The sequence below is a fragment of the Nycticebus coucang genome, chromosome 4 (genome assembly GCF_027406575.1).
Source record: "Nycticebus coucang isolate mNycCou1 chromosome 4, mNycCou1.pri, whole genome shotgun sequence".
Taxonomy (NCBI): Eukaryota; Metazoa; Chordata; class Mammalia; order Primates; family Lorisidae; genus Nycticebus; species Nycticebus coucang.
The window spans coordinates 132,724,517-132,971,682 of NC_069783.1; the positions used below are offsets into that span (position 1 = coordinate 132,724,517).

Consider the following 247,166-nt stretch of genomic DNA (forward strand, 5'->3'; position numbering starts at 1 on the left):
GGCTCGGTGCCTATAGCTTAGTGGCTAGGGAGCCAGCTACACCAAGGGTGGCGGGGGGTTCGAACCCAGCCTGGGCCTGTCAAACAAAAATGGCAACTACAACCAAAAAAATAGGCAAGAGAATTGCTTGAGCCCAAGAGTTTGAGGTTGTTGTGAGCTATACCACTCTACAGTGGGTGACATAGTGGCACTCTGTCTCAAAAAAAAAAAAAGCCAGGCATTGTAGCGGGTGCCTGTAGTTCCAACTACTCAGGAGGCTGAGGCAAGAGGATCGATCACTTGAGACCAAGAGTTTGAGGTTGCTGTGAGCTATGACACCATTGCACTCTACTGAGGATGACAAAGTGAGTCTCCAAAAAAAAAAAACCTCCTTTGGTTATGGGTGGCTAGAAGGAAAAACATCCAAGTTCTCTGTGGTAGTGCAATGTGTGCAAACTATTGCCTTATGCTCAGGCAGCCAAGACCATGTACCAGGGAGCCAAACTGTTTTTCTTTTGGAGGGAGACCCCTGCCCCATGTGCCCCTCTGGGTGCCCAAGTGCAGGAAAAGGCAGAGGCAAGATCCCCTCTAGCCCTTGGTCAGTAGGAACACGCTGGATTTCTGGGAAGCTCGGGAGGTCTCAGCACTTCTGAACAGCTGGGAGGCTAGTGCTGGTGGGGGCTGACTGAGACACTGAAACACCAAGCTGCTGCCACCACTGGCTGATGCAAGTTTTATTGACACAATGTACAAACAGGCCATGGAAACAAGGGTTTTGATGCTGGGACCAGTAACGTAAAATGGAATACAAAAATAAAAAGGCACTAATCTGTTAAGAAAAGACACTCAATGTATTCTAAGAATATAAGTCATTTAATACTGTTAATTTTATAGCACAAAATAAAACAAGCTATGATCCCCAAAAATAATTTTAAAAGCTTACACAGAAAATATTATTGCCTGAAGTTTATGATCTTTAAGTTACAGGTCAAAAAAGTTTTACGTTGTTGTTGTAAAACACACAGTGAAGACCGTCTAAGAAGCAAGGCCACTGTTCCTCCTGTAGGGACAATGATCCTGTCTCAGAGAACTGTCCTTCTACTCCGTTAGGATATACAACCATCTCAGTGTCCATACTGACAGCAGTTGCCAGGGATATAGTTCTCTGGTCCCAGAGGGTGGAGCTGAGGCAGAGCTCAGTGGTGTCCACAGAAATCATTAGTCTTAGGTGCTGTGTTAAAACAATCAAGAATTCATTCATTTTAAGAGGTTAATGACCACAATATTAAAGGATTAAATTATAAACACCTGACACAAAACCGCATCATCCCTTTTCAAAATAAAATGTTCATATTCCTCTGAGCAAACATTACAAGAGCAGTGGCCGTGCATCTCAGGCCCGCCTTGTCTGTAAACAGCTGTGAAGGAAAGCCAGTACAGTACCAAGCAATCATGAGCTCCATGGAGGGCACAGCTGTCCTTTCCTCCTTTCAGTTTTCCAACCATGAGCACAGAAAGTATTTAGTGTGGGTGACCAAAGTTGTCAAATGGCAGCTGGTCAACAAATCCTCCTCTTTGTCAACCACGGCATCAGGTGGCTCCACACAGCACAGACATGACAAGGACTCAAGTACTGGAGGTCCTTCCCAGGATAAATAAATTTTTAATGAAATGGTCAATGCCCCCCAGAATGTAATTGGTTTCCTTTCCAGGTGAAAAACCATACTAAGTTAATTTAACATCCAAATATTTTCTTAAACAACATAGTAGAGCAGAACGAGTAATGAACAATTACCAAAGAAAACCCACCCTCTGGGTCAGATGTGTGTTGACCTATGAAGCACAAATGTCTTAGACCAGTGGGGAACCCAGCCATGAAGCTCCAGCAGGAGTGCATTTTCATAAACTTAGTGTGAAAAAGGGGATTTCCCTGCCTGATTAAAAAACTGGTAAGGTTTTAAGTCAAAAAGTGATTACTTTTGGCACACATGTTGGGAGTTCAGAACCCAAGGCTCACCTTATTTGAGCTCTGAATCTCCTGGGCTGAAATCATAAACTGATTCATTATAAAACCAAACCCTAGGTTCATAGGTGTTTTGATTCTGAAGTGCTCCATATAATATGGGTCTTGCTATTGGTCGGTAGACATGGCTAAAGCATGACATGCTTTCCAAAATGGCAACATACTTCTTTATGCTCTGAGCCAACTGCTATAATCAAAAAGTGTCAAGCCCTTCAGCTAAATCTGGTTGTAAAAGTCTGCAAGAATTTATGCCTTTGAATGAGGTACACATTCCACCTTCTGCTGGACACTCCACTTGGGTGCCAACAAGGGTAGGCTAAACCAGGTCAACTGGTTGAATGGCAAGGGCTATCTCAAGGGAGACTTTGAGACTCTGTCACACCCCAGTACCCCCAGCACTTGTGGATACTAAGGTGGGCCTGAACTTAGTGCATGCCTACCACACGGACCCAACCAGAAGGCGGCTACAATTTTCACTGGTTAGGAAAAAGAGCTGATCTCCGAGCATTTTTGAGGAAAATCACAGAAAGGCAGTCATGTGTTATTTTTCCCAACAGACCATTAGTTTTGTCACAGGAACACTCTCAAGATTCTTTAATATGGCAGTTATCTGTCTGATGGAATACTGACTAAAGGGAAATTGAAAAAGAAATGGAAAAATGGTTGTGTTCCTGGTTTTGCCATCAATATATATTGCTCTAAACCTCAAAACCTAAGAACCTCCAGAGATAGGGCCATAGTCAGAGCAGATTATTAGTAAATGACCTCCTTAGAAAATTGCTACATTTCTAGGTCTGCAGTATTCAGTACGAGCTGAAGCTTGTCTTTACCAGGGTCCAGAAGGGAGAGCAGACTGAACTGCAGAAGGGGTCCAGAATTATTTTCTTTTTTTTGAGACGGAGTTTCATTTTGTCACCCTCAGTAGAGTGCTGTAACATCATAGCTCACAGCAACCTCAAACTCTTGGGCTCAAGTGATTCTCTTGTCTCAGCCTCCCAAGTAGCTAGGACTAAAGGCACCCGCCACAATGCCTGGTTATTTTTAGAGACAGGGTTTTGCTCTGGCTCAGGCTGATCTCAAACCTGTGAGCTTAGGCGATCTGACTGCCTTGGCCTCCCAAGTGCTGGGATTATAGGCGTGAGCCACTGCACCCAGCAAGGGTCCAGAATTCTAATCTGCTACGTGCAGATGACAGATCAGTCACACATTTGTACCAGATGGCTTGTTTTAGCTAACAGGGAAATGTTTTAACATCAGCAAACTGATAAAAAGTTAATAGTAAATTGGTTAATGGCTCTCCCTAGTCCCTAAAACACTAGACATCAAATATATTAACCAATTTCCAGGGCTTGCACTTCCTTTGCTTGGGAGCATCACAGACGCTTAGATAGTGGAACCAGTTTTAGCAGCACCATTTTTCTCTGGCAAACTGGTGAAGCTGGGCCAGGGCAGAGAGGACTGGGCTTCGGTGAATGACATTTAATGATTGATTAATGAATGCAAGGATCCTAGAACAACCACACCTTAAAAAAAAAAAAATTAACACCTAACCTTAAAAGGGTGAATTCATTGAAAAGCTGGACAAGTAACCAGCCCAGTGCTCCCCCGACCCTGCCCACTGTTCTTAGCACTGACAAAACAAGGTGAGCAAAGATTTCCCCAAAGTACCCTCTTCCCATGCTTTTGGGGCTAAAGTAATCCAAGAGGCTGTGCACATAGCTCGGCACTCCATAATTGCTTATTGTTTGCTGTCTGGTGAAACAAGGTACTATTGGCAACCAAGACAATAAAGGCCTCTGCTTCAGGGTTGTTCTTTTCATATTTCTTTAGTTATGGCAGCTTCAGTTTAGAAGCTCAGAGGCACGTGTCATTCCTTGGACTATCACAAAAATCCAACCTGCTACTTAAAAACCTGTTCAGAACACACAAGTCTACTTAAATCTTCCAAAATCAAACCGAAACAAAAGAAAACAAAGGTCAGATTTGAGGGGTTCAGGACAAAATTTTGCCTTCCTTAAGGTTCATTTCCTCTTGTCCAAAGAAAAGAAAGATGGTAGCTGAGCCACTGCTTTATGGAACAGCAACACACAGTATCTCCCCATGATCTCAAGCTTTCTCTGACCAACATGACAGAATCAGTCCCAGCTGCAAACCAGGCAGTGATGAGAAGGAAGACCCTTTCCTCATCTTCTCTCCACTTGTGTGCTTCCACCAGTACTTCCAGTTTATGATCCAAAAGAACTCTAAAATCGGCTACTCTTTGACAATACAACTATGATACAAATGCCAGGAGGCAGCCGCTGTGTGCATTCCAAATGTGTATGAGAGACCGCCAGTCTGCAGAAAGCTGGAGGTCGGCAATGCAGTGTGACCCGCCTATGAGAGAGAATGCGTTCCCACTTCAAAGGAGACTATGACAGGCAGAACGATGAAGCAGCAGAAACAGGACAACAGCAATCACTCGTTTTCATCTGGGTTTTGAGGGTCAATGATTTTGACGTGTGTAAAGGGGAAAAGCCCTTTGCGCCCATTCACTTCGCCTTCCCACTGGCCATTTATATTCATCCTTGTGACTTTCACAATGTCACCAACCTGTAGGGAAGAAGAAAGAAGACAAAGTTAGTATTTCTCTCAGGCAAGAAAAAGAGAGGTTCTATTAAACCACAAACATATAACCAAAGGAACCTATAATTTTTTTTTTTGAGACAGAGCCTCAAGCTGTCACCCTGGGTAGAGTACCGTGGCATCACAGCTCACAGCAACCTCCAACTCCTGGGCTTGAGCAATTCTCCTGCCTCCACCTCCCAAGTAGCTGGGACTACAGGCACCTGCCACAATGCTCGGCTATTTTTTGGTTGCAGCTGTCATTGTTGTTTTGTGGGCCCAGGCTGGATTCGAACCCGCCAGCTCAGGTCTATGAGGCTGGCGCCTTAGCCGCTTGAGCCACAGGTGCCGAGCATATAATATTTTTGAAAGAACTAATCTCCTTTTTAAAAATAACTCAGTACTTAAATAAAAATCAGGCAGTGCCCAATACACAAGGTGTGAGCCATTGCTGGGGGCATATCCCAGCTGGCAAGAAGTTAAGAGAAGCACTGTGCACAAAGCGGCCTTCCCCATCCCTTGAGATGAACATGTGGCTCTCTGAGAACACTTAAGGTCATACAAAATAGCGTATTAAAAATCTGTTTCCACCCAAATTCACACGGGATGGAATTGCTGTCACTAATGCCTCACCCACCATGTCACCTCTCCTGAGAAGCAATGTTATCTGTCTGAGTTGTCCATTCCCTGCGGGGCAGTCCTTGGGGGAAAAAACACTAGCTCTGAGCATTTTCAAACCACAGGTAGTGGCTTGGCACCCGAAGCTTAGTGGTTAGGGCAGCAGCCACGTACACCCAGACTGGCACATTCGAACCCAGGCCAGGTCAGCTAAACAACAATGACAACTACAACCAAAAAAATAGCCAGGTGTTGTAGCGCCTGTAGTCCCAGAGCTGAGGCAAGAGAATAGCTTAAGCCCAAGAATTTGAGGTTGCTGTGAGCTGTGATGCCACAGCACTCTACCCCAAGGGTGACAAAGTGAGACTCTGTCTCAAACAAACAAATGAACAAAACAAAAAACCCGAAGCCCCCAAACAACAAGATGTTTGTTTGGTTTGACACCTGCGAACATGTTTTGTTTCTGAGCACGCCTGCAATCGATGCCTCTGACACATTAACCTGGTAAACTTTTTTATGCAGACCTGCCTCGGAATAAAGCTTCTTTTGCCATGTGTCTGATAGAAGACTATCCCAAAAATAGTACGGTAAGGGCTAAAAAACATCTATCACCATTTGCAATAAAATAAAGGCAGAAATAAACTGGACACTGGGGGTAAGACCACATCTGTCATTCACAATGTTATTTCCTCTTTTATGTTTTTTTTTGAAGTTTTTGGCTGGGGCTGAGTTTGAACCTGCTACCTCCAACATATGGGGCTGGCGCCTTACTCCTTTGAGCTACAGGTGCCGCCCACACAATGTTATTTCCAAGTTCTCCTGTTCATTGTAACAGTTACCCCCTCAACTTATAAAATACACTATGGTTATAAAGCTTTGTATCCGTCATATATTGGGGTTCCATACAATCTTTCATTTTGTAAAGAGGGGTCTTCTGCTAAAACTATTGGACTAGCAAGTTGACTGCTTGTCTGAAGTCACTAAGGGTGCCAGCAGTGCCAGGCCCCTTTAGCACACCCCTTTTCCCATCCACATCAGGGCTGTGCCGTGTGCGGAGGGCCTTCCAGTTGCCACTGCTGCTGCTCTGACAAAGGTCTCCAGTAGAACCACACTTGCCCCTTCTGGTTACTAGGTGGGTCAGTACACCCTGCAGACTGGACTAGATAGCGCACGTTTTGTCTAAAGTTTGTAATCTTAGTCTACCTTAAGTGATGCTTGATAAACATGGAAAAATAAAATCTGACCCTCCTGAAACTCTTGCTCCAGGCAGCCCTTTCCCCTAGTTTCTTGGGTAAGCTCATCCCTCCAGCCTGGGAGCTGTGAATGTGCTCTCACCTCCTGCTAACCACTCCCACTTCTGGCTCCCCAGTCTCACTACCTGGAGGGTGGCCCAGCTGTCACCATCTGTGTCGCTGTGCCCTGATCACCCACATCTCCTACGGCCAGACTCCCCCGCCCCAACACTCTAGCTATTGCTTCCACTCTTTCACCAACGGCCTCCTGATGGCCGAATTCCAGTTTTCTACTCCTGCATCTGTGGCACTTGAGCTTAGCCACCCATCTCCTTTCCCGTGGTGGTCTATAAAATAATCCTGCCAGATGGGTACTTCACATTTATTACCAAGGAGGCTCCGTTCACTGCTTCCCAACAGGCACTTCCTTACCCCTGACCACACACTACCTCCATAAAGCACTCTCTGAAGGAGGGAATCCATACTCTGTGGGGTATGGCGCTCTTATAAACTACTTTCTGGAGAAGTCTGCAGAATTGGGAAAAGTGAACAGAGAAACACTATGGTGATATCCCTAAGATGGTGGAGGAGATGGCGGAGCAAAGAAGCAAGGCTCTGGAGGACAGAAGTGGCAGGCATGAGTGAGGTCAGCCTAAGAAGACTGACCTTTGAAACATCAACAGGACCAAGCCAATGCTCTGGTTTTTAACCCCTGCCCCCAATTCCTCTCTGCCCAGGAGTAACATTCAAACTCCGACCTTCAAGGTTCTGCCTGATCAGCTCCTGCTTCTTCCCATCTCTGACCTAATTTCATGCCACTCTGCCCCTCCCTGCTCCACTCATGCTGGCTTTCTTTCCATTTCTCAAATTTGCCAAGCTCTCTCCTAGATACGGACCATATGACAAACGTGAGGACAGGATATACAGGAAATTCCATTGCCCTTTTAACATTCTAGCCTTTTGTCCAAAATTGCCAACCTGGACCTGTGCTCTTCCTTCAGAGGTGAAGAAATGTAAGCAACCTTGATCAAAGTCAAACAAGTCCCAAGGACTACCCAAGCCTCATCAAAGCTCACATGCAGACAGTGACAGCTGAAGGGTTCTCCCTAAGAGAGAAGGACAGAATGGCTGTCGCTATCATAGACAGGGTGCTTACTCTGCTCAGAGCACTGTAGAACCTATTCTACACTGTGTACTGGGACACATAAAGACACAACTTGAATATCACATCTACTTAAATCTAAGATCTAAGATCTAGAGCTACAACAGACTGTAAGCTTAGTCTGCTAAAAGCAGGTCTATAGTCAGGCACAGTGGTGTGCACCTGTAGTTCCAGCTACTCTGGAGGCTGAGGTGGGAGGATTGCTTGAGCACCTGAGTTTGAGGCCAGCCTGGGAAACACAGTGAGACCTTTCTCAAATATAAACTAAAATAAAACAGGCATAAGGCAGCACAGTGCAGCAGTCCACAGCACGAACTTCGGAGCATGACAGGACTAAATAAATGTCCTGGTTCTGCCACTTTCAGTGGCTACATGACCATGGCAAACAGCTCAAGTTTTCCAAGTCTCTGTTTCCTTCCAGCTTTGGAAGGTTCTTGCAATAATTAAAATGAAGTACTACATGGGAATCATTAACTAGATCACCCAACTAAGTAAATGATACCAATTATGAGCGGAGATTCCTTAGCAGAATACAGCCTGCACCCCCAACCCCCACAGCTGGCCTCTACTGGCCACACCTTGAGGAAGCACCAAGGGAAGAGTTGGAATCAGCACATGCAAGCACACCACACAATTGGGTTCGTTTTCAACCTTGTCAGTAACAAAGGTCCTTTCAAAACCCTTGAAAGAGGCATGGAGGAATAGGAGACATGAAGAATGGCTTATTAGAATGAGAGAGAAGAGGAGAGGCAGCCCTTAAAAGTGCAGAGGGCTAATACATTCCTATGACAGATACTATGCAGCTGAAGAGTACAATAGGAAGATGGAGGTGAGCTGGGCACTGAAAACTGCCAACAACACCGACACTTCATGCCTTTGATTCTGGCAGTCTTTTTAGCACCCTTTCTACATGATCCTACCTAATCAACCCAGTAAGACTTACTAGACATCTACTGCACAGAAACTGGGCAGGGAGGGCCAGGCGTGGTGGCTCATCTCTACAATCCTAACATTTGGGATCCACCCAAGGACAATGGATTGCTTGAGCTCAGGAGTTCAAGACCAGCCTGAGCAACAGTGCAACCCCATCTCTACTAAAAAAAAAAATAAATTAAAATAAAAAAAAAAAAAACTACGTGGGTGTTGTGGTGGGCTCCTGTAGTCCCAGCTATGAGAGAGGCTAAGGCAAGAGGATAGCTTGAGCCCAAAAGGTTGAGGTTTCTGTGAGCTATGATGCCATAGCACTCTACCCAGGCCAACAGAGTGAGACTCTTGCCTCAAAAAAATTAAAAAATATACAATATTCATTCCTCATGCTACGTTGTCCATGAAAAATGCAAAAACAATTTTAAAAACCAGCTGGGTATGGCTCGGCACCTGTGGCTAAAGCAGCTAAGGTGCCGGCCACATACACCTGAGCTGGCGGTTTCGAATCCAGCCCAGGCCCTCCAAACAACAATGAGGCCTGCAACCAAAAAACAGCTGGGAGTTGTGGAGGGCGCCTGTAGCCCCAGCTACTTGGGAGGCGGAGGCAAGAGAATCACTTGAGCCTAGGAGTTGGAAGTTGCTGTGAGCTGTGATGCCATAGAACTCTACCCAAGGTGAAAGCTTAAGGCTCTGTCTCAAAAAAAAAAAAAAAACAAAACCAAAAAAAAACAGCTGGATGGAAGGATCTAACTGAGCCCATGAGTTCAAGGTTACAGCAAACTATGATTGTGCCACTGCACCCGAGCCTGGGCAATAGAATGAGACCCTGTCTCTAAAAAATAAATAAAAATCTAAAAACTAGGGCAGCGCCTATGACTCAGTGGGTAGGGCACCGGCACCATATACTGAGGGTGGTGGGTTCAAATCCAGGCCCGGCCAGTTAAAAACAGCAGCGGTAACTGCAACAAAAATAGCCGGGTGTTGTGGCGGGTGCCTGTAGTCCCAGCGACTTGGGAGGTTGAGGGAAGAGAATTGCTTAAGCCCAAGAGTTGGAGGTTGCTGTGAGCTTTGATGCCACTGTCCTCTACTGAGGGTTTTTTTTTTCTCATAAAAAAAACCCAAAAAACTAAAAACTATATATTCTTATTGTATTTCTTTTTTTTTTTGACAGAGTCTCAACTGTCACCCTGGGTATAGTGCCATGGCGTCATAGCTCACAGCAACCTCAAACTAGGGCTCAAGTGCTCCTCTTGCCTCAGTTTTTCTATTTTTAGTAAAGATGGGGTCTCGCTTTTGCTCAGGCTGATCTTGAATTCGTGAGCTCAAGCAATCCAACCGCCTTGGCCTCTTAGAGTGCTAGGATTACAGGCGTGAGCCACCTTGCCCAGCCTAAAAACTTTTTTTTGGTAGAGACAGAGTTTCACCTTATTGCCCTTGGTAGAGTGTCATGGCGTTACACAGCTCACAGCAATCTCCAACTCCTGGGCTTAGGCGAGTCTCTTGCCTCAGCCTCCCAAGTAGCTGGGAATACAGGCGCCCGCCACAGCACCCAGCTATTTTTTTGTTGCAGTTTGGCTGGGACCGGGTTTGAACCTGCTACCCTTGGTATATGGGGCTGGCGCCCTACCCACTGAGCCACAGGTGCCGCCCCCTAAAAACTATTTTTGAAAAGCGCAAAAGGCTTGGACTCCAAAGATTCACAACAGCTAATATGTACATAAAAAGATACTGAACACCAGCCATTAGAAACCACACATATGAAATAACACATCACACCTATAAGAATGGTTATAATCATAAAAATGAAAATAACAAATGCTGTCAAGGATAAGGAGGAATTTGGCGGGGCGGGGAGAGGTGGGGGAACCTTTATATACTGCCGACTAGAATATAATACAGTACAGCTGCTATGAAAAACAGTTTTGTGGTTCTTTGAAATGCTAAACATAGAATTACCACATGACCCAGCAATTCCACTCCTAGATATATACCCAAAAGAACTGAAAGCAAGGACTTGAACAAATATCCGTGTGTCAGGTGTTCACAACAGCCACCAAAAGGTGACAACAACCTAAGTATCCATCAACACTGATGGATAAATAAGATTTGATATATACATACAAAGGAATATTATTCACTCCTAGAATGAATAAAGTACTAGTACATGGCACAACATGGATGAACTCTAAAGACACTGTGCTTAGTAAAATAATTCAGACCCAAAGGACAAATGTTGTGTGATTCCACTTATGTGAGGTACCTTGATACAGGCCAATTCGTAGAGACAGAAAGCAGATCATAGGTTAACCAGGGGCTTGGTAGAGCAATGGGAAGTTAATGCTTAATGGCTACAGAGCTTCTGTTTGAGGTGGTAAGTTTTAGAAATAGACAGTGGTTGATGGCTGTATGTCAGTGCAATTAATGCTACTGGATTGTATACTTAAAAATAGCCAAAATGGCAAATTCTATCAATATATATAATAAATATGTTCACCACTAATTTTTTTTTTCTTGAGACAGCCCCACTTTGTCATTCATGGTAGAGTGCCATGGCGTCACACCTCACTTGCTTGAACACTCTTGGGTTCAAGGAATTCTCTTGCCTCAGCTGGGAGTACAGGTGCCCGCCACAACACCCAGCTACACAGGGTCTTGCTGTGGCTCAGGCTGGTCTCAAACCTGTGAGCTCAGGCGATCCACCAGCCTGGGATTACAGAAGCAAGCCATCGTGCCTCACCAGGAATAAACTTATTCTCTCGGTGAAGTCCCTGGCTGATAGTTCTTACTCAACAACTATTACAAAATACAAAATAGAACCAAGGTCAGGTAAGCATAATGACCAAGCCAGACAGGCTTTGCTTCAGCCACACTAGGGCCCCAATTTCATGGCATTCCCACTCATTTACACATTAAGAATGAAGAACAATGTGGTCCAGGTCAAAAAATGGCGGCGGCTGCGTTCGGGCTTTCTCGGCTGTTGGGTCGGTCCCGCCCACAGCTGGGGCGGCACATGTCGAGTGGCACCCACGGCCAGGAGGGCTCAGCTCACATCTGGAGGGCCCTCACCTTCTTCGTCACCCTTCCCGGGGTGGGAGTGAGCATGCTGAATGTCTTCTTGAAATCCCGCCACGGAGAACACGAGAGACCCGAGTTCATCACTTACTCCCATCTTCATATCAGGACCAAGCCCTTTCCCTGGGGAGATGGTAACCATACTCTATTCCACAACCCTCATGTGTATCTGCTTCCAACTGGTTATGAAGATGAATAAAGAGAACCTACACCACTACCCAGGCATTGGGGACCACAGCATCAGTTTGGACCATTACTCTGCACATGGACCAGAGAAAGTGTACGGGACCTTAAGCTCGCCTTTTATCATATGATTACCAGTCTTCCATCCCTTTACCTGTGGCAGGAGATGGCTTAAATAAATAAACTAAGATTGGTCATGAGCTGAAAAAAAAAAATAAAAAAATAAAATAAAATAAAGAATGAAGAACAAAAATCTTTTAAAAAGTCCTGGTGAGGCTTGGCGGCTGCAGCAGTGCTTAGGGTGCTGGCCACATACATGGAGGTTGGTGGGTTAGAACCCAGTCTGGGCCTGGTCAACAACAGTGACAACTGCAACAAAAAATAGCCGGACCTCGTGGTGGGCGCCTGTAGTCGCAGCTACTCGGGAGGCTGAGGCAAGAGAATAGCTTAAGCACAAGAGTTTGAGGTTGCTGTGAGCTGTGACAGCACTGGCACTCTACCAAGAGCGACATAGTAAAACTCTGTCTATAAATAGATAAATAAATAAATAAAAAGGCCTGGTGACTCATGTCTGTAAGCCCAGGACTCTGGAAGGTCAAGGTGGGTTGATCGCCTGATCTCACAGGTTTGAAACCAGCCTGAGTCAGAGCAAGACCCTATTACAACATATGAAGAACCAAGGTCAGGTTCTCTAAAAATGTCCAGGTGTTCGAGGCTGGCGAGCTCAAACCCAGCCTGGGCCAAATAAACAAGAACTGCAACAAAAAACACCAGGCGTTGTGGCAGGTGCCTGTAGACCCAGGTACTTGGGAGGCTGAGGCAAGGAAATTGCTTAAGCCCAAGAGTTTGAGGTTGCTGTGAGTTGTGACGCCATGGCACTCTACCAAGGGCGACATAATAAGAGTCTGTCTCAAAAACGAAAAAAAAAATGTCCAGGTGTTATGGCGGGTGCCTGTAGTCCCATCTATTTGGGAGGCTGAGGCAAGAGAATCACTTGAGGCCAAGAATTTGAGGTTGCTGTGAACTGTGATGCCATGGCACTCTACCGAGGGCGACTTAGTAATTCTCTTATCTCCAAAAAAAGTTTGAGGTTGTTGTGAGCTATGATGCCTGGGCATTCTACCAGGGGGTGACAAAGTAAATAAATAAATAAAATTAATCTTCTGATTCACAATCCAGAGAAAAAATGTCATGCTAGAAGGCAAAATGTGTTATTAAAAATTCAAGGTGGTACCTGTGGCTCAGTGAGTAGGGTGCTGGCCCCATATACCGAGGGTGGAGAGTTTGAACCCGGCCCCCACCAAACTGCAACAAAAAAATAGCTGGGTGTTGTGGTGGGTGCCTGTAGTCCAAGCTACTCAAGAGGCTGAGACAAGAGAATCGCCTAAGCCCAAGAGCTGGAAGTTGCTGTGAGCTGTGATGCCACAGCACTCTACCGAGGGCAACAAAGTGAGACTCTGTCTCTTAAAAAAAAAAAAAAAGGTTGAGAACTTTCTAAAATTCTAAAGGGCTTTCTAAATTTTCCAACTTTTTTTTTTTTTTTTTTTTGTAGAGACAGAGTCTCACTGTACCCTCGGTAGAGTGCCGTGGCGTCACACGGCTCACAGCAACCTCTAACTCTTGGGCTTACGCGATTCTCTTGCCTCAGCCTCCCGAGCAGCTGGGACTACAGGCGCCCGCCACAACGCCCGGCTATTTTTTTGTTGCAGTTTGGCCGGGGCTGTGTTTGAACCCGCCACCCACGGCATATGGGGCCAGCGCCCTACTCACTGAGCCACAGGCGCCGCCCTAATTTTCCAACTTTTGATATGGTATTGTGATCAAGGAAAAAAGCACTTCTGGTTGTGAAAAAAAAACCTGATTCTGTGGAGGGCAAGTGATACAATGTCCAAGACCCAGAAGGGTGAAGGAGGACCATGGTCAGACCTGATAAAGGAGATGGAAATGATTGCTCAGGCCCTGGACACCTATCCACGCCAGTGTGGGTAAAACACACCTGAGATTCTTTTTTCTTTTTGAGACACAGTCTCACTGTGTCACTGTCAGTAGTGTGCTATGGAGTCACAGCTCACAGCAACGCTCAGACTCTTGGGCTTAAGCAATTCTCTTGTCTCAGCCTCCCAAGTAGCTGGGACTAAAGGCACCCGCTACAATGCCTGGCTATTTTTTGTTGTTGTTGTTGCCATTGTTGTTTAGCCGGCCCGGGCTCTGGATTTGAACCTACCAGCCTCGGTGTTATGTGGCTGGCCCTGTAACCACTGTGCCAACACACCTGAGGGTTTTTTTTTTTTTTTTGAGACAGAGCCTCAAGCTGTCACCCTGGGTAGAATGCCATAGCATCACAGCTCACAGCAACCTTCAGCTCCTGGGCTCAGGCGCTTCTCTTGCCTCCACCTCCCAAGTAGCTGGGACTACAGGTGCCCGCCACAATGCCCAGCTATTTTTTGGTTGCAGCCATCACTGTTTGGCAGGTCTGGCCTGGATTTGAACCCGCCAGCTCAGGTGCATGTGGCTGGCGCCTTAGCTGCTTGAGCCACAGGCGCCGAGCCACTAATATGAATTTAATTCTGACCAATAAAGCAAAACCAACTGGTGAAGTAGAAATCTGAGAATTCTAGGCCAGTGAAGAAAGGCTGCAACATGGGCTTTGGAAAGGCCAATTCAGAAGAGCAAAACCAGACCGGATGTAATCGAATGACTGGGGGGGTTTCAAAATGAGGAAAAGACAACCCAAGGCATTCCAGTAACACAATCAGAGATGATACCAAAAGGAACAAATAGCAAGTTTGTTGAGGGCACTGATAAGCTCAAAGAACTCTGAACACCATAAAAAAATAAAAACAAAATAAAAAAACAAACCTTCAAAAGAACTTGCACCAAAGACAAAAGGATGAAAGGAGGATATTCTCATGCTGATAAGCACAGATACGTAATTTTTTTACTGAGACAGAGTTCCACTTCCTCACCCTGGGTACAGTGCCTTGGCACCATAGCTCACAGCAACCTCTAACTCTTGGGCTCAAGTGATCGATTCTCTTTCCTCAGCCTCTTGAGTAGCTGGGACCACAGGCATGTGCCACAATGCCTAGAGAGCTTTTCTATTTTTAATACAGACAGCGTCTCACTCTTGTTCAGGCTGGTCTTTGAACTCCTGAGCTCAAGCAATCTATCTGCCTCCCAGAGTGCTGGGATTACAGCCACCACACCCAGTCAATAGATACATGATAGATCACCAAACCTACTAGTAAATAGGAGTAAGAGTACAAAGACAGGTCTCTTGCCATAGAGAAATTACATCACAAGATACTGGAAGACTTTGGAAGGGGAAAGTCTCTTGAGTTTTGTCAAAACAGGGAAGATGGTACATTCTATAAAATGTAAAACAGTGACTTTAAATCAAACCTAGATAAAATTCTAGATGTGAATAGTGGTTTATGAGGATTTAGAATGAGAAGTAGAAAATCTGGAAGCAGCCTGGGCGTACCAAGAACAAGTTATGCCAGACTAACCTCGCTATCTTTCAACAGATGTGAGACATGGATCAGGAGAGGCTGGATAGGATTTTAGTACAAAGATCCAGATGGTGCTTTCGTGAAACCTGCAGTTAATGTGAAACTGAGCAGGACAATTAATATATTAGATGATATAACTGGGATTTCAAAAGATTCGGAGAAGTGTCCAGATGGTATGACAAGACCAAACAAAAACATACTCAAGAGGTACAAGTGCAGGGCTAAGCACCTCGGTGCAAACACTGGCATAGGCTAACATGAGAAGGGGACCAGTTAGTTGTGGTCTGCTTCTCCCAGTGGAGAGCCAGAACTACTACTAGAGCCATACAATCACCCAGAAGTTCCACAAAGAAGTTCTTTGTTGTTCCCTACCGTATCCCAAGTTCCTAGCCTGTCATGTAATAAACACTCAATAAACCTTTGCTGAAGGAGTGCCTTTTTGGAGGTATCCAAAATGAGATGGGAGGGGCAATGGATTTGAACACGGTAGAAAGCTAAAAGCCTTAGGAAAAGGGTTAGACTAAATAACCTAACATATAGTTACAACCTGTCTTTTGCTTGATTTGTATCAATTCCATTCCAAATCTCTAAGTTTTCCTTACAGCCTGAGACATTATTATTCTTTCTCCACAGATCTGTTCCACTGACTTTGATTTCCACAGACCCTTAGTTCATATCACTGATTGTTTTCTTAATCCACATCTTAGGGGAATGTGCAACTAAAGTTCCTTTCAGACAACTGTATACAAATTTTCATAAAGCAAATACTCATGGGTATGTAAACCCAGGGTTAAGCACAATTCTAAAGATACCAAGAAATCTCTTCCCTTTCTAGCCTAGTTAGGAAAGCATACTGGAACAAAAGTGAATGAGAATATTATTACAGGGAAATCAAGCACTCACTCTTAAAGTCAATATGCCACGATAGGGATATTGAAAAAAAAATTCAATAGAAAGGTAAGTTGCCTACAAACTTCAGAACTTCCATCAGTTGAGGGAAACTGCTGTTTCATACCAATGTAAGAAGACTGTTAATTTCCTCAACTTAGCCCTTTGTGATATACATTAATCTCTTCAACTTCCCTGGCTTTGTCTTTTGCCACTTCTGCCCAACATGCTCAGTGTGTCTGTCTATGGCTATTAGATGATGTCAGTCATCTCCTGGAAGCTCTTCCTCAATCAATACTCACCCACTCTCTCATCTCCTATCACCATTCTCACTCTCCAACTAACACTACTGGCTTCTGTCTCTGTTCTTTCATTAGGTGGTAAGCTCCTTGGTGGAGGACCCTACAAAAGCACTCCATCAGCTGGCTACATGAATGAATGATTAATGAACAAACATTAACTCTTAAGATCCATCTTGCCTTTTAGGTTATAATCAGAGAACTTAAGTCACTGGCCCAAGATCAACACCAGTAAAAGCTAGGACTTGAATGCAGGTCTGTGCTGTTTCCTTAAATATCCTGCTTCTCAGGTGTCAGAGAATCCAACTTTGTCTATGGGTATTTTGTAACAGCACTTTCACTCCAATCATCCTTCTGGTCAGTGATCTTTTGGAAAGGGCTATACTATCTCCCTCAACCTGAGAACATTCTTGTAAGTTGTGACCTGCTTCCCAAGAGCCCTTCCAGCTCCACTACACCCAGGGCACCAGAGAGCTCTGCTGTTTTGAAGGACAGCAGAGCTGTCCTTCAATTTGGGGACACCAACCCAGACTCAACTTAAATAGATACCAAGTATTCCCATTCAAATCAATTACCAGGATCAGCTCACTTCTTGCAAAATGAGCAAGAGAGAAAAACAGCTAATGTGGACTGGTTTTAAAGTATGTCTTTACTTGCAGTAATATTTTGAATATTTTTTCAAAAATCAAGTTTTATGCCCGGCACGGTGGCTCACGCCTGTAATCCCAGCACTCTGAGAGGCTGAGGCAGACAGATCACATGAACTTATAAATTTGAGACCAGCCTGAGCTAGAGCGAGACCTCATTTCTAAAAATAGCCAGGGTGGTGGCAGCACTTGTAGTCCCAGCTACTAAGGAGGCTGAGACAAAAGAATTGCGCAAGTCCAGAGTCTGAGGTTGCTGTGAGATATGATGCCACACCACTCTACCAGGGATGACAAAGTGAGACTCTGCCTCAAAAACAAAAACAAACAAACAAACAAAATACATATAATGAAAAAACCTTGTAAATAATTCAAGGAATAAGGTTCACCTAACCTTTCGTTGTTCTCAGTAATACTATCAAGGGGAATAATAAAGCTTCAATTATTGGTACATTTTGTCCTACTTGTCTGTTTCTCATTTTAACACCTTTCTTGGTAACCTAATTGTGTAAGTCCCAAGAGCTGTTTTTAGCAAGATCAGACACACAACACTATCCTAATACCTTCAGAAGATAACATAACCATAAAAATATTTACTTACAGTAAACAGTCTCATTAGGAGAGCTGCATATGGGCAGCACCCATGGCTCAGTGAGTAGGGTGCCAGCCCCATATATCAAGGGTGTTGAGTTTGAGCCCGGCCCCCACCAAACTGCAACAAAAAAATAGCCGGGCATTGTGGCGGGCACCTGTAGTCCCAGTTACTTAGGAGGCTGAGCCTAAGCCCAAGTGCTGGAGGTTGCTGTGAGCTGTGACACCATAGTACTCTACTGAGGGCGACAAAATGAGACTCTGTCTCTTAAAAAAAAAAGGAGAGCTGCATAATATCCAAGCACGTGTCAACAATCAGTTGCCTGCACTCTGGGAGGCTGAGGTGGGTGAATTGCTTGAGCTCACGAGTCTGAACTAAGCAAAAGCGAGACCCCCCCATCTCTACTAAAAAATAGAAAAATTGAGGTAAGAGGATCGCTTGAGCCAGATTTAGAGGTTGCTGTGAGGTATGATGGTATGATGCCAGGGTACTCTACCCAGGGCAACATCTGTCTCAAAAAAAAAAAAAAAAAAATCATTCACAAGAAGCCCAGCCATTCTCTGAACCCTACTCTTGTGTTGAGATGATACATGTGAAAATGTCTCAAAGGGAGAAATCTTAATACCAGCAGGTATTAAGAGCCCAGAGTAGGTCGGGCACAGTGGCTCACCCCTGTAATCCCAGCACTCTGGGAGGCCGAGGCAGGTGGATTGCCTGAGCTTACAGGTTCAAGACCAGCCTGAGCCAGAGTGAGAACCTGTCTCTAAAAATAGCCAAGCATTGTGGCGGGCGCCTATAGCCCCAACTATTTGGGGGGCTGAGGCAAGAGAATTGCTTGAGCCCAAGAGTTTGAGGTTGCTGTGAGCTGTGTCAGCACGACACTCTACCCAGGGTGACAAAGTGAGACTCTGTCTCCAAAAAAAAAAAAAAAAAAAAAAGAAAAAAAAGGCCAGAGTACTCCATGTTATTCTAAGGTCCTGAGGTGTGGACCAGGCCAGCAACGTGCAATAGTGCAGGGCAGGTGTATGTGGGGGCGGCAAGAAAGCTGGAAGGCCTGCTCAGCCAGGACTCTTTTATCTGTGGATGCAGCTCACCCTGGTTTCTTTCCTCTTTTTCTGCTGAGAAGCATAAAAGCACTGGTGTCCTCCCTAGTCTCTGATCTCTGCCACAAAACCTTCCTTACAGCCAGCATGAGAGGGAGATAAAATCATGGTTTCTGAAAAAAACCTTCAAATGTAGTTCACTCAGACACTACTACTCCTAGTCCAAAGAAAACTAAGGATAATCAATGGAAAAATATACATAAAACAAGTTATAGCTAACTTTTATCTATGTGGGCAGGCTGTTCTGTGGATTAAATTTTTTTGTTAGCCAGGGCTGGGTTTGAACCCGCCACCTCTGGCATATGGGGTCGGCGTCTTACTCCTTTGAGCCACAGGCACCGCCGTGTGGATTAAATTTTGCTTTTGTATTTGAGACAGAGTCCCACTATGTTGCCATGGGTAGAGTGCTGTGGCGTCACAGCTCACAGTAACCTCAAAGTCTTGGGCTTAAGCAATTCTCTTGCCTCAGCCTGCCAAGTAGCTGGGACTATACAGGCACCCGCCACAACGCCTGGCTATTTGTTCATTGTAGTTGCCATTGTTGTTTGGCAGGTCCCGGGCTAGGTTCGAACCCACCAGCCGTGGTGTATGTGGCTGGCGTCTAGCTGCTGAGCTATAGGCGCCGAGCCTAAGTTTTGCTTTTTGGAAGCAGTGGGCTCCTTTACTTCATCCTTCTGTGATGCACTTGGGCTGTCTTTCAATCCTCCCTATTTTGACCTTGGGGTGAATACACAGAGAACAGGGTTTCTCTGACACATATGTAATTTGGTAATACTAAGGAAAAGCACCCACCTGTAGTCATATTATAATGATACTTATGCAGCAGTCTGTGGTTTACAAAGCATGTTCACAAGCATTTTTTTTTTTTTTGTGGAAACAGAGTCTTGCTTTGTCACCTTGGTAGAGTGCCCATCATAGATCACTGCAACCTCAAACTTGTGGGCTCAAGTGATCCTCCTGCCTCAGCCTTCCCAGTAGCTGGGACTATAGGCATGTGCCACTATGCTCAGCTAGTTTTTCTTACTTCTTTTTTCATAGAGATGGAGTTTCACTATGTTGCCAAGGCTAGTCTTGAACTCCGGCCTTAAACAATTCCCCTCCCTTGGCCTTCCAAAGTGCTAGGATTACAGGTGTGAGCCACTATGCCTACATATATTTTATACCTCTGTAAAAAATTAACATACACACACACACACAAAAGGAAAGAAAATATACATGAAGTTCTTCTAAAAATAGTAAATGTATTTTTCCAGATCCACCTGTCCTTTCTCTACTCAGGACTACCATAGAGGGTTTGTACTCATCCGTGTTCATTCACTCTGGACTTATCGTCTCATTAAACATTCACCTTCTGTGTCTATAACACACAATCGCACCACTCACTCCCTGAATAGGTTCACTAGCAACGATCTCTAGGACATTTTTTGTATTTTAGCAAGCTACAATAACATTTTTTTTCCTTTTTTTTTGAGATAAGGTCTTGCTCTGTTACCCTAGCTAGAGTGCAGTGGTGTCATCATAGCTCACTGGAACCTCAAACTCTTGGGCTCAAGCCATCTTTTTGCCTCAGCTTCCCAAGTAGTTGGGACTACAGGTAAATGCTACCACGCCCAGCTAATTTTTCTTTCTTTTTTATTTTGTAGAGATGCTCTTACTCAGGGTGGTCTCCACCTCCTGGCCTCAAGTGATCCTTCTACTTTGGCCTCCCAAAGTGCTAGGATCACAGGCATGAGCCACCATCCTTGTCCATAGAAGGTGGCTAATGTTTAGTTAGAAAAAAACGAGGCTCGGCGCCTGTAGCTCAAGTGGCTAAGGTGCCAGCCACATACACCAGAACTGGTGAGTTTTAATCTAGCCCAGGCCTGCCAAACAACGACAACTACAACCATGAAATAGCTGGGCATTGTCGCGGGTACCTGTGGTCCCAGCTATATGGGAGGCTGAGGCAAGAGAATGGCTTAAGCCCAGAAATTGGAGGTTGCTGTGAGCTGTGATGCCACAGCACTCTACCCAGGGCAAGAGCTTGAAGCTGTCTCCAAAAAATAAAAAAGAAGAAGAAAATTACTTGGCCATTAAAATGCCCAAGTTCTATTTCATGCTATTATAATTTACAAAATCTATAATAAGCAAGGGTTGGTATATTCCTTAACTATCATCTTTTCTCATTAGAAAGAAAATGAACTACTATGAGACTAAATCTATAAGGCCTTGGGAAAAGAAAAATGAGCAACCAGGCTGAGAACTTAGGAGAAACAAAAGACAAAAGAATCACGTGAAACACTAACAGTGCATATGCCAAAGTTACCTAGCTCTCTGATTCCCATAAATATAATCTTAATGAGAAGAAACTAAAACTAAAATGAAAACAAAATGTCAAAGAACTTCCAAAGCCAGTCTTAACAGATTTTACCTCTAATGCCAAGGCGGTCTTGTCATAAGCACAGGGTACTCTTTTCTGGATTGCTTTCGCAAAGACAGGTCCATTCTGTGTGGATGGCAAAGGGTTGATCGATGCCCCAGGAGTACTGGAAACTGCAGGTAGAGGAGTTGTGGTCTGAGGTTGAGCGTATGCGTGAGCAGGTTCCGGGATCCCGTAACTGTTGGAATTCCTATTTCCATGCTTTCCATGTGGTGAGGATCTCACAAGCTTTTCAACGTAAGGGACAGGAATCATCCCAACCCGGCCATCCTTGTTCCGGGCACTCCACCACTGTTCTTCAGGCTTCTCTATTATCACGAGGATCTCACCCTTTTTAAAGGGCAAGTCTTCGGCATCGTTCCCAAGAAAATCATAGAGAGTCCGTACATATTCCAGATTTTCTTCTGGTGTAGGAAGGTTAGGTGCAGACACAGACCCCATTGGTGGGCTTGGATACCTTAATAGAGAAAGAAAATTAAGAGAAAAATCTTACTCTATGCCAGTGTCTACCAAACTTAACAAACCACTCTCCTCTAATAAATTTTCTTTTCTATAGTCTCAGTAATTAAGATGGTTTTGTAGTTTCTGTAGACTGTAGTGCAACAAAAGTTAGGATCTTGAATATGCCTTTCCACATGACATGTCAAGTACGTATACACATACAAACAGGTCTCTCTTTTACAGAGACCTCGTGTACACGGAGATACCTGCTCTGAATTTTTTTTATTTTTATATTTATTTATTTATTTATTTATTTATTTATTTTTTGTAGAGACAGAGTCTCACTTTATGGCCCTCGGTAGAGTGAGTAGCTGCTGTCTTTTGACCCTTGTCACAACCATCACATACTCTTCCTCTCTGTCCTAATAATCTATGGCTTGCATCCTGCACACTTCCCTGAACAACACAGAGAAGATGACAAAGGCCTCTGTCTCTGGTCTCTCAAAATATAAAAGCCAGAAGGAACTTATATGCTTGTCAAATTAAGAAAATCAATCCCACATTTCACCACACAGGACAGGAATTGACATCTAACCATCAAAATGAATGACTGTCAAAGTTTCACTGCAAAACTCACAGGCAAGAGCTCTCATCTAAGCATCAGTCCACTGGCACCAGATTGCCTTTGCTGTGCCTATAGATTCAGTAAGTATGTGATTAGTGCCTTATAGAATGCACTCCAAGAATCAGCTATAAAAGCAGTCCCTGCTCTCCAGCTACACCTCATCTGCAAAGGAAGTAAAGAAGTCTCTCTTTACTTAAGAAATATTCCAGAAAGTTGAAAATATACCAAGCTTTGGAAAAAAACATTTTATGGCTGTGCGCGTTGGCTCACGCCTGCAATCCTAGGACTCTGGGAGGCCAAAGTTGGTAGGTTGCTCGAGCTCATGAGTTGAAGACCAGCCTGAGCAAAAGCGAGGCACCATCTCTACTACAAATAGAAAAACTGAGGGAAGAGGATCGCTTGAGCCCCAGTTGGAGGTTGCTGTGAGCTATGATGCTACAGCACTCTACCCAGGGCGACACCTTGAGACTCTGTCTCAAAAAACAAACAAAAAAAATTTTTTATAACTATTTTAGCAATAGTTTTTTCTGCCCCCTCAGTTTTTTTTTTTGTAGAGACAGAGTTTCACTTTATTGCCCTCGGCAGAGGGTCGTGGCATCACACAGCTCACAGCAACCTCCAACTCCTGGGCTTAGGCGATTCTCCTGCCTCAGCCTCCCGAGTAGCTGGGACTACAGGCGCCCACCACAACGCCCGGCTGCCCCCTAAGTTTTTTTTGAGACAGTCTCACTCTGTCGCCCTTGATAGAGTGCCGTGGTATCACAGGTCACAGCAACCTTAAAACTCTTTGGCTCAAGTGATTCTCTTATCTCAGCCTCCCAAGTAGCTGGGACTACAGGTACCCACCACAATACCCGGTTTTTTTTTTGTTTGTTTGTTTTTTTACAGAGACGAGGTCTCACTCCTGCTCAGGCTGGTTTTGAGCTCACAGAGCTCATGTAATCCATCTGTCTCGGCCTCCTACAGGCATAAGCAACCTAGCCCGGGCCCCCTAAATTTTCTGAAGCACAGAATCTACACTAGAGTAACAAATCCTGGGATTTACCCCAAAACTATGTACCTTTTTAGGAGGTAGCTTCCCTTGCAGGACTACCACCAGAGCCTAATTCTCAAACAGCCCTGAGAAAGTATGCTAGATAGGGTATGCCTGTCCAACTGCTGATGTACAGTTTCAATTTGCTTTGTCTTCAATTAGTTTACGGTCATTTTCTTCTTCCTCCTCCCCAAATAATGATCTAAGAAGTATTTCATGTTACAAGGTGAAATAAAACACAAAACTTTCTTTTACATAAACATTTTCACCATAATTTGAAGCCATTCAGTTAAAAAAAGGAAAACAAGTCCGGGCATGGTGACTCACCCCTGTAATCCTAGCACTCTGGGGGGGCCGAGGCGAGTGGACTGCCTAAGCTCTTGAGTTTGAGACCAGCCCGAGCCACAGAGAGATATCATCTCTTAACAACAACAACAACAACAACAAATAACTGGGCATTGTGGCGGGTGCCTGTAGTCCTAGCTACTTGGGAGGCTGAGGCAAGAGAATCACTTAAGCCCAAGAGTTGGAGGTTGCTGCGAGCTGTGATGCCATAGCACTCTATGGAGGGTAACATAATGAGACTCTGACTCCAAAAAAAAAAAAAAAAGGATACAGGAGTAGTAAGAGCAACAATAGTAATTAATAATGAGTAATACTTATTGTTCACAATCTTTAAAGACATTAAATTACGTTAATCCTACAGCAATACTGTGAGGTAGATGCTATTATTATGTTGTTTAAAGCTCCTACTTACAACCTCTAAGCTAATCAGCCTATATCTTTCTAGTGTATAAGAATTAACGTCATAATGTGTGTGAAACATTCATCATTCGTGACAGCACGGAGCATGCCACCAGTACACATGAAGGAACAGATACACACCCCTTCAAGTATATCCCTGTTCTTTATTTTATCTATTTTTCTTTTCTTTTTTTTTTTTTTTGAGACAGTCTCACTTTGTCACCCTGGGTAGAGTGCCATGGCAACCTCAACCTCCTGGGGTCAAGTAATCCTCCTACCTCAGCTTCCTTAGTAGCTGGGACGGCAGCTGCCCACTGTTACTCTCAGCTAGTTTTTCTGTTTTTAGTAGAGACACAGTCTCGCTCTTGCTCAGGCTGGTCTGGAACTCCTGAGCTCAAGCAATCTACCAACCATGGCCTCCCAAAGTGCTGGGATTACAGGTGTGAGCCACTATACCCAGCCTTGCATCCCTGTTCTTATTTCAAAAGCCACAGAGATTCTGTGAAAGGTCTGGTGAGTACCATATAAATTTCAGTTTATTAAAAGCACAATTGGTTTCACCTCAGACCCTATTCAAGGGTATTTTATTTTTTGTATAATTAAAAGTTAAAAACAGTTAGTTTGGGAATATATTTCTCAGGCTCTCTTGGGGCCATATACTCCAGGCTACCTTTCTTAAAAAAACAAAAACAAAAAATGAACAAACCAACAAAAAAACCAAACCAGTCACAGTAAATTTTTTTTTTTTTTTTTTTGAAGACAGAGTCTCACTCTCTTACCCAGGCTAGAGTGCTGTGGTGTCAGCCCTGTTTACAGCAACCTCAAAATACTGGGCTCAAGCAATCTTCCTGCCTCAGCCTCCCCTGTAGCCAGGACTACAGGTGTGTGCCAGCATACCTGGCTAATATTTTTAATTTTTTGTAGAGTAGGGCTCTTGCTATGTTGCCCAGGCTGGTCTTGAACCCCTGAGCTCAAGAGATCCTTCCGCCTCAGCCTCCTAGAGTGCTAGATTTACAGGCATGAGCTACCTCACACAGCCAAAAGCAGTCAGTTTTACAACACAGATCATGAGGACACCACTAGCACAGATTTAGTGGGGATCAACACTGATGAAATCCATTTACTCAGAAATCCACTGGCCTTCCTCTGTACTCTAAGAATCTGGTGGACAAAAAAGTGAATAAAACTAAGTTTCCCCCTCTCAAAAGATCAATAATTTAGTAGAAAAAGGCAAATTAAGAGCACGAAGTGTAATTATGTGTGTCATGACAGAAGTTGATGGAGTCAAAGAATACTCAAAGGAGTGAGTTTTACTCAGGGTCAGGAGAATAAGGCAAGATGATGCATAAAAAGCCAAGACTAGCCCCCCCCTTGAAGTTGAAAGATTTTGTTGAGGGTAGGTTTACATATTTGGTTCTACACCAGAAAGTGACTAGATCCCCAAGGTTCAAATGCTCCCTCTCTCTTTAGCCTCCCCATAGCCCTGAGTGTTGGTTCTCAGAGGAGCTCTGTTGGCCAAGGTCTTGAGTACATCAGCAAATTTCTATAAAAGAGCAGGTGGTATATATTTTAGGCTGTGCAGGCAAGTTTTTTTTTTTAAAGAACAATCCTTTACAAATACAATGTAACCAACCATCCATAGTTCCAATACATCATACTATGAGTCTGGCCAGGGGTATGAAAACTATGGCCTATGGGGCATTTGGCCCATTGCATGGTTCTGTACATACCTATATAAAGTTTTATTAGAACACAGCTGAAGCCTGGCATGGTAGCTCATACCTGTAACCCCAGCACTTAAGAAGGCTAAAGTGGGAGGACTGTTTGAAGCCAGAAGTCTGAGACCAGCCTAAGACATAATGAGACCCCCATCTCTACAAAAAATCTGAACACTTGCAAGGAGTGGTGGTTCACACATGTAGTCCTACCTACTCAAGAAGCTGAGGCAGGAGGATCACTTGAGCACAGGAGGCTGCAGTGCACTATAGGAAGGCCAATGCACTCCAACGTGGGTGACGCAGTGAGATCCTGAAAACACTCCACAGAACACAGCTGATCCCATTCATTTATGTACTATGGCTGTGTTTTTGCTACAAAAGCATAACTGAATAGAGACCCTATGGCCCATAAAGTTTAAAATGTTTACTATCTGTTTCTTTATTGAAAAGTTTGGTGACCCTGTCAACTTCTCTGCTTCTCTGGTGAGGGGGATATGTGTAAATTTGAGAAAGATGGAAGACGTTTATACTTTCTCCACAACTATACTACTGCTATAGTGCCCTTTCATTTCCTGATTTAGTACTTGAATAGATAATCCCTAAACCTGACACCAAATCAATCTCACCATACATTCTTGCCATAAATTCCAAGCCCTCTACCTCATATTCTCAAACTCCTTTGTTAGCTACAGATTGGTTTCAATGAACAGATGAAGACAAGATGCTGCCAGATCAGATATCCTGCTGTCTTTTAGACCCCACTGCTAAAGAAATAGGAAACCTGTTAATTGAAAAAATTAATTGCTTCTCAATTATTTCTGTCTGTTCCTCCAGCAAGACTAAAAATAGCACCCTCCTCCAACTTCCCTTTAAAGTTTATCCAAATAAGACAGACCAAGGAAGAAAAAAAAACAAGTCCACATATAAAGGGTTTTCCAAGCCCCTTCAAACACCCAAGACTTATGCCTCCCATTCTGTTTGTGCCTACTGTCTACAGTACGTTTGGAGAAGCAAGGCCTTGAATGACCAACGTGGTAACTTTTTTTTTTAAATCTAATGATACGAACCCCTTTTCTGTTTTAGTTAAAACCACATATAAAACATCTGTAAAATGTGGGCGGCGCCTGTGGCTCAGTGAGTAGGGCGCCGGCCCCATATGCCGAGGGTGGCGGGTTCAAACCCGGCCCTGGCCAAACTGCAACAACAACAAAAAAAAATAGCCAGGCGTTGTGGCGGGCGCCTGTAGTCCCAGCTGCTCGGGAGACTGAGGCAAGAGAATCGTGTAAGCCCAAGAGTTAGAGGTGGCTGTGAGCCGTGTGACGCCACGGCACTCTACCCGAGGGCGGTACAGTGAGACTCTGTCTCTACAAAAAACAAACAAACAAAAAAAATCTGTAAAATGTAAGTGTTAATATCTTCAAAATTTAAAATCTCATTTGGGTGGCGCCTGTCCCATATACTGAGGGTAGCGGATTCCTACCCAGCCCCAGCCAAACTACAATAAAAAAATAGCCAGTGGGGCAGCACCTGTGGCTCAAAGGAGTAGGGTGTCAGCCCCATATGCCGGAGGTGGTGGGTTCAAACCTAGCCCCAGCCAAAAACTACACACACACACACACACACAAATAATAATAATAGCCAGGAATTGTGGCTGGTACCTATGGTCCCAGCTACTTGGGAGGCTGAGGCAAGAGAATCACCTAACCCCAAGAGCTGGAGGTTGCTGTGAGCTGTGACACCATGGCACTCCACCAACGGTGACAAAGTGAGACTCTCTCTAAAAAAAAAAAAAAAACTCCTTATTCATGCTGAAGAACCAATTCAATCAACTTTTGGAGAGAGTTCCAAAGGAACTGGTAATGTTCTATTTTTTTTTTTTTTTTTTGAGACAGAGTCTCATTATGTTGCCCTGGGTAGAGTGCTGTGGTATCAGCTCACAGCAACCTCAAACTCTTGGGCTTAAGCGATTCTCTTGGTGGTGCCTGTGGCTATAGGTGTGGGGCGCTGGCCCCATATGCTGGAGGTGGTGGGTTCAAACCCAGCCCTGGCCAAAAACTGCAAAAAAAAGAAAGAAAGAAAGAAAAAAAAGCGATTCTCTTGCCTCAGCCTCCCAAGTAGCTGGGACTACAGGCGCCTGCCACAAGGCCTGGCTATTTTTTGGTTGTAGTTGTCTTTTTTTTTTTTTTGGTTGCAGTTTGGCAGGAGCTGGGTTTGAACCTGTCACCTTCAGTATATGGGGCCAGCGTCCTGCTCACTGAGCCACAGGTGCCGCCCGTAGTTGTCATTTTTGTTTAGCAGGCCTGGGCCGGACTCGAACCTGCCAGCCTCGGTGTATGTGACTGGCACCCTACTCAGTGAGCTATGGGCACCGAGCCCTATTTTCTTTTTTTAAAGAGCTACATGGATATTTAAGTTTTTTTATTTCATGTGCATATGTATACCTATATACACATACACTCACTTGTATGTATGAAATACTTCACAGTAAAAAGTAAAAACAAAAGCACTGGCAGATGGCGGTGCCCGTAGCTCAGTGGGTAGAGCGCCGGCCACCTACACCAAGGCTGAGAGTTCGAACCCAGCCTGGGCCAGCTAAAACAACAATGACAACTGCAACAACAACAAAACACTGACAGAAGAATCAATTCCAAGAATACTGGCTAAGTCCCACCTCTCTAGGGAAACTGCTTTAGGTAACCATTCTTTGCCACTCAGTGGCATATAATACCAAGATCCCCTCTCTTCTATTCCCAGACATTCAGGACATCACTAATGGCTCTCTTATGCCTTTCCACTTCCTTCCACAACTCATACCTATTCTGCCTGCTCATTCTGAGTTATTCTGTTTAAGCTGAGACTCCCATTTATACTCCTGTAACATTCTGAAAGAGCTGGGCATGGTGGCTCATGCCTATAATCCTAGCACTCTAGGAGGCTGATGTGATGTGGGTAGACTGCTTGAGCTCACAAGTTGGAGACCAGCCTGAGCAAAAACAAGACCCTGTCTCGACTGAAATAGAAAAATTGAGTCAAGAGTATTGCCTGAGCCAAGAAGTGGAGGTTGATGTGAGCTATGATGCCACAGCACTCTACTGAAGGCAACAGCTTGAGACTGTTCCAAAAGCAAAACCAAACAAACAAACAAACAAAAAAGTCTGAGTGGTATGGCTTATGCCTGTAATCCTAGCACTCTTGAAGGCCAAGGCAGATGGATCTCTTCAACTCAGGAGTTTTAGACCAGCCTGAGCAACACTGAGACCCTACCTCTACTAAATATGGCAGGTACTGTAGTCCCAGCTACTCAGGAGGCTGAGGTAAGAGGATCACATTAGCCCAAGAATTTAAGGTTGCTATGAACTATGATGCCATGGTACTTTACCAAGAACAGAGACTGTCTCAGTAAATAAATATCCTATGGCATTCTAATTTTTCAACAGCCTGAGCTCAAAGACAAAAACCATGGTTTACTCCCATTATATTATATATCTAGAGGCCAGTATTGGACTTTGGGATATAGTAGGCTTCATTATACTGACATATTTCCCATTCCTATTCCTATCCTATTTTGCTTGTGAAAGCACAAAAGCCCAGGCACCTGTCATAGGCTTCGTGCATGTAGCTCAGAGGCTAGGGCGCCAGCCACATACAGTGGAGCTCATAGGTTCGAACCCAACCCGGACCTGCCAAACAATGACAACTACAACCAAGAAATAGCTGGGAGCTATGGTGGGCGCTAAGAGAATCACTTAAGGCCAAGAGTCTGAGGTTGCTGTGAGCTATGACACCACACCACTCTACTGAGGGCGACATAGTGAGGCTGTGTCTCAAACAACAGAAAAAATCTAGCCCTTGGGCAGCGCCTGTGGCTCAAGGAGTAGGGCGCTGGTCCCACATGCCAGAGGTGGCGGGTTCAAACCCAGCCCTGGCCAAAAACCACAAAAAAAAAAAAAAGAAAGAAAAAATCTAGCCCTGTCATACAAACCAGGAGAGCCCCTGCTTGTTATTTGGTGTGCCTCTAAAGCCTCTTCACCTCACCACTCTTTGTGGGCTCATACAAGGAGATCCGCTACACACCAGGTAGTCCCACCTTACTTGATATAATCTTAGCTCAAGATAATCTGCACTGGCGACACCGGCTGCTCAGTCAGCAGGGCGCCAGCCACATACACCAAAGGTGGTAGGTTTGAACCCGGCCCCAGCCTGCCAAACAACAATGACAACTGCAACCAAAAAACAGCCAGGCTTTGTGGCAGGCATCAGTAGTCCTGGCTACTTGGGAGGCTGAGGCAAGAGAGAATCACTTAAGCCAAAGAGTTTGAGGTTGCTGTGAGCTGTGATGCCACAGCACTCTGCCCAGGGCCACAGCTTGAGATTGTCTCTTTTTTTTTTTTTTTGTAGAGACAGAGTCTCACTTTACTGTCCTTGTTTACTGTCCTTGGTAGAGTACCATGGCGTCACACGGCTCACAGCAACTTCCAGCTCTTGGGCCTACGTGATTCTCTTGCCTCAGCCTCCCGAGCAGCTGGGACTACAGGCGCCCGCCACAACGCCCGGCTATTTTTTTGTTGCAGTTTGGCCGGGGCCGGGTTTGAACCTGCCACCCTCGGTATATGGGGCCGGTGCCCTACTCACTGAGCCACAGGCGCCGCCCGAGATTCTGTCTCTTAAAAAATAAAAAAGATAATCTAGGGCGGCACCTGTGGCTCAGTGAGCAGGGCGCCGGCCCCATATACCGAGGGTGGCGGGTTCAAACCCGGCCCCGGCCAAACTGCAACCAAAAAATAGCCGGGCGTTGTGGCGGGCGCCTGTAGTCCCAGCTGCTCGGGAGGCTGAGGCAGGAGAATCACCTAAGCCCAGGAGTTGGAGGTTGCTGTGAGCTGTGTGACGCCATGGCACTCTACCGAGGGCAATAAAGTGAAACTCTGCCTCTAAAAAAAAAAAAAAAAAAGATAATCTAAAACTCTCACTCATAAACAGGATCCCCATTTTATTTATCAGAAAGAATTAAAATGTTTTAGCCCTAAAGAGCCTTAGAAATAATCTAGTCCAAGTGTTCAGTCCAAAGGGAAATTTTTAGATTAAAATCCCATGCTAATTAAAACTACTGGTAATCCTTCTCCCCTACTCCCAATTATGAAAGTCCAGAATTGAATTCTTAGATATTTAGGACAGGGAATGTGGGGAGAAGGTGCAACCATGCTTCCTGAGATATCCCGTCTCTGCAGGGCTTGTCTTCTGCTTCACAGGTGTGAGGCTCCTCGGCTGAGCTTTCAGGTTAGATTTATCATCCTTTCCCAGATCTCCCACAGCATAGCCTGAAAAAAATAAGTAACGAGGGCCAGACACTGCTGGCTCTAGCCTGTAATTCCAGCACTCTGGGAAGCCAAGGTGGGTGGACTGCTTGAGTCAGGAGTTCCAAACCAGTACTCTACCCATGGGGACAAAGTGAAACTATCTCAAAAAACAATCTCAGGCTTGGAGCCTATAGTTCAAGCGGCTAAGGCGCCAGCCCCATACACCAGAGCTGGGGGGTTCAAATCCAACCCGGGCCTGCCAAACAACAATGACAACTACAACCAAAAAATAGCTGGGTGTTATGGCAGGAGCCTGTAATCCCAGCTACTTGGGAGGCTGAAGGAAGAGAATCTCTTAAGCCAGGTGTTGGAGGTTGGTGTGAGCTGTGGTGCCACAGGCACTCTACCCAGGGCGACAGCTTGAAGCTCTGTCTCAAACAAACAAACCCAACAATCTCAGTAACCAGTTAACTCCTTAGGAGCATGATGGGGACTGCCAGATTTGAAGTTCCATATTACCAGGTACATGTGATGCACAAAGTCTACTGAGTAAAAACAATTTTCTCAAAGGGTCAACTTCCCTCAGTTTTTTTTTTTTTTTTTGGCCGGGCCTGGGCTTGAACCCGCCACCTCCGGCATATGGGACCGGCGCCCTACACGTTGAGCCACAGGCGCCGCCCTTCCCTCAGTTTTTAATGGTAATTTTTTTTTTTTTATTTCGCATGATTTAGTTTTTTTATTTGCCTATATTTATTTACATAAGCTAGAAACAGAAAATTTTACAAGCAAAGCAAACAATACAAAATACACTTTCAAAGTTTCCAAATCATGGGAATGTATTTAATATTTAAACAATCCAAGCCTTCTGAAACAATCTGTTGTTAAACTGATAATAGCCCCTATTGAATAAAAAATACTAGACTGAGCTTACCCCCATATTAACTCTAACAAACAGAAGCTTAAAAACATTTATACTAAAATCAGGGCAGCGCCTGTGGCTCAGTGAATAGGGTGCCAGCCCCATATACCGAGGGTGGCGGGTTCAAACCCAGCCCCGGCTGCACTGCAACCAAAAAATAGCCAGGCACTGTGGCAGGTGCCTGTAGTCCCAGCTGCTCGGGAGGCTGAGGCAAGAGAATCGCCTAAGCCCAACAGCTAGAGATTGCTGTGAGTCCTGTGACGTCATGGCATTCTACCAAGGGCGGTAAAGTGAGACTCTGTCTCTACAAAAAAAAAAAAAACATTTATACTAAAATCAATTGGAGGTAAAAACCACCAACAGGATTTCTGTGTATGAAATGATTTGCAATATAAAAGTATCACACCCATGTGCAGAAAGAATCCTTTGCATCATTCAAAATTAAAACTACCCAACAAAATGCTATGTGTGAGTTGTATTTAAAATCAACCACAGGAATATCACAGGCACACAAAAAGCAGTAAGATAAACCCTCAGGACACAAAGTCACAAATACGCCAATCATCCTCATTTTTCCCTTCCCTTTCTACTCTCCACCCACCAGCAACATCAATTTCATCTCCAAAATAGGCATCTCCAAGTCACAACTTCAGTGTTACTGTCACTTACCATGATTTTGCACCTGGATTAGCAACAGCCCCAGGTTATTTCCCTGCCAAGGAGCTCACAGCATTTTAAGTAAGATCCAATTATTTACTACGACTGTAGTCTCCCAAATTCTTTTTTTTTTTTTTTTTGTAGAGACAGAGTCTCACTTTATGGCCCTCCGTAGAGTGCCATGGCATCACACAGCTCACAGCAACCTCCAACTCCTGGGCCTAAGCGATTCTCTTGCCTCAGCCTCCCAAGTAGCTGGGACTACAGGCGCCCGCCACAACGCCCAGCTATTTTTTGGTTGCAATTCAGCCGGGGCCGGGTTTGAACCCGCCACCCTCGGTATATGGGGCCGGCGCCTTACCGACTGAGCCACAGGCGCCACCCAGTCTCCCAAATTCTTATCACCTCCTTTCTCTTTTAGGAATAGCACTTCCCCAAACGGTCTTTCTCATCTCTGCACACCTGCACAAGCTTTTCCCTAAGCCTGAAGGCTCTTCCCTGAATCTCAACTCAAACCTCTAGGCTGGTTTTTTCCCTACCCTAGGTCTTACCTTCTCTGACCGTATACTATCTCAGGTAGTTCCTTCTGTTACATTCTCTCAGGCTAAGTTTATTTCCTTCACAACATTTATTAATCTTACAAGTGTTTGTGTTTTGTTTTGGAGGTTTTTTTGAGACATGGTCTTACTTTGTCACCTACGCTGGAGTACAGTGGCACCATCACAGCTCACTGCAGCTTCAAACTCCAGGTCCTCAAGCGATCCTACTGCCTCAGCCTCCTAAGTGGCTGGGACTACTATCGCACACCACCACACCTGGCTAATTTCTCTATTTTTTGTAGAGATGAAGGGGAGGTCCTCACTAATGTTGCCTGGGCTACTATTAAGTGTTGTCTTCTCCACTAAATCATAAGTTGCATCACGGAGAAAGGAGAAAGTACATCTGTCACCCATCTTTCCCAGCACTGACACTGAGTTGTAATTCTCTTATATAAATGAAAATATAAAATTAAGGGCGGCGCCTGTGGCTCAGTGAGTAGGGCGCCGGCCCCATATGCCGAGGGTGGCGGGTTCAAACCCAGCCCCGGCCAAACTGCAACCAAAAAATAGCCGGGCGTTGTGGCGGGCGCCTGTAGTCCCAGCTGCTTGGGAGGCTAAGGCAAGAGAATCGCGTAAGCCCAAGAGTTTGAGGTTGCTGTGAGCCGTGTGACGCCACGGCACTCTACCGGAGGGCGGTACAATGAGACTCTGTCTCTACAAAAAAAAAAAAAAAAAGAAAATATAAAATTAAAAATCATAAAGCATTCCAACAAAAATGATCATACTAAAATAATACAAGCACCAATTCTTAAATCCAGAGCGAAACACTATAGATATGAACTTTGGCTATGCAAAAGAAAAAAATTATAAATAAACTCAGCTAAAAGGCATGAAAATCTGGCTTTAAAAGCTCAGTTTTAGGCTCAGTGCCTGTGGCTCAAGCGGCTAAGGCGCCAGTCACATACACCTGTGCTGGCAGGTTTGAATCCAGCCCGGTCCCGCCTAACAACAAGGACGGCTACAACCAAAAAATAGCTGGGTGTTGTGGCGGGCACCTGTAATCCCAGCTACTTGGGAGGCGGAGGCAAGAGAATCACTTGAGCCCAGGAGTTAAAGGTTGCTGTGAGCTGTGATGCCATAGCACTCTACCCAGGGTGACAGCTTGAAGCTCTGTCTCAAAAAAAACCCCTCGGTTTTAGCTAGGCACAGCAGCAGCTCACACCTGTAATTCTAGCACTCTGGGAGGCCAAGGCCAGAGGATCCCTAGAGCTCAGGAGTTTGAGATCAGCTTGAGCAAGATTAAGACCCTATCTCTACTAAAACTAGAAAAATTAGCAGGGCATTATGGCAGGCACCTATAGTCCCAGCTACTCTTGAGGCTGAGGCAGGAGGATCACTTGAACCCAGTAGTTTGAGGTTGCTGTGAGGTAAGCTGATGCCACAGCACTCTAGCCTGGGCAACAGAGGCTGGGTCTCCAAAAAAAAACAAAGCCAACAAAAACTCAGTTTTGTAATTTATCCTCTTTGGGACATGAAGAAGCATTACACTGTGTTTTCCATTTGGCTCTAGTAGCCATTAGCTTTCTATAAAAGACTAGTAACATATAAACTTAATGCCTGAAAGTCAGGTTTGGGAGTGGCAATTCAAAGATTCAGTGTAGCAAAGTAAACCGAGTCAGGATCTAATTTGACCAGCACTGTGATCTCTTTCAAAGATACCAAGAAAAACAAAAAACAAAATTACAGCAACATGCTGGGTACAGAGGGCACAGAGAAGAAACATAGGGATGCATGGGGGAGGGTCAGTGAAAAGCCCTATTGTTTGTGAGGAGACTAGAACAACAGGTAGGTTTGGGCGGTGCCTGTGGATCAGTGGGTAGGGTGCTGGCCTCATATACCGAGGGTGGCGGGTTTGAACCTGGCCCCTGCCAAACTGCAACAAAACATAGCCAGGCGTTGTGGTGGGTGCCTGTGGTCCCAGCTACTTGGGAGGCTGAGGCAAGAGAATCGCCTGAGCCCAAGAGTTGGAGGTTGCTGCGAGCTGTAATGCCACAGCACTCTACCGAGGGTGACATAGTGAGACTCTGTTTCAAAAAAAAAAAAAAAGAACAACAGGTAGGCTTTCAACAGATAGATAGTAGGGAGCAGTTAGGCGGTCAATTACAAAGGAGTGAATAGATAACGCTGGGTACCAGGGAATGAGTACTTTGTCTAGCTGAAGGGCAAAGACAGAAAATTACATTTGGTATCTGAAGAGACATATATGGAAAATTTAGAATTCATTTTGTGCCTAATGAGAAGCAGCACACCCCCTTTTCCTCCTTCTAAAAGGGGATCAAGCCATTAACCCACTTTTTGAAACAGCTGTATTAGTGCCTGTCACGTTGATGTAAACACTTGCCTTGCACACGGCATGACTTAATAACTGCCTGATATTAATTATGTAATTTACTTACACCAATTAGAGAAGTAATTTATTTAAACATATTAAAAATCTCATTACACTGGGTTCAACTCCTACTGGAATTACATTGTGCTCTAAGTTGATTGTAACTTCCAGCATCTGCTATGAACTACAGGTTTCACCAATCCGATCCTTGGGTCTCCTGGTCTTTGTTACACTCTTGATTTATAACCACTTTTCCCCCATTTTTACAATCCTTTTAGTTCAGCAGTTAATCTTAGTCATTATACTGTCACGGCTTTATTTCTTTTCTATCTCTATCCCATAGAAGCAATCTTATGCATCTAGTTGGTAACCTTAGCTAATTATAACAGCTTTTAATATTTGAAATGCAGAGTAAATACTGTCAGTAATCTGTAAGTCAGAAACATCTCACCCCCAAAAAATCTACATCAACACCTAGACCTTTTAGAATAGATGTTTAAGAAATAAACTAATTAGTAAAATATCTTTTTTTTTTTTGTTGTTGCAGTTTTTGACTGGGGCTGGGTTTGAACCCGCCACCTCTGGCATATGGGGCTGGCGCCCTACTCCTTTGAATCATATGCACCACTCCCAGTAAAATATTCTTTTACTTTAAAAAAATTATAGGTAATTCAAAAACAAACAAATTAAAAAGTTATAGGTGGGCGGCGCCTGTGGCTCAGTAAGCAGGGCGCCGGCCCCATATACCGAGGGTGGTGGGTTCAAACCCAGCCCCGGCCAACCTGCAACAAAAAAATAGCCAGGCGTTGTGGCGGGCGCCTGTAGTCCCAGCTACTTGGGAGGCTGAGGCAGGAGAATCGCCTAGGCCCAGGTGTTGGAGGCTGCTGTGAGCTGTGTGACGCCATAGCACTCTACCGAGGGCCATAAAGTGAAACTGTCTCTACCAAAAAAAAAAAAAAAAAATTACAGGTAACTTTTCAACTCATATTGAGCATGATTTAAAGAAACCTGATGAAATACTAAGGCAAATCAAAGCAAATAAATAAAATAATGCATTTACTTGAAAGAGAGAAGGCTTGATAACCAATGTCACTCTGGGTTTTTAACTTCAAAACAGATACTAAAAAAAAGATACGAAATCATTAGGGTTATTTCAAAATGCACATCTGAAACTGAACTAGGATTGAATTAAGGTAACTGCCATTCAAAATTCTCCTTTAATAACATTCCAGCCTTAATCTTCCTTGGAAATTAATGAAATTGATCTGTGGCCTATTAATGGTCCACCTTGTGGGAGAAAATATAAAAAAGTCCTTGCCCAACCCAATGCACCTTCTCTTTTCTTTGTAATTAATGTATATTAAAGAGGTGGGGTCTGGCCTGCTTCAAACTTGGCACCAAAATATCAATATTCTGATATTTCAGTTAAAGTTTTTTGCTTCTAAACGCTAAAGCGTTTTCATTTGGCATCTGTTCCAAAGGTTGCAACCCTGGAGTTCTTAACCTGGAGTTCCAAGAACTTGAATGGTGGGGAAACGTGTTCACTTAACTCTGGCGCGGGGATAGGGGGGAAGGGTTCCTCGCTATCTTCAGATTCTCCAAAAAAGGTTTTTTAAACACCACCACAGCGCGTTAGTATTATAGCTAAATAGATAAAACAACGAATGGCAAGAAGTATGCGTTTTAACCATACAATCACCATTAAACATATTTAAAACGCATCCGCTCATTCTATGACCCAGATTCCGATACTAGCCTTCTGTTAGGAATGCCTTCTGGAAAAGAACTTGGTTCAGTATGGGGGGGAAATGAGCCCATCCCAACCCCCACAGATTCTTTGATCCCATTCTTGCCGTCCTAGGGGTGGCTGCACGCCCGACAAGGGCGGGCACTCGCGTACCTGGGCGCAGGCTCGATGAGGGTGGTAGTGTCCAGGTAGTGGATCTTGTAAAACTCCAGCAGGGCCGGCAAATGGTCGAACTCTTGATCCCCGATCTTAAAACGCCGGTTGGGCAGGGAGTTGATGATGTAGTGAGAGACCCGTGAGTTCTCGGACACAGACAGCACGTAGTCCCCGGGGCAGGTGGACGAGTCGCGGACCAGGAACATGCCGTGGCGCTGGCCCTGGAGCCGGGTCTGCGCCTCCTGGCGAGACACAGGCCCCATGTACCAGGCGGAGCGGTCTGAGGAATCGAACCTTGCAGAAGACATGGTGGCGGGCCGGGGGCTGTGTGGCGCGTCGGGGCGGCGGCCGCTGTCGCCTGCTCGGGAAGTCTTGGCCCGCGGACGGCTTGGAGGCCGAGCAAGGGCCTCTCTGCACACCTCGAGGCGCGCTCAGAGGGCTGGACCAGCACCTTCCTCTCGGCTCCGGGCCCGCAGCATCCTTCGCCGCCGCCCGCCTGCTCCGGGGCCGCCTCACGGAGAGAGCCGGGCTGGGGATGCGGGGCAGAGACCAGGGATCCGGGTGGGCGAAGTGGAGGCGCAGCGGAGGCCGCCTAGGGATTCTTGGGCTGCCCAGCGTACCGCGGGTGCCTCCAGTGACTCCTGACCTGGAACGCGGAGGCTCCGCAGCCCCACGGGTCTTCACTGGCCCCCGCAGTCACATCAAGTACCGAACTCCGAAGAGCGTCGCGCCTCCGGGGCGGTTTTGCCCAGCCGGTTCCCAATAGCCACAGAAACAAAATGGCGGACGCGGGAGAAGCGGCCGGCCACCACCCCCTCTGCTCAGCGCGCTCTCTCTACGCATGCGCAGGGACCCGGCTCGCGGCGGCCGCCGGGGCCCTCCCACTGAGACATCACACGGTTCCGCCAATCAGGAGCCGGCCCAGACCGTCGGGGCGTGAGCTCTCCGCGCCCGCTCCCGCGTTTCGGGAGAAAACTGGGGAGGCGGCGACGGGCACTCCCTTCCTGGGCTGCGGTGCGCCGCCGGGGGCGCTGCCGCTGCCGGGTCTCCCAGCGCTGGCAGGAAAACAGCTGGAGCCTAGAGGGAGCGGTGTTTCGAAAACCTGCTTCTGGGAACAAAGCGTAACGTGTAGGCCGAATCGCGGGCTAGGGGGGCGTGGCACTAGCGTGACCTAGCTGACTGAAGGGCCCGCCGGAGACTCAAGGGCAGACAGGCCCCAAGAGCCGAAGTGGTTCAGGAAGCGGATGACCCCAGGGGCTAAGGTGACCACCAGATAGGTGACTGACTGGATGACGCAGGCCCGAGGTGTAGGCTAAGCGACCCCGGGTGGCAAAGTGACACGACAAATGCGTGTGTGTGTGTCCGCGCGCGCGCGCGTGCGCTTGAAGGTTAAATTGACAAGATTAAGTGGTCAAGAAATTTACAGACTAGGGTAATTTGGCCTCTGAGGTTATGAATTGCAGCGAGTAAAATGCAAATGCCTCTCGGGCGTGCGTGCCCGGAAAGCTGCTTCTGCTCCAGATGCTGCCGCTTTTCTCCTTTCCCCTTACCCACGTACCTCCAGCTGTGCCCTAATTCCCTCCCCTAGAGTGTGAATCTCCCCACCCAAAATTAAAATGTAAATTATAAGAGAGCAGGGATCTTGTCTGTCTTGTTCATCTTTGTCTTGTCTGCCTTGCACAATGTCTGGCTCTGAGTTGATGCTCAAATATTTGTTGGATGAACTACTACTGAAAAAAATTACCAGGCTGCTGGAGCCTGATTACCGGTAGTAACACCCCTGGAACTGGACAGACAACATGTCCAAAGGAGAAAAGCAGGCGGATGAAACAAGACACACATAGATCCCTCTGCGAAGGGAATTTCTTTTCTTTTATTTGTTTTTTTTTTGAGACAGAGTCTCACTATGTCGCCCTGAGTAGAGTGCGGTGGTGTCACAGCTCACAGCAACCTCAAACTCTTGGGCTTAGCGATTCTCTTCCCTCAGCCTCCCAGGCATCCACCACAAGGCTCGGCTATTTTTTTGTTACAGTTGTCCTTGTTTGGCAGGCCCAGGCTGGGTTTGAAACTGCCAGCCCTGGTGTATGTGACCTGTGCCCTAGCCGCTGAGCTACAATCACCCAGCTGGGAAATTCATTTTAGTCACTTGCCAGCCCTAGGTTAAACATATCCTAGATTGCAGGATATACTTGCGAGTGATGTCTACCTTAGGGTTAGCCAAAAGGGAAATATTAAGGTGCAGTGCCTTTTGTGACTCAGCACAAACAGGTTTTCATCTTCCCCAAATTCTGTGTTGTTTTAGTCTCAGTTGCAACTTGAAAGCACAGAATTTGAATCTGACTTCTTGGGTTTGAATCTTGGCTTGTTCAGTGGGCTGCTGAGTGGCCTTGGGCCAGTTACTTAGTCATTCTCTGCCTCATCTATAAAATAGGGCTAATAACATTTACCTCCTAGGTTAAAGTAAATGTATTAAACAAGCTAATACATATAAAGTGTTTAGAGTAATAGCTGGCACATACTGTGCTAGTTTTCCATGATCATTATTCATTCTTTTTTTTTTTTTTTTGGCCGGGGCTGGGTTCGAACCCGCCACCTCCAGCATGTGGGACCGGCGCCCTACTCCTTGAGCCACAGGCACCGCCTGATCATTATTCATTCTTTCCCTTGGCCTCTATCTCCATAGCAGATATCTCTGTGGTTTGGTGAGGGTGGAAACAAAAATCACTTGATTTGACAGGGCTTGGTGGCTCACGCCTGTAATCCTAGCACTCTGGGAGGCCAAGACAGGAGAATTGCTCAACCTCACCAGTTCAAGACCAGCCTGAGCCACTCGGTGGCCGTTGTTCAGTGGTTAGGGCGCAGGCCACATACACCAGGGCTGGTGGATTCAAACACAGCCAGGGCCTGCCAAACAACAATGACAACTACAACAAAAAATAGCCAGGCGTTGTGGCGGGCACCTATAGTCCCAGCTACTTGGGAAGCTGAGGCAAGAGAATCGCTTAAGCCCAAGAGTTTGAGATTGCTGTGAACTGTGACGCCATGGCACTCTACCCAGGATGACATAGTGAAAGTCTGTCTCAAAAAAGAACAAAATATATTGATATACTTACCGTGCTTCGAACTTATTTTGGAAATAATTTAATGATCTTTAAAAATTTTTGTGGCACACTGGTTGAAAATTACTGGGTTAGATATAGGTGAAATAAGAATGGCTGTGTGTTGTTAATAAATGTTGACATGAGTATGTAGATGGGGTTAATTATATTATCCTGCTTTAGTATGTTTCGATTATTTTTTTTTTTTGTGCAGTTTTTGGCTGGGGCTGGGTTTGAACCTGCCAATTCCAGCATATGGGGCCAGCGCCCTACTCCTTTGAGCCACAGGCGCTGCCCTGTTTCAAATTTTTTTTTTGAGACAGTCTCACTTTGTCACCCTTGGTAGAGTGCTGTGGTGTCATAGCTCACAGCAACCTCAAACTCCTGGACTTAAGCAATTCTCTGGCCTCAGCCTCACAAGTAATTGGGACTACAGGTGCCCGCCACAACGCCTGGCTATTTTTCGAGACGAGGTCTACAACAGGCTCAGCTGGTCTCGAACCTGTGAGCTCAGGCAATCCACCTGCCTCGGCCTCCCAAATGCTAGGATTACAGGTATGGGCCACTGTACCTAGCCCTGGAATTTTTTATGATAATTTTATTTTTTTTGGAGACAGAGTCTCACTATGTCACCCTGGGTAGAATGTCATGGTGTCATAGCTCACAGCAACTTCAAACTCTTGAGCTTAACCAATTCTCTTGCCTCAGCCTCCCAAGTAGCTGGGACTACAGGAGCCTGCTACAAAGCTTGGCTATTTTTTGTTGTAGTTGTCATTGTTGTTTAGCAGCCCTGGGTCAGGTTAGAACCCGCCAACCCTCATGTATGTGGCCTGCGCCCTAACCACTGAGTTATGGGTGCCGAGCCATGATAAAAAAGTTTTAAGAGCCGGGCGGCACCTGTGGCTCAGTCGGTAAGGCGCCGGCCCCATATACTGAGGGTGGCGGGTTCAAACCCGGCCCTGGCCGAACTGCAACAAAAAAATAGCCGGGTGTTGTGGCGGGTGCCTGTAGTCCCAGCTACTTGGGAGGCTGAGGCAAGAGAATCGCTTAAGCCCAGGAGTTGGAGGTTGCTGTGAGCCGTATGATGCCATGGCACTCTACCGAGGGCCATAAAGTGAAACTCTGTCTCTACAAAAATAAATAAATAAATAAATAAAATTTTAAGAGCCTTGGTATGGTGGCTAATTCCTATAATTCCAGCACTTTGGGAGGCCAAAGAAGTAGGATCACTTAAGGCTGGACCGACATTCCAGACCTGCCTGTGCAACATAGCCAGATTTTATATCTATAAAAATAAATAAGGCTGGGAAAGGTGGCTCACGCCTGTAATCCTAGCACTCTGGAAGGCTGAGGCAGGTGGATTGCTTGAGCTCAGGAGTTCAAGACCAGCCTGAACAAGAGTGAGACCCTGTCTCTCAAAATAGCTGGGCATTGTAGCAGGTGCCTGTGGTCCCCACTACTTTGGAGGCTAAGGCAAGCAAATCATTTGAGCCAAGATTTTGAATTTGAGTTGAGGTTGCTGTGAGCTATGACATCATGCCACTCTCCCTTGGGTGACAAAGTGAGACTTTGTCTCAAAAAAAAAAAAAAAAAGAAGAAGAAGAAATACTTTCCTGGCTTGGCACCTGTGCTCAGTGGTTAGGGCGCTGGCCACATACCCTGGGGCTGGTGGGTTCGAATCTGGCCTGCTAAACAACAATGACAACTACAACAAAAAAATAGCTGAACTTTATCGCGGGTGCTATAGTCCCAGCTACTTGGGAGGCTGAGGCAAGAGAATTGCTTAAGCCCAAGAGTTTGAGGTTGCTGTGAGCTGTGATGCCACAGCACTCTACCCAGGGTGACATAGTGAGACTCTGTCTCAAAAAAAAAAAAAAAACTTTATTCTTCTTTAGCACAGTTGATATGAGCTTAGAAAAACTTTCCAGAAGATAGTTCTGAAGTGCTTAGACAACAAAATGGAAATGAGTAGGAAAAATAGCAAGAAAGCATAAAAAAGGCTGTAGATTTGCAATTCTACCTTAGCTTGCTTATTCCTGAGGATGGTTTCCAGATGAATTTCCAAATTCTTGTCTTCATGGCTTGGCGCCTGTGGCTCAAGCGGCTAAGGCGCCAGCCACATACACCTGAGCTGGTGGGTTCGAATTCAGCCTGGGCCCGCCAAACAACAATGATGGTTGCAACCAAAAAATAACCGGGAATTGTGGCGGGCGCCTGTAGTCCCAGCTACTTGGGAGGCGGAGGCAGGAGACTCACTTGAGCCCAGGAGTTGGAAGTTGCTGTGAGCTGTGATGGCACAGCACTCTACCCAGGGTGACAGCTTGAGGCTCTGTCTCAAAAAAAATAAATAAATAAATAAATAAATAAATTCTTGTCTTCTAAGATGAATACAACCTAAATGCAAAGGACTAACAACTCTTTTTTTTTTTTTTTTTTTGAGACAGAGTCTCACTTTATCGCCCTTGGTAGGATGCCATGGCGTCACAGCTCACAGCAACCTCCAACTCCTGGGCTTAGGCGATTCTCTTGCCTCAGCCTCCCGAGTAACTGGGACTACAGGAACCTGCCACAATGCCCGGCTATTTTTTTGTTGCATTTGGGCCAGGGCCTGGTTCGAACCCACCACCCTTAGTATATGGGACCGGCGCCCTACCCACTGAGCCACAGGCACCACCCGGCTGACAAGTCTTTTTGAGTGACTTGTCTGGATTCTTTACTTCCTAGCTCTGACACTGCCTCTAGACAGAGGCCACAGAGGATTTTGGGCCCCACCATGGATTTTGGGCCACAGAGGATTTTGGGCCCCACCATGGATTTTTTTCTCTCCCTTACCTAGGCAGGCCCAACCCTTTGGATAACAGTTAAGACCTGGCAGTCTTCCTAGATGCTGCCTTAAGGAGGGAACCAGAACAAGCTTTGATCTGTTCCTTCTGCCCACTTTTCTTTTCTTTTATGTTTTTTTTTTTTTTAATTTTCTTATTTATTTGCAATTTTTGGCCGGGGCTGGGTTTGAAGCCGCCACCTCCGGCATATGGGGCTGGTGCCCTACTCCTTTGAGCCACAGGCACTGCCCCTTTTCTTTTATGTTTTTAATGACAGAGTCTCACTTTGTCGCCCTCAGTAGAGTGCTGTGGCATCACAGCTCACAGCAACCTCCAGCTCTTGGGCTTAGGTGATTCTCTTGCTTCAGCCTCCCGAGTAGCTAGGACGACGGGCACCTGCCACAACGCCCAGCTATTTTTTTGTTGTTGTTGCAGTTTGTCCAGAGCCGGGTTCAAACCTGCCACCCTTGGTACATGGGGCCAGCACCCTACTCACTGAGCCATAGGCGCCACCCCTGCCCCTTTCTTTTCCAGCAATAATGCTAAGGGTAGAAGTGGTGTGACACACTCATCATCGACTCAGGAACTGGGGGTTCGGCAGCACTAACTTCCAAATTTCCTGTGCTTAGTGGAGATGCCCAGTCAGGGAACGCGCCCAGAGGACAGTGCTGTGCTGACTCCCACCGACAGCTCGACCCCACAAAAGGAGGACCTTTGCAGCAAGATAAAAGAATAAAAAATTGTTGTGGATGAACTGTCTAACCTGAAGAAGAATAGGAAAGTATACAAGCAGCAACAGAACAGCAAGATATTCTTTCTTGCAGACCTAACAAATGCTTTCTCAAAGCAAAAACTTATTAGATGAACTGAAAAAGAGTACCAAGAATCAGAAAACTCAGAGAAGACCAAAATCAAGAAGTAGTCAACTTGACAGCACGTAATCATGTGTGGCATTTGTTGTTCTGTAAGCTTCTCTGCTGTGAATTTCAGTAAAGATTTTTTTTTTTTTTGTAGAGACAGAGTCTCACTGTACCGCCCTCGGGTAGAGTGCCGTGGCCTCACACAGCTCACAGCAACCTCCAACTCCTGGGCTTATGCGATTCTCTTGCCTCAGCCTCCCGAGCGGCTGGGACTACAGGTGCCCGCCACAACACCCGGCTATTTTTTGGTTGCAGTTTGGCCAGGGCTGGGTTTGAACCCGCCACCCTCGGCATATGGGGCCGGCGCCCTACTCACTGAGCCACAGGCGCCGCCCTTCAGTAAAGATTTAAAGGAGGATTTACTGTATAATCTTAAGCAATGAGGACCCAATATTAGTAAACAGCTGTCAAAGTCTGCTGTTAACTACCAGTGTTTATTTTCTGGTCATGTACTTCACTTGAGAGGTGTTTTGACTGTGCAGCCTCTGGAAGATGAAAGAGGCAATGTGTTCCTGTGGAATGGAGAAGTCTTCAGTGGAATAAAGGTTGAAGCTGAAGAGAAGGATACTCAAATTATGTTTAATTATCTTTCCTCTTGTGAGGATGAATCTGGTATTTTGTCACTCTTCTCAAAAGTTCAAGGTCCTTGGTCTTTTATGTATTATCAAGCATCTAGTCATTATTTATGGTTTGGTAGGGATTTTTTTGGTTGCTGCAGCTTGCTTTGGCATTTTAGTAATTTGAGCAAGAGTTTCTGCCTCTCTTCAGTTGGTACCCAAACATCTGGAGTGGCAAATGAGTGGCAAGAAATTCCAGCATCTGGAGTTTTCAGAATTAATCTTAAGTCTATTGCCATAACCAGATGTGTAGTCTTAAAATTGTATCCTTGGAAATATATTTCTAGGGAGACTATTGTTGAAGATAGCCTGACTAAGATTTCAGCGGACTTACCGGCATTTGTATCAGTGGTACTAAATGAAGCCAAACTATACCTTGAAAAACCCATTGTTCCTTTAAATATGTTGTTGCCACAAGCTCCATTAGAGACTCACTGCAGCAGTAATACCAGCATCCCGCCTACCAGAGAGACCCTTCAGGCCCTGCTTGCTGATGGACATATGAAGGAAGTAATTCAGCAGTTCATTGATGTCCTGAGTGTTGCAGTCAAGAGATGTGTCTTGTTTTTACTGAGGGGCAAAAACCTGGCGCCAAATGAAGTTTTGAAAACTTGCAAAAGGAAAGCCAATGTTGCAATCCTGTTTTCTGGGGGCATTGACTCCATGGTTATTGAAACCCTTGCTGACCGTCATGTTCCTTTAGATGAACCAATTGATCTTCTTAATGTAGCTTTCTTTTTTTTTTTTTTTTTTTTGTAGAGACAGAGTTTCACTTTATTGCCCTTGGTAGAGTGCCATAGCGTCACACAGCTCACAGCGACCTCCAACTTGCAACTCCTGGACTTAGGCGATTCTCTTGCCTCAGCTTCCCAAGCAGCTGGGACTACAGGCACCCGCCACAACGCCCAGCTATTTTTTTTTTGTTGCAGTTTGGCTGGGGCTGGGTTTGAACCCGCCACCCTCGGTATATGGGGCCGGCGCCCTGCTCACTGAGCCACAGGCGCCGCCCTAATGTAGCTTTCATGACTGAAAAAAAGACAGTGCCAACTAACTATACCAAAAAAAGGCGTAAACAGAAAAATCGTCATGAAATACCTTCTGAAGATTTCACTAAAAATGTTGCTGCCACAGATGATGACAGTCCTGATAAACAATTCAGTGTACCAGATCGAATCACAGGAAGAGCAGGACTAAAGGAACTACAAGTGATTAACCCTTCCCGAATTTGGAATTTTGTTGAAATTAATGTTTCTCTGGAAGAACTGCAGGAATTAAGAAGAACGCAAATGTGTCACTTAATTCGGCCCTTGGATACAGTGTTGGATGATAGCATTGGCTGTGCAGTCTGGTTTGCTACTAGAGGAATTGGTTGGTTAGTGACCCAGGATAAAGTATAATCATATCAGCAGTGCAAAGGTAGTTCTCACTGGAATTGGTGCAGATGAGCAACTAGCAGGCTATTCTCGTCATCGTGTCTGCTTTCAGGCGCCTGGGCTAGAGGGATTGAATAAGGAAATAATGATGGAGCTGGGTTGAATTTCCTCTAGAAATCTTGGCTGTGATGACAGAGTTATCAGTGGTCATGGAAAAGAAGCAAGATTTCCTTTCCTGGATGAAAATGTTGTCTCCTTTCTAAATTCCCTGCCAGTTTGGGAAAAGGCAAACTTGACTTTACCCCGTGGAATTGGTGAAAAACTAACATTACGCCTTGCAGCTGTAGAACTTGGTCTTATAGCCTCTGCTCTTCTGCCGAAACGAGCCATGCAGTTTGGATCAAGATAGAAAAGAACGATGAAAAGGCATCTGATAAATGTGGAAGGCTCCAAATCATTGCCTGAGATAACCTATCTGTTGAAAAGTAGATTAAATCATAATATGATTTCACGATGTAATAATACGGAATGATAGATACATAAAAACAAAATGCTGCTTAAAAAAAAAAAGTGACGGGCGGTGCCTGTGGCTCAGTCGGTAAGGCGCCGGCCCCATATACTGAGGGTGGTGGGTTCAAACCCGGCCCTGGCCAAACTGCAACCAAAAAAAAAAAATAGCGGGCGTTGTGGTGGGCGCCTGTAGTCCCAGCTACTCGGGAGGCTGAGGCAAGAGAATCGCTTAAGCCCAGGAGTTGGAGGTTGCTGTGAGCTGTGTGAGGCCACGGCACTCTACCGAGGGCCATAAAGTGAGACTCTGTCTCTACAAAAAAAAAAAAAAAAGTGACAATGCAGGTATGGAATTACGGGATGTATTTACTTTAGTGACTTGGTAAGATTAGCGGTCTTCAGATGGTCTCTAGCCAGGGTTGGTCAATCTACTTCTCCTGCATTTACTAACCCAGTTTCTTTGTCCAGTTTCTTGAGTTCTTTGTCTCCTATGCAGAATAAATTTTCTCTCTCATTGGTTCTTCTTGGTCACTATTCTCTCATGTTTTACATATATTTCTTTCTTTCTTTTTTGAGACAGAGTCTCCCTCTGTTGCCCTCAGAATACTGTGGCATCACAGCTCACAGCAACCTCAAACTCTTGGGCTCAAGCGATTCTCCTGCCTCAGCCTCCCAAGTAGCTGGAACAACAGGCACCCGCCTGGTTATTTTTTTGGTACAGTTGTCATTGTTTAGCTGGTCTGGGCCAGGTTAACTTGCCAGCCTCGGTGTATGTGGCTGGCGCCCTACCCACTGAGCTATGGGCGCCACCTGTTTGACATATATTTCTTTTTTTTTTTTTTTGTAGTTTTTTTGGCCAGGGCTGGGTTTGAATCCACCACCTCCAGTATATGGAGCCGGCGCCCTACTCCTTTGAGCTACAGACCCCACCCTGACATACATTTCTTTCTTTTTTTAATTTTATTTTTTATTTTTATTTTTTTGGCTTTTTTTTTTTTATTTCGTTGCTTATTTTTTATTTCTTCACTTTTTTTTTTTTTTTTTTTTTGTTGAGACAGGGTCCCACCCTATGCCCCTGAGCAGAGTGCAGTGGGCGTGGTAGCTCACCACAACCTCAGACTCGGGCTGCGGGCACCCCGCTGCCTCAGCCTCCGGAAGCCGCTGGGATTACAGGCGCTCGCCGCGGCGCCCGGCTGGGTTTTTCCATTTTTTTCATGAGTCGGGGTCTCACTGTCGCTCAGGCGAGTCTCGAACTCCTGAGCTCAAGCGATTCTCCCTCCTCAGCCTCCCACAGTGCTGGGATTACAGGCGTGAGCCACCGCGCCCGGCTCTTTTTTTAATTTTAGCCAGAGCCTCAAGCTGTCACCCTGGGTAGAGTGCTGTGACATCACAGCTCCAGTTCCTGGGCTCAAGTGATTCTCCTGCTTCCGCCTTCCAAGTAGCTGGGACTACAGGTGCCTGCCACAATACCCAGCTATTTTTTGGTTGCAGCCGTCATTGTTGTTTGGCGGTTTGGACTGGATTCGAACCTGCCAGCTCAGGTGTATGTGGCTGGCGCCTTAGTTGCTTGAGTCACAGGCACTGAGCCTTGACATATATTTCTAAGTATTTTTCCCTAAAACAAAAAAGGGGGCTAGGGTGGCTCAATGAGTAGGGCAATGGCCCCATATTCCAAGGGTGGTGGTTTTGAACCCAGCCCCAGCCAAACTGCAACAAAAAATAGCCGGGTGTTGCGGCGGGCGCCTATAGTCCCAGCTACTTGGGAGGCTGAGGCAAGAGAATCGCCTAAGCCCAAGAGGTGGAGGTTGCTGTGAGCTGTGACACCAAAGCATTCTACCAAGGACGACACAGTAAGACTTTGTCTCTAAAAAAAAAAAGGAAGCTAATTGACGATTTTCTTTTTCCCTCCTATTTGCTACTATAATACTTAGAAGATAATATTCATATCCCCATTATAATCCGTACTAAATTCTTAAAATATCAATTTTAATAATTACTTCCTTCATATGGTGATATCTCTGGGCTAGACTTAACTGCCATATCTGGAAGCTTCTAGACTACTATAGAAATCAATGGCCTAGGGTGGCGCCTGTGACTCAAAGGAGTAGGGAGCCGGCCCCATATGCTGGAGGTGGCGGGTTCAAACCCAGCCCTGGCCAGAAACAGCAAAAAAGAAAAAGAAATCAATGGCCTACTTCTTTGTCCAAGTGTTTTATTTTTATTTATTTATTTTTTTGAGACAGGGTTTCACTTTGTTGCCCTTGGTACCAAGGGCATGCCGTAGCATCACAGCTCACAGCAACCTCCAACTTTTGAGCTCGAGCGATTCTCTTGCCTCAGCCTCCCAAGTAGCTGGGACTACAGGTGTCCACCACAATGCCTGGCTATTTTTTTAGGGGTCTCGCTCTTGCTCAGGCTGGTCTCAAACCTGTGAACGCAGGGCAATTCACCCGCCTTGGCCTCCCAGAGTGCTGGTGTCCAAGTGTTTTATAGTATGGTCCTATTTCCCTTACCATTTTATTTCTTTTTTTTTTTTTGCCGTTTTTGGCCAGGGCTGGGTTTGAACCTGCCACCTCTGGCATATGGGGCCGGTGCCCTACTCCTTTGAGCCACAGGCGCCGCCCTCCCTTACCATTTTCTAATGTATTTTAATTGTTTTGTCGTCTCATTGGTATGCCTATTTTCTTGTCATTTAGCTGCTTCTAACTTTCTTAGCTAACAGGCAAATTCTCATTTCCCCTAGATTTTAGAACACTCTGGAATATCATTTGTAAACTATCTGAGTAGGATGATTCTTCCAGTAGGGGAACACTAATTCCCTCTCAGACTTAAGGAAGCCAGTTTTATGTAGCTCTTTGGACCAGGGATCAGCAAACTTTTACTGTAAAGGGCCAGATAGTAAATATGTTAAACATTCAGGCCAAGAGGCAAATCAAAGATGTTATATAGGTACTCACGTAATAAAAAAATTCTATAAATTTTTTTTTCTTTTTTGCAGTTTTTGGCTGGGGCTGGGTTTGAACCCACCACCCCTGGTATATGGGGCTGGCGCCCTACTCCTTGAGCCACAGGTGCCACCTGTAACTTTTTTCTAATCTAGTTATACTAATGAGAAGAAGATTAGAATTTTGTTTGGAATAATATTCTGCTTAATTGGAGTTCAAAGTTAGTGTTCCCTCTCAAATGCTGAGCTATTAATGTTGATCTGTAAATGGAATTTTACATATTTCCACAAATGACAAAGTCACTGTTTTGAATGTTTTCGAAAAACATTTCGATGACAATGTTTTTCACCTAGATTCATACTGCCAATATTCAGATCAGTCCATAAGCATGTGAACTTAATTGAGCCTATTCATTGTTAAAATGGATTTATAGAGGCTTGGTGCCCGTAGTTCAGTGGTTAGGGCGCCAGCCACATACACTGGGGCTGGCGGATTTGAACGCGATCCAGCCTGCTAAATAACAATGACAAGTACAACAAAAAAAATACAAGGGTGTTGTGGTGGGCATCTGTAGTCCCAGCTACTTGGGAGGCTGAGACCAGAGAATAGCTTGAGCCCAGGAGTTGGCGGTTGCTGTGAGCTATGAAGCCACAGCACTCTACCACGGACAGTAAGACTGTCTAAAAAAAAAAAAAGAATTCTTCTCTTGATATTTTTCGTTTAGCATATTATTGTAGATTAATCACCTTCATCTGAAGGTAGAAACTACTAAGGTACACAATTAAATAGATTTTGAATATGGAAATTGCCATTACATTTGGCATAAAGATCTAACAGGGGTCCTCAAACTTTTTAAACAGGGGGCCAGTTTACTGTCCCTCAGACCGTTGGAGGGCTGGATTATCGTTTAAAAAAAAAAAAAACTATGGGACGGCGCCTGTGGCTCAGTGAGTAGGGCGCCGGCCCCATATGCCGAGGGTGGCGGGTTCAAACCCAGCCCCGGCCAAACTGCAACAAAAAAAAATAGCCGGGTGTTGTGGTAGGCGCCTGTAGTCCCAGCTGCTCGGGAGGCTGAGGCAAGAGAATCGCATAGGCCCAAGAGTTAGAGGTTGCTGTGAGCCGTGTGACGCCACGGCACTCTACCCGAGGGCGGTACAGTGAGACTCTGTCTCTACAAAAAAAAAAACCCAAAAACTATGAACAAATTCCTATGCACACTGCACATATCTTATTTTGAAGTAAAAAAAACAAAACGGGGACAAATACAATCACACCGCCTCATGTGGCCTGCGGGTTGCAGTTTGAGGACCCCTGAATTCTAAAAGATGTTTCTGCAACTGTAGTTTGAGATGAGAAAGTATATCTATTGCAAATGTGTATGGGATTGGAAAGCACTTTTCTTGTCTTAACTTTTGACAGCATAGGAAGTGTTTAAAGTAGTTTAAAATCACATGTGATTCAAAACAGTGACTTTGTCATTTGTTTGAGAGGGGGGGGTTGTGGCCAGAACCTGTACTCCCAGCTACTCAGGAGGCTGAGGCAAGAGGATTGCTCAAGCCCAAGAACTTGCAGTGAGCTATGATGCCATGGCACTCTGTCCAGGCAAGAAAGTGAGACAGAGTCTCAAAAAAAAGAAGACTAGAATGACTTTGTTTCAGCACACATTTTGCATATAAGTACTATCTTGCCTTGTAGTTTTATTTTTAATTTATTAAGAAACGTTAGCAAGTCTGTAGCAAAAGCTAATTTCCAAAACCATCAATTATTCAGTAATAATGATTTAGAATGATTTTTCTGATTCTGTTCTGAAAAATTTCACTTAAGAAAACCTTACCAGGCTTGGCGCCCATAGCACAGTGGTTATGGCACCGGTCACATGCGCTGAGGCTGGTGGGTTTGAACCTAGCCTGGGCCTGCTAAACAACAATGACAACTGCAAAAAAAAAAAAAAAAAATAGCCAAGCATTGTGGTGGGTGCCTGTAGTCTACTTGGGAGGTTGAGGCAAGAAAATCGCTTAAGCTTAAGAGTTGGAGGTTGCTGTGAGCTGTGACATTACAGCACTCTACCGAAGGCAACATAGTGAGACTATGTCTCAAAACAAATAAACAAACAAACAAACAAAATCCAACAAAACAGAAAACTACCACTGGCCGGACACCGTGGCTTATGCCTATAATCCTAGTACTCTGGGAGGTCGAGGTGGGTGGATTGCCTGAGTTCAGCAGTTCCAGACCAGCCTGAACAAGACTGAGAGACCCTGTCTCTAAAAATAGCCAGGCGTTGTGGCAGGTGCCTGTAGTCCCAGCTAAGTGGGAAGCTGAGGTAAGAGAATTGCTTGAGCCCATGACTTTGAGGTTGCTGTGAGCTATGAGGCACTCTGCTGAGCGCAACAAAGTGAGACTCTGTCTCAAACAAACAAACAAACAAGAAAACCTACCACTGCTAAGTCATTGAAAGGCTATTTGGCCAGGCATGGTGGCTCACGCCTGTAATCCCAGCACTCTGGGAGGCCAAGGCAGGTGGATTGCCTGAACTCACAGGTTTGAGACCAGCCTGATGAAAAGCAAGACCATATTTCTAAAAATCACGGGCGTTGTGGAGGGCGCCTGTAGTCTCAGCTACTTGGGAGGCAGAGGCAAGATGATTGGTTAAGCCCAAAAGTCTGAGGGTGAGCTATGACAACAACACACTCTACTAGGGGGACAAAGTGAGACTCTGTCTCAAAAAAAAAAAAAGAAAGGCTATGTGGTATAAAAAATCAGGATATTAGCTTGTATTTCTGACAGAAATTCAGTCTGTATAATAAATATGAGAGGAGGGCGGCGCCTATGGCTCAGTGAGTAGGGCGCCGGCCCCATATACCGAGGGTGGCGGGTTCAAACCCAGCCCCGGCCAAACTGCAACAAAAAAATAGCCGGGCGTTGTGGCGGGCGCCTGTAGTCCCAGCTGCTCGGGAAGCTGAGGCAAGAGAATCGCATAAGCCCAAGACTTAGAGGTTGCTGTGAGCCTTGTGACGCCACGGCACTCTACCCGAGGGCGGTACAGTGAGACTCTGTCTCTACAAAAAAATAAAAAAATAAAAAATAAATAAATAAATAAATAAATATGAGAGGAAATGAAGCTCATGATTGATACTTCTACTTCAATAACACATGATAGATTGAAATAATCTGCAGATTAGTTCCACATTAATAATATAAAGAATAAGCATAAGCTTTGAACACCTTACATTTTCTAGGCAGGGGTCCTCAAACTGTGGCCCGTGGGCCACATGAGGCCGTGTGATTGTATTTGTTCCCATTTTGTTTTTTTTGTTTTTTTTTTGCAGTTTTTGGTCAGGGCCGGGTTTGAACCCGCCACCTCTAGCATATGGGGCCAGTGCCCTACTCCTTTGAGCCACAGGCACCACCCCTCCCATTTTGTTTTTTTTTTACTTCAAAATAAGATATGTGCAGTGTGCATAGGAATTTGTTCATAGTTTTTTTTTTTTTAAACTATAGTCCGGCCCTCCAACGGTCTGAGGGACAGTAAACTGGCCTTCTGTTTAAAAAGTGTGAGGACCCCTATCCTAGAGATTTATAGATTTGTTTAACAGAGCCCTTTTCTGCTTCATACATTTTTACTACTTTGTAACACATCTTAGCAGATTCCACTTCAGATTGTATTGAATTATTATTATATTCTCAACTTCTTTGAAAATATTCTTGCTCATAGCTATTCCATGCAGACTTAAAGAAGCTTACTTATAATGATTTCTTTACATTAAGGAAAACCATTTAAAATTATTATTATTATTTTTATTTATTTATTTATTTTTTTTTGAGACAGAGCCTCAAGCTGTCACCCTGGGTAGAGTGCTATGACATCACAGCTCACGGCAACTTCCAACTCCTGGGCTCAAGTGATTCTCCTGCCTCCACCTCCCAAGTAGCTGGGACCACAGGCGTCCGCCACAACGCCTGGCTATTTTTTTGTTGTAGTTGTCATTGTTGTTTAGCAGGCCTGGGCCAAGTTCGGACCTGTCAGCTCCCGTGTAGATGGCCAGCACCCTAGCCGCTGAGCTATAGGCACTGAGCCTGAGCAACTGTTTTGTTGAAGAACTAATAGTCTATGCCAGGTGCAGTGGCTCACGCCTGGGAAGCCGAGGCGGGTGGATTGCCTGAGCTCATGGGTTCAAAACCAGCCTGAGCAAGATTGAAACCCCGTATCTAAAAATAGCTAGGCATTGTGGTGGGCACCTGTAGTCCCACCTATACCTACTTGGAGGCTGAGGTAAGAGAATCACGTGAGCCCAAGAGTTTGAGGTTGCTGTGAGTTTTTTTTTGCCGGGGCTGGGTTTGAACTTGCCACCTCAGGCATATGGTGCCGGTGCCCTACCCCTTTGAGCCACAGGTACCACCCGGTTGCTGTGAGTTGTGATGCCACGGCACTGTACTGAGGGTGACAAAGTGAGACTCTGTCTCAAAAAAGAAAGAAAGAAAAACTAATAGTCTAAAACAAGTTTATTTTCTCTGGACACATTCTTCACCTATTACAATCAAACACAATTTAATTAACTCCATTTTTGTGCAGAAATTCTAATGAGATGTTCCATTTGACATTTTCCAATGTTTTTGACTGTGATGACTGCTTAGTCTATTTAAAATTATTTTTATAGGGCGGCACCTGTGGCTCAGCGAGTAGAGTGTCAGCCCCACAGAGGGTGGCGGGTTCAAACCCAGCCCTTGCCAAACTGCAGCAATAAAATAGCCAGGCATTGTGGCAGACACCTATAGTCCCAGCTACTCAGGAGGCTGAGGTGAGAGAATCGCCTAAGCCCAAGAGTTGGAGGTTGCTGTGAGCTGTGATGCCATGGCACTCTACTGAGGGTGACAAAGTGAGATTCTGTCTCTAATAAAATAAAATAATTAAATAAAATTATTTTTATAAAAAAATATAAAATTATGGGGGCAGTGCCTATGGCTCAAGGAGTAGGGCGCTGGTCCCATATGCCGGAGGTGGCGGGTTCAAACCCAGCCCCGGCCAAAAACCACACAAACAAAAAAAATAAATAAATAAAATTATGGGCTCGGCGCCTGTGGCTCAAGTGGCTAAGGCACCAGCCACATACACCTGAGCTGGTGGGTTCGAATCCAGCTCGGGCCTGCCAAAAACAATGGCTGCAACCAAAAAATAGCTGGGTGTTGTGGTGGGCACCTGTGGTCCCAGTTACTTGGAAGGCAGAGGCAGGAGAATCACTTGAGCCCAGGAGCTGGAGGTTGCTGTGAGCTGTGATGCCACAGCATTCTACCCAGGGCTTGAGGCTCTGTCTCAAAAAATAAAAAAATAAAATTATTTTTATTTTTTCCTTTAGTGATGACAGGAGACTGCTTCGTCTAAGTTGACACATATTGTATTTTAAAATGTATTGTTTGGCTGGGTGTGGTGGTTCAGGCCTGTAATCCTAGCACTGGGAGGCCCAGGTGGGTGGATTGCTTGAGCTCAGGAATTTGAGACCAGCTTGAGCAAGAATGAGATCCCATCTTTACTAAAAAAAAAAAAGAAAGAAAAAATAAAAACTAGAGAGATATTATGGCAGGTGCCGGTAGTCCCAGCTACTAGGGAGGCTGAGGCAGAGAATGGTTTGAGCCTACGAGTTTGAGGTTGCTGTGAGCTATGACACCACGGCAATTTGCCCAGGGTATATTGTGATTTTGGTTAATATGTGCAAGACAGTATCAACTGGTCCTGTGGACCCAGAGACCACTACATTCAGGGTCATACACAGAGACCTCATCTTGCCTAAGCTGCCCAACTGGCTTTGCTAAATTACACTTCTGTCATAACCATAATAAGAGCCAATAGAGGGGTGTTTTTGTCTTTTTGAGACTGAGTCTCACTCTGTTGCCCTGGGTAGAGTGCTGTGGCATCATCATAGCTCACAGTAACCTTAAACTCTTGGGCTCAAGTGATCCTTTTGCTTCAGCCTCCTGAATAGCTGGGACTACAGGTACCTACCATGATGCCTGGATAGTTTTTCTATTTTTTTTTTTTGAGACAGAGTTTCATTATGTTGTCCTCGGTAGAATGCCATGGCGTTAGAGGGCTGTGGGGTCACAGGTCACAGCAACCTCAAACTCTTGGGCTCAAGTGATTGTCTCGCCTCAGCCTCCCCAGTAGCTGGGACTACAGGCACCCGCCACAATGGCTGGCTATTTTTTTTTTTGAGGTGTAGTTGTCATTGTTGTTTGGCAGGCCTGGACTGGATTCGAACCCACCAGGTCTGGTGTATGTGGCTGGTGCCTTAGCTGCTTGAGCTACAGGCACGAGCTTTTTTTTTTTTAAGTCAAATCAATCCACAATAGAACTTGGCTTTAATTTAATTTTTTTGTTGTTGTTGAGACAGAGTCTCACTATGTCACCCTTGGTAGAGTGCCATGGCATCACAGATCAGAGCAACCTCAAACTCTTGGGCTTAAGCGATTCTCTTGCCTCAGCCTCCCAAGTAGCTGGGACTACAAGCGCTGGCCACAATGCACAGCTATTTTTTTGTTGCAGTTGTCATTGTTTAGTTGGTCTGGGCTGAGTTCAAAACCCCCACCCTCGGTGTATGTGGCTGGTGCCGTAACCACTGTGCTATGGGTGCCAAGCCAAGGCTTTGATTTAATTTGTAAATGGCCTGGAGGTGCTCTTGGTCTCCCAAGATTTGTTTCTGTGGGTCTGTACATCTTTAAGTACTGGTTTACAGAATGGGCTGAGCAATTTTTTTCCCCATCTATGATTGTATTAGGTATCTCATTCCCTTCTCTTAGCCTGTTTGTTAAGTCAAGTCCTATCTAGATTTGGGGACATACTTCTGGGAGAATTTAAGGCACTAAAGTGCAAAGATAATTGTTAAGTCAGGTTTGTTTCTTTTTTGATCTGAGCTCCAGTTCTGTCACCTAGACTTATGCCTCATGACCCTGATCAAGATACTAGATCCTTGCTTTAGGCCTCAGGCCAGACTTCTTTTTTTTTTGCAGTTTTTGGCTAGTCCTGGGTTTGAACCCACCACCTCTGGCGTATGGGGCCGGCGCCTTACTCCTTTGAGCCACAGGCGCTGCCCCCAGACCTCTGATCTCTATGAAATAACTTGCCTTTCTTGACTTTGTTGGCCGGCCCAGGGACAAGAGGCCTGCTTCTGTATTCCACACAGCAGGGTCCTCTCCTATCTGATGCCAATCAGCCGTGATACACACTGGTGATTGTAGGGCTAGAAATCCTGCTATTTTATTTTATTTTTTGAGACGGAGTCTCAAGCTGTCGCCCTGGGTAAGAGTGCTATGGCATCACAGCTTATAGCAACCTCAAACGCTTGGGCTTAAGCAGTTCTCTTGCCTCAGCCTCCCAAAGTAGCTGGGACTACTGATGCCCGCCACAACACCCGGCTATTTTTTGTTTGCAGTTGTCATTGTTGCTTTTAGCAGACCCGGGCCGGGTTTGAACCTGCCACCCTAGGTGTATGTGGCCGGCGCCCTTGGCGACTGAGTTACAGGCACTGCCAAAATCTTGCTATTTTATTTATTTATTTATTTTAATAGGAGAGAACACTTCCTTTTTTTATTATTTATTTATTTATTTTTTTGTTGCAGTTTTTGGCCAGAGCCAGGTTTGAACCTGCCCCCTCAGGTATATGGGGCCGGCACCCTACTCCTTGAGCCACAGGTGCCACTCCAAATCCTGCTATTTTAAAGAATTCATGATATGGCTCGGCACCTGTGGCTCAAGGGGCTAGGGCGCCAGCCACATACACCAGAGCTGGTGGGTTCGGGTCTAGCCCGGGCCTGCCAGACAACATTGACAACTGCAACCGAAAAATGACTGGGCATTGTGGCAGGCACCTGTAGTCCCAGCTACTCGTGAGGCTGAGGCAGGAGAATCACTTGAGCCCAGGAGTTGGAGGTTGCTGTGAGCTGTGATGCCACTGCACTCTACCCAGGGCGACAACTTGAGGCTCTGTCTCAAAAAAACAAACAAACAAACAAACAAAAAAACATGGAATCCATGGATCCATGTTAGATGTTAATGACCAGGGTCCTTTGAGTCCCCCATCTCATCTGATTCTGCAATAGCCCTTTCCTTGGGGATCTACCTCTTCCATTCTCTATCTCAGCTGCCACCAATTTCAGCTTCAAAAGGAAAATAAATGTCAGTTCCTTTCAGCTACAAACTTATTTGTACGTTTTGGGTTGCTTTTGCTCTCGCACTGCCCACCAAATTACTATGTTGATGTCCTAACCCCTAGTTCCTCAGAAAGTGATCCTATTTGGAGGTAGGGTTTTGTTTTTTTTTTGTAGAGACAGAGTCTCACTGTACCGCCCTCGGGTAGAGTGTTGCCTATGATACCTAATACAATGTAAGTGCTATATAAATGATTGTTAGAGTATTTTTAAATTTTGTTTTGTTTATTTATAGAATATTTTCAGTCATCAGCTGGTTGAGTCTGAGGATATGGACAGCAGACAGCATCTGTGTTCATATTCTTTCTTCACTTGTTTCTGAAAAAGAAGTCTCTCTCTCTTTTGCTTTTTTGAGACAGAGTCTTAACTATGTCACACTTGGTAGAGTGCCATGGCGTCACAGCTCACAGCAACCTCAAACTCTTGGGCTTAAGCGATTGTCTTGCCTCAGCCTCCCAAGTAGCTGAGACTACAGGCGCCCGCTACAATGCCCGGCTGTTGTTTTGTTGTAGTTTTCATTGTTGTTTTTAGCAGGCCAGACCCAGGTTCGAACCCACCAGCTCCTGTGTATGTGACTGGCGCCCTAACCACTGAGCTATGGGCGCCGAGTCAAGCAGCCTCTCTTCTTGGGTGTGTGGCTGACCTTACCCCTTCTGAGACAGAGTTCTCTCTCCTCCCTCTTACCAGCTCTTTCTCAGCTTTGGCACAAGGTCCAGTCTCAAGGAGTGCTCTTTGATCCTGTTTTTTACCTGCTTCCCAGTTCACTTTTTCATTCACAGCAAGTTGAGGAGAGTATTTGCTCTGCAGCCCCTATAATCTGAATTCCACCACACCACTCCATGCAATCGCCCTTCTGTCACTAGTATCCTTTTCTTTCTTTTTTTTTTTTTTCTGTAGAGACAGAGTCTCATGGCCCTTGGTAGACTGCCGTGGCCTCACACAGCTCACAGCAACCTCCAACTCCTTGGGCTTAGGCTATTCTCTTGCCTCAGCCTCCCGAGTAGTTGGGACTACAGGCGCCCGCCACAATGCCCGGCTATTTTTGTTGCAGTTTGGCCGGGGCCGGGTTTGAACCTGCCACCCTCGGCATGTGGGGCCGGCGCCCTACCCGCTGAGCCACAGGCGCCGCCACTAGTGTCCTTTTCTACACTACTTGGGAACACTGAGAACTCCTTCCTTGGGACTCTTTGTTGTCTGACTGCTTTTCTCTTCCCATCTTTTGAGCCAGGTTCTCTTGGGCCTCAATATCTTTTTGCCCAGGATTCTGTTTTGGCCCTCTCCACACTCTGCCTGGGCAGTATCCTGGGCATGGACAGGCAGGTGACCTATAGCCTGACAATTCCTGGAACTTCTCCGTATCTCTCCCAAGCCCCAGCCCTGCATGGTGACAGCTAACTAACATTCTATCTAATTTCTACTTGTTTGGTCTATTGTCTTCTCTCCCAGGAGGGCATAAGTTCCATGAGGGCAGGTATTTTCATCCGTTTTGTATACAATTGTTGTCATAGCACCTGGCATCCATCTGGATATCCCAAACTCTTCAAACTCAACATGTCCAATATGTAATCATTTCCCTGTTCCTAACCCCAAATTTGTTTTTGTTTTTGGTTTCTTTTGTTTTTGAGACAGTCTCACTCTGTCGCCCTGGGCAGAGTGTCGAGGTGTCATCATAGCTCATACCAACCTTAGTCTCTTGAGCTCAAGCAATCCTCTTGCCTCAACCTCCCGAGTAGCTGTGACTACAGGCGCCTGCCACAACACCTGGCTAGTTTATTTATTTATTTTTTTTGCAATTTTTGGCTGGGGTTGGGCTTGAACCCACCACCTCCAGCATATGGGGCTGGCATCCTACTCCTTTGAGCCACAGGCACCACCCTTTATTTTTATTTTTTATTTTTTTGAGACAGAGCCTCAAGCTGTCACCCTGGGTAGAGTGCTATGGCATCACAGCTCATAGCAACCTCCAACTCCCGGGCTCAAGTAATTCTTCTGCCTCCACCTCCCAAGTAGCTGGGATTACAGGCACCCGCTACAACGCCCAGCTATTTTTTGTTGCAGCCATTATTGTTGTTTGGTGGGCCCGGGCTGGATTCGAACCCGCCAGCTCAGGTGTATGTGGCTGGCACCTTAGCTGCTTGAGCCACAGGCGCAGAGCTTAGTTTTTCTATTTTTAGTAGAGACGGGGTCTTGCTCTTGTTCAGGCTGGTCTCAAATCCATCTGCTTTGGCCTCCCAGGGTGCTAACATTGCAGGTGTGAGCCACCATGCTCAGCCCACAAAGTTGTTTTTGTATTCCTTTAGTAAAATAAAACACTATCTAATTCCTTTGGCCAGTGCTACCTTCAGTTCCTCCTGCTCCTGTCATCTCTCACTGGCAAATCAGTTACTAAATGCTGCTCCACCCAGGGCCCTGGGGCCCACCTCTCCCTTCTTTCTTGTCCAGCCATTCTGGTTCAGGCCTCTCTCCAGTTCTTGCCTGGACCATGACAAAAGTCTTCTCTTTAGCCTTTTCCCAGCTTGTAAGGGTCATTTTTTGTTGTTGTTTGAAATTCATATATTGATTTGCTTTTCCACAAAATTGGGGCCATACTGTATCATCAGTTTTATGTCCCTTCTTTCCTTCTAATATTAATCTTGCATTATCCTATATGCTGTTTGAAAACTTTTCACAGCTGTTACTGCAACTACGAGTGAGCCGTAGTTTACTCCATCATCTCCCTAATCAGTTAGGGTGTTTGTTGGTCTTTTTTTTGCCTTTTATAAATGATGCTCTGATGTATCTGTATGATCCTTTCAAAATCTGGGGCTCGGCGCCTGTAGCACAGTGATTACGGTGCCAGCCACATATACTGAAGGTGACGGGTTCAAACCTAGCCCAGGTCAGTTAACCAACAATGACAACTGCAATTAAAACAAATAGCCAGGTGTTGTGGTGGGCCTCTGTAGTTCTGGCTACTTGGGAGACTGTGGCAAGAGAATTGCTTGAGCCCAAGAGTTTGAGGTTGCCGTGAGCTGTGACGTCACAACACTCTACTGAGGGCGACATAGTGAGACTCTGTCTCAAAAAACAAAAGAAAAAAGAAAAAAAATCTGGTTATGTCCCTCGTTTTTTTTTTTTTTTTTGTAGAGACAGAGTCTCACTGTACCGCCCTCGGGTAGAGTGCCGTGGTGTCACATGGCTCACAGCAACCTCTAACTCTTGGGCTTACGCGATTCTCTTGCCTCAGCCTCCTGAGCAGCTGGGACTATAGGCGTCTGCCACAACACCCGGCTATTTTTTTTTTTGTTAGTTTGGCTGGGGCTGGGTTTGAACCTGCTACCCTCGGCATATGGGGCCGGCGCCCTACTCACTGAGCCACAGGCGCCGCCCGTCCCTCTTGTGTTAAGTCCATCAATGCCTCCTTTTCATTGAAGGTCCACGTTCTACTCCACAGTGAGGCCCGAAAGACCTCTCACATTGGGACCTGCCTACCTTCCTATGTCATCTCCCATCCACAACCCAAACTCCAGCCTTTCCTCCACCTGCAGCTCCCCAAATGTGAGCCACCTGGACTTTTCATTCTTGCTTCTTCCTCTGTAATGCCCTCTCCTGTGTCTCTCCAGAGAAGTCTACTGCCCATGTTCAAATCCTCATCATTTCTTATTTATAATGATGCCCAAGGATGATATCCCCTACAACCTAGTAGTCTTTGGGACACGGGCAGCTAGTCCACTGACAAGATTAAAAACTTCCAAGATGGCCTAGCCTAGCCTACAGGTTCTTCCTCAGAGTTTCTGGATCTAGCAGGACTTTCTAGCCTGTGGTCACACACCAAGATGGAGGCAGCATGATGGAGCCAGAGAGAGACCTGGCCTGCTCTCCCTTTCTTGGCAGGCTGCAATATTGCCAGTGGCTAGGAGCCGTGATGGTCACTTCCAGAGTACAGTGACCAGCTTTCCTTCCCCACCCACAAAAATATCTTCTCACACTCTGAATAGGGGGTGGCAACTATGGCCTGTGGGCCAAATGTGATCTGCCACCTGTTTTGTATCTCTTGTGAACTGAGCAGTTTTTATATTTTTAAGTAGATGGAAAAAATGAAAGATTAGTATTTTTTTTTTTAAATTTTTACTTTGTTGCCCTTGGTAGTGTGCCATGGCATCACAACTCACAGCAACTGCAAACCCTTGGGTCAAGCAATTCTCTTGCTTCATCCTCCCGAGTAGCTGGGACTACAGACGCCTGCCACAAAGCCTGGCTATTTTTTAAGAGTCGAGGTCTCGCTCAGGCACAGGCTGATCTTGAACGGGTGAGCTCAGGCAATCCACCCATTTTGGTGTCCCATGTGCTGAGATTATAGGTGCAAGCCACTGCGTCTGGCCTAAGAATAGTATTTCATGACCTCTAAAAATTGTATGAAACTCCAATTTCGGTGTCCATAAGTAAATTTCTATTGGAATACAGCCATTCTCACTTACTTACTGTCATCTCTGGCTGCGTTTGTGCTACAGTGGCAGACTGGAATAGCTGCAGTAGAGATGGTTTGGCCTGTGAGCCTTAAAACAATGACTCTCTAGTCCTTCAGAGAAGTTTGTGAAACTCTGATCTAGACACTGCTGCAAGGGCATGGAGAGGTAGAAGGCAGCCTGAAGACTGACCAGATGAAAAGGCTCCAAGAAGGCTGGACGTTCATAGGGCTAAAGGTGCCATGGAGCCATTGAGGACCGACTACAAAGACTCAAGGAAGATCCCCTCTACCAATTCATTGAAAATAACCATGTAATAGACAAAATTGGATTAAAAAACAACTTCACATTTTATTTCATAGAATATGGTCATTTTTTGAGGTGAACACATGGAGGATAAAACCTGTTCTGATACAGATTGAACAAAAGACTCCACCCCTTTCCATGTAATGAGCACTTTTAAGGACTAAGCTCATTTCAAACATAAGACACTGCATTAAGCAGAGCTGAAGATGCTTAACATTGGAAACTTTGAAAATTATGCAGAAAAGGCCTATATGGCAAAGTATAAGATTAATATTAAATTGCTGTAGTGTATACTTACATTACATATTCATAAAAGAAGTTAGATTAAAATGCACTGATGGTTTTTTTGTTTTTTGTTTTTTTTTTGCAGCCTGCGTCAAATTTAGGTCTCCTGTCCTACAGAATGCAAAAAAGACATCCACAAGGTAATTCCACTGCTAAATTACATATTACCAGATGTTAGAAATAGTTTCCTCAAAGGAGAATGCACTTATTTAAGTTAGTAGCACACTTAACATAACCAGTTGTAAGTTAGAAAAGCGACTTTTTTGAAGGCACAGTTTGTTAAATCTGCCTTAGGGGCTCCGACTGGCAAGAAGGATGAGTTCACTGGTATTTTCTGTGGTACCAAAGCCATCCTGCAGACACCCCTGGCCCTAGCACCTGTGCGGGTCTCCATGAGATGCATCTAGTCTAGAGAGTGGCATACGTTCTTTGTTTTTTTGAGACGGAGTCTCACTTTATCACCCTCGGTAGAGTGCTACGGCGTCACAGCTCACAGCAGCCTCCAGCTTTTGGGCTTAGGCAATTCTCTTGCCTTAGCCTCCTGCCACAACACCCGGCTATTTTTTGGTTGCAGTTTGGCCCAGGCCGAATTCGAACCCACGACCCTTGGTATATGGGGCCGGCGTCTTACTCGCTGAGCCACAGGCACCGCCCTATACTTTCTTTTTGATCATCATCATGTGATGATGATAATGAAGCCATCTCAGGTCTTCCTTTATTCTCTGTGAAAGTGCAAGCAAGCAACACTGCTTTATAAAGTAGCATCAGCAACAGGTCCTTCGGGGCCATGGGAGCGGGGAAAACAGAAAGCAGCGGGAGAGACCTTCACCAAAGGGCTCAGAACAAGAGGGTTTAAACAAGAATAGTACACAACATATGATGTTCTCTAATGTGTCGAAGGCAGACAAATTTCTAAAAAGGCAAGGGCAACTTTCTATATACTTCGGGTAGAAAAACCAAAGAGGGGGTGACTGGCTTCCTCAGTCCAACAGAAGACAGGGAAGGTACACAAATATTTTACTTTCTTTCAAGTCAATTAAATCACTAATTTCATTATGCAAACAGAAGGCCCCAGAGAATGTTTGGCAGTGACCTTTACATGTATTTATTAAGAAAAATTAATTTAGGTCTGAAGTACAATGACCAAATCTCCATGAATCTATTATACCTGATGATAAAAAACAATTATTATGACATTCAGGGAAGGTGTTAAGAGGAGAAAACTGGAAAGAATTAGGGTGGAAATGTACAGGAAGGCTGCTCTGCATTCTGGTTTCATGCTTTTGGGCTGCCTTTTTGCTGAAAGCCCCATGAACTAGCTTTGTTTGGCCTGGGTGTTGTTTAAATTTTTCCTTTTACCAGTTGTTAAGGGAATAATGCTGAACTTAGATAAACAAATGTCTAATTTGATAACCTTTAATCAAGTCCTCACACCCTAGGACAGCTGTAATGATGTGGATTGGAATCCCTGAGGTGGCTAGAATGTGACCAGTATGCACAGAATTGTGTGCCTATGGGGCTGTCAGTACTTTAGGAAGGTCATGTATCACAGGATGGGAAGTTTTATCAACAAATTGAGAAATAAATACTAATGCACAGTTGCTGCACTAACAGTGGTTTCCTGTGTTGTGAGGGGCTGTTTATAGGCTGTAGACTATAAAGGCCAGTACCACGTTTTAAGGTGAAAGGCACTGTTATTTTAAAATTTCTAACCTATCTTATTATTAAAATCGGTCTCTTTCACCATCTTCATAATATTTTAATTTATTTTAAAAAGATATGGGCCACGTGGCTTCAAGTATTCTGTTGGAGTTGCCAACACAAATCGGTTTTATTACAGAAGTCAATTTTAATTAATGCTTTCAAATGATTCCATTTGTAAAATGAAAGAAGAGAATAAGCTGGGCCAGTTAAAATGATAATGATGGGGCTTATTTTTCCCCTTGGCCAAACCCTTCAGTATAGTTAGCATCAAATCGGTGGCAGAGAACCAAGCAGTGATGTAAGAAGTGCAGCAGACTGGGTGGGAGTCCTGGGCAGGTCAGGAGGCCCCAGATACGTAATAAACATTCTGCCACACCAGGCCTAGCTGATGGCGATTCCCAGAGGTGTGGAGGGCTGAGTGGAAGAAGATCACTGCTTAGAATATCTGTGTGATATTCTATTCCCACAACATCTATAAGTCCCCCAAGTCTGTCAACCAGATGGTCTCGAACTATTGAAGAACCTATTCCCAACCACAGATGGAGAGTTCAAGATGAGAGTAGGTGGGGAGGCAGGGCTCAGCCAATTCCCTACACATTTCCAGATACCATAGGGAGCAGCGCTGTTCTGAAGCCTGCTACTAAGATGCATGCCAAGGATGGAGGGCAGGAGGAGAAGAGGTGACACCTGTCAACAAAACAAAGAATGCAACACATTCTATTTCCAAATCTAACACTAATCCTTGGGGGGGAATCATCAACAATGCACTCAGAGTATGTGAGTAGGCCTGTGTGCGTGCATGTAATGGCTTCTAAACAAAGGTCTGGGGAGGACCCTCCCAAAACCAGTGCCTGGCTCATGTGGTCCTTCAGTGTCTCATGCTGACTCAGAGTAAGGCTGAGCAGAGAGAACTACAGCAAATAGGGAAATAAAGGTTTGTAGCTGCAAGACTGAAACTCTGCCTGTCTTTCCATGCACTCACTGAAAAACGTAATTTTTCCTTCTCATTCCAGCTTGGTAATCAAAGGCCCCAGATATTCAGGGTGGTTGAGCTCATTTTTTTTTTTTGTAGAGACAGATTGAGCTCATTTTTTTTAAACCATTTTGCTGACAGAACTTAAGAGAGTAACATGTTAGCCCCAGGAAAAAGCAGGACACACACTTCCTTATTAATAAGAAAAATCTCTTAAGACCCACTCTAACACTTGCAAACACAAATTAAATTACATAGTAAAATAATAAATGAAATTTCTTGGAAGTTCAAAAAAGATCTTTCGAATCTTGTCATCATAATAGAGTGGAAATCCTTTTCTGTCTTAGAGTTGTCGAACTTTTCTTTCTGTGCTTTTTATATTGATGTCTAACTTGTCCACTTTGGTCGTCAGTCGGTCAAGAATGTCGTCTTGCTCCTCAATTTCTGTCTGCATCCCCAGGGCTATGCCTTTCAGACGGCCCAGTCCCATGGACAGCTCATCTGTGGGAGGAGATGACAAGCAGGCCTGAGCAACATGGCACCTGGAAATGCTGCTTATTCCTCCCAGGGGCTCAGCAACATCTGCCTGAGCCCTCTTCCTCGTAGGGTAGACTACTCTCCAGGGCTTTGGTTACACCTCCCAAAACATGTGCAAGTAAAAAGAAAATCTCTTTATTTGATATAAAATACCATGTCCTTAATGTGGAAGCCATCTCCCGTACTCCAAGATAACCAATGTTTATATGATGGTGTCCGTCTTACAAGATTTTATTTATTTATTTTTGAGAAAAAGTCTCACTATATTGCCCTTGGTCGAGTGCCGTGATGTCACAGCTCACAGCAATCTCAAACTCTTGGGCTTAAGCGATTCTCTTGTCTCAGCCTCCCAAGTAGCTGGGACTACAGGCCCCTGCCACAACACCCAGCCTTTTTGGTTGTCGTTGTCATTGTTGTTTAGCAGGCTCGGGCCGGGTTTGAACCTGCTAGCACCTTACCCACTGAGCTACAGGTGCCAAGCCCCTACAGTATTTTACTAAATGCATACAGGATGGCAAAGGAGTAGGGCGTTGGCCCCATATGCCGGAGGTGGTGGGTTCAAACCCAGCTCTGGCCAAAACTACAAAAACAAAAAAGCATACAGATCTAGTTTTTGAGCTGCCTTTGGATCTTCTAATCCGTTTCTGCACATTGCAAGATCAGTTACTATCTAAGGAAAAGAGAAGCACAGAAAGGCCTGGGGAATATATTCTGTTCCCAGATGCCATGGTCACACTGGGAAAGATACACTGGATCCTGGCTTCATCTTTAGGAGCAAGACCCCCATCTCAGGAGACAGAACTCAGCAGTGCTGCCTTCTGTCCTTCCATCTCTAGCTCCCTAAGGCTCAATCAAGCACAGACCAGGAATGTCAAATAATGGGATCATCACTTGGAAGCACCTCTGAGAGACAGACTTGGGAAAAGCCTGTACAACCGGAGCCCTTATACAAGGCTGCTTCAGTCCTGGGCTCCTGTCTGGAGAAGAGTATGTCCCCAAGTCTGCTCTGCGGATGGCGGGAGAAGGGGGCCCCCGTCCCCGCGCTGCTCCTTGGCGTGCTCTGCCAGAAAACACATGAGCTACAGTTGTTTCCAGTGGACGCAGATGCTGTGACAACCCTTTTCTTTAGTTACTAAATTCACTCTTTCCCACACTGTTCAGTCATTGCTGCCACTTCTTGGACCCATGAACACATGGCTGCCTGGGATATGCTGGGTTAATGCAGCTCACATGCCCCAGAACCAAACAGGTACATTTCCTTTGCTCACTCTGTGGTCTCTGCACAAGCTGAGTGCACAGCACCCTGCGGCCCAGACTCCCTGTGTCAAAGAACAAAGTGCGCAGGTGCTGGGCTCCTTCAGAAATGTCACTGGGCTAAAGCTCCAGGCAACCCGGAGCACTCAGTTTTGGCAAAGGCTCTCTTCTTGCAGTAGGACATTATTGCTGAAGATCAATCCAGGCATGACAAGTGAGAGCCTCTTTTCCACACAGAGGAGGGAGGATTTTAGGTCCATTCCTCTAGGTCTCAGCTCAGACCTTGACCCTGGCTCCTCAGGTGTGCTCTCGCTGAGGTGAGTACCCTGCAAGAGGAAGGTGACCGGGAGTGGCTTGGCCACAACTCACTACTCTAACTACCCTAGTATGAAGAACTACTACAATTCTTGAGTTGTTCTACTTCCCGTCTTAGGCTCTTCTGGTATTTATAACATTTTCCTTATCTTTCACAAAGTTGTAAGTCAATCTCACATTTGGTTTTATTTATTTTTTTTTTTTTTGTAGAGACAGAGTCTCACTTTATGCCCCTTGGTAGAGTGCTGTGGCCTCACACAGCTCACAGCAACCTCCAGCTCCTGGGCTTAAGTGATTCTCTTGCCTCAGCCTCCCGAGTAGCTGGGACTACAGGTGCTCACATTTGGTTTTAAGAAGAATAATGTCTGTAAGGATCTGCTTGGCATAAGATGATGTGTAGAGAACTGAGGGTGGGGCAGAAGGGAAGAGACATGCCCAGGGACTCTGGTGTCCCCTGGAGGGGCTGCACCAATTGCAGACATAAAAGCCTTGACTTATGCCGGGGGATAGGGGGTGGCTCACAACTGTAATCCTAGCAATCTGGGCAACTGAGGTGGGTGGTTGCTTGAGCTCAGTAGTTCGAGACCAGCTTTAGCAAGAGTGAAAAAAAACAGCCAGGTCTTATGGCGGAAGCCTGTACTCCTGGCTACTTGGGAGGCTGAGGCTGAGGCCAAGAGTTTGAGGTTGCTGTGAGCTATGACGCCGTGGCACTCTACTGAGGGCGACAAAGGGAGACTGTCTCAGCACCAACAACAAAGTCTTGACTTAACTGATTCTGCCAGGGTGTAAAGTTGATGACTGTGGTGTATGTGTATGTGCTGAGATGGAGATGGGGAGTGTGCCCAGAGTTGCTGTCTGCGTTTCTACTAAGAACAGCAGCCCAGGAAAGAGCTAGAGGGAAGAGAGAAGAGGATTTCACAGGCCTTCTTACTTACAAAATTAAGTATAAATCACTAAGAAAAGGTTAAAATACACAATTACTCAGCACTGGCACCAATAGCACCATGAAGCAAAATAATTTTTTTTTTTTTTTTTAGTCTTCGGCTGTTTCTTGAGTTTTTGAAACCCATGAACTTTTCTTTTTTTTAGAGACAGAGTTTCACTTTATCTCCCTTGGTAGAGTGCCATGGTGTCACAGCTTATATCAACCTCCAACTCCCGGGCTTAGGCGATTCTCCTGCCTCAGCCTCCCGAGTAGCTGGGACTATAGGCGCCCACCACAACGCCTGGCTATTTTTTTTTTTTGTTACAGTTTGGCTGGGGCAGGGTTCGAACCTGCCACCCTCGGTATATGGGGCCCGTGCCTTACTCAGTGAACCACTGCCCCTGAAACCCATGACCTAGTTGTGTTCCGCGGAGAGTAAACCCTGGGAAGTTAGTAGACCTCAGGAAGCTTATGGGCAACTGGGACAGCAAAGGAGAAGCAAATCGCTAGGCTGAGATAAAAAACATGGTAAGATAGGGACAGCCTGTGGCTCAAAAGAGTAGGGCACCTGCCCCATACGCCAGAGGTGGCAGGTTCAAACCCACCCCTGGTCAAAAACTGCAAAAAAGAAAAAAAAAAAAGCATGATAAGATAAAGCCACCAGGCAAGGGCACTGGAGTCCTCAGGGACTTATAGGAATCCCTGAAATGGGGGGAGGGTGCATTAAGAAGGAAAGAGTGTGGCTTGGCGCCTGTAGCACAGTGGCTAGGGTTCGAATCCAGCCCGGGCCTGCCGACAACAATGACAACTACAACTAAAAAATAGTTGGGCGTTGCGGCGGGTGCCTATAGTCCCAGCTACTTGGGAGGCTGAGGCAAGAGAATCATTTAAGCCCAAGATTTTGAGATTGCTATGAGTTGTGATGCCACAGCACTCTACCCAGGGTGACATAGTGAGACTCTTGTTTCAAAAAAAAAAAATAAAGGCGGTGCCTGTGGCTCAAAGGAGTAGGTCGCCAGACCCATATGCTGGAGGTGGCAGGTTCAAACCCAGCGCTGGCCAAAAACTGCAAAAAAAAAAAAAAAAGTGTGAACAAAGGTGCCCTCCCTTGCTGCTGTGAGCAGCTGGTCTGTCCTACGTCAGCTGGGGAAGCTGAACTCTGACACTCTGAATCAGTTGTCTGGTTTCCACCTGGCCCTCCTCCTATCTTAAGCTGCTGCGTCCTGTGGGGACCTACACAGGCTGCAAGTCCTTATTGCCAACAGTGTACCCTCAGTCCCCAGTGCTAGGCAGGGCTCAGTCCCTCGATTTGCCTCACTTCTTGAATTCAGTATCTTACTGAGGTCCCCCATACACTTTGTGCAACTAGCAGGTACCGGTGATACCACCCCCCCAGCCACTCCCCTTCTTAGGCAAAGGAAAGGCTTTCAAGCCCCTTTGGCTCTCTCTGAGTGGTCAGATCTGGGCAGACACACGTCCTGCCTAGAATTCCCTGGCTTTAAACGGGAGAGTCCAAGAGACAGAAGCACGAGGCAGCTTCCAAGACTTCCCTGGGCTCTGAGGGCAAAGAGCACACAGGGCTTGGGTAGAAGCCTGCAGACTGCTGGGATGGGCCTCTCCTGCTGCTGGGGGCTGGCACTGCCTCGCAGTGTGCATTGGGCATTGGCCATGTAGGTCTGAAGTGTGAAAATTCACATGCAGGGTGATAGAAATAGCTGTGGGTGGTAAAAACACAGTTCTTTAGACCTGGTGTAGTGGCTCACACCTGTAATCCTAGCACCCTGGGAGGCTGAGGTGGGTTGATTGCTTGAGCTCAGGAGTTTGAAACCAGCCTGAGCAAGAGCAAGATCCCATGTGTAAAACTACCCAGGCGTTGTGGTGGGCCCCTGTAGTCCCAGCTACTCTGGAGGATGAGGCAAGAGGATCACTTGAGCACAAGAGTTTGAGGGTGCTGTGAGGTATGATGCCATGGCACTCTATGAAGGGTGACAAAATGAGACTGTCTCAAGAAAAAAAATAAAAAAGGCTCAGTGCTCATACCTCAGTGGTTAGGGCACTGGCCACATACACTGGAGCTGGTAGGTTTGAACCTGGCCCAGGCCTGCTAAACAACAATGACAACTACAACAATTAAAAAAAATAAATAAATAACCAGGTGTTGTGGTAGGCGCCTGTAGTCCCAGCTACTTGGGTGGCTGAGATAAGAGAATTGCTTAAGCCCAAGAGTTTGAGGTTGTGAGCTGTAATGCCACAGCACTCTATTGAGAGTGACATAGTAAAGACTCTGTCTCAAAAAAAAAAAAAAAGGAAGTTACCGGGCAGTGCCTGTGGTTCAGTGGTTAGGGTACCAGCCACGTTCACTGAGGCTGGTGGGTTCGAGCCTTGCCTGTGCCAGCTAGAACAGTAGTGACAACTGCAACCAAGAAAATGAAAATGACCGGGCATTGTGGTGGGTGCCTGTGGTCCCAGCTACTTGGGAGGCTGAGGCAGGAGAGTTGCTTGGGCCTGGGAGTTTGAGGTTGCTGTGAGCTGTGATGCTACCCAGCTCTAGGTGGAGTGACAGCTTGAGACTCTGTCTCAATAAAAAAAAAAACAGCAAGATACAAATATATATATATATATATATATATATATATATATATATATGTATTATGTACATAACTAAATGATCCCAAGTATACCTGACATTGTTTGTCCTTGTACACTTGAGTACATGAGGAGAACATGATGAGTACATGATGGCTGTTTATTTTCTATAATGAACCAACATAAGCAGAAACTAAGCTGAAATGTTATTAAAAAGAAAAAGGGGGGTGGCACCTGTGGCTCAGTGAGTAGGGCACCGGCCCCATATCTCAAGGGTGGTGGGTTCAAACCACCCCCAGCTGAACTGCAACCAAAAAATAGCCAGGCGTTGTGGCGGGTGCCTGTAATCCCAGCTGCTCGGGAGGCTGAGGCAGGAGAATCGCGAAAGCCCAAGAGCTGGAGGTTGCTGTGAGTCCTGTGACATCATGGCACTCTACCGAGGGTGGTAGAGTGAGACTCTGTCTCTACAAAAAAAAAAAGAAAAAGAAAAAGGGGCTTGGTGCCTGTGGCTCAAGCGACTAAGGTGCCAGCCACATACACCTGAGCTGGCGGGTTCGAATCTAGCCCGGGCCCGCCAAACAATAATGATGGCTGCAACCAAGAAATAGCCGGGCATTGTGGCGGGCATCTGTAGTCCCAGCTACTTGGGAGGCAGAGGCAGGAGAATCGCTTGAACCCAGGAGTTGGAGGTTGCTGTGAGCTGTGATGCCATGGCACTCTACCCAGGGTGACAGCTTGAGGCTCTGTCTCAAAAAAGAAAAAGGGTCCGCCTAATGTGTGATCCACACGTGGGCTCAGGCCAACTGGAATGGAAATGGGGCTGGGCGAGTGGGGAAAGGAGCCCACCAGTGTGTCCCCTCCTGGGGGGATGTGCAGGAACAAGTCTGTGCAGGGAGACCCAATACACATCTTCACGGGTTTCAGGTCTGCCTTTCCCTAGATGCCTTTAGAACAGGGGAAATTTTATTATTTGCCTTGCCAACTGTGTCAGCTCCTAACAGGGGCTGGGAGACTGAGAGTGACCCAGATGGAGACTCCTGTCCACAATGCAGCAGGACTAAGGTGAGAGGAGGCAGCAAGTCTGAGACACATATGGAATAAACCCATGGACGTGCCCACAGGCCAACTCCAACCTGAACTTCAAGTAACGGACTTCTCCCTTAATCCAGAAAATAGGCACCTGTGCTTGCCTGCTGGGTCCTGGGTAAAAAGTGTTGACAAAATGGAAACAATCTCATGTTCTCCTGAAATTCACAGCCTGGTCAGGAACACAGTGGACAGACCAGCCAAGTGCCCGACGACAAGGGGCTCGAGCAGCACTGTGGAACAACAGGGCCCCGAGACCATGAGAGGAGGCCACATCAATGCCAGAGCCACACGGGAAAAGCTGCCTGCAGAGTGGGGAGGAAGGATGCCCCGGGCAGGAAAGAACTCGCATCAGAAGGCCTGTGTGAGTGTGCAAGGGGGGGAGGGGAGGGCGGCAGGGCTTTAAGTGCGTGTGTGTGGGGTGTCATGAGAGTTTCAGAAGAATATGCCCACCCTGCTTACATTTTGGAAGCTCACTCTAACAACTGTGTAGCCAACGTGCCAAATGCAATACAAGTGTTAAGTCTTCCCAGGCCCAGCACTTTCCAGCTCATGTGACCTTCCCATCAACCCTCAGAGGCTCTGTTCTCAGAGGCAGCCAGTTTCACAGGGGAGAAAACCACCACTCCAGGTGAGAAGGACAGAGCAAGTGGTCACATCCAACCTTCACTGTACAGTCTCTCAGGGACTTCTGGGCCCCTGCTGCTGTCATAATCCAAATGACAGGTGGTGACAACTCAGCTGGACTAGAGACAGGAAATGGAGAAGGAGATGGAGTTCAGAGACAGTGAGGTGGCAAGATGGACACAACTCAGAGTGGGCTCCTGTGCCAGCTGTGCTCAGTTCGAGCTCCGAGAGGACAAGTGACTCATGGAGGCTGGCATGGCTCTTGATCTTACCCAGGTTGCTATCAATCTTCTGATGATAGGCTCGAAGGTGTGGGTTCTTCGGGTAAGCGTCAGTGCTCGCAGTAGAACTAGCCCCTCCAGCGACAGTGTCTGAGTTTAGAAATATAAGAAGAATGATTAACTGATGTCCTTTGAAATGCTGCTTCACAAATTTATCTGGACAGTGAGTGGAAGGAATGAGGGGTTGGTTCTGAGGCCATCCAAAGGGACAAGGGTAGGAGTGGATGACATGCATAGAGGGGACCAGGGCAGGCTCGTGGCCAGAGGGAAAGAGAGATGCTTCCATAGGGCTCTGGCTCCCTTCAGTCTTGGGAGTTTAAAGACTTTCTCCTATGGGTCATCTGCTCAGACTCAGGTACAAAAGCTCTAGAAAGAGAGATTCACACAAGCAATAGAAATGCAGCAGTCCAAAGCCTAAATAACGCTGTTACATTACAGAAACGGGATTATGAGCGATTCTTTTTGTTTTGAGACACAGTCTCACAATGTTGCCCTGGGTAGAGTGCTGTAGTGTCACAGCTCACAGCAACCTCAAACTCTTGTGCTTAAGAGATTTTCTTACTTCAGCCTCCCAAGCAGGTGGGACTATAGGCACCCACCACAACGCATGGCTATTTTTGTTGTTGTAGTTGTCATTGTTGTTTAGCAGGCCCGGGCCAGGTTTGAACTCACCAGCCCTGGAGTATGTGGCCGGCACCCTAACCACAGAGCTATGGGCACCAAGCCATGATTCTTTTTTTTTTTTTTTTTTTTTTGAGACAGTCTCACTTATGCACCAGGTAGAGTGCTGTAGCATCACAGCTCATAGCAACCTCAAACTCTTGGCCTCTAGTGATCATGTTTCAGCCTCCTGAGTAGCAGGGACTTACAGGCACTTGCCACAACCCCAGCCAGTTTTTCTTCTATTTTTAGTAGAGATAGAGTCTTGCTTTGCTCAGGCTGGCCTGGAATCCTGTGCTTGGGCAATCCACCAGCCCCTGCCTCCTGAGTGCTAGGATTATAGGCATGAGCCACTGTGCCTGGCCTATGAGTGATTCTTTTTTCTTTCTGAGTTATTTCAATGCTATCTTTTCACTTAAAGAAGCAAAAATGAAATGTTAAATAATGTATATTCATTCTAAGAAATCTTTCTTGAACTTCAGTTTTCTAATATATACCACACAAATTTCCTTTCCTTCCCTTCTCCTTTCCTTTCTCTCTTTTTTTCTGAGACAGAGTCTCACTCTGTTGTCCACACTAGAGTGCAGTGGCACAATTGTAGCTCACTATAAACTCGAATTCCAGGGCTCAAGTAATCTTCCTGCCTCAGTCTCCTGAGTAGCAGGAACTAGAGGCATGCACCACTATGCCCAACTAATTTTTCTATTTTTTTTGTAGAGACAGGTTCTTGCTCTTGCTTGGGCTAGTTTCAAACTCCTAGTCTCAAGAGATCCACCCCACCTTGGCTTCCTGGAGTGCTAGATTACAGGTGTGAGCCATTGTACCTAGCATGGAGTTATTTTTTAGAAATCTTATTTGTAGAGATGGGGTTTTGCTACACTGCTCAGGTTCAAACTCATGCTATCCACCCACAACGCTGGGATTACAGTCATGAACCATCCACGCCCAGCATGCAGGCTCATTTGCAATGTAATCAGGGGCCCAGGTCCCTTATTCCACCCTCCATGGAGGAGGGAGAAGTTCCCTATACCATACACCTCCAGCTCCCGTGAGAACGTGTGGGGTCCCTAATGCCCATCAGCCAGCACGTGTGATGCCAGCAGCTGGAATCCTTGCCTACCACCCCTGAGAAGGCACCCCTATCCCCAGACTCCTCAGGACCAATGCCAAACTTAGAGGTTCCCCACAGAACCCGAATGTGGGCGTGCACAGGCATCCACTCACCTACATCATCCAGCTTTCTGAGGTTTGGATGGCTGGCCTGGTACTTTGCCTCCTGTTCTTTACTTGTACTTATAGCTTCTTTTAATCTTTGGATAAAAGTTCACAAAAAAAGAAAATTTTTATTTTTATTTTTTATTTATTTATTTTTGAGACAGAGTCTCAAGCTGTTGCCCTGGGTAGAGTGCTGTGCCATGTCATGCCATCACAGCTCACAGCAACTGAGAACTCTTGAGCTCAAGCGATTCTCTTGCCTCAGCCTCCTAAGTATCTGGGAATACAGGTGCCTGCAACAAGGCCTGGCCATTTTTAGAGATGGGGGTCTTGCCCTTGCTCAGGGTGGTCTTGAACTCGTGAGCTCAGGTAATCCACCCACCTCAGCTTCCCAGAGTGCTGGGGTTACAGGCATGAGCCACCACACCCAGCTAAGAAAACTTTTAAAAAGGAAAATCCGGGGCGGCGCCTATGGCTCAAAGGGTAGGGTGCCGGCCCCGTGTGCCGGAGGTGGTGAGTTCAGGCCCAGCCTCGGCCAAAAACTGCAAAAAAAAAAAAAAGGAAAATCCGGCTGGGCGCCTGTGGCTCAAGCGGCTAAGGCGCCAGCCACATACACCTGAGCTGGCAGGTTTGAATCCAGCCCAGGCCCACCAAACAACAATGACAGCTGCAACCAAAAAATGGCCGGGCATTGTGGCAGGAGCCTGTAGTCTCAGCTACTTGAGAGGCTGAGGCAACAGAATTGCTTAAGCCCAGGAGTTGGAGGTTGCTGTGAGCTGTGATGCCATAGCACTCTACCCAGGGTGACAGCTTGAGGCTGTCTCAAAAACAAAAACAAACAAACAAACAAAAATAAGGAAAATCCCTAGGACAGTGCCATTGGTTATTTTTTTTTTTAAGTAATACCTGTGTACCAAAAATCAAACACCTCTTTTGTGCCATGTTCCTTCAACAGTTTCCCCAGGAGTAAAGTTGGTCATGCAGCAAGCTTATGAAGACTCAGAAGTCCAGCACCTACCAGTCTTCTTCAGGACAGCGAGTTGTCTTAGGAACAGGTAGATGAGAAGTATATGAAACCACCAAATGGGCACTGAAGACCGGGGTCAGCAAACTATGACATATGAGCCAAATCTAACCCATCTGTTTCTGTTTTGCTTCCTAATTCTTTTTCTTTATTGTGGTAAACACACTTAACAAAATGTCACCCTGTTTTTGTGTGGACATGAGCAATCATGGCCTTCGCAGACAACCATTTGAATCTCAGATACTTAACTCTAAACCTCAATTTAAAATTTCATTAAGGGCTCGGCACCTGTGGCTCTAGCAACTAAGGCGCCAGCCACATACACCTGAGCTGGTAGGTTCGAATCTAGCCTGGGCCCACCAACCAACAATGATGGCTGCAACCAAAAAATAGCCGGGCATTGTGGCAGGCACCTGTAGTCCCAGCTACTTGGGAGGCGGACGCAAAAAAAAAAAAAAGAATTTCATTAAAGGCTTGGCACCCGTAGCACAGTGGTTACGGTGCCAGCCACACAATGGCACTATATGCCACATACTTAGCAACCCAAGGCTAGAGGGCTCGAACCCGGCCTGGGCCTGCTAACCAATGACAGCTGCAACAAAAAATAGCTGGGTGGCTTGGAGCCTGTGGCTCAAGCGGCTAAGGCGCCAGCCATATACACCTGAGCTGGCGGGTTTGAATCCAGCCCAGGCCTGCCAAACAGCGACGGTTGTAACCAGAAAAATAGCCAGGTGTTGTGGTGGGTGCCTGCAGTCCCAGCTACTTGGGAGGCGGAGGCAGGAGAATCACTTGAGCCCAGGAATTGGAGGTTGCTGTGAGCTGTGATGCCATGGCACTCTACCCAGGGTGACAGCTTGAGGCTCTGTTTCAAAAAAAAAAGCTGGGTGGTGTGGCAGATGCCTGTAGTCCCAGCTACTTAGGAGGTGAAGGCAAAAGAATTGCTTAAGCCAAGAGTATAAGGTTGCTGTGAGCTGTGACTCCACAGCACTCTACTGAGGGTGACATAGGCTACAGTCACTTGAGGCTAGAGTGCCAGGGCATTAGGTCAGCTCACAGCAACCTCAAACTCCTGGGTTCAAGAGATCCTCCTGCCTCAGCCTCCTGAATAGCTGGACTACAGGTGTCCGCCACATTGCTAATTTTTCAATTTTTAGTAAAGACGGGGGTCTCACTCTTGCTGAGGCTGGTCTCGAACTCCTGAGCTTAAGCAATCCTCCCAGCTCAGCCTTCCTGAATGCTAGGATTACATACTTGAGCCACTGTGCCCAATTTCTTTCTTTTCATTAGTAGGCCTGTATTACCAAAAAATTGTGCTCGGGGCTGCGCCTGTGGCTCAGTCGGTAAGGCACAGGCCTCATATACCGAGGGTGGCGGGTTCAAACCCGGCCCGGCTGAACTGCAACCAAAAAATAGCTGGGTGTTGTGGCGGGCGCCTGTAGTCCCAGCTACTCGGGAGGCTGAGGCAAGAGAATTGCTTAAGCCCAGGAGTTGGAGGTTGCTGTGAGCTGTGTGATGCCACAGCACTCTACCGAGGGCCATAAAGTGAGACTCTGTCTCTACAAAAAAAAAAAAAAAAACAGAAAAAAAACCAATTGTGCTCAACTTAACTGTTTTTATATTTTGAATTTTGACCCTAAAAACTTGTGGAAATTTTTTTTTTTCTGTTGTCATGTAAGTACCCACAAAGTATCTTTGATTTTGCTTCCTGGACCACAAAGCCCAGTTTACTGACTTCTGTAGACAGAGCTTCTCTGAACAGCTTTGAGTTGGTCAGACTGTGCCTGATGCCCTGCGGCGCCCCCATGGGTGTGGTGGGTGCCCTTGCCCTCCTCAACAGCCTGTTCCCCCCCCCCCCCACCTCAGCTCAGCCTAATCACTTTGTCAGCCAAGCTGGGAACCATGATTATTAGAGATTGTTTTGCCCTCCCTTTGAACAGTGCCATACCCATGCAAACAAATGTTGATCTGCCCCTTCTCCCAGGTATCCCAGACACCCAGCTCTTTCTTCTGCCTTGCCTCTCTTTACCCTTATATGAATTATGGCAATGCTGCTGAAGGTTTTTGAGACATAGCCTCAAGCTGCTGCCCTGGGTAGAGTGCTGTGACATCACAGCTCACAGCAACCTTTAACTCCTGGGCTTAAGGAAGTCTCTTGCCTCAGCTTCCCAAGTAGCTGGGACTACAGGCGCCTGCCACAACGCCTGGCTAGGTTTTGGTTGTAGTTGTCATTGTTGTTTGGCAGGGTCGGGCTGGATTCAAACCTGCCAGCTCTGGTGTATGTGGCTGGCGCCTTAGCTGCTTGAGCTACAGGTGCCGAGCCAGTGCCGTTGAATTTGATCACCTCCCTTCCAACTTTTCCCCTCCATGGGTGCTGGGCTGGGCATCTTTCTAAAATAATCCTGACAGGCATCCTTCTATTTATTTATTTATCCTCGAACTCCTGGCCTCCCAAAGTGCTGGAACTATAGGCACAAGCCACTCCGCCCAGGCTTTAATGACTTCCCACCTCCCACTGTGGCAGGCACCTGTAGTCCAGACTCCTGCAGGCTGAAGGTTTTGCAGGCTTCCAGCACTCCAGCTGCAGGTAGAATACAGAACAGCCTCATGACATGGCAAGATTTAACACTAGAGAGTTTAGGGCCTAGGAATCAGCAGCTGAAGATCTGGAAACCACAGCTGTTTTTTCTAAGATCACTGTGAGCTATGCATTGCCAGGCATGATGAAGGAAGAGACACTTGGCCACCTCCCTGGCCACACATTGTAAAGCTGACCTCTTTCTTTCTCTGTGCTTTCACATACTTAGTGGTAACACACCAATGGTGTAGCTTACTGGTGTAAAGATGACTTTCCCTAAAGAAAGCTAATTTCTAGGGATAATGACAGAAGTGATAATAAAGTAAAGAAGTCTAAGAGAATGGTGGCTCCTGGTCAGAAACTAAGTTTTTAATAAATTAGAGCATTTCAAAATTAGGGGCAGTAAAATCTGCGACAGGAACACATCCCCCAGGAACTTTAAGTGGAAATGAAAACAATCAGTTTAGAAAGTGTGATAGCAAGGACAAAAAGGGCTTCCCAAGAGACAAATAAAACTTTAGCGAAGGCCAAAAGGTTTGTGTGATAAGGATGTACACAGGAAATGCAGGACTCAAACAAAAGTCTGACCAGAAGAGCTTATTTTAAAAGCTTTAAAGTGACAATACTCCTGGCATTTGTGGACTATAGGTTTTCACAGGATCACAAAAATTTTACTCAAAATTTACTGCATCTTACAGAAGCAATAATGCACTGTAGAGAGCTCTGCAAACTGAGGGATTTGGGAGCACTCGAGGACGATCTCTGCCAGGCCTCAAGTCTCTGTGGGACTCTTGGAACACTAGCACCCTCCTGCACCCTGGTTTCCCCTGTGCTTTGACTGCTGTGTGTCTTTCCTGACCTTATCTTTCCACTGGTGAGCTCCTGCTCAACCTTCACTCCATGTGAAAGGTCAGCTCCTCTGTGCAGCCTTCCTCTGCCCCCAGGGGCGATGTGTCTCATCTCTGGGCCCCTATTACAGGCCTGCTGAGTGTTTGCTTCCCCTACACCTCCCAACAGACAGACTGATCTTGCAGCTTTAAGCTGCAGGCACAGCTCCATGCAGGAGGCCACCACACAGCACCTGTGCAGCAGCCTCTCCTATGAAGCTGCACCAATCTGCTTCCCTGCACACTTGGGTAATTGCTAAATCAGTGTGAGATATTTCAATTAAAAGTCTGCTTTCTCGGGCAGCACCTGTGGCTCAAAGGAGTAAGGCGTTGGCCCCATATGCTGGAGGTGGTGGGTTCAAGCCCAGCCCTGGCCAAAAACTGCAAAAAAAAAAAGTAAAGTTTGCTTTCTCCTCGGTGCAGTGGCTCATGCCTGTAATCTCAGCACTTTGGGAGGCCAAAGGGAGTACTGCTTGAGGTTAGGCATCCAAGGCCAGTCTCAACAACAAGCAAGACCCTGTCTTTATAAAAAATACATGGTGGTGCCTGTAGCTCAGTGGGTACGGTGCCCGCTACATACACCAAGGCTGGTGGGTTCGAACCCAGCCTGGGCCAGCTAAACAACGACAACTGCCAACAAAAAGAAATAGCCAGGTGTTGTGGCGGGCACCTGTAGTTTCAGCTACTTGGGAGGCTGAAGCAAGAAAATCACTTAAGCCCAAGCGTTTGAGGTTGTTGTGAGCTCTGATGCTATGGCACTCTACTCAGGGTGACAGCTTGAGATTCTGTCCTCCCTCCCCCAAAAATAAATAAAATAAAATAAATAAAACTAAAAAATAAAGTAAATTAGCCAGATGTGGTGACACACATCTGCAGTCCCAGCTACTCAGGACGGTGAGGCAGGAGGATCATGTCAGCTCATGAGTCAGAGTTTATGAAGAAGTATGACTGTATCACTACATTCCAGCCTGGATGACACAGTGAGATCCCATTGCTTTAAAAATAAAAGGGCTGCTTTCTTGCGTTTACTAAGTGTTAGCAAAACCTATACAGCTGATTGCGGCTGATGTAGGGGCAGAGGCCATGCAGGACATGCGATATTGGGAACCTTGAAGCTAACCTCACTGAAATAAGTATGGCTGCTTTACTAATGGGAAGGCTTCATCAGAAGACCTTGAGTGTTAAAGATACTCCAAAAAAAAAAAAAAGAGAAAACTGCTCTTGAAGCCACAGGGCCTTAATGGCTTTTATAGCAATGTTTAGGGTTGTACGGACCTCCAAAAGCTCTAGGAAGCAGCCTAGCTAAAGAAGCTTCCATTCCACAGACCTGTTCTGCTCCTGCTAGGATAGTCTAGTCTAGTCTCATGTGAATGAATACCCTGTCTTGTCCTATGGTAAACTGTATACATTTATATATATATAAAACATCTTTCTTATTTATATATTGAAAAAAAAAAAAAACTCTCCAAACTATATACGATTGGGAAAAGGAAGAGAGTAATTAATAGATATTTAAAATTAGAGTTGAGCTGGAAAATCTGGATGGATGATGATTATATGGCTGAGCCAGAAACCAAACCAAACCAACCGTCTGAACTCTGGCTGGTTCCTCCTCAGGTCACCCACTGAGACCTGCTTCCCTCCCTCAGGTCCTCTCTGAAAGTTCTAGTCGTGTCTCCTGCTGTTCTTTCTGCTATCACCATAAGCTCCACTACCAACATTTCCTTCTACCCAGCCCCGCCATGACCTTGAAGAAGCTTTCTGATCTCTCCCTACCATACCGTGCCTTGATCTTGGTGGTAGCCACCCAGGTGTGCACACAGGTACAGTCATTGGCTCTCCGCTTAAGATGCATGCGTTTTACTTGATGCACTTTTTAAAAACAGCTCTGAATATTACAGAAAGACAGAGATGGCTATGAAACTTGTGTAATCCTGTTGTATCAGATATTTTTCTAGGTTAAATGGAAGCAAAAGGCTACAAAACCAAAGAATTATTGATTACAACTATGAAACACTGAAGCCGGTGTGGTGACTCACACCTGTAATCCTAGCACTGTGGGAGGCTGAGATGGACTGCTTGAGTTCAGGAGTTTGAGACCAGCCTGAGCAAGAACAAGACCCCATCTCTACTAAAAATACAAAAATTAGCCAGCTGTGGTGTGGGAGCCTATAGTCCCAGCTACTCAAGAGGATGAGGCAGGAGGATTGCTTGAACCTGGGGTTTGAGGGTGCTGTGAGCTATGATGATGCCACTGTATTCTAGCCTGGTTAATAAACAAGACTTGTTCTCAAAATAAAAAAATCAAAACAAAATAATTTATAAAAACAATAAATAACAGCCATATAATCATCATCCATCTACATTTTCAGCTTTTTTCCTAGGGTAGGTCAAGTGTAGATGTCCCATAATATGGCTATATTGTTTTTATGATAAAAACAGACACGATGTTCTGACGTATGAACGGTAGCAATCTGTTTCAGCAGAAACCCAATTATCTAACCCGTGAACGTGTGACACTTATGCTTGCCAAAATCTCATGTATGAACTTATGATATTTGTAGTCAACCCTTCTGAGGAAAATAATCTAACTTTAATGAATGGGAATGGCTCAGTGCTTGTAGATCAGTGAGTAGGGTGCTAGCCACATATACCGAAGCTGGCGGATTTGAGCCTGGCCCGGGCCTGCTAAACAATGACAACTGCAACCAAAAAATAGCCAGGCGTGGCTCAGCGCCTGTGGCTCAAGCGGCTAAGGCACCAGCCACATATACCTGAGCTGGTGGGTTCGAATCCAGCCCAGGCCCGCCAAACAACGACGGCTGCAACCAAAAAATAGCCAGGTGTTGTAGCAGGCTCCTCTAGTCCCAGCTATGTGGGAGGCAGAGACAGGAGACTTGCTTGAGCCCAGGAGTTGGAGATTGCCGTGAGCTGTGATGCCATAGCACTCTACCCAGGGTGACAACTTGAGGCTCTGTCTCGGAAAAAAAAAAAAAAAATAATAAATAAATACAAAAATAGCTGGGTGTTGTGGTGGGCTCCCTTGGAAGGCTGAGGCAAGAGAATCGCTGAAGCCCAAGAGTTGGAGGTTATGTGAGCTGTGATGCCATGGCATTCTACTGAGGGTGACATAGTAAGACTCTGTCCCAAAATTAAAAAAAAAAAAAGAAAATCAATGGGAAAACTGGATTAGATAGGAAACAGTTAGATATGAAAACTTAATACAGCAGAATCTCTGTGAGTTGACCCCCAAGGGAGTATAACAAACTGGTCAACACACAGACGTGGTCAACATAAGGAACCAGGCCTGCTGTGCCGACATGTACATGTGGTGCATGGCCATCTATGCAAATTAGGTCAACTTAAGGAGGTGGTCAACTATGGAGGGTCTACTGTACAGAGGTCACAATTATTGGAGTAGCAATTTCCTTAAGACCCAATTTACATAGAATTTGTAGATTAGATGTCAACCAAGTGAATGCAGTTGGGAGAAGGAGAGAAAAGTTTCTCATTTCAAAATGTTTGAAGAGGAATCCCTCCTGTTGAGTAACTTAGGGAGTTTCTGGATCCCTTTAAGGCACTAACACAGACTGAAAGCCTTGACCATTCACACCAACGCCCACTTCTGCTATTTATATTCCCACTCACCTGTTGCTGGCTTGGGGGGTGAGGCTGCCGTTCTGTTCAGGTGGGGTCTCTACAGGTTTGGCCTTGAAGTAATTGACAAGCCCCCCGAACACACTCTTAATGCTGTTGATGTGCTTCTGGCTGGTCTTCAGATCCTGGTCCATCTTATCCACCACCCTCTCTGTGCGTTCTAAGACTCCTCGCTGACGGACAAGTTCCTGGGGAAATCATAGAGGCAGTGGCACTACATCTTTTTATAATTCTCCTCCAAGCCGGTACACCTAGAAGACACTTCATAAACCCTCAGGAGCACATTCAGAGACAGATGCCGTCACAGGTGAAGGGCACACTGTCCTTTCTGACAACACACTTCTTGCCTTACCTCTACTTGCTTTCCTCAAGCAAGACCCTTTCCTGACAAGGGAAACAGAACCCCACCAAGATGGATGGGAGTGTGCCTGTGGGGCTCAGGGTCCAGGGCCTGAATGACAGCAAACTCGCTCTAGCCCCTCAACTGTGGGAACTCTCATGGACTTAGACCTGGTACTATCCTCTGCTTCTGGTTCTATACTCTTCTTATTCAGATATGGGAGTTTCCCATTGGGCCACCTTAGCCTTCCGGCCCTGGTCAAATGTTCTAGTTTATGGACTAGTATTAGTTCTGGGGCCCAGCCCATCCACAGTATCAGCTTTAGAACCTGTAGTAAGAGTAGCACTGTCACAGGGCCTTTTAATGGACTACTTTGTCTTCCTGTAATGTTCCTCAGCCACACCCCTATATAACTATGGTCTCCATTCCAAGGCCACTTCCTCAGAGAAGCCTTCCCTAAATATCTTCTCTAGAGCAGGACTTCTTCCAATAGCCCAGGCTGCTCCATCCTCTCCCTGCTTTTGTTTTCCTAGAGTCTTGCTTTGCTCACTGCTGAGTCTCAGTGCCTCACTTAGCAGCTGCTCACAGCAAATGTGCCCAGGGAATATGTGAGTGATACTGTGAGGGGGCTGGCCTGGACTTTATTCCTCCTAGGCTAATGGTTCTGCCTGTGGACACGAACACACCAGACAATAACACCATCACCTTCCTTCACCTCCCCTCAGGATTTACAGACAGCCATTCTGCCATGTCCCCTGGCGGTGAGCTGTTTCTCCAGCTACAAGGCTTTCGAGTTTTGTTTTTCCCACTCCATGAGGCAGCCTCTGCCCTTGCCTGTCTTCCTCTGCATCTTCTATCCATCCATCTCCCTTTGGCTTAGCAATCACGTTAACTATGCAAATGTCCTTTAGAGATGTTTTCATTTTTTTGAGACAGTCTATGTTGCCCTGGGTAGAGCACTGTGGCGTCACAGCTCACAGCAACCTCAAACTCTTGGGCTGAAGCAATTCTCTTGCCTCAGCCTCCCAAGTAACTGGGACTACAGGCACCCGCCACAACACCTGGCTATTTTTTGTTGCAGCTGTCATTGTTGTCTAGCTAGCCTGGGCTGGGTTTGAACCCGCCACCCTCGGTGTATGTGGCTGGTGCCATAACCACTGTACTATGGATGCTGCAAGAGATGTTTTTTCTTAATACCCAAAAACAGTCATGAAAAAACTTAAACACCTCGAAATCTGAAGGGCAGAAATGAAACTATATATGGTTGTTGGAGCCCATTTTAGACATTAATGACATAAAAGGTATCCGTGGAAGGTCTTCAGGGACTCAAGGTAGTAAGCAGCTAAAATTTTAAAACGTAACATATAGACAAAAAGCTGAAACATTGGTTGAATTTATTATGAAGCTTCGTTTAACTCTCATTAGAAATAAACTTAGAACCGTTCAACTTTATAGCTTTGAATCTTTATTTTTTTTTTGAAATAGAGCCTCAAGCTGTCACCCTGGGTAGAGTGCCATGGTGTCACAGCTCACAAAGCAATCTCCAATTCCTGGGCTTAAGCAATTCTCTTGTCTCAGCCTCCCAAGAAGCTGGGATTACAGGTGCCCGCCACAGGTGCCCAAGTATTTTTTAGTTGTAGTTGTCATTGTTGTTTGGCAGGCCCGGGCTGGATTCCAACCCACCAGCTCTGGTGTATGTGGCTGGTGCCTTAGCCACTTGAGCTATAGGCACCGAGACAGCTTTGAATCTTTATGTTCTTCAGCAGCTCATGAGACGCGACTGAACAAACATTGCTAAGTAAAAAAAAAATTTTCTGGACCATGCCCTTAAATATATTAAGAAAATATTGCAAGGGCTTATTTTCACAAGAAAAAAGAAAGAGCCACTAATGTATTAATACTTGGAGTTTCAGCAGGTGGACGTCTATAATCCCAGCACTCTGGGAGGCTGAGAATGGTGAATCGTCTGAGCTCAGGAGTTTGAGACTAGCCTGAGCAAGAGTGAGACCCTGTACCTACTAAAAACAGAAAAACTAATCAAGCATGGTAGTGCAGGCTTGTAGTCTCAGCTATTGGGGAGGTCAAGGCAAGAGGACTGCTTGAGCACAAAAGTTTGAATTTGCTGTAAACTATGATGTCATGACACTAGACCCAGGGTGACAGAGTGAGACTCTTATCTCAAAAAGAAAAAATCCAAACAAACAAAAAACCTTGGAATTTCTGCTTCTCAGAACACCTCAAGTCTATCATCTCATGTCCATACTGCTCTTTTCTGGAACCAGACAGAGCTGTAAGTTGGGATTAAAATGATTTTCTGCAGCAGACTCTCTTTTCTTCTTGAGACAAGGGTCTCAAGTAGGGTGCTGTGGTGTCACAGCTCACAGAACCTCAAACTCTTGGGCTTAAGCAATTCTCTTGCCTTAGCCTCTGAAGTAGCTGGGAATACAGGTGCCTGCCACAATGCCCTGCTATTTTTTGTTTGTTATAGCTGTCTGTGTTGTTTTAGCAAGCTAGGGCCAGGTTCGAACCTGCCAGCCTTAGTGTATGTGGCTGGCACCCTACCCACTGAGCTACAGGTGCTGCCCCATCCAGGTATTTTTTGAGTTGATACATTTCTAAGAGTCCAGTCCCCAGCTGTGGGTGACTAAATAGAGTCTGAAGCTGGAAAGACGCTCGGTGCAGTTGGGGCTGGGTGTGACCAAGGCTCTGCTGCCATACCAGGAGGGTGGTCCTCTGCATCTCTGACAGTGTACTCTTCCCATCACTCAGGCAACTTCTTACCTCAGCCTCCCCATCTCAATTTGGAGAGCTGCACAGTAACAAGTAGTTGACAAAACCTTCCCCAGTCTAAAGTGAGATCTTATTTTCTTCTATTTGTAAATGACACATTCTCTCAAACTCTCAAACAGTCTGTGTTACTATGCTCATCGACATCTGACTTAGACGTTTTGATGGACGCCCAGAGAAACACATGAGGTTGGCTTGCTGTACGTATGAGGCTGGAGGGCCAGAAGAGTTGAGTGCTGCTCTGCTTTCTGAAGTTTCTGTGTGCTGGAAGCTAGTGTTCACTGGCAGTCATGAGGCCAGCAAAGGAAGAAGAGTTTCTTCTGCTAAAATCCACCCACCACAGGCAGAGGAAATGACTGGACTCAATGTGCTTGTGACCAACAAGGAAGAAGGGACAGGTCGGCTAAGCATCAGCAGGAGCACCAGGAAAGAGAGTGCTGACAGTCTGCAAGGCCAGGCTGGGCAGGTGCCTGCAGCTCACTGTCACAAAGACAGGCCTCAAATGCTCCAAGTCGCGTCCCCATCCCCTAGAAGTAGAGCCATGGCATGTCTTCATCTGTCTCCAGGAGAATGAGGTCCCTGAAGGGACAGGATGGCTATGAGGATAGCAAGCTCCAGAAAGTGCCCTCAGTATAAAGAATGCACATGCCAAAGTGCTTACTTAGCTCCAGCGATTACTAAGCATTATGCGTGATTTCCCCCTACTTCCTTGAGCCCAAAAAGGAATTTTCAGAAATTAACCTGGAAAAAGAAGATGGTCAAAGGGGTTATGTTGGACTGGGGTACACTGCCAGGGGACGGACTACACAGAGAGGAGTTTCTCAATTTGTGGCTTGTGGCTTTTTGTCAGCTAGAAGGATCTCTGACAGTGCCGGGGAAGCAGGAGACAGACAAGCATGCTGTCAGGGTATGCACTGCATGGGTCATGTCCAAGGGCACCATGGGCCTTGCTGAGATCAGGGCATCCTTGCTGGCAGGTTCTCTTTGGAAACACACAATGACAGGGATGTAGCTCTGTGCCCACAGATGTCACTAGTCCTCACTCTCTACCAGACACATTCTAGGTGCTAGGGATCCAAGGTGAACAAAATAACCTAAAATCTCCATCCTGATGTCACTTATAGTCAAACAGAGGGCAAGATGAGTGAAGGTCAATCTGTTGGTTTTGGGCGGCGCCTGTGGCTCAGTTGGTAAGGCGCCGGCCCCATATACCGAGGGTGGTGGGTTCAAACCTGGCCCCGGCCAAACTGCAACCAAAAAATAGCCGGGTGTTGTGGCGGGCGCCTGTAGTCCCAGCTACTCAGGAGGCTGAGGCAAGAGAATCGCTTAAGCCCAGGAGTTAGAGGTTGCTGTGAGCTGTGTGAGGCCACAGCACTCTACCAAGGGCCATAAAGTGAGACTCTGTCTCTACAAAAAAAAAAAAAAAAATCTGTTGGTTTTTTTTTTTTTTTCATTTGTTGACAACACTGCGGTGCTGGGAATCTGAAGGAGGGCAGATGGGTCCTTGCTTCATGGAGCTTACAGTTTCGTGGGGGAAGCAGAGAGAAGCCCTCTCTCTCTCTCACACACACACACACGTGCACACTCACTACTCTGCACAGTCCCCACCTTACAGAGATTTTTGGCCTGGTTTAAGGGGGTCAAGGAAGCCCCCTGCTGAGGTCTGAGGAGAGACTCAAAAGTTGAAAAGTCAAGGAGGCTAGAGGCTGGGCCTGGGGCAGCTGCAGGAACTGAGAGTGAAAGTGGAACTGTGCGGTTAGGCGGATGGCTGGGGGTGAGGGTGGGGATCCTGGCAGGATCCAGCGGGGAACACCCAGTAGACAGGATGCCAAGGCCTTGGACAGGTGGCAGTGACCACAAGATCCCAACATATCTTGCAGATGGTCTCACAGCCTCCCTGATGAGTACCTCTAGGTTCCTGCACTTGCAATTAAACTCAGATATGGACTAATAAGCAGGTCAATTTGGCCTTGCTGAGCTGAATCTAGAAATCTATCTAATTTATCTCTCTTCGATCTCTCCACTTCCAAGCAGACACTCACACTCACACATGAGTGCTCATGGAGCACGCTCAGATCAGGGAGCATGCTCAGTCAGACCGGGGCTGCCTGACTGTAGCAGCTGGAGCACTGAGCAGGTCAGAAACGCAAGTGCACAAAAAACTGCTGTGTGCAATGGTGGAAGAGCTTGCTGGTGCCCTCAATGCCTGTGTGCAGGCTGACCTGGGGCTGAATAAAGGACTAACTCAGGACCCACTTCACACTGCAAAGAAAGGCTTGGCCCTTGCCTTTGGGATACCCTGTCTGATAAGAGTGTCCTTGTTTTCATGACCCCTTAGGCCAGGCCAGATAGTTTATGCTAACAGCAAGACTTTTGATAGGGGCCTTGGGCTATGTGGTATCAGCTCGACTTCTGAAGGGGTTGGAGACAAAACTCAGCCATGCTGGTGCCAGACCCCTGAAAAAATACTGGGCACCAGGCTTGAGTGGGCTTCCTTGGTTGGCAATACTGTGTGTTTGCTGTCACACATCATCACTGGAAGTAAGTGTTCTCCACGTGACCCCACTGGGAGGGCACAACTTCAAGCTCAATCCTGGTCTCCTCGGGACTCTGCCCTCTGTACCTTTTTCCTTTGATGATTTTAATCTGTATCCTTTTGCTATAATAAATCATCACTGTGAGTATAACAGTTCTCAGAGTACTCCTCATCAACCTCAGAACCTGAGCGTGGTCTTGTGGACTCCCTAACAAACCTGTAACTCTCATAACCAGGAGGAAGGCTGGAGAACAGTTTCTCAGCTTCCCACAGCATGTTATCTAGTTGGCAAAGGAAGCATCCTGGACATGTGGCCATCAGCATGAACGGATATGCTGGGAAGGGGCAGCAGTATAGACAGAGGCCACATCTGCCTGAACACTAACAATCATTCCTCACAAGGTGCCCTTTACAGCCAAGGAACCAGTAAATGTGCCTAGGAATCAATGGTCTATAACTCCATCACTGATAGTTTACTAAAAACGAATTAAAAGGCTAAATCCAGGCTGGGCACAGTGGCTTAGTGAGAAGGACTGCTTGAGCTCAGGAGTTTGAGACCAGCCCCAGTAAAAACAAGACCACGTCTCTCTCTCTTTTTTTTTGAGATAGTCGCACTATGTGGCCCTCAGTAGAGTGCCATGGCATCACAGCTCACAGCAACCTCAAGCTCTTGGGCTTAAGCAATTCTCTTGCCTCAGCCTCCTAACTAGCTGGGACTACAGGCGCCCGCCACAACGCCAGGTTATTTTTTTGTTGCAATTGTCATTGTTGTTTAGCTGGCCTGGTTGGGTTTGAACCCGCCAGCCTTGGTATATGTGGCTGGTGCCGCAACCACTGTGCTACGGGAGCCAAGCCAAGACCTCGTCTCTTCTAAAAACAGAAAAAATTAGCCAGCCACGGTGACAGGCTCTAGCAGTCTCAGCTACTCAGGAGACTGAGGGAGGAGGATCACTTGAGCCCAGGAGTTTGAGGTTGCTGTGAGCTGTGATCACGCCACAGCACACTAACCAGGTGAATGAGCAAGACTCTCCCTCAAACAAAACAAAATCCAGAATACTTCTAGTGGTGAAGACACTTTCCATGGATGTTGCTGCATCAGCCATTTGGGTTCTGGTCTAATGTTTATTGTTGGACCCCCCTCTGAAGTGAGCTCCTGGGCTCTAGAAAATTTCACCTCTTGGCTTGGCTGCTAAAGGGGAAGTAGAATCTCCTACACCAGGGTGGTGGAAAAGTGTATAAAACCATCCACACAGGGTTGCACAGGTAAGAGTAGAGTGAGAACAACAGTCTTGTTTTACAAAGCCTTTTTTGGGCTGGTCCGAAGGTAGCAAGTTACCTCTCTTGATTATTCACCGTCAGTTACAGATTGGACTCCTTGTTATACTCTTCCCCCCTTCTCACTGCTGCACTTGACTGGTCTTAAAAAAAATAAAACATAGAAGTCTTTTTTTTTTTTTTTGAGACAGTCTCAGTCTGTTGTCCTAGTTAGGTGCCACGGCATCATTATATTATAACTCACAGCAACCTTGGTCTCTTGGACTCAAGCAATCCGCTTGCCTCAGCCTCCCAAGTAGCTGGGACTATAGGTGCCCCCCACAACACCCGGCTAGTTTTTCTATTTTTAGTAGAGATGAAGTCTCACTCTTGTTCAGGCTGGTCTCAAACTCCTGAGCTCAAGCAAATCCACCTGCCTCGGTCTGCCATAGTGCTAGGATTATAGGCATGAGCCACCGCAGCAGGCCCAAAATGCTATTTATTTATTTTCTTAGAGACAGCTACAAAATGCTTAGCTTAGTGGTCTCACTCAGTCACTTAGGCTGGAGTGTAGTGTTGCTATCGTAGCTCTCTGTAACCTGGACTCAAGTGATCTTCCTGCCTCAGCCTCTTCAGTAGCTGGGACTCCAGATGCATGCCACCACACCCTACTAATTTAAAAAAATATTTTGTAGACACAGGGTCTTGCTGTGTTGCCCAGGCTGATCTCAAACTCTTTGCCTCAAATAATCCTCCTGCCTCTGCCTCCCAAAGTTTGTGAGCTACTAGCATACTCTTCTACAGTGGTAGCTGTGTCCAAGGCAGCTCAAGCCTTAAGCTGTTTCTAAGAACACCCAACCCCTCCCCCATCTGGACTCTATTTTCTTTTACTATTATTCTTTATTTCTTTTTTCCTTTTGCCATATACTCCTCTGCTTCAGTTTTAAAAATTAGAACTGGGGGGTGGCACCCGTAGCTCAGTGGGTAGGGCGCCAGCCACATACACCAAGGCTAGCAGGTTTGAACCTGGCCTGGGCCTGCTAAATAACAATGACAACTGCAACCAAAAAATAGCAGGTGTCAGGCAGGCGCCTATAGTCCCAGCTACTTGGGAGGCTGAAGCAAGAGAATCGCTTAAGCCCAGGAGTTTGAGATTGCTGTGAGCTGTGACGCCACAGCACGCTACTGAGGGCAACATAGCAAGACCCTATCTTAAAAAAACGAAACAAAACAAAAAAAACTAGAATTGGGGCCCGGCGTGGTGGATCACACCTGTAATCCTAGTACTCTGGGAGGCCCAGAGTGGCCTGGTGGATTGCTTGAGGTCAGGAGTTTAAGACCAGCCTGAGCAAGAGTGAGACCCCGTCTCTAAAGACTAGTCAGGTCTTGTGCTGGGTGCCTGTAGTCACAGCTACTCAGAAGGCTGAGGCAAGGGCACCACGTGAGTCCAAGAGTATGAGGTTGCTGTGAGCTTTGATGCCAAGACACTCTATTGAGGGCAACAAAGTGAGACTTTGTCTCAAAAAAATAAAAATTAGAACTGGATCATAGCTCCACCCTGCTTATTATTCTTTTACCTGTACTCTTCATTCCTTTCTCCCTTCTATTTTTTAAAAAGCTGCCATTTCTAAAACATTAATTTTTAACGTTATAAACCCAGGTTTTATCTCCATCCACAATCTTATAGAGAATCACCCAAGAAACACAACAAAAAGCATCTCTTTATATATATCATGAAACAACTTTCATCCTATTAAGAAAGCTGCAGACCATAATGTGTAGAAGACTTTACTTACTCCCCCGAAAAAAGATACAACCCTCCACTGCTAAATCTGACTGGCTTAAAAAATAAGAAGAAAAAAACCAAAGTCTTTGTCCACAGAGTATCTCCACAAGGACCCTGAAGGAGCAGATGGTAACTGGTTGCCTGAGGGGCAGAGGGAGGAGGGAGATCAGGGGTAGGAGAATACAATATATCCTTCTGTGGTTTTTTTTTGTGTGTGTGTGTTTTCTTTTTTGGAGATAGGATCTTACTTTGTTGCGCCAGGTAGAGTGCAGTGGCTTGATCGTCATTAACTGCAAACTCAAACTCCCAGGCTCAAGTGATTCTCCTCCGTCAACATCCCGAGTAGCTGGGACTACAGGCACCCACCACCACGTCTAATTTTCTTATTTTATTTTTTGTACAGATGGGGTCTCACTATGTTGCTCACTAGTCTCCAACTCCTGGCCTCAAGCAATTCTCCTACCTTAGCCTCCCAAAGTGTTAGGATTGCAGATGTGAGCCACTGCACCTGGCCCTTTTTGTGTTTTGAATTTTGAACCATGTGACAGGAATCTCTCTTCACACAAAAATTTAACCTCGGGAAAAGAAAACCAAGAAAAAAAATCACACTTACCAAATAGAAGAGCTGATGAGTAGTCCACACTTCTCTGTATATTTCTGTAAAGTGCTTACCAGGTCAGTTGGGCCGGACCCACCCTTTTCTCCTCTGTTCTCTGGTGGTCATGACTTACCGTCAGAGCCTTTGAGAGAAACAAACCTTGCCAGGTTTCACATTAGGACAAGGGTAGTTCTCCTTTACTAGAGATGATTAAGTAATTTTCCTACTCCTGCCAACCTAGTAGTATTTGTAAACTCCTGATCTTTAATATGAATCTCTTACGTTTTAACATGTTTCACAATACTAAGTATCCAGCAGGCACCATCCAAGTTGTTCAGCTAGAAGGTCTGTCAGGAGCCACACTGAGGGCAGAAGAGCTCACCTACCCCCTTATCCCCATCCCAACACCAAAGGGGTTATTATAAGAGTGATCAGAGTGGCTGAAAGATAGCTTTAAAATGTGGGGTGGAGCAAAATAACTAAGAAAATGCCAGGAAGGCTATGTTAACTAGTGTGATGAAAATGTGTCAAAACGGTCTATGAAACCAGGGTATGGTGCCCCCTGATCACATTAACGTACACAGGTACAATTTAATTAAAAAAATAAATAAATAAAATGTGGGGTGTGGTGTGGGGGGGGTGCCGGTCCTGGAAAAGTTCAACATGTAACCACACTGATGAGAGAGACTGTCACTGGCCCAGTCATGGCCATACTGTACCCTGTAAGAGCAACGCCTGGCTTGGCCAGGCCAAGCCTCACAGGCCTGAGGTGCCTCTCTGCCTTTGGTCTCCCTGTCCCTGTTGCATAGAAAAAACCTCTGGGGACAGCCTGGGGCATGTAACCATAATCTGTACCAAACAATTCAGTGCTATTTTGTTTTTGCCTCTCTGGAGTTGTAAGACCAGACCTTTCCCTCTGAACTCCAAAGCCTCCTAAGCTACCCCCTCAGCCCCTTTCCTCTAACACATCTGGTCCATCACTTCTCTACTCAGGAGCCCAGGAATTCTTATGCTGGACCAATATCTTTGCATAGTCTCTTCTCTTCCCCGGGAACATCCCCCATTCTCACGCCTCTTGTCTACACCTCAGCCTTAAAAGCCAGATTCAAGTTCATCCCAGGCCACAATGACCTACTTGGTATCACTCTGATTTCCTACCTCATTTGTTCTCCCCGTTTCTAAAGATGTCTCTATAAACACTAGTCTTCTTAGTTGGTTTCCTTCCTCAATCAAATGACGCAATTGTCAGGGCCCTAAAACCTCAGGCAGTCCTCCCAAATCCAAGTCAAGAGTTTTCATTTAGACCGAAACACAGGAATCCAGTGGGTATGAGATGCAAAACTTCCTGGATGAGGCTGAAGGGGGGAAGATGGGTCAATGAGGGACACATAAAAAGGAAACAAAATACCCAAGAAAGAAGCAATGGAGATGTCTATGTGAGAAGTTAATCAAATACACCTCAGGTCAAGTCAGAATGAACAGTGCCAGAACAAGGTGTTAAGAAGGGACTCAAGTAGAGAGACGATTCTTTAGGTTCGACTATTACATTTCAAAGCTACAAAATGCTTAAGCTTAATTTCTCTTAGCTGATAATATCAGTAATCTATTACTATTTTTTTTTTTTGTAGAGACAGAGTCTCACTTTACCACCCTCGGTAGAGTGCCATGACGTCACAGGACTCACAGCAACCTCCAGCTCTTGGGCTTCCGTGATTCTCCTGCCTCAGCCTCCTGAGCAGCTGGGACTACAGGCGCCTGCCACAACGCCCGGCTATTGCTTTTTTTTTTTTTTTTTTTTTGGCCAGGGCTGGGTTTGAACGTGCCACCTCTGGCATATGGAGCTAGCGCCCTACTCTGTTGAGCCACAGGTGCCGCCCTCTATTACATTTTGTAAACCTTTTATTCTCTGCCCATCAACAAAACTGTTCCATTAGTAGACTGAAGAAAAAAGGACATGGTGTTATAATGAAGAATAATCCTCACTTAAGGTCCAACTTTCTTAAAATCTTCTACAGAAGGAAAGAACTGACAAAAATGAATTGGAGCAACAGACTGTCTCCACCCACCATCTAGAACTTTGGAAATGAAGGTAAGGCCCTAGACTCAACCAAACTCAAGTTCTGGCTGACTCAGCAACTGTCCTGGCAGACAATACCCCTACTGGGGAGGTGGAGAAGTTGTCAATCATGTGGCAAGAACTGGAAGACCATTTGCTCTGATGCTTCAGGGCATCACCTGACACCTGCATTCCCAGAGTCCTTACTTTTTCTGCTTCACTCTGAGAGGAGATGGCCAGAACACACCCTCCATATTTCCCTAACTCAGGCCTAGAATTTTTACTCACCTGGACAGAATATAGTCTAGAATGTACCTCTGGTCCTGGTGTGGTGGCTCATGCCTGTAATCCCAACACTCTGGGAGGCCGAGCTCACCTGGAGCTCAAGAGTTCCAGACCAGCCTGGGCAAGGATGAGACCCTGTCTCTACTAAAAATCGAAAAACTAGCCAGACGTTGTGGCAGGTGCCTGTAGTCCTGGCTATTTGGGAGGCTGAGGCAGGAGGATAGCTTGAACCTGGAATTTGAGGTTGCTGTTTGAGGTTTTACTCTAGCCTAGGGCAACAGAATGAGACGCCTTCTCAAAAAAAACAAACAACCCCCCCCCCCCAACTTACCTCTGTCTGACATGGGCATAAGGGGAAAAAAATTCAGTCCATAGCGGCGAACTGCCTCCTTCAAGCACTCCAGTTGCACATCTCTTTACACAGTTAACATAAGACTTAGTAACTTATCAAATCCCTGAAGTACAACAACCCACTCTAGGCAATTCCAGAATTTTCAAGAAAGATCATGAACATTTTTCGCCCCTACCTGAGAAAGCAGAGGCTGACCGGTCCAGACCAGCCCGCCCCAAGCTCACCTCGGAAGTGGCGACCCCGGCCTTCTCAGACTCGTACACGAGTGACAAGGACCTGCCGGTGCTGGCGACAGTAGCCTCGGCCCTGCGCAGCACCTCCTGCCGCAGGTACTGCTGCCTGTCCACGGGCTCTGCGGGCCCGTCGGAAGGGTCGCGGGCGTCCCTCCAGGGGGCCGGTTGGGTGCCCTCGTCCTCCACGTCGTCGTCGAATGGGTTGTAGCTTTTGGGGTAGGCCGACATGGTCTCGGTCTCGGAATTAAGAAGCAGCAGCACGTCGGCGGACCACCTAGAGTCTCCCCGCACCCGTCGGCCCCGCGGTCGCCCAGCGAGCTCCTTCCGTACGTCGTGCGCAGGCAGACCCGCCCCCGGCGCCTACCTACGCGCAGGGGCGCGAACACGTCTGCGCGCGCAACCGCAGTCTGCCGCTCGGTCTCCCTCCCTCCTGAGGCAGTGGGTCCGCCCCCCGCGGCCCCGCCCTACCCAGTGAAGGAAACAGAAAGGTCACGTGGCGGGGAAGCCGGATGCTGCTGCGCCTGCGCGGTGAGCTCTGGAGCGCGCGGGCCGGGTGCGGAGAGCCGGCGGGCTGCGCCGCGGCGCGCGCGATGATGGCGGCGGCCGCGGCCAGGGGAGGCGGCAGCGGTAGCTCCGGCTCCGGCTCCGGCTCCGGCTCCGGCTCCGGCTCCAGCTCCAGCGCCTCGCGGGGTTTCTACTTCAACACGGTCCTGTCACTGGCCCGCTCCTTGGCGGTACAGAGACCAGCATCCTTGGAGAAGGTGAGCTCGGCGGGCTCGGCCGCGGGCTGACAGGAGGAGGGGCCTGCGGCGACGAAGCGGAAAGGCAGGGCGAGGGTCTGTGGAGCCGGAGTCGGGGGTCGCGAGCTGCCTGTGACGGGAGGGGGCTTGTCAGGGGGCAGACGTGGCAAGGTGAGACTCGTGGGGGAACGGGGTTAGTGTAGAGAGGGGCCGTGGGGAGGGGTCGGCGGGGCAGGCGGGGGCGCTGCAGGTGGTGGGCGTGGGAGGGACGTGACCTACTGGCCGGGGAGCATCTTGTGACGTCGTCCGGGCTGGAACGTGGGCGCCAAAGCAGCGCATTGGGATGAGCGGGAGACCAGAAGTCGAAACCGGGGGCTCCGGTCCCTATTTTCCTTGGTTTTTATCCCGTGACCTTGGGGAGATGTCTTTCTTATAGGTTGCTTTGCTCTCTTCACCAGACTATGGTGGCGGGCAGGGGAAACGCTACGTGAAAGTGCTTTCCAAACTGAAAACCGACTGCGCATTGTTATTTTACAAGGCTGAGGGCGTTAGACTGGGTACAAGATTGTGCATTTGGAGAAGGGACTGTGGCAGGGAAGAGGGGGAGTGAACTGTCATTGCGCAGCTAAGTGAACTCAGGATTGCTTCAAAAGAGAAAAGAGAACGGGTGTCAGAGGAATCCTTATCTTGGAAGAAAGGTGAAAGGCAGTTCAAAGGTATGCCTGGGATCATGGAAAGAACACAGATTTTAGAACCACGACTAAAATTTGGTTTGGGGGCTCTGGTGATGGGAGAAAATGAAAAGCTGTTTTAGGCTCTTTGACAGAGCAAGTGGCCTGGTCTTTAGTTTTGAAGATTCTCAAATTTGATTTTATCACTTACCTGCTGGGTGAGTGGGTCCTGGCAGATTGATATCAACCTGACTTCTGGTGAAAGGAGGAGTACCGTTGACCCGGCACGGTGGCTCATGCCTGTAATCTTAGCACTCTGGGAGACCAAGGCAGGGGAATCACTAGAGCTCAGGTAGTTTGAGAGCAGCCTGAGCAAGGGCAAGACCCATCTCTACTAAAAATAGAAAAGTTAGCCAGGTGTGTGGCCGGCATCTGTAGTCCCAGCTACTCAGGAGGCTGAGACAGGTGGAGCAGTTGAACCCAGGAGTTTGAGGTTGCTGTGAGCTAGGCTGATGCCACGGCACTGTACCCTGGGCAATAGAGTAAGACTCTGTTTTTATTTATTTTTTTGAGACAAAATCTCACTTTGTCACCCTTGGTAGAGTGCGGTGGCATCATAGCTCACAGCACCCTCAAACTCTTCAGTGCAAGTGATCCTCCTGCCTCAGCCTCCTGAGTAGCTGGGACTACAGGCACCCGCCACAACGCCTGGCTATTTTTTAGAGGTGGGGTCTTGCTCTTGCTCAGGCTCGTTGTGAACCCCTGGGCTCATGCAGTCCACCTGCCTCAGCCTCCTAGAGTGCTGGGATTACAAGTGTGATCCACTGTGCCTAGCAAGACTCTGTTTTTTTTTTTTTGTTTGTTTGTTTTAAAAACAAGTGGGAATACAATAGAATGGAAAAAATTGGCTGTGGGACATAGGACCATCTAAATTCAAATCCCCTTATTACTTGATTTACACTAGTGTGTCTCTGGGTATGTTTTCTCCTGTCAAAAACAAGACAGTCCTTGGTAGGAGTTTTATAAAGATCAACAAAAAGGCTCATGGGTACCTAATGAATGATCACTATTGAAGTTAGATGAGCCTAATGGACCGTAGTGCTGGCTTATTAAATCAAATGCATGCCAATTAATCAGCACATTCTTTTATTAGTAGGAGGACCAAAAACATATCAGAAGTTTGATTGTTGGATTCAGGGAAAAGAAAGAAGAGAGTGAGGAAAATGGATGACCCTTGAGAAGATGGTCCTGTAACTCTAGCAGTGGTAGCCCTCTTTCCCATTCAGTAACTGAAAAGTGCACCTTGAGCTCATCTTGACTTCTTCAGCTATGTTCACTAGTGGAAAGAACATTCTGTAATTGCAACATTGTTAGCTGTGTATCTTGTCATAACTACTTCAGCTGTGGAGATTGCAATGTATTTAGAATTAACACAGTGTCAGGTTGGTAGCTCCTTAGTGACACTTACTTCAGGAGGTACTTCAGTCTCTTTGAAGACATTTACCAATTGATCACGTCTGTGCAGAAGAGTTAACAGAGCAGGTCTGAGGCTGTTGTGTTTATAAGGGTTTGCTTGTAAGATTGGCCCTTGGCTGGCTCAGCGCCTATGGCTCAAGCGGCTAAGGCGCCAGCCACATACACCTGAGCTGGCGGGTTTGAATCCAGCCCGGGCCCACCAAACAACAATGATGGCTGCAACCAAGAAATAGCCGGGCATTGTGGTGGGTGTCTGTAGTCCCAGCTACTTGGGAGGTGGAGGCAGGAGACTCGCTTGAGCCCAGGAATTGGAGGTTGCTGTGAGCTGTGATGCCACAGCACTCTACCCAGGGCGACAGCTTGAGGCTCTGTCTCAAAAAAAAAAGATTGGCCCTCGGCTGGCATCTGGAAACTTGGCAAGGACACAGTTCCCTCAATTCCTTAACTAATAAAAGGTTTACCATGCCTAGATTCTTTTTTTTTTTTTGTGGTTTTTTTGGCCGGGGCTGGGTTTGAACCCGCCACCTCCGGCATATGGGACCGGCGCCCTACTCACTGAGCCACAGGCGCCGCCCATGCCTAGATTCTTTTTACAAACAATATGATCTGTGCTGAACACCTGCTCTCCTTATGGGTATCCTTTTTTCTTTTTCTTTCTTTTCTTTCTTTTTTTGTAGAGACAGAGTCCCACTTTACTGCCCTCGGTAGAGTGCCATGACATCACAGGACTCACAGCAACCTCCAGCTCCTGGGCTTCTGCGATTCTCCTGCCTCAGCCTCCTGAGCAGCTGGGACCACAGGCGCCCGCCACAATGCCCGGCTATTTTTTTGTTGTAGTTCGGTTGGGGCTGGGTTTAAACCCGCCACCCTCGGTATATGGGGCCGGCACCCTACTCACTGAGTCTCTGTTGACCAGGCTAGAGTGCCGTGACATCAGCCTAGCTCACAGCAGCTTCAGACTCCTGGGTTGAAGCAGACCTCCTGCCTCATTCTCTCCAGTAGCTGGGACCCCAGATATCTACCATGACACCTGACTAATTTTTCTATTTTTAGTAGCAATGGGGTCTCACTCTTTCCCAGGCTGGTCTTGACCTCCTCAACTCAAGGGATCCTCCTGCCTTCACCTCTCAGAGTGCCAGGTTTACAGGTGTGAGCCACAAGGCCCAGCCCTTTGCTTTTGCCGTGCTACCTGCCTCAGTAGTGTTTGCTTACTCTAGTCGCCTACTGTAGTCTCAGGTTGTGAAACCAAGCCTGTCACTACTCAGTGGATTTTACTTTTTCTTTAATTACTTAATTTACTTTTCCATTCATAAAACATGCATTGAGCTTCCACTGCTAATTGATGTGTGTGAGGTCAGGTAGAACACCCTGATTTGGTTGCTCAGGTGAGCAGCAACCAGTCAGTCTTGCTGCCAGTTTCCCAGCTGGTCTTTATCCTTCTTTCCTTGAATAAGCCAGTGAGATCCCATCTACAGACTCCTGCAGTGTTCAAGATCCAAGACCCTGGGGAATGTATCCTATGAGCCATGTCTGAGCTTTGACCTTTTCTTGCCAGGCTGTGCCTTAGACTGGAGTCCCACCTGTGGGCCCCACCCCTTCTCTTGGAGCCTCCTCTAGGAGATACCGCCGTGAAGCCCTCTAGACCAGGTTCCACCCAGTCTTCAGCCCTCTTCTGGGACAAAGATAAGAGGAGAAAAATAGACAAGAAGAAAAAGGCTTTTCAGTGCTGGGATTTCTACATACAGTTGGCTTCTAGACTCCCCTGTTTGATTCTATCTGCCTGCTGGTCTTGTTCTACTTTCCTTCTTCTCACCTGTCTTCAGAATGTTGCTGAGCCACCTCTCTCAGCCTTCTTCCTGGCTGTGCCTAGTTTTTCTTCCTCTGTCTTCAGGAAATTGGTGACCCGTTCCTTCATCTCTTCATTTGGTCTATGTCAAACCACTGGCGCTTGGACGGTGCCTGTGGCTCAGTGAGTAGGGTGCCGGCACCATATGCCGAGGGTGGCGGGTTTGAACCCAGCCCCGGCCAAACTGCAATAAAAAAATAGCCAGGTGTTCTGGTGGGCGCTTGTAGTCCCAGCTACTTGGGAGAGGGCTGAGGCAAGAGAATTGCCTAAGCCCAAGAGCTGGAGGTGGCTGTGAGCTGTGACGCCATGGCACTCTGCCAAGGGCAACAAAGACTCTGTCTCTAAAAAAAAAAAAAAAGAACCAGTGGAGCCCCCAATCCTGGGACATCAGGAGTCCTGGGGAGAGCTGCAAAATAGACAGGGTTCCTTTGCCATTCCATTCTTCTCTCCACCCTCAGAAGGCTTTGATCAGAGTCCTTTTCACATGCTCTAAAATGTGAACCATTTAACATTTTGGGAGGCTGAAGTGGGAGGATTGCTTGAGCTCAGAAGTTTGAGACCAGCCTGAGCCAGAGCAGAGACTTTACTGAAAATAAAGAAAATTAACCAGGAGTGGTGGTGCATGCACGAGGTCCCAGATACTCTGGAAGCTGAGGCAGAAGGATCATTCGCGTCCAGGAGTTTGAGATTGCAGTGAACTATAATGACACCACTGCGCTCCAGTCTGGATAACAGAGAGAAACCCTGTCTCACAAAACTAAATTTGTTTTGTTTTGAGACAGAGTCTCACTATGTTGCTCTTGGTAGAGTGGTGGAGTGCTGTGGTGTCAACAGCTCACAGCAACCTCAAACTCTTGGGCTTAAGCGATTCTCTTGCCTCAGCCTCCCAAGGTGCCCACCACAATATCCGGCTATTTTTTTGTTGCAGTTATTGTTCTTTAGCAGGCCTGAGCGGGTTTGAACCTGCCAGTCTTGGTGCATGTGGCTGGCGCCATAACCACTGCTATGGGCACCAAGCCTAAAATTAGTTTTTAAAACACTCTTCTCTATTTTCTTCACTTAGAATGCCAAAATCCTGAGGTATCTTAGCTGTCTATGAATCTGGTGCTTAAATGGCACTGAGGCTTTAGGGACAAGCTGAACCCTCCCTGCTAGGAATATGTGCTCCAGAAGATGAGCTTGTCAACACTGGTCTACAGCTGGAGGAATGTGTGTCTAGGCACTTAGGGCAGTAGGCTTTCTGGAGTTCATGGTGATCCAGTCTGTCCTTTATAGTGATCGAGTATGAAGTAAAAAATCATAGTGTTGATGTTTTTCCAGCATTGTGAAGCTGAAAATTTCCCATCCTCTTTCTTTTTCCTTTTCCTTTGTGAGGTTATGTTAAAAAGAGCCATCCACAGAGTGAGAGGCAAGAGAATGAGGGTGGGCGGCAGGTGTTCATGTTGCCAGAACCGTTATAATTAAATCAACTCCAGAATATTTTAAGAAGACATTAGCAGAAGGAAAGTCTTTATCTGTAGTCATGCCACATTTTGGTAGGGCTGCCATAACAAAGTACTAAAAGCTGGGGTGGCTTTTATTTTCTCACCATTCTGGAGGCTGGAAGTCCAAGATCAAGGTCATAGCAGTGTGTCTTTCTTCTGAAGCTGCCTTGTCCCCATGTTGTCACACAGTCTTCCCTCAGTGCCTCCCTGCATCACTAGCTGCAGGGAGAAATGTTCTATTTCTGACTCCTTACTGCAGAGTCTCTTTTTTGGTGTCTGTGTTTGCAGTTTGAACTCTTTGGGGATATAGTTGCCTCTAAACTTTTCCACTAACAGCTGTTACCATCGTCAGTTTTAGTTGCTGAAATGTATGCATTTCATCTTCATGATTATGTATATTTTTTAAAAATTAAGAAGAAATTATTTTTAAATTTGCCTGTTCTCATGTATCTTGGCAAAAAGCGTGGTGTCTCATGAGCATAGCCAAGAGAGCCTCAATGCTATTTTATTCATGTGGTAAACTGACAGATAAATACAGGATTAAGGCGAAAATCCTCAGGTCTCATGAGCAGGTACTTGTTGAGTGCTGAGAGGCTCTGTAAGTGCTGAGGAAGTCATTCTCTCTTTTTTTTTTTTTTTTTTTTTTTTTGAGACAGAGTCTCATGTTGCCCTGGGTAGAGTGCCCATGGTGTTACAGTTCACAGCAACCTCAAACTTTTGGGCTCAAGCAAGTTTCTTGCCTCAGCCTTCCAAGTAACTGGGACTATAGGCACCCACCACAATGCCTGGCTATATTTTTTTATTTTGGTTATAGTTGTCGTCGTCGTTTGTCAGGCCCAAGCTGGATTCGTACCTGCCAGCTCTGGTGTATTGGCTGGCGCCTTAGCCACTTGAGCTACAGGCGCCAAACCCCTTTCTTCCTTTCTTTTTTTTTTTTTTTTTTTGTAGAGACAGAGTCTCACTTTATGGCCCTCGGTAGAGTGCCGTGGCCTCACACAGCTTACAGCAACCTCCAACTCCTGGGCTTAAGCGATTCTCTTGCCTCAGCCTCCCGAGTAGCTGGGACTACAGGCGCCCGCCACAGTGCCCGGCTATTTTTTGGTTGCATTTTGGCCGGGGCTGGATTTGAACCCGCCACCCTCGGTATATGGGGCCAGCGCCCTACCGACTGAGCCACAGGCGCCACCCCACTTTCTTCCTTTCTAATACAAGAATTTAAAGATACAAATTTTCTACTAAGTGATGCTTTAGAGGCATGTCAGAAATTTTGATTTTTTAAAATTATGTCCAAAATATTTTCTTTTTTTTTTTTATTGTTGGGGATTCATTGAGGGTACAATAAGCCAGGTTACACTGATTGCAATTGTTAGGTAACCAAAATATTTTCTAATTTCCCCTTATTATTTCTGCTTTGATCTAGAGGTGTTTATAATTTCCAGAAACTTTGAGATTTTACAAATTTTTTCAGTTGATTTATTTTCCCCCTAGCCCTTATGAGGTCTAATTAACTGATTCTGTTATTGATTTCTAACCTAATTCTGTTGCAGTCAGAAAACATATTCTGATGTCAGTTCTTTTAAATTAATAGAGACTTGTTTTATGACCTAGGATGGAATTTTATATTGTGGATTGTTTAGATTTAGTTATCTTCCTTTAGGCAACGTTGGGGTTTGTTCTGGGTTGTTACTTTTTTTTTTTTAGACAGAGTCTCATGCTGTTGCCCTGGGTAGAGTGCTGTGGCGTCATAGCTCACATTAATCTCCGGGGTCTCGCTTTTGCTTAGAGTGGTCTTGAACTCGTGAGCTAGGCAGTCCACCTGCCTTGGCCTCCCAGAGTGCTAGGATTACAGGTGTGAGCCACTGCGTCTGGCCTGGGTTAAGTTAATTGTTCAACTTGATTCTTCTGAGGCTAGTTTTTTTACAAAAGAGCGTTACTGAGATACAATTCACACACTACAAAATTTACCCATTTTAAATGTACAGTTCAATGTTTTTAGTATATTTACTAAGATTTGTGCATCTTTCCCTTTCCATTATTCCCAAAAGGAATTCTGCATCTCTTAGGTGTCAACTTCCAACCCTTTTAGCCTCATCCCTAGGCAGCCACTAATCTACTCTCTGTCTCCTTGGATTTGCCTATTCTGAACATGGTATATAAATAAAATCATACAATGTATGGTCCTTTGTGACTGGCTTCATAGATGAACTTTGCTGTTGTAATATGCATCATTACTTAGTTATTTTAGATACAAATTTCTTACCAGATATATGATTTGCAGATATTTTTCCCATTCCATGAGCTTTTTCATTTCATAGTGTCCTTTGAAGATAAGTCTTTAATTTAAATCATGTCCATTTTACTGATTTTTTTTTTCTTTTATTACTTGTGCTTTGGGTGTCATATCTAAGAAACCATTGCCTAATTCCAAGGTCACAGAGATTTACACCTATATTATCTGTTAGAGGTTTTGTAGCTTAGCTCTTATATTTAAGTGATTTTGTTTTGTTTTGCTTTTTGTTTTTTTTTTTTGAGACCGAGTCTCACTCTGTCGCTCCAACTAGAGCACAGTGACATCATCATAGCTCACTACAACTTCAAACTCCTGGGCTCAAGTAATCCTTCTGCCTTGGCCTCCCAAGTAGCTAGGACTACAGGTGTGTATCACTGTGTGTGGCTAATTTTTCCGTTTTTAGTAAAGATGGGGTCTCATTCTTACCTAGTCTGGTTTCAAACTCATGAGCTCAAGCAATCCTGCCATGGACTTCTGGAGTGCTAGGGATAGAGGTGTGAGCCACCAAGCCCAGTTTTATTCTTCTGCATTTGAATATCCATTTGCCTTAGCACCATTTCTTGGAAAGACTTGTCTTATTCCTGTTGAGTGGTCTTGTAACTCTTGTCAAAAATCAGTTGATCCCAAATCCGAGGGTTTATGTCTGAGCTCTCAAGTCTCTTGCTCTGCATGTCTGTCCTGAAGATGGCACACTGTCCTGTTTACTTTAGCTTTCTAGTAAATATTGTAATTGGGGAAATAGACTCTTTTTTTTTGAGACAGAGTCTCACTCTGTTTGCTCTTGAGTAGAGAGCTGTGGTATCATAGCTCATAGGAACCTCAAACTCTTGGGCTCAAGCAATTCTCTTGCCTTAGCCTCCTGAGTAGCCGGGACTACAGGCGCCTGCCACAGCGCCCAGCTATTTTTTTTTTTTTTTTTTTTTTTTTCAGGTCATGCGACTTTCTTTTATTGCAGAAGACCATTGCTGGGGGACTGCTGTAAACATGGACTTGACCCTCTCTGCAGACTTGCTAACATTCCCCAATGTATCCAGTCCCTTCACACCTGTCTAGGCACTCCAGCCAACTCCAGCCTTCTCTTCTGGGGAAGTCTTTCTCCTGGGAGCCACCTGCCTGAGCTGGGCTGGGCTGGGCTGATCTGTTTATATTCTGCCTTTGTGGCACTGTGCCACAGGGACCTAGACTGGCTTGAGGAGGTGAGGAGAAGACGACTTGGGGAGAAATAGCTGCCCCAGAGAAAAGGCTGAGGCAAGGCCATCCCCTCTGAGGGTTCGCAGAAGCAGGGTCAACTGGGATCCTTCACAAGAGCTATTTGGGGGGGACCTGGGGACAGGATTAGCTCTCTCCATGACAGCTTTTACTGCTATGCTAAGTTTCTGGAACAACTGAGAAACTGAAAGGTGGGGAAGGCTAACAAGAAGCCCCAAAGGCTTACAAGTTCCCCTGAGAATGAATGATGCTGTCCACCTGAATTCCCTGGGAGTCCATCCAGCACCTGGGAGCCTAGGCAGGGAGCAGCATCCATTTCTTCAAGCCTGGGTTGAAGCCCTTGGATGCAGGAATGGTTCATGGGTCTCTGCATTAGACTTGCCCGCCAGCCCAAATGCAGATTTGCTTCCCCCCAAGTATCTCAAAGGGGCTCCAGATACTGTACCGACTGGGGACACGGCCATCTTGGGGACTTTGTCCAGTCCTTTAGGCAGTCCTTGGAAGCCAGAAACGTTTTGTAGGACTCTGAAATGGCACAACTTCCATGAGTCCCCTGGAGTTCTTGGGGGGTGATTGATGCTCAAGGCTTATATAAGCTTTAAAGAATCTTTAAAAATACATCTATTTCCATTTCTTGAATATAAAAATAAAATAATATAATAAAATCTGCCCCAATAGCCTAATGACCAATTGCTTGGAGACCTATTCACAGTCATCACGATGCTTTTATCACAAAGAATGTTTTTTTAAATGCTCTATTGCGAAGCTAATTTTTAAACTTTGTTAGGGAAGGTCTGACAAGGTACGTTTTGTCACTTATCTAGGGTCACTTAGGTAAGAAGAGGCAAAGCTGGAAATCAGAGCCTCTTGACTCCATACAGCACCCTTGATTCTGCTATAGGGGGAGTTTAGTTCACTACTAAGATGTGGCCCTTGTGAAGGGTCTAATGAATGTTTCCAGGGCTTTTCATTCTAGCTAGGAGTAACTCAGATTCCCCTCATCTGTTTGAACTCTTGAGAACCATTCAGCTTACAGTTCCCTGGTTGTTGTTTATCCAACTTTATGGACTACCACCATATACCGATGTGTTTTGAGGAAACTCTCTTGCAGATTTCTAGGCCTTTTTTTTTTTTTAGTTGTCTCCTTTTCATAATTTTCAGTTGCTTTAGGCATTTTATATACACCCATTTCTGTCTTCTCAACATAGACCACCATGTTCTGCTTGGGATGCACATCTGTGTTTTATCGTCTGGGATATATCTTGCAAGAGACCACATTCCAGTCCTGTGCTACTTGACCAGTGTATGAAATTCGTGTGTCACATATTTCTTTCTTTTTCTTTTCTTTTCTTTTTTTCTTTCTTTCTTTTTTTTTTTTTTTTTTTGAGACAGAGCCTCAAGCTGTTGCCCTGGGTAGAGTGCTGCGGCATTACAGCTCACAGCAACCTCCAACTCCTGAGCTCAAGCAATTCTCCTGCCTCAGCCTCCTAAGTAGCTGAGACTACAGGTGCCCGCCACAACGCCCGGCTATTTTTGGTTGCAGCTGTCATTGTTGTTTGGTGGGCCCGGGCTGGATTTGAACCCGTCAGCTCAGGTGTATGAGGCTGGCGCCTTAGCCGCTTGAGCTACAGGTGCCAAGCCATCTGTTTATTTTTCTAATTGGTTTCCTGGCAGGGAGATATATCCAGATCCTGTTATTTCTTCAACTGCAGGTAGATGTTCTTGGATCACAGGATTTTATTACTACAGTAGATACTACAAAAAAAAAAAAAAATCCAGTCTAGGTGCCTGTAGCACAGTGGTTATGGTGCCAGCCACATACACTGAGGTTGGCGGGTTCAAATCTGGCCCAGGCCATCTAAAACAATGACAACTGCTACCAAAAATAGCCAGGCATTGTGTCAGGTGCCTATAATCCCAGCTACTTGGGAGGCTGAGGCAGGAGAATCACTTAAGCCCAGGAGTTGGAGGTTGCTGTGAGCTGTGACGTTACAGCACTCTACCGAAGTGACCTAGTGAGACTCTGTCTCCAAAAAAAAAAAAAAAAAAAAGTAAATAAACAAACATCTATCTGGTCATCTTTTCGTACATGATAAAATTGAGGCTTGGGGAAGATATCTTACCTATATTTATATAGTTTGGAGACATAAGTAAGATTCCATATATTTCTGTCTATAAACACATTTAGTATGTTGTCTGCATTTTACAGAAGAAAAAAAAAGGCAGAGATGTTTAGGGTCACTTACGTAGGAAGAGGCAACACTGGAAATCAGCACCTCCTGACTCCACATAGACTATTTATTGTCTCTTGGAACAGATGTACCAGGAATCAGATGCGCACACTTGGATGAGCTGTACCCTGTACATGAACAGGGCTCAGGAAATAGGGGCTTCTATGAATGTTTTCCAGCTTTTGATTCTTTAATTGTATGTAGAAGTATGTGTAATGCTCCCTGTTGGAATGCTGTAGAAAGCCATGTTAATTGTTCATAAGGACCTGCATCCATCTGCAGATGACCAAAAGAGCATCTTTAATGACACCCTGACCCAGGCTGCTGGTAGGAGCAGGTGCTGTCTACTCACATCTGTAACTCCACGTGCATCACCGTGCCTTTGCTCATCGTGATAGCTCTGAGTAAATTCAAACACGTTAACATATTCATTGATCTTTGTTTAAGGGGATAGTACATTTCAGAAGGACAGTAAAAAAATGTTTTAACAGAAAAACCTACCACTAATAGTGAAAGCTTAGTCTTTAGTTCTCAGAGAATTTTGTTTCTCCTGAAGGACTGTTCCCAGAAGTTTCAAATAACAAAAGTTATGTTCTTTGTAAAAATTGTTTGCTTATTCACCTTTTGTAATGCTATTTATTGTAGCTTTATTCTGACCTAAATACCTGACAAATACCCTCTGTTTTCTGCCCAGTCATCCAGACTTGTGGGGGCATCTTATTTTCTCCCTGATTTGGCATTTCCTTACCTTGGCAGTCAAAATTTACATACTCAAAGTTACCTTTTCTTTTCTTTTCTTTTTCTTTTTTTTTACGGTCTTCCCCCAAATTCCCAAGGATAGCTACCTTTTAATATACTGGGGTTAAAGTACAGTCAAGAGATCTTATTAAAGTCTAAATTTCTTCTTCTTTTTTTGGCTGGGGCTGGGTTTGAACCCGCCACCCTCGGTATATAGGGCCGGCACCCCACTCACTGGGCCACAGGCACCGCCCTGTTAAAGTCTAAATTACATTTGTTGCCTCCCATGGTCCATTGGCTCACTGTTCTTCTCAAAGTGACAGTAGTGCCCCACTGGATCCTTTTTGTCGGGTGGCACCTGTGGCTCAAGGAGTAGAGTGCCAGCCCCATATACCGAGGGTGGTGGGTTCAAGCCTGGCCCTGGCCAAAACTGTAAAACAAACAAAAAAAAACACAACTTGTTAGCTGAAAAATCATTTGATGTTATTTTTTATTTTCATTTTTAAAAGACTGTGGTGTTAAGCTTTATTCTCCATGAGGACTTTGACCTTTCTGTTTTGGCATCCACAGAATGGGGATTAGTAATAATATCTACTTAGTGAGTTACTGTGAGAACTAAATGAGGTAATACAGACCAGCTCCTGACATGTGATAAAGGCTCAGTAGGTGTTGGCTGTCATTATTTGGAGAAGGGACCCACCAGAACTGGTCCCCCTTATCTGACGTGTGACAACTTGTATAGGACCCTGCCTAAAAGTGGATGTTTGGTGGTTGAGTCTGTGCGACCTCGTCCAGCCCAACATCCGTGCTTCATCATGTCTCGTCAGTGGCCCTTGGGTCTGCAGTTCAGCAGCTGAACTCTTGAGTATTCTGTATTTTTTTTTTGAGACAGAGTCTCACTCTGTCACCCTGGGTAGAGTGTTGTGGCGTCACAGCTCACAGCAACCTCAAACTCTTGGGCTTAAGTGGTTCTCTTGCCTCACCCTTCCAAGTGGTGGGACTATGGGCGCCCACCACAATGCCCAGCTATTTTTTTGTTATAGTTGTCGTTGTTTGGCACACCCTGGCTGGGTTTGAACTTGCCAGCCTCGGTGTACGTGGCTGGTGCCCTAATGACTGAACTACAGGCACTGAGCCTATTCTGTATTTCTTTATAGAAATTATTCCAAGAAAAGGTCGGTGTCACTTTGCATTTTTTTGCAAATGAATGAATATATGAAATTTATTTATTTAATGCTTTTTGTTTTTATTTTTTTAGAGACAGAGTCTCGCTTTGTCACCCTCGGTAGAGTGCTGTGCCATCATAGCTCACAGCAACCTCCAGCTCTTGGGCTTAGGCAATTCTTTTGCCTCAGCCTCCCGAGTAGCTGGGACTACAGGCACCTGCCACAACACCTGGCTATTTTTTTCTTGCAATTTGGCCGGGACCGGGTTTGACCCTGCTACCCTTGGTATATGGGGCTGGCGCCCTGTTCACTGAGCCACAGGAGCCGCCCTATGAGATTTGTTTTTATCTACATAGAGCTATGAAGTATTTTCAAGGTAGGTTTGAGAGAAGATCAAGCTTTATGTACCAGGTCTCGTTTCATGTGGTGCCTCAGTGCTTTGGCCTTTCTATGCCTGTTGTAGCCACAGGGATTTTAGTCAGGGCTGGAATATCTACATCTCTTACGCCATTAAAAAGAGAAAAGCTTTTCTATTTAGATTGAGACTCTTGGGCAAGTTATATTTAAATAGGAGTTGTTTTACTGATATTAAGGTGTTGGAATTAAAGAACTTGTAGAACCAGTGTATGTAGAAAATGTCTGTTTTGCTTATTTGGCCCAGATCTGCTCTTGGTTTTATATTGCTTCTTTATTTTTGGATTACCCAGATTCTGTTTGTTGAAATATTGTATAATTTTCTATCATCTTCTGTGTTCTAAGACCATAAATGTTAAAAATAAGATTTGCATTAACAGCAAAGTTTTACTATTTTAAAATAGTCATGGGTTGCTTCATGACAGGGATGAATTCTGAGACATGAATTGTTAGGTTATTCCATCATTGCAGTGTACAGTGTCATAGAGTGCATGTGCCTGCTGTACACCTAGGCTGTGTGGGTAGCCTGCTGCCCCTGGGCCTCACACATGTAAAGCATGTCAGTGTTCTGAATGCTGTAGGCAGTTGTAACACAATGGTAAACATTTGTGTACGTAGATATATCTAAGCTTATAAAAGGCACAGAAAAATACAGTATTATTTATGGAATTGCCATCATACACAGTGTATGTTGGCTGTCCTTGACTAAAATGTCATTATACAAAGCATGGCTGTATTTTTTTCTGATTTTTGTTTTTGTTTTTTGAGATAAGGTCTTGCTCTGTCACCTGGGCTAGAGTGTAGTAGCATCATCATAGGTCACTGCAACCTCAAATGATCCTCCTGCCTCAGCCTCTCAAGTAGCTGGGACTATAATCACATACATTACTATGCCTAGCTAGTTTTTCTACTTATGGAGAGAAGGGTCTTGCTCTTGCTAAGGCTGGTCTTGAACTCCTGGCCTCAAGTGATCCCCTTGTCTCAGCCTCTCAAAGTGCTAGGATTACAGGTGTGAGCCACAGAACCTGGCCTTTTTTTCTGATTCTAAAGTTGTCAATGCTCTTTATAGAAAACATAGAAAAAAATGAAGAAGAAAATAAATATTGCCTGTAATCTGATTACTCTTTTCTTGGAAACAGAGTCTCATTCTGTTGCACTGGGTAAAGTGCTATGGCATCATTGTAGCTCACAGCAATCTCAAACACTTAGGCTTAAGAGATCCTCTTGCTTCAGCCACCTCAGTAGCTGGGACTACAGGTGCCCCTCAAAGTGCCTGGCTAGTTTTTTCTATTTGTTTTTGAGACAGAGTCTCACCCTTGATAGAGTGCCATGGCGTCACAGGTCACAGCAACCTCCAGCTCTTGGGCTTAGGCGATCCTCTTGCCTCAGCCTCCTGAGTTGCTGGGACTACAGGCGCCCACCACAATGCCCGGCTATTTTTTGTTGCAGTTTGGCCGGGGCTGGGTTTGAACCCGCCACCCTCGGTATATGGGGCCTGCGCCCTACTCACTGAGCCACAGGTGCCGCCTAGTTTTTTCTATTTTTAGTAGAGACATGGTCTCGCTTTTGCTCAGGCTGGTTTTGAACTCCTGAGCTCAAGCATTCCACCTGCCTTGGCTTCCCAGAGTGCTAGGATTACAGGTGTGAGCCACCACACCTGGCCCGCCCTCTTCTACCTCTAAGGACCTTTGTGATTACATCAGAGTATTTCAGGATAATCTTTCTTTTTCAGGGTTCTTTTTTTTTTTTGTAGAGACAGAGTCTCACTTTATGGCCCTGGGTAGAGTGCCATGGCATCACACAGCTCACAGCAACCTCCAACTCCTGGGCTTAAGCGATTCTCTTGCCTCAGCCTCCCAAGTAGCTGGGGACTACAGGCGCCCGCCACAACGCCCAGCTATTTTTTTGGTTGCAGTTCAGCTGGGGCCGGGTTTGAAACCGCCACCCTCAGTATATGGGGCCGGCGCCTTACCAGCTGAGCCACAGGTGCCGCCCTTTTTCAGGGTTCTTAATCATATCTGGAAAGTGCCTTTTGCCATAAAAGTAACAAGTTCACAGATTGAGGGAAATTAGGGTTTAGACACCTGTGAGGGGGCATTATTCTGCCTTCCAAATGTAGTTTGTAAATCTCTGAATCACTACGTAGATCTCTAAGTTATTTATTAGTTCTCTTTTTGTGTCTTCCCTTCACATTTAAATCTGTGTGCTCAGCTTTTAAAGTAATTTCCAAATGGTCACAAATGATTTTTATTTAAATGTTTTCAGTTGAGTGGGGATGGGGAAGTCTGAAGTCAGGAGCCTGGAACCCCTCTGGGCATCTGAGGTGCTAGGCAGTCCAGAGGAGACAAGGATGGGGTGACAGCTGGAGGACTTAGACATGTTAATGCTGAATGCTGAATTCTGATCTTAGGTATTGTTAGAGCTCACGTCTGTGCCCATTCTGAGTATGAGTTTCTAGAGAAGTGTGTAACACCTCCCAAAACAAAGGAACAAACAGGCAAAAAGCCAAACCCAACCCAGAACCCCTGACCTGAGAGGAGAAATTTATTCTTACACTTTATGTAAAAAAGGAAGACAAAGGAGTTAGCCTTTGGTCTCTGGGGAAAATGGCAGGAGGGGTGGTAGCAACCCCCAGTAGGAGGGTCAGGATTGAGAGGAGAATGTGCCACAGTGGTCTAGGTAGAGTTTGAGCTGGCGCTGAGAGTGGACAGCAGGGCCGACAGCCCCGTGGGAGACAGCCCTGTGGGAGCCGGCACAGCCTTTGTGCATCCTTGCATGTCCCTGGTGTAGGAGGTGGGAATGCAAAGAGAAGAAGAAATGGTTTCTGCCTTTAAGGAGTTTACTGGTTAGTATGGGGACAAGGGCACTAATAACTGTAGTAATAATAGGGAGTAGCTGGAGTTTGGGGGCCCTTCCAATATGTTAAGACAGCAGTTGTGTTTGCCTTTCATGTGATTATCTCCAAGCTAAACATTCCTTTAACCTCCCAGGTATGGAATGTTTGTAGAAGTCACGTGGGTTTGCATGTTTGTCTTTAGATATTTTCTAGGGTGGTAAAGAGGCAACTGAACTAATCTTTCCCTCACTAATACATCCATCTTCAAGTCCTGTAATCTCTTTCTCCAAGACATATCCTGAGCTGATCTGTTTCTGTCTTTGCTATTCTTGTCCTCCAAAATCCATTCTCTATGCTTCAGCCAGGGGGATTGATTCTTCTAGACCTCAAATCTAAATTCGAGTCAGTCACTAAGCCAGTGATTTTCAACCGGTGTGCGGTGTGCCATAGCAGGATCTTAGGTGTGCTGTGAAATTTTAAAATATCAGTAATTAAATTATTTTCAAAAGATGGTCAAAGCACAGTATGTATATTCTTTTTTTAACTTTTTTTTTTTAATCAACATAATTTAAGTGTGCCTTGGAAGTTGAAGTTCAAGTGCATCATGAATAAACAATGTTGAAAAACACTCCACTGAGGTCACTGAGCAGCACACCTGCTGCTCTGGCTTTCATCTGCTGTTAGACTACAAAACTGGCTCCTGACCATGGCCTGAGAGCCCTGGGGGGACCTTCCCTGCTTCAGCCTTAACCTCAGGGCCTCCAGGCTCTCTTCTGCTGTACTGCTATTGCAGCAGCTGCTGCCCGGAATATTTCTTCTAATTTGTCCTGTCTTCTTTCATCTTAATCAGATCCCACTTTAAAGAGCACCCCATCAAAGGCAGTCTTTCAGGCGCTATTTTTGGAGAAATACAATTAAAAAAAAAATCTCCCAACCCAGAAACACTCTCCACAAAGGTAGTAGAGAAGTAAAACACTTTTTTATTGAAGGAGCATTAAACCAGAACCGGAAGTGCATCGTGGGCAATTTGCTAAGAGATCGGAAAAACAGAAAGAAACATAATAGCTAAACTAATAAGCAGATGCAGCCCATTACCCACATTTTCAACATAATCAGTAGTTAGTCCTGAGTCTAAGAGGACTTGATGGCACCATTTGTCACACATAGTTGATGCCAACTTTACCTGGTAGTTGGGGTGACCATCTGTAGTAGCTAATTGGCTTTGTCCAGAGAATAAACAAACTTATCTTTATGGTGGGAGGTTGTTTTGCACCTTGGAGCTAGGCACCAGTGGAAGTTAGGCTCCTACCCTCCCACAGAAACTGGGAGATAGGGATGCTATTTTCATCTCTCTGTATACATTCCAAAGAGGTGGCTTCCGGGTCCTTGGGAATGACATTCCTGATGTGATTTAAAGCTGACAAAGGTCTTTAAAAGGACCATATATATTTGAAAGAAGAGGAAAGTACTTGGAATTACAAATTTTTAAAGAAGGAGGGAAGTGTCTTCTATTTTCAACTGGGAGAATTAAAACTTTTATTTTAAATTTGTATTTGTCATCATGCAATTACCTCTCTGATGTTTGTCTGGTTTTTCTTTCCTATTTCAGGTCTGATTCCAAAAGCCATGTGTATTTCACTCAGCTAAAAGCTGTCAGCATTAGGTTTAGTTACACATGACAGAAAAGGCACTGTCTTTAACCTGCTCCCAAAGAAACCTCTAAGGACAGAGAAAAGGTCTGAGAGCAAAAATACTTAAAATTTTAAGTGCGTATGTGTTTGGCATTTGGGAATATTGATTGGTTATCTTTTTTATACAATTATGTCCCTCTTACGTTTAAAAATGATGTTCTGCTGATGGTGGCAGGAATTGAGCCTCTGTGCTGTCCACAATCATTTCAGCAGCCAAAGATGTCCTTTTTATGATTGTTTTTTTTTTTTTTTTTTTGAGACAGAGTCTCAACCTATCACCCTGGTAGAGTGCTGTGGCGTCACAGCTCACAGCACCCTCCAACTCCTGGGCTCAAGCGATTCTCCTGCTTCCGTCTCCCAAGTAGCTGGGACTTTAGGCACCCGCCACAACGCCGGCTTTTTTTTTGGTTGCAACTGTCATCGTTGTTTGGCGGTTCCGAGCTGGATTTGAACCCGCCAGCTCCGGTGTATGTGGCTGGCACCTTAGATGCTTGAACCTCATGCGCCGAGTCCTTTTTATGATTTTTGAACTGAAGAAACAGTGACTTCCTGGTTATATGGACTCACTGGGCTTTTATGGTACTGGTTCATTTGAATCTGGCTTTCTATTTTTTTGAAGCTATGTGGGTGTTTTTTGGTCTTTGTTTTCTAGGTCCAAAAGCTGCTTTGCATGTGCCCAGTGGATTTCCATGGGATCTTCCAATTAGATGAGAGGCGGAGGGATGCGGTAATTGCACTGGGCATTTTTCTCATTGAATCTGATCTTCAGGTACGTTTTCACCAAATTTAAAAGTTTCTGCAGTGTAAAAGAGGGTACAATGAGAATTTAAATGTGTATCTGCTTATGGTTACATGAAACAGTAGAAATAATACATTTAAACCTAATCAAAGTGGCGAAGGAGGGTAAGACAGGGTGGATGCAACAGTTGGGAACAAAACCTCTTAATATACCTTCATAGGAAATTTGGCGTTTTTGAACTGTGTGACTGTATTATGTTGTAAAAAAAAAAAAAAATAAAGTGGGTTTGGTCTTTTCTTCTTTCGCCAGAAACTAAGCTAAAATGCTTTGAGAAGTAATCGTGTGCCCCTCAGAGTAGGCTGGGTTTTCAGCCTCAGGTAAAACACTGATCAGTTTCAAAGTTACAATTTATTTTCCTTCCAGAAGGATAAACTCATTTGAGGTGGTTTTAGGATATGATCATATTTTTCAAAATTGCAGTACATAAAAATTAAGTTTTAGAGTACATGCTGGTATACCTTTTATTAGAGATTTAAGAACTTGCATTGTCAGACACGGTGGTTCAGACCTGTAATCCTAGCATTTTCGGAGGTTAAGACTGGAGGATCACTCCTTGAAGTCAGGAGTTTGAGACTAGCTTGGGCAATGTAGCAAGACCCTATCTCTAAAAAAAAAAAAAAAAATAAGAAAAAATAGCTGGGTGTGATGGTGTTTACCTGTAGTCCCAGCTACTTGGGAGGCTGAGGTGGGAGAGTCACTTTAGCCCAGGAGATTTAATCTGCAGCAACCTATGATTGGGCCACTGTACTCCAGCTGGAGTGACAAAGCAAGACCCTATATCAAACAAACAAACAAAAAAAGGCAGGCCAGATGCGGTGGCTCACACCTGTAATCCCAGCACTCTGGGAGGCTGAGGCAGATGGATTGCCTAAGGTCACAGATTCAAGACCAGCCTGAGCCGGAGCGAGACCCCTGTCTCTTAAAATAGCTGGGCATTGTGGCAGGCGCCTGTAGTCCTAGCTGCTCGGGAGGTAGAGGCAAGAGAATCACTTGAGCCCAAGAGTTTGAGGTTGCTGTGAGCTGTGATGCCCCTGCACTCTACCCAGGATGACAAAGTGAAACTCTGTCTGAAAAAAAAGGAAGGAAAGAGGGCAAAGACCATGAGAGTTAGCCAGTGGAAAGAGGACAACAAAGACTGGCAGCCAGTTGAGAACTTCTATGGACTGTGAGCTTTTCTCCGGTCTCCATGGATGGGTTTGGGGGCTCTCTGAACTCTCCTCACTGAAGGAGGTTTTGAGTGTGTATATGCTTGTACTTTTTGGTGAGACCTGCACAGGGGTGCAGCTCCCAGAGGAGGCCTGAGCAAACTGGACCCTTAGCAGAAGTTGGTGCAGGTTGATAATACAGCCTCTAGACCATGTGGAAATGGGAAGGGAGTGATGCCATGTGAACGTGGTTATGCTTTGCTTTGGACTTATTCTGGGATAGAGAAGTACCAGTCACTTATCTTACTGAATGTAATTTAATTTTTTTTTAAGCACAAAGACTCTGTGGTTCCTTACCTTCTTCGACTCCTCAAAGGTCTTCCAAAAGTGTATTGGGTAGAAGAAAGCACAGCTCGGAAAGGCAGAGGTAATTTTGTATAATGTTTTCCCTGAATGCAAGGCAAGATATGTATGTTCAGTGTCTGTAAAGATCAAGTATTTATTCATACTGACACATAAATTAGGATGCTTCTAGCCTATCATTCCAGCTACTTGGGAGGCTGAGGCAGAAGGATCACTTGAGCCCAAGAGTTTGAGGTTGCTGTGAGCTGTGACGCCATAGCACTCTACTCAGAGCAGCAGAGTGAGACTGTCCCAAAAAACAAAACAAAACAGTATGCTAGCTGGCCCCTTCCCTGGCTGTGGAAGAACTAACCACCTGGAGCAGTGTAGCCTGAGCTTGCTACTATTGTCAGAGAGAGCAAGAATTAGGCACTTTTTTCATGTCTTCTTGGCTAGAATTGGGTCACCTACCCATGACCAAAACAGTCATTATTACCTAAGATTAATAGGTTCACTCCTGAGTGCAATTTCTCCAGATTTCATAGCTGCTGCTTAAAACAGGTGAGAGAGATGCTGGAGACTCAGCCAGCTCACTATAAATAATTTCATCACTTTGTTTCTATGACTGAGTTTCAGTTAAACTTTCCACCTTTGTAAATGGAATAACTTCATGTGTATTTCTTTTAGACTTGTATTTAATTAAACTTAATGAGTTATTATTAGAGGTGGGGTCTTGGCCATATTGCCCACTCTGTGTATTTTATTTTAATTTCTCTTTGGTGTCAAGTCTTTGCCTCTCCTTCCCTCCACTGCCCTCCTTTTCCTTCCCCGTTTGCCTTCTTTCTCTCCCTTTCAAAATATTTACATAGGTCCACTGTGTACCAAGCACGGTACCAAATACTTGAACTGCTAATGTTCTTGTATTCTGATCTCCCAGGGCTCCAAAGTCAGTTCAGGATTAGGATTCATGACCCATGAGATCAAAGTTTTCTTTTTTTTTTTTTTTTTTTCACAGAATCTCACTTTGTCACCCTTGGTAGAGTGCTGTGATGTCATAGCTCACAGCAACCTCAAACTCTTGGGCTCTCTTTTTTTTTTTTTTTTTTTTTAATTTGGCCGGGGCTGGGTTTGAACCTGCCACCTCCGGCATATGGGACCGGCGCCCTACCCGCTGAGCCACAGGCACCGCCCTCTTGGGCTCTCTTGCTTCAGCCTCCCAAGTAGCTGGGACTACCGGCATCCACCACAATGCCCGGCTATTTTTTGTTGTTGTTGCAGTTGTCATTGTTTAGCAGGCCTGGGGCTTTTAGCAACCTGCTTGCCTCCCTATACGTGGCCGGCACCACCACTGTGCTACGGGTGTCAAGCCGAGATCAAAGTTTCTTTATAATTTATATCTCTGGGACTCAGGCCCACCTTTGGATATAGCTGGAGGTAGGTGCATGTCTTTTTTGTTGGTAGCATGGCCTAATTTGTTAGGTGGACTCAGTCAGCTAAACACAGGTTTTGTTGGGTGGCACCTGTGGCTCAAGGAGTAGGGCGCCGGTCCCATATGCCGGAGGTGGTTGGTTCAAACCCAGCCCTGGCCAAAAACAAACAAAAAAAAAAAACATAGGTTTTGTTGCTCTCGTTAATATTACTCTTGACCTTTGGGTGACATACAATTCCTGAGAGATCCCAAATAATACCTGTGTCCTGCGATGTACAGGATTACAAATCAAATAGGTCATTGTTACTAGAAGCCAAACATCTGTGTCCACCACTGTGTTTTCTACCTTTGGGGAGAAGTATGTGAGCCAGTGTTGATGCTATTTCTTTCTTTCTTTTTTTTTTTTTAATTTCAAAACAAGATCAATTCTATATACATGGATTTATATTAGAATGAATTTCAATATTATTTGAAACATCCCATTGAAACAATAATTGTTTTCGATTATTGGACAACAATTTACTTTTTAAGAAAATTAAGGCATCTTCACTTGTGGGTTTAAACTCTAGAGCAGCGGTTCTCAACCTGTGAGAGATCAAGTATCTCACAGGTTGAGAACCGCTGCTCTAGAGAAATAGTTCCTAAAGTGTAATCCCTGGACCAGCAGCATCAAGTCACCCAAGACCTTGTCAGAAATACAGATAATCAGTCCACACATTAGAACCTCTGAACTAGAAAATATGTGTTTTAACAAGCCCTCCAGGTAATTCTGATGTACACTCAATTTTGAAAATGACCTAGAACTACATTTTAAAATTATAAGCCCAGGAGTAGAAGTGTTTTGTTTTTTTTTTAATCACCCTTGGTAGAGTGCTATGACATCACAGCTCACAGCAACCTCCAACTCCTGGGTTTAGGTGATTCTCTTGCCTCAGTCCCAGTAGCTGGGACTACAGGCGCCTGCCACAATGCCCGGCTATTTTTTTGTTGTTGTTGCAGTTTTGGCCGGGGCTGGTTTGAACCCACCACCATCAGTATATGGGGCTGGCGCCCTGCTCACTGAGCCACAGGCGCCGCCCAATAGTGGATAGTCTTACATTCTTAATTCTACATTCAGTATTCGAACTTGATTACATATGTAATTGGGATTGAACCAGACAGCAGTGCTCCCAACATCAAAGGTGTCCCAATAGCTGTGCTGTATACGTTTCGGTCTTTAAGGTACAGTACTTCCTCCTGCCCTTGAGAGTCATGCACCTCAGAACCTCCCTTTTAGGCAGCTTTGCAGTGGAAGAAGTGCAAGTTAAAAAGGTAGGGAATAGAGCAAATCTCTGGAAGCTTTTCCCATCTGACAAAAGAAAGCAAGAAAACACTTTATTCAATTTAAAGTAGTAGTTCAGACAGAATGGAACTGAGGAAAGGCAGCTCCCATGTGTACTATCTCTTACACTCTTATCAAGAGTGATTTCTTGCTTTTATTTAGACAGGGAGTAAAAAAAAAAAAAGTGGGATCAGTCATGTTGAGAGACTCTGTAATCTAAAACTATAAATTGTCTCAGGAAACGTTTAAGTGACATAAATATGTGAGTTTATTGAACCAAAACATTTACTTAAAAGAAAGGTGGGGTGGCTGGGTGTGGTGGCTCACGCTTGTAATCCCAGCACTCTGGGGAGTCAAGGCAGGTGGACTGCCTGAGCTCAGGAGTTTGAGTGAGACCAGCCTGAGCAAAAGTGAGACATAATCTTTAAAAAAACTAGCCGAGCACTGTGGTAGGTGTCTGTAGTCCCAGCTACTTGGGAGGCTGATGTAAGAGGATCAATTGAGCCCAAGAGGTTTTTTTTGACACAGTCTGACTATGTTGCCCTTGATAGAGTGCTGTGGAATCACAGCTCACAGCAACCTCCAACTCCTGTGCTTAAGCAATTCTCTTGCCTCAGCCTCCCAGTAGCTGGGACTACAGGCACCCACCACAATGCCCAGCTATTTTTTGTTGTAGTTGTCATTGTTGGGCTGGGTCCAAACCCACCAGCCTTGGTGTATATGGCTGGCTCTGTAACCACTGTGCTATGGGCGCTGAGCCGAGCCCAAGAGTTTGAGGTTGCTGTGAACTATGATGCCACGCCACTCTATCCAGGGCAACAAAGTGAGACTTGTCTCAAAAAAAAAAAAAATAAGAGGGTATTTCTCAGCAAACATACTGGGCCCATATCTGTTCTTTTGCAGCTCATCTCACTGAGACTCACCTCAGTGGCAGGCCCTGTGAGAGAAGTATACTGAATTGGGTGGCCAAGCTTCTCTTTTCTTTTCTTTTTTTTTTTTTTTTTGAGACAGAATCTCATTATGTTGTCCTCGGTAGAGTGCCTGGCATCACAGCTCGCAGCAACCTCAAACTCTTGGGCTCAAGTGATTCTCCTGCCTCAACCTCCTAGGTAGCTGGGACTACAGGTGCCTGCCACAGCACCAGGCTATTTCTTTATTGTAGTTATCATTGTTTTTTTTTGTTGTTGTTGTTGTTTTTTAGAGACAGAATCTCACTTTTTTGCCCTCGGTAGAGTGCTGTGGCATTACAGCTCACAGCAACCTCCAGCTCTTGGGCTTAGGCGATTTTCTTGCCTCAGCCTCCCGAGTAACTGGGAATACAGGCACCTGTCACAACGGCTGGCTATTTTTTTTTTGTTGTTGTTGCAGTTTGGCCAACCCACCACACTCCGTATATGGGGCTGGCGCCCTACTCACTGAGCCACAGGCGCCGCCCAGTGTAGTTGTCATTGTTGTTTGGCGGGCCCAGGCTGGATTCAAACCCCCACAGCTCTGGTGTATGTGGCTGGTGTCTTAGCCGCTGAGCTATAGGTGCAGAGCCAGGCTTCTTATTTCTGATGATATGGTTTGTATCTTCATGTCTTTCAGGTGCCCTCCCAGTTGCAGAGAGCTTCAGCTTCTGCCTGGTAACTTTGCTGTCTGATGTGGCGTATAGAGATCCTTCACTTAGGGACGAGGTAAGCATGCAGTGACTGGCTGTGCATTTCTGTTAGATGGAAGGAGTCTCAAAATGATGAAAAGTTTAAAAAATAGCTGAAGTGTGATTGGACTGTTTTTGTTGATTTATTTCATACTATTAATAGCAGAGTTAAGAAATGTTTAATATTATTTATGGTACTTTTCATCTTATAGTACTCATTGGGATCTCTCAAGTCTTACATCATTCACCTTTTCCAAAAGCCCTGTGACATTGGCAGAAAAAGACAGAGGCTCATTTTCCTTAATCTAGGTTAGGGATTGAAGTCATTAGTGGAAGAGAATTTTATGGGTAGCAGAAACTTTTACCTTTAAGTCCTCAGTCTGTTTTAGATTTCATTAACTAATTTTTTTTTTTTTTTTTTTTTTTGAGACAGAGTCTCATTTTGTCGCCCTTGGTAGAGTGCTGTGGTGTCACAGCTCACAGCAATCTCCAGCTCCTGGGCTAGGGCAGTTCTCTTGCCTCAGCCTCCCGAGTTGCTGGGACTACAGATGCCCGTCATAATTCCTGGCTATTTTTGTTGCAGTTGCCACTGCTGTTTTAGCTGGCTGGGGCTGGGTTCGAACCCGTCACCCTTGGTATGTGGGGTCAGCACCCTACCCACTGAGCCACAGGTGCTGCCCTCATTAACTAATTTTAATTAATTAATTAATTTTTTGAGATAGAGTCTCGCTATGTCACCTCGGTAGGATGCTGTAGCATCACAGCTCATAGCAACCTCAAACTCGTGGGCTTAAGTGATTCTCACACCTCAGCCTCACAGGTAGCTGGGACTACAGGCACCTGCCACAATGCCTAGCTATTTTTTTGTTGTAGTTGTCATTGTTGTTTAGTAGGCCCAGGCTGGGTTGTATGTGGCCGGTGCCCTAAACACTGGGCTATGGGCACTGAGCCCTAATTTTAATTTTATTGGAAATGCTACTAACACGTATTTCATGCTTCCTTCTTTTTTAAACAAATAATACAATTATGATTTAAAATTTTTCTTGATCAGATTAATCATTTAGAGTATCAGTTTTTAGGCCCACGCCTGTAATCCTAGCACTCTGGGAGGCTGAGGCAGGTGGATTGCCTGAGCTCACAGGTTTGAGACCAGCCTGAGCAAGAGCAAGACCCAGCCTCTAAATAATAGCCAGGTGTTGTGGTGGGTGCCTGTAGTCCCAGCTACTTGGGAGGCTGAGGCAAGAGGATTACTTGAGCCCAAGAGTTTGAGGTTGCTGTGAGCTGTGATGCCACAGTACCCTATCCAGGGCAACAGAGTGAAGTGTGTCTCAAAAAAAAAAGGCAATGCCAGTGGCTCAAAGGAGTAGGATGCCGGCCCCATATACCAGAGGTGGTAGGTTCAAACCCAGCCTTGGCCAAAAACTACAAAAAAAAAAGAACATCAGTTTTTATATGCCACTGTTCTTATGCCCTGCCACAGAGGGCCTATTAGTTTGCACCAGCTTTTCCCAGCTAGAGATGCTTTTATTTTTTTTCTCACATTTTTTGGCCAGGGCAAGGTTTGAACCTGCCACCTCCGGCATATAGTGCCTACTCCTTTGAGCCATAGGCGCCGCCCCCATAGGGATGCTTTTTGAGTTCTAACTTAGGTTCTTGGTTTATCCATAGGTTGGCTAAAGAGATGACTAGATACGTTAGGGTTATGTGTTTTTGTTTGAAAAGAGACATTAAGGACTTTTCTGTGAATAAAATTTATTTAAAATAAGAGCTGGGCACAGTATCTCAAGCCTGTAATCCCAGCACTGTGGGAGGAGGAAGAATTGCTTGATCTCAGGAGTATAGGACTTGTCTGAGCGAGAATGGACCCTGACTCATAAAAAAAATGAAAAAAAGGTGGTGCCCGTGGCTCAAGGAGTAGGGCGCTGGCCCCATATACCGGAGGTGGTGGGTTCAAACCCAGCCTCGGCCAAAAAAACTGCAGAAAAAAGAAAAAAACCCAGCTGGGTGCTGCTGCAAGTAATTGTAATCCCAGCGGCTTCTGGAGGCTGAGGCAGTGGGATGCCCACAGCCGGAGTCTGAGGTTGCAGTGAGCTGTGACATCATTGCACTCTGCTCAGAGTATAGGGTGAGACTCTGTCTCAACAACAACAAAAAAATAAAAATAAACAAGGAAATAAAAATACAAAGAAAGAAAGCGTGGCTTGGCTCCTGTGGCTCTAGCAGCTAAGGCGCTAACCACATACACCAGCGCTGGCGGGTTTGAATCAAGCCCGGGCCTGCCAAACAACAATGGCTGCAACCAAAGTATAGCTGGTGTTGTGGCGGGCGCCTCTAGTCCCACCTACTTGGGAGTCAGAGGCAGGAGAATCGCTTGAGCCCAGAAGTTGGAGGTTGCTGTGAGCTGTGATGCCACGTTACTCTACCCAGGGCGACAGCTTGCGGCTCGTCTCAAAAAAAAAAAACAAAAAAAAGCGCTGAAGATAACAACTATTTTATTATATGAAATGGGAAAAGTATTGCTTTTCAGCCTTTCCTAGGTTATTCAGCATTATTTAACAATAGGAAAATGTACGACTTGGTTATGAACAGGTCACATCAGACCAACTTCATTTTCTTGGCCTGGGTTTTATGAGGCAGGTAGTTAAGAGAAATGAGTGGATCTATTCAGGTGTAGAACACAAATGTCTTAATTCTGTAATTGGGTAAATGAGGTGAAGGCTATGTTGATTAGTAGGATGTAAGCACTCCCAATTTGTACAAATAATCAACACATTAAATCCCATAATGGCATAAATGTATTTATGATCTATGTACAAATGACTTAATAAAAAAAATAAAAAATAAATGAAAAGTATCTGTGGCACTTAAAAATCTATCCTAAAAAGGTACAGTCCTAGATCTTTAAGGCCTTTCTTAAAGTGGATTTGTGGGTCCTGCTTTCCTTTTCCCCAGTTGTCTTGTCTGTTCTTTGGTCCCTAATGTGTGTCTGATGGGAAATCATTTAAAAAAAAAAAAAGAAACGAGGTTGTAATCAAGTTGATCTCCATGAAGGTACTGGCACCTCTTCTACATCTTAGGCCTATTCTGTGGCTGGGTGCCAAAAAGTTTTGGAGGGTTTGCAGAACTGCCTGAAGGACCCTGGCAGAGGGGGATCCTGTGGCTGGAGCACAGCAAGCTGGTCCTGTGAATGAAGATGACCTGAGAAAGTAGGAGGAGTCCACTTGTGGAAGGCACAAAGCTGGGGATGGAAGACCAGTACAATGAGCTAAAGCTAACACCACGAGCATCTGCAGGGATAAGTGAAAAGTAAAATACGCCAACTGCGTAGGTAGAGGTTGCATGGTCTGTCCAGTAGAACCTCTGTAAGTTGACCACTCAAGGAAATGTAACAAACTGCTCAACATACAGAGGTGGTCAACATAAGGAACTAGGCCTACTTTACTAATAACATACATGTGGTACGTGTCCAGTCTGTGAAAACTAGGTCAGCTTAAGGAGGTGGTAATGTAGGGAGGTGGTCAGCTGTGGAGGTTCTACTGTACTTACAAGTATAGACTCTTGTGATGTTTGGAGATTACTCTGGTAAGTTCCAGTTCTGAGCACCATGCTTCCAGACAGTTGTAGACAGACTAGACTGGAGTAAAATCAGAAGCAGGCAGTCAGCATCGTAAAGGACTTGTGATCATAAGGAATAAGGCTGTAAAGAAGTAAGGGTATTTAGCTATGAAAAGAGAAGATTTGGGGCCTATGATCTGTTTATAGAATGTGGAGGAAAAGTAGCCCCAAGGGCCTGTGGGTACAAGTCCAAGGGGGCAGGCAGCATTGGCCCACTGTTAGGAGGAACTCCGTCTCAGCCCAGAGAGAAGGAGAGTTTCTGTCCCTGGAAGGTCACCTGGTTGGCCACTTGGCACAGCTATTGTGGAGAGATGGATGAGAAATGGGGTTGGTCAAAGTGATGCATTGGTTTTTGATTCTTGTCTGATTTTGTTTATGAGCTTATCTGTTTGTTTTGTTTCCTTTCACTATTGTAGATTTTAGAAGCACTTTTGCAGGTTTTGCATGTCCTCTTGGGAATGTGCCAGGCCTTGGAGATTCAAGAAAAAGGTACAGTCATAGGTCTTTAAGGCCTTTCTCAAAGTGGTTTTGTGGATCCTGCTTTCCTTTTCCCCAGTTGTCTTGTCTGTTCTTTGGTCCCTAATGGGTATCTGATGGGAAAAATCTTCCTATATTAGGTTGCATTTGCTGTGTGTTAATGCACTAAGAGGTCTCTTGGGGTCCTCTGGTGAGCTCAGTTCTGCTGTGTGCATCCTGGGTGCACTTCACCTTTCTTTACCACTAACGTGTGTAGGTAGCTTAGTTGGTTTCTGAAGGTCATTTCTCCCTTAGTGTAAGCTTACCAACATGACTCTAGAATGTGTAAACATGTTAACAAGGGTCCAGCTGCCTAATGACATGACCTAGCTATAGTATTGATTCGGATGTGTCATGAGTAGATTAAGCCCTCCCAAGGAGAGTGCCTGGGTGTGATGGAGTCACAGTCTGAAATTGTTCATGACAGGTTGAAAATACCACCAATCAGCCCTTGGGGTTGAAGCTGTTACTGTGGCCTTTTCTGAACCTTCACATTTATTGGTGGGTTGTGGGTTGTGAAATGTTAGACAGTGTCCAAGTTGGTGCGGTTGAGTTCTCTCACAAGTGCTTTCTCACTTTCTGACATTCTCACTTGGTCTTCTAGAATACCTTTGCAAGTACGCAGTCCCATGCCTGATAGGAATCTCACGAGCTTTTGGGCGTTACAGCAGTACGGAAGAGTCTCTGCTTTCAAAGCTCTTTCCCAAAGTTGCTCCTCATTCCCTCCGAGCCCCAGAAGAGCTGGAAGGCACCAGACGGCGTTCCTTTAATGACTTCCGCTCCATCCTCCCCAGCAACCTTCTGACCATCTGTCAGGAGGGCACCCTGAAGAGGAAAGCCAGCAGCGTGTCCAGCATCACTCAGGTGGGGCTGGGCTCCTGGGGGAGAGCAGAGTAGAGCAGAATGACCTCCCTAGGTAGCGTGTGAAGAAAATCCTCCTTATGTGCAGTTTGTGGGGACTTGAGAAACATGGAAGGTTCTCACTGGAATTCTCTTTAGTACAAAGACTTGCTTGTCCCTCTTATAGTTTATAAGTGATTCCATAGTCATAAACAATGTGTTTCACACTTGTTACCAAACTCCGTTCTGCGTGGGAGACAGTTGGTGCCCTGAAGAAGTATATACAGTAATTAACTCCTGGAGAAAAGATAAAAACACAAAAAACTAAGAGCAGTGCAGCTCAGTAATCAAGTATGAAGCACATGGCTAGACACAGAGAATTTAACGTGAAGTAGAAAATGCTTTAGCTGTGACGGTCTTTAGGGAGGAGGTGAGGCGCGAACCAGGACTTAAAAAGTACAGACATGAGGCCGGCAGAGACAGCCTTGCCTAAGACAAACCTGACTGAGGTCTCACTGGTCTTTGCTGATCTCTAACTGTGACTGTGTGTTTCAGGTCAGCCCTGAGCGTGGCGTACCCCCGCCCAGCTCCCCCGGAGGATCCACCTTTCACTACTTTGAAGGTGGGCATCATCTCTCCACCCAGAATATGGACTCAGTGCACAGAGTTGGCCACAGTGACTTCTTGTGATGTTATTAATAAGAATGTTGCTGCTAATTCTCTCTTGTCACAGATCTAGAGTAGCAAGCTTTTATTTTCTATTTTCATTTAAATTTTTAAAATTTTCAATTTTTTTTGAGACAGAGTCTCACTCTGTCGCTCTGATTAGAGTGCTGTGGTGTTATACAGTTCACAGCAACCTCAAACTCTTGGGCTCAAGAGATCCTCTTGGCTCAGCCTCCCAAGTAGTTGGAACTATAGGTGCCCACCACCATGCCTAGGTAGTTTTTCTATTTTTAGTAGAGACAGGGTCTTGCTCTTGCTCAGGCTGGTCTGGAACTCCTAAGCTCAAAGCGATCCACTCGCCTCAGCCTCCCAAAGTGCTAGGATTATGGGCATGAGCACTGTGCTCAACCAAGTATTCTATGTGCAGAGAAAAGTACAGAAAATAATTTACAGACTCCCTATTCCTGTCATCAGAACTTTTATACATTAACCTGTGAAAGCTGATTCTCAAGTAGAAATGCAAGTGATGGGTAATTTTGAAAAAGTATGTAGATAATATTAAAGAATACAATACTGCAACTGATTTATAGACCATTTCTGTTCACAGAATACTTTTACATAATTTACTGAATTTCATTCTTGTGCCAGACGCTTGTTAAAATTACCTCTACCTTATACCTGAGAGAAGTGAAAAGACCTGGGTTAGGTGGTAGGGAATGATCTGCCTCATAATGCAGATTTTTGGAGGATGCTAATTGCTGAAAGAGCATCGCTCTAGATGATCTTGAGAAAAGTAAGGAGAATTTTGCAAGTAAAAAGGAGGAATAGTATCTGAGCACAGGTAAAGGTGGGCAGCTTTGCATATGGTATCTCTTGGATATGTATTAGAATGGATATGTATTAGAATGTAAAGGGGCTCAGCGCCTGTGGCTCAAGCAGCTAAGGCGCCAGCCACGTACACCTGAGCTGGTGGGTTCGAATCCAGCCCAGGCCCGCTGAACAATGACAGCTGCAACCAAAAAATAGCTGTGCATTGTGGCGGGTGCTTGTAGTCCAGCTACTTGGGAGGCAGAGGCAAGAGAATTGCTTAAGCCTAGGAGTTGGAGGTTGCTGTGAACTGTGATGCCACGGCACTCTACCCAGGGGGACAGCTTGAGACTCTGTCTCAAAAAAAAAAAAAAAGAAGGTAAAGGCTAAATTTACTCACTCAAACTCTCACCTATCAGAGGGAACACCTTGTCCCAATGTGGAATATTTTCCTCCAGGCTCTAAAAATCCCTTTTCCCCCTGCCTGCCCAGGGGCATCTGAGGACAACCATTGTGTGCTCTTGAAGGCTTGCCTTTCCAAGGTAAACAGCTCTTCATGCACTCTGTGTGACGAGGGTCCCCCCATGACAGCACCTTCCCTAAGCACATCTAGTAGGTGGTAGATGGGTGCGGGTTAGATGCAGCTGACTGCTTGCTGCACAGGGACCTTGCTGCTCCCATTCTGTGCCTTTGGTGGTGAAGACAGGCCCACACAGGTTCGAACCTTGCTCCGGGAAGGGCCCTCACTGTAGGGCAGACAGCAGCAGACTCTACTCCTTCCTTGTTTGCTCACATGCCTCCTTTGCACTCAGACTTTCCCTATAGCCAGTCTCCTCTTCTCCCTTTCTAGACCTTCCATAGCACTGTAAGAATTTTTTTGAGAATTATTATTATTATTTTTTTTTTTTTGTAGAGACAGAGTCTCACTGTACCGCCCTTGGGTAGAGTGCCATGGCGTCACACGGCTCACAGCAACCTCTAACTCTTGGGCTTAGCGATTCTCTTGCCTCAGCCTCCCGAGCAGCTGGGACTACAGGCGCCCGCCACAACGCCCGGCTATTTTTTTGTTGCAGTTTGGCCGGGGCTGGGTTTGAACCCGCCACCCTCGGCATATGGGGCCGGCGCCCTACTCACTGAGCCACAGGCGCCACCGAGAATTATTATTTTTTTGAGACAGAGTCTCACTTTGTTGCCATAGCATCATAGCTCACAGCAACCTCAAACTCTTGGGCTCAAAGCGCTTCGCTTGCCTCTGTCTCCCAAGTAGCTGGGACTACAGGTACCCACTGCAACGCCTGGCTATTTTTAGAGACAAGGTCTTGCTCTGGCTCAGGCTGGTCTCAAACTCCTCAGCTTAGGCAATCCACCCACCTCAGCCTTCAGATTGCTAGGATTACAAGCATGAGCAACTGCTCTCGGCCCCGAGAATTATTTTTTAAAGGTACAAGTCTGATCATTTACTTTCCTGCTTAAAAACTTCTCATTGACATCATCTGCATAAATCCCAAACCCTAGGTCCTTACAGCTCACATCTTTTGCCTCTGTCTGTGACACCGGCCCTGCTTCACGTGTGCCCTCTAATCACAGCCCTGTCCCCTTCCTTCCCAGCTTCTCCTGTTAAACCAGCTATTCTCTCCCTCCCTTCTTTCCTATTTGATCCCTCCTTCGGTGGCCATTTCTTACCTTCGCCCTGCAGCGTCTCAGCCCCTGCAACACTCAGGCCTGCTTCCTCCTGCTGTAAGTTGCTAGGCTGTATCTGCTGTCAGGCAGTTGGGCAGTGCATCACTAGCACCTAGCACTAGGCCCCGGCTTTGACACACTCAGGGCTAGACTCAGCTTTTTGCTCTTTCTGTGCTCTAAGGCTAGAGGAAGGCATAAAATTTATTTAGTTCTTTATAGATTGATACTGTCTTATTAAATATGAAAATATTATAAATTTATTTTCCATTTGTCATTTTCTGTAGTTTTAATGATGGATTTTCATGGCTGGGTGTGGTGGCTCATACCTATAATCCCAGCACTCTGGGAGGCTGAGGCAGGTGGATTGCTGAGCTCATGAGTTCAAGACCAGCATAACCAAGAGTGGGACCCTGTCTCTAAAAATAGCTGGGTGTTGTGGCAGGGGCACCTGTAGTCCCAACTACTTGGGAGGCTGAGACAAGAGAATTGCTTGAGCTCAAGAGTTTGAGGTTACTGTGAGCTGTGATGCCACGGCACTCTACTGAGGGTGACATAGTGAGACTGTCTCAAAAAAAAAAAAAAAGGATTTTCAAACAGTTGTACACTTTTGGGTTCATGTTTATTTATTTTATTTTTTTTTTTGTAGAGATAGAGTCTCACTGTACCACCCTCGGTAGAGTGCCGTGGCGTCACACGGCTCACAGCAACCTCTAACTCTTAGGCTTACGCGATTCTGTTGCCTCAGCCTCCCGAGCAGCTAGGACTATAGGCGCCTGCCACAACACCCAGCTATTTTTTTTTGTTACAGTTTGGCCGGGGCTGGGTTTGAACCCTCCACCTTTGGCATATGGGGCCGGCACCCTACTCACTGAGCCACAGGCGCCGCCCCCTGGGTTCATGTTTATTAGTCATCAGGTGACAGAGTATTTGTTCTGATTTTTTTTCTTTAGTGTTTTATTGTGTTAAAGTACCCATGACATAAAATTTGCCATCTTACCAATTTTTAAGGTGTACAGTTCAGTAGTATTAAATACATTTGTAATTAATACAGCCATCACCACCATCCATCTTGAGAACTCTCTTCATCTTGTGACACTGAAACTGTATGTGTTAAACAATAAATCTCCCATTCCTCCCTTCTTCTGGCCTTACCAAACACTGTTCTACTCTATAGTTTTGCGCCTAGTCTTTTTTTTGAGACAAGAGTCTCACCCTGTCACTGGGTCAGAATGCCGTGACCTCACCTAGCTCACAGCAACCTCAAACTCCTAGGCTGAAGCGACCTTCCTGCCTCAGCCTCTCAAGTAACTGGGACTACAGGCGCCTGCCACAATACCTGGCCCAATTTTGCCCACTCTCAAGTACCTCACATAAGTGGAATCAGTGCAGTAGAACCTTCATAGTTGACCACCTCCCTAGCATTGACCATCTCCTTAATTTGACCTGATTTTCATAAACCGTACGTGTACTATAATGTAAGTTCCTTATGATGACCGCCTCTGTACATTGACCATCTCCTTAATTTGGTCTGATTGTCACAGACCATACATACACTGTATGTACTCAACGTAAGTTCCTTATGCCAACCACCTCTGTACATTAACTGGTTTGTCACAGTCCCTTGGGTAGTCAACTCACAGTTTCTAATGTGTTTGTCTTTTTTGTGACTGGGTTGTTTCACTTAGTCATTCTGATTTTGAAACTTCCAGTTGTGTGCATTTTTGTTCATTTTTCTTTTTGTTCCTAGAGATAGGGTCTCATTTTATTACCCAGGCTGGAGCACAGTGACCTTATCGTGGCTCCCTGCAGCCTCAAACTCCTGGGGTCAAGCAGTCATCCTACCTTAGCTTCCTGAGTGGCTGGGACTATGGGCATATGCCTCCATGCCCCGCTAATTTTTCTTTTTTTTTTGAGACAGAGTCTCAAACTGGTACCCCGGGCATCACAGTCCCATGGCATCACAGCTCACAGCATCCTCCAACTCTTGGGCTCAAGCCATCCTCTTGCCTCAGTTTTTCTATTTTTAGTAGAGATGAAATCTCACTTTTGCTCCAGCTGGTCTTAAACTCATAAGCTCAAGCTATCTACCTGCCTCAGCCTCCAAGAGTGTCAGCTAATTTATCTTAAGGATTTTTTGTAGAGATAAAGTCTCTTACTACGTTGGCAAGGCTGGTTTTAAAATACTGGCCTAAAGTTATCATCCCATATTGCCCTTCCAAGTAACTGGACTTGGGGTGTGAGCTCTTGCACTTAGGCTACTTTGTTCTAATTTTTGTGGTAAAATATCTTTGGGGCCCCGTGGACCTCAAACTTTTACATCTCTCAGCCTTCAAAAAAGATGAATTCTTTTTTCTTTGCCACATGTTAAGTTATATATATTATCTGGGTTGGAAATATTAGGACATGTTCGTGTCTGAGGCTTTGACTTGAAACACCCAAGTGAGAGGTGTTACTCCCCAAGGATTTGCAGTCCAGCCTTTAGTTCTTTAAAAACAAACAAGGAACTGGGGTATAAACACAAGTAAAACTTATGCCTTTGTTGGTTATTGGGGGAATCAGCTTGAGGAAGTGTCCTGGTCACGTGTGACCGTGGCTAACTTGCTGGTTTTCTCTCCTGCCAGCCTCTTGCCTGCCTGATGGGGCTGCCCTGGAGCCCGAGTACTACTTCTCCACCATCAGTTCCAGCTTCTCAGTCTCTCCTCTTTTCAATGGCATCACCTATAAGGAGTTCAACATTCCACTAGAAATGCTCCGGGAACTCTTAAACTTGGTAAGCAGAGGAGCGTTGGTGGATGAACAGACCACTGTGTGGTGGTCAGTAAAAGTACTAGTGGTGAAAGCCTGATGCTGTTAAAAGAAAAGAAGTGAAATTTAACAGTCATGTTTTTGGATTAAAGAAGGAAGGAGAGTAACATTCATGGTGCCATTGCATAGTACTTTCTGATTTAGTCCTTGGAGCATCATGCAGGGAGGCACCTAACATGCCTGTTTGCAGGGGTAGGAAATCAATGTCCAGGCGGTGCAGGGCTGGGCTGGGCTTAGTGCTGGGATACTGTCTAGTGCTTTTCCATTGTGTCTGACTCCCTCTTAGGGGTTATTTTACTCAATTTGTGTTAATACAATACCTGCCTTTTTCATTTTTGGATGACCTTTGAGGTGACACCAGAGAAGACATTGATGCCAGTGTCCAAGTCCGGAAGTGGATGGATGTGTGGTCAGATGCAGGGACCCTGGAGTTGGTACAGTGGAGCTGGGGTGGTTCAGGACAGATATGATTGGTGGGTGATGGCATCATCAAGGGTGTAGGTTACACATCAGGCTTTTGTTTTGGAAAGCATGGAACATGCCCTGGAGAGAGCAGCCAGCTCCCTGAGGCTGGAGTGTAAACAGAAGTCACCCTAGGAGTGGCTTTAGGCTAACGGTGTAAGGAGACATTAAAGCATAGGCGATAATTAGCAAACCATAGTGAACTGCTCAGTAGCTTAGAATGATTTTGAGGTTACCATCAAGAAGGAAGGCTGTCCCTAAACTACTTCTCAGTTTTGACATCCCAGACAGAATGGTGGCCTGGGAGGGCTATGGCCTTCACAGATGACTCTTCCTAGAACCATGTCAGAAATCCGAATTGAAGACTGTTTTATATATATCCTTTCTTAGGGAATTATTTTTTCCAGTATATTTAAAATTTTCAAGTTAAGGCTTTCTCATAAGGCAGCTTTTCATTTAATTTCCTAAAGTGTTGTTTGTCATCATGTGTATATTTTGGAAATGACCTTGCGTACTACAATTGCAGGGGTAGGGCAGTTTTTTCAGGTGGTTCTGCAGTTGACAGAACAGTCCATTGGACAGGTGAAAATAATCGCTTCTGCTAGAAATGTAAAATGTTTGTTCCAGTTGGAATACCTGGCTTTAGGGATAAGGGAGGCCCCTTGTGCCCCAGGCCTGGTTGCGAGGGTGTCCTGGGTGTCTGGGAGGGAATTGGGGGAGGGCATCACACACCTGTGCTTGGTAACTCTGAGTTGGTAAATGGCAGCAGTGCCTGGAGTCTGGACCCTTCCACATCTTGAACATGGAAATCTAATGTCAGCAAGTTTGAGGGGGTTGGCTCCTTTTCTTTGTTTTGTGTCATTCCTATCTAGGGTAGGAAAAGAAGCTCCAAGTGATAGCAGAATTAAGGGCATTGTGTGCGTATAGTCAGACTCATGACTATGCCTTGTATGTGTGTGACTGACAGGCCGTTGTCTTCATCATATTTTTCAATGTGTTTGAACGTGGGTTTGTTGTGGGTTTTTGGTAGAAGGAGCTCTTGCTGTGTCAGTTGCTTCATGAGGTTTTGTTTTCCTGATAGGTGAAGAAGATTGTTGAAGAGCCTGTTCTCAAATCCTTGGATGCAGTTGTAGCCGGCGTGATCGAGGTATGTCCCTTCTGAGGGCATTGCCGTGGGATCAGCCTGATCTAAATACCTGCAGGGGGAAAGCAGGAGAGTCTGTGTGGGGGCTGGAGTGGAAGGGGTTTTCTGGGTCGGTCTGACACTTTCTTTTTTTTTTTTTTATTGTTGGAGAGTCATTGAGGGTACAAAAAACCGGGTTACACTGATTGCGTTTGTTAGGTAAAGTCCCTCTTATAATCGTGTCTTGCCCCCAAGAAGGACAGCACACACCCAGGTCCCACCCTGCTCCCTCCTTGCCTCTCGCTGCTCTTCCTTTCTGTCTGACACTTTCATCTTCCCACCTCCTTTGGTGCTTCAGGCTGTTCTCCCAGCTCAGAGCTGCACTTTCCAGGCACATGCAAGCCTTGGCTTGTAAGTATAAGGAGCACATACTTGGGGAACTTTTATCTTTAATGTATTTGGAATCCAGGGCTCTAGCATTGTTTATGAAATCTTTATGTTGGTCCTTGGAGGTCTCAAAATCTCAGGGATTATCTGGGTCAGGCCCCTGCTGATTGGTAGGATCAGAGAGACTGCTCTTTGCCGGGCTGATTATTGCAGTGGGTGTATGCTGGACCCAAGTCCATGATTATTGCAGTGGGTGTATGCTGGCCCCAAGTCCATGTTTAAGCCTGGTATTCGTCCTCTCACCTGATGATAAGACACACAGCGTCTGATACCGCTGGTACTTGGGGCTGGGGTAGGAAGCTGGGCAGGAACCACCAGAGCCTTCCTACACTTCACTCAGCTACCAGCAAGCTATTGTGCTGGGCATCATTTACTGTGGGCTGGTTCTTGGCTAAGGAGCACAGTTCCTGGAACTCTGCAGGTTGTAGTCAGGCACTTCCTACCTTGTCTGAGACCGTTTTTCAGGTTGGCCTGAGCTTTAGCTTTCGAGCTGTCTCACTGTAGCTTGGCGTCTCAGAGGCCTCTTGGTTCCCATCATCAGTGTGTGGTGATGTGTGGCCCAGGGCAGACTGGAAGGAGCAGGGCCAAGAACTGGGCTGGACAGGCAGATACCTGGACCCTTGTTGGGCCTGCACTCCACCTCTGCACCCTCCTCCCCATTGAACCACAGGAGTTTTTGGTATTTTTATTTTGTAATTTGGATTTTTTGTTGTTCTTTTTATTTCAGATTAATACGCAGGTTCAAATAATTAGGTTACATTTGTTAGGTGAGGTCCAAGATGTAGTTGAGCTCTTCACCCATGCGGCATGCCATGTACCCTTACATTGTGCCCTGTTAGGTGGGAGCACACCAGTCCTAACCTTCTCCCCTTCACTCCTCTCCCTCCCCTCAACTTGAACTTAATTGTGTTTTCTCTATGTATAGTTGTTCATCTGCAGATTTTATGTTAGTATTGAGTACATGGGATACTTGCTTTTCCATTCTTGTGATATTTTACTAAGGAGAATGTTTCCAGTTCCATCCAGGTTAATGTAATTTGGGCTTTAATGTAAACGTCCATTTGAAGAAATTACTTCATAACTGAAAAAAAATTCTTAGACTCCTCACTTAGAGTTATTGCAGTATATTAATCATTATTTATAATCAGTATAATCAAATAATTATGACATGTTTGTTATGGGCCAGATACGAGGATAGGACTTGACTCACTCATTCATTGAATCCTACAGTAATCCCCAGTTTATAGATAGGGTAACTGAGGCTTACAGGGCTAAGGCACTTAAGTTACATAGCTAGTAAGCATTGGAGCCCAGCTGTGGACCCAGGACAGTCAGACATCAGAGCACTTAGTGGTCTGGGCTCCAGAGTCCTGGGCTGCTTTCCCAGTCTCCTCTCTGCATCTCCACCCTGCCAGGGGTATTGTGAGAACTGTGAGACAGTTTACATTAAAGCCCAACTGTGTGCCTGTGAAGTGATACGGCCCTGCCCATCAACAGCACCTCCACACCTGAGCCCCGGCATGACTCACACCCTCCTAGTGATTTTCCTTTCCTCCATGTGACCACCCCCCATCCCCAGCCCTTCTGCAGGTGAGCTTCCCACCCCTTGCTGTGTTTGCAGAACCCTTTTACACTTGTCAGGAATTACAGTGAACCTCATCTCTCCATCCTCCTGAGCTAGAATGTACAGAAGCTAAGCACTCTATCTTACTTAACTCATTATCCCTTGTGTGACTTTTTTTTTTTTTTTTTTGGCCGGGGCTGGGTTTGAACCCGCCACCTCCGGCATATGGGACCGGCGCCCTACTCCTTGAGCCACAGGCGCCGCCCTCCCTTGTGTGACTTTTTTAGTGCTACATTTCAGATTAGATTGTTAAAGAATAATAAAAAAAATTTTTTTTTTTTTTTTTTTGAGACAGTCTCACTCTGTCACCCTGGATAGAGTTCTAAGGTGTTATAGGTCACAGCAACCTCAAACTTTTGGGCTCAAGTGATCCTCTTTCCTCAGCCTTCCAATGGTCCACCGCAACGCCCAACTATTTTTAGGGACGAGGTCTCCCTCTTGCTGGGCTGGTCTCAAACCCCTTAGCTTAAACAATCCACCCGCCTGGGTCTCCCAGAGTGCTAGGATTACAGGCATGAGCCACCATGCCCAGCCTTTAAAAAAAAAATTTTGTTGTTTTTTTTTTTTTTTGATACAGAGCATAACTCTAGCACCCTGACTAGAGTGCCATGGCATCATCATAGCTCACAGCAACCTCAAGTTCTTGGGCTCAAGCAATCCTCTTGCCTCAGTTTTTCTATTTCTTTTAGTAGAGACTGGGTCTTGCTGTTGCTCAGCCTGACCTTAAATCCCTGAGCTTAAGTAATCCACCTGCCTCTTGTCTCACAGAGTGCTGGGACTATAGGCATGAGCCACCTTACCTGGCCTTAAAATGTATTTTAATTACAAAACATGAGCTGAGTCTGAAAGTGCCCTGGCTGTAGCATCCGTCTTGGGAGTGATGGACGTGGTGATCCCTTACTCTGGTGGACACTTGCCTGTCTTCCTCCTTTTCTATTTCTGTCCCTGTTCAGGCCAAAGATGGTGGGCTTCAGCCACAGGAGGGTGGTTCTTCCTTCTCGGGTGCAGACGACTTCCCCACTGTAGGGATTTCTCAACAACATGAACCTCCTCTTTTCCTTGGCCTGATGCTGAAGGAGGTGAAGAAGAATAAAGTGTCCAAGTGACAAGTTGCAATGAGTGGCTGCTCCGTGTAGACGCTAAGTCATGAATAGTGATTACAGCCAGGCCTCAACATCAAGGAGAAGGCTGGGCGGAGGAGTTTATGCTCCATGGTCGCGTGTGTTTCTTCCCTTCCATGCAGGCTAGCCCCAGCACTGATCTCTATTACTCATCCTTCAGTGACCCCCTCTACCTGACCATGTTCAAGATGTTGCGTGACACTCTGTACTACATGAAGGGTAAGGACTGCTTGTGAGTATGGCAAGACTGGCTTCAGGGCTGCCGGTCCAGGCTGATGGCTGCAGGCTGGTGCCATCTTTCTTTTCTTTAAAAAATACATAAGAGAAACATGGTCACATTACTGAAATTTGGGGGAAATAGCAAATAAAAAAAAATCCGTCCGTGATCCTGCAATGTTAGTACTGTCAATGACGTCTTCTTCTGTAGGTACTTTTCTCATCTTTCTCTGTGTGTCATATTGTCCACACACAATATCTGTTTAGGCTTTTTTTTTTTTTGGTAGAGACAGAGTCTCACTGTACCGCCCTCGGTAGAGTGTCATGACGTCACACGGCTCACAGCAACCTCTAACTCTTGGGCTTACGTGATTCTCTTGCTTCAGCCTCCTGAGCAGCGGGGATTACAGGTGCCCACCAAAATGCCTGACTATTTTTTTGTTGCAGTTTGGCCGGGGCTGGGTTTGAACCTGCCACCCTCGGCATACGGGGCCGGCGCCCTACTCACTGAGCCACAGGTGCTGCCCGTGTTTAGGCATTTTAGAGAACAGAAAATGAAGTACTCATAATCATTTAACTCTGAGGTCAATTTTTTTTTTTTAATTTTGGTGACAGAGTCTCACATGGCTGCCCAGGCTAGAATGCAGCTCCTGGGCCCAAGTGATCCTCCTGCCTCAGCCTCTTGAGTAGCTGAGACTACCAGGCTCAGGTTACCACGCCCACCCAACTTTTCAATTTTTTGTAGGGACAGGGTCTGGCTATGTTATCCAGGCTGGTCCTGAACTTCTGGGCTCAAGCCATCTTTTCGGCCTCAGCCTCTGAGATAATATCTTAATAATCTAGTTTGCACACATAAAAATTTAGCATTTCCTTCCAGTCTCTTTTGCTCTTTCATGCTTTTTTAAGAACACTTTTCCTGTGCTGCTCCTCACGCTGTGGAATATTCTTCATAATATGAGTTGTGACGACAACAATGCGCTCTTATGTCCTACGGATGTACTATAATTTAGTTAGCTGTTTTCCTGATCTGACTCTAAAAGCTCCTGGGACGCTGAACTTGCTAGGGTCACAGCAAGGGTTTGGGTTCTCTAAGGGGGCATGGGAGGGTTTCCTAGCCCCATGTGCCCCCCAGGAGCCCCGACCCCCTTCCCACCGTGCTTCACGCCGCTCGCTTCCTTAGCTGGAATCCCTGTGTCTGCAGCAGTGGTTCTCCTAACTTCCAGGCTACAGGGATGGCAGTTTGAAATGTCTATGAATGGGGCTTTGAAGAGCCAGAGAATTTTCTCCTTCGGGCTATAACCAGTGTTTGCCCTTATCTAATAACTGACAGCCTTTTTTCCCTTATAAACATCATTGAGGTTTTTGTTACTGTCAGTGGAACCGGCTCCAGTGATGAGACGTTCCAGTTCAGGTAGTTTGTGTGTTCAGGTTTTAGTATATTGACTGTTTAAAACCAAGTGTGGCTCTGACTTTCTGGGCAAATTATCATTTTTTCTGATTGCCTGCTTGTATGCGTGCAAAGGACAGTTTTGCACATTCTATCCAAGTTCTTCTGAGTGGATATTCTTGAACCACAGTAGCCAGAAGCAAGTGCTACTATTCTGAGGGTTTTATTAGGGAGGGAAAGAGACTATAGCTGTTGTCAGCCGCTGCCTGTGCTGTTCAGTTTTGTTTTTAGCCATGATGCCTCTGCTCTTTCCCACAGACCTCCCAACCTCCTTTGTGAAAGAGATCCATGATTTTGTGCTGGAGCAGTTCAATACAAGCCAGGGGGAGCTGCAGAAGATCCTGCATGATGCAGACCGGGTCCACAGTGAGCTGAGTCCTCTCAAACTGCGCTGCCAGGCAAATGCTGCCTGCGTGGACCTCATGGTGTGGGCTGTGAAGGACGAGCAGGGTGAGCCTGAGGTGTCCGCCTGGCCCCTCAGGCAGGCAGACTGCCCCACCTCCTCTGTGAGCTCCACCAGGCCCCAGAGTCTTTTTCTTTGAGAGTTCCTCCAAACAGCTTCTAGAGCACTTCTCTGTTAACTCAGGCGGTTGCAGTAGGAGTATCTATGTCCTGGGTACATGCAGAGCTGAGCGTCAGCCCCTGCCATGCCCTGGACATGTGATAGCCCGTCCTGTGTGGCAAGTGCTGGCCCTGGGAGAATGAGAAGGCCCATGTCCCTGGGGCCTGTGTGTTCTCCCTGAGGCTTCTTGCTGGGTCTTTAGGCTTTTGTGCAGCAATGTAGGAGCTCAGTGCTGAAGTGTGAGGTGTTTGTCTAGGGCAGGAGCAGAATGGGAAGCTTTCTCCTGCAGGATGGAGCACAGGGATGGGAGGGGGCTTAGGGCCAGTAGAGAAGAGAGCAGTCACATGTGGCATGGCCTCTCTGTTAATAGGTAGGTCTCTGGGGTTTAATTAAATTTTGTGCTTACTCAGTGAATAAGTGTTATATATAAATATTGGACTTTGTTGATAACTCGTACTCTCCTCTTATTTGAATTAAGGTGCAGAAAATCTTTGTATCAAGCTGTCTGAGAAGCTACAGTCCAAGACATCCAGCAAAGTCATCATTGCTCACTTGCCCTTGCTTATCTGCTGTCTGCAGGTTAGTCTTCCTGACACCTGAGAGGTTTACATCCTGTCAGCAGAGTGTCCCTCTTGTCCTAGTGTTCAGGCTGTGGTGGGCACTCCAGCAGCAGAGCTATGCTGTCTGAGTTGTCCTGTCATCTTTCGGTGCTTTAACTAGAGTCTGCTGTGGACAGTCCCTCCCGGAGTGAGCATGGGCTGCCCCTTGAGGATGCCAAGGCTTTCTGCAGGTGGCCTCCGTCTTCCTTTGTTGTGAGGCTGTCTCAGATTTTGCAGGGCTGTGTCCAAGGCCAGCAGGTGAAAGGTGTTAGGACCACAAGAGGGGCTGCTTCCCAGTGTCCCCACTGCTAGCTATGCTCTGCTGAGACTCTAACCTTGTCACAAATTCCACTGACCCCACACGTCTGCCATTTACAAAACATTTTATTGTACCTTTTCCCCCTTAGTTTGCTTCCAAAAGAAATGAACCCGTTAATGATATATATCCACCTTAGATTGGAGGGGAGTCAACACTATCCCTCTGTTTTGTCTTTCTGTCTCCTGGGCAGGTGGACTCGGGGAGCTTAGACCTTGGAAGTTTTTGGTTAAACCTGGGTATCTGAAGTGTGGAGGGTCATGTGTTGAAGCCTTGTGCTGGGCAATGGTGTGTTGCAGGGTTTGGGCCGCCTGTGTGAGAGGTTCCCAGTGGTGGTGCACTCAGTGACACCATCCTTGAGAGACTTCCTGGTCATCCCGTCTCCGGTTCTTGTGAAACTCTACAAGTACCACAGTCAGTACCATACAGGTAATAATAGACTGAGTAGCCTTGAGGCCCTGAGAAAGGGGCCCCGTGACTGTGTATGAGCCCCCTGCCGGTTTTGTGAGTGTCCCTAGGCTCATTCTGCTGCGGCATCTGTCCTGTCTTTCTCTGCACACCCCCTCTCAGTGCCATGCCTTTCCTTCCCCCACCTTCTCCCATCCAGTTCTTGCCACCACTGCCGGCCCCGTGTAGTCTCATTTTCTTTTAGGAGTCTTCTCTCACTGGGGAAGTCTAAAGTGTGACTCCTGCATGCCCTGAATGCTCAGCCAGGAGCTTTGTGTGCACAGCCTCCTCTAGTTCCCACTGCCCCCGTGAGAGCAGATTATGATGTTTCTACCGACAATGCAGCAGTAATTAATGATGAGTAAATACTGCTGTGTCCTAGAGCCCTGATGTAATGTCACCATCCTACCCACAGTCCTGTGAAGGTGGCCACTTTTATCTTCTTGCTTCAGATGAAAAAACCCAAACTCAGCGGTTGAAATACCTTACCCGACCTTGTAGCAGGGAGAGCCCTCTCAGTCTCTGAGGCCCCTGCTCTCAGGCTGGTCACCTGCCTTTACCAGCTCCATGCATATTAGTGAGATAACCCTGGGTATAGGACTGCCTCACCCTCAGAGCTGCAGTTCTGTGGGTGCTTGTAGTGCTTTTTGTTTATTGAGAAATGCAATGGTTTATTGATAGATTTTTGATTTTTCCATATTTGTAACCTACATGTTGTTATCGATTACAAAGTGTTCCATATTTCCAATTTGTAACCTGTATATCATTCCTTTTGATTTAAACATATTCCTTTCTGTCGCAGGCTCTTTTGTTGAAATGTTTAGTCAATTGTTCTTATAGTGATTGCTTTTATAAGCCAAAAGCAATCAGCATATTATCTTGGTTTTTTGAATTACAAAGAAGGGAATGGAAAATAATAAGCTCAACCAGGTGCATATTTGAATTTTTACATTTAGTTGCTGGTAATGATATAAAAATCAGTGTGACCAATGAGCATTCTGAGTCAACCCTGAACATCATGTCGGGCAAGAAAAGCCAACCTTCCATGTATGAGCAGCTCCGGGACATCGCCATTGACAACATCTGCAGGTGGGAAGGGGGGATGTGGGGCAAGAGGGAGGTAGAGGGCAGGCTTATTGTAAAATAAGAGATGTTTGTATCTTGTATAACTGGTTTCTGATTATTCTACACCTAAACATGATCTATAGAGAGGAATTACTACATGCTTTTAAAAAATAATACTTTCTTCCTTTCTTTGATTATAAATATAATAAGAAATGCTTATTAGAGAAGATTTGTGATGTATATCACTCATTAGCTCAGTGTAACATGTTCCCATGTTTTCTGTGTTTCCTTTTCTGTGTAATATTTAATATAAATGAGAGGTTTTTAAGTCAGGTGCCTCTGGCTTCCTAGACTCCTGCCATGTGAACTCTTACTCTCCCAACTTGGGAGCCAAATGCACTCTGATTTCCATGAAAATGTCTCTCTCCCTCTCTGACTTCTGACTCCCCACTCTCAGACACCAAATGAAGAACATAACTTGTCAGGCAGGGCACAGTGACTCACACCTGTAATCCTGGCACTCTGGGAGGCCAAGGTGGGCAGATTGCCTGAGCTTATAGGTTCGAGACCAGCCTGAACAAGAGTGAGAACCTGTCTGCAAAAATAGCCAGCTACTCGGGAGGCTGAGGCAAGAGAATCACTTAAGCCCAGGAGTTTGAGGTTGCTGTGAGCTATGATACCCTGGTGACAGTGAGACTTTGTTTCAAAAAAAAAAACAGAACTTGTCCCCCATCTGTCAGACTCCATGATGCTTTAGGAGCTGAACAGACATGGAGAGTCAGAGACACCGTGTAAGACTTTATGTTTTTAGGGGCTTTCTAAATTTCCCCCTTTCTGTAATAAGCGTTTCTCCTCACTGTGACAACCGTGATGTATGCTTGTAATATTCTCTCAGCTATCTTCGGACCATTTGTCTTTGGAAACAGTTACTGAAGCTTTTAAGTCAGGGGCCTCTAACTTCCTAGACGCCTGCCATGTGAACTCTTGCTCTCCCAACTTGACCAGAAGAGGCACCTGAAGTTGCTAAGAAACTGTACGAGAGATTTAAAATTAGAGTTAGGATGAATACGACATTCCAAAGGAAAGTGTTCTGGGCAAATTAATGAAGTTGTTTCCAACTGAGATATTTATTGAGTGGGCAAGATCTGAGGCAGTGCTTAGATTTCTGGGAGATAGACATTTGGGTAGTTCTTTAAACTCTGTAGTCCTAAGAGTTTAGACTAAGAAAGGAAAAATTAGGAAATAATTTTGTTTTGATGCCTAATACCATGTGTGTTTCCTCGCTGCTCAGGAAAGGAAAAATTAGGAAACAATTTTGTTTTGATGCCTAATACCATGTGTGTTTCCTCGCTGCTCAGGTGCCTGAAGGCCGGATTGACAGTGGACCCCGTGATTGTGGAGGCCTTCCTGGCCAGCCTCTCCAACCGGCTCTACATCTCCCAGGAGAGTGACAAGTAAGTATGTCCCAGTCCCCATCCCATTCTCAGCAGGCTTGGAATGTCTCCATGTCCCACAATGTAGGCCTGCGTTGGGTTTGTCACTAGATTTCAGGTGCAGCCTTTCTGGGCATGTACACCCTAGGCCACCCTGTTGGGATGAAGATCTGTGTCCTCCAGCCTGGGCCTGGGGCTTTTGTGTTTTTTGCTGGTGGTTAAAATCCCATGCTGTCATTTTTAGGTGAACACTTCATTAAGGCTGTGATAAAATTGAGGTCTAGAAGATGATAACCTCCAGGTTTTATTTGAACTCTGCATGCCAGCAGACTCTCGATAGGACGCTTCTGTTCTTCCCTCCTGTAGGGATGCTCACTTGATTCCTGACCACACAATCAGAGCCTTAGGACACATCGCAGTGGCCCTGAGGGATACTCCAAAGGTCATGGAGCCAATTCTGCAGATCCTGCAACAGAAATTCTGCCAGCCACCCTCCCCTCTTGATGTGCTCATCATCGACCAGCTAGGCTGCCTGGTTATCACAGGAAATGTAAGGAAGGCCCTGCGGTGAGGCACAGCCAGAAAGCCCATCTAGCCCCTGCAAGCCTCGTTAAGCTCTTTTGACTATAAGGGATGTAAAAATACAGATAAATTTGCCTTGCAGATGAGCACCTTTTCTCTGATGAGAATAGTATAAGGTTCTGTAAGTCCTGGGAAAAAAAGAGGTTTAATTTCTTGTCAATATCAGTAACATAAATTGAACTGAAGCTGTTTCCCTTTGAGGTTTGTTTAAAGCTTTAGAAATGGATGCCCTTGGCTTGGTGCCTGTAGCTCAGTGGCCAGGGCTCCAGCCATGTACACCAGGTCTGGCAGGTTTTAACCCAACTCAGGTCTGCCAAACAACAATGACAACTACAACCAAAAAATAGCCAGGTGTTGCGGCGGGTGCCTGTAGTCCCAGCTACTTGGGAGGCTGAGGCAAGAGAATCACTTAAGCCCAAGAGTTTGAGGTTGCTGTGAGCTGTGACGCCAGGCACTCTACCCAGGGTGATAGCTTGAGAGTCTGTCTCAAAAAAAAAAGAAAGAAAAAGAAAAGAAATGGATGCCCTTGGCAGATGCAGTGGATCATGCCTAGAATCCTAGCACTTTAGGAGGGTGAGGTGTGTGGATTGCTTGCATTCATGAGTTCCGGACCAGTCTGAACAAGAACAAGACTCAGTATCTACTAAAAAAAAAAAAAAAAAGAAAAGAGGGCGGCGCCTGTGGCTCAGTTGGTAAGGCACCGGCCCCATATGCCGAGGGTGGCGGGTTCAAACCCGGCCCCGGCCAAATTGCAACCAAAAAAAAAAAAATAGCCGGGCGTTGTGGCGGGCGCCTGTAGTTCCAGCTACTCTGGAGGCTGAGGCAAGAGAATCGCTTAAGCCCAGGAGTTGGAGGTTGCTGTGAACTGTGTGAGGCCATGGCACTCTACTGAGGGCCATAAAGTGAGACTCTGTCTCTACAAAAAAAAAAAAAAAGAGCTGGGCGTTGTGGCAGGCGCCTGTAGTCCCAGCTACTCGGGAGGCTGAGGCAAGAGAATCACCTAAACCCAGGAGTTGGAGGTTGCTGTGAGCTGTGATGTCATGGCACTCTACCAAGCGTGATAAAGTGAGACTCTGTCTCTAAAAAAAAAATGTTAAAAAATAAAAGAAAGGGCAGCACCTGTGGCTCAAAGGAGTAGGGTGCTGGCCCCATATGCCAGAGGTGGCAGGTTCAAGCCCAGCCCTGGCCAAAAACTGCAAAAAAAAGAAAGAAAAGAAAAATTAGGCAGGCATTGTGGCAGGTGCCTGTAGTCCCAGCTACTTGGGAGGCTGAGGCAAGAGGATTGCTTAACTCCAAGAGTTTGAGGTTGCTGTGAGCTGTGATGCCACAGTACTCCACCTGGGATGACAGAGTGAGACTCTTGTTGCAAAAAAAAAAAAAAAACAGTAGATACCATGGTGGTTTGGGGGCTGTTATGGTCCACGGTTCCAGAGCTTTCCCTCTGAATGACTACCAGAGGGGGCCTTCCCTGTGTCCCGAGAGGGGCTTTGTGGAGGACTCGGGATATGGTGACCGTGCTCCTCACTCTCTTCCAGCAATACATCTACCAGGAAGTGTGGAACCTCTTCCAGCAGATCAGTGTGAAGGCCAGCTCTGTTGTGTACTCAGCCACCAAAGATTATAAGGACCACGGCTACAGGTAACTGAACCTCATTGTCCTTTTTGATCACTATAGTATTTAACTCCCTTTGAAATTGTGAGGTCTGGGAATTTGTCTCTCTCTTTTTTTTTTTTCTGAGGCAGTGTCACTTTGGTGTCCAGGCTAGAGTGCCATGGCATAAGCCTTGCTTTTACAGCAAGGTCGAACTGAAGCAATCTTACTGCCATGGCCTCCTTACTGTTATAGGCACATATAGTAGCTGGTACTATACGTGCCTATAACACCCGGCTAGTTTTTCTATTTTTTGTAGAAATGGGGTCTGATTCTTGCTCAGGCTTGTCTCAAACCTCTGGCCTGAAGTGATCCTCCCACTGTGGCCTACCAGGGGACTAGGATTATAGGCGTGAGCCACTGCGCCTGACCTGAGACTTTGTCACTCAAATCAAATCTTCTTACAGAAGCACTATATGCTGCAAACCAATGCACATATAATGTAGATAATGAAAACCCACACACAGCCCCCAGAGCTGACCACCGAGCATCTCAGTGCACGTGGTCCCAGCCCTTGCCCCTCCTTTCTGACCAAGCCCAAGCTGCATACCCAGCTCGCTTGCTTTCCATACGCAGTAACACATTGACCGCACCATAAATGTTCCTCTGCATGTTGCCATTAATGGCTGTGCTCCATCCCATTTTTAGTGGTGCTGAGACTCACTGTACCACTCCCTAGCTTGGGTATTAAGTAGTTTTTAGCTTTTTTGCTGGTAAGTGCTGAATTGGCAACCTAAGAGCTACACATCTGTGAGCATCTTTGATTCTTCCTTCAGGTTAGATTCAGAGGAGGATGTAGAGAGCCCAAGGGGATAGGTGTTTTATATCACTGAACTGTTAAAGTCTGGCCATACCCCTGACAGATTGAGAGATGTTTCCTGTCTGTTCCTGTCCCTTACCTGGGGACAAGGACACGTGTATCAACCTTGGGAGATAGCACAGTGGAAGAGAGAAAAGAGGAGAAGTGACGTCAGATAAGGACAAGAAGTTGGCAGAGGGAATAAGAGGTCCCCTTTATTGGCGTTACCCTTCCGGTCACATGGCTCCTCTTCTGACTATTAAATTCAGGCTTTTACTCTGAGATTCTCCCCAAGTCAGTTTAGTGGGCAGGGGTGCAGCTGGGAGCCACACGACGTGGCGGCATGGCCTCAGAAAGTGCTGAACTCTGTGCCTTGGTTTTCTTATGTGTCGGACAAGCCTCTGTCTCCAGTTCTATGGGTAAACGAGAACTCATGTTTGAAACTCAGTCTGTGTGCACTCTTGGCCTGGTTAGCACTCCCCTGCCTTCTTGCTGGCACTGTAGTGAGCCCAGGCAGGTAGCACAGCCTGAGACCAGATTGAGGAAGGGGCCAGGCTCACCTCTCCTTCCTCCCTCCATCTTTGTCTCTGCAACAGAATGGACACGCAGACCAGAACACCCCTGGGTCTGCGTTGCTTCCCTGCTTCTGACATGGCTGCTGGGCCCCCTGGCCCCAGGCACTGTCCCCGCCCCACCCCCGTGTGTCATGGCCTGACTCTGCTGCCTGCTGTGTGCAGTGCCCACTGCTGTGCTCCATCCTTTCAGTTCTTCACCTCTGGCTCAACTTGGCACTTGCACAAAGCCTTTTCTCATTGCTACCCACCGTGATGTGGAAGCATCTGTGCGCTGTGTTTGCCTTGACCTACTAGGTGTTTTAACTGATGATGAAGGGAGTACCTTTTGTCGCAACTGCCATTTGCTCTGTGATTTCTAGAGTCCAGACACTGTGCTCAGTGTTTCACATGGTGTAACCCCTCCTGCAATCCTGTTAAGCGAGATTATTATCCTTTTGTATTAATAACAAAAACTGAGGTTTGAGAGTTAAACAACTCACCTAGGGCTATGCAGCTTGGGAGTTGGCGGGTGTCTGGCTTTCCTGGTCTCCCTCACTGGTTCACAGCTTCCAGATGAGGAACAATGTCATCTTCATATTTGTGGCTTATGTGGGGCTGGCCACAAACCTGAAGCAGGTTGTTCAGGACCCTTGAACACTTTCTGAGTATTTGATGTGAACTCATATTGTCATCACCTTCAGAGTAGAGGGAGTCTTTGGGGGGAAGCTGATCATGAGATGTAAGTTTCATGGGTGGTAAATGATGCTTTAAGGTTCTCTGGGATTTGTGGAAAAAAGCAGGGTCCAAACAGGCACACCTAGGCGTGGGCACTTCCAATTTTGACCAGGGAAGTGTCCTGAGACTGTCACAGGTCCCCAGGAGTGGCGATTCCAGGAAATTAAATAGCCCCTGGATGTCCTTTTTGCATCTCAGAAGGGAAGGTTTCCGTCATGAGGATGGCATGTTTCTCGCCTCTTAAGAGTTGTTTTGTTGACAGATGCTGAAAGCAGTGTATGAGGTAGGCTGGGCCTGGCAGTGTTATTTCTCTCCTTCCCCCTCAGGCACTGCTCCCTGGCGGTGATTAATGCCCTGGCCAACATTGCAGCCAACATCCAGGATGAGCACCTGGTCGACGAGCTGCTCATGAACCTGCTGGAGTTGTTTGTGCAGCTGGGGCTGGAGGGGAAGCGAGCCAGTGAGAGGGCCAGTGAGAAGGGACCAGCCTTAAAGGTAGGAAGGGGGACAGCTGTGCCCCCTGCCCTGCCCATGTGTCTATTCCTGGTGGCCAGGGCTGAGGCTCCAGGTACCATCTTGGTTGGAGTGTGTATTTCTTTCTTTCTTTCTTTCTTTTTTTTTTTTTAGAGACAGAGTCTCATTTTGTTGCCCTTGGTAGAGTGCTGTGGTGTCACAGCTCACAGCAACCTCCAGCTCTTGGGCTTAGATGATTCTCTTGCCTCTGCCTCCGGAGTAGGTGGGACTACAGGTGCCCACTGCAACACCTGGCTATTTTTTGTTGCAGTTTGGCCAGGGCTGGGTTTGAACCCACCACCCTCAGCATATGGGGCCAGCACCCTACTCACTGAGCCACAGGCGCCACCCCAGAGTGTGTATTTTCTTTGTTGAGTGATTCAAATGCATTTGGTAGAGTGTCAGAAGGGGATGGGTTTTTCCTAAGAGATGCTGGCAGGGGTCAGGGAGAGGGCAGCTTCCTCACTGGATTGTCCCAGCTAGTGGCAGGCATCTCCCCCAGCCCAGGGTAAAAACTTGATGGCAGCTCAGCATAGGTTCCCCAGGCCCCTGTCTCCCCTCTCTCTTCCCTCATGAAGCTGGAGGCAGTGGCTGGGCCTAGGAAGACTTTAAGGACCCACCATCAGAATACAGTAACAACAGGAGAAGGCCACATCTGACCTAATCTTGGGCTGTCCAAGGAAGACAGGGCCCCAGGGACAGACAAACATCACGTCTTGAATGTCCAGATACATGTGAGGGCCGCTGAGGCAGGCGAGGCTTCTTACCTCTTTATGGCCCCTTTAACGTGTCATGTGGGTGCCAGTCCCTCCCCCAGATCTCCACTTCCCTTGTCACATCCGCTAACCCTCTCTCCTTCTCTTCCCCATACAGTGATTGTTTACCTCCTCTGTGCCATCCATGTACTGTCCTAGGTCTGGGGTCAGCTCACTTTTTCTTTAAAGGTGGAACTGTAACTATTTTAGACTTTGCAGGCCAGAAAGTCTCTGTTGCAGGTGCTCAGTGGCTTAGTAGGAGGGACACTTTAGGCTGGTGAAGAAAGCCTCTCTGAGGAAGTGACATCTGAATTGACAACTGCATGAAGGAGCCTCCTTGTGGAAGTCTTGACCAGGAGGGAGTAGCTGGCACACAGAAGGATTCTAAGACCTTTGCTCTGCCAGGCCCTCTGATCCTGATGTGGGTGACCTCAGCTAGGCCCATCCTGATGCAGAGGAGAGAAGAGAGACCCTCAAGCCCAGGGGGTCTTAAGCATCAGGATAAGAGGCGGTTGCTGATGATGTAGGAAGGTGCTGAGCACCCAAGAAAGCAGAGGATGTGGTCTCTCTGAGGGGTATGTCAGGAGCCTTCTCTTCCCTAGAAATTGGACCTCGGAGCCTGGAACAGTGCCTCTTAGACCCCAGGACCCTCTCCCCTCTGCCTGCCCTTGCCTCGCCTTTACAGAGCCTCAAGACTCTCAGATGCAGTGCTTCTTTCAGAGCTGGGGATTGTGCCATGGGAAAGAAGCAGTGTAGGGGAACCCTTTTCCATCTCCCTCCCCACGAAGAAACTGTGAATTCAGTTCTTGCAGAGTAATTCCTGTTTATCAACCAGTCACTGAATAAGCAAGTTACAGCAGCCAATACACTTTACCCCTGAGATAGCACCTTCTGGAATAAGGGAAGCCCAGAAGTGCAAGGGTGGAGGGCTCGTGTGCCCTGGCAACTGTGTCTATAAACTAAGCTAAGACACCATTGTCAGTTTCATAGAGTGGAGCAAGGAGGGTCACCACTTCTGGACCCAGCCCAGGGAGACTGTCTTGGCCTTCTGTCCTTGCTACTGAAGAGCTATGGCCTTGACAAGCCACTGAGACCCTCTGAATCTCCCCAGAAGTTAGTGCTTTTGAAGCATTTAGCATAGCATCTGGCACAGTTGGGCATGCAAGGCCCTCGGCTGCTGTTACACTGTAAACACAGAATAGAAATTGAGGGTGCTTGGGCACTGCTCCCAGAATCTTGACCCATCAGCATGCACTATAGATCAGCTGCTTTTTTGAGTCTAGCCAGGGAACTTACTTTTTATTTAGTTATTGTTAGGTAACCCCTCCAATTTTCCCAACTTATAAAGAATCTATCTTTCCCAGATGACTACATGTTTGTCATAAAGCTGTACTTTTAATAGCTGTGTCATGTCTAATTAAGTATTGAAATGTGCCATGATTTATATAACCATTACGTATTCATAATTTATTTTTGACGTTTCCATTTTTTGCTTAAATTTAAGTAGCAAATGCTAGATGAGCATCTTTATGCATCTCTTTCTATATGTCTCTCATTATTAAGATTAAGAAATTATAGGTTTGGCACCCGTAGCTCAGTGAGTAGGGCGCCAGCCACATTCACCGAGGTTGGTGGGTTCGAACCTGGCCCTGGCCTGCTAAACAGCAATGACAACTGCAACCAAAAAATAGCCGGGTGTTGTGGCAGGTGCCTGTAATCCCAGCTACTATGGAGGCTGAGGCAAGACAATCACTTAAGCCCAAGAGTTGGAGGTTGCTGTGAGCTGTGACGCTACAGCACTCTATGGAGGACGACACAGTGAGACCCTGTCTCAGATAAAAAAAGAAAAGCGCAATGGTTCACGCCTGTTATTCTAGCACTCTGGGAAGCCAAGGTGGGTAGATTACTTGAGCTCACAGGTTCGAGACCAGCCTGAGCAAGAGTAAGACCCCATCTCTAAAAATAGCTGGGCGTTGTGGCAGGCGCCTGTAGTCCCAACTACTTAGGAGGCTGAGGCGAGAGGATCACTTGAGCCCAAGAGTTTCAGGTTGCTGTGAGCTATGATGCCATGGCACTCTACCAGGATGTCAAAGTGAGACTGTCTCAAAAAAAGAAAGAAAGAAATTCCAGGTTTATGTAACCCTATTTTATGTCTTATTTTTTTGAATTTAAAAAAAAAAAACAAGGGTGGCCCCTGTGGCTCAGTGAGTAGGGCGCCGGCCCCATATACCGAGGGTGGCGGGTTCAAACCCAGCCCCAGCTGAACTGCAACCAAAAAATAGCCGGGCGTTGTGGTGGGTGTCTGTAATCCCAGCTGCTCGGGAGGCTGAGGCAGGAGAATCGCGGAAGCCCAAGAGCTAGAGGTTGCTGTGAGTCCTGTGACGTCATGGCACTCTACTGAAGGCAGTAAAGTGAGACTCTGTCTCTACAAAAAAACAAACAAAAACATGTTTGTCAATTCTATTCTTTTCTAGGCTTCTAGCAGCGCGGGAAACTTGGGAGTACTCATTCCTGTAATAGCTGTGGTGAGTGTTCATTAATTGAATGGTTTAAAACTCCAGAAACCCTGCTCATATTTCGACTGCTCCCTAGTGATACACAGAAGATTCTTTAGAAAAAGGCAGTTTTGGGCGGTGCTTGTGGCTCAGTCGGTAAGGCGCCGGCCCCATATACCGAGGGTGGCGGGTTCAAACCCGGCCCCGGCTGAACTGCAACCAAAAAATAGCCGGGCGTTGTGGCGGGCGCCTGTTGTCCCAGCTACTCGGGAGGCTGAGGCAAGAGAATCGCTTAAGCCCAGGAGTTGGAGGTTGCTGTGAGCTGTGTGAGGCCACGGCACTCTACCGAGGGCCATAAAGTGAGATTCTGTCTCTACAAAAACAAAGAAAAAGGCAGTTTTGAGACCTTATTGATTCTAAAGATGTGGCTGCTTCAGCTACTGCCAGTTCTTCTGTGTCAGCACCCACCATGGCCACACCCTTCACTTGCCTTCTTTGTGCTGTTCCTGAACCTTCTTGGTCCCTTCTGTGTGGCTCTGAGGTCCCAGGCTTGATTCCACATGCCTCTGTGTCTCACACCCTTTGCCCTCATTGATATCTCTGACCAATGCTGGGCAGGCCCCTTCCTCAGTCCCTTTCTCAACTCCTTCCTGCACAGTGGCTTGGAGACCTCTTCTTGGTGCTCTGGCCTTGGAGCTCTGGCCTTGGAGCCCTCCGTTTCCTCTGGGAGGAGTTGCTGGTATGATAGGTATGGGCCCTGCCTCCTGCGCTGTCACTGCCATAGCAGAGCACATTTCTATCTTGTCCTGTCTCTGCCTGTATCTGTTTCCCCAGATGTACAAGTTGTTTTTCTCTTTCTTCGTCATTCACAGCTGCCAGTCAGTCCTACACCTCACACCCCACATTTGGGCATTTACTTTCCACTTAATGCAGTTCCTGGTTCACCCTTCCCACCTCAGCTCACCCTCGGGAGTTTGAGTCTTGAGTACTTACATGTGTCACCTTCACATTTTGCACCAATGGGGACAATCTAACAGCAGAGCTGCTGGGACAACTAGGGGCATGGAGGTAGGTGAAATCAAGGACACGGACAAGCCCCTCTCCAGTTTAGTGGGCCAGTCCCATGCTCACCCCCGTCTTATTAGTGGTCATCGTCATCTGCACTTGGGGGCTTCATGGGGTTCAGTTTTGACTGGCCAAGGCAGATGGGAAATAGTAATTGCCTGGTTTATTATTACTTATCTTTAGTAAAACGTCATATCTTGCATTTTATGAAATAATTTCACTAGGTCGTCATCCTTCGTATACGCTGTCTTTCTCTCCTGCCTCTCCTGATTCAGGAGGGGGAGTGGGGTCTGCATCAGGACAGGCATGCTTACAGGGACAAGGGGGCTGGTCTGTAGTGTGCTGAATCATAGCTGCTGACTTGGAGGCTTCGCAGGTTCCCCTGGGAGCCAGGCCACCTTCTTGCTTATGCTCAGGTATTCTTTCACATCCCTCTGAGAATTTCAGGATGGCTGGGACTGACTGCTGTGGTATTTTTCATGGACACCCCCATTGGTTAATTTTTTTAAACACAAATTTTCCTACTTTATAGTTAATGTTGACTGGTGTACAGTTGTGTTTTAGATGTGCCCGTATCCAGGGGCCTTTTGTGTGGGCTGGAGCATGAAGGCTGAAGCACCTTTTTGGCCTGCTGGGAGGGAGACGAGCTGTCGGCGGGCTCCATGGGAAAGTAGATTTCAGGGTTATAAGGCAGGGTGCTTGGGTGACATTAAAATCAGTGAATTCCATGATCTTTGAACAACAGAATTCTATGACCCATTTAGCAATTGTCACTTAGAGTTTAACAGACACATAGAAGAAATCTTTTGGGGCACTTTGCACTTTGGGACCATGGTGACTGGTGAAATTGGTTGGGAGCACATGAGTTTTAGTGTCGCGAGGGCCCAGGTTGGACACTTGTCCCGTGTGGAGGTGGCGCTGCATGCACCTGAGCCTCTCTGTGCTGCATGCACCTGAGCCTCTCTGTGCTGCCGGGTGGTCCGTGTGGACATGACTGTTGCCGGTGATGGTTCAGCACGGACTCACTTTAACACTCCCTTGTTGTGACCTTTTACATGCGTAGAATAAGTATTGTGTTTTTTAATAAAAGTTAATGGTTAGATTATGGGGATGGAAACAAATATTTGATTTTATTGCTCAACAGAGAGCACAGGGCTCATGGATGTTCACCCCTTGAACCTTCCGGGAGAAACTGATTTCCAAAGTTTTTGTTTTTGTTTTCTAATGTTTTACACTTTTTTCTTTTAAAAAAGAAAGACTTTAAAAAAAAAAAAAGAAAGACTTTGTTTGAGACCTCTGATCACCTGGTGTCTTGAATTACTTTGTTGCATGGCACAGGCCAGCTGTTTGGGGGCAGGAAACCTGGGATTTGTTCCTAATGCAGCTCTTCACTCCTCAGTGACCTTCAGGGAGTGGCTGGGAGGCTGAGGCACATGATCTCTGAGGCTGCTTCCTGCCTAACTCTGATGATCTCACTCTGAAAGTTACCTAATGCATAGAGACCTGCTTATTCCACTCTCATAACGTAGTAATTTAATAAGGTGCACCTCCTGCTCAAGAATCATTCAGTATTTCCTGTAGAGCAAGTTTACATGTGTCACTTTTTGTGGCCTTGGACAGGTTACTGATTCTCTCAGTGCCCTGTAAAGTGAAGCTTGTGGATTAACATTTTTTAGGTCATGGACAACCCTTTTGAAAGCTGTGCAGTCTCTCACCATAGAAATGCACATTAGTAGGCTGGTTGGCTCACGCCTGTAATCCTACCACTCTGGAAGGCCGAGGTGGTTGGACTGCTTGAGCTCAAGAGGTCAAGACTACGCTGAGCAAGATTGAGACCCCATCTCTAAAAATAGCTGGACATTGTGGCAGGCTCCTGTAGTCCCAGCTACTTGGGAGGCTGATGAGGCAAGAAGATTCCGTGAGCCCAAGAATTTGAGGTTGCTGCAGGGCACCGTACCGAAGGGGAGAGAGACTCATGTCTCAAAAAAAAAAAAAAAAGAAGAAGAAAAGAAAGAAATGAGGGCAGCGCCTGTGGCTCAAAGGGTTGGGCGCTGACCCCATATGCCAGAGGTAGTGGGTTCAAGCCCGGCCCGGCCAAAAACTGAAAAAAAAAAAGAAAGAAAGAAATGCACATTATTCTCAAGATTTTGCCTGTAACGTCAGGAAGTTAAATGGGAGAAGCCTATCCAGGGCCCCCACTTAGGCAGCCTGGGGCTAGATGCTCCTTCAAATTAAGATGTTAAGGATGGGGGAGGCCATGCCTGTAATCAGCCACTTTGGGAGGCTAAAGCAGTAGGATCACTTGAGGCCAGGAGTTCAAGACCAGCTTGTGCAGTAACTCCATCTCTACAAAAAATTTTAAAAATTAGCTGATTATGGTGGTGCACACCTGTAGTCCTGTACTCCGAAGGCTGAGGCAGAAGGAACACTGGAGTCCAGGAGTGAGGCTTCAGTGAGCTATGCTCACATCACTACATTAGCGAGACGTCGCTTTAAAAAAAACAATAAAGGAGAAAGAGTTGAAAGAGGATCTGCCAAGAGACTCCTAGAATTGATTAATACATTTAGTGGAGTCTCAAGTTACAAAATCAGTGTACACAAATCAGTAGTATTTCTATACACCAGTGATTTCCAACCCATATTTTGTGAGAGGATCTTAAGTGTGCCTCGAAAAAAAAAAAATTATTTTTTTTTTTTGTTGCAGTTTTTGGCTGGGGCTGGGTTTGAACCCACCACCTCAGGCATATGCAGCCGGTGTCCTACTCCTTCAAGCCACAGGCGCCTCCCTGCCTTGAAAATTTTTAAATATCATTAATTAAATTATTTTTGAAAAGTTCAAAGCAAGTAAGTATATTCTTTTTTACTATTTTTGTCAACATAATTTAAGCGTGCCATGAGATTCACTGTAGGTTCAAGTGTACCATGAGATAACAAAGGTTGAAAAACACTACTATGTACCAACAGTCAAGCTGAGAATCAAATCATAGACTCAGTAACAATAAAGACTCACAGTAACAATAAAGAAAATAAGGGCAGCGCCTGTGGCTCAGTGAGTAGGGCACTGACCCCATATGCCGAGGGTGGCGGATTCAAACCCAGCCCCGGCCAAACTGCAACAAAAAAATAGCCGGGCGTTGTGGCGGGCGCCTGTAGTCCCAGCTGCTCGGGAGGCTGAGGCAAGAGAATCGCGTAAGCCCAAGAGTTAAAGGTTGCTGTGAGCTGTGTGACGCCACAGCACTCTATCCGAGGGCGGTACAGTGAGACTCTGTCTCTACAAAAAAAAGAAAGAAAGAAAATAAAATACCTGGGAATATATTTAATCAAGGATGTAAAACCCTTTACGGGGAAAACTCTTGAGTTACTGAGGAACAAAATCACAGAGGATGTAAACCAGTGGAAAAAATATATCATACTCTTGATTGGCAGAATCAGCGTTGTTAAAATGTCTGTACTACCCATAGTGATCTACAGATTCAATGCAATTCCCGTTAGTGTACCAACTTTTTTTTTGAGACAGAGCGTCAAGCTTTCGCCCTGGGTAGAGTGCTATGGCATCACAACTCACAGCAACCTCTAACTCCTGGGCTCAAGCGATTCTCCTGCCTCCACCTCCCAAGTAGCTAGTACTACAGGTGCCTGCCACAGTGCCGGGCTATTTTTTGGTTGCAGTTGTCATTGTTTGGCGGGCCCGGGCTGTATTTAAACCCGCCAGCTCAGGTGTATGTGGCTGGCGCTTTAGCCGTTTGAGCCACCAACATCATTTTTTGCAAATCTAGCAAAAATAATTCTGTGCTTCATAGAATTAGAACTAGAAAGGAGCACAAATAGCCAAAGCAACCTTAAGCAAAAAAGGACAAACCAGGAGGCATCAGTTTACCAGACTTCAAGCTATGCTGCAAAACAACATGGCCCCGGCACAAGAACAGAGACATAGACCTGTGGATCAAAACAGAAAACCCAGATGCAAAGCCATCCTCATGTTGCCATCTCATCTTTGATACAGCAGCCCTTAACATACCACCGGGCAAAGAATTCTATTCAAAAAGAAAAGAATCCCTGTCCAGTTAGGGGGCATGCAGGGGAAATGAGAGATCTGAACCTGTCACCACTCAGCAAAGATTAATTCCTGATGGATAACAGACTTATACCTAAGATGTGAAACTATAAGAATTCTAGAAGAAACTGTTGGAAAAACTCTTAGTCATCAACTTAGGCAAAGAATTTATGAGGAAGACCTCAGAGGCAATAACAGCAACAACAATTAACAAATGGACCATGATTAAATTAAAAAGTTTCTGCAAAGCCCAGGAAATAATCAGTAGAACAAATAGAAAACCTACAGAATAGGAGAAAATACTTGCATGCTATCCATCTGACAAAGGGCTGATAACCAGAATCTACAAAGAACTCAAGCAAATCAGCAAGAAAAAGTCAAACCACCCCATAAAAAAGGTTAGTAAAAGACATGAACAGAATCTTTTCAAAAGAAGATAGTGGTAACTCTTATGGCTAATAAACATGAAAAGAATGCTCAGTGTCTCTAATCCTCAGGGAAATGCAAATCAAAACCACAATGAGGTATCACCTAACTTTAGTGACAATGGCATTTATCAGAAAATCATCCCAAAACAGCAGGTGCTGGCATGGATGTGGAAAGAAAAGAACACTTACACACTGTTTGTGGGACTGCAAACTAGTACAATCTCTATGGAAAGTTTAGGAGATGCCTCCAAAAAGTAAAAGTAGACTACCATTGGATCCAGCAATCCCTCTATTGAGTATTTACTCAAAGGAAAAGAAGTCATTTTTGAAAAGACACGTTTACTAGAATGTTTATTACAGCACAATTCCCAGTCACAAAGATGTGGGATCACCCCACACTCAGCCATAAAAAAAAATGGTTAATCTTTTGTAACAATGTGGATGGAACTGAAGACCGTCCTTTTAAGTAAAGTATTACAAGAATTGAAAAACAAGCATCTGTTTACTCACTATTAAATTGGAACTCATCCATCAACACCCATGTGTACATTTGGTAGTAAAACTCTACAGAAAGCAGGGAGGTGGGAGGGGTCAGAAGGGGAGGCCTGAATGGGTACAGTGCTCATTGGCTGGGGGAGGGGCGTGCTTAGGACTTTGACTCAACTGTACAAAAGCAATTCATGTAGGGTGGCGCCTATGGCTCAAAGGAGTAGGGCCCTGGCCCCATATGCCAAAGGTGGCAGGTTCAAACCCAGCACCAGCCAAAAAAAAAAAAGGCAATTCATGTAACCAAACATTTGTATCCATGGAACATTTCGAAATTGAAAAAAATAAAGAAGAGAATTGGCAGAGGAAGGGGGTCATCATCTGTATCAGGTCTTACCCAGATCCAAGAGGGTGTGACAGGGGCACTTGGCCTCAACCCTGTGCTCTCCACCCTCAGCAAAGCGCAAGAGGCAGGCCTGGGGCAGGAAGTGGGGAGGAAGTAGGTAAAGAGGGCCAGCAGGGAAAAGCAGGCCTTCTGGGTTCCTTCCTGGGTGTAGATCAAGCCTGGGCAGATCCCTTCTCTTCCGGGAGCTATAACTGTCTCTATAATTGTGCAAAGGAGGTGACAAAAGTGTCAGCCTCCTAGGTTCTTTGTGAGGGCTCAGGGGGGTAACCTTCAGGCTTGCCCATGTGGAGGAGTGGTGTCCCTGGAGGGACTCCCCTTTTACTACTCCTGTTACTGGTACTGGTCTCATGAGGTCAGAAGCCTTACAAGACTTCCTGTGTGACCCTGGAGTCTGGTCGACCTGCTTGCGGACTCCAGCCCACCACTTACTGCAGTGGTAGCCCTTGGCCAGTTCTTGGAACCCTTCAACCCTTGTCTTCCTTCCCTGCTGGGCTCCAGGGCTTACTGTCAGGCAACGGCATGCATGGTACTATTCCTGCAGGGTTGATGGTCCCCTCTGAAGGACCACTAGCACGTTTGCACTCTGAGCAACCTCTTGGGATTCCTCTTGTCTTACCCAGGCACTGAAGCATCAGAAGCAATTGTCAGATGTCTCCTGCTTTATGGAGCCAGACCCACCGCAGGACTAGGTCTGTGGGATGAAGCTGAAGTGCACACCTTTATAAAGAGCATAGGAGCCCCTGGGTTCATGTGCCACTTAGAGCCTCACATTTCAGGGGGCTGTGTGGACCACACACATCCTGTCCTGAAGCTGGCCCCACTGTGGTGTGGCTGTGCAGCACCAGAATGACTGTCAGCTTTCCTTATTCCTAGAGATGTGAGCTCTTTTGAATTTACCTTTGTTAGTTATTGAGCCTCAAAAAATAAAACTGTAACAGATACACATAAAAAGTGTCTACATTTATTTATCACTAGGCAGGAAGACATTGCTGTGTGTACATTCTGTCCTCCAAGTAGCAGTGAGATGATGGGGAAGAGGAGGCAGATGGCATTTGGAAGGTCAGGCCTTGAGAGAATTAAACCCTAACATTAGCCCAGGGAACCCCTTGTATGGCTACAGGTCACTTCTCCCCTGAGCATCAGGAATGGTGCTAATCGTGCACCCTCTTTGGAGAGGTGAGGAGTTAGTCATGTGACTTGTTTCTGTGTTTTAGAGTTCAAATGAGGGGTCTGGTAGAGAACGGTTTTGAGGAACAGAGCCAGGTTTGCTGTGAGGAGGTGGAAGGGGCCCGCCTATTGCTGAGCCCTCTAGGTGACAGTGGGCACACTACAATTACACTTTTCTGCGAACTTGTGGGCATTGGAGTCTGTGCTGAGACCACCCCCTAGGTGACTGTGGGCAAACTATAGTTATTTTAACTTTTCTGTGAACTTGTGGGTGCCGGTTGCTGTGGTGAGACCACCCCCTTGGTGACAGTGGGCACAGTACAGTTCCATTAACTTTTCTGTGAACTTATAGGCATTGGTTGCTATGCAGAATTAATTCCAGTGAGCTCAGTCATTTGTAACTTTTTCTTTCATATGGACCCCGAATTCAGATTGGTAGCAAACGCCATGATGTCAGACACTTCTGTTCTCTTATTACAATGGAAACAAAGTGACACAGTGTCACCCAAACACCTCAGACGCCCAGACTTCCCCATCTAAGACCTACTGGGGTTGGCCACTCTCCCCATGAACAGCAGACAGCTGGTGCGATGCTCGTAGACAAGGAACAGAAAGGGGCGGTCGACAGTGAAACGGACTTGGGTGGACAGCGGCATGAACCCCACGATGGTCACGGCGGCAGCTTGGGTGCCCTCCTCGTTCACTGTGATGGTGCCTTGGTGCTTGAACTGTTAGGAGAGGAAAGGTATCAGACTCCCAGGTTGGCACACAGAGGGGTAGAGCACGTGATGCAGTCCCTCTCACTCGGGGAAAGGCAAAAATCACAGCTGACCAGAACCATCCTTGAAAATTCATCACCTGCCAATGCAGCGGTCATGCCCAGAGGCCATCTGGTGTGACTGTAGAGTCACTTCCCTCTTGGCAGTGCCTGTGGTCTGAGGGCCTGGGGGGCTGTGACAGCTGTTGCAGCCCCAGCGCTTCCTCTTCCTGGGGTACACTTCATGGGGGGCTGGGTCTGTTGCACCATTTGGTCTCATTCTATTTTTGCTGAGTGTTTAGTATTGGTTTATTAACATAAATGTGTGTGTGGTGCAAGTCCTCTGTGGTCTTTGGCCAGGGCTGGATTTGAACCCGCCACCTCCTGCATATGGGACTGGCGCCCTACTCCTTGAGCCACAGGCGCCACCCAGTCCTCTGTGTTTTCAATGGGTCTTTCACAGTTGGGCCAGAGGGGTTGATTTTGTAGACTGTAGCCATGGTCCTCCTGGCCCTCAGACCAGAGGTACTGTCAAGAGGGAAGTGACTCTACATTCACACCACCTGTCTCCCCTCTCTGGTGTCGTCAGGAATGGGTCTCACTCGAAGGCTACTCGCTGCGGGCCTTGCCCACTAAGCACCTTCCAGACACAGTGTAGATAGGCACCTACCCAGCCCGGTGCAGGAGAGCAGACTTGGCACCCTAGCCTGAAGGTCAGACTGGGGGTGGGCAGGACAGATCGGGCTGTGCTGAGTGTGACCCAGGGAGGGGGGCAGGGCAGAGCAGGAGCAGTTACCAGGTCAATGGTGATCCTTTCTTCTGAGATGCCTGACATGTTGCCATTTTTGTCAAACAGCGCCATAACCCCCATCGACTTCAGGGGCTCCACCAGGTTGTAGTTCTTCTCCAGCTTGAATTTTGGCAGAAGTACCTCTCGAGTTCTAGTCAGGGAAGGAAAAGGGGCCCAGATTTATTGAACTTTGGGTTATGAAAAAAATCATACTTTTTTCCTTTAAAGCTCCACAGCCCAGCCCCCTGAATTGCATTTGCCTCAGAATTGATACAGCACTTTAAAGTTTATCTCCCAGGACTGTCTGCTGAGGATTTTGGAAATCCCTTCCCATTGCAGTTCTGGTTACTGACCATTGAGATGTTTTTACTGTTGTGTAGTTTTTTCCTTGAGACTGATTCGTCTCCTGTCTTTGAGATCAGCAGCAGAACTTTTAGTAATTTGTGTTTTGAGAAGGTATCTGAAATAATACTTCATTTCTGATTTTAGGTATTTCTTATTCTGTTAATTAAGAAGTTGAGGGCAGCACCTGTGGCTCAAGGAGTAGGGTGCCGGTCCCATATGCCGGAGGTGGCGGGTTCAAACCTAGCCCCGGCCAAAAACCACAAAAAAAAAAAAAAAAGTTGAATAACTGGCTCAGCGCCTGTAGCACAGTGGTTATAGCACCAACATCATACACCGAGGCTGACAGGTTCAAACCTGGCCCGGGCCACCCAGACAACAACCACAACTACAACAAAAAAAATAGCTGGGCGTTGTGGCGGGTGCCTGTAGTCTCAGCTATGTGGGAGGCTGAGGCAAGAGAATCCCTTTAAGCCCAAGAGTTTGAGGTTACTGTGAGCTATGACACCATGGCACTCTACCAAGGGTGACATAATGAGACCCTGGCTCAAAAAAAAAGAAGTTGAATAACTGATCAATGTACTTACTAAAAGAACGTCTTATCTCTGTGCCAGACAGCACTGAACCTCCTTCGGCCTTGCCTTGACACATGCAATCCCTAACAGGTGAGCAGTAGCAGTAGTACCATGGGCCAGTCTGGCACTTTGGAAAATAAAGGTGTAAGACGCAGTTCTTCTCAGGAGCCTGCTTTCCTTCTGGCAAGCTGATACTCACTTATGTGAAAGGGTGAAAATGGAAAGATGGTGCCTTACTATCTGAATGACAAGAGCAGGTCTGGCTCTAGAGGAGGGGGTATTCTTGTGGCTGAGACTTGGGAAGGGAGGGTGGGGTTCTGCCTGAGCAGAAGCAGGTGGGAAGTCTCAGTGGGGCTTGCTGGAAGGGCCAGGAAGCTGGGCCATCCCCTGAGAAGAAGGGATGGAAATAGTGTTTCAGGAACTCTGATCTGGACTGGTGCTAAGGAATGGAACAGGCAGGCCAGTTAGGCCTCCCTGGAGTGGATGAAGGTCCCAGGCAGGGAGGTTCAGAAGGAGGCAGCTACGGAAGGCGACTGGCTACCTGGGCAGTACCTTCCTCTAAACCTACTTCTCTCAGTTCTGTTGCATTTGGGTTCTTGTCCTATAAGGTGACCAAGACCAGATTGGGTTTTTCGTACGTGGGTCACTACGAAAGTTCTGAGACAGTATTGTGGTCTATTATTTCACTTCTGAGAAACACAGTCATCAGTGTCCTTTCTGATTCACCCATGCAAGTTTCAATTTGCTTGGCTTATCGATATTGCCAGGAGTTTCATTTGTTTCCATCCATGCAGATTTTGTGTTTATTGATTTTTGTATATGTCAAAGCTTTCATAATGACCCATGTATGAACCTAACCAGTATCCAGTAATATAGAAATAAGACATCTCTTTTCTTTCTGCTGATCCAGCCATAATTTTGGTAAACTTTTAAAGCTTTCCGTTTTAACTAGGGATTAATGAAAATATGAATGAGGCATCCTCCGTAGGTTAAGAGGACCTTTGATTTCCCTGGGTTGGGAGCCAGTCCTTGTTGAATGTCTCCTAGGGTCCAGGCACTGGAAGGGATGCACTGGGATGCTCAGTTGCTTGTTGTATTAATTCAGTTGCTTGTTGTATTAATTTCTCACAGCAAATCTAGCAGAAGTAATGGAATTACCTCCATTACAGCCTACTCAGAGTAAAAACCAAACACATAGCAGAGCTAGGGTTGTCTCCAAGCTGATCCTAAGCCACCTGTGTCTGACCCCTGAGACTGCCCTGTGGGGAGCAGATGTGCTGCTTACAAGTGTTCTCTGATCGCCTCTCACCAAGCAAGGAATTGGGGCTGAACAAACAGTGGCCTTGTATGGCAGTTCTTGGGTAGTTACTCATACTTCTCCCTTTCTCTTCAAATGACCAGAGTTCTAATATTCCTGGACACCCCCAGCCTCCAAGAGCTCAGAATAGCAAACACACCCTGAAGTACCTGTTTGTCATGCTTTTTTGCCATCTTTCCACCACCTGGGGCGTCAGCTGGGCTTCAAGGGTCTTCATCCCAGACAGCTTGTGCGGGACCACAATGAGCATGCTGATGCCCCCCACGTACTCCAGCTGGAGGACGTCACAGTCTAGCTCCTGGTCATTTGCTGCAAGGAAGTTCCCTTTGGTTTGCATCATGGGAACCTTGACCACCTCTCGCTCATTCAGCCGGAAGTTGTGGTTGTGTGTCATCTCCACTGGGAATTTATTCACCCAGGATCCTGTAACATCCACAGGGACAGGTTCTTATTAGGGTAGTGGTCCTCACCCTTGAGTATGCCTCTAAGTCCCTTTAAGGGCCCACCCCCACTGTGTCTGATTCCCAAGGTCTGGCTTGGGCTGTCAATTTGCATTTCTTCTGAAAGGTTAAAAGGAGAGGTTAAATGGACTGGAGTGGACGCTGGGCTGACCCTAGCCAGTTGTGTGACCCTGGTGAGACTCCTGGCTTGCCTAGGCCTCTGCTTCTTCATCTGTTAGTGGAGAAGCTTTGCACTCCTTTGAGCTGTTTTGATGCTGTGACCCTGTAGTGACCAGCAAGACACGTGGGTGATGTGATGTTGCCTCGGGACCTTCCCTGAGGATTTGGGCTCAGTAGTTTGTATCCAGAAGTAAGCCCATGCCTGTTTTATCTCTGAAATGCTGGTAACTAATAATGATGGGGACCAGCAGTTGAGCACTAGCTGTGTGCCAGGCATTCTTTTAAACACCTTTCCTATATCTCATTTCTGCTCCTAGCAGCATATGAAGTGTGTGCCTTTTGTACGATCCCCATTCTACAGGCGAGGAAATGGAGGCTCAAAACAGTGAAGTAACTTGTTCAAAGTTTCCAGCTGGTGGGTAGAGCATCTGGGATGAATAGAGCAGGAGACCTTGGGAGGAGGCTCAAATATCAGGCGGCAGCTGGGCTCCCTTCTCCCTGAGTCTGCCTCTCCCAGGGCTTCTCAACCTCAGCACTGTTGACATTTGGGCTGGTTAATTCTCTGGGGTGAGGGGACTGCCCTGGGCATTGTAGGTCACTTAGCAGCACTCCTGGCCTCTCCCCACCCCATGCCAGTGGTGCTTCCTAGCTTCCCAGTTGTGACGATCACAAACATCTTCAGGCCTTTGCCCTGGGGACAAGCTTGCCCCAGTAGGAATCTCTGCTCTTCCCAGTTCCGATGGAGCTGACACATGTCTTCTGGAGTTCTTTCCTTCTTACTTCCTCCTGAAGTTCATCCTTTATTTTTATGGTGCTTTGCAAAGTGATGTGAATGTTCAAAATTGAAATTAAGTTAGTAGTGAAGACTTGGGACCTGGAAATTAAAATAACACTTCAGATGTACTTCTTCCTTGAGGAGTGTTGGTGAAGGACTGGGCACTTCCAGCTTTTACTCCTCCTGATTCCCAGCATTAAGTTTAGTGACCAGGGGAAGGAACTTATGTCTGCCCCTTTCACACTGCAGTGTGAGGCAGGTTGCAGTGTTCAGGAGCTTGTAAACTGGCAGTGCCTGGCCCTTTCTCCACCCTCATGCTGTAGGGATAGCTCGTTGGGTTTCTTCACCTGCCCCTGAAGTAGCTGGGATGAATAGAGCAGGAGGCCACACTAGGAGGGTGTCCTGGTGTCCCTAGGGGCAGTGATAGTCTGCTAGGACTGAGGACTTCCAAAATGTTGCCACACTAAGTGTTGTGTCACTGTCTCTTGAAGTTCTCCCCACAGCCCTGTTGGAGTAGGTTTTCCCTCCATGATAAGATAAGGAGACTGAGTCACAGAGACATTGAATGAATTCCCTGAGGTCACACGAATGAGAAGTGGTAAAGCCCAGATTTACACTGCTGTTTGCTCAGCTCTAAAACTTGTACTTAATGAGGAGTGGTGAAAGGGTATGTGTGTGTTCATCATGTGTACATCCTGTATGTGTGTATTACAGCCTAGAAGAACTCAGCCTTTAATTCTACCCATGAGAACCCAGCCTTGTGCCTGCCTTTGGGGTGGAACCCTGGAAGTCAGATCTCAGCACCCCAGGCCTGGCCTCTTCAGTGCCTCTGGCCTATCTGGCAGAATGCCTGCCTTATAGAGTGGCACGGAGCAGGTCGGGCACGGTGGCTCTGGCCCAGCCAAAAGTCAGGTGAGATCCTCTGACCTTAGCATCATGGGCTGCTGTGAAACTGTGCTGGGGCTAACAGGAGGCGCTGGACCCTCAGACCTTGGGGACTGCTCCTTGCTGGTACCTGGTAGCCCTTGGTGATAAAGAGAAGTAGTTGTGTGTCTTGGCAATTAGTGCTAAACTCTCACGTCTGCACCTTAGCACTCTCAGCTTAGAGATTGAAGTAAAGATTTCTGCCGTCAGGTCCCAGTGAGGGCATTTTAAAAGATAGGTCTGGATTTTACAAATCTATACTCATTCATTCCCAGGTTTCCAGGGGTCCTCAGTGTTATATGTATATGTGTATGTGGTGGTGGTGGGGGGGGTCCTCCTCCTTAAAATGTGCTCTTGTGCCTGGCCCAGAGCTGTTGCTCAAGAAATAGTAGTATTGACTTGGAGCCTGTAGCTCAGTGGCTAAGGGCACCAGCCACATATACTGGAGCTGGCAGGTTCGAATCCAGCCTAAGGCCTGCCAAACAGCAATGAGAAATACAACCAAAAAATAGCCAGGCGTTGTGGCAGGTGCCTGTAATCCCAGCTACTTGGGAGACTGAGGCAAGAGAATCCCTGAAGCCCAAGAGTTTGAGATTGCTGTGAGCTGTGACACCACGGCATTCTCCCCAGGGCAACATAGTGAGACTCTGTCTCAAAAAAAAAAAGAGAAAGAAATAGTAGTGTTATTTCCCCACTTCCACCACCTATTTGTGCAAAAGTATCCTGAAAAGCAGTCTTAGAGTGTTAATATCAGGTACTCAAGCTGAACATTTCTGGGTACATTTCTGTAGCATTTTGGCCACATTCCTGCTTACTGATAGTTGGGAAAGGAAATGAAAAAACTCAAAGCCGTGCTGGGCAAATGTTAAAAAGGGTTTTGCATTGTTCCTTCCAATTTAACAAATCACTAGCACTGGCTGTGTGCCCTTGGAGTATCCTTTCACTTCTCCGTGCCTTGGGGGTTTTCACTTCTCCGTGCCTTGGGGGTTTCGTCTGTAAAATAGGGACACTTAACTACGGCCTCACACGGTTGTGGTAAGGATTCACCGAGTATAAAGCATGGAGTTAGGGCTCAGTGAAGGGCGGCTGCTGTGCCACCTCAGCATAGCCTGCCCTGTCCCTGAGTCTACCTTGTCCTGGCTAAACTACAGCTAGAATACAGGTCCTGGCGTCAGCGTACCCATGTGCTAAAAGAGTATGTTGTGAGTTTTCTTTGAGACACAGAAGGTTATTTCTTACCCTTGAAGTAGATGCAGTTCAGAATCATCATCTGTGTTGCAGGGTCTATATTCTCCAGAGCATCTTTTATGAGGCCCTTGGTGAGTTTTAGGATGTGGTTGTTGGTTTTTGATATGAAGGCAGGATCTGAGAAGTCAGCTGCCTGGGCCTCAGCAAAGTAATACTCTCTTACTTTAGCTTTGAAATCATCCAGGATTGGAAACTGCTTCTGGACGTAGAGGTCATTGACTGACCGCAAAGTGTACCCAAAATTCCTCCTGAATAGGCGATGAGTCAGCTTACGGAAGAGATTGTGGATGGTCAGGATCTCATACTTGCTGCTGGCATTAACAAAGTCTTTGAAATGCAGGATTGAGTGCACTTGGTCATGGGTCTCTCCCCGCAGGCCCAGGGAAATCATGCCCATGGCAGTAGAAATGCCAACTGGCGCGATGAAGACGTTATTGGAAGTGCCGGCCTGGTCCTTCAGCGCTCGGTAAAGGTTGAAGGCAAACTTGGCGTTTAGGATGTTAAGACGCTGGATGCGGCTCTTGCCCTGGAAAAGCTGGAGTATGTTCCCTGCACTCGCTTCTAAGTCTGTTGGGGAGACCTGCAGGCTGTCTATGATGTCGATGTAGTCATCGTCCTCACTGAGTATCTTCTCCAGGTCCAGATAGTCATCGTCCTCCTCCCCCTCGGGAATCCAGTCATTGGTGACTGTGTTTTCCCTGTGGAAGTCAGCAGGGAGAAGGGGCGTACTCAAGGTTTTGTTATTTAACTGCTCTGCGGGGATCTGGGCATCCACAGACTTATAAGTTTCTCCTCCCTTCTCAAGCTGATCCAGCAGACCTTTGTTCTCCCCACACACAGATGTTATGATGAGGGAAACCAGAAGGGGGTGAAACGGGTGTTTCATCTTGGCAGAGCTAGAACTGGAAGAGAAAACAGACCACATGGTGAAAAGCAGCCTGGCGGGCCTACCCCGCTGCAGCCTGCGAGGCACGTTCCCTGTGGCTTTCACACAGGAATGTGCCCTCGCAGCACCAGTTCCTGTTTTAGGGTTATGGACTTTAAGAGAATCTGATAAAGATAAACAGATACCTAACATTTCGTGTGGGCTTCATAAACCTCTCTGAAGGATTCATGTAAACCTTCTTTAAAGGTTTACAAAACTAATCTTCTAGACTCCTAGGGGTTCCGGGTTTTTTTTTTTTTTTAATTGAGGCAGAGTCTCACTTTGTCACCTTCTATAGAGTGCTATAATGTCACAGCTCATAGCAACCTCAAACTCTTGGACTTAAGCTATTCTCTTGCCTCAGTCTCCCAAGTAGCTGGGACTATAGGCACCCTACACAATGCCCGGCTATTTTTTTTTTGGCTGGGGCGGGGTATGAACCCACCACCTCTGGCATATGGGGCCAACGCCCTACTCCTTGAGCCATAGGCGCCGCCCTCGGCTATTTTTTTTGTTGCAGTTGTCATTACTGTTTAGCAGGCCCTGGCCAGGCTCAAACCCGCCAGCCTCTATGTATGTGGCTGGCGCCCTACGCACTGAGCTAAGGGGATGGGGAGGGAGTTATTTCTAAGTTATTCACTAAACCTTGTCTCCCACCTCCAGATAGCATATTATGCACTGTTGGCACAAAAGTCCACCCAGGGGGCCAAGGGTACAGGCCAGTCAAGGGATAGATATTCAATGACCTGAGGGCTCCTGGTCAGGTACAGCAGCTCACATCAAGACAGGAGGATAGCTTGAGCTCTGGAGTTCAGAACCAGCCTGAATAAAAGTGAGACCCTTGTCTCTACCAAAAAATAGAAAAATTAGCTAGGTGTCATGGTACATGCCTGTAGTCCCAGCTACTCAGGAGTCTGAGGCAGGAGGATCACCTGAACCCAGGAGTTTGAGCTTGTAGTGAGCTGTGATGACGCCACTCTACCTTCTACCTGGGACGATGGAGCGAGACTGTGTCTCAAAAAAAGTGAGCGCTTCCAAAATAGCCCTGCCAGAGCATATGGGGGTACACAAAGGTTGTGGCCCCATCCTGTATGGTACGAATAGGGGTACTCAGAGAGTTGGGAACATGTCCTTAAGAGGTACAGCATGGGGTGGTCCTGTGGCTCAGGAGGTAGGGCGCCAGCCCCATATACCAAGGGTGGCAGATTTGAGCCCAGCCCCAGTCAAATTGCAACAGAAAATAGCTGGGCGTTGTGGCAGGTGCCTGTAGCCCCAGCTACTCAGGAGGCTGAGGCAAGAGAATCGCCTAAGCGCAGGAGTTGGAGGTTGCTGTGAGCTGTGATGCCACAGCGCTCTACCGAGAGCAATAAAGTGAGACTCTGTCTCTTAAAAAAAGAAAAAGAGGTACAGCATGGTAAGCACCTGGGGCTGGTGGCTGGAGTCTACGACTGGAAGGGAACATCCAATGGAAGAACTCAACCCTTCCTGTGCAACCCATGCTACTCCCCCTGTGTGTGGAAATGCTGTTGAAAATGTAGTTGGGCCAGGCTGGACACAAAGATATGCTAAAGGTAATTTGATATTTGTATTGTCATTTGGGGATGTTTAATTTGCATAAGACTTTCAACTTGGGCTCAGCACAGTGGTTACAACACCAGCCACATACACTGAGGCTGGCTGTTCAAACCTAGCCCGGGCCAGCTAAGCAACAATGACAACTGCAACAGAAAAATAGCAGGGCATTGTGGCAGTTGCCTATAGTCCCAGCTACTTGGGAGGCTGAGGCAAAACAATTGCTTAAGCCCCAGAGTTTGAGGTTGCTGTGAGCTGTGATGCCACGGCACTACAGAGGGCGACATAGTGAGACTGTCTCAAAAAAAAAAAAAAAAGGCTTGTATCTTGTCTAATGCTGTCGCGTACACACACACACACACACACACCCGCCTCCTAAGATGTAACTGGTGGTGGCAAGAAGCTTAGGGCACATAATTGCTGCAAGGCACACTTTCTCCTGTGTCTGTTAGACCGGGCTCCGGCTTCTGTCAGCAGGAACAAATCTTTCCTAATTGTTGCATCCTACGTGGAGTTAGGAACAGTCTCACCAAGGCACGTAAAGTCTGCACAAGAGATGTCAGATAGCTCTTACTCAAGACCTGAGGGCCACTCCCTTTATTTGAATAAAGCAAGGTAAGTTTTCAACACATAGACCTTGTGGTAAGCCTGCTTTCCTTCCTCCAAGGAAGATTTGACTCTGCTTGTGGGATCCATTTTGGCCGTCCAGTGGCTTTGTCTTTCTCTTGCCAATTATTGATTATTAACTTCCTGGTTATTACCTGCATCCTGGGTAGACGAGCTATTATTTGATGCTTCCACGTCTCACCAGAACAGTGGCCATAGGTGCTTATAATCTGACCCAGCCATCTAGTACATGATCCCAACTTCTCATCACCTCAGAAGGACCTGTGTTTTGTTAAGTTTGATGTGTACCTGTAGACTATTTCCTATTAAATAGTTGCGGGCCAGACTCTCTGCTACCAGACTAGTCTGCTACCAGGCTAGGCCAGATGAGGGTTACTGGCTCCTGTTAAGAAAATATTTGAACTTGATAGGCCTGAAGATGGGTAGACTCCACTTGGAATTCCCTCAGTTTTGTAATAGCAATGACTTTATAGTAAACTGCCAGGTGCTGCACAAGGCACTTTGTGTAACTTAGCTTCATCCTTCTAGCATGTACATGTCATGAGATTTGAGTCTTTAATCACTGTTGCTAACGAGAGGCAGTAGCTATATTTGAACCAAGTCAGATGAGCCTCCCAGCCGCCCGTTGTTTGCCTAGGTGCACCAGGACATTCCCTTACTGCTTAGGCTTGGGGAGCAGCTTCCTGCTTACATTCCCTGCTGTCAGCCTCCCTCCTGAGGGTCTTTCTTCTACAGTACTATTAAAATAATCAGAGCTGAAAGACTTCTGAACTGCATGTTTTGGAGAGGACAGTTCTCATAGTTTCTGACTTTGAAGAAATTGTTCCCTTTGATCCTCCCTTGCAGCACCTCTTAGGGGCTACAGTGCCACATGGAGTCTGCCAGTGTGAAGCAATTTCTAGAAACAATTTCTAATGTGTGTGGCTGTGAACAGAACTGGGCCTAGATTCCAAATAGAATCAGGCAGGGTGACAATGGTATATACTTTAAATAAAGTTAGAAGAGAAGAAAGTAAGCAACTTGCTCCTTGTTCAACTGCGCTTAAAAGCGTCCTTCCTTCTCAGATAAAAATACGGTTAAAGAACAGAACAAAACGCAGTTTGAATAAGTAGGGGTTCAGGAATGACTCTGAGGCCAGATACGAAAACAGGGAGCAGGCATTCAAGTTGTCCTGCTATTCATAAAGAGTATTTGGTAATAACTTCTTATACTCTGTTCCTATGTTATATGATGAAAAGCCGAGAATAGTTTTTGTATGCTCTTATCAGAGGAAGGAGAAAATATTTTAATTTTCTGTGGATTGAAATTATGGATCTAAGCGGTAGATCGTCCTATTGTTTCGCTGTTTATAATGGTATAATGCAAATTGTAGAAGATATTTAAAAACTGTTACTAGGTTATGATTAAGTCCAGATTACTATCTCATTCAATCCAAGGAAGAGCACAGACTTGTTAAAAAAAAAAAATTTTTTTTTTTTTAATTATAAAAGGGAAAAATCATTCAAAAGTTTGTTTTTTCTGGAAACTTCATACAGCACTTTTTTGCTGATTGCAGAGAGCTGGTGGCCTTCTCAGTTGTGGCTCAGAACGTAACACCCGAAAATCTGTATATCATCTTGTCTTTAGGCCCAAACAGAGCAGGTGGAATGGGTGAAAAGTAAACTGAAGTTTGATTTTTTGAAATAACTTCAAACCTACAGAAAAATTGAAGGACTGTGTAGTAGAACAACTCCTATATTCGCTAAACCCAGATCCACCAAGTATTTACATTTCAGAATATTTCACTTTATCATTTTCCGTGTCCATACACACATGTATATGTATGTACACACGCAGACACGCACATACACATTATTTTTTTTCTGGACCATTTTAGAGCAGGTCTGTTATATTCCCAATCTTGGGGGAAAATGCTCTTAGAGCAAGCATCTTCTCATACAGAAGCACAGGACAGTTCTCTAATTTGAATAATTTAACGCAGGTACAATAGTTAGATCCGTCTGTTCCACAGTTCCTATTCCAATTTGTCAGTCGTTCCACGAGTGTGACTGACAGAATTTTATAATAGATTGAAATACAAAAACATTTTTCTACTTGTAAAAGTGTAAACGAACCAGTTGCCCCTGTCTGTACACCACAAATGAGAATTTATAATCAGCAGAAATATTAGAAACCAAACTTACCTCTGTGCTTCTGAGAAGTGGTGTTGCAAAGATGAAATCAGCCAAGGTCACTAATGGGGTTTAGATGTGAACTTTGGTGCTGGACTGTTGTGTATTTTCCAAAGTAAATATGTCCCAATCCAAACATCAGGCAATTAGCTTGGTCAGCACAAACTCCCTCCACAGTGTCTTTGCTCACTGTTGAGTGATTCATGACTCCTCAACTCCGGTACTTACAAAGCTGATTTTTGTTGTTGCTGTTCTCATTGTTGTTCTGAGACAGAGTCTTACTCCGTCGCCCTGGCGTCATGGCTTACAGCATCCTCAAATGCTTGGGCTCAAGCGATTCACCCGCCACAACGTCTGGCTAGTTTTTGTATTTTTGGTAAAGACAGTGTCTTATTCTTGCTCAGGCTGGTCTTAAACTCCTAAGCTCAAGCAATCTACTTGCCTCAGCCTTCCAAAGTGATAGGATTACAGGTGTGAGCCGCTGCACCTTGACATAGCTGATGTTTTGAATGTATGATGGGCATTGTGTTGCCATGCATGCACAACCTTAGTGCATGAACACCGTTGCCAAAGTCACTGCTTAACCAAGGCTTTCTGCAGAGTTCTGGGAGCCAGGTTCATCAGGGGTGGTTCCAAATTTCCCTGAAAGTAAAGGCCACATACCCATCTCCAACTGTCATCTCCTGGGATGATTTTGTCTTCACCCTGGTCTCCAGGGCTGACCTGGCTGGTTTGGCTACTAGGCAGCTGTTCCCACCCTCCTGAGCTTTATTCCTCAGTGAAAAATGTAGTGGGGAGAGTGAGATTAGAGGTTATAGAATAAGGAGATTACGGCCTTGGCTCTTCTTCAGTCAGGAGTCAGAATACACAGCTCAGCTCCTGTCCACTGTAGGACATACGGACTAACACTGAGCAGTGCTTCCCAAACTCAGGGCCACAGAGGCAGTCACGGAGATCTGTGGTGCTATGTTGATTTTTTTGTTTTTTGGTTTTGGGTTTTTTTTTTTTTTTTTTTTTTTGAGACAGAGCCTCAAGCTGTCACCCTGGGTCGAGTGCTGTGACATCACAGCTCGCAGCAACCTCCAACTCCTGGGCTTAAGCCATTCTCCTGCCTCCACTTCCCAAGTAGCTGGGACTACAGGCACCTGCCACAACGCCTGGCTGTTTTTTGATTGCAGCCGTCATTGTCCAGTGGACCCAGGGTGGATTCAAACCCGCCAGCTCAGGTGTATATGGCTGGCGTCTTAGCCGCTAGAGTCACAGGCGCCGAGCTTATGTTGATTTTTTTTAATTTTGTGATCTAAAAAGTTGTTAAAAGAAAATTTTGGATGTTTTGGAAGACCAGCTTATCACATAGCACTACTGTTTGATTTTGGTGCCCAAGTATGTTGGGAGCGTCAGCACCCACAGTCTACCAGAAGGGAGAGTATGACTCAGACAGAATCTGCAGGAGTGGGAGGGACCTCCGGGGGGGTCTGGGCATCTCTCTGTTTAAGAAAGTCTGGTATGGGGCGGTGCCTGTGGCTCAGTGAGTAGGGCACGGGCTCCATATACCGAGGGTAGAGGGTTTAAACCCCACCCCGGCCAAACTGCTGTGTCTTTAAAAAAAAAGTCTGGTGTGGGCCAGGCGAGGTGGCTCACTCCTGTAATCCCAGTGTTCTGGGAGGCTGAGGCAGGTTTGAGACCAGCCTGAGCAAGAGTGAGACCTCGTTTCTAAAAATGGCTGGGTGTTGTGGCGGGCACCTGTAGTCCCAGCTACTTGGGTGGTTGAGGCAAGAGAATTGCTTGAGCCCAAGAGTTTGAAGTTTCTGTGAGCTATGATGCAACAGCACTTTACAGAGGGTGACAAAGTGAAACTCTGTTTCCAAAAAAAAAAAAAGTCTGGTTGGTGTGTAAAGGGCCCTTGTGTTTAGGACAAGGACAATGGTTGAGTTTGAGTTGGGCTGTAGCTTTGGTTACAGCTGTTTTTATTTATTTATTTATTTTATTTATTTTTTTTTTTGTAGAGACAGAGTTTCACTTTATGGCGCTAGGTAGAATGCCATGGCATTACACAGCTCACAGCAACCTCCAACTCCTGGGCTTAAGCAATTCTCTTGCCTCAGCCTCCCAAGTAGCTGGGACTACAGGTGCCCGCCACAACACCCGGCTATTTGTTTTTTTGAGAGTCTCACTATGTCACCCTTGATAGAGTGCTGTGACATCACAGCTCACAGCAACCACAAATTCTTGGGCTTAGGCAATTCTCCCGCCACAGGCACCCAAGTACTCCCAAGGCTTCCAGGACTACAGGTGCCCACCACGACACCTGGCTATTTTTTGGTTGTAGTTGTTGTTTGGCAGGCCTGGGCTGGGTTCAAACCCACCAGCTCTGGCGTATGTGGCTGGTGCCCTAGCCCCTGAACTATAGGCGGCAAGCCAGAGCTGTTTTTGTTTGTTTGGGGGTTTTTTTGTTTTTTGTTTTTTTGTTTTTGGCCAGGGCTAGGCTTGAACCTGCCACCTCCGGCATATGGGACCAGTGCCCTACTCCTTGAGCCACAGGAGCCGCCCAAGAGCTGTTTTTATTTTTATTTTTATTTATTTATTTTTGAGACAGAGACTCACTATGTCACCCTTTGGTAGAGTGCTGTGGCGTCACAGCTCATAGCAACCTCAAACTCCTGGGCTTAAGCGATTCTCTTGCCTCAGCCTCCCATGTAGCTGGGACTACAGGCGCCCGCCACAACACCCAGCTATTTTTTTTTAATTGCAGTTGTCATTGTTGTTTTTTAGTTGGCCTGGGTTGGGTTTGAACCCACCACCCTTGGTGTATGTGACTGGTGCCGTAACCACTGTGCTACGGGTTCCAAACTTAGGCTGTTTTTTTTTTTTATTTTTTTTTATTTTTATTTTTTTTTGTAGAGACAGAGTCTCACTTTATGGCCCTCGGTAGAGTGCCGTGGCCTCACACAGCTCACAGCAACCTCCAACTCCTGGGCTTAAGCGATTCTCTTGCCTCAGCCTCCCGAGTAGCTGGGACTACAGGCGCCCGCCACAACGCCCGGCTATTTTTTGGTTGCAGTTTGGCCGGGGCAGGGTTTGAACCCGCCACCCTCGGTATATGGGGCCGGCGTCCTACCGACTGAGCCACAGGCGCCGCCCCAAACTTAGGCTGTTTTTAAAGAGCCTGTATCTGTCCTACTCAACACTGAGTCTTCAGCATGGCGCCGTCACCTCAGAAGTGTCTGGGCTTCTCCTCAGGGCCTCCTGAGCCCACAACACCTGCTCCAGGCGAGCTCCTTGTTCTCTGTCTGGTGATCACATGTGTTGAGCCCAGTGAGCCTTAGTGCTTGCTGTTATTCCTGCATGGGGCACCTGTCTCCGACAGCACAGGGCCACTGCTCTCACTGTTTGCCCTCAACTCCTCTGGGGCCCACACTGGCCACCCTAGCTGAAATCACAGCTGTTGCCTTTGGCTCTCAGTCTACTCTTCTTTAAAACAAGGGTGATGCTTACATCTGGTGTAATGAGGTGATGAGTTCCTGGGAAGCACATGGAGTGGTGCTGGGCCCGTGGAAGATGCCCAGGACGCGTGAGCCTTTCCTGTCCCAGTGCACGTGCACAGAGGCCATCTGGAGGCAGTGTTCCTCTTCTACTCTGGAAACTTCTTTGTTAGAATTCTTTTTTTTTCTATGAATATATATTACTTTGGTTTGTTTTTTTTTTAATTATTTTTTTTTAGTTTTTTTTGAGACAGTGTCTTGCTCTGTCACTCAGGTTAGAGAGCAGTGGCATTATTGTAGTTCACAGCAAACTCAAACTCTGGGGTTCAAGGGATCCTCTTGCTGCAGCCTCGCCACAGGCCCCTGCCACAATACCCGGCTATTTTTTTTTTTTTTTTTTTTGGAGAGACAATCACTGTTGCCCAGACTGGTCTCTAACTCTTAGCCTCAAGTGATCCTCCCATCTCTGCTGCCCAAAGTTTAAGGATTACAGGTACGAGCCACTGAGCCTATTCTACTTTTGTTATTTTTTAAAGCCAGGGGCCTCTGGTATTCCTATACAACTAGATTTCTCATCACCTAAGCCACTTATGAAGAAATGGCTTTCAGTTCAGCATCTCTAGCTTGGTAAGTAGGATGCTGGCCATGTACACCAGAGTTGGTGGGTTCAAACTCAGCCTGGGCCTGCTAAACAACAACAACACCTGCAATCGAAAAATAGCTGGGTGTTGTGGCAGGCACCTATAGTCCCAGCTACTTGGGTGGCTCAGGCAAGAGAATCGCATAAGTCCAAGAGTTTGAGGTTGCTGTGAGCTATGATGTTGGGCACTCTATGGAAGGCGACATAGACTCTGTCTCCAAAAAAAAAAAAGAGGTGGCGCCAGCCGCGCAGATGGCAGGGTGCCAGCCACATACACGTAGGGTGGCAGGTTTGAACATGACCCAGGCCTGCTAAGCAATAATGACAACTGCAACCCAAAAAATAGCCGGGCATTATGGCAGGCACCGGTAGTCCCAGCTACTTGGAAGGCTGAGTCAAGAGAATCGCTTTAGCACAAGAGTTTGAGGTTGCTATGAGCTGTGACGCCACGGAACTCTACAAAGGACGACAGCTTGAGACTCGGTCTGAAAAAAAAAAGAAAGAAAGAAAAAAAAAGAAAAATGGCTTTCAACCTTTAACACTGACATTTTTTGATCTGTTCCCCATTTTAAAGGTAACAGATTGTACGTGGTTTCAGCCCCCACTGCACAGCAGTACCTCCTGTCACACACCACTCCTTTGTTTTTGTTCCAGTTTCAAAGCTTGCCTCTTGGTTAGAAATTTTTTCCAACTTTTTAATCTGAAACTTTTAAATATACAGAGAAATTGAAAGAATTAAGTAGTGAACATTCATATACCAATCCCTAGAAAGAACAGGTAACATTTTGCCATATCTTCTTAATTACATATGAGGGGGCTAGTTCCTGGGATATTCAGAAGGGCACTTCAGCCCTATGGCTCTGGAGCCTGTGTCTCCTCAGTGTAAGGGCCCTTGCCCTGCACTGCACCACCACACTCCCAGGAAACAGTCATAGGCCAGTCAGATGCACTGTCCAAGCCAGACTTCTCTGTGACTTCATAATGTCTTTAAGAGTTTCATTTTTTAATTTATTTTTTAAGAGACAGAGTCTCACTACATCAGTAGAGTGCCGTGGCGTCACAGCTCACAACAACCTCAAACTCTTGGGCTTAAGTGATTTTCTTGCCTCAGCTTTCCGAGTAGCTGTGATTACAGGCACCTGCCACAATGCCTGGCTATTTTTTCGTTATGGTTGTCATTGTTATTTTTCAGGCCAAGGCTGGGCTAGAACCCGCCCATTTCCATTCTCTCTCTCTTTTTTTTTGAGACAGAGTGTTGCTATGTCACCCTCGGTAGAGTGCTGTGGCATCACAGCTCACAGCAACCTCAAACTCTTGGGCTTGAGTGATTCTCTTGCCTCAGCCTCCCAAGTAGCTGGGACTACAGGCACCCGCCACATCGCCCAGCTAATTTTTGGTTGGAGTTGTCATTGTTGTGTAGCAGACCCAGGCCGGGCTTAAACCCACCAGCTTCATTGTATTTGGCTGGCACCCTACTCCCTGAGCTATTGGCACCGAGCCCAACCATTGTCCTTGTCCTAAACACAAGGGCCCTTTACACACCAACCAGACTTTTTTTTTTGGAAACAGAGTTTCACTTTGTCACCCTCTGTAAAGTGCTGTTGCATCATAGCTCACAGAAACTTCAAACTCTTGGGCTCAAGCAATTCTCTTGCCTCAACCACCCAAGTAGCTGGGACTACAGGTGCCCGCCACAACACCCAGCCATTTTTAGAAACGAGGTCTCACTCTTGCTCAGGCTGGTCTCAAACCTGCCTCAGCCTCCCAGAACACTGGGATTACAGGAGTGAGCCACCTCGCCTGGCCCACACCAGACTTTTTTTTTAAAGACACAGCAGTTTGGCCGGGGTGGGGTTTAAACCCTCTACCCTCGGTATATGGAGCCCGTGCCCTACTCACTGAGCCACAGGCACCGCCCCATACCAGACTTTCTTAAACAGAGAGATGCCCAGACCCCCCCGGAGGTCCCTCCCACTCCTGCAGATTCTGTCTGAGTCATACTCTCCCTTCTGGTAGACTGTGGGTGCTGACGCTCCCAACATACTTGGGCACCAAAATCAAACAGTAGTGCTATGTGATAAGCTGGTCTTCCAAAACATCCAAAATTTTCTTTTAACAACTTTTTAGATCACAAAATTAAAAAAAATCAACATAAGCTCGGCGCCTGTGACTCTAGCGGCTAAGACGCCAGCCATATACACCTGAGCTGGCGGGTTTGAATCCACCCTGGGTCCACTGGACAATGACGGCTGCAATCAAAAAACAGCCAGGCGTTGTGGCAGGTGCCTGTAGTCCCAGCTACTTGGGAAGTGGAGGCAGGAGAATGGCTTAAGCCCAGGAGTTGGAGGTTGTCATAAGTAGGCCTGTCACCTCAAAGACAGTTCCATAGCTGCTGGTTCTTACACACACCCTCCTTGGCCACAACGTATTGGAAGCCCTTTATCAACTGTTCTGTTGTGCCCAGTATACCACGTGGCTCCTGGCTTCCCGCTCTGCGGCAATCCCTTTGCTACCTTCCCCACAGCCCTCTCCAGTGCTCCCACCTCCTCAGGTTTTCCAGAGTCTACCCTGCATCCCCAGGTCTAGTCTGGAACAGAGTGCCTTGCTGGCTTTCAAGGAGGACATCAGGCCTCCTCCCTCACAGATTGCCGAGTTCTGGACTGGAGCCTGCACCCTTCCTTTGACTGTAGAAAGAACAGGTTTGTGGAAGAACTCCAGAAATACAGATAATATTAAAGAAGAAAGGAGGTTAGGTGCAGTGGCTCACGCCTGTGATCTTAGCACTTTGGGGGCCAAGGTAGAGTTGAATACCAGCCTGAGTGACATGGTGAGACCCCATATCTACAAAAAGTTTTTTTAAAAATTGGCTGATCTGGTGGCTCACATCTGTAGTCCTAGCTACTTGGGAGGCTGTGGCAGGAGAAGCCCTGAGCCTGGGAGTTTGAGGTTGCTGTGAGCTATGATGACACCACTGTACTCTAACCTGTGAAGCAGAGCAAGACCCTATCTCAAAAAATAAAACTGGAGGCTTGGTGTCCATAGCTCAGTGGTTAGGGCGCCAGCCACATGTACCAGTGCTGGTGGGTTCGAACCCAGCCTGGGCCTGCTAAACAAACAAAAGAAAACATAGCTGGGCATTGTAACGGGCCTCTGTAGTCCCAGCTATTTGTGAGGTTGAGGCAAGAGAATTGCTTAAGTCCAAGAGTTTGAAGTTGCTGTGAGCTATGACACCACGGCACTCTGTCGGGGGTGACTAAGTAAGACTCTCAATAAAAATAAATACACAAATTAGATTAAAATTAAAAAATAAAGAAGAAAAGAGAAATCCCTGGCAAGCCAGCCACTCAGAAATAATCTTAGATACGTATTTTTTTAAATGTGTATCGTTACTTACTCATTTTGCATTTTCTTCACTTGACATAGTGAATGAGTTCTTCCTATTTCACCAAATAGTTTTCTTGTAAGACTTATATTATTAATATACTCTTGCTTATTTAAATGCCCCTTTCAGGGCCGCGCCTGTGGCTCAAAGGAGTGAGGCGCTAGCACCATATGCTGGAGGTGATGGGTTCAAGCCCAGCCCTGGCCAAAACCTGAAAGAAATCAAAAAGAAAGAAAGAAATGTAAATGCCCCTTTCAGATAGATATTTTGTGTTTTTCTATTTATTTTGCTGTCATAACAAACGTTACAACACTTTATGCCTAAATCACTTGGTTAGGGGGATAAATTTCCTAGAGAAGGGATTTTGTGTGAAATAGATGTGGGGATATTTAGAATTCTTGATGCATCTTACCAAATTGCTTTCCAGGGAGTGTTGTGCCATTTTTCAGTCATGCTGTGTCCCTCGCCTTCGAGTGATGGGTGTTGTCTGTGCTGTCTCTGGCCTCGCCCAGGGTCATAAGTGTGTGGGCGGCAAAGCTGCTCTCACTGCGTATTCATCTTCCCTATCCTGGGGCTTGGTTTCCATGAGGATCGGCCTGTCCAGCTGGGCCTGAGCATAAATTTAGCCATTTTACATCACTGGTAAATGACTCCCTGTCTCACACCAGGCGTGGGTCACTGTCTGCAGCAGAGACAACAGGGGCTTCAGCCCCTCAGCTGCTCCCGAGCAAATCTGCCTTAACCTGTTTTACATATGGGGCTTCTGCCCGAGATGACTGCTTGGAAAAGTTGTGCTGCTGAAAAAGATTAGAAAGCCACTTCTTCTACCTGGCTCTCAAGAGTCTCACAATCTCTCTGCCTCTCCAGTTACGTCTCTCCCTCTGAGCTCCAGCTCTCATAGTGGTTTGCCTTTCTCTCAGAGCTCCATGCCTCCCACAATCCCAAGCTTGGGACCAGATGCTCCTCGTGTCTGCACAGGCTGCCCTCTCTCCTGCCTGATGAAGCTTTCCTTACATGTTCACTGTGAGGCCCACAGTACCTTTCCTGGGAACTCTGTCCCACCATGACTGTTTGTTCTCCTGCCTCTAAGCTAGACCGAAAGCTCTCTGAGTGCTGGAGCGGGGCTTTTGACCTGTTAGGCACAGTGCCCGGCACACATTAGGTACTCAGTGAGTGAGTGAATGAACTGCTCATGTTTATTGGTAGGATTTCTGAGGCAAATCAGTCACTGCGCAGTATACCTTTTCCTACCTGGTCTGACTGGATGAGTCACAGACAGTGTCCTTAAAGAATAAATCTATGGTTGATTCCATATCTACAGGTGTTAGAGTTTTATGAGAAAATAACCTCTTTCTCCTTCTCTCCTTGGCATGTCAGCTCACCCGACGATTGCCGCCCATCAAAGAAGCTAAGCCTCGGTTACAGAAGCTCTTCCGGGACTTCTGGCTCTATTCCGTGCTCATGGGATTTGCTGTGGAGGGCTCAGGTAGGGCACAGCTCTCTGCCAGGGAAGACAGAGTGTGGAGTGAAAACAAAGGGGAAGTTGCACCAGCCTTATGATGAGTGTGAGTGTGTTCCAAGTGAGTCCAGGTGCAGCTGCTGCTTTCTTCAAGTACTTGAAAATGTTACCCTTCCCAGATGTAGTTTAGGGTGTTGAGATCGCCATACACCTTAGGAAAAACCTGCCATTCTGTGTCCCATTTGGGGGACAATTGTCTCAAAGAAAGGACCTTTGACTCCAGGAATTGTCAGAGTCAGCCCCACTGCAGAACTTCTGGACTGAGGCACCTCACTTAATGTTCCTCTTTTACAGGACTCTGGCCAGAAGAGTGGTATGAGGGGGTTTGTGAAATAGCTACCAAGTCCCCCCTGCTCACTTTCCCCAGCAAAGAGCCACTGCGATCCGTCCTCCAATATAACTCAGCCATGAAAAATGACACAGTCACCCCTGTAAGGATTCTTGTCTCATTTTTGCCAAGCTCCCTGGGATGATTGGGGTGGATCCTTTCCTTGTCTTTTTCAATGCATGTTGCTGCCTATGGGGACCTGTTTCTACTGGGGAGGTGCCCATGAGCCCTTGAGTGTTTCTTTCCTTTCAGGCTGAACTGAGTGAGCTCCGCAGCACCATCATCAACCTACTGGACCCCCCTCCTGAAGTGTCCGCCCTCATCAATAAGCTGGACTTTGCCATGTCTACCTATCTCCTGTCTGTGTACCGGCTGGAGTACATGAGGTACACAAGCCTTCACCTCTATGCTCATCCACATTCTTTATTTTTGAGCCCTTCTAGGCATGGGACTTTTTTCAGTTCCTCTCGAGATGTGCACACTTTCTAAAAATCCAACAAAAACACTCTCTGCTTTCTCATGTACCTTCCTTCATGAGCACCAAACGCCATGTCTAATAATACCTCCCAGTATCTGAACTTCACCATCGCCCTTCTCTCATAGGGAACAGGCTTTTGCACAGTCTCAGTCCCGGTTGCAACTCAGTCCACTGACTGGACAAGGGCCCCTCAGGAGCAGCCCTTATTAGGCATGGCTCTGAGACACACGTTGAGCTGGTTTCCAGAACCACGGTTGAGTATAAATAGCAAATGCAGTGTGGAATGGAGCTGGCTTCAACAAATCCTGCAGGTAGCCCAGTGACCAGGATGTACCTGTAACCACAGCAGTCCTTACAACTATAATGCCTGCTGGGGTCTGTAATTGTCATTGTGAGGGCATTGTGAGTGCTCATGCCGTGCCAGGGACTGTGCCATGTTATGTATATTGATGCCCCCTCCGTGCTGTTATGTGCCCGTTGTACAGATGAGGAAACTGAGGCACTGAGCATCTAAGCAGTTAGTTAGACTAGTAATCTCTGATGTGGATCGAAACCCAGTTTCCTAAACACTGCCATGCCACCTCTCGTAATCAAAGCTGGAAACAGCAGCCAGGGTGCACAATGCCCAGCTGCCTGTGGCCTGCCCCTGTGGCTCAGGTTGTACAACACGTCTGTGGCAAGGCCCAAGGCTCCCTGGAAGTGCAGCCAGACACACTAGCTATAAAGCAATGGTTCTCTGTCATCAGGAAAAGGTTAAGTTGCGCCTAACTTACTTAAGTCACAGGAGGGGTGCAATAAATTATAGAATCATTTCTTTCCCAGATGACTTAAACAAGAAATTGTTCTTGAAAGGAGGAATATTTGAAAACAACACTATTTCAACCTTTCTTTAGTGCCACTATAGACCCTCTTTTAAAAGAAATCGTACTTGAGGCCAGGCATGGTGTCTTATGCTGTAACCCCAGCACTTTGAGAAGCCAAAGTGGGAGGATCACTTGAGCCCAGGAGTTTAAGGTTAGTCTGGGGTGACATAGCGAGACCCCCCATCTCTACACAAAGTGCAAAATTTAGCTGGGCATGATAGTGGTTCGTGCCTGTAGTCCCAAGTAATTGGGAAGCTGAGGTGAACTCAGGAGTTTAAGGCTGCAGTAAGCCGTGTTCCCACCACTGTCCAGCCTGAGCAACAGAATAAGACCCTTGCTCTGTTGGAGAAAAAGAAGGAAAAGAAATTATACTTGGAAATGTAATATATAAAGTAGATATTTTGGTTACATGGGAATGCACCCTGCCCTCCTGCCTAGTCCCATTCTCCCTGCCCTTGGCAGCCTGCCGGCCACACAGCAGCAAAATGTGCAAACCAGTGACCTGCTCTCCACAAAGCTCTATAAGGGAGCTTTGACTTGTTGTTTCTTTATTGTAACTGTTTTTTAATTTTTATATATTTTTTATTTTTGTGGGGGTTTTTTGTTGTTATTTGAGATTCATTGAGGATACAAAGAATTAGGTTACACTGATTGCATTTGTTAAAGTCCTTCTTATAATTGTGTGTCCCACCCCCAAGAGGTATGCCATACGCTGGTATTTTTTTTTGTTTTTTTTTTTTTTTTTTGAAGGGTAGACAGGATCTTGCTCTGTTCCCCAAATTGTAGCTCACTGCAATCTGGCACACCTGGGCTCAAGAGATCCTCCTGCCTCAGCCTCTCCAGTAGCTGGGACTACAGGCATGTACCACCATGCCTGGATAATTATTTGTTTGGTTTTTTTTTGTAGAGACAGAGTCTCACTTTATCGCCCTCAGTAGCGTGCTGTGGTGTCACACAGCTCACAACAGCCTCCAACTCCTGGGCTTAGGTGATTCCCTAGCCTCAGTGTCCCAAGTAGCTGGGACTACAGGCGCCCGCCACAACACCCGACTATTTTTTGTTGTTTTTGCAGTTTGGCTGAAGCTAGGTTTGAAGCCGCCACCCTCGGGATATGAGGCCGGCACCCTATCCACTGAGCCACAGGCACCGCCTAATTATTTGTATTTTTTATAGTGACAGTGTCTCACTTTGTTGCCCAGGCTGATCTTGACTCCTGGCCTCCAACAGTCCTCCCAGTGTGGCCTCCCAAAGTGCTGGGATTACAGGTGTGAACCACCATGCCCAGCCATAAATGTCTCATACATTCAGTTATAAAACTTGCAAAATGAGTGGAGGGAAAAAAACATTGACCTTACCACCATCCCGTATAGCCTGTTTGGATAGCTCCTTGTAATAATTTTTCCAAAGAACATTAAAAAAAAAAAAAAAAAAAAAAAAAAAACAAGACAAAACAAAGCCAAACCAAAACAGAGCAAAAATGGTTTTAATCCTGGCATGTATGGATAGAAGAGAGGTGTCTGGACCCCTCTGGGCTTTCTCTGCCTTCCCCACAAGTGTGCCCCCGAATGGTGTCCTGAGGTTCTCAGAATGAGCTCTTGAGTGTCCTGGCAGAGGAAGAGTCTAAGAGGTTTAGGCCGCTCCCTGGAACCCAGCTGCCAGTCTTCCCACCAGGTCTCTGAGAGCACTCTGCTGTCACAGAGGCAACCCCAAAGCCTTTGTTCAAGGCTTGTCTCAGTTTCCTGGCTGCTGGTTATTGGGATAGCTTTAAAACCATAAAGTGGAAACCATGGGGAATCAAGTGAGAACTTGTGTCTGTCTGTGCTCAAGAATGCAGGTGCTGAAAGCCCTGCCCTCCTAAGGCTTCACACCCCATAGGCTGGTACAGAGGCCCATGGATGTACCCCATTGTATTCCTGCTGTCCTAGTGAGTTAACCACAGGCATTTCTTTCCTTTTTTCCCTTTTCCCTTGAGGTTAAAAACATTTTTTATTATAAAAGTAAAAATGTGGGGGCGGTGCCTGTGGCTCAGTGAGTAGGGCGCTGGTCCCATATACCGATGGTGGCGGGTTCAAACCCAGCCCCGGCCAAACGGCAGCAAAAAATAACTAGGCGTTGTGGTGGATGCCTGTAGTCCCACCTACTCAGGAGGCTGAGGCAAGAGAATCGCTTAAGCCCAACAGTTTGAGGTTGCTGTGAGCTGTGACACCACACCTCAACCAAGAGCAACATAATGAGACTCTGTCTCAAAAAAAAAAAAAAGTAAAAATGTGAACCTGGCATGGCAGCTCATGCCTGTAGCCCTAGCTACTCAACATGCTGAGGCAGGAGCATTATTTGAGGCCAGGAGTTCAAGACCAGCCTGAGCAACATAGCAAGACCCCGTGTCTTAAGGCAAAAAAAAAAAGAAAAAAGGTAAAAAATATATGTGATACATAAAACAAATAAGAGAATAAAAAGCAGTGGGCTAATTCAGAAGATGCTAAATATGAAAAAAATCACAGGGCGGCGCCTGTGGCTCAGCGGGTAGGGCGCCAGTCCCATATGCTGGAGGTGGCGGGTTCAAACCCAGCCCCAGCCAAAAAAAAAAAAAAAAAATCACAGATTTTACCTTCCAACCTCGGAATATCTCATTCCTTCTATACAGATATACTATTAATAATGTCTTATTTTCTATACTGTTAATAATATCTTATTTTTCCCTCTAGAAATTTTCTGTGTGGAGGCAAGCATATATAGCCTACATGTACACACTGACAGGCTTTTGGGAAACCTGTCGGTGGGATCCCCCTGCGCACGGTGGAACAGACTCCACATGGCGAGATCCCACTGCGCATGGTGGGACCGCACAGTGCACATTGGGAATAGACTCCACACGGTGGGATTCCACTGCGCATGTTGGGAATAGACTCCACACGGTGGGATCCCACTGCGCACGGTGGGAACAGACTCCACCCGGTGGGATTCCACTGCTCACGGTGGGAACAGACTCCACCCGGTGGGATCCCACTGCACACGGTGGGAGCACACAGTGCCCAGTGGGAACAGACTCCGCACAGTGGGAGCACACTGCACACAGTGGGAACACATCATGTTGGCCCTCCCCATGCTCCTGGGACAGCACACACACAGAGCTCCCTCCCGTCTGGGGCTGCCTGATGTGTCAGATGAGTGCCCTTTGGCTTATCTGACCAGTCTCCTATAGATGGACGTTCAGATTGTTTCTATTTTGGGTAATGAAGTTAGTACTCTCATGTAAATCCTTTGCAGGTGACCCTTAAGATATATCCTAGTGGTGAGGTTGCTGGGTTGAAAAATATGGGAGCACTATAATGGATGGTACCCACATCAGTGTGTGTGCCCCAATAAAGAGCAGAGATGTCTGTCCCTTACTGCCTGGGCAGTTCCTGGCTCTTCGGATCTGTGGTGAGAGAGGGCCTGACTTTTTCTTGTTCACGGGGTTTCTTCTAGGGTTCTGCGGTCAGCAGATCCCGACCGCTTCCAGGTGATGTTCTGCTACTTTGAGGATAAAGCTATTCAGAAAGACAAATCTGGTAAGCTTACCATTGTAATACTTTTATGATGAATTGAGCTTTAATAAGATAAAAAGAATGCCATTTCCTTCCTTTTTTTTTTTTTTTGAGACAGAGTCTCAAGCTGTCACCCTCGGTAGAGTGCCGTGGTGTCACAGCTCACAGCAACCTCAAACTCTTGGACTTAAGTGATTCTCTTGCCTCAGCCTCCCAAGTAGCTGGGACTACAGGCACCCGCCACAATGCCCAGCTATTTTTTTTGTTGCAGTTGTCATTGTTACTTTGGCTGGGCAAGGCCAGGTTCAAACTCACCATCCTCAGTGTATGTGGCTGGCGCCCTACCCACTGAGTTACGGCACCGCCCCATTTCCTTCCTATTTTTTGTGAACACGTAGAAATAGTTTTGTAAATAGTTGTAAAGATCAGCATAAAACATATAACCTAAAACAAATATCTTACTTGGTCTGCCACTGGTACAAAGGCCCCAAACAAAAGGAAGGTCTGTACCCTGTCTACTAGAGTGTGCTCCAGCACCTGTCTGAAGGGCCCAGGGTTCCTTGGCCAGTCAGCATCTCGCTGCTGCAGGAGAGCAGACATGCTTCTTAATGTCAGGAGCAGGTAAGAGGACCAAAGAACCCAGTGGACAAACCATCATAATCTGAATGTAAATACAGTATTTTTATTATTTTACTTAATTGATATAAGTTCAGACTGATTGTGAAATGTCTGAGTTCATAATGATACTCTGAAAAAAGCAATGTTTAATACAAAATGCACAAAAATATGGTTATAATTACAAAAGAAGAATGAGTACATTGGGAGAAAGAGAGAGATAAAAGTAGACATATGTTTGTTTCTTCCATTAAGTATTTGTGAAGTGGAGACACGTAGTCGTATCTCTCTGTGTAAGCAACCATACAGTCCAGGACAGAATCTGGCACTAGCATTCAGGGGACTCAGGCCTGGTCTCCGAAGTGACCCAGTAGACAGAGTGCCCAGTGCAGAGTAGACAGAGGAGTCAGTTAAAGATGCTCCGTTAGCAGCTCGGTGCCTGTAGCACAGTGGTTATGGTGCTAGCCACATATACCAAGGCTGGCGGGTTCGAATCCGGCCCAGGCCAGCTAAAACAACAATGACAAGTACAACAAAAAATAGCCGGGCGTTGTGGCAGGCACCTGTAGTCATAGGTACTGGGAGGCTGAGGTAAGAGAATCGCTTAAGCCCAAGAGCTTGAGGTTGCTGAGCTGTGCTGCCACAGCAGTCTACCGAGGGCAACATAATGAGATTCTGTCTCAAAATAAATAAATAAATAAATGCTCCTTTAGCCAGCGCCACCAGTGAGAGCTGGCTGCAGGCATGGCCATCGTCATGAGGGTCTCCATGCCTTCTTCGTAGCCTTGCCATTTATGGGAGAACCCAGTTGGACCATGGACAGGCCAGACTTTGTAGACCATGTCCAAGTCAAGCCCTGTATTCATTTCTGAGCACATTTGAAAATAGGAAAATCTATTTGAAACACATCTCATGAGGCAGCATGTTCTCAAGCCCTGAGTGCACAGAGGTCCTCAGCTGTTCAGCTGTCATCAGTCCTAGCCAAGAGAACTGACTCTCAGGAAGACAGAAAAATAATGGAAACTCTAGTAAGACAAACCTAAGAGAAATACAGGAATAAAAAGAAGAGGTATGGCTTGGCGCCCATAACTCAGTGGCTTGGGCACCGGGCACATATGGCAGGTTCGAACTTAGCCTGGGCCTGCTAAACAGCAATGACAAACTACAACAAAAAAATAGTTGGGTGTTATGACAAGTGCCTGCAATCCCAGCTACTTGGGAGGCTGAGGCGAGAGAGTCGCTTAAGCCCAAGAGTTTGAGGTTGCTGTGAGCTGTGATAACACGGTGCTCCACCAAGGGTAACAAAGTGATACTCTGTCTCAAAAAAAAAGAAAAAAATTTAAAATATGCTGAAATATTAGCCCTGTTTTAATTAAATGCTTAGAATAATTTAATTAATTTTATAATTGCATTTATTTATTTTATTTATTTTTTGAGACAGTCTCACTTTGTTGCCCCCGGTAGAGTGCTCTGGCATCATAGCTCACAGTAACCTTAGACTCTGGGGTTCAAGTAATCCTCTTGCCTCAGCCTCCTGAGTAGCTGGGACTACAGGCACCTGCCACAATGCCCAGCTGTTTTTAGAGATGGGTTCTCACTCCAGTTCAGTCTGGTGTCAAACTTGTGAATTCAGATGATCCACCCACCTCAGCCTCCCAAAGTGCTGGGATTACAGGCGTGAGTCATCGCACCCAGCCAATTTTGTAATTGTATTTAAATATGCAAAGGAATTTAGTACAGTCCTCAATTTTTGATTAACTGTGAGTACAAAAAAACATTTTTTTTCTTTTTGAGGCAGAGCCTTACTATGTTGCCCTCCGTAGAGTGCTGTGGTGTCACAGCTCACAGCAACCTCAAACTGTTAGGCTTAAGTGATTCTCTTGCCTCAGCCTCCCAAGTAGCTGGGACTACTGGGACTACAGGCACTTGCCGCAACACTGGGCTATTTTTTGGTTGTAGTTGTCAGTGTTGTTTGGCAGGCACGGGCTGGGTTCGAACCTGCCAGCTCCGGTGTGTGTGGCTGGCGCCCTAGTAAATTTTCGGAGGACTGCTTATTGATGAACTCTTTAGACTAACAAAATTAGTATTAATAAAGTAAGTAATCCTTTCTATGCCAGAAGCTCTTGGCACATTGATGATTTTTGTCAACTTGTTCTTGCCAGTAGAGAAATTATTTTCAGATATTTCCAGTACAGTTTTTTTCTTTTGTTAAAAAATTAGTGCTTGGGGCAGCGCCTGTGGCTCAGTCTGTAGGGCGCCGGCCCCATATGCCGAGGGTGGCGGGTTCAAACCCGGCCCCGGCCAAACTGCAACCAAAAAATAGCCGGGCGTTGTGGCGGGCGCCTGTAGTCCCAGCTACTCGGGAGGCTGAGGCAAGAGAATCGCTTAAGCCCAGGAGTTGGAGGTTGCTGTGAGCTGTGTGATGCCACGGCACTCTACCGAGGGCCATAAAGTGAGACTCTGTCTCTACACACAAAAAAAAAAAAAAAATTAGTGCTTGAAGAAATATTTTTTTTTAAATCACCCCCAGGGACTCTGAGATGCTGCTTTTATGTAAGGCTTTCATCCAATAAGTCCTGTGTAGAACACTTCACACTGCTACACACCAAAGTCAAGAAATATATGCACTGGGTGGCGCCTGTGGCTCAAAGGTGTAGGGCGCCGGCCCCATATGCTGGAGGTGACAGGTTCAAACCCAGCTGTGGCCAAAAAAAAAAAAAAAACTACAAAGAAATATATGCACTAATGTATTTTTGTAGCTGGGAGCTAGTAAGGTTGGTAAGGAAAAGCAAGGGTTCTGGAATCTCCCTCTGCTGGCAGTGAGAAAAGGGTCAGAGTGAGCAGAGAGACTGGTGGAAGCCAGAGGTAGGAGGCAGGCAGTTCCTAAAGAAGGAAGCCTGGGGCCATGCACAGTGGCTCATGCCTATGATCCTCGCACTCTGGGAGGCTGAGGCAGGTGGATTGCCTGAGCTCAGAAATTTGAGACCAGCCTGAGCCAGAGCAAGACCCCATCTCTAAAAAATAGCCGGGTGTTGTGGCGGGCACCTGTAGTCCTAGCTACTCAGGAGTGTGAGGCAAGAGGATCATATGAGCTCAAGAGTCAGAGGTTGCTGTGAGCTGTAACACCACGGCATTCTACGGAGGGCAACAAAGTGAGACTTTGTCTCTGAATAAATAAATAAGGAGGGTTGGTGCCTGTGGCTAAGGCGCCAGCCACATAAACCGGGTTTGAATCCAGCCCGGGCCCGCCAAACAACAATGACGGCTGCAACCAAAAAATACCCAGGTGTTGTGGCGGGCACCTGTAGTCCCAGCTACTTGGGAGGCGGAGGCAGGAGAATCGCTTGAGCCCAGGTGTTGGAGGTTGCTGTGAACTGTGAAGCCACGGCACTCTACCCAGGGCAACAGCTTGAGGCTCTGTCTCAAAATAAATAAATAAATAAATAAATAAATAAATAAGGAAGCCTTTTCTTCCTGGATGGGACGCTCAGAGGATCTCATGCACATGCCCCAGGACCACTTGGGGGTACAGTAGAGACACTGACCCCCACTGGCTGAGCAGTTCATTGATTCAGTCCCCTTGTCCGATCACCCAGCATTGGTCACTGTAGCAGCTGTTTTGTATTAAGTTTTGTGCTGGATACTTGGCTAACCCTGAGATTCTTTGGTTCTAGGAGAGAAAGTAACAAAATTTAAACTGTCAACCTCGAAGAGACTTGCAAACCTAGCACATTTTGTCATACTCCTAGAGAATATCTATAGACAGAATCAGATCTTTTTTCTTTTTTGAGACAATCTTACTATGTCACCCTCAGTAGAGTGCTGTAGCTCCACAGCTCACAGCAAACTCAGACTCTTGGGCTCCCAGAGTGCCAGGATTATAGGCGTGAGCCACCATGCCGGGCCAGAATCAGATCTTTCTGAAGGTAGATGCTTCACTCTCCCTTCTTTCTGAGCTGTTTTTCTATTCTTACCATGACAGAGGAAATTAAATTGTACATAGCAGAGGAAATTAAATTGTACTAGGGATCAGTTTGCTCTCCAAAAGGTTCAAAATGAAATGATTTTCATTTTTGCGGTATACTTTACCCTTTCACAATTTCAAATTGCTTATTTTTGTTCTGGCCATGATACATAGATGAAGTCAATAAATGTACAGCTACTGAGTTAACTTCTCTCTTCCTTTTTTCTCCTAAAACATGAGGTAGAGACAAAATGTCTTCGGAGACGTATACACGTATTATTCATGAATTTTTTAGAACGAGCCAGGAAAGAGACATATGGACCATCTCGCAGCTCCGCTAAAGGGGAGGGCCTCTGCCCCCTCTGTGCAGATGTGAGCTACACCTCCTTGTTCCTACCCGTGCAAGCCTATAAGGGCAGGAGTTTGCTGATCATCTGCCAGCTGCCCAGCAACTGGTCAGTACACTAGTAATTCAGAGATAAGCTTAGGTGCAAAAGAAGAAGCTTTTCTTTAAAGAAAAGTCCTCTTAGGTGCTATTATCAATAAGCATCTGACCACTATCTGATTGTTAGGAACTTACAGTTTCCGTTTCCTAATGGCTATGGGGAAAAAGTACAACACTAAAGACATACCCCCAAAATAAGATTTCAGCCACCCAACCCAGCAGTTTAAGAAAGCAGCCACTCTCTACTCTTGGGCACCTGTCCAAGTTACATGACCACTTTTCCTACTGCTGAGAGCTGTATTAGGGCTCGCGTTTCCCTGTACAGATAACTGTGGCTGGCTTCTGTATGTCTGAGGCTCTGTGCTGGGCCCAGATCTGCAGAGCTGGCAGCATTCAGTCCTACTTCTCTGCCCGCTTGTAGAGGGCAGACCAGAAGCACAGAGGAGCAGGCTGTGGAGTGTGAGTCAGTATTTTACTGCAGCTCTTCCATCTGCACTGTGGTTCTTACTGTGTTCTGTTGCTTTTTACAACCTGCTGTGCCTTCCTGCGACAGTGAGCACATCCAGTGCTCAGATCTTGGTTTCTAAGAACCATTCACCAATGAAAGGAAATAGAGCTTCTTGGAGAAAGGGCTGATTTACAAGAAAAAGAAACGGCATTGGAGCATGTCAGAAGGACACAGGAGCCAAGCCAAAAGAGCTCCCAGTGGCCAAAGTTGGAGCAATTAGATTATGAATAAAATGAATACCCATGAGTCCAGAGTTGTTTATATTATTAAATAAATAAAATATGAGAAAGGAGGAACAAGCCTTCCTTATAGAATTGCAGTTACTAAAAATAGAAGGGATGAGGAAGAAAGAAAATCTCTGGCAACCACAGTAGCTACTATGGACAGAATCTACTCATGGATGCTAAAATTAGTGAGTAAAATTTTAAAGAGAAATGAGACCTACAAAACCTCAAAGTATCTTCTCCAAAATATTTGTCAGTTGCTCTGATGGTTTTACCTCTCATCCACAAATTGTCTTCAAGAGGTGGCATTTCATTCCTCTGCCTGAGTGTGGGCTGGATTGAATGATTTACTTTTAAAGAATAAAGTATGGAGGGCGGCGCCTGTGGCTCAGTGAGTAGGGCGCCGGCCCCATATACCGAGGGTGGTGGGTTCAAACCCAGCCCCGGCTGAACTGCAACAACAAAAAAAATAGCCGGGCGTTGTGGCAGGTGCCTGTAGTCCCAGCTGCTCGGGAGGCTGAGGCAAGAGAATCACATAAGCCCAAGAGCTGGAGGTTGCTGTGAGCCGTGTGACGCCACGGCAGGCTACCGAGGGCAGTAAAGTGAGACTCTGTCTCTACCAAAAAAAAAAAGAATAAAGTATGGAAAGGGAAAAATGGTGACTCAAACCAGATGGTCGAGGTCCGCCTCACACACCCGAGATACATGTGGCAGTAAGCACACATTTACTCCCTGGCGCTCTCTGAAGTCCCGCAGCCCTAGTCTAATCGTGTGTGAGCACGGGACAGACCTGAGCTGAGGGACATTCTGCAGAATGCCTGTGTCCTTCAAAGGCATCAACATCATGAAAGACAAAGACAGTGCAGACCAGAGGAGGACACGTGATGATGAAACGCCACCTGGCATCCCAGGCGGGGTGCTGGGACAGAAGAGGGGTGTGAGTGGGATAATTGGGGAAATCTAGACAGTCTGGAGTTTAGTGTGTTAGTATCTGACTCTTTGTTTCAACAAATGAGCCTGCTAATTGCAAGCATTAATGTCCAGGGAAGCTAGGTGAAGGGTGTGTGGGAACTCTGTGAGTATAGAATCATTTTAAAAGAAGAAGTTTGAAAATAGCCAGAATTGACGTGTTACTGTGGCTGCCCTGATCCGTGGAGGCCTTCTCATTTCAGGGATGATGCAGTGTGTGATTGCTGTTGCAGACAAAGTCTTTGATGCCTTCCTGAACATGATGGCGGATAAAGTAAGTGTCTTGAAGTGTGAGCACATGTCTGCTGGAAGCCCGCAGGGGCGCTGCTGTACCTGTCTCTTCTGCATCTCTAGGCCAAGACCAAGGAGAATGAGGAGGAGCTGGAGCGGCATGCCCAGTTTCTGCTGGTGAACTTCAACCATATCCACAAGAGGATACGGAGGGTGGCAGACAAGTACCTGTCAGGTCTAGTGGATAAGTAAGTTCATTTTCCTGCTGATGCTTGGTGGGTATGAGTGTAAACTTTTGTGATTTAGAATGCATGAAAAAAATCATCACATTATCAGTCAAAAAAAATGGAGTCAGTAAAAACTCAAGGGTGATGCAGCTTCCCACTGAATGTCAGTGAGTTTGCCAGAATCTGAATTTGGGCCCAGAAACCTCAGTTCATCTTAGCTATCAGTGTCACTTATTGTGGATACCATAGTTACTGCGTTCCTCTTGCTGGGCGTAATATCCAGTGTCTCTGAGTCCACCCACCCTTGCGAGACCCAGCCCATTTTCTAGCCCAAGGCCCAGCCAGAGATCTCCTGGTAGAAGTGGTGTATTTTGGGCTTCTGAGGAACAAAAGCCCACAGTGGCTCTTTTTCATATACACTCTTTGAGCTGGGAGCCAAAGTAGACCCTCTTGGGACTCATCCCCACACAGATGAGAACATTCTGAGGCAGTCTGGCCAGCTTTCCTGAGGGCTGAAGGCCAGAGACGGCAGGCCAGTGCTGCGTTCCTGGTATAGGCAGCAGTGCCATCTGAGGGTGGGTCAGGAGCCAGCCAGAGGCCATGAGAGCAAGTCCAGCACACATGTGACATGCATCTGAGCTAGGCCTCCTGAGTCGTGCTCCTCAGATGAGTCACAGCTGTGCAGACACATTGCGCCTTCAACCTCGAGGCCATCAGCGCTGGTAGACTTATTGCCTTCAAGGGCAGGCACCTTCTCTTTACCCCAGGTTCTCATGCAGATAATGTCATTTTCTATGCCATGAAGTGAGAAATAATGGAGAGCCCTGGTCAAAAACTAGAATTGCTTTGGGGGAAAAGAGGGTACCATTTGGCCAGGATGTAACCAGAACAGTCAGTGTGAGACACACTTGAAGCGTCTGACCCCGAGGAATGGGACTAGCAGGGGCCTGGGCACATTTCTGATGAGATACCACACACTTGCTCCAGAGAGCCTGAGGGTGGTAGGCTTTCTGCCCAGAGACCTGACTGTACACCTCCAGATGGCTGGCAGCAGGTGTGGGCTTGCACTGGACAGGGGAAGGCAGTTGAGGTGGGCCCCACCCACTCAGGTCCCCCTTCTCTGGAGGTTTGGCTCCTGGCCCTGAGCACTGGCTCTTGGCACAGGTTTCCCCACTTGCTGTGGAGCGGGACTGTGCTGAAGACCATGCTGGACATCCTACAGACCCTGTCTCTGTCACTGAGTGCTGTGAGTGTCCCCGGGTGACCAGGACTGACCCACATACCCACTGACCACTCTGTTGTGGCATGCTTCTCTGAACCTGACTATAATGCTGCAAGGAGGGTATTTGGGGCCCTTCTCCAGTAAGCTGCAGCAAGTTTGGGAGCCCATCATAGATGGGATGGGTGGTGGGAAAGGGGGGCCAACATTCTTCTGCCCCATGTTAGAGGCTTGGTAGTGGCACCTTGGGGAAGGCAGTTTGGAAGAGGAAGTCTCACTCTGCTGCAGGATATTCACAAGGACCAGCCTTACTATGACATTCCTGATGCTCCCTACCGGATCACAGTTCCTGACACGTATGAAGCCCGAGAGGTAGGCCTCATGTGGTCCCCTGCATTAAGGGCCATCTTCACCAGTCCCTGACTGTCTGGGCAGGTGCTTGGCCTGCATGAGGTCACCCAGTCCCCAGCAGGTGTGAATGCGTTGGCCCCATCCTGCAGCAAGAAGACTGAGTACCTGCCAGGCCTTGCCATGTGCAAGGGCAGCTCACCACCCCTAGGCTGTCCTGCTGAGCACGCTGGCTCTCAGCTGTGCTCTCAGTTTAGCTGCCAAACGTTCTTAACTAGCAGGTTGTAGCCCCTCCCATCTGCATTGAACAAGCATGATTGCAAGAGGACGGCACTCCTCTGAGGTGTACTGACAGTTACTGTGGCAGCAGCATAACATGCCTTTGGCCTTGTGCTCTACCATGGGAAAACGGGCAAAGTAAATTTTTTTTTTTTTTTTGTAGAGACAGAGTCTTACTTTATCGCTCTCGGTAGAGTGCCATGGCATGACACAGCTCACAGCAACCTCTAACTCCTGGGCTCAGGCTATACTCTTGCTTCAGCCTTCCAAGTAGCTACGACTACAGGCACCCACCACAACCCCTGGCTATTTTTCTGTTGCAGTTTGGCCGGGGCTGGGTTTGAACCTGCCACCCTCAGTATATGGGGCTGGCGTCTTACCAACTGAGCCACAGGCACTGCCCAGCAAAGTAAATTGTTCCAGAGGAGGAGGGTGTCCCAGGCATCTTTTCTCACTAGCCAGGTCTGACTCAGAGCCCTTATTCTGGCAGGACCAAAGCCTGAGTCCACTCAGAGTTCTACCAGCCTGTGGCTGAATCACATTCTAACTCAGGACCTCCCAGCCGACAAGTGGTCAGTGAGGAGTTCCCCCAAGCAGTAGTGTAGTCCTGGAACCTAATGTGCACGTATCTTCTGCCACACAGCCTTGTGTAAGAACTGCAGATGATAGTGTGTGCGAGTTCCTGCCCTGGGAACCTTGGGGCTAGACCCTGATCCCTGAACTAGTCTGCCAGGCTGCTGTAGCAGAGGACTACAGAGGATTAAAGAGCAGACATTATGGGCCAGGTGCGGTGGCTCACACCTGGAATCCCAGCAGTCTGGGAGACCAAGGCGGGTGGATTGCCTGAATTCAGGAGTTCAAGACCAGGCTGAGCAAGAGCGAGACCCCATCTCTAAAACTAGACAGGTTTTGTGGCAGGCACCTGTAGTCCCATCTTCTCTGGAGACTGAGGCAAGAGGATCACTTGAGCCCAAGAGTTTGAGGTTGCTGTGAGCTGTGACACAATGGCACTGTACCCAGGGTGACAAAGTGAAACTCTCTCTCAAGAAAAAAAGAACAGACATTGTAGGTCTTCTAGTTCTGAGGGCTGAGGTCCACAGTCAAGGTGTCAACAGGGCTGGTTTCTCCTGAGGCCTTTGTTGTTGGCTTGCTGGTAGCCACCTCCTTCCCATGTCCTCAAATGTTCTTCCCTCTATGTGTCCAGATCTCCTGTTCCCATCAGGACACTGGCCAGGGTTGGCACCTGTGGCTCAGTGAATAGGGCACAGGCCCCATATACCAAGGGTGGTGGCTTCAAACCCAGTCCAGGCCAAACTGCAACAAAAAATAGCCGGGTTGGGCGGCGCCTGTGACTCAGTGAGTAGAGCTCCGGCCCCAAATACCGAGGGTGGCGGGTTTGAACCCGGCCCCGGCCAGCTAAAACACCAGTGACAACTGCAACAATAACAAAAAAAGCCCGGTGCCTGTGGTCCCAGCTACTTGGGAGGCTGAGGCAGGAGAAGCCCAAGAGTTGGAGGTTGCTGTGAGCTATGTGACACCATGGCACTCTTCCGAGGGCCACAAAGTAAAACTCTGTCTCAAAAAAAAAAAAACTAGCCAGGTGTTGTGGCAGGCACCTATAGTCCCAGCTACTCAGGAGGCTGAGGCAAGAGAATCTCCTAAGCCCAAGAGCTGTAGGTTGCTGTGAGCTGTGACCCAAAAGGGAAACTCTGTCTCTTAAAAAAAAAAAAAAAAAAAGGAGGACACTGGCCAGAATGGATCAGAGACCCCTTTTGATTTAATTACCTCTGTAAAGGCCCTGTCCCAGATGCAGTCCCATTCTGAGATACCGATACTGGTTAGAGCTCAACATAGGGATTTGGGGGACACAGTTCAGCCCTGATGAACTGACCTTGGGTTGTTGAAATGTATTTTCACCCTCTTCCAGAGCATTGTGAAGGACTTCGCCGCCCGCTGTGGGATGATCCTACAGGAGGCTATGAAGTGGGCGCCCACAGTCACCAAGTCCCACCTGCAGGTACTCTCTTAAAGTCATCAAAATGCAGTCTCAGGGGCGGTGCCTGTGGCTCAGTGAGTGGGGTGCTGGCCCTATATATCAAGGGTTGTGGGTTCAAACCCAGCCCCGGCCAAACTGCAACATAAAATAGGTGGGCCTGGGGCGGGGCCTGTGGCTCAGTGAGTAGGGTGCCGACCCCATATGCCGAGGGTGGCAGGTTCAAACCCAGCCCCCGGCCAAACTGCAACAAAAAAATAGCCGGGCATTGTGGCGGGCGCCTGTAGTCCCAGCTGCTTGGGAGGCTGAGGCAAGAGAATCACGTAAGCCCAAGAGCTGGAGGTTGCTGTGAGCTGTGTGATGCCATGGCACTCTACCGAGGGCGGTACAGTAAGACTCTGTCTCTACAAAAAAAAAAAAAAAATAGCTGGGCATTGTGGTGGGCGCCTGTAGCTACTTGGGAGGCTGAGGCAAGAGAATCGCCTAAGCCCAGAAGCTGGAGGTTGCTGTAAGCTGTGTGACGCCATAGCGCGCTACTGAGGGCGATAAAGTGAGACTCTGTCTCTAAAAGAAAAAAAAAAAATTCGGTCTCAGTAAGCTCCTTCAGGCTGTCCAAAGAGCTTTCTGCAGATGCAAACAACTCAAAATACAGCAGCACTAGTGTGAATAAACAGAGATGTCAGTCCAGTGCCTGAGGCTACAGTAGAACCCCTGAAGGCTGCTCTGTGTTAGAGCCCCTTGGGAGGGGTGCTGGACAGGACAAAAGGAAGGCGGCACCCAGGAACTCTGACCTCTCAAAACGGAGGTGCCAGCTCTGTGGCAGGACATGGGAGCTGCTCACGAGAGGGGAAAGGCAACACAGTGGGCACAGGGCTGCCAGGCTGCGGCAGTTCCAAGGGCTGAATGTGTGCGGTCTTTGCCCGTGCCCACGGGCAGGACTTGCCTGAGGCTGGTGGAGCAGAGGCAGAGTCAGTCACTTGTGTCCCTTAAAGCCCATCTTAGAACGAGTACATGCAGAGGAATCTTTCTGTAAACACCAGTGCCTCTCAGGGGAGCCATTATTGTATAGACTACTATAGTCTTGCAGAGATGGAACAAAAATGTTACAGCGTATGAGAAGACAGTCTTCTTAACAGGGGTCAAAGGTAAGACCTCCTTCTAGATGTCACTAGAAGAAATCTGGATTAACAAAGAGCAATATTAGGAGGAACTCATGAAGTTGGCCTCAGCAACACTTTTTAAGATGAAGCCAGTTTACAAATGTTTGTGTGTGTGAAATCCAGGAAGGATAGAGCAGCTAGCTCCAGGAGCCCAGAATGTTTGGGATACATTTGGTAAGAACCCATGGGTTGTGCCAAGGATAGCTGTGAAGTTTCTCCTTCCCCAAAGAGGTTGAGCATGGAGGAGAGCAGAGTGGGGCCTTGTAACTTGTAGGGGATAAGGCCCAAAGAGGTTCTTGTTGGTAGGGCCAAACCTTTTTAAGGCCCAAACCTTCTCGTTTGCACACTAGGATTCAGACTATGGTAGTTTCTTGATTAGATGTTTCTAATACATACTAACATCTGATTTCCTTCCATTGAGGTAAAGGAAAAGGGCTTCTGCTCCCAGTGCTGCAGCATACGAGGGGAGGCTCCTTTTAATGCTTAGAAGATTTCAGTGGACAAAAAGGGGGCTAGTAGAGCTTTTTACTCTCTAACTAATTTCAGGCAGGCCTGGCCTAAAGAGGAAGTGGAAAATGAAAAGGCTTGAAAGGATCTTGATGTGTGCACTTGGTGTCCCCTTACCCCCGCCTCGCCCACCTCTTCCCTCCCCCTTCAGCCCATTAATTCTGAACCCCCACCCCAGCTCTGCACAGCTCTCACAGCCCAGCCTCCCCTCCCCATCCTGCCTCCAGCCTCAGTCTTTCTGGAATCTTCCACATCAGAATAATCCCGTTTTAGTAGCAAGTCTGGCCAGTGTACTTCCCTTTAAACTTGATCGGTAGCCACACCTTATCCCCCTGCTGGGCCTGTGGATGGGCATCTTGTGTTCCCAGGACTTCCCCAGAAACCAGTTCATCAGTGCACATTTGCATTTATGACCTCATGTTTTTCTGCAAAAAAGGTCCCTCCAAGCACCTTTGTCCGGTGCTATGTGTGAAATGGCCTACCTGGTTTGTCTCTGGCACAACCTCGTCCCCCGCCTCTTGCCTCTGTACTCAGTGCTCTTACAGTGCTAAGCTCTTGAGGTCCCCAGGGCAGGAAGTCTCCCTCACACCCCAGGCTCTGCCAGATGTCCTTTACCCAAATGCCCTTTTGCCATTGTGTGGCCAAATGGACTCAGGTATTTCTCCGCACTCCTGCTGTCTCGCTGTACTGGGCAGCAGGAGTGCAGCAGTGGGAGAGTCCCAGCCTGCACCGCACTGCCTGCCTGTTGGCAGCAGAACCAAGGCCTTGTGGGACTTTCCCCAGGTGCTCATACAGCTCTTGGCAAATAGCAGGTGCTCAGCAAGGACATGCTAAAGGAATACAGGGGCCTCCCCCATTGACCACAGCACTGCACCAACTGGGTGACAGCCGTTGGGGAATCAGCCCTCAACCTCATTTACAGATGAGCAGGAGGCAGTAGAGAGGCTTTAACTTATGCATGGTCCCACAGTGACCAAGGGGCAGCCCAGGACAGAAACCCAGTGTTGGCTCCACTGCCCCTCACCTTCAATGATGAAGTTTTATTTTCCCCTTTTAGTGAAGTAGTATGTTTTTACCCTGCTTCAGGAATATCTAAACAAACATCAGAACTGGGTGTCGGGACTATCCCAGCACACAGGGCTAGCCATGGCCACTGAGAGCATCCTCCACTTCGCGGGCTACAACAAGCAGAACACCACGCTCGGGGTATGTGTCCTGCGGAGCAGCAACCCCTTAGGCTGGGAAGGGGAGTCACTGAGGTCCTGGGTCCGTGAGGGCAGGAGGTAGGGCTGGGAGACAGGCTTGGGCAAAAGAATCGGGGGTGTGGTTTGGGAATATTTTCTCCTGTCCTGTGGGGTTGCCTTTGTACACAGGCATGCCCCTTTCCATCTCAAACCTTTAGACTGAGGAGCAACCAGTGGATACTTGAGAGCAGGTGACTTGGGCTGTCACCTTCAGCCAACCTGTACCATCTGTAAGGGATATTTACAGATCACAGGCACCAACTGTTAACAGTGTTTCCATTGCAGATTAAGGCCATTCTCGGGTGGTATCTGTGGCTCAAAGGAGTAGGGCGCTGGCCCCATATGCTGGAGGTGGTGGGTTCAAACCCAGCCCTGGCCAAAAACTGCAAAAAGACCATTCTCACCCCAGTCTGGGGATTCTTCCTCTTGCAAAGGTCTGTTCACTTATAGTACAGACTGCCTTTCAGAACCACTGCTTCTATCAAATTTTTCAAAAAATAAAAATTTTCTGGGATGGTGCCTGTGGCTCAAGGAGTAGGGCACCAGTCCCATATGCTGGAGGTGGCAGGTTCAAACCTAGCCCCAGCCAAAAACCACAAAAAAAAATAAAAAATAATAAAAATTTTCCAAAAATTTCTCCCCTGGGACATACCAGACTAGAGGGTATTCTAAAAAACTTTGTTTTATTAAATTGCCAGCACTGAAGATTTTTTAATAAACTCCAGATCTGAGCTTGACTTCTTTTTTTTTTTTTTTGAGAGCTTGACTTCTTAATTGGACTTTTGTTTAGCCATGGTAAATGTGGAAAAGGGATTGTGTTACAACAGTCTGAAATAATTGTGGTTACTTGTCCATAGGCAACCCAGCTGACCGAGCGTCCAGCCTGTGTGAAGAAAGATTACTCTAACTTCATGGCATCCCTGAATTTGCGCAACCGTTATGCAGGCGAGGTACTTCCCCTGGCCTAGTGTCCTCTCATTTTGACACCAGCTGGCCCCTTCCCAGTGGAAATGAAGAAGGCCTCTGGGTGATGTAGAGTTTACTTACTTTAGGTGGACTTGGACTTGGCATGGGGCCCTGGAACTCATGGGCGCGTTCTCGATGATCTCTGATATTAAATGGTAGCAACATATCCTGGGTACTCAGTGAGATGTATGCCCCGAGTTATTCCAATTTCACAGACAAACTGGGGCTCCTGAAATTAAGTAACTTGCCAAAGTCACACAGGCAGAGCAGGGTTGAGAACCACATCTTCCAGCTCCATGTTGAGGGCTCTCATTCACCACGCCACAGTTAATTCCAGCTTGATGAGTTGCTCCACCTCTCTGGGCCTTTGCTTCCTCATTCATAAACTCAGAAGCTAGTCTACACCATTCCTATGGTCCCTGGCAACTCTACAAGCCTATCGGTGCTGGACTGAGTGGGGGTTAGCTTCCCCCTGAGCACTCTGCCGCTTGCTTATTCCAGTGGCCACTGTCCCTTGGGCGCCTCAGCAAGGCACCCGTGCTCCACGCAGCAGCCACTGATCACACAGGCTCAGTTGCCTGAAGTCAACCGTTGGAGTCTGCTCCATGTTGTTTTGAATACCCCAGTGGTGTTGGGAAGGGAAGTCTGTCTTTGGGGATTAGTTTTATTCTTACAAGGAATCAGATCTTTACAAGCAAGTCTTGTGAATAAGAAACCAACCATTGCCAGGCACGGTAGCTCATGCCTGTAATCCCAGCACTGTGGGAGGCTGAGGCGGGAGGATTGCTTGAGCTCAGAAGTTAAGAGGCTTGTTTGAGCAAGAGTGAGACTCCAACTCATGGAAAAACCCAGCCATGCACAGCAGCGAGCGCCTGTAATCCCAGCGGCCTTGGAGGCTAAGGCAGCAGGATGTCCACAGCCCAGGTCTGAGGTTGCAGTGAGCTACGCCACTGCACTCTGCTCAGGGCACAGGGTAGAACTCTGCCTCGACAAAAAAAAAAAAAAAAAGAAAGAAAGAAAGAAACCAACCACTTTCTTGGGGGGAAAAGATTATATCTAACTTTAAAAATAGCGAGGCTGGGGCTAAGCGCAGTGGCTCACACCTGTAATCCCAGCCCTCTGGGAGGCTGAGGGAGGTGGATTGCTTGAGCTCAGGAATTCAAGACCAGCCTGAGCAAGAGCGAATCCCCATCTCTAAAAATAGCCAAGTGTTGTGGCAGGTGCCTATGGTCCCAGCTACTCAGGAAGCTGAGGCAAGAGGATCACTTGAGCCCAGCAGTTTAAGGTTGATGCAAGCTAGGCTGATGTCATGGCTCTCTAGCCAGGGCAACAGGGTGTGACTCAGTCTCCAAAAAAATATGCTGATCTTGTTGTTTGAGTCATTGAGTCTAAAAGGAAATTTATTTGTCCACCTCACGTTCATACAGTCCTGCCTAGGTCAGACCCTGGGCTCAGTGCCAGGTACAAACACGAGAAACGACGTCCCCACCCTCAAGGAATATCTATAATGGTGGTAGCACCAACGTGCATTTCTAGAAGAGAAGTTTTCTAGGTAAAGGCTGTGAGCAGTGGTCCATCTCTGAAGTGAGCATGCCTCTGCACAAGTGAGCTCTAGTGGAGGCGGTGTGGCACGTGCCAGGCCTGCCACAGGTGTAGTCAGGTGGCTGCCAGGTCCCTGTCCAGGGTGCCTGGGTTGTGTGTTAGATGCTGACGTGCATCCTCCTTACAGGTGTATGGGATGATCCGGTTCTCAGGCGCCACAGGCCATATGTCTGATCTGAATAAGATGATGGTGCAGGACCTGAATTCAGCTTTAGACCGAAGCAGTCCTCAGCAGTACACACAGGCCATGTTCAAGCTGACCGCGATGCTCATTAGCAGCAGAGGTAACACACAAGGCAGAGGGAATGAATTCTGGCTCATCTCTAAAAGAATGTTTGCCTCCATGGTTTGTAGTCAGCTGGAGTCCTGCCCAGAGAACGAGGCAGACCTCTCCCACTAGAGATCTCCGGAGCATCTTTCGTTGATGAAGAGTAAATAAAAGGCCATTATTGGCCTCAGCTGGTGCAGGCTCTTGTTGAACGGGGTAAAATGTGTTTGATTCAGTGAATGTTGGAGGCCTCTAAACAGCATGTCTTTGGTTCCAGATTGTGACCCACAGCTCCTCCACCATCTGTGTTGGGGTCCCCTCCGGATGTTCAATGAGCACGGCATGGAGACGGCCCTGGCCTGCTGGGAGTGGCTGCTGGCCGGCAAGAACGGAGTGGAAGTGCCGGTAAGACACTGACCTTGGGTTGTCTCTGAGGGAGGGACGGGACAAGAAAAGGGAAGAGGCTGCCCTGGTGCTGCCACCAGTGAGCATGGAGACCCAAGCAGCACCCCCACCCCACCCCATCCTCTCAAGCTTCAGTCTCCTTTTAGATCGTGTTATTAATACCTGCCAGTCACAGAGAAAAGAAAGGGAGTGAGGAGCATCACAGTGGTGCACAGAACCCTTTATTTTTCTAAAGCTCAGGAGGGGAGCCATTTCTCTCCTGAAGCTGGAAGACCCTGCTTTTTGAACGCCTGTTGACACCGACCTGCGGGGGAGCAGCTCTGTTTGTCCACGAGGATATTTTTCTTGACCTGCTAACTTTGGGATCAGTCCCTTTTGCCTGCATCTGTATTTCTGGAGTTGTTACTTCAGGATGTCCACAGAGAGGGTTACACTCACCTTCCAGCTCCCTGGATAAACACCTAAGAACATGAGAACACTTAGGCTGATTGGATGAACACCTACCAACAATCTTATTTTTCAGAAATCCTGTTAACTTTCAAGGTAGCAGGGAATTTAACGTACTTTTTTTTTTCTGTATTCCTTAAGATCTCTTGAGATTAGTCTGAAGGGGTGTTTTATTTTTCTTGTTCCCCCAGGGAAATTGAAATACTTTCAGAGATAGAATTAGAATGCTCCAGGTGGGCGGTAGTAACAGTAACAGTAATACCTCACATTTTCCTTGTATTTTACAACTGTGGGGTTCATGTCAGTCAGGCCTTTAGGGGTCTAAGGAAACATTTTGTCCAGTGGCCTTGTGTGGGAGCTTATCTAGTCAGGGAGTGACACCCACCCCTGCCTCTCAGAAGACGTAAGTACCAGGCACCTTGAGCTCAGCCAGTAGTTCTTGAATCCTTTCCCTATGGAACTAAGGTGGGCACACAAGTGTGCAGAAGGACCTGTGGAAGTCTTGCTTCAGCCTGCAGGGCTCTGCCTCCAGAGCAGTGCTCCTCATCTGCATACAAAGAATCTCAACAAGGGCCCCTGTGGCCTCCTGAGCGCTCAGTAGATGCTGACTGCTGCTGTGACTGCCAGGGACAGGATCCTGCAGCCTGCAGAGACAACTGACACCATGGCCAGTAGATACACCCACTGCCATTATATGCACCCACTTTCTCTCTCCCATCCTTAGTGGATGTTTTCACCTATTTTACTATATGTATTACATATACATACATGTAATACTACATGTATTACACCGTTTTTGTTTGTTTGTTTTTGAGACAGAGTCTTACCGTCGCCTTGGGTAGAGTGCAACTACCCAGAGCTCACAACAACCTCATACTCTTGGGCTCAAGTGATCCTTTTGCATTAATTAGCCTCTAAAGTAGCTGGGACTACAGGTGCCTGCCACAGTACCCAGTTAATTTTTCTATTTTTAATAGAGATGGGGTCTCACTCTTGCTCAGTCTAGTCTCGAACTCCTGAACTCAGGTGATCCCCTCTGCCACCTTGGCCTCCCAAAGTGCTAGGATTACAGGTGTGAGCCACTGAGCCTGGCCCCTGTGTTATACCTTATAATGTTAATTTTATTCTAAAAGTCAAAAGTCTTTCAAAGAAATTAAAGAGTGTATTTTTAAAGCCTGATAAACTTATCCAAATGTTTCTCATTGTGTTCTTTAAGTCTTCCTATAGCAGATCCAAATTTTCAGTTCTCTTCAGACAAAGAATTTCCTTTAGCACTTCCTATAGTAATTCAGATCTGCTGGAAATAAATTCTGTTATCTTTAGTCCTCCTTTTTCTTTTTATTTTCTTGAGAAAGGCTCTTGCCATGCTGCCCAGGCTGGAATGCAGATTGCAGTGGCACAGTCATAGTTCACAGTGACCTCAAACTTCTGGGCTCAAGCCTCCTTAGTAGCTGGGACTCCAGGTGTGCACTATCACACCTGTAATTGTCCCTAATTTTTGTACAGAGGAAGTTTCAAAAGCCTTTTTAAAAAACTGTATTACAAAAAAATCCCAAACATACATAAGCAGGTGTGATGTCCCACCCCTGTCATCACCAATGGCCTGACTGGCCTCAGGTCCCTCAGCCTATGGCAGGCTTTTCCACCTACCCATGCCCAGACATTGCACTGGCCCTGGCAGCGCCTGGTCACCTGTGTCCTCACTCCCCATCCCTGCCTCCACAAGGACCTGACCTGTGCAGGCCCAGCAAGCCCAGGGGTAGGCAAGCTTCTCATCTTTCTGTGACTTTTATATTGTTGCATTGTGGGTTTTTTGTTTGTTTGTTTTGAGACAAAATCTCACTATGTTGCCCTCAATAGAGTGCCATAGCGTCACAGCTCACAGCAACCTCAAACTCTTGGGCTTAAGCAATTATCTTGCCTCAGCCTCCCAAGTAGCTGGGACTACAGGTGCCTGCCACAACACCCGGCTGTTTTTCTGTTACAGTTGTCATTGTTGCTTAGCTGGCCTGGGTTCTAACCCACCAGCCTTGGTGTATGTGGCTTGCGCCGTAACCACTGTGCTATGGACGCTGAGCCTGTTGCATTCTGTTTTTTTTTTTAATTTTTTTTCTATTATAAAAACAATATATGGCCCACAACAGTGGTTCACACCTGTAATTCCAAGGATTAGAGGATTGCTTAAGGTCAAGAGTTCGAGACCAGCCTAAGCAAAAGCGAGACCCCCCCATCTCTACAAAAGATAGAAAAATCAACCAGGCATGGTGCCAGATACCTATCTATACTCCCAGCCAAAAGCATCACTTGAGTCCAGGAGTTTGAGGTTGCAGTGAGCTATGTTGATGCCACTATACTCCAGGCGAGCAGGATTCTCAAGAAAAAAAATATACATTTGCTCATGATTGAAAGGCTGGAAGGAGCATAATGAAAAAAACAAGAATCATCTGTAACTCCAGCAATCACTGGTGGCATCTTGATGTCTTTTCTTGCATTCTCTCTCTTCTTTTTTTTGAGACAATCTCACTTTGGCACCCTCTGTAGAGTACTATGGCATCATAGCTCACAGCAACCTCAAACTCTCGGGCTCAAGCAACTCTCTTGCCTCAGTCGCCCAAGTAGGTGAGACTACAGGTGCCCACCACAGCGCCTGGCTATGTTTAGAGAAGGGGCCTCACCCTGGCTTAGGCTGGTCTTGAACCTGTGGGCTCAGGCAATCCACCGCCTCGGCCTCCCAGAGTGCTGGGATTACAGGTGTGAACCACCATATCTGGCCTCTATTCTTGCATTCTTGAGAAGATAAAGAGCTAGTAAGCCTGCTGATCACATCTCGTTATGGAGACCATGGCCTCCTTGTAAAGGTCTGGGTCCTTAATTCCACTGAGATGGGAAAGGCCTGTTAAACCCTTGTAAGGCGCTCGGATTTGTGACCCAAAGTAAACGAGTGAGGGCTGCAATCTGGGTCCCTAATTCCACTGAGATGGGAAAGGCCTGTAAACCCTTGTATGGTACTCAGATTTGTGACCCAAAGTAAATGAGTGAGGGCTGCCCTAGAACCTGATAACTTGCTCCGATCCTGCCACATGCTGGGCCTGTGCAGGGTACTGTATGGGTCTGGCTCTCACCTGCCCGTCCAGCCCATACTTTGAGGTCCAGGTGATAGTCTAAGTTGCCCTCAAACCCTAGGGCTGTCTTCTTGTGGGAGGAACTGATTATGGGGAGTCTTACACTAGTCTACACTCAGAGTGTTGCAGGCCTCAGCATCAGTGCTCTGAATTTAAGGACTGTGATTTTGGAACTGTTGAACCTCTTTGTTTAGTTTTGTTTTGAGACTGAGTCTCACTCTTGCCCTGGGTAGAGTGCCATGGCATCATAGATCACAGCCACCTCAAACCGTTGGGCTCAAGTGATCCTCTTTCCTCAGCCTCCTGAGTAACTGGGACTATAGGCACCCAGCACAGTACCTGGCTAATTTTTTTTCTATTTTTAATAGAGACAGTGTCTCACTCTTGCTTAGGCTAATCTCAAACTCCTGAGCTCAGGTAATCAGTCTTCCCCACCCCCCACCTCAGCCTCCCAGAGTGCTGGTATTCTAGTGAGGAGCTACCACGATCACTTTTTTCTATTTTTAGTAAAGACAGGGTCTCATTCTCAGGCTGGTCTCAAACTCTTGAGCTCAGGTGATCACACCCACTCCACCCACCCCACCTCACTGCCCACTTTGGCCTCCCAGAGTGCTAGGATTACAGGAGGGAACCTCTTTGTTTACTACAAATTCTCTCAGAGCTTTCAAAACTGACGAGAGAGATGAGTGTTCGTTGTATTAATCTGGTGGCTGTGAGTGTTTAATTAGTAGGACCAGCAACTCCGAACCTTCTATAAAATGCAGACAGCCACACATAGAAGCATGACCCTCCCACCCCATCGAGCCTATCAGCCCCTCATACCTTCCCCTTTCCTGTCAGCAGGCAAATACCTGCCTGCACCTCTCGTGGAATTCCCTACTGCTCAGGAGGCAAGGGTGGCCCTCCTTTTAGGCTCCTTTGGAAGCCCCGGGATTCATCACCACTGGGATGAATGAAGGGCACAACTCTGCTTTGTGGAACCTCAAACCCCAGTAGGTCCTTGGAGTAGGGGTTTGTAGCTTTTGTTCCCACTTCACAGGGACAGGTGGTGTTCCCTTCTGCACTCCCCTAGTCTGGTGCCCTTTCTCCCTCTCTGGCCCTCAGGACAGCTTAGAGGAACCCCTAGAGGCAGGGAAACAGAACTTAGGCCTCATCCCTCGGTCCCAGCTGGTGGGCACAATTTAGCCCAAGGAAGGCTGCTCCCCTCCACTGCAGGGCTTTGAGTCTCAGAAACGGCTCCTCCTTTTCCAGAGACTAGTGGCCTTTGCAATGTTTAAACCTTTCATCACCCTGAATAAAGGAAGCTTCTGAGCTCAGTGGGGCCCCCTGAGCTCCTGTGTGCTCCAGGGTTCCCCTTCCCTTACCCCAGTTCTGACACCCCAGGTCTAAGCATGTCGCCGTTAGCTGATCAGCATCCCTGGATCCCTGCCCCACACTCCCACACCCCCACCCCCACCCCACTGGCCATGGCTGTAGGTGCCAGCGTGATTTCTCCCTCAACTCAGATCAAAATCTTTTGTTTTTATTTTTGCAGTTTTTGGCCGGAGCTGGGTTTGAACCTGCCACCTCCAGCATGTGGGGCCGGTGCCCTACTCCCTTGAGCCACAGGCACCGCCCTGTTTTTGTTTTTGTTTAAGATAATAAGGCTGACTTTATCAGTAGAGCATCGTGGCCGTAGGTGTCAGAATACTGCAGCAGGTCTTCCTCAGACAGGGCCCCTGCATCACCTTTGGCCTTTGACTCCCTTTTCCCTTTCTGTGCAGACTCACAAGTGACCCACAGCCAATCCTGCCAGCTTCACCTTTCTACCGTTTAAAGTACCACATGTATCCAGAATTTGACCACTTTCAGCATCCCAGCTGCTGCCTCCTGGCCTGGCCTCGCCTCCCGCACCCACTTGCCCCTCTCCCTCTTCTCCAGGCTAATTCTAGGAGCGAGCCCATGGAGCCCAGGGCAAGTCTGTCAGTACCCTGCCCCAGGCTGAGAAACAGACTGGTTTCTGCAACCTAGCAGTCCCCTTGCCATGACCTCAGCACCCTCTGCTCCTGTCACTTGCTCTGCTGGGCTCATGCAGGGATGTGGTGCCCTCTGCCCTGTTGGGCTGTTCCCCCTTCAGGCCACGTTACCTGTTTCCTCCTCTAGCACAGCTATACTTTCCCTCCTGTGTCTTTCCCTCAAGTCTCATCCTAGATGTCCCCTTCTGGGCCCAGCTTTCTCTGGCCATCCTGTCTAAAATGCTGCATGCTGTTTCTCGTTAGCCTTCATCAGTATCCCTTGCTTATTTCTCATCCGTGGGCCCCACTGTGGACTCCGGTTACGTTTGTCTCTGTTCATAGCTTCATCTCAGAGCCACAGAGGCAGCCTCCAGGATGAGGTTGTTGAACGAACGGGTGGGAGTGTGGCTCCTCTGCCCTGTTTTGGAGTTCTTTTCTCTCTCCACTGTTTTTCTCCTTCTTCCTCTCCTATTAACAGGAAATGGAAAGCAGGCTGCAGTACCCTATTCCCCAGGAATACCTCCTCCCTGCCACGTGGACAGCTCATTGCTGTGGTCCACTACTGGCCATCCTGTACAGGTGTGGCCTATATGTTCACCTTCACAGCCTCCAGGTAGCTTCTGTGCCTCGCAGAAGGCAGGCAAGGGCAGGAAAGGCAAAGCTGAGGCCAGCTGCCCTGGTGTTGTTTCCTAGGGCTCGCCCACTAGCCTCCCCTGGCTCATCAGTGCTGATGAGAGCCATGGTCACCCCAGTTGGCCAGGAACACTGAGACTGGGAAAGTAGGAGGGGAGCTGGGAGAGGACGAAGGGAGCTAGGGCATCTGCTGCATGCACCAAGCTGCATTGCCCCTCTGCCTGGGTGTTTAGAGCCCTTGTAGTAGCTGGCATTTGGGGGCCAATGGAGGGACAGAAACCCTCACTAATTAGGTCCCAGGTGCTGCCTTCTGGTCTCCGTGTAAAGTCACCCAGAAGCTGCGGGGCTTTCCAAGTGTGAGCTGTACACCTTACTCTCTGCAACACCAGCTTGTCTTCCAGACACCACTGTCTGCTACCCCTAGGTACCCTTCACGGCTCCCCCATGGAAGGGGGCCCAGCTGAGCATGGCTGACCCGTCCCTGGGCCTGGCCCACACAGTTGCAGGCGCCCCTTGTTCCCCAGGGCTGTCCTCAGCCTGGTTAACAGGGTGTAAGGTCTGCAGGTGGAGAGTCGGGGCTGGCTCTGGAGCCCAAGCAGGCGGCCCCCGCCTCACCACCATAGGCTGCTTTAGGACTGTAAGAACAGTGCCCACTGAGGTGCCCCACAGCATTGGGCACATCACAGGTGCGATGCTATCTCACAGCCTACACTGCCTACACCATAGACTGGGACAAACGGAAATTTGGCCTGGAAAAGCTGAAAGCAAATACAGCACACAATAACGTGGATGTCCCTGGGAAGTGGGACCACTGGAGATGTTAATTTTTTTCTTCATATTTTCTTCCATTTCCAAATTTTTTTTTTTTTTTGTAGAGACAGAGTCTCACTTTATGGCCCTCGGTAGAGTGCCATGGCCTCACACAGCTCACAGCAACCTCCAACTCCTGGGCTTAAACGATTCTCTTGCCTCAGCCTCCCGAGTAGCTGGGACTACAGGCACCCGCCACAACGCCCGGCTATTTTTTTGTTGCAGTTCAGCCGGGGCCGGGTTGAACCCCTCACCCTCGGTATATGGGGCCGGCGCCTGACCGACTGAGCCACAGGCACCGCCCCTCCATTTCCAAATTTTATTCAGTGAACATATTAATAGTTCTTATAGTTAAAAAAAAAAAAAAAGAAAAACAGTCCAGGTGCTCTGGCTCACACCTGTAATCTCAGCACTTTGAGAAACCAAAGTGGCAGGATTACTCGAAGCCAGTAGCTTGAGCTTGCAATGAGCTATGATGACCCCACTGTACCACTGTACTACAGCCTGCCAGTTTGGGAAACAGTAGGACCTTGTCTCAAAAAGCCCCCAGTGACCCTGTCTTTGCACTTGGCAGAGGAGCCAACATTTGCTCTGTGCTTGCAGTTCATGCGGGAGATGGCAGGGGCCTGGCACATGACAGTGGAACAGAAGTTTGGCCTGTTTTCTGCTGAGATAAAGGAGGCAGACCCTCTGGCTGCGTCGGAAGCAAGCCAGCCCAAACCATGTCCCCCTGAAGTGAGCCCCCACTACATCTGGATTGACGTACGTGCCTGACACCCCCAACCCCAACCGAGGCTCTGCGGCGCTCTACCCATGTGGCCCAGGGAGCCAGGGCTGCTTCTGGGGTGGTGTGGGCCAGCAAGTCGGAGGGAGGCAGCCAGTCCACAATTTCAGACTGCCTGACCTGAGAAGGGGTGATTGTTCCAGCCCATCAACTGGCCCTGGGCTGGGCAGGCCCGGCCCCATCACCACAGCACGTTTTCCGTCTTGCTCAGTTCCTGGTACAACGGTTTGAGATCGCCAAGTACTGCAGCTCTGACCAAGTGGAGATCTTTTCCAGCCTGCTGCAGCGCTCCCTGTCCCTGAATATCGGTGGGGCCAAGGGCAGCATGAACCGGCATGTGGCAGCCATCGGGCCCCGCTTCAAGTAAGGGCTCTCCTCCCTGGGTGTGGTGTGGGGCGTGTATTGGGGGGGGGGGGTGTAACGGTACTTCCATGGAGTGTAGAACAGATTTCAGTGAGCTGTTTGCTCCTGGAATGACAAGGAAGAGCTTATCAAAGGCATCCTTCCTAACTGAATCAAGGCCATGAACTTCTCTCCTGCCTTCCGCCTTCTTTAGTCCAGCCCTTCTCCTTGGGACCTGGCCTCTGCTGGCCACTGTACAGGGCCTGGCCCCCCACTCAGCAGGTCCTGTGCTTGCACCTGCTCTGCCTGCCCCTCCTGTCCCCAGCCCACTAGCCACCTCCTGGGCCTGCACCTCTCAAACCAACAACAGGGATAAGCCGTTTCTCTTTTTTTCTTAATTTCTTACCAGTCATGGGTCTATACTTTTATAAAGTACAATAGGAATTAATTACCAGGAAACAATCCTCTCTGCACGGTTCCAGCTGTGCGCTGTTGTCAGAGATGAGCAAGTGTCCATTTCTTGGTCCCTGTGCCTACACAGACTGGCTGCAACGCTGTCTGGAGATGCACCGCCCTGACCTAGGGTCGGGGCCTCACCAGTGAATGCGGAGTCATTGCCTGTCTCCAGCCTAACTTCCTCTTGACCTCCCTCCTATCTTCTGGGCCATCTCTCTGGCCTCTGCCTCCCTGAGTAATTGGACACAGATACTTCTGATTCTCCGTGCAGTGTGTCCGGCCTCTGTCACTTCCTTTCGTGCCCACAGCCTCTGTGCTCCTCTGCTGCTCTCACTCAGACTGGCCAGTGCCTCACTGTGACTGTCACTTGGTGTTGCGATCTGTCCCCACAGCTCAGATGCAATCATACAGGACAGCACCTGTGCCTCTGGCTGGTGTGAAGGCGCTCCACGGCGTCCCCTTCTTACGTTTTGCCATCCTGTGCTAATCCCAGGCCCAACCTGACTGTCCACTTGGCCCTAGGACTCCAAACAGCCACTTCCCCCAGACTCTCTCACCCTGTTTCTGCCAAACAAGAGGCTTATCTGTTAGGGCCCATCTTACTGCAGGGCCTTCCAAACCTCTCTCAGCTGCTGGGGTCTGTCCTTCAGGGAGAGCAGCCCCCACTGGGACAGGATCCCTCTGCTGTGGGGTTTATGCGGCATCTTACTCTTTGGGTAGTGGTGTCTGTCTCCTGCCAGTGGGGCTGTGATCTCCCTGTGCAGATCTGGCTTCCCATCTGCCCCTCACCCCTTGCTCAGGGCCTGGCCTGGTAAAAGCAGGTGCTTAATAAATTTCCAAACTTAAGTGCTCTGAGTTCATCACACCTGCAGGTGACTATTCCTCAGAGAGGAGTGTGCAAATAGTTTGTGAGACTCAAGTTTCTGGCCCAGGTGCATTAACATGCACATTGTTTAGTTTTCTCCCAACAAAAGTAAAGTTTTTAAACCTTTCCGGCTTTTGGATAGAAGAAATCTGTCTAGTAATTTCCTGTCCAGTGCCCTAGCCCATACTCTGCCTCTGGAGACTGCCCAGGGTCCCCTCAGGCTCAGCCCTCAACCAGGGTTCCCACCCTGACTTGGTCCTGGGGAATCTTTCAGACTGCTGACCCTTGGGCTGTCCCTCCTGCACGCCGATGTGGTTCCAAATGCAACCATCCGCAACGTGCTTCGCGAGAAGATCTACTCCACCGCCTTTGACTACTTCAGGTACCACCCCTCAGGTGTGCTGTGCAGTGTCCAGAGATGCCCAGCCCCACCTAGTGTGCTGTTGTCCTTGGCCCCCCAGCAAGTCACTCAGGGCAGGACACAGTTGTCTGTGGATGTTCACAGACCTCATTTCATGGCCCTGTGCGGTGTGTGTGTCTGTGTTTAGAGCTGGCTTCCTGGACACTAGGCAGGTTTCCCCTCAGTTCAAATGATTTCAGAGGTTAAGGGGTGGCGCCTGTGGCTCAAGGAATAGGGCACCAGTCCCATATGCCGGAAGGTGGTGGGTTCAAACCCAGCCCTGGCCAAAAACCACAAAAAAAAAAAAAGAGAAAAAAAAATACTCTGTTTTCTCTTCAGATCGCACAAATCTTTCGCCTTTTACAAATGATTTCAGAGGTTAAGCTTGTAGCATTTAACTTCTCGGTTAAAGTGAATGCTTAGTATGCAAAGAATCATAAACACCTACTGTCTGGGGCTTTGCAAAGGCAGGCCTTGTTGCTAGATGGACAGCTCAGTTATCGTGGTCTGCCACAAACACTGCATTCCACATTCTGCAAGAGTCACTGGGGCAGTGAGGGAGGGAACACAGTGGGCTCTGAAGCTGCCACACATTCCCATGCAGATCAATGAGATGATCACTGCTAATGACTGTCAGCCTGACCATTTGTGTCACTTCTTACCATGTCATGTGGCTGGGTCTGACTTCAGACACTTCAGTTCTCTTGTCCTCTTGTGGTTGTTTGAAGCTGTCCCCCAAAGTTCCCTACTCAAGGAGAAAAGAGGCTGCGTGAAGACATAAGCATAATGATCAGATTTTGGACTGCCATGTTCTCAGATAAGAAGTACCTGACGGCCAGCCAGCTTGTTCCTCCAGGTAACATTGGCCTTAGCAGTGCAGCTACTCTTGGGCAGAGGACAGGCCTAAAGGAGCCAGGGCACAAGAGCAGGGGCCCCATTGAGCCCTCTCCTCAGTCATGCCATATAGTCCTTGGGCGCCCAGTGCCTGCCTGGCTGCTGCTTCTCCACCCTGAACTGAGAGGCATGAGTGAACTAGCGCAGGAGGCCATCGATCAGACCCACTCACTGCAGCTTCTCCCTGCACCAGCTCCTGCTTAGCTCACAGGCCCCCACTGAGTGTCTCATGGCCCGGTATCAGGCCAAGGCCAGTGTGCCCAGATGACTAAGGCGTAGCCCATTGTTGTCTGGCAGGAGACAGTCAAGTGGACTGGTCACTTTAACATGAGGGGACTATGGGAGTGCCCCTCAAGGACAGCCACTTGGCCTGTCCAGAGGAGCCGGGGTGCCAGAGATGATGTTCTGGACGAGATGACATCTGAGCTGAGTCAGAAAGGCTGACTGGGAGCCAGCAGGGTGGCTGGGGCCAAAGAGCATTCCAGGGCCTGCCAAACAACAATGACAACTACAACCAAAAAATAGCCAGGAATGGTGATGGGCGCCTCTTATCCCAGCTACTCGGGAGGCTGAGGCAAGAGAAGCACTTAAGCCCACGAGTTGAGCTGTGACACCAGGGCACTCTGGGGTGATATAGTGAGACTCTGTCTCAAAAAAAACAAAAAAGAAAGTTTTCCACCTAGAATGGTTAAAATAAAGAGCTTCTCAGGTGTTTGGGAAACTGTATGGGTTTGTTCCTCAAATATGTTCTAGTGCTCCATGGGGTGCTTTATCTCTAGTGGAAACTTGGTTTGCTTTGTGTGATGCTTGATGATGCCTTTGCCCTCAGATAACCAAGACACCCGGAGCAACCTGGACATCACTGTTGGCTCTCGGCAGCAGGCCACACAAGGCTGGATCAATACCTACCCCCTGTCCAGTGGCATGTCCACTATCTCTAAGAAGTCAGGTTGGTGAGAGGTTTGCTCCTGTGTCCATCACACCCAAGTTGCTGTCCTGGTAGCCTAATTGACAGGTGCTCAGGCAGCCTAACAGAGCTCTGAAAGGTAGCTTCCTGTAGGTTTAGAAACTCAGGATGGCAGGGTGGAGTGGCTCACGCCTGTAATCCCAGCACTCTAGGAGGCTGAGACGGGTGGATTGTCCGAGCTCATGACTTCAAGACCAGCCTGAGCAAGAGTGAGACACCATCTCTACTAAAAATAGAATTAGGTGGGTGTTGTGGTGAGCACCTATAGTCCCAGCTACTCAGGAGGCAAGAGGATCACTCGAGCCTAAGAGTTGGAGGTTGCTGTGAGCTCTGATGCCATGGCACACTACCTAGGGTGACACTGAGACTCCGTCTCAAAAAAAAAATAGAAACTCAGAGTAGGCATTTGGCACCCAAGGACTAACCTGTTGTCTTTCCTCCTAGGCATGTCTAAAAAAACCAACCGGGGTTCCCAGCTGCACAAGTACTACATGAAGCGCAGGACGCTGCTTCTCTCCTTGCTGGTAAGGTCCACGGGAAAGCCAGTGCCAGCTGCCCACCACCTGCCAGCACAGCACTACAGAGCACAGGCAGTGTGTGGGCACTCAAGAAGGCCACTGAGCCTTGGATCTGGTCTCGCTAGGCTACTGAGATCGAGCGTCTCATCACGTGGTACAACCCACTGTCGGCCCCAGAGCTGGAGCTGGACCAGGCTGGAGAGAACAGCGTGGCCAACTGGAGGTCCAAGTACATCAGTCTGAGCGAGAAGCAGTGGAAGGACAATGTGAACCTGGCTTGGAGCATCTCTCCTTACCTGGCTGTGCAGCTGCCAACCAGGTAGGCCCCACACCCCAGCTCAATGAGGGCCTTGTAAAGGTCCAATGGAGGCACCTGCAGGCTGGGCTATAAGTGCTAAGGAGCAGGATGCAGCCCCTCCTGAGAAGGGCAGGAAGCCATCCAATGGACCAGACTCCTATCTGGGGTACACCTGAGGCCCAAGGAGGTAGCATCAGGTTTAAGTCAGGGCCATGTTCTAATCTGTGGAAGATAGAGGGAACATGGAGGCTATCTTTCCTAAGAGGTGGGCTGCAGTGACAGGCTTGGGGAAGGTTTGGGTTTGTCCTGGGTGGCGTCTTTCAATGCAGGGTACTCAGAAGGCAAATGCTAGCTTGGCACCCATAGCACAGAGGTAACGGTGTCAGCCACATACACCAACGGTGTCGGGTTCGAACCTGGCCTGGGCCAACTAAACAACAGTAAACAACTGCAAAAAAAAGTAGCCAGGCGTTGTGGTGGGCGCCTATAGTCCCAGCTACTTGGGGGCTGAGGGAAGAGAATCGCTTAAGCCCAAGAGTTTGAGGTTACTGTGAACTGTGACACCACAGTACTCTACCCAGGGTGACATAGTGAGACTCCATCTCAAAAAAAAGTTGGGGGGGGCAGCACCTGTGGCTCAAAGAGTAGGGCACCAGCCCCATATACTGGGGGTGGTGGGTTCAAGCCTGGCCCCTGCCAAAATTGCAAAAAAAAAAAAAAAAAAAGGAAGGCAAATGCTGTGGCTGGCATCTGAGTATCCTGTGAAGTTTCCCATGGCAGCTCTGACTGGGGAGTAACCCCAGACTGGTGGTGGCTGAGAGAACGACAGAGGCCCCTGTGTAGCAGTCCTGCCAGACAGCCCAGGCTTTCGTGAAAGTGTCCAGGGCAAATGTTTTCTCACCCAGAGCTCAAATTTGCCTGCTTGCTGCTTCCTCCTCTTGGTCCTCCTCTGTCCCTCTGGAGCAGGACCACAAACTCGTTCTGGTTGTTTCAAAGCACAGTGTTGATGGCTGGGGCAGTAACACTGGAAAACTCATGGCTGCGCCCTCATGGGCAGGGCACCTTGTTGCTCTCCACCTGTGGACTGAGATGCTGACGAGAGGCTATAGAGTGCTGGGGCAGGGGTTACAGTGCAGAGAGGGAGTAAAAGGCGGGTGTGCTAAGGCAGAGACTGTGGAAGGAGGCCCTTTGAACAGTAAGTGTAAGATAACTCCTGTTAGAGTTCTGGCATTTCATAATAGCCAATCATAGTGCTGTCCTTTGAACACTTGCGTTCAGACGGAACTAGTGCCATAGAGGTGTAGAACGCTTCTCTGTCACTTGGTAGAGACCGAATCTGTCCCGTAGTCAGCATTTGCCTCCTTCTGCGGTGGTGAAAGAACTGTCTGGTGATGAGACCGCGCCACCCATGTCTTCTGTGCTCCATAGGTTTAAGAACACAGAAGCCATCGGGAATGAAGTGACCCGTCTGGTTCGGTTGGACCCAGGAGCTGTTAGTGACGTCCCCGAAGCCATCAAGGTAGCACAGCCCACACACCAGGGCCTGTGCTCACATGTGTGTCCAAAAATGCTGAGACCAGACACTAGACAGAAACAGTGACCTGGCAACCTCAGGCGCTTTAATGATTACTCTAAGTTTGTGTTTTCTACTCCTAGTATATAACATTTGTTATGTTTACAGTAGAAGCAAATGTAATATACTTCAGCCTAATTACAGTCATGCTTTTTAATATAACATATTAGAAGCATTTTCCACACTGTTACAAAAGTTTTATAATTTTTACTTTCCATATCCATCCTTGTGGTGTGGGTCATGTGCCAGGTATTTATTCCAGAGGGACCCAGAGACTGCCCAAGCCATACCATCTCCTCAATTTCTCCCCAGTTCCTTGTCACCTGGCACACCATCGATGCTGACGCTCCAGAGCTCAGCCACGTGCTATGCTGGGCACCCACGGACCCACCCACGGGCCTCTCCTACTTCTCCAGCATGTACCCACCACACCCTCTGACGGCGCAGTATGGGGTGAAAGTCCTGCGGTCCTTCCCCCCGGTGAGCCAGGGCCTGCTGAGCAGGCCTCAGGGGGACTGTGGGGGCAGGTGCCTGCAGCCCAGACTGGGCTTCATTGTCAGCCTGGAGCCTGCCTGAGTAAAAACATCAGTCCATTTTAGAACATACCTTCAGTCCCAGTTTTGTTCTAGTCATTATAGAAGATGAATTTAGTTCTAATTCAAATGTATCTTTTAGTTTTATTTAGTTTTATTTAGTTTTATTTTAACTTTGTTTGAGTTAAAAAAAGAAGAAAGCTTATTTGAGTTTGACTGTGGAGGTGGCCTGTCAGCCAGCCCTGGGCAGCAGGGGCTGAGCAGAGCCGTCCCATCAGTGCCCGTGTGCCTTGGAAACCAGGGAGCCTACGAGACAGTCGTGACAACTGGGGGAGGCTCTGTGGGCACGCAGTCTGATCTATGGCAGCCTGTCTTCCTCTTCCCAAGGGAGGGCTGGAAGCCTCGCTCCGTCACCTTTTTTCACCAGTTATGTATTCTAAGCCATTGATGGCTTTCTTGCTGTCCTCCGGGCTTTCCCGTCCTTACCTGGCATGGTGCTCCAGGACAGTATGCCGGGGCACAGTAGAAGCAGGCAGGGCTTTGGGGCGTCACGGCTCCCTCTCCTTTTCCTCCACAGGACGCCATCCTCTTCTACATCCCCCAAATCGTGCAGGCCCTGAGGTATGACAAGGTAAGGCCATGCCCACAGCAGCTCTCTTCTTCACTCCAGAGCTCCCACCTCCCACCTCCCACCCATATGCCCAGCCTGTCACCAGCCCTTGTGGGCTCTGTGAAGCCTCCTTGAGAGCCCAGCTGTGACTGCAGTCCCTACACTTCCCTCACCCCCCACCCATGGCTGACCCTTAGTCACTAGTGTTATGGCAAGGAAGGCCCTGGTCACCCACTGCCTCCCTGAGGTCCAGGCACACTCTGAATAGTGGTTCTTGGTCTATTGCCAGCCAGGGTGCCCAGGCTGCCCTCTCGTTGGATATGCAGGACTCTGAGTCCCCTCAACTCTTGACTGGCTGTCCAGTGGGAAGTGGCAAGGAGACTTGGAAAGGACGATGTGTGTGTTGGCCTGCTCAGCTGCCACCACAAAGCACCACAGAGAGGGCGGCTTAAATAACAGGAATTTATTTTGTCATAGCTCTGAGGATTGGAAGTCTGGCATTGAGATGTAGGCAAGGTTGGTTCTCTGTGAGGCCTCTCTCTTTGGCTTGTCCATGGCCACCTTCTCCCTGTCTTTATTTGGTCATTCTTTTTTTTTTTTTTTTTTTTTTTGTAGAGACAGAGTCTCACTTTATGGCCCTGGGTAGAGTGCCATGGCCTCACACAGCTCACAGCAACCTCCAACTCCTGGGCTTAAGTGATTCTCTTGCCTCAGTCTCCCGAGTACCTGGGACTACAGGCGCCCGCCACAACGCCTGGCTATTTTTTTGGTTGCAGTTCAGCGGGGGCCAGGTTTGAACCCTCCACCCTTGGTATATGGGGCCAGCGCCTTACTGACTGAGCCACAGGCGCGCCCTATTTGGTCATTCTTTGGTGTGTGTCCTAATCTCACCATTCACAGGGTTAGGACCCACCCACTCATCTGACCTTAATGACCTCCTTAAACACTCCGTTTCTAGGCCCAGCTGGCTCATTTCTCTAATCCCAGCACTCTGGGAGTCTGAGGTTGGTGGATTGCCTGAGGTCAGGAGTTTAAGACCAGCCTGAGCTAGAGTGAGACCCTGTCTTTAAAAATAGCCAGGCATTGAGGTGGGCGCCTGTAGTCCCAGCTACTCAGGAGGGTAAGGTAAGAGGATTGCTCAAGCCCAAGAGTTTGATGTCGCTGTGAGCTGTGAGTTATGACACCACAGCACTCTACCCCTGGTGACACATGAGACTCTGGGGGCCGTGGCCAGGAGATGCAGGTGGACTATGGTTTCTTTTGTTTGGCTGGTATTTTACATAAGCTTCTCTTGAAATTTTTTATTTCCTTTATTCCTTTAATTTTTTAGTTTTCGAAGTACTGAGTTAACTCCTCTGCATTACCCAAAGTGAGCAGTTTCTCTTTTTCTTCATCTGAATGTTGCTATAAACTCATGGCTCTGGACAGACTGTGTGCTGGTCCACTGCCATTGCTTTGAATGCCCATCTTTCCAGCCTACTCAAGTTATCTGCCCTGTTCTTCGATCTCAGTCTTTGAAAACCTCCTTGCTGAACACAGTGACAAGGCTCTTCTTGCTCTTTTCCTGCTTCAGGCTAGGATCAACCAATTTTCCAAAGAACCCTGGTGTACCTCCCCGGGAAGTGGTGTTGAGGCACCCCAGTCTTAGCACCTAGAGTGCTCACCGCCATTGAGTTGCACGTTGCTTCCAGGTCCTCCTGGTGGTAAAGCTTAAAATTTGATATTTTAAAGTAAAAAGTACATCATGAGATTATACGGAAGTTTCTAATTCAAATATAGGATTACACGTTGGGTTTTGTGTGTGTGTGTGTGTGTGTGTGTGTGTGTGTTTTCAGTTTTGGCCAGGGCCGGGCTTGAACCTGCCACCCCCAGCATATGGGGCTGGCACGCCACTCCTTGAGCCACAGGTGCCGCCCAGGTTTTTTTCTTAATTTGATTTTATTTTTGAATATTTTGACACTACTCGTTGCTCACAGTAAAATATTACCTTTTTGCTTTAACCTAGTGTGTATATTTTTTTGTAATAACAATGTGATTACACTGTCTTGGGCCTGTTTTCCCTTAGGACTATCTACCCAGATCACTCTGCCTCTTAAGTCATCTGATGAAAGGATTCTTAGTGGCTACACCAGCTCAGGACTGGCTTTACTGGTCTCTTGCTTGCTTGTCATTTTTAGAGAAATTTTTAAAGTCTAAACTTGTAGTGATATAAATATATATACACATCCACTTTTACTTGTTTTATGAAAAGAAACAAAAAGCTAATAAAAAATGCTGAGGAAGGAGTGATCAGGATAGAAGTGGCAGGCATATACCATGTTTAGTGCTTTTGACTTTGGAACTCTGAATTATATACAGCACACTTCACATAGAAGAAGCATGAATTGAGTGGTCAGAGTTTGTCTTTAGATTCATGTGCTGGGGTAGCATTGGGAAACACACAGCAAGGAGTTACTTGAGGTTTTATCTGCGTGCTAGCTCACTTGCCCAATTTGAGAACATCTGTCCTTGAAATGCTTTACAGCATTTCTAGATGGGTGGTCACAAACTATTGCGGAGAGGGACAAGCTTCTCCTCTAAGAGGCTTCCCAGGAACTCCAGCCCAACTTTTTTTTTTTTTTTTTTTTGGTGAGACAGAGTCTCACCATGTCACCCTCAGTAGAGTACTGTGGCCGCCACAGCACACACCAACCTCAAACTCTTGGGCTTAAGCGATTCTCTTGTCTCAGCCTCCCAAGTGGAGGAGACTACAGGCACCCACCACAACACTCGGCTATTTTTTTTTTTTTTTCAGTTGCTGTTGTAATTTTTTTAGCTGGCACGGGCTGAGTTCAAACCTGCCAGCCTTGGTGTATGCGGCCAGTGCCCTACCCACTGAGCTATGGGCACCGCCTCAGCCCAACTTTTTAAACTTAGAACATGATAATTAAAACTGGAGTTACTCTGGTGAGTGCCTAGAGTCCCAGCTAAGACCAAGAGTTTGAGGCTGCTGTGAGCTTTGACACCATGGCACTCTACCCAAGGCCATATAGTGAGACTCGGTCTCAAAAACAAAAAAAACTGGAGTTACTCATATAAGTGATGGAACATGGCCAGGAAGGAAAAGGAAGAGGGGTCCTTAGGATGGTGGTCATAGATCCATCAGCTCATGAAGGAGGTACTTTTGCATTAGATTTTTCTAGAACCTGTTCATCACCTTGGAACATTGTTCTGAATAGCCTGCCAGCTTTCAAATGATGTTCAAGACCCAGCCCCCTCATTTCTCACTGTTGACCCCAGAAACTGGTCTGAGAGTCATAGATACGCGCTGCTTCACACCCCTACTGCAGACCCCACCTGCTGGGGACCCCTGGCTGGATCCACCCCTGACTTGGGGAGCTCACCCCCACCACCAGGCACCACTTGGCCTCCTCCTTGCCAGGTCTGCCCAGCACTGGGAGTCAGCGCCTGCCCTGGGTGAGGACAAGTCTCTCCTGGTGAAGAGGGTCCTGTGAGCCTGGCTAATCAAGGGCCTTGCTCTCCTACAGATGGGCTACGTGCGGGAGTATATTCTGTGGGCAGCATCCAAATCCCAGCTGCTTGCACACCAATTCATCTGGAACATGAAGACTAACATCTATCTAGATGAAGAGGGCCACCAGAAAGACCGTGAGTATTTTCCTGTCCTCCTGCAGGCCTCACTCCTCATCTTCAATGCCTTTAGCACTGCCCAGAGCCTTCTACATCCTCTAGGGGCCTCCACAGCCCCACTGTCTCAGCCTACTGACCCCTACGTTGCCCTCCCTTTGGCGAGGCACCTCTCACCTTTCAGCATGCAGGGGAGTGGGACCCTTCGTCATGGCACCTTGGTGAACTCGCCACTTTGGCACCACCCTACAGTTGTCCAGGCTTGTGCGAGGCCCTCCTACTCAGAGCTGCTTCTGTTCCATAGGCCTGTCCATATGCACATAGGGTGGCCAACCCAAGGAGCGCTTCCCAGATGGAATGCTCTCTGGACCCCTGCAGATGGTTAGAAAAAATTACTGAGATTCTCAAAAGTGCTGGTTTATGTGGGCATTGGCTATAATTTAACCAAGATTAGAAATTAAGACTAGGAATTTTGTCCAGGTATAATCCCAGCACTTTGGGAGCCTGAGGTGGGAGGATTGCCAGGAATTTGAGACCAGCCTGGGCAACATGGCAAGACTTTGTCTCTCAAACAAAAACAAAAAAAAAAAAAAGAGGCCAGGTATAGTGGCTCACACCTGTAATCCTAGCACTCTGAGAGGCCCCGGGGGTGGGGTGGTGGGGGAGGATGATTGCTTGAGCTTAGGAGTTCAAGACCACCCTGAGCAAGAGCAAGACTCCATCTCTACTAAAAATAGAAAAAGCCAGGTGTGGTAGCATGCACCTATAATTCCAGCTACTCGAAAGACTGGAGGATCATTTGAGCCAAGGAGTTCAAGGGAGCTATGATCATGCCACTGCACTCTAGCTGAGGTGACAAAGTGAGACCCTGAATAGTTTTTCTGTTTTTAGTAGATACAGGGTCTCGCTCTTGCTCAGGCTGCTCTCAAACTCCTGAGCTCAAGCCATCCACCGTCCTTAGCCTTCCAGATGCTAATATTATAGATGTGAACCACCATACTCAGGCTAAAAAGTTTTTTTTTTTAATAATAAAAAAAGAAATTCAGGCAAGTGCCCGTAGCACAGTGGTTATAGCGCTGGCCACATAACACTGAGAGAGGCAGGTTTGATCCTGGTTTGGACCAGCTAAACAACGATTACAAAAAATAGTTGGGCGTTGTGGTGGGCACCTGTAGTCCCAGCTACTTGGGAAACTCAGGCAAGAGACTCGCTTAAGCCCAAGAGTTTGAGGTTGCTATAAACACCATGGTACTCTACCGATGGTGACATCATGAGACTGTCTCAAAAAGAAAAAGAAAAATTTAGCCCATTCATTACATGTTAATATAAATAACATCTTTTGGAGAAAAGCAACTTCCAAAAAAAAAAAAAAAAACTCAAAAATGAGCAAGAGAAGTGTCATTGCATTAGATTTTTACAAACCTTTTTTTTTCTCTTGGGTTCAGTGGACAGTCGGGTTCTCATCCTTTTTCTGTCTCTGCATCTAATCTGTTGCAGTATAGTGTTTTATTTGAAGTAAATGTGGGAAATTCAGGCTTGGTGCCCATAGCTCAGCGGTTAGGGCACAGGCCACATGCACTAGGGCTGGTGGATTCGAACCCAGCCTGGACCTGGTAAACAACAATGACAACCACCACCACCACAAAAAAAATAGCCAGGTGTTGTGGCAGGTGCCTGTAGTCCCAGCTTCTTGGGAGGCTGAGGGGAAAGAATTGCTTAAGCCCAAGAGACACCACAGCAGGGTGACATAGTGAGACTCTGTCTCAAAAAAGAAAAAAAAATGTGGGAATTCAGCCTCACACAGACATATAATTGGAAAGGGGGTGAGTATTTTAGTAGTCTTTCAGGTCGTTGGGAATATTCTTCACTGACACTACAGCAGACTCAAGAAGCAGTAGTTTCTTTTTTGTTCTTTTGTTTTGTTTTTTTGAGATCGGGTCTCACTCTGTCACCCTACGTAGAGTGCCCTGGTGTATAGCTCACAGCAATCTCAAACTGTTGGGCTCAAGCCATCCTTTTGCCTCAGCTCCCATGTAGTTGAGACTACAGGCACGTGCCATGTCACCCAGCTACCTTTTCTATTTTTAGTAGAGATAGGGTCTCACTTTTGCTCAGTCTGGTCTCAAATTCCTGAGCTTAAGCAGTGCACTCGCCTGGGCCTCCCACAGTGCCAGGATTACAGGTGTGAGCCACCGTGCCAAGCCAAGCAGTAGTTTCTTTATTTTTATTTATTTTTTGTTTTTACAGTTTTGGCTGGGGCTGGGCTTGAACCCGCCACCCCCGGTGTATGGGGCTGGCGCCATACTCTTTGAGCCACAGGCGCCATCCCCAAACAGTAGTTTCTTAAGGTTAATTGCAGTGTGGCTGAAGTCTGTCTGAACTTCTCATGGTCTATTTCATTCAAACAGTCTGATCTGCCTTGCACCTGGACCCATGTAGGCTGCTGTAACATTAGACAGTAGTCGTATACAAAGTATAGGTTTGTGAGTTATCCATGTCTTCTAAATATATTTCATTATACAATAATTGAAAACACATTTCATGGCTCGCCCCCTGTAGCTCAAGTGGCTAGGGCGCCAGCTACGTACAGCAGAGCTGGTGGGTTCAAATCCAGCCCAGGCCTGCTAAACAACAATGACAACTACAACCAAAAAATAGCTGGGTGTTGTGGCAGATGCCTGTAGTCCCACCTACTTGGGAGGCTGAAGCAAGAGAATCGCTTAAGCCCAGGTTGGAGGTTGCTGTGAGCTGTTGATGCCACAGCACTCTATCCAGGGCAACAGCTTAAGGCTCTGTCTCAAAAAAAAAAAATTTTCATTATACAGTAATTGAAAAATTGTATTTGTGATCCTTTTATGATGTTGGCACATTACTCATCTGACATGAAAAAAAGAAGAATCACATTTGTTAACACCCTATCAATTTTATCACAAAGATTTCTAAGTGTCAGGAAGCTATTGAACTCACAGTAGCAGTTACAGATTTTCAAAAAAAAAATTAATTCTTCTCCTTTAAATGACAGATTCATTGTTTTGTTCATTTTCAAGAAACACCCGCCACATAGTGTCTGAATAAGGTCTAAGTCTAAGGTCCATAAAAACAGGTTAATTCAACTTCAAAGTCAGACAAAGGCCAGGCGTTTCTCAGGACAACATCTGCCTCAGGTGCAGGAGCAGCCCAAATGCTCTCCTAGCTGGCAGTACAGCAAGATCCTGCCTTTTATAGTATGAAAGGGTCAGGCGGCACCTGTGGCTCAGTGAGCAGGGCGCCAGCCCCATATACTGAGGGTGGCAGGTTCAAACCCAGCCCCGGCCAAACTGCAACAAAACAGTAGCCAGGCGTTGTGGTGGTTGCCTATAGTCCCAGATACTCAGGAGGCTGAGGCAGGAGAATTGCCTAGGCTCAGGAGCTGGAGGTTGCTGTGAGCTGTGACACCATGGCACTCTACCAAGGGTGATAAAGTAAAACTCTGTCTCTAAAAAGTTAATTCTAGCACTTCAAGAGGCTGAGGCAGGAAGATCCCTTGAGGTCAGGAGTGCGAGACCCCATCTGTACTAAAAATAGAAAAGTCTAGCCAGGCACTGTGGAGTCACAGCTCATAGCAACCTCCAACTCTTAAGCTTAAGCAATTCTCTTGCCTCAGCCTCACAAGTAGCTGGGACTACAGGCACCCGCCACAACACCCAGCTATTTTTTGTTGCAAATGTCATTGTTGTTTTAGCTGGCCCTGGCCGGGTTTGAACCCACCAGCCTCCATGTATGTGGCTGGCGCTGCAACCACTGTGCTACAGGTGCTGAGCCAAAAGGATAGACTTTAATAAAATTAATATTATTGCTTCAGTAGGGACATTTCCTAGTGACACAGACTTTTTTCTTGGTGAGTGCTAGCAGTGGAGAATCTCCAACCTCTCGTGCTTTTGTCCTCTGCCTTGTGCTCAGGTGCTGGCAGATTCTCCCACCAGCACTGTTGGCACCGGCACAGCGAGGGGCAGACTGGTAGGCCTGGGAGCGGTGTAGCATGATGTGGGTATAGTGTGGCCTCACGGCAAGCCTGCAGCACACTCTGGGCTTGATGGGGCCAGGAAGCAGTGGCAGGTTTTCCTGAGGAGCTCGGCCTCTTGGTTTCCTCCTCAGCTGACATCGGCGACCTCCTGGAGCAGTTGGTAGAGGAGATCACAGGCTCTTTGTCAGGCCCAGCCAAGGACTTCTACCAGCGGGAATTTGATTTCTTCAACAAGATCACCAATGTGTCTGCCATCATCAAGTAAGTGCAGTGCCTCAGAAGCCACATCCAGACCCGGGAGCCTCACATGCCTGCCCGGCCTTGGCCCTGGCCAGATAGACGAGCGTCCAGTGGGCACACTGCTGACTCTGAGGGATGCCAGTGGGCAAAGCACCACCTGGAGATTCAGGGCTCCTGAGAGGATGGCAAGACGCACAGCCACCCTGATTTTAGAAAACACCTGTTTCATTCTGCACGTCATCTCATGGTTTGAGGCCACTCTGCTCTGACCAAGTGCTGCAGGATCCTGGTGGTGCCAGGAAAGCCATACTTCTCTATAGCTCCTGTGGTTGTGCTCCAGGACCCTCCACTCATGTCACTCTGATGCCATCCTTACACGTTGGTGGCCTTGCCCCTGTTATAGGATGAGATCCTGGAGTCACTGACATTGGCTGTGTGCCCAGTGGCAGGGGCAGGCCCAGGCAAGGGAGCACCAGACACAGCCCTCAGCAGGCCCTGACTACCTTGTGTTCACACTGCTCTGACTGCAAGGCCCTTTCCAGGCCTCCTGAGGCCCTTTCCTGGACAGGGCACCGTGTAGAGCAGTGCGGCTGGCAGTTCCTATCCCACCAAAGTTAACAGGAGAAGAGCATATCCTGGGCATTCTCTTAGGGTAGGCTCTTGGCTCTTAGCTGTCCTCAGCCTAAGGTAGCATCTCGGGCCTACCCAAGGTCATGGAACAAGTAAATGACAGCCAGCGTTTAACCCCTGAATCATCTGATCCCATAGCCACCTGTGTCCCCAAGTGCCTCTAACAGCAAACAGCACATCTCACCCTGCCCCATGTGGGAGAGGCATAAATTGCCAGAACATACCTCCACCTTGGCCCCCAGGAACTGCCTGGGCTTCTCCATGAGGGACCAGGACAGGAATTGAATAGTGGTTTCCTGGAAGATTAGACCTGGTTGGGACTTAGGAGTCACTAGCACTGGGAAGAGACGAACAAAGAGGACAGTCCAGACATTAGAGGCCTGGGCTGTCCAGAGGCCACTTCCTCTAGGACAGTAGTTCTCAACCTTCCTAATGCCGCGACCCTTTAATACAGTTCCTCATGTTGTGGTGACACCCAACCATAAAATTATTTTCGTTGCTACTTCATAACTGTAATTTTGCTGCTGTTACGAATCGTAATGTAAATATCTGATATGCAGGATGGTTTTAGGCAACCCCTGTGGAAGGGTCATTCAACCTCCAAAGGGGTCACAACCCACACAAAGCAAAGCATTTCTGTCTTATTTCTCAGACCCTACCCTAAAGGCGACGAGAGAAAAAAGGCTTGTCTGTCAGCTCTGTCTGAAGTGAAGGTGCAGCCAGGTAAGTGGTCATCCTTAGGGCTGGAGGATTGGCCTCCTCCCGAGGGTGGGCAGGGAGTGGAGGCTGCTGCCATCTCCAGGCAGCACAGGACATGGGGACAACAGCTTGGCTGGCCCCACACATACTTGGACCTTTTCCCAGAATCTGCCTTCAGTAAGAGGGAGCTGTTCCTTAGCCAGCTTCTTCATCATCCTTGCAGCCTGCTGTTTTTATAGAAGGCCAAGACACTGTCCTCCCCAGCTGCTATCATAGACCAGTACTCCTGTTATCCTGGACTAGGGCTCCTGTTTTCCAACAGTGCAAGTTGCAAGCTGAGGTGGGGGAGGGGGAGGGGCAGTCCAGGTGTGCTAGGGCCTGCTGGACGGGGTTCCCACCCAAGTAGGAAGCTGTACCTTGGCAGATGCCAGTTGTTGCCATATAAGAATTTGAGCTTTATAAAGAGAATATGGAAATCCAGACCTAACAGGAGCTCTCCAGGTTTACCTCTTGGTGCAAACTTGTCTTCTCGAACCCTAGCTGCCCTGTGCAGGCATTCACACTGGGGCCTCAGCTGTGGGTTGTGTGTAGGGCTTTGGGTTCAAACATTTCCTCAGACCCATTATATTGAGCTCATACAATAGGTCAGTTTCTCAGAAAAGGATGGATACCAGGTCTTCTATTTCCCCTCACTGGGAATCCTGTAGCTGTTGGGCGGGTGGAGGAGAAAGACCCAGAAGCTGTCATACAGCAAAGGCCCAGCCTCCAGTTCCAGACTATGTGGCCAGGTCTTGCCCCAGAGGCCCTGAGGAGTCAGCAAGACCCTAAAGCAGAAGGACACAGAGGTGGCCACTGTGAGACGTCCTGGAGCTGGGGAGGGAGAGGTGGCGACAGTGTCCCCTCACCCCATGGAGCAGCCATTTGGCACCCACATCAAGGCCAAGCTTGCTTCCCAGAAGACCACATGCCCCTTGTTTCAGGCCCTTCCTCAAAATCTTATCCCTTCAGCCCGGCACAGTGGCTCACACCTATAATCTCAGCATCTCAGAAGACTGAGGTGGGAGGAGCTCCTGGGGCCAGGGCTTCAAGACCAACCTGGGCAATGTGATGAAACTCCATCTAACAACAAATAAACAAAATCCACCCTAGCTCCTGGTCAGGAGTCTCCCACTTCAGCCTGGAGCACATGTCTCCCTAGGGACTAACTGTTTCTTGGCCCCTTATTTCACACGTACTGAGTGCTTGCTGAGAAAGGGGAACTCCTGCTTGTGAACAGAAGGCTGATCGGAAGGGGGTTCCAGGTGTGCAGAGAAGAGCAGAAAGCTCCTGGGAGGCAGGACAGGCCCCATGCCATGCAACCTCTCAGAGGAGTGTCTCCTGGAAGTGGCAGCTCCTTTGTTAGATGTGTGGAAAGACCACACGGGCAGTCATGGAGTTGGGGAGGATGGCCACAGATAGGGTGTGCCTGCAGCCTGGGAACTGGTGTGGCCTCACCTGTTGCCACATAGGGCCTCCTTGTGACTCCTGCTGTCCCTACATAGGCTGCTACCTGCCCAGCAACCCCGAGGCCATCGTGCTAGACATCGACTACAAGTCTGGGACCCCAATGCAGAGGTGAGACCCCCACATTGCCCCCAGGCCTGCAGCCCCCTTAAATGAGGGGTGGTTTTTACTGGCTGCATTCCTGATGCCACATTCTCTTTGTTTTCTAGTGCTGCAAAAGCCCCATACCTGGCTAAATTTAAGGTGAAGCGATGTGGAGTCAGCGAACTTGAGAAAGAAGGTCAGTGGAGAGTTTTGACCTCATTTAGGGTCTTAGTGCTCCCACACACACACTAATGTTGATTGCTTTGGGCAATTTATTTATCACCAGCTCCTCATAAAGGATGATGTCTGTCCATCTCCCCACCTTCTCTGAGCCCTCATTCCAGGAGGACACAGCTCAAATGCTGTGACAAGTGGGCCACCCTTAAAGGCCTGTGCACTCCCGCTGGCTCCTACAGAAGGCCCCTTCTTGAGGCTGAGTGGCTTCAAGCCTTTACAGGGTGTATTAGTGGCCTGAGGCTGCTATACAAATGAGCACAGACTGGGAGGCTTAAGCAGCAGAGCCATGTTATCTCACAGTTCTAGAAACTGGAGTCTGACATGAGGGTGTTGTCAGGGCCACACCCCTTCAGATGGCTCTGGGGCAGGACTCTTCCCTGCTTCTTCCAGCCCTTGGTGGTTGCTGCAGTCCTGGGTGGTCCTAGGCATGTGGCTGCCTCTCTGTTCTTTATTTTATTTTTTTGCAGTTTTTGGCTGGGGCTGGGTTTGAACCCACCACCTCCAGCATATGGGGCCGGCGCCCTACCCCTTTGAGCCACAGGCGCCACCCCAGGGCTGCCTCGCTAGTCTCTGCCTCCATCTTCACATGGCATTCTCTGGTGTCTGTGTCCTCATTGCCCTTTTAGAAGGCCACAGTCATTGGGTTAGGGCTCATCTGCAAAGACTGTTACTAAATAAGGTCACATCTAGGTTTTGAGCGAGCATGAATTTTTGAGGGGACATTCTTCAACCCATTCTGCACAGAGGGGCTGATCGCCTGTGCAGGGACATGCCTTCTGTGGCAGTGCCCATGTGCCAGCCCTGAGCCCCAGGCTTTCAGGGTGTGGACACAACCTCACCCCAGCTCCATGTGCCCAGCACTGACCCCAGCACCCAGGCCTCAGTGCTGGTGATGTGGGGTTTTGTTTTTAATTACATTTAAGCTTAAATGTTCTTATGGAAAGACCCTTAACCCTGGGGTTCCACAGGCTTCCCCAAGACATTTCCTGGGCCCCTTGTTGACGTAATTGGGGCTTTGTAGAGAGAATTCCCAGGGCTACTTCCAGGCACACAAGTGGGCTCACCTTCTGCACCTTCAGAGGGCTGTTCACTGCCCTGGGGCACAGGTGCCTTCTCCCCTGCACAGGGCTGCGGTGCCACTCAGACTCTGAGGATGAATGTGGTGCGCAAGAGGCGGATGGCCAGAAGATCTCCTGGCAGGCGGCCATCTTCAAAGTGGGAGACGACTGCCGGCAGGTAGCAGGGCCTGGTTAGATGGGGGCAGACAGGGGCAGGCCCCCTTCCTCCAGCCTCAGGCCTGCTAGAGTCCAGCCTCACATGTGGAAACACGCATCTCTGTTTGGTTCAGGTGCCACACAGTAAACTAGGGCTTCTGCAAACCCAGAGGCTTCTCCTCTGTCCCCACTCCCGACACCTGCAGTGCCTGCCCCTGCCTGGGGGTGAGGGGGGCCCAGTCTCACACACTCCACCAGGTGCCACGGCATCATGCTCAGCCCAGGGCTTGGTGGTCCTGAGGCCGTGAGCCCAACCCTGAGTGGTCATGAAGTGAGGCCTTCCAGACTCTTATTCAGCAGTGCCTTCCCTGGCTCACTCCTGGTCACTGGCCATGTGAGGCAGAGGGAACCTCTGGGAGTCGGGGGTGTGAGGAGGCTAGCCAACAGCACCTCATGCCCCCTCGGGTTCCAGGACATGCTAGCCCTGCAGATCATCGACCTCTTCAAGAATATCTTCCAGCTGGTTGGCCTGGACCTCTTTGTTTTTCCCTACCGCGTGGTGGCCACCGCCCCTGGGGTAAGTGCCCTGAACTGTAGCCTGGCTGGGAAGCCCTTGGTGCCTCCCACGTGCCAGGCCTGGGACTCGCCTTCTTCCCTAGTGCGGGGTGATCGAGTGCATTCCTGACTGTACCTCTCGAGACCAGCTGGGCCGCCAGACAGACTTCGGCATGTATGACTACTTCACACGCCAGTATGGGGACGAGTCCACCCTGGCCTTCCAGCAGGTAGCCCCCGAGTGCCGTGTGCACTCCGCCCCACGCTGCCTCCTCCCTTGCCTGCTCTTCTGAGTCATCCCTCATGAGAGCAGAAAACCAGGTTACCCATAAGCTTCCTTGGGAGTGAGAGGAACCTAGAGTGAGCTCCCCAGGAGAAGGCTGTCTACAGTGGGAGGAAGGGGCTGCCGCCTCCCCTGCCCCCAGGTGCAGTCCCCTCATCGCTGCTACCCAGGTCTGGCTGATGGCTCTGGCTGGCTTGCTCAGGCTCTGCCCCCAAGTGGGGACACAGAGCTGGGGAGAGCCTACAGCCCGGGACTGCTGTGAGCCCAAGCTTTCTCCTCACAGGCCCGCTACAACTTCATCCGCAGCATGGCCGCCTACAGCCTGCTGCTGTTCCTGCTGCAGATCAAGGACAGACACAACGGCAACATCATGCTGGACAAAAAGGGCCACATCATCCACATCGGTAGGTCAGGCGGCTGAGCGCAGCTCCCCACTCACCCCACAGGGGAGGCCGGGGCCCAGTGTAGCTCCCCCTTCATGCCCACAGAGGAGGGCAGGCCAGGCGCAGTGTACCTCCTCTTCACCCCATGCCCAGGGGAAGGCCGGCCCCACAGAGGACGGCAGGCTTATCCAAGCTGGGTGCTGGGCTCTGCTCCCTCTGGGATCCTACCTCCACTTCTCCCCTCCCTCTCCCTTCCGCTCCTCCCCCCCAACCCCCACCCACTCCTACCCGTGATCCCTAAGGACACCCAGCCTGCCCAGCCAGGGTCCAGATGGCTCTTTGGGGTTTTGCAGACTTTGGCTTCATGTTTGAAAGCTCCCCAGGCGGCAACCTGGGGTGGGAGCCTGACATTAAGCTGACAGACGAGATGGTGATGATCATGGGAGGCAAGATGGAGGCCACACCCTTCAAGTGGTTCATGGAGATGTGTGTCCGCGGCTACTTGGCCGTGCGGTGAGCCAGGGCAGGGGTTGGGGTGCCTTCTAAGCCCCCCTTTAGGATGAAAGGAATCAGGTTCAGAGACAGTAAGGCAGGTGCTGGTGGCCCATGCCTGGCCTTCTGGTTGCCCCTTTGCCCACCTGTGCTTACAACTTCTTACTCCGGGCATCTGAGCCCATCTGAGACCTGTCTCATCCTGCTGAGCCCTTGGCCATGGGCTCCCTCTTCTGGGTGCCAGAGCACCCCCCCATCTCCTGGACTGCACTCTGGAGACTAGCATTTTCCTGGTTTCACATAGAGTCCATTGGCCAAGGTTACACACCAGCTTATGGTGACACTTGGCCTGTGAATCAGGTCAGTCCACACCCATTCATTCCCCACTGCCCTGTAGGAAAAGGAGGGTCAGGGCATCTGTGCTTCCCCACCTGGGTGCATAAACCGTGGCTGGTGGCCTCAGGTGATGGGAACCAGCTGGGCTGCTCAGACCATCCAGGGTGCATGTGAACAGCCCTAGCCTAGGTGGTGCAGAGGCCGGGGGTCAGCAGGTGGCATGAAGGGCCTGCCACAGAGGAGGGGGAAGCATGGAAGGTATGCTTGCCAGGTGGCTGGGAACCCATGCATGAGGCTGTCAGGCAGCAGCCACGCCACAGGACTGTGCACTGGTCTCCCCTGGCTGGCCTCTGCTACCACTCCCCATCTCTCTCTAGGCCTTACATGGATGCAGTTGTCTCTCTGGTCACTCTCATGTTGGACACGGGCCTGCCCTGTTTCCGCGGCCAGACAATCAAGCTCTTGAAGTAGGTTCCTTGGCAGACACACGGGCCTTTTTGGGTATGGTTGTCCACTAGCTGAGGCCCTACCGAAGATAGAAACTTTGCATGCTAATTTTAACTGATTGTCCTTCCTGGAACTCAGAGCAGACAGGTCTCCTAGGTGAGACTCTGTACCAAACCATAGCTCTGCCAGCCGTGCCTTGGACACACCCTCTGATTCCTCAAGGACACCAGCAGCCCCCAGGCCTGCAGTCACTTATTTTCCCAGTGCTTAGTCCCCCCCAACCCCCCGCCATGGGGCCACTCAGGCCCAGGTGATGCTGGGAAGAACACGGGGCCCACAGTAGGCCAGGCTTGCCCTTCATAGCATTGTCCCGTAAATTCTACCACATGGACCATGGAGGGCACATTTCCAGGCCGTGGCATCACGCTGGGCAGGGGCATGGGAGGGAGTGACAGCCATGGCCTCTCCCCAGACACAGGTTTAGCCCCAACATGACTGAGCGTGAGGCTGCAAATTTTATCATGAAGATCATCCAGAGCTGCTTCCTCAGCAACAGGCGAGTCGCCCACTTGTCTTCCTCTCCTGAGTTCACATCACCCTACCTGCCTTCCCCTCCTCTCTTCACCTGCCCTGCCCTGCCCTGCTGGCCACAGGGCACCTGGTGGGGCCTGGCTTAGACCAGATCATGAGAATGCTGCTGTCCCTGAGCTGCTCCTCTCATGGGAGACCCTGGATCTCTTGAGGAGCAATGAGGTGCTTGTTCAGGGGGAATACCTAGCAGAGGTCTGAAGCTGGAAACCATGCCTGCCTGGGGCAGGACGTGTGAAGCTGAGTGAGCTTGGAATCAGACTAGAGTCCCCCTCTGGGAGGGCTTAGGAAATCAGCCCCTGCTCCCTGTGCCTTCCTGGGGCTGCTGTGTGGGCAGCGTCTGGGGGAAGATGGGGGCTGCCAGTTAGTCTCCTTGTGGTAGGGAGATGAGATGGAGGCAGGAGGCCCTAAGAAGGGCTGGTTAAGGGTCTGAAGGTGGAGCCCAAGGCCCGCAGGCTCCTGAGGGGTGTGAGAGTCAGATGTGGCTTTGAGGTTTCCAGCCTGAGTGATAGGTGGGTGGCAGTTCCAGTAGGTATGTGACGGAAGAGCTCTGAGAGTCTGGAAGCCCTGTGCAGGAGTACCTAAAGATAGACAGGGTGGGGTGGGGATGCCATGGGGTATGCTGGGGGTATGGCCATCTGCTTCAGGAGTTACTGGATGAGCCTGAGGAGCCACTGCCAAGAACCTGCCCCAGATGCCTAGAGGGCAATGCTAGAAAGAAGGGACAGGAAGTACAGAGGCTGGCACAGCAAGAGCCCCAGTGAATGGAGAAGCACCAGACTTCAGGAGGGCTTGTGGGGCAGGAGAGGGAGAAAGGCTGCACAGACAGGCCAGGAGACAGCAGGGCACCTAGTAGCACAGTGGCTCCCACAGCTACAAGGGGTTTGGCTGGTGAATGCAAATGGGCCTCAGAAGCCTCAGGGTTGGAGTAGGAGATGTCGCTGGGTGGTAATGGAGGGGATGAGGGAGGGACCCCAGACCCAGCAGGCTGCTCAGAGCTTCCCTCACCCTCACTTTCCAGGAGCCGGACCTACGACATGATCCAGTACTATCAGAATGACATCCCGTACTGAGGAGGGCCCTCAAAGGCCCAGAGCCCTCCCCCGGGTGCCCTGAAGCCACCCTGCAGTCACCCAGTGTGTGACCACCCCTTCCCTACCACTTCGTCCACTGGAGTTGTTTTTAATAGGAGGGAAGAACTACAGCCCAGGACCCCTACAGTCACTCCTGCCTCAAAGGCAGCATACGGCCAAGAAGCTTAGGGACACCACAGACCCAAACGACAATCTATGATGGTGCTGTCTGTGCACAGGTGTGAATCCTCTGTTTGCACTGGACACATTCCCAACCTGTTTTATTTCATAGGTACATGAAGTATTTTCTTGTGTATAAAAAAAAGTTATATTCAAGCTAAGATTTAACCAACATGGGCAAAATAAAAACCCCAAACTGTGCTGTGTTGGAATCTATCAGGTTTAGTTGTCAAGTCCTGAGTGCCAGCTGAAGTGCAGCCGCTGGCTGTGCCTCTGGAGATGAGCCCAGTGTGGCCTGCAGTGGTGAGCTGGGGCCCGGCGCATGGGTTAGGGCTTAAAGGCTTGAGCCTCACAAACACCACAGCACAGCTTGCACCAAAAATAACATTTTCCCTGTGCTCTCTGCCCACTCCAAAGCTCCCTCCTTTAGGGCTGCCACGAGGACTGCCTGGCCAGGCTGTGTGTGGCTCTCAGCATCTTTCCTCCTCCAGTCTGTTCCATGTTGGGCCTAGCAATCATCTATTCCCACCCACCAAAGCTTTCTAATTATCATCAGCAGATAAGGATGTAAAAGCCCAAAAGAAAACATTCCAAAAGATTAATCGCAGATAAGATGAAAGTGAAGAGAAAACTAATCCCTGGGAAGATGGAACAATTAAATTACAAAAAATGGAACACAAAGTTAAATGAGCTCCAGTCAACCTGTAATGGGATTTCCAGAGTTGACAGAGACACAGATAGTTCAGGAAGCACAGTTGAGTCCTGAGCAATGTTTAAAAATATATAAAGCCAATGTGTGGGTCAAAGGAGGTTTTTTTCAAGGTTTTTGTTTGTTGGTTGGTTTGAGACAGAGTCTCACTTTGTCCCCCTTGGTAGAGTGCTATGACGTCAGAGCAACCTGAAATTCTTGGGCTCAAGTGATTCTCTTGCCTCAACCTCCCAAGTAGCTGGAACTACTGTGTCTGCCATAATGCCTGGCTATTTTTTGAGAGACAAGGTCTCACTCTAGCTCAGGCTGGTCTTGAACCTGTGAGATCAGGCATTCCACCTGCCTCAGCCTCCAGAGTGCTAGGATTATAGGCATGAGTCAGTACACCTGACCATACCCAGCTATTTTTAGAGATGGGAGTCTCACTTTTGCTCAGGCTGGTCTCAAACTGCTGAGCTCAAGCAATCTACCTGCCTTGGCCTCCCAATATTGCTAGGATTGCAGGTGTGAGCCACCACACCTGGCCTGCAACAGACCAAATTTATATTCCATAGTCAAGGTTATAGGATACACAGCACTATACAGAAATCAACTTTGTGTGATTATATCCCAAAACAAATAATGATGAAAGGTTTGTGAGAAAAACTAAAAACTACAGATGTTGAAAGATGTAAACAGAGTCACATGTCATATTCATGAATTGGAATGTTCAACATTCCACACATTTGGGCCAGGTGCGGTAGCTCATGCCTGTAATCCTAGCACTCTGGGAGGCCAAGGTGGGTAGATTGCCTTAGCTCACAAGTTCGGGACCAGCCTGAGCCAGAGAGAGACCTCATTTTAGAGCTCATCTCTAAAAATAGCTGGGCACTGTGCAAGGCACCTGTAGTCCCAGCTACTCTGGAGGCCGAGACAAGAGAATCGCTTAAGCCCAAGAGGTTCAGGTTGCTGTGAGCTGTGACACTACAGCACTCCACCGAGGGCAGCAAAGTGAGACTATCTCAAAAAAAAAAAAAATGTGCATTTGTTCTCTCCAAATTATCTGCAGTTTCTCTGCCAATAACATTGACGATCCCAGTAAGTTTTGTACTAGAAATCGGCAAGAAGGTTGTAAAATTTATATGAGAATGCAAAAGGCAAAACAACAATGTCAATCTTTAGTAACAGCAAACCCAGGCACAGTGGCTCACACCTGTAATCCTGGCACTCTGGGAGGCTGAAGCAGGTGGATGGCTTGAGCTTAAGAGTTCGAGACCAGCCTGAGCAAGAGTGAGAACCCATGTCTAAAAATAACCAGGCGTTGTGGTGGGCACGTCTAGTCCCACCACAGGCTATGGGGAGGCTGAAGCAAGAGGATCACTGGAACCCAAGAGCTTGAGGTCGCTGTGAGCTATGATGCCACAGCACTCTACCAGGGGGGACAAAGTGAGACTCTCGTCTCAAAAAAGGAAAAAATAAATAAAAAAATTTTAAAAAGCACAGAAAATCCCAGCAACGAAAATAAATGGGACCTGATCAAGTTAAAAAGTTTTGCACCGAAGGCCAGGCGTGGTGCCGCATGCCTGTAATCCCAGCACTTAGGAGGCCAAGGCAGGTGGATTGACTGAGCTCATGAGTTGGAGACCAGCCTGAGCAAGAACAAGACCCTGTCTCTAAAAATAGCTGGGCAGTGTGGCAGGCACCTGTAGTCCCAGCTGCTCAGGAGGCTGAGACAAGAGAATCACTTGAGCCCAAGAATTTGAGGTTGCTGTGAGCTATGATGCCATAGCTCTCTACTGGGAGCAACAAAATAAAACTCAGAAAAGGTTTTGCACAGCTAAGGATACAATTCACAAAGCAAAAAGACAACCTTAGCACTGTAGCCCAGTGAGTAGGGCACCTGCCACATACACCAAGGCTGGTGGGTTTGAGCCCAGCCCGGGCCAGCTAAACAACAATGACAACTGCAACCAAAAAATAGCCGGGCTTTGTGGCGGGCACTTGTAGTCCCAGCTACTTGGGAGGCTGAGGCAAGAGAATCACCTAAGCCCAGGAGTTAGAGGTTGTTGTGAGCTGTGTGACGCCACGGCACTCTACCAAGGGCAATAAAGTGAGACTCTGTCTCTAAAAAAAAAAAAGAGTACAGAGGAATGGCCAATAAACACATGAGAAAATGTTCATCATCCCTAATAATCAAAGAAATGCAAATCAAAACCACTTTGAGGAGTGGTGCCTGTGGCTCAGAGGAGTAGGGCTCCGGCCCCATATACCGGAGGTGGCGGGATAAAGCCCAGCCCTGGCCAAAAACTGCAAAAAGAAAAAAAAAATCACTTTGAGGTATCACCTAACCCCAGTCAGAATGGCCCACATCACAAGGTCCCAAAGCAACAGTTGTGGGTGAGAAGGGAACACTCACACCCTGTTGGCGAGACTGCAAATTAGTCCAGCCTCCACGCAAGGTTGCTGTGAGCTGTGTGACGACACGGCACTCTAACGACAATAAAAAACAAAACAAGGGCGGCGCCTGTGGCTCAGTGAGTAGGGCGCCGGCCCCATATGCCGAGGGTGGCGGGTTCGGACCCAGCCCCGGCCAAACTGCAACAGAAAAATAGCCGGGCGTTGTGGCGCGCGCCTGTAGTCCCAGCTGCTCAGGAGGCTGAGGCAAGAGAATCGCATAAGCCCAAGAGTTAGAGGTTGCTGTGAGCCGTGTGACGCCACGGCACTCTACCCGAGGGCGGTACAGTGAGACTCTATCTCTACAAAAAAAAAAAAAAAAAACACAAAAAACTGGTCTGTGTACACCATGGGATACTAAAGATTTTGCATCCTTTGTAACAACCTAGATGCACACAGCTAATTTTCCATTTTTGTCGAAATGGGGTCTCACTGTGCTGCTTATGTTGGTCTTGAACTCCTGAGCTCAAAGGTCCTCCCGCCTGGGCCTCCAAAAGTGGTAGCATATGCGACTGTGCTCAGCCAGTCCTTGCGATAATGATGTGTCAATTGGCTATCAATACAGGAAGAAAAAAACAACTTTGACCCAGTACTTCACATAAAACCCACAATTTTTTTCTTTTTTTAGTTTTTGGCTGGGGCCAGATCTGAACCCACCACCTCCAGTATATGGAGCTGGCGCTCTACTCACTGAGCCACAGGCGCCGCCCAGCACACAATTTTTTTCTCTTGGCAGGTGGGGGGTGGTCAGTGAGCTGGCTAACAAACGTATTCATGCAGCTATTGATAGGAAATACCCATGCAAGAGGCCTGACCATGTAGGTTAGATCAGGCCCTATGTTACTGTCTATGCTCAATCTCTTCTGAATGGCATTCACCTAGCTTTTTCTTTCTTTCTTTTTTTTTTTTTTTTTTTAGAGACAGAGTCTCACTTTGTCGCCCTTGGTAGACTGCTGTGGTGTCACAGCTCACAGCAACCTCCAGCTCTTGGGCTTAGGCGATTCTCTTGCCTCAGCCTCCTGAGTAGCTGGGACTATAGGCGCCCGCCACAACGCCCAGCTATTTTTTTGTTGCAGTTTGGGTTTGAACCTGCAACCCTCGATATATGGGGCCAATGCCCTACTCACTGAGCCACAGGCGCCACCTGGCATTCACCTAGTTTTTTGTTTGTTCGTTTGGGTTTTTTTGCAGTTTTTGGCTGGGGCTGGGTTTGAACCCGCCACCTCCGGCATATGGGGCTCACGCCTCCTTTGAGCCACAGGTGCCACCTGGCATTCACCTAGTTTTAACACAATCTGTCTAAAAGGACCTTTCCTCCCAAGAAGGTTAATCACAAACTCAGGTTGTGTGGGTCTCTCTGCTCTTATTTGCTCTCTTTTCTCACCTTGAGCATCTGTGCTTCCAAAATTACATTAAGACTAAATGTTCTGGGTGGTGCCTGTGGCTCAAGGAGTAGGGCGCCGGTCCCATATGCCGGAGGTGGCGGGCTCAAACCTAGCCCCGGCCAAAAAAAAAAAAACGAAAAAAAAGACTAAATGTTCTGTGATTTGGTTAGTAGCCACAAGTATCTGGCATTCTTCTCCTCAGTAATTCCTGTCTGTCCGTGTTGCTCTCACCCACCTTAACCTGGAAATACAGGGTCTCCTAAAGGTGGCCATACATAACATACACAGGGACAACGAGGAAACTGTAGCTAAATGTACCTTTATTTACAAAATATTCAACATCAAATTTTACAAAATAGTTTTCTATATGTTGATATATAAATACGTTAAAAATATAAGGAGTCTTAAGTTTTTGTATTTCACATTTATGGTGCTCTTTGGGATATGTTGCATAAAGCCAAGGTGTTCCATAACTTATTTTTGTGACTTGGCTGTCAAACTGAGTCATCATCTCTTTATAAAAACCTTACTAAGAGTTTTTTCCACAAGTCAGTTTAAATTTCACTCAGTTTTAATTATAATTATGTATAGATTAATTCCAGGTGGACTGTAGAGTTGTTTGTTAAAGGTCCAACAATAAGACTTTTAGGAAGAAAATAATAGAACACAATGTCCTTATGACCTTTGGGTGCATAAAGACTTTTTAACTGGAACGAAAAAAAATACTAATCATAAAGGGAAAAATTTGTTAATTTTGACTATGAGGAAGCATGCTGCAGACTTGGGAAGATATTTGCAATATGTGTATCTGTTCAAAAGACATAGATCCAGAATATGCAAAGAACTAACAATCAGTAAGAGACAACTGAATAGAAAAATGGGCATATTACTTAAACAAGCATTTCTCAGGCAATTATTCAAATAGCAAAAAAAAACGTGGAAGGTGGGCGGCGCCTGTGGCTCAGTTGGGAAGGCACCGGCTCCATATACCGAGGGTGGCGGGTTCATACCCAGCCCCGGCCAAACTGCAACCAAAAAATAGCCAGGCGTTGTGGCGGGTGCCTGTAGTCCCAGCTACTCGGGAGGCCGAGGCAAGATAATCGCTTAAGCCCAGGAGTTGGAGGTTGCTGTGAGCTGTGGGAGGCCACGGCACTCTATCGAGGGCCATAAAGTAATACTGTCTCTACAAAAAAAAACGTGAAAGGGCATTCAACCTCATTAGTCGTCAGGAAAGTGCATGTTAAAACCGCAATATAGCCTGTGTGGTGGCTCACACTTGTAATACCAATATTTTGGGAGGATGAGGCAGGAGAATTGCTTGAGCCCAGGAGTTTGAGACCAGCCTGAGCAACAGAGAGAGCCCTGTATCTACAAAACATTTAAAAATTATTCAGGTGGGGTGGTGCCTGTGGCTCAGTGAGTAGGGCGCCGGCCCCATATACCGAGGGTGGCAGGTTCAAAGTCAGCCCCGGCCGAACTGCAACCAAAAAAAAAAAAAAAATAGCTGGGCATTGTAGCAGGCGCCTGTAGTCCCAGCTGCTCGGGAGGCTGAGGCAGGAGAATCGCAGAAGCCCAAGAGCTGGAGGTTGCTGTGAGTCCTGTGACGTCGTGGCACTCTACCAAGGGCGGTAAAGTGAGACTCTGTCTCTACAAAAAAAAAAAATTATTCAGGTGGGTGGCACCTGTGGCTCAATGAGTAGGGCGCTGGCCCCATATACCGAGGGTGGCGGGTTCAAACCCGACCCCAGCCAAACTGCAAAAAAATAGCCAGGCATTGTGGTGGGCTCCTGTAATCCCAGCTACTCAGGAGGCTGAGGCAAGAGAATCACCGAAGCCCAAGAGCTAGAGGTTGCTGTGAGCTGTGACATCACAGCACTCTACCGAGGGTGACAAAGTGAAACTCTGTCTCAAAAAAATAAATAAATAAAAATAAAAATTATTCAGGCATGGTGGCACACACCTGAAGTTCTGGCTACTCAGGAGGCTGAGGCTGGAGGATTAAGGAATTTGAGGCTGCAGTTACCTATGATTGTGACACTGTACGCCAGCCTTCGTAACAGTGAAAGACCTCGTTTCTTTTTTTTTTTTTTTTTGTAGAGACAGAGTCTCACTGTACCACCCTCGGGTAGAGTGCCGTGGTGTCACACAGCTCACAGCAACCTCTAACTTTTGGGCTTATGCGATTCTCTTGCCTCAGCCTCCCGAGCAGCTGGGACTACAGGCGCCCGCCACAATGCCCGGCTATTTTTTTTTTTTATTGCAGTTTGGCCAGGGCTGGGTTTGAACCCGCCACCCTGGGCATATGGGGCCGGCGCCCTACTCACTGAGCCACAGGCGCCGCCCAAGACCTCGTTTCTTAAAATAAATAATGTAATAGTAACTCACCTACCTATGTGTCTGAATTTTACAAAGATAGTATCAAGTGTTGGGAGCATGTAGAGCAACTGGAACTCCCATAAGCTGCTAGTGGAATTGTAAGTTGGTCTAACCACTTTGGAAAACTGAAATGGGGGCGGCACCTGTGGCTCAAAGGAGTAGGGTGCCGGCCCCATATGCCGGAGGTGGTGAGTTCAAACCTGATCCCTGCCAAAAACTGCAAAAAAAACTGAAATGGCTCATACTCTTTGATAAAGCAATTCACTCCTAGATATACCCAGCAGAAGTACAAACATGTGCACAAAAAGGCATGAACAAGAACATCACACCCCAAAATCGAAAACGATGCAAAAATCCTTCCATACCTGACAAATCACTGTGGTTATTCACACAACAGAATCCAATGCAAGGAAAATAAGTGCCAGCAGCTGCACGGAGAATGTTTGCCAAATGTGGCCAGACACAGAGAGACACATACCACATGAGTCCATCATTGGCTAAAGAACAAGCAAAATTATTTGCTGGTATTAGAAGTCAGGGTACTAGATGCCTTTGGGGGGCATAAGAGGATTCTGAGATGCTGGTAACGTTCTGTTTCTTGAGTAGAAGTTCTATTTGTGAAAATTCACTGACAATTCATACACCTTACCGTGTTAACAAAAACATGTTGAAGTAACATTTTTCATCATAAAACCCAGATGGTTTTGGCTTGATGCCTGTGGCTCAAGCAGCTAAGGCACCAGCCACATACACCTGAGCTGGCTGGTTTGAATCTCCCCCCGGCCCGCCAAGCAACAATGACGGCTGCAACAAAAAAATAGCCGGGCGTTGTGGAGGGCGCCTGTAATCCCAGCTACTTGGGAGGTGGAGGCAGGAGAATCGCTTGAGCCCATGAGTTTGAGGTTGCTGTGAGCTGTGATGCCAAAGCACTCTACTTAGGGCGACAGCTTGAGGCTCTGTCTCAAAAAAAAAAAAAATCATTAAAAAAACCCAGATGAGGGCGGCGCCTGTGGCTCAGTCTGTAAGGCGCCGGCCCCATATACCTAGGGTGGCGGGTTCAAACCCGGCCCTGGCTGAACTGCAACCAAAAAATAGCTGGGCATTGTGGCGGGTGCCTGTAGTCCCAGCTACTCGGGAGGCTGAGGCAAGAGAATCGCTTAAGCCCAGGAATTGGAGATTGCTGTGAGCCATGTGACGCCACAGGAGACTCTGTCTCTACAAAAAAAAAAAAAACAGATGGTTTTAAAGACTTATGGAAATGCTCGCTTTGGTAGCACATACACTAAACATTTATGGAAGAAGTAATGTCATTTTCCCACACTCTCAGATGAGGGCAGCATAGCCTTGATACTAAATCAAATATATTCCAATTAAAATTATAGAGCAGTATCCCTCTCAGGAACACAGATGCAAAAATCCCTCTTGGAGTATTAGCAAATTGAACATAATCATGAAGGCTATGTTAAACAGTTTGATGAAAATATTTCAGATTGTATATGAAACCAGCACACTGTACCCCTTGACTGCACCAATGTACACAGCTATGATTTCATAATAAAAAAAAAAAAAGGAAAATGTTTGAGACCAGCCCGAGCAAGAGTGAGACCCTGTCTCCACTAAAAATAGAAAAATTAGGCACTGTGGGGGGTACCTGTAGTCCCAGCTACTGGAGAGGCTGAGGCAAGGGGATCACTTGAGCCCAAGAGTTTGAGGTTGCTGTGAGCTATGACAGCACAGCACTCTACCAAGGGTGACATAATGAGACTGTCTCAAAAAAAAAAAAATCAAAAATTAAAAAAAAAGGAGAATGCATCCTGACCAAGTGGGCTCACAAGGCATACCAAAAGGCAAAAGCACAGCTTGAAGTCACAGCAAACACTGGAACCCAAGTCAGATTTGGCAGGGATGATGGAATTTTCTGCCAGGGGACTTCCAAATGACTATGACTACCAGGCTAAGGGCTGTGATAAAGTGCACAGCATCAGAAACAGGTGGACAACATAAGAAGGAAGAGTAACGGAACAGAACGGAGGACACTTTTTTTTTTTTTGCGGGGGCTGGGTTTGAACCTGCCACCTCTGGTATATGGGGCCGGTGCCCTACTCCTTTGAGCCACAGGTGCCGCCCATAACGGAGGACACTTCTAATGGGCTTATTAACTGGACGTGGCTGAGGAAAGAATCTCTGAGCTTGAGGACGTCACAATAGAAACAGCCAAAACTGCAAACGAAGACGGGGGTGGAGGGGGAGTGCGGGGAGAACACGACATCCAAGAACATTTGGACATCTGCAAATTCTACTATGCTCACGGTGGAGACACAAAGGGACAAAAGTAATATTCGATGCAATAATGACTGAGAATTTTCCCAAATTAGTGTCAAACTCCAAAGGCAGGATCTAGATGCACAGAGTACACCAAGCAAGATAAATGCCAAAATGACTACAGCTGTGCATACTACAAACAAACCAGAAATCAAAGACAAAAAAATCTGAAAGAAGCCGGAGGGACAAGAAAATGCCTATAAGAGGAATAAAAATAAGAATTATATAGGGCCTGGGCACAGTGGCTCATGTCTGGAATCCTAGCACTTGGGAGGCCGAGGCGGGAGCACTGCCCGAGCTCACAGGTTTGAGACCACCCTGAGCCACAGCGAGACCTCGCCTCTAAAAATAGCCAGGTGTTGTGGCAGGTACCTGTACTCCCAGCTACTTGGGAGGCTGAGGCAAGAGAATTGCTTAAGCCCAAGACTTTGGGGTTGCTGTGAGCTATGATGCCCAGTTGCTGTGAGCTATGATGCCCAGGGACTCCACCCAGAGTGACAAAGTGAGACTCTGTCTCAAAAATAATGTTGTCCTGGGCGGCGCCTGTGGCTCAGTGAGTAGGGCGCCGGCCCCATATGCTGAGGGTGGTGGGTTCAAACCCAGCCCTGGCCAAACTGCAACAACAAAAAATAGCCGGGCGTTGTGGCAGGCGCCTGTAGTCCCAGCTGCTCGGGAGGCTGAGGCAAGAGAATCACATAAGCCCAAGAGCTGGAGGTTGCTGTGAGCCGTGCGACGCCACGGCACTCTACCGAGGGCAGTAAAGGGAGACTCTGTCTCTACAAAAATAAATAAATAAATAAATAATGTTGTCCTTTAGAAAGAATGAAAATGCTACAGGTCAGAAACTCAGACTACATTAAAAAAAAAAAAAAAGAAATAGGGTGGCGCCTGTGGCTCAAGGAGTAGGGCGCCCGTCCCATATGCTGGAGGTGGCGGGTTCAAACCTAGCCCCGGCCAAAAAAAAAAAAAGAAATAAAAGAGCAAATAAGCTTTATTACACTAAAGCTGTATCTATGTGACACTGATATAAAATGGCAAAGAGAAAAATTCAACCACATAACCTGAGATTTTTTTGAGGGGGGGTTACAGATTACCAAATAACCAGCTTGACTGATTTTTCTCTCATTGAAATGGTTAGTCATAATAAATTGATTAACCCCATAAAAAAAATAAAAAAGAAAGGAAAAAAAGAAATAGCATTAGAAAATGAGTGAAGGTAAAATAAAAACTTTTTTCTTATTAAATCTAAAACAGTTTGATCAAAATAGTAGTAGCAACAATGTCTTCAGTTATAACTGTGTACAAGTGAAATGAATGTCAGCAATGATGCAAGGGACAGAAAAGAGGAAGAGAGTAGGTTTTCTTTTTTTTTTTTTTTGAGACAGAGTCTCACTCTATTGCCCTTGGTAGAGTGCTGTGGCATCACAGCTCACAGAAACCTCAAACTCTGGGGCTTAAGCAAGTCTCTTGCCTCAACCTCCCAAGTATGGGACTACAGGTACCCGGGACAATGCCTGGATACTTTTTTGTTGCAGTTGTGTAGCTGGCGCAGGCCAGGTTTGAACCCACCACCTTCAGCACCTGTGGCTGGCTCCATAACCACTGTGCTACAGGCGCTGAGCCAAGAGTAGAGTTATTTTGTCGTTATCAGGTACTGATACTGGTGAAGTGGTATAGTGGAAAATGGACTTGAATTATTTATAAGTGTATATTACAAACTTGAGGACAATCACTAAAAAAGTTTTTTAAGTATAATTGATACGCTAAGGAAAGAAGATGGAATTCTATAAAACGTTCAATTAAAAAGAATGAAAGGGGGCGGCGCCTGTGGCTCAGTCGGTAAGGCGCCGGCCCCATATACGGAGGGTGACGGGTTCAAACCCAGCCCTGGCCAAACCGCAACCAAAAAATAGCCAGGCGTTGTGGCGGGCGCCTGTATTCCCAGCTACTTGGGAGGCTGAGGCAAGAGAATTGCTTAAGCCCAGGAGTTGGAGGTTGTTGTGGGAGGCCAAGTTACTCTACCGAGGGCCATAAGGTGAAACTCTGTCTCTACAAAAAAAAAAAGAATGAAAGGAAGAAACGAATGGAAGACAAAAAATACAAAGAACAAGAGCAACAAAAAGAAAACAGTAACAAATACATGCTATGATAAAATCCAACTCTATCAATAATCACTTTAAACATCAATGATCTAAAATACATCAATTAGGCCCACTTGGTGGCTCACGCCTGAATCCCAGCACTCCTGGAAGTCAAGGCAGGTGCACTCTTGAGCTCAGGCACTGGAGATGGTGCTGAGCAAGGGTGAGACCCAATCTCTACTAAAAATGAAAAATGAAGGCAAAAGTTTGAGGTCGCTGTGAGCTATGACGCCACCACGGCACTCTGCCGAGGGCAACAAAATAAGACTGTCTCAAAAAAAACAAATTCTGTGTGTGTGTGTGTGTGTGTGTGATATATATGTAATATATATTTTTTTTTTCGTGTGTGTGTTTTTTTTTGGCCAGGGCTGGGTTTGAACCCGCCACCTCTGGCATATGGGACCGGCGCCCTACTCCTTGAGCCACAAGGCACCACCTGTAATATATATAATATAAATGTGTATGTATGTATATACATATGTATATATAATATATTATATGTGTAAATATGTATATACATATGTGTATATATATGTATAACATGTATATTACACACACACACATATGTATCCGTTAAAGTATTTAGAAGGGCAGCGCCTGTGGCTCAAAGGGGTAGGGCACCAACCCCATATGCCGGAGGTGGCGGGTTCAAACCCAGCCCCAGCCAGAAACTGAAAAAAAAAGTATTTAGAAGAAAATATGAGGCCCAGTACAGTGGCTTATACTTGCAATTCTAGCACCCTGAGAGGCCAAGACGGGTGGATCGCCTGAGCTCACATGCTGGAGACCAGTCTGAGCAAATGCAAGATCTCTAAAAATAGCCGGCGTTGTGGCAGCGCCTGTGGTCCCAGCTACTCCGGAGGCTGAGGCAGGAGGATCGCTGGAGCCCAGGAGTTGGAGGTTGCTGTGAGCTGTGACACCACCACCGCTACCGAGTGCAACAAAGTGAGACTCTGTCTCAAAAAAAAAAAAAAGAAGAGGACGAAGAAGACAATATGAGAATGTCTTTATGAGAATGGATTTTTTCAGGACATAAAGCACATTTTTTTCTGTGTGTGATTTTTGGCCTGGGCTGTGTTTGAACCCGCCACCCGGCATATGGGACCGGCGCCCTACTCCTTGAGCCACAGGCGCCGCCCCATAAAGCACATTTCTTAAATTTGATAAAAATTGCATACACAGGATTACAGAAGCAAATTTAACCAGGAAAAAAGCAAAAACTAAAAGAACGCCTACAATCAGTGAGAAAACTTTCAAAGGCACAGAAATACCCATACACACGTGCACAAGGAAATGCACTCAATTTCACTACCAGTAAGGTCAGTAGAGCACTATTTGCAGTAGACAAAACGAAAACACAAGATTCGCTTCCACGAAACAGAACATTTCACATAAAAAGCGCAAGTCCACCCGCGCTGAGACGCGC

The 247,166-nt window shown here is 47.1% G+C and overlaps 5 protein-coding genes and 2 pseudogenes across 9 annotated transcripts; 4 read left to right on the forward strand and 3 right to left on the reverse strand.

The window, feature by feature from the left end:
- Nucleotides 1-686: 686 nt before the first annotated feature.
- On the reverse strand, nt 687-37,897 carry CRKL (CRK like proto-oncogene, adaptor protein). The gene is made up of 3 exons (XM_053587426.1): nt 37,517-37,897; nt 21,249-21,714; nt 687-4,594 (listed from the first exon to the last, which is right to left on the reverse strand). The coding sequence occupies exons 1-3, from the start codon at nt 37,825-37,827 to the stop codon at nt 4,460-4,462; spliced, it is 912 nt and encodes a 303-aa protein (XP_053443401.1). The 5' UTR covers nt 37,828-37,897; the 3' UTR covers nt 687-4,459.
- LOC128583290 (cytochrome c oxidase subunit 6A1, mitochondrial-like) lies at nt 11,484-11,974 on the forward strand. Its single transcript, XM_053587432.1, has one exon. The coding sequence runs from the start codon at nt 11,490-11,492 to the stop codon at nt 11,814-11,816; it is 327 nt and encodes a 108-aa protein (XP_053443407.1). The 5' UTR covers nt 11,484-11,489; the 3' UTR covers nt 11,817-11,974.
- A 401-nt stretch (nt 37,898-38,298) lies between the features above and the next one.
- On the forward strand, nt 38,299-44,361 carry LOC128583291 (uncharacterized; annotated as a pseudogene).
- A 21-nt stretch (nt 44,362-44,382) lies between these two features.
- LOC128583280 (asparagine synthetase domain-containing protein 1-like) lies at nt 44,383-46,889 on the forward strand (annotated as a pseudogene). The gene is made up of 3 exons (XR_008379437.1): nt 44,383-44,415; nt 44,686-45,712; nt 46,000-46,889. The product of XR_008379437.1 is annotated as an asparagine synthetase domain-containing protein 1-like (transcript).
- A 19,035-nt stretch (nt 46,890-65,924) lies between these two features.
- Nucleotides 65,925-95,942, reverse strand: SNAP29 (synaptosome associated protein 29). The gene is made up of 5 exons (XM_053587427.1): nt 95,561-95,942; nt 83,334-83,530; nt 75,209-75,294; nt 73,316-73,414; nt 65,925-66,214 (listed from the first exon to the last, which is right to left on the reverse strand). Exons 1-5 carry the CDS (start codon nt 95,795-95,797, stop codon nt 66,057-66,059), a joined length of 777 nt encoding a protein of 258 aa, XP_053443402.1. The 5' UTR covers nt 95,798-95,942; the 3' UTR covers nt 65,925-66,056.
- A 139-nt stretch (nt 95,943-96,081) lies between these two features.
- PI4KA (phosphatidylinositol 4-kinase alpha) lies at nt 96,082-234,575 on the forward strand. 4 transcript variants are annotated; one of them, XM_053587407.1, is made up of 56 exons: nt 96,206-96,330; nt 114,042-114,406; nt 115,014-115,130; nt 116,639-116,732; nt 120,985-121,073; nt 125,068-125,140; nt 125,772-126,031; nt 126,563-126,629; nt 131,782-131,930; nt 133,509-133,574; nt 136,865-136,961; nt 138,664-138,855; nt 139,446-139,546; nt 140,182-140,311; nt 141,286-141,418; nt 142,753-142,848; nt 143,194-143,377; nt 144,945-145,048; nt 147,475-147,643; nt 150,891-150,941; nt 180,043-180,151; nt 180,479-180,615; nt 180,765-180,898; nt 185,322-185,404; nt 192,309-192,379; nt 192,460-192,584; nt 193,728-193,809; nt 194,071-194,154; nt 196,337-196,426; nt 199,156-199,275; nt 200,171-200,263; nt 202,009-202,165; nt 202,427-202,554; nt 210,164-210,322; nt 210,556-210,707; nt 212,282-212,389; nt 213,136-213,263; nt 214,131-214,250; nt 214,713-214,792; nt 214,912-215,105; nt 216,513-216,603; nt 216,970-217,137; nt 217,768-217,821; nt 221,328-221,448; nt 225,562-225,691; nt 226,953-227,023; nt 228,541-228,613; nt 228,712-228,782; nt 229,950-230,059; nt 230,510-230,614; nt 230,697-230,822; nt 231,159-231,279; nt 231,612-231,771; nt 232,464-232,553; nt 233,006-233,089; nt 234,143-234,575. In XM_053587407.1, the coding sequence occupies exons 3-56, from the start codon at nt 115,032-115,034 to the stop codon at nt 234,192-234,194; spliced, it is 6,135 nt and encodes a 2,044-aa protein (XP_053443382.1). In that variant the 5' UTR covers nt 96,206-96,330; nt 114,042-114,406; nt 115,014-115,031; the 3' UTR covers nt 234,195-234,575. The 4 variants fall into 4 exon arrangements, with proteins under 4 accessions (XP_053443385.1, XP_053443382.1, XP_053443383.1 ...); XM_053587410.1 differs by lacking the exon at nt 114,042-114,406 and having other exon boundaries at nt 96,082-96,330; XM_053587408.1 differs by lacking the exons at nt 96,206-96,330; nt 114,042-114,406 and adding an exon at nt 96,738-97,025.
- Nucleotides 158,290-171,254, reverse strand: SERPIND1 (serpin family D member 1). The gene is made up of 5 exons (XM_053587419.1): nt 171,174-171,254; nt 165,858-166,768; nt 162,449-162,722; nt 160,071-160,215; nt 158,290-159,245 (listed from the first exon to the last, which is right to left on the reverse strand). Exons 2-5 carry the CDS (start codon nt 166,750-166,752, stop codon nt 159,054-159,056), a joined length of 1,506 nt encoding a protein of 501 aa, XP_053443394.1. The 5' UTR covers nt 166,753-166,768; nt 171,174-171,254; the 3' UTR covers nt 158,290-159,053.
- Nucleotides 234,576-247,166: the final 12,591 nt, after the last annotated feature.

Coding starts and splice junctions, on each gene's coding strand:
- LOC128583290 (XM_053587432.1), top strand. CDS start 11,490: ATGGCGGCGGCTGCGTTCGGGCTTTCTCGGCTGTTGGGTCGGTCCCGC.
- CRKL (XM_053587426.1), bottom strand. CDS start 37,827: ATGTCTTCTGCAAGGTTCGATTCCTCAGACCGCTCCGCCTGGTACATG. Junction 21,715..37,516: donor CTCATCGAGCCTGCGCCCAG/GTACGCGAGTGC, acceptor TTCTCTATTAAG/GTATCCAAGCCCACCAATGG. Junction 4,595..21,248: donor AGACCGCCTTGGCATTAGAG/GTAAAATCTGTT, acceptor TCTTCCCTACAG/GTTGGTGACATTGTGAAAGT.
- SNAP29 (XM_053587427.1), bottom strand. CDS start 95,797: ATGTCGGCCTACCCCAAAAGCTACAACCCATTCGACGACGACGTGGAG. Junction 75,295..83,333: donor ACCCCCCAAGCCAGCAACAG/GTGAGTGGGAAT, acceptor TTTTATCCAAAG/ATTAAAAGAAGCTATAAGTA. Junction 73,415..75,208: donor CAGAAAGCTGGATGATGTAG/GTGAGTGGATGC, acceptor TTCTAAACTCAG/ACACTGTCGCTGGAGGGGCT.
- PI4KA (XM_053587410.1), top strand. CDS start 96,160: ATGATGGCGGCGGCCGCGGCCAGGGGAGGCGGCAGCGGTAGCTCCGGC. Junction 180,899..185,321: donor TACCGGCTGGAGTACATGAG/GTACACAAGCCT, acceptor GGTTTCTTCTAG/GGTTCTGCGGTCAGCAGATC. Junction 210,708..212,281: donor GCCATCGGGCCCCGCTTCAA/GTAAGGGCTCTC, acceptor GGAATCTTTCAG/ACTGCTGACCCTTGGGCTGT.
- SERPIND1 (XM_053587419.1), bottom strand. CDS start 166,752: ATGAAACACCCGTTTCACCCCCTTCTGGTTTCCCTCATCATAACATCT. Junction 160,216..162,448: donor CAAAAAAGCATGACAAACAG/GTACTTCAGGGT, acceptor TTCCCTGACTAG/AACTCGAGAGGTACTTCTGC. Junction 159,246..160,070: donor AAAGGATCACCATTGACCTG/GTAACTGCTCCT, acceptor CTCTCCTAACAG/TTCAAGCACCAAGGCACCAT.